The following is a 288,358-nucleotide window of genomic DNA, read 5'->3' as shown; positions in this document are numbered from 1 at the left end:
TCGAAATAGAAATTGCTTCATGCAGAACAGGCTTTATTAAAAGAATTCTAAACAGGCTATTTTAATACACCCCCGAAAATACCACAAATCTTCCTAAACGTGAAATTCCATCTTTTCTAAATACGTTTTCCTGTATTAAACTTCCTTTAATCCCTACAAAACCTCTTCTAAAATCAAAATTACCCCTTCAATTTTATTACTAGTCTACCAACCAGCCTGGAAAAGTCTATAGACTTCTGTGCAAATGTGTATCCCCGCCAAAGGCTAACGCATATAACTAAATATTCCTCGGTTGCCATGGTTACGGGAGTAATATCTTCAGTTGTGGCTGAAGGGATTTCCTACCGAATTAATTCGCATTGTATAGAGAGTTTCCACCATAAGTAGCTGAAATAAGTAGCATTTTGATGTTACAGTGAAATATTTTACTGAACAGGACAAAATGGAACTAAAATTTGTAATTTTACACTTACGAAATTTATTGTAAGGAATTCTTCTGAACAACACAGTAGCACACTTTCGAGACAGTTTTACGATGGCAGAAAATTATGTTTACAATGAACCCAATTTTATTTATAACACTAATAAGACTGAAACTTAGTATATAACCTATATTGCCCAAAGGCAGTCAAAATGATTTTGATTGCAAAAGAATAAATAATGTGTAAAAAAATTTGCTTAAAATTAATTTTTAATATTTTTTATATTATTTACAGCTATATAACAAGCTATTAGTAAATATTAACAATAAAAAAATTATATAAGAAATTGTGTCATTATACACATAATTGTTTTTCTAATCGAAATTAAAAGCAGTCAAAATGACTTCCTTAGGCAATCTAGTGTTAATCAAGAATAGAAAGCTCAAGGAACATCATTTAATACTTTCTGTTATTATGATATTTGTTAGTTTTTTTAATTATTAATTTTTATATATTTATTTTTAAATATATATATATAATAGAGAGCTTTTGAGTTACTTTTACGTTACGTAAACGTTAACGCTGACCTTATTTTGCGTTCCTTTTCGATATTACGCATGCTCAGAAATAGCGTATTGCATCTCACAAATAGCGTAGATGCGTTATTTTTAGCTTGAATTTCAAAAATGGAGACCAAAAAATGCCTTAGTTAGGGTATAACCGACGAAATATTTTCTCCTTAGTGAAGCTTTAGCTTCCGATACTTATGAAGATCTGGAGGGTTGGAAGGATGTGCATAAAAATTAAGTCAACGCTACTCAAGAGCTATCTTCATTTTGAAACATACGGGAACCTACAGAACTAGATCTGAAGCATTTTAGGTATGTACTTTATCTACGTCGCATTAGAGCTGAACAAGGGGCTATTGGCGACGGTCTGGGAAACATCCCCGAGGATGATCCGAAGACATGCCATCGCAATTTTGATACTCTGCAGAGGGGATGGCTCCCCTGCTTTGGCAGCCCGACAACCTGCTCGCGAAGTTAAGCACTTTACGGTAGAACAGTTTAACGATGACCGATACCGCACACCATCCGTCCCTACGCAGGCTGATCAAAGTGGTCACCCACCCGCTTACTAACCGCAGCCAGTGATGCTGGACTTCGTTGTTCTACTCGGAACCGTGTACACTGCGAAACGAAGCATTAACTCCTTATATTTTCTTATTGAAAATGTGAATATAAATCTTAAATGAAGCTTATTCTAACTGTGGGGGCGGAGTTATCGACCATGCCAACCTTCATCTATCAAAAGGTACCTCGTGATTGAATCAAGTTAGCATGTCTTGTATACCAGTGAATTGATGTTTAATATTCGCAGTGGTAGTTACGCCACAATACTCCCCACCAGAATTTTATCAGGGATAGAATTTGATGAACGGATACCACTAGTTGCTGTAGTCCAGCAACTAGTGGTATCCGTAACTTGAAAGACCAGGAGAGAGATTCACCGGGTTTTTGTTTTGAGTGCTGAAAGTGAGAGGTGTTTTAACTTCACAGTCGTAGTCGCTCCTGTGTTGCTATTAGCAGTTGAGTGTATACGGGTAACCGTTGTGTTTAATCGAGACTGAGTAGCAACAGCGTGAGGAGGATTGGACAGTGTTGCAATCACAAGTAGCGTGTCAACTGTTCAATGTGGACCATCCAACGAAATAGGCGTTAACAGATTGAAGTGGGCGTTACTGCGTGCACAAATCACGTCCGGAGTCACCAATCCGGAGGTCGGAGTTATCGACCATGCCAACCTTCATCTATCAAAAGGTACCTCGTGATTGAATCAAGTTAGCATGTCTTATATACCAATGAATTGATGTTTAATATTCGTAGTGGTAGTTACGCCACATAACTAATATATACATGTATACTATATGTACAGTCCGCAAAAAAAAAAACGAATCACCCTGAATAACTTTCGTTCTAATGATCGGATTTTCACGAACTAAGTGTCAATCTTAATGGTTCCTGGGGGTGACCTCAAATATGCTAATTAATTAGTGCTAACTATTAATTAAGTTACGAAATCAGACACAAAAACGTACTTTCTCTGAATAAACATGCATTTTTTTTTACATATTTGGATTTCTTATCTTCAAAATATAGGGGGTAGCCGCAATCTGGGAAATGTGGTCCCCATAGTTTGGTCAGGAGAGCGATTCAAAGTTCGTACCCCTTAATGTTAATTTCGCTTTTTGCGTTTTCAGTCATATTTTCAAAACTAATGAAGCAATTCAAAAAAAAATTTCACCCACTCATAAAACTCATTTACCCAAAGATAATTTCATGCAAAAAATAATTTTTAATAATTATTTATTATTTTTTATTATTTAATTAAAGTGAGGATGAAAAAATATTGAATTATAAGGTATGAATTTTTTTATACCATATTAATTTACATATTTTTCAATTGAAAAATCTAAAGTTTCAACTGTTTTTATTTATTAGAAGCTGAGAAAAATGAAAATTAATTATTTTTAAAAAAATAATTTGGCGACAATAAAGAAATAACTAATTGGGGCGATTAATATTAAAATGTGATAAACTTGGGAGGAACTTGACTTCGCGCGCGTAGCGTAAAATTTCATTCATATTTTTTTCGCTAATAATCGTTTGCTAATCTTTTTATTTTTATTTCTTTCACACTATAAAATACGATGTTTCTTTTTTAGTCATTTAATAATTTATTTGCAATTTAGTAAAGAATTTTGAATAAAAAACACTTTATTCAACAAATGTCTAGTTTTAAAAAAGCGTGCTTCTGATAGAATACACCAGATTGTGCTTATTTAATGTGATTATTTTTTATTTTTTTTATTTTGTTTTTCAATTACTGATACAATTTCAATAATATACATACGTATGCATAGATTTGGAATAATATATTTATCAATTTCTTGAATATATATTTTATAAATATTAGTAAAAATACGTAGTCAACATTTTTAAACATCTGTCACAACATCGCAAATTTCTCAACATCTTATAGGGTAAACTAAACAATGAAGGAACACTTAAGCTTAGCTTGCCTTTAAAAAAAATTCATAAAAATTTCAAAATTTGTAATTTTAGCTAAATGATGGTTTCGACATATTTGTTATTAAATGCAAATTATGTAAAAAAAGTTAGATAACTTACATAATATTGTTTTAAGCTTTTGGTGGTTTAAATAATAAGTAGTAAGATGACCAAGTGAAGGAACAGTTCTTACCAGTGAATAAGCACTAAATTTTCCAGAGAATGAACACTTAATTTTGATAATGTTTGATGCTCGTTAGGAATCCATGGGCCACACAAATGTCTAAAAACAAGATTTTTCTTGGAATTACGACATATAACCATAGTTAATGTGGAAAATTTTACTTTTTTTTTCAGTCATGGAATGAAAAGTAAAATATGTTTGAATACATAATTTAAAAAAAATGTTTTTCATTTTTTTCTCACAGTTTAATAGTCCGTTCTAAATTATGAATGTTTATCATTGTGTAATCTGATGATGTTTTTATTATTATTATAATTCGATCATTTTTTTGTTTAATCTTTTCCTCATATTTTTCAAGCTTTTTTTAAAATCTTTTTAAGTATTTTTTTTCTCTTCGTCATGAGTAATTTATTTCTTTTTCTTTTGATTTAACCTTCCTCTTTTTTCCAAATTTTTGGCCAATGTAAATGTATCTTCGAAATTTCTTTTGATTTTCCAGTTCCATTTCAAGAATTCCTCACTGGATAATAAATGAGAAAAAGGAGTTTCGAAGTTTGAGTAAAACCTATCTCTCATTGACTTATATCTAGTAGTTACTTATGAAACCAATCGTTTTTGCAACTAACAATGCCTCAAGAGGATTTATCTCAAAATCGGTTTTCAAGATACTTTCATTATTAATGTTAGTTGTTATTGTGTTAGTTGTTAGTAATTATTGGCACAAAATCCTGCAAAGATTCCATTCAAGCTTTTATTATGATATTCAGTTGTTATATTTAGTTAATAAACATAGTTTATTAAGGAGTCTAAGGTATGATGTAATAACTAATCACTACATTTATAAAGATAAATAATAAATTAATTATTATTATAATTCTTTAAATAAATTTAGCAATTAAATTTGCATATTTAAATGAAATAGTTATAGGAACTATTCATACAACATTTAACTGAATTTTAGGAGTCCTCTATGTCGCTGAACTACTAATTATCCATGTAAAATCATATTTCACACATACTATTCATTCACTGGGAAATCTATTCTCAGTGAAGGAACATGCCTGTTCCTTCACTGGTTAGAAGTTTTTATTTTTTTATTTTTTAACATAATTTTGATTTATAATATGACAAAAGGTACAAGAAAATTAAAATTTTCTTTTATTTTCATTAACTTGAAAAAATCCCAGTAAAGGAACACTTGTTTATTCATTGGTTTTTCATCGTTCGGTAATCCAGTTAATAAACACCCCCTAATCTCAGTACTTGCTTATGTTATGATGTTTAAAATAAATAAAACGTAACTTCAATGACCATATTTTGAATTCTTTTTTTCACAATGAGAAAAAAAAGCATTATTATATGCAATTAATTGTAGTTTAAACGGATTACAACAAACACTGACCTTATAATTTTGTCAAAGAAACAAGGCGTAGAACAGATACTAACAAATTCAAAACTTTTTCCAGAGAAGACTCAAAGACCAGATAACTAAATGCATTGTTAAAGGACTTCCTATTGTTAGGTAGTAAGCTACTCTTACCAATCAATCTAAATTAAAACGTTTAAAATCTTATTTCTAAGAAATATCTATGAAATGCTCCTTCATTTGTTGGTTTACCCTATATCATCCTAATCTTAAAAGAAATTTCCGGAAGTGTATCGCAGAACTATTTCAGCAACTATTTAATAAAATTTTAACATTTTAAAATTCTTATTCTTTTCCATTTTACGTTTATTATTTCTTCATTAATATACTAATAATTTTTTAGAACTTTAATTTAGATTTTCTTTAATTTAGGTTTCCTTTTCAAATTATAGTCAAGTTTTTTTTAAAGAATTATTGTCTGCTAGCTAAGAATAAAACCTTGTTAAGAAATTAAAAACATTCAGCTGTTTAAAATTATTTAATGCAAAACAGCTGATTATTTACTTAGCATACCATTTTTCTGAAAAAAGAATATAAATTATTGATTGTCTTTTTTTTTGTTTCTTGTGACTTCAACTTAGATTATCTAAAATAGTGTTGATGTTTTATAAGTCAATACAAAGAGGATAAAGATACCGAACATAAAAAGCTGTGGAATACGTAGCCAATTTTTTTAGTGTCTTAAAATATCTCAGTATCTTAAATGTCGTCCTACTATCTTAGTTGTGAAATTAAATTTTTAATTTTCTGACCACGTCTGATTCACTAATTATTTCATTATATCTTTTACTCTTTATGATACCAAGTAGATTTTTTTTTCTGATAATACACTAAACTATTTAGTTTAATTTTTTACTTTAGCATGATTTCCAAGATATTATTGTAGTATAATTTGTTATCAGGAAAATGCCTTATTTTGTTAATCAGGAAATACTAAAAATTGAAATTTGTAAGGATTCCGAAGCTGTGCACACAATACACAATTTCCGACCTTATTTTAATAAAAAAAAATTTAAAAAAAAAGTGGCAAGTAGGCTAACATACTTTTTATAGAAACTGTGAAAACTAATTTTTCCTATATTTCGTCAAAAGAGGATAAGAATGATATTGCTCCAAGAGACCTACTCAATAATTTCGCTATTTCCAGAATGAAATCTGTTTGATCGAAACATATTATTCCTTGAAAATTACACGAGGGAAAAATTAACTTTTATTATTTATCTAAGCTTATTCCATTTATTTAATGATAGCGGTATTAAGGTTAAGGATATGCGTCGAAAGCTCCGTTTATTATTATACTATAAATGCATTAAATCATGTAGCTTGAATAATTTATTTTAAGTAAATTATTTAATAATTTTAAGCAAATAAGGGTGTAAAAATAAACTCGATCGAAATACTCCGAAATTATACCCTGAAATATATGTAGAATAAACTTTGGAATCGATATATAAAAAATACCTTTTCAAACAACTTCGAGTAGGACGGAAACGGTAACTTGTTTAAAAAAGTTGTCCTTGTTACTATTTAATTTCGATTCCTGGTACTAGGGGACATTCCATTTTCACATTTGACTTTTGAAATTTCAATTGTAAACGGAATTTTTTTATGACCTTAAACTAAAATGTTAAGGCTTGCAGCAACAAAAAAAAATTTTTTTTTTACTGCATTAATTATTTTACAAAGTAGTGAATTATTATTTTTTTAATCTAAGAACCTGTGCCTATAACATATGCAAAACTTATTTTAATATCGAGTGAAATAATTTAATATGTTGTGTAACTAAATGGATAATCCCAAGAAACTGAATCGAAAATATAAAAACTTCATTGATTTAAAAAATAATAGATGATAATAAAAATAGACATGTTTTGAGCGTCCAATAATAAAAGTCACAAGTTATCCAAGCCTGACAAGTCTTGAGAATGGGCGATTATATTTGAAAACTCGAAACATGTCGACTTTTACTTCCCTCTTCATATGTTTTGAAGCCAGTTGAGTTTTTATCATCAATTATACTGTTTTACATTTGGGTCTTGATCATTATTTACACTCGTTAAAGTAAACATATGCATTTTAATATTTTATCAGGATTCATATGGTCTTTAAAAATGTAAGAACATCAATATTGTAAAAGTTATATTTAACTTAAAAATTAACATTTTGACACCAGATATTTTGAGTTAATGAAATTAAATATTTTATCTCTTAAGTTTTTGTGCCCCCATTTCAGTATCTTAAGGATCTTACGAGCTCTGTTTAAAAAGAGATCATCAGATATATATAAGAAAGCAAAAATAACCATAGTAGCAGTATTTGGTGGTAAATGTAGCTTATCGTAATTGAAGAATATGCTGTGCGACATTTTATGGTGAATTTGCGAACGTATAAGTTTCAGAATGTATCGAAACATGAGGATGCTATTTGCTAATCATCTTTATCCAAAGGAAGCGATGTAACCTAAATATCTAGTAGAATTTAGCGATTTTTTAAGCAATGAATCCTACAATTTGCAACATATTATTTCAATATCTTATTCTTAAACATAACATATTTCAATCTTTTTAAAATGCCACTAAACATTCAGCAATTCCTTGAATTATAGAAAAAAGAAATATCGTATATTATAGAAAGCCTTGTGAATGTGCATTAGAATTATTATACAATCTACATTTTATTTTTCAAGCACTTTTTTTTTCCTCAAACTTTCTTGCCTAGAAGACTTGATTAAAACTGTAAAAATGATTATCCCTAAAATTTTGTATATAGCTATAATAAGTTATGCTCATTTTATTTTAGTATAAAATCCTCGAATAAATATAGTAAAAACAGTGTAATCTAAATATCAGATAAAAAGTTCATGTATTTAAATTCTAAAAACTATCATAAATAATTTATAAATCGATTCAAATTTACTTTTCAAAGGAGATTAAAATAATATTTTTTTTGCTTTTTGGACAGAAATCCCCTAAAAAAATTGTTTAAGGCCTGGAAACTTCGAGATATTTTCTATTAACAATAAATTAAACCCCTCCGAGCAATCACTGAACATTATTTCAATTTTTTTACAATTAGAGTTTGGTTGCGTAGCAACCTAGTAAAATTAAGCCCTCCTCTTTTGAATTAGTCAATGGGTTATCTTAAAATATTTATTTGCGCAGGCGACTTTTTTGGCGGTTTTCTGGACAATCGCCAAATATATAAACCTTTATTGCGGCCCAATTTACCACCCAATTTTTTTAAAATTTTGTCTACCCCCACTAATTCAAGGGTTTAGATTCCAAATATGTAAAAAAAATTATATGTTTATTCAGAGAAAGTACGTTTTTGTGTCTGATTTCGTAACTTAATTAATAGTTAGCACTAATTAATTAACATATTTGAGGTCACTCCCAGGAACCATTAAGATTGACACTTAGTTTGTGAAAATCCGATCATTAGAACGAAAGTTATTCAGGGTGATTCGTTTTTTTTTTTGCGGACTGTACTCCTATATTTAATTAGCACGCTATCGCCAGTTGCTTTATATGTATACTATATGTTCTCTTAAATTTATTATGATCGGTTGCGGAGCGCAATATTTCTTCTTTTTTTTAAAGGTAAAAGAGTGTAAGTTTTAAATTCATAATATAAATACTATAACTGAATTTTTGTTCAGCGAGAACTGATAGGAGAGGGAAATATAAAAGTTGGCAGTTTATCACCAATATTACTTGCTGATTCCTGCCTGTGTCAGCAATTCTTGCATTAGTTAGTTCTTAGTTAGTTTAAAGCTGTTTATTATAAACTTACTGTTAATCAGCTAAAATTAAGGCTCCTGTATAGCTTAGCAATAAGTTGCCAAATCTTGTAGCTCTTCCGCATCAGTGAAAGTTTTTGCTTCGAAATGGCGGACGAGCCTCTCTAATTCAGGGGCTGTAGCAAAACTTGATGTCCAGTGTCAGGTGGCTTAATTTACTTTAGCTATTAGTTCCCGCTGAACCGATTTCAGAAACAGTATTTTTAATACGAAATTAATATTTTCTCACTGTTGCAGTCGGTAAGATATTATGTGCTTATGCGCATCACATTTTTGTTAAATAATTTATTTATTATATGTCACTTAGTATATGGCAACGAGTAGAGTTTTGTGGTTGCCATAATGATAGTTTTGGAATGCCAATAGTTTTTTGAGATAGTGTAAGATTTCCATTGGAATGGCGATGAGTTAATAAATCTTCCCTTTTATTAAAGGAAATAGTAGAGTTTTCTTAATTATTTGATTCGAAGTCCTTTGAGTTTTATTTGAAGTCATTTTTAATTTTGTATCCTTTGATGACTTTTAAAATTATTGCACTATGCAATCAATCAAAAGGAATATCTGAGTACAGTATATTAGCATATACAGTATATTAGCATATATAGTTCGAATAAACTTGATTTATGATTTATATTCCCATTCATGATTTATATTCAATAAAATTAAAATCTAAAGAGTTGAGCACTTACTTTTTCAGACTCATCCTCTCTTCACTTCTGAAATGTTTCAGAATTAGTTCAATAATAAGACGGCGATATTTTACGTTTTTCCTAAATGAATTATTTCGTAAACGAACATTACGTTTTTTCTAAATGAATTACCGTTTATCCATTAAATTTGCTTTGTAGTACATAGCTCATTTTTTTGTTTAAATTAAAACCATTTGCGAAATCTAATTAAGCACTATTGGTGACTGTGATATAACGTATAATTTTTCCTCCTTTTCCCTTCTTCATTCAGATACTTCCCAAAATCACAATTGGCCAAATAAATGGTAACCAATTAACAACACAAAAGAAACATTTATTAATAATGATAAAAGATTAGAAAATTAATATAACCAAGACATTAAACAATTCGCTTCCGCTCTCCACCAGAGCGTTCCCTCCTCTGTCTTTTTACAACATCTACCTTGATGACAGCGCCATCACAACATGGAGGCATGACACCCCCCCGACAAGATTGCGCTACACCTGGTATAGCGAAATCTGATCCACACAATAGGATAATATATATATAAAAATATATTTAACACTTAATTGTAAATAAAACATGTGAATAGAATACTTGTTACAAATACTTACACATAAACTATGCAAAATGAAAATAGTAGAAATATGACAGATGTATAGTTGCCTGGTTATAACACATAATATATACAAATCAAATTGGTTATAACACATATACAAATCAAATTTCTATAAAACTGGTATATATAAACAATTACAGATGAAAAGAATCCTTGATACAATTGATACGATATTGCAATAGATATTCAATTTCAATAATACTCATATATATATTTACAGATGAAAAGGAGCCTTGTAATAAAACAGGTTATTATATATGTTAATTTTTTTTTAATAAGCACACAAAACATTTAATCACTTACTAGTCTTGATAGACCATCAGCATTTTTTAATTGAGCACCTGGGCAGTGTGTGATATGAATATTGTACCTTTGGAGAGCTAAAGCCCACCGTTGCAACTTAGCAGATTGGGGTGCTGACTTCTGTAAAAATATTAAAGGATTATGATCAGTTATAATGTCAATATTCGCACCAAATACATAATTTTCGAACTTTTTAATCGACCATACTACAGCATACGCTTCACGTTCAATCGTAGCCCAGTTCTGCTGCACTTTGTTCAGTTTTTGGCTAGCAAAACTGATGGGGCAAAGTTGACCGTTATCATCTCTTTGGGATAAGCAAGCACCAACACCATAGGAACTTGCATCACACTGTATAACATACGGTTTTTTAGGATCTGGAGTATAAAGAGAAGGAGCTTCAATCAACTTCTTCTTCAGTTTTTGGAAGGATAATTCCTCTACGTCAGTCCAAGGAATAAGCTCTGGAACTTTCTTTTTGGTTAAATCCGTCAATGGTTTTGCTATCTCAGCATAGTTTTGTATATAATTTCTGTAATAATTAAAGAGACCTAAAGCACTTTTTAAAGCTGACTTGGTTTTAGGTGTTTCGATGATTTCAATAGCACGAAGCTTTTCAGGATCTGGTTCATGTCTACCATCTCCTATAATATGACCTAAATACTTGATTTGTGTTTTTGCGAAAACACATTTCTTGACATTAACGGTGAATTTTAGATCAGTTAATTTGGACAGTACCATATCTAATTGTTTAAGATGCGTATTCCAGTCACAAGAAAATATAGCTATATCATCGAGATATGCTTTGCAGAATTCACGATATTCACTTAAAGCACTGTTCATCACTTTCTGAAAAGAAGCTGCTGCGTTGCGGAGACCAAATGGCATTACCTTCCATCTATATTGGGCTCGATGAGTTTTAAATGAAGTAAGATCACGGCTTTCCTCTTCTAAAGGAATTTCCCAGTATCCTTTTAATACATCTAGGCAAGTTATAATTTTAGCATGTCCAATTTGGTTGATGAGGTCTGATGAATTTTCCATTGGGTAATCAAACGGTTTTGTTACGGCATTTAATTGTCTGAAATCGATGCATAAACGCATACTACCATCCTTCTTTGCCACGCAAACTACTGGGTACGCAATGTCTGCTTCACTGTGCTCAATAAGACCTAGATTTTCTAATTCCGAAATTTGCTTGTCAACTTCAGTCTTTAAAGATTCGGGGATTTTGTAAATGTAGGGTTTCTTCCTCTCAGCACCTGGTATTAATCGAATTTTATGTTCACCTACATTAGCGACTTGTACTTTACCAGAGAATAATGATGCATGCTTGTGCAAAAGTTCAAGCAACTCTGTTTGTTTACTTTCTTCTAAATGACTAACATCTACCTCAATGTCATCTTTTCCTAACGAAGGTGTTATAATTGGTGTGGGATGAATTTCACCAAATTCAACATCATCTTCAAAAATAACTCCCACGGTTTGTGTTCTAGCATGAAAATGTCTTATTTTGTTAGCATGAATATGTCGCACATTGCCATCTGGTAATTTAACCTTATATGAATTAGGATTAACTCGTTCTATTATTTCGCCTGGTCCCGTCCATCTTGCGTACAGTTTATTCGAAGAATCCGGAATGAGTAAATAGACTAATTCACCTTTCTTAAACTCTTTCATTCTTGTACTTCGATTAAAATAATGAGCATAAGAATTTTGTTTCTTAGTCGTAGTCAAAGAAGCGAGATCTGCGGCCTTTTCCAAATTTATTTTTAATTCCTGTAAATAATCTACAGCCGAATTGCTAAGATTTAGGGGTAATGGAATCTCACCTGACCAAGAAGATTTTAGAACTGACAAAGGGCCTCTAGCTTCGCGTCCATACATAAGTTTAAAAGGAGATATTCCCGTCGTACAATTTGGTACTTCGCGGTACGCAAAAAGTAAATATGGAATATGTTTATCCCAATCGGTAGGATCTGAACGGATAACATGGTGTAACATCTGTTTAAATACCCTATTCCATTTCTCTACTAAACCATTCGAAGCTGGGTAAGATGGAGTGGAAAATCTAGGACTTGCTCCTAACCTATTTTCAAATTCTTTCGTCAATTGCGACGTAAAATTAGTACCCTGGTCACTACAAATTACTTCTGGAATTCCGGTACGCATGAATATCTCTAAAAGGGCATCGCATGTTGTCTTAGCAGACAAATTTTTTAGTGGGACGACTTCGGGCCATCTAGAATTTTGATCAATTAAACATAAACAATACTTATGTTTTCTACCCGAGGGTGGAACAATTTCTCCAATTAAATCTACATTTACCGTGTGAAAGGGATATGGAGCTCTAACGACAGGGGTTATAGGAATTTTATCAGATTTTCGCTCCGGACTTTTTAATTGACAATTTTCGCAGGTTTTGCAATAATTTTCAACATCTTTTGAAACATTAGGCCAATAAAAAGATAATTTTATGCGTTCCTTAGTTTTTCGTATTCCTAAATGATTCTCATTATGAGCTAATTGAAGAACTTTATCCCTATAAATTTTAGGTAATACTAATTGATATATTGTATCGCCACAAATTTTATCTTTATGAAATAATAAATCATCCCGCAAAAAGAAATTATTCTTTTTCAAACTAGCATCTTTAAAAGAATTCTTTAAAGTTAAACAATCTTTCTGCATTTCTCGAAATTTATTAGCCTCCGAATATTCATCGCTAGAACTGCATAATTTATTAGTATTCGACATTAAATAAATACCGCACCCTGTTTCACTTTCTTCTGATTGTGAAAATGAATCCTCTGACCTTGATGAACTTTTATTCATTTCTTCCCCCTCGTCTACTGACGTGTCGCATTCTAAAACTAAAGTGTTTTCGATTTCAGCTGAATCATCATTTTGATAAATCAAAGAATTATAAGCGTCCGGTGTAATTAAACAAGGGACGTTTAGTTTATCTGTTAAAGCAAACAAAATATTTGAACTATAAAATAGACAATCGTCAGGGTTCTTATAATAGACAGGCAATATAGCTAATTTCGCCTCGACTTGTTCTTTAAATGCGGATTGTAAAATTATTTTTCCCTTAGCTTCTATTTCTAAAGACGGAAGTAGGGTCGTATTCAAAATAGAGATCTCAGCTCCGCTATCAATGATCGCGTCTATTTGTCTACTTGCAATAGAAATGGTGACTTTTTGTAACGGGTACAAATTAATTTCATTTAAGGTTTTAGAACTCTGCAAATGTTTCGAATTTACATTTGTAACAACTGCAGTATTATCACTGGATTTATTCATAGACGTTTGTGTGTTACTTCGCGTTTTGTTCTGAAAATCATTACCGGCTTTATTTGAATGATAATAGTATTTATTTCTTCTATTTGGGCAACTCTTAGCCATATGTGAGTTACTAGAACAGATATAACATTCGCGTGTGTGGGGGAAATATTTGTTTTTTCTAGTAAATGGGGATTTTCTCAAAGGTGGTGGAACATACTTAGTGTTTCCATTCGGATTGCGATTGTTACCCGAATTATCGTACAATTCTGAGAAATTTCTACCTTTAGAGGTAAACCAATTATCGCACAATTCAGCGATCTGCCTAGGTTTAAGCCAAGTATATAATTGTTTTATTCTAACATAGCTTCGTGTTTCGTTGTCTAACGCACTTAGTAATCTATCGCTAACTATTAATTCATTCAGCGTCTCAAAGTCTTTTACATTTTTAAGTTCACTATAAAAATCCCAATTGGCTCTTAATCTACTGGCAAATTGCATATGGTTTTCATTTTTAGATCTTTTGGCATTTAGAAAGTTTTCTAGACAGGCTTCTGAGGTAGGTTGGAATTCTTTTAAAATTAAAGCTTTAACTTTAGGATAATCTTTAATTTCTTCCGTGTTTGCATAAACTACCAAATGTGCCGCTCGTTCACCTAACAAGTTAAATAATATTTCGACTTTTAATTCTTCCGGAACATTTTTTATTACAAATGCTTTTTCAAGAGACGTAAAAAATAAATTCCAAGATTCGGGTTTACTAGGAACGGAAATAGTTAAAGTTTTAACGCTTTTGATTAATGTTTCTAAGTTATTATTATTTGAGCTAAAATCATTTCCTACATTTGAGTTAGAGCTATTACTCTCTGTCTGCATTCTAGTTAATTCTAATTGTGCTTTAACAATCTCAAGCCTAGTCTTCTCGAGTTCTAATGCTGCTTCAGTTGTTGTTTTGTTTTGATTCTTTTCTGCACTTAACAATTCTGCTTCTTTTTTCTCTCGTTCGATACGTTCGGTAACTGTAGTAATTAAAAATTCTTTAACAAAATCAAAGTCATTTTTAAATTGATCACTTTTTTCTATCAAATCCTTTAAATCAACAACTTTATGCTCCGATTTTACTTCTAAACCTAATTCTTCGGCAGCTACTACCAAATCTTCTTTTTTCATCCCCCTTATGTTAAACATAATTGTTCTATTTATTTCTTTTCCCAAAATAATTATAATTTCTTTAAATCACAATTATTCTACTCTTTCTCTTCTTTAAGAATATCACTTAAAATCAATACTTCTCATAATTCAATTCTTAAAATGTTTCTTATAAACAGAATATGATAAATCTCATACCTTGATTTATGCTCTGTTTCTCGTATGAGAGCGTGCTGTGATATAATGTATAATTTTTCATCCTTTTCCCTTCTTCATTCAGATACTTCCCAAAATCACAATTGGCCAAATAAATGGTAACCAATTAACAACACAAAAGAAACATTTATTAATAATGATAAAAGATTAGAAAATTAATATAACCAAGACATTAAACAATTCGCTTCCGCTCTCCACCAGAGCGTTCCCTCCTCTGTCTTTTTACAACATCTACCTTGATGGCAGCGCCATCACAACATGGAGGCATGACAGTGACAATAATAGTATGGCATTTTTTTTATAGTTTCTCTTAATCGAACTTGTACCATTTCCAGATTAGTAAATAGCTTTTTTTTTTAAATTTCAGTTATTACCGATCATCAACTTCTATTCCAAGACTAATCAATTTTACAATCTACTTGCTTTAGTTTAAAAAGTTACAGAAAGAGCTAGTAAATAAAGATATATTCTAGCAACTAATATCAATGTTTAACATAAAGTCTATTGCTACATATCACACTGCATATGACAATAAGCAATTTTTTATACAACAGTACATTTCTTATTTTTCATTCTAATATTTTTCACGAGTCATGTAAGAAATAGTAAAATATAAAAATAAGAAAAAAAAGAACCATATCTGAAGTAAAATTGTGTATTCTTAAAAATGTTCTTCCATATCTTAGAAAATCCACTCTGGCCTATTTCGTCTGCCTGAAGTATATTTCGTAACGAAACTGCGACTATTTTAGCATAAGTGCTTCCACTATTTACCCCTCTTTTATAACATCATACATCCAAAATTTCATCAAATTATTTCTTCTTTATAAAGTATAATTAAAATAAAAAATAACTAAAATAAAGTCAAACGAAATAATGAAAAAAATAATAATAAAAAAGCTTTCGGTAACGCAGGCAAACGGCACACAGCGCAATCAAATCAACATACAGTAAAATGTGCAACTTTTATATCTCAATTACTCTAAAATTACTGCTTATTACTCTTAAAAAGAAAGAGAGTTTACGTTAAAATTTTGCCAAACGTAATGCAAAAACGGTATTAAAGGCATGCTCCATTTTTTTACGTTAAGTTTCGCGCGAACGCTTTTTATCTTAATTTGCGTTAGGGTTAACGAGAAACAGTAACGTAACACAAAATCTCCCTATTAATTTCGCAGTTTGATGATGAAAGATGCAACGTTTCTTCACGTTATTTTGGCGTGATTTACACTACAGAGAAAAAGCTACAAGTACGCTGTTTATAACTGTTAAATGTTGTTTTCTGTTTAAGTCCACTTTTGAACTAAAAACATGGACATTGAATGCGAATTAGTAGAAATGTATTGATGAAATTTAGAAATGAATCGTGTCATCTTATTGGCTCATTCAATAAATAAGTAATTTTATTGGTTTTTGTTTAATATAATAGTGTCCTAATTTCACTAGTTCCATAAGAAACTAGATATATTTTCGCTATTAGAAAATTATAAATTATATTTATATTTTAACCATGCAATTTAGTTAAAAGAAGTTTAATAACCAATGGAAGTTCAATAATTTGTTTTAAATATTATTATTATTATCAATAATAATAATAAGCTGTATTCTTTATAGCTTAATTCATCGAAATCTATAATCTACCAAATTTTCCTGCTCACAGAACCGCAGTTTTACGTAAAGCAAAACACTGGTACCGTTGTTCTTGTTGTTGTTCATTTACGTCGCACTAGAGCTGCACAATGGGTAATCACTGGTACCGTAGCCACAGTTTTAAAGAGTTAGTTTTCTATAGTCTTGATATTCATTGTAAATGTTTGTTTTGATTTTCTGGTCAAAGCTAAAAAGATATTCCGTAACGTTAACTTTTTTAACTTTTGATATTTTTATCTTATACCCGTTGTTGAACAGCCGACCCAATTTTTGGGTTTACGACTACTAATGTTCAACTCCGTAGCCTTGTCATTTTGAACCAATTCAGAAGACAAGGAAACTCCTGGATCAGTACCCCCAGAGGTATTGATTTGTTATGGGAACATGAATGACTTTGAGACTCGATAGATTTAACATGCATCAGTCACCATTTACTACACGGGGAGTCTTCTGCCGGCGGGGATCGAACCCACGAACTCTTGGACATAGTAAGGAGATTTCGCAAACTCACGTTTACTTCCGTACATCCCGAAAGTAAGATTTAAAGTAATTGCGCATGCGCACTTCTGGTGAAATGCGCATGTGTCCTTAAAATAATATCAAATTTGCGTAAGTGAAAATAAGAGATCTTGCAAAAATTCGTATAGGTTGAAAACGCTAACGTAGTGGAATAGCATTTTAGCTTTGACCACAAAATCAAAACAAACATTTACAATGCATGTAGATTATTTCTAAAGGTCTGGTTTCTTAGGACAAGCGCCTTATCTGGGCGTCGGCGTGACGTCAACGTCCCGCGGACGCCAACAAAATACTGGTTTGTTAGCTCAAGGCCTGGTTTCTTAGAACTAGCGCCTTATCTGGGCGTCAGCGGAAAGTTGACGTAGAGCTGACGCCAAAAAAATACTTTTTTGTTAGCTCAGCGTGAGCAGTTGGTCCAACGCAGACATTATCTCTCATTGCGCATGCGTTAATAACGTAAACAAATATTTATTTTGAATTTATATTGATTTTGTTATTGTCGACCAGTGTTTTAGAGAGTAAATAATGACTTTGTCCAAGAAAAAACACATTATAGCTGAGCGAAATGAAGAGTGCTATGTTTAATGAAGAAGCTATGTTTAATATCAAAATCTTGGCTGATTTCAATGTGCTGTTGGATGCTGTCCGCCATTGCTTCTGTGGATAACGTCACGTTGTAATCCAACTGCAGTTGAGTTGGACGGCAATTGTAGTTCAAGATGAGCGTTCGATGACGTATACTATCAAGCTCACAAATGGACCAATCAAAGGTTAGCGCTGATTTCCAGCTGACGGCGTCCTGTCCTAAGAAACCAGGCCTTTAGGCTTCTCTAATCCAGGAGCTCTAGTGTAAATCAATGCATTCGTATCATCAAGAGAAAGTTATAAACGCCACTGCCATCTGCTGATAATAGAGATAACCTTCGTTAGGAATAAGGTAAATAGTTAAAAATAAATTAAAACTGCATATTATTAATTTCGAAAAATATTTTTTTCTTACATTTCTTTAACTGTTTTCAATCTCTGTAAAAAGATATATTCTCTGATTAACAAGATATTAGTCCCTTCAATCTCTGCCAAGAACTGATTTTTTTTTCCATTTTGATCTAGGTCATAACAATATTTAAAGACATAAAAAAATATATTCAAGGCAACTGTCATTCCTTAATAATTTCTGAAAGAGAGGTAGCAGACAGATAATATTTTTGGACACATCAGAAGTAGCGGAAGAGTTAAGACCCTCCCTGCATTTGAGTCTGTTTGTCTAAGAGCAGAAAGATAATAAAACGAAAATATAATAAAAAATTCCAACTCCAATTGATGTTCTTCTGATGAATTTTGTAACCACGCCAAGGAAAAAAGCGAACGCAGTAATAAGTTTGGCGATTGTGACGGTGGGTGAAAAAATTATTTGGCGATGGAAAAAAAAAAGAATAGATTCTTCTGGAGAATTCGTATGAACGACCGCTGCCAACAGTAAATGACAATGTCTCGTAAGTTAGGGTCTTTATTTAACTCCGAAAACAAAATGAAAAAACTACATTAGCAATTAAAATAGAAGCTTTTCTTTCACAAAATATGTCTTGGCTCATATTTACTGGAGCAAAGAAAGGGAAAGAAAAATACATTTATTAAATGTGTCCTGAACAAATTGGCATGAAGGGCAAATCAAAATAGTCATGTGTAAATTTATTCAGCAAACACGGTCGCTGTGGTTCAAACCATGAAACAAACTATGAAACAGCGTGTCATTTAATGCATAAAGAATTAGAATAAGCTATTGTATTCATATTCCAAAACGACTTATTCTTTTAGTATTGTTAAAGTAAGTCTCATATTGTAGCGTAACATGTAAGGAACAAGGTTCAAAACATAAAATGAGTTGGTACACTTAATTAGAAACCGGAAATATTACCTAGGGAACGCTCTTAAATGTTCAGAGAAAATTTCATCAACGAATTTGTTCTGGTGGCAAAGGACTTTTGAAAAGATGTTCCCCTAAAATCGCAGAATATTCCGCTACAAGATAGTAGTTACAGCGTTCGATAGAGATAGTGTGCAATACTGAATCGGTTTCACTGTTTCTAGAATTTCAACTTTATAAAAGCCACTACTAGAAAAAAAACCAGGCCAAATATAGGGCAGCCTGGAATGAAATGCCTAAGAAGACAAGACCACTAACGCCCTCTTATATTTTGTCACAAAAGTTAGAACGTTTGCTTCTGACATGGACGACCTGGGTTCAAAACCCTGAGATGTCTTATTGATTGCACCTAGAACTGCTGATTAATTCGCTGGTTATTTACAGTTTATTGGCACAAGAGCCAGAAATTGCTATACTGCACCAGTTACTAGGACAAACGGGTTTTAAAATATGGAATATAATTCTGCTGCTTTGATAAACTTAATAAGATTGGGATTTATAGGTTCGACAAGTAAAATCAGGAACCAATAGGAATAACCAATAAATTCTTGGTAGAAAGTTATTTAAATATTTACAACGAATATACTTGAGAATGCAGTTATAGTGCTAAAAAGCAAAGCAACCTAAATCATATAACCTAAAAAAGAAGTCAACAGCTTCATTTTTCTAGAATTTATTCAATTTGCTTTAATTTGCAATATTTACGAGATCAACCATAAATTATAAAACAGTTTCAAAATTTACAATGTGTTTATTTCAGAAATCAACTTGATTAAAAAATGAAAAGCAATACAAATCATGCAATTCTCAAAAAATATTCAACAGCAATTTTTCCGAAGTTTATTTAATCACTCATATTTTTGAAAAACATGAACCATAAATCATTTAACAAACATTTTCAATCTTTACAATGTATTTACTTAAGATTACAATTCAAATAAGAAGAAAAAGGAGACGAGAACAAAACAATCCAAATCATATCATTTTATAAAAAAAAAAAAATCAAAAGCTATTTTTTTTTAGTGTATTTAATTTACTTTTTGTGCAATATTAATACACATTAGCTTTAAATCATTCAACAAACTTTTACGAACGACGTACATTTAAATAATTCTTAGAAAATCTTTTGGATTTTTATTCCCCGTTCTTGTCACTTAATTTGATAACTTATTCCTCTGAGTGTTTTACCATTTAAAACAGATGCAAGTCATATACATATATCCTCATTTAACAAAGAAAAGAATGCTGGAAATAATTGCAGCATTAATTATTTTAGGTTACATAGGGGGGATGAAGAATTTTTGTGGTAACGAAATTAATTTCGTAACGCATTCTAAGTAATTTCATGCTGAGTGGAACCCATAAGGGGCATAAATCTATTTTCCTTATCCGAATTTTTAGAGAATGAAAAATGTAGGTTATATGTTTTTATCTTTAGAAAACGAAGAATAAATTCTTAACTATGTTCAGTTATGTAACAGTTATTTAAATAGATTTTTTGAGACAGTTTATGTTTATTGTCTTTTTTAAAGCCTGTTTTTCGAAAGTTCTGTCCTCATACACTGTAAATTCCGGATCAATTTACAGTAAAAAGTACCAACACACCATCCGTAAAATCCATTTTTACTATTAAAATTTATACCGTGATTTGTACAGTAATATTTATTTAATTCCGGTGATTTTATAGTTAATACTACTGTAAAAATTACGGTATATCAGATTCTTTCTTCCATAAAATTTTACAGTAAAATAGATTTTGCGTGCTTTATTGCGTGAGCGCTTCTTAATTGAGTGCTTCAAACTCAAAACAGTATAAGTTTCTGCTTTGAGTTCAAAATACTCAAACTAGAGCTGTTTTTTTTTTTTTGGCGAAACATTTTGAGAAACACGCTTAACACTTAGACTCGGAATTTTGAATTAACATATTTTTCATATTTTTTCTTTCGTTATTTTGCATTAATTTACGTCAAAATAAGTGAAAAATTTTGTATTTATGGTTATGAAATTCAGCATAACACATCGGTGTCTTCTTCTACGTTAAAAATAATATCTTCCAAACACGGCTAAATTCGAAGCAATTATTTTACAAATTTGCAGTTATTTAAATTTAAGAGAAACAGCTATTCATCATTAAAATTTCCCCGGCCAGATGGTCGAGCAGTTAGCGTGCCAGACTGCGAAGCCAATGGCTGCGGGTTCGAATCCAGTTCAGTGCATGGATGTTTCTCACTGTGTGTTGTTCTTTATTGTGTGATGAGTGAATGTGGCCCACCCTATAAACGGGTATCTGTGGCAGTGTGACGTGGGTAATGATGCTCGCCTCCGTGACGTAAGTTCACAGGTGCCCACTGGGTAACGTTAAAGGAGTAATACTACCGGCATCTTCCTAGGCCAGTGTTTCCCAAACTTATGACTTTTGTGTACCCTTTCTAAATTTTTCGTAACGCTGTGTACCACTAATAAAAAAAAATGAATGTATTTTTTACAATAAAAAAATGTTAAAAATCACTAATAGCTGTTGACACCACTAATTATTAACTGCTAACTCTGCAAAATATAGTCAATAGAAAAATTTGTAATAGTAAAATTTCATGGCTAGCTTTGTTTTTAAATAAAATTTTTTGAAATTTCCTTCGTTGTAATATATTTCGCATAACAACGAGTACCCCCGCTAAACTGTTCCCGTACCCCTGGGGGTACGCGTACCACACTTTGGGAAACACTGTCCTAGGCGAAGAACGCAAAAGTTCAGTACCTGCCATTAGAAGAAAAAATCATTACAATTTCTTAAAATTACAAAATCAATTATTGATAATTTTTTTTAGTGCGAATAGACAAAAATTTTTAAAAAAATTAATTTTATATTTTATTTCAAATTTTGATAATCTGACAAAGATTTTAGTAACTATTAGACTTTTTATATAAAATATATATATATATATATATTTTTGCTTGTAAAATTAATTCGAATTAAAAACGTTCTAATTAAAAATATTTTTTAATTAGAACGTCAGAAAAAAATTTAAAAAAAAAGGGACACCGGTGTACTATCGGCGTCAAAGAATTAAAAGGAAGAAAAATAGGTTTAAATGAACTTCATACTTCAGTGATTAGATGGCAGACATAGAATCTATAATAAATTCAAAATTTCATACTGATATTTCATCGGCTATTGCGTGGGGCCTCGGTTATAGATCCTAGTTTATCCATTCTATAGACTACTTATGATTACTCAAAGCCTTAGTTTATACTTAACCCTGCTGAATAGTAATGTATCTAAGGTTATTACCACCAGTTTCAATGTATATGTGGATTTGTTTAAAACTATGGTGATGTACATAGTTCTGGAGTTTTGATGGAGCAGTGAATAAATTCTAAAGTATCACTTATAAAAGCATAAAGTGGTTATAAATTCTTAAAATTCATGCAATTATTAAAATTTATAGTGTTGTGTATTATACAGAGAAGAACTACGCAGATACAATGGTTACTTTAAAGTACTGCAGGAAAGTGAAACTGAAATAAAGTAATGTAAGTTTTTATTAGAAAACTTCATACGGTTTCCATTACCGTTTTTAATGAGAAAAGAAATTTAAACTCTACATTGCTAAGTGTATTATGTGTCCAAAGGACTAAGTTTCTACAGTAAACCAGCGGTTCCTAACTTTTTTGGCTACGGAACCCTTAATGATCGACCCTCTTTTAACGGAACCCCGAGACTTAGAAGAAATTTTATAAGCTGTTGTGAAAATTTTAAATCAACTAAACACCATTATTTATTTTTAAAATATTTAATAAATTAAAAACTTTGATTATTATTTCGAAAATATTTAACAATTGAATGAAGAATTACATTTTTTTATCATGTAGTTTTAACAATACTAGTCTTAAAATTGGCTTTTATGCTAGACAACGGCATATTAACGGGCCTAAAGTGGCCTCTTAGCTTTCTAGTCTATAGTTCATAATTTGAACTGAAAATGAATTAACTTAAATGCGGTTTTCGTTTAAATAAAAATGAAAAAGAACGAAAATAAACGTTCAGAATAGTTATCAGAATAATATTAAATATTCATGAAAAATTAATTAGATATAAATTGTATTACAGGGTAACATAACTGATAATGTTGTCGGAACTCCTGAGACCTTTTTACGAAACCCAAGGGATCCGTAGAACACCATTTAATCGCTGCTCTAGACTATGATGGTTTGTAATTGTTAACACTTCAACGAACCCTTGAACGCTATTTTTATATTTATAATGTCTATGCTTGAAAATGCAATTATAGAATATACAGTAAAACAAACTAAATCATATAGTTTTAAAAAAAAGTCTAAAGCTTCGTCTTTGTAGAATTGATTTAATTTGGTTTGATTCACAATATTTACACGCATTAACCATAAGTTATAAAAACAAGCACTTTCAAAATTTACCATGTATTTTTTTTTCAGAAATCACCTTGATTAATCATGTAATTCACAAAATAAAAATCGATAGCAAAAATTCAATTCCATATAATTGCACAGTTAATTCTATGATAACAAAATGGTATAAATGGAGGAAACTCAAGTGAATACCATAATTAAAATGGTGGTTAAATTTAAAACTATGATGAGCACTTTAAATCATCAGAGAATAGATTTTAATTGTTATATTAAAGTGATGCTACAAATTTGAATTTTTTTTCCCTTAAAAAAAACTCAGGCATAACAGCGTGGTGTTATCAATCTAGTTCTATTTTCTACTTTTCTCTTCATGCGTTCGTGACTTGTAAAACTTTAAAAGATCATCAATAGATGAAAAAAATTGAAATCGCTTTCCTTTTTGATCTTTTTTAAGAATACAGAGTACTTTTCTACTAGCTCAGCAATTTGTTTTATTCCCAGTAGTATATATCTGAAATATTTATTTTAATCTCATTATTTCAAATTTTTACTTTCAAAAACCATTTAAAAAGAAGGAAAATACTTAAATGTTAAATGCATTTTTCCGAAAATTGCGTCTAGAAAATTTAAATTATAATATATTGCAAGCATTTGATTGAAATAAACTAAATTCAAATAAACTTAAAACCATTTGAAAAGAATAAAAATACTTAAATGTTAAAGACATTTTTCCAAAAATTATGTCTAGAAAATTTAAATTATAATATGTTGCAAGCATTTAATTGAAATAAACTTAATTGAAATAAACTTAAAACCATTTGAAAAGAATAATAATACTTAAACGTTAAAGACATTTTTCCGAAAATTATGTCTAGAAAATTTAAATTATAATATATTGCAAGCATTTGATTGAAATAAACTTAATTCAAATAAACTTAAAACCATTTGAAAAGAATAAAAATACTTAAATGTTAAGGAAATTTTTCCAAAAATTGTGTCTAGAAAATTGAAATTATAATATGTTGCAAGCATTTGATTGAAATAAACTTAATTGAAATAAACTTAAAACCATTTGAAAAGAATAAAAATATTTAAATGTTAAAGACATTTTTCCAAAAATTATGTCTAGAAAATTTAAATTATACTATGTTGCAAGCATTTGATTGAAATAAACTTAATATCATGAGCATTACATATGACATCAATAAATGCTTTAGAATACGAAAATAGTTTTGAAGTAAATATCTCTTAAAATTAATCTTTTATTTATTATTTACAAAAAAAAAATTAAATAACTTATCTTTCATATTACGAAACGAATTTTGAGATTTTAATGTAATGACTTTTTATCTATTGCTTTGACAAAAAAAGTTGTCAATAGATAAACAAAAATTACTGCAAGCAATATAACTTTGAAGACACATTCTAAGAAGAAATATATACGAAGAACAAAATCTTATATCATCGATTTTTAAAGAAAAAATAAAATCATGATCCGTGATTAAATAACATTACATTTCTTTTTTTTTTTTTTTTTTTTTAGAATCGAAATATGAAATTCAACTTATCAAAAGCAGAGCACTGTAACGGAATTTCGATTCATAAGAAATATTTTATTCTGACGGAAAAAAATCCAGACATATTAATTCTAAAATATTCACCTACAGATGTCATCGGAAATGATTTCAACTTATTGCATTATTTTATCAATTTTGTCGTTTGCCTTTGAGTTATTTATTTTATCGTCTGCTTGTGTTCGTGTGAAGAAAAAAAAATGGAACTTTTTTGCGGTTGCCTCTATCGATATTACTGACAACTTTTATCTGAATCTGTCCGCCGATGACGTTTCAAGTGTTATCAATGGAAGTTTACAGCTGCACTTGACAGTAGGCATCTCTTGGGGCAAAACTGACGTGAAGTAGGATTTAATGGGCTTTTGGGGAAGGTAAAATAAATAGGAAACATAAATTTAAAACTCTGAAAAAAAGTTTCAATATTGAAAGCATTATCGTTCATATAACGTTCGCAAACGTTATCGTTGAATATTTTCTTGAGATTGTGAAGAGGAAATTTATTTTGGAAGTCGTCTGCTGCACATTTTGTGGAAGTGCCTCAAGGCAATGTGATAAAAATTTTTGTCTGCTCATTTTCAAACGAACTCATTATATAAAAAGTTTTATGTCTAGGTTATTTTTAAATTAATATTTTTCAAATTTTATAATATTCTCGTGATTTTAAGAATTCAAAATACTATGTGTGATTTTTACGTTACTTTAAAATTATTATTTTTTTAAATACAAGTATATGAATTGTTTAGTAAACTTATGTCGTTTGCCTTTGAGTTATTTGAAAATTTCATCTTGTCCTTAACTGGAATTTTTCGTGAATTTGAACAAATCAGCTTCATAATGTATCGAAACATCAGAAAACTCATTGATTTATTTATTTTGTCATCTGCTTATGTTAGTGAAACAAAATAGGAACTTTCTTGTGGTTTTCTTCTATCAATATTGCTGACAAGTTTCATCTGAACCTCCGATGACGTTTCAAGAGTTATAAATGAAAACTTACAGTACAGCTGTTTTTGGCATACCTCATTTTAGGAAAGATTTATGGCTACGTTAGTTTTAGATTAATATTTCTCAATTTTTATATATATGAGATTTCATTGATTTAATTTTTCATATTGCTTTATAATGTTTTTGAATATTTTAACAGCTTTCTTAGAATTCTAAGAAAGCTTCCTAATATAAAAAGAAACATTCAGAAACTGTTTACAGAATGTTTTTTTTTTCATCGAAACTTTTTTTAAATTTAAATATTTGTAATAATTGATTAGAATAATCCAACTCCAGAAGTTTTCGACTCGCCATTCAGTTTTTAAACAATACTTAGAATATTACTGAGTTATATAAAACTAGTTTTGTGGGTTGCAATATTAAACAACTGAAGAACAATTGCAATGAACTGCTGAAATTTTTAAAATTCATATAGATTGATAGATAACAGGACATACAATTTCAGTTCTAAGGAAGTACTAGACAGATTTAAAATTTCGCTAGCCACTATTTTCGCGAAAAATATAAACAATTTTCATATTGTTAACAAATGTGCACAGTTAGAAGTTTCTCAGAAAAATGGTTAAGTAACGATTTAATTAATTTTTGTTTTACCACTTTAAAAAAACAGTCAAACAACCATTAATAAGATGGTATTCAAACTGTTAATTGAGAGAAAAAACGTTTTCTTACTGCTTTTTACCAAATACGGTTAAACAACCAGAATTTTATCTCACCAACAAGCTTGTTACACATAATAGCAGCTGGTTACATATAATAATTAGTCGATCTCATGACAGACAGAATGGGGGTTCGAATCCTAGTGTTGACACTACATATTTCCACATCCATTCCCTTCAACACATTAAGAGTTTCCAGTGTCCCACACTCCCCTATTTATGACTGTAGACTATTTAGAATACAGTACTCTCATTCACACGTAGATGACAGTACCATAAAGCTGCTTAACACAATAAAGTCTAGTATTTCCTGTCTCTTACGATTGATAAATGAACCAGATAAACTAATTAAACCACATTCCACGGTTCATTTGACACGAAAAAAAGCCCGTTACTTAATTGAAAGCATACCCCCAATGTCCAGTTTAATTTTTCTTCATGGTTTTGAAACCATGCAAGTTGTGAATGGTTAAAAAACCGTATTCTTTTTTACCACCATAGCTGTAAACGGTTTGAAAACCGTAAAAGGTAAAAAATGTTCCTTACCATAAACTTTACGATTAGTAGGATGGACAGACTGCTGCCAGTTATTTTACCGTAATTTTAGAATAAAATTCTAACAGTGCAATGCAAAAAAAATTAGTGATTAATCCATAAAAGAATGCTGAAGATGAAAATCTGAAACGCGTCTATTGCTAAAAAAATGATATTAGTTTAATAAAAATTTCAATGATTCCCATTTTAATGACATATGATTCAATTTTCTACTTTCTCTTCATACATTCGTGACTTTTAAAACTTTAAAAGATTATCAATATATGAAAAATAAATTGAAACCGCTTGTCTTTTTTATCTTTCTTAAGAATACAGTACTTTTCTAATAGCTCAGCAATTTTATTCCCAATAGTATATGTCTGAAATATTTATTTTAATCTCATTACTTGAATTCTTAACTTTTAATAACCATGAAAGGGATAAAAATACTTATATGTTAAATACATTCTTCCAAAAGTTATGTCGAGCAAATTTATATTATAATGTGTTGCATGCGATTGATTGAAATAAACTTCATATCACGAGTGTCACATAAAACATCAATAAATACTTTTGAATACGAAAATAGCTTTGAAGTAAATATTTTTTTAATTGATCTTTTTTTTTATTATTTTCGTTAAAAATGTGAAATGCGTAATCAAATTAATAAAATTAAAAATCGAATGCCTCTTTACACCACTCTAACTTTAAAATACTTCTTTGCAAAAAGTTCTAAACATGGATTATAAGAAATTTGCATTCCCATTAGAGGAAATCCAAAAAACCCAATTCCAGCAATTTATCCCACCAATCAAGGATATGATAACTATTTAATCCAGTTCTCAGTAATATCGACCTGAATGAGCACGTAAAATATCTCGCCAATGTCCAACATCTTGCTATCATTTTATAAACATGCACAATATCTAACAGTAAACATGCATAATACTACGCTGTATGACAATTGGGAACCTGTAAGTGACGTCATCATAGGTAAATCGAAACATTTTTCGATTCCCTAAACGAATCAGGAACGACACACACGCGTGACGTCACTTACAGGTATCCAAATAAATCTCATTTAAATCACATGGCTAAGTGGAATCACTTCACTTCTAAACTAGTTGTAAGTACCCAATTTTAAAACATTATTTTATTCGATTTATACATTTAATGGAGTTGCATTGTTATATTAATAAAATGCGCCATTTTACGCCAATCTAATTCTAAAAATACTTTTTTACCAAAAATTCTAAACACAATTCATAAAATATTTCCAGTCACAACAGAAGAAAACCAGAACTACCGATTCCATCAACTAATCCCACTAATCAAGGATATGAGAACTATTTACTCCACTGCTCAGCAATAACGACTTGATTAAACATGTACAATATCTCGCCAATATACTCCATCCGACAGAAATGTCGCTACCACCGCCAAATTAAACATTCCAAGCAGCGGGATCCATAATCCACGGAAGATGATACTTATTCATAACAAAAGCCAAACGAGAACAGCAATTCATCAAGCATTTACAACCCATAAGGCCAGAGGGCTTTTCGTCCCCTTTTTCTCGCCACCCCCCACTTATTCTGGGATTTATGATCACCCCAATAACTACACTGTCCAGAGCACTTCCATTATGCGTCCCAATCTGACGGCACCCCCCTCGCGTCTTGGATACTAATTACGGCGGAATATATTTGCTCCTATCGAAATCGCGTGGATATTCTATGAATGTCTGTAAGTGAAAATAGAGTAAAGGCAGACGCTGTTATTGATGTTATCCGCTCTATTCATGAATTCTTTGTTGTTTTTTCGTCTATTCCTCGTCGATCTGTAGTTTCCGGATCGAATGTGTTGCCACATTCAATTACGAAATACGCTGAAAGGGTGATGGAATTATTGTATAATGTTGTATCTTAGGAGGCGATAAGCCTCGGAAAAGGTGATAGATGATATAATGTAACTATTGTTTAGCTTGGCAATAAAATATTTGTTAGGGAATAGGGACTAAATGCGCTCATATAGAATACTTAAACTCCTCTTTTAAAATTATTAAGTTACTTATCGAATATTTTAATAATTTGTGAACTAAATAAGAGATTTATTCAATTTAAATATTTTTATTAACGATTAAAAAAAAGGTAAACAATGCTAAGCAAATTATTTAAGTCGGGTGGCCATAGTTTTTTCTAGTTTAAAGCTCGTTTCTATTTTCAAAGTAAAAACAAAAGAAATCTTTTAATTAAAGACATAAATTTTAAAAGACATATTATTTCTTCTGCGTTTTCTACTTTATTTGGTAGAAAAATAACATTAAAAAAGTATTTTCAATTTAAACTATTTTTTCACTAAAAAAATTCCATTTGTGTTTTTTCCTTTATAGTAACAATGTCAAACGATACGAAATGCAAAAATTAGAAGAAATTTTAAAAAAAAGCTTTTATTTTGCTTGTGTCAATCAACCTAAAAACTAAGCCTTTTGAGTTGAAGTCAGATAGTCAAAGAGAATTTTACAGGTATCGGAATTGGAGTAGGATAAGAAAAGAGACTTTTGCTGGTGTCGTAGTTGGAGTCGGATGTTCGAAGAGATTTTTGCAGATATCGAAATTGGAGTCGAATTTTTCACGAGACTTTTGTAGATATTGGAGTTGGATATTCGAAAAGAATTCTGCAGGTATCGGAGTTGGAGTCAGATAGTGGAAGAGAATTTAGCAGATATCGAAATTGGAGTCGGATATTCGGAGTTGGAGTAGAATATTTGAAGAGAATTTTTCAGTTATCGGAGTTGGAGTCAGATATTGGAAGAGAATTCGGCAGATATCGAAATTGGAGTCGGATATTCGCAGAGAATTTATCAGGTATCGGAGTTGGAATTAGAAGAGAATTTTTCAGAAATCAGAGTTGGAGACGGATAATCGAAGAGAATTTTGAAGGTGTTGGATAGTCGAAGAGAATTTCGTAGGTATCGGAGTCGAAAAAACTCGATTGACTCCAACTCTGAATGGTTAAATGTTAATTCTTTTAAGGATAAAAGAAGAAATGTTCGGTCTTATGAAAATTAGTTAGACGAATACTATTATAATCAGTGTGAGAACAAAAGAAGTTACTCAAATCAATATTGTTGTAAGTATTTAAATTATAGCTTATCATTAATTAAATTAATTCCATTTAAGCGTTTTCGGCCAATGTATGCTTGAATGATTAAAAAAGTACACTTTTAAAAACCGAAATACAAGAGTTAAAAACTAAATTTTTAGATATTATTGTTGAAATTTAGTCAATTTAAATACAAAAATCGCATTTTGATTTACCGATTTTGTGGGGACTTGTACGTCGAACTTTTATAACTTTTGGAACATCTTCAATAAGCAAATGCTTTATTTTAGTAAAACAATTAATACCTAAAATATGAATAATACTCTAAAATTTAATATAATAATGCTCTAAATAAAATATAATAATACTCTAAAATTTTAACTGATTAATGAATTTAATTTCTAAATCAAATGATTTTTCGCCTAATTACTCATTGCGCTTAGTGAAGTCCACTTTCTATATTCTTTTTTTGAAATTCTAGTTTTAGAAGACTTAGTGAGTCTATATCAATTTTTATAGTATCCTAAATCTCTATTTCGGAGACAAATGCTTTTAAAACGCTTTTGTACCGTAAATTTTAAACACATATAATTTAAATCCATCAATAAAGTAGATTTTCAAATCGTATCTTATGATAAGTGAGATCCACTTTCTAAATCAAATACAGTCCCTGGCCAAATTATAAGTCTTACTATAAGATTCTGTGTAAAATCTTAATAATCAGGTAATACTTTACAGCAATATTGTTTTTACGCGACTAAAACCGGTTTGTATTCGTTTAGGCTCGTGTATCAATTGGTTAACATTGTAATGCAATACTTTAAAAATAAATACAAATAGGAAGTATATAAAAAATTTCCTGAATAAAAACCCATTACATGCATGTTTAAATATAAAAGTATTGCATATAATCTCGTGCTAAACATGCAATTATTAAAACACTACAGTGCGTCCAATAGTTTCGTCTAATTATTATAATATACTAATACAATACGTGATACAATAAATAATCCATATTTATATAATATATCATCTAATTTATCCAATCATTCAATTTATATTATCTATCTTCTAATTTAACCAATTGATACACGAACGTAAACAAGTGCAAACCGGTTTCAGTCGCGTAAAAACAATGAAACTGTATTGTATCACCTGATGATTAAGATTTTGCATAAAATCTTATAGTGCGTTTAATAATTTGGCCAGGGGCTGTAAAATTTAAAACATAAGTTGCTTATGACATTTAAAATCTGTACATTAAAAGTAAGTGCGTTAATTTTGTAATTGGTATATAAAAAATTTGAATTCATAAATAAAATAAATTTCCAAATAAACCATCTTTTTCCGAAATATTGATGCATCTGATTTTGAAGAATTTAAATTTTAGAAACTCCAAACATCCCTTATAAGCTACATATTATCAAATTCTTCCAAAAATTACCGCCAACTTCCATTCTTAATCCTTCATTCGCCACGGTAAAGATTAAAACTTCCGTAACTTCTGAAAGTTCGAATAGTCTATTTTCGAAACAAAGACTTCCATCCTGGAGATGAGTTCGGGGTGGATCAGACGATTCATTAAGCGCATCTTTCCACCATCACCCATCTTTTTCCTTTCCAATAAGATATGCGAACACGTAAGATAGCAGTCCTTTCAATTTGCGAGGAAAAGTATGCCCCCGCCTTATGCAATATTCAGAATTCTATCAAGGTCTGATGACACTTACGAAAAGAGATTCCATTATTGGATAAGGCACAGGAGTAACAAATAGGATGATAAAACTTGCAAGTTTTGGCGAGAAATGTTCTAAATCTCCAAGAATAGAGACGGAAGAAGAATATTTCTGGATAAGTGGATAATATTTACATTCCAGAATTTGGAAAAGAGATAAGTTTTGATTTCAGCAATGCGATGATGCTTTGTGCTATATAAATAGGTGCTTTGTGTTGTATAAATATTTTGTTACGAATTATAAAGCATTCGGCTTCAAAACAGCTGTTTTGTCCCCCCAAAAAGTAACGACCAAACTATTTCGGAACATAACAGGGATTCGAATAATGGAAATCAGTTAATTTAGAACAAAGAATTTCAACTTCAGCTTTGGAAAAAATTCCGGTAAAAAGTATTGGCATTCAGAGTGCCAGTACTTTTCACCGTAAAATTTTACAGAACAAAAAATCTGATATACCGTATTTTTTAGAGTAATATTTACCGTAAAAATCTTCAGAGTAATATTTAGATGCTTATTACAACAATATCTCAATAATATTAAATATGGATTCCAAGGATACTTAACTAAGGGTGCCAGTACTTTTTACAGGAATTTTTTACAGTGTGGTCCGTTCGAATTTGAAGGGTCTGTAGATATTGGCTTTGATTTCTTTTCAACCATGTTGTTACGTTTTGAAATAAGAATTAGATAATTTTTGTATTATGGAGAATTAGGTAAAAGCGTTTTCTAATGTCTTCAATAACTTTTAACTTGTACAGTAGAACTCTAGTTTATGTTTCAGAAATATGTAGAAAATGTTGTATTTCTTTTAGGAATTTGGTTAAATAAAATATAGGAGTGGAAGAAATAGGGTATATTTCTTGCCGCACTCAACACATGTATTGAAAAGCATTTTTGAAGTGCCTCGCAAATGCCTAAAATTATGCTTTGTTATTAATTAAACGTATATTTTCTTTATGTGATATTTTAAAAAAAAAATTCAATTCCACATTTTCTTTTATTTATACTTTCGCTTCTTTTATAAATATATAAATAGGTCATAGAAATTATAATATTCACTCCACTTAAAAAAATTGTTGCACACAGTAAAAAATACTAGATCAAATAACGGTAAAAAGTACCGGCCCTCAAGGTACCAGTCCTTTTGCCGTAAAATGCTACGGAACGAAAAATCTGATGCACCGTAACTTTTACAGTAATATTTAATATGAAATCACTGTAATATAATAAATATCACGATAAAAGCTACGGTGTAAAATTTTTTGACAAAATGGATTTTACGGATGATGCACTCAAAGTGCCAGTACTTCTTACTGTAATTTGATCCTGGATTTTTTTTATATTGCAAACCTAGACCTCTACAGGAGTTTACTCATTTTAGCGTGTGTGTGGTCCACTATTGATTTTATTGCCTTATAGTGGTCTTCAGGTTTGAAAAGTTTAGGAATCAATTCATATTTAGGATTTAAGTAAGTGATATGAATCACGAATGAAATTACACCTATCTAATCAGTTATTCAAATTAGATATTCAAATCTTTGGTGCGTTTAATTTTAGTCAACAGATGCAATCAGGTTGCAAAAAAAAATTTTTTGAAAAGAGTGATAAATTTATCTTTTTATTTAGCTGATGTTTAGGCCATTAAATATTAATGCACATTTAAAATGTTAAAAAAATCTCGTCCATAAATCACAAATTCATTTTACTTTTTGTTAGTAAATTTAAGTTCCTTAAATTTATGAACTTAGTAAATTTATAGTCTCAAGCAAATTTCATTTAGTTTATTGTAATTAAAATTTATTTTACCACATGAAGAAAATTTTGAAAGATTTTTTTCAATAAAAGCTTATAAAAAAATTATCACTTTCATCAAAAATATAACTCTTTAACTCATGTTTTCATTGCATTCGTATAATCTAAACATTTGCATCGAGTTCATGAAATCGAATTTGTGACACGACATGTAACTGGCATGGAACCGAAAATTGAAATAATTATTCTCTTTTGTTGATATTTCTACATTTGAATATAATTTAATACGGTTTTATTCCAAAGTAATCGAGAAAACATTAAATGTAAATAACTTCTTACTTCCGAAGAATAAGAAAATAAAGAAACGCTAATAGAAGGTGACAAAATGTCAGATTTTATTTGGTGGGAAAATTACAGACATAACTATCGTCATAAAATATAAGTAATTCTCCTTTTCTTTTATTCTAATATCCCCAGGGACATCTGACACAATTTAAGTTCCCGTGGTAACAGATAAAATCGCAAACGATAAAAATCTCGTTATTCTATCAAAAATTCACTTAATTTTTTGTTTCGTGGCATTCATTTTTTAACATGGCATTAACAATTTTTTAAGAACAAACCTAATTCATTTAACGTAACTAAAAATTATTCTAATTCATGTAAAAAAATGACATAATTACTCAAGTTGATTTTTTTTAAGAAATCTTTTACAAACCTCATTTAGTTCCATACAAAATGTAACTTTTAACACACGTTTTCAAAGCATACATAAGATTTAAACATTGTCTTTCTTAAGAATAAAATTCTAGACATGGCATGCTACTTAAATATTTATGAAAACGAAAATTGAAAATTTTATTTCCTTCACTATATATATTTCAATAAGATTTTGTTCCAAAGTTATCAAGGAAACATTAAATGTAAATAACTTCTTACTTCCGCAGAATAAGAAATTAAAGAAAACGCTAATAGAAGGCGACAAAATGTCAAATTTTATTTGGTTGGAAAATTACAGTCTTAATGATCATCACAAAATATAAGTAATTCTCCTCAGTTTCTTCTACTCTAATATCCCCAGGGACATCTGACACTATTTCTTAAGTTGCCGTGGCAACAGAAAGATCGCAGACGATAAAAATCTCGTTTTATTGTCGGAACTTAAATCTTAGGTTTCATTGTGTGTCTCTACTTCGTTTTATTTCTACATTGTTTTCAAGTTTAGAAAAGAGAATATGTTCTTTTTTTTTTTAGTGTTTTGTTCGAAAACAGCATTAAAAGCATTTATTGAATGGTGGTAACTTCTAAGAATAGTTTACTTAAAATCAAAAAGTGCAAGATAAAAGACTTTGTTAACTCAAAGAACTTCTCTTTGATTATTTCCTAACATTTGAGCAAAAGATCAAGAAATTTTTTTTTTTTTTTTTTTTTTTTTGTTAAATGGAAAAAAAGTCATCATTTTCTGTTTTCTGTAAATAGCTTAACTACATAAAAAAATGTTCGAAAAACCCTAAAGTGTTAAGTTTATTTTTATATACTATATATATAAAAAAACATCTAGAAGTCAGTAAATATCTTTTAAAAAGATGCTCATGTTCAACGGATGCATGATTAACACTTTAAATTAAAACTCGATTTTTATACATTTCATTTTTATACAAAAGATTCATACGATATAAGTTTACTTTGTGCACATTGCAATAGTGATATTAAAGAAAGAAAATAAACTTCGTGATTTATCATAAGTACCATGACATAGGAAAAGTTTTGAATTCACAATAGTTGATGTCAAATCACAAGCAGTATCAGTAACAAGAGGTATCGAATGCAAGAATGTTGCAAGTTTTTTGCATTACAATAAGTGTCAAATATGATAATACTGTTATTAATATCGAAAACGACAATAGTGTGAATATTATAGATAATGTTAATTATCGAATGCGATATTATCGTGAGAGTAATGAATTCATTTGAGAAACGTAGACATTGACCAAAGAGAAAATAAGGTAAATTAGTTAAATTGGAAAAAAATTATCACAATACTCCGTGAAATATTGATATTGTGAGACGATGTATCACGATATTGCTGTTTCAATATCAACCAGCACTACAACATTTCTGCGCACACAGCAAAAGCAATTTGAAAAAAAGAAGAAAAAACTTCGCGATTTAACGCAAATACCATAGCTTAGGAAAAAATTTTTTAATTCAAGATAATTAATGTCAAATCGCAAGCAGTAACAGCAACAAGAGGTATCGATTGCAATAATGTTGCAAGATTTTTGGATGACAATAAATATCAAATACGATAATACTGTTAATAATATTGAAAACGAAAATAGTGTAAATGTTATAGATAATCTCAAATATCGAATGCGATATTTTTGTAAATCTAATAAATTCACTTACGAAACGTAGATATTGAGCAATTAAAAAAATAATGTAAATGAGTTAAACTGAGAAAAATATTGCACTTTATAAGTTAAATATTGATATTACCAGACCATGTTACGATATTACTATTTCGACATCACCCAGTACTATAACATTTCTGTAAATGTATTTCTCTGCCTGAATATTTGTCTAGCAGAAAAACTGCCCCACTTTCGCAGCACTCACCTGCAATGGACTGTCTCTTTTTTTCTGAGATATTATAGTTGAACATTGCCATAATAACATGGGATATAATGACCACTCGTTTATAGTGATCTTTTTTAGTGGTCCTTTCAGAATTCCCATTTAACTAAAGTTATTTAATACGCTTATAGCAAGTAGCTGGAAAATGGGTAATGCGATTATAATGGACCTCAGTTTTTCCATTATAATCGAATTTCATACCCTCAGTTTTAAAAAAAATCCTTAAATTTACAGGAGTTTCGATTGAAAATGACAGCATTTCTTTGCATTATGTCCAACTTTACTTTTACGTGCAATATATCCCTCATCTAACTCACTCGCGAAATTTACACGAAATATCCTGTATTTTATATATTCTGTATTATTATTTTGTATTTTTCTGTATTTCATTAAATATTTAGCAGAAAATGGAAATGTAGGATGCTTTTGAGTGTGATACATACGATTTCTCAATGAATCATTAGATGCAAAAAAAAAATCTTTAATCACCACTAACTAACACGACGATATAACAAACATGCATCTTAAGCGAGTGAGTGATGCTCTATTACCGCTACAACTCTCACCTTCATTTTCTACATAAATGAAAGTTGTAGTAGATATAGCGGTTAGATTACAAAATATATCAATTCATTGTTCGATTACGAAGAATATTGATTCACTACAAGGACTAGAAAATACTGGATTCTTTACTAATTGTGAACTCTACCAAAAATCGAATAATAATCCAAAATAACTCATTTTTTCGATAGAAAGTCAAAATTAATAAATATTTCTTTTTAATGTTTGCTTTATTATCTATTTAATCAGTTAATAATTTATAAACAAATTACGTGCCCTCTTATCTTTATTATTATTCGCGAACGCAACGACCTATAGGAGGCGTTGTTAATTGAGAATGACTGCTAGCAGAGCAACACGATCATCATGTAATTTATAAATTCTAACAGATCGCGAGCATAAAACAAATTTAAGAAAATTAATATCACAACATAAATGAAATGTAAGGTTTGTCATGCTTTGTGTGTTATCCTTTATTTGGATATAATTGTGCAAATTATCACCTGCTGTTAATTTTTGGGATCATAGCATGCTTGTGGGGTCTTCCTAATTTATTTGTTATTTGTTTCCCTGAAATTTAAATTGAAAAAAAAAATAGCGTTATTCGCAAACGTAACAACCTATAGGGAGCGCTGTTATTTCAGACGAATTTCTGATAGCAGAACAGCACGATCATCAGTTGCACTGGAGATTTATTCAGTGTAACATGGTAACGTTCCTTCGTAATTGCGTCTTATTAAATTTAAAAAAGAAAAATGATTGATTTTTCTTTCTTATGCAAGCGAACACAAAATGGAATTGCCCTTTTTAGAGAAGGAACATACAAAACACATTGGAAAAATATTTGCAAATAAACAGAAGAAAAAAAAAACATGTATCTTCTTATTAGAGTTAAAACCTAATGCGTGCGAAATCGCTCTATTAAATTTAATGATTTAATTTGAAATGTCTATTTAAACATTATATTACATACTTTTCTGAATCATATTATGTACTTACATAAACATTAAAATATGCAAAAAGTATACAGAAACGCATAGTGTTACAACATTTAATTTTGCAAAAGGAGTTTTTTGACAATAGTTTTTATCAAAAAATTTAAAGTTTCAATAAAAAAATCATTATTTATAAACTAAAAAGCGTAAAATAAAGAATACTTACGATAAGAAAAAATATCATTAAATTAGACAAAAATAATTCACGAGTAAATTTTTTATTATTATATAAATCATAACACTCACCTGCTTTATTAATTCTGAGAATTGCAAATTGAAATGTTCTTCGTTTGAAAATTTTATTCTCAAACAATATATACATAGATTGTCTCTTCATTAATTTAAGATGACATACTACACCATAAAATTTTAAGATATCGATATGAATTTCAATAGGCTAAAAGCAATGAGCTTATTTAACTTAAAAAAGGAATAGCTGAATTCTAGGTGAAATTAAGCAATCAACATTAAAAAATACTTGCCAAGAAAATGATAAAAATTTATTAACAATCAACACAAATTACACTATTTAAAGTAATTCGGGGATTCTGTATTGTTGTTCTCCGTGTTATATACAATAGATATGGAAATATATTCTCTTCTATAAAGAAGAAGAATATCTACAGTCAGTTCTGCATGTTCTGAAATCTTATTTATTCATTGGAATGAAGTAAGCAATGTGAAATGAAAAAACTTCCCTCTAGTTTATAATTAATTGAAGACAAAACAAATGTATTTTACCTTAATACACACATCTTTAACAGTATGCGATCACGAAATCGGAAGTTATCGGTTGCAAGTTTGTTGATAATCGAAAGGAAAAAATTATTGAGAAATTGTTCTTCAAATGTTGGACGCGTTCTGTTTCCGAATGATTTACCTATGTTCTGGGTCGTCTTTTCAAGCTCTTCTGCGTTTTCCTTAGGGAAATTTCGCTTCGTATTTGCTGATAAAAAAAGTGTTCTTCTCTACGAATGATTCTGATAAAACTAAATGAAAACTTAGTAAATAAAAGCCTGAAAATATTGTCCCCACTAGAGGGCATATTCAAGTGTTGCGATCGCGGATTTCCAACAATATTATTGTCATATGCTAAAAAATATTTTTTCAAAGAATTCGGATTTTGTGAACCACCGTTTATAGTGGAGTTATTGCTAAAGCCGGAAGTTTACACGTTTGGGTCTAATAAATCTTGCTGTGATAAAACATTAAAAAGCCTCTAAAATTTAGAAAATCGAATTTTTTACATGATTTTTTATATTTAAAATCAAACCCATAGTCTAAAAAAATATCTTTAAAGTCCCAACTCTTGCTTGTTTAGCCTCCAAACGCTTTATATAGTTCCTTTTTTTCTTTTGTGAAACAGAAATTTCCTCTAGTAACCGGGACCTCGAATAATGACTAGATTATTATAGATTAAAAAAAAAGGTTATAACTTTAATGATAATTTTAATAATAAAGAATGAAGCAAATGAAATGAAGATTAAATTAAGCATTTTAGACGCTGTAAAAAGCAGAAAAAATAAAATAAAAAATATTATTTTATTGAGACAACAACTAATTTATTTTATTGTGTAAGCTCTATGACACACTGCATTGTAAAATATTTGAACTATACACCCTGCAATAATTATTTAGGAAATGACGGTATGAAATATTTCGCTTCGACAGAAAAGTTCGCCATGATATTGTTTATAATCTCGCTAAAAAAAGAGGCAAAAATTTTTTTATTAATTTACTTTATATCGATTGTATATAATTTGCCAATGTTTAAAATGAATTTACTGTTATTATTGACATTGGTGACTTTAGTATAGAATGCATGAAATGTATTTCTAAAACACTAATCAGAAAACACATTAATAAAATAACTTTTTCTGATACATTTTTCTTTGTCTAAATAGCAATGAACATCATTAGAATATAGCGAAGATAGTAAAAGACATCGATTTCAAATAATTTATCAATATTTGAAATGAATCAATCACCGTTAATATTGACAGTCGTGACTTTAGTATAGAATGCAAGGAATATGCTCCAATAACACTATTCAAAAAACACATTAATAAAATAACTTTTTCTGATAAATTATTCTTTATCTAAATATTTATGAATATCATCAAAGCATAGCAAAGATTTCAAGTAGCTAGCAAAAAACCTCAAATCAATTTCTCCCCATTACTATTGTTGCAAAGAACACATGAAATATGTTCCTTAAACACTATTTAAAAAACACATACGTAAAATAATTTTTTTTTGATATATTATTTTTTTATCTAACTCTTAATTAACATCATCAAGACATAGCGAGATTGTAAAATTTGAGAACAAGTTGATTTGAAATAGCTTGTCAAATATCTCAAGATAATTTCTCCCCATTACTATTGTTCTACCTTTTGCATGGAATCCATAAAGTATGTACTTAAAACACTATTTAAAAGAACACGTTACATAAAAATAAATTTTTTCAAATAAATTACTCTTTACGTAACTCTTAATTACCATTATCAAAGCATAGCGGAAATAATGAAAACCTGAGAGCAAATCGATTTTAAATAACCAAGATCTCAAATGTATTTTTACTCTTACTTTTGTTACACTCTTTTAAAGGAGCACACAGTAAATGCTCTTAAAACACTATTTAAAAAACACGTAACTTTTATTAATAATTAATATTTTTTATCTAACTCTTAATTAACATCGTCAAAACGTAACGAAGATTGTAAAAAACTGAGAACAAATCGATTTTAAATAATTTACCAATTTCTGAAATGAATTTATCACCCTTAATATTGATTCTTTTGGTTTTTTTCGAATTGATTTGAGAACAAATTGATTTGAAATAGCTTGTCAAATATCTCAAGGTAATTTCTCCCCCTTACTATTGTTCCACCTTTTGCATGGAATCCATAAAGTATGTACTTAAAACACTATTTAAAAGAACACGTTACATAAAAATAAATTTTTTCAAATAAATTACTCTTTACGTAACTCTTAATTACCATTATCAAAGCATAGCGGAAATAATGAAAACCTGAGAGCAAATCGATTTTAAATAACCAAGATCTCAAATGTATTTTTACTCTTACTTTTGTTACACTCTTTTAAAGGAGCACACAGTAAATGCTCTTAAAACACTATTTAAAAAACACGTAACTTTTATTAATAATTAATATTTTTTATCTAACTCTTAATTAACATCGTCAAAACGTAACGAAGATTGTAAAAAACTGAGAACAAATCGATTTTAAATAATTTACCAATTTCTGAAATGAATTTATCACCCTTAATATTGATTCTTTTGGTTTTTTTCGAATTGATTTGAGAACAAATTGATTTGAAATAGCTTGTCAAATATCTCAAGGTAATTTCTCCCCCTTACTATTGTTCCACCTTTTGCATGGAATCCATAAAGTATGTACTTAAAACACTATTTAAAAGAACACGTTACATAAAAATAAATTTTTTCAAATAAATTACTCTTTACGTAACTCTTAATTACCATTATCAAAGCATAGCGGAAATAATGAAAACCTGAGAGCAAATCGATTTTAAATAACCAAGATCTCAAATGTATTTTTACTCTTACTTTTGTTACACTCTTTTAAAGGAGCACACAGTAAATGCTCTTAAAACACTATTTAAAAAACACGTAACTTTTATTAATAATTAATATTTTTTATCTAACTCTTAATTAACATCGTCAAAACGTAACGAAGATTGTAAAAAACTGAGAACAAATCGATTTTAAATAATTTACCAATTTCTGAAATGAATTTATCACCCTTAATATTGATTCTTTTGGTTTTTTTCGAATTGATTTGAGAACAAATTGATTTGAAATAGCTTGTCAAATATCTCAAGGTAATTTCTCCCCCTTACTATTGTTCCACCTTTTGCATGGAATCCATAAAGTATGTACTTAAAACACTATTTAAAAGAACACGTTACATAAAAATAAATTTTTTCAAATAAATTACTCTTTACGTAACTCTTAATTACCATTATCAAAGCATAGCGGAAATAATGAAAACCTGAGAGCAAATCGATTTTAAATAACCAAGATCTCAAATGTATTTTTACTCTTACTTTTGTTACACTCTTTTAAAGGAGCACACAGTAAATGCTCTTAAAACACTATTTAAAAAACACGTAACTTTTATTAATAATTAATATTTTTTATCTAACTCTTAATTAACATCGTCAAAACGTAACGAAGATTGTAAAAAACTGAGAACAAATCGATTTTAAATAATTTACCAATTTCTGAAATGAATTTATCACCCTTAATATTGATTCTTTTGGTTTTTTTCGAATTGATTTGAGAACAAATTGATTTGAAATAGCTTGTCAAATATCTCAAGGTAATTTCTCCCCCTTACTATTGTTCCACCTTTTGCATGGAATCCATAAAGTATGTACTTAAAACACTATTTAAAAGAACACGTTACATAAAAATAAATTTTTTCAAATAAATTACTCTTTACGTAACTCTTAATTACCATTATCAAAGCATAGCGGAAATAATGAAAACCTGAGAGCAAATCGATTTTAAATAACCAAGATCTCAAATGTATTTTTACTCTTACTTTTGTTACACTCTTTTAAAGGAGCACACAGTAAATGCTCTTAAAACACTATTTAAAAAACACGTAACTTTTATTAATAATTAATATTTTTTATCTAACTCTTAATTAACATCGTCAAAACGTAACGAAGATTGTAAAAAACTGAGAACAAATCGATTTTAAATAATTTACCAATTTCTGAAATGAATTTATCACCCTTAATATTGATTCTTTTGGTTTTTTTCGAATTGATTTGAGAACAAATTGATTTGAAATAGCTTGTCAAATATCTCAAGGTAATTTCTCCCCCTTACTATTGTTCCACCTTTTGCATGGAATCCATAAAGTATGTACTTAAAACACTATTTAAAAGAACACGTTACATAAAAATAAATTTTTTCAAATAAATTACTCTTTACGTAACTCTTAATTACCATTATCAAAGCATAGCGGAAATAATGAAAACCTGAGAGCAAATCGATTTTAAATAACCAAGATCTCAAATGTATTTTTACTCTTACTTTTGTTACACTCTTTTAAAGGAGCACACAGTAAATGCTCTTAAAACACTATTTAAAAAACACGTAACTTTTATTAATAATTAATATTTTTTATCTAACTCTTAATTAACATCGTCAAAACGTAACGAAGATTGTAAAAAACTGAGAACAAATCGATTTTAAATAATTTACCAATTTCTGAAATGAATTTATCACCCTTAATATTGATTCTTTTGGTTTTTTTCGAATTGATTTGAGAACAAATTGATTTGAAATAGCTTGTCAAATATCTCAAGGTAATTTCTCCCCCTTACTATTGTTCCACCTTTTGCATGGAATCCATAAAGTATGTACTTAAAACACTATTTAAAAGAACACGTTATGTAAAATAAATTTTTTCTAGTAAATTACTAATTACCTAACTCTTGATTACCATTATCAAAACATAACGGAAATAATAAAAACCTGAGAACAAATCGATTTTAAATAACCAAAATCTGAAATGTATTTTTCCCCTTACTATGGTTATACTTTTTTAAAGGAGCACACAGTAAATGTTCTTAAAACACTATTTAAAAAACACGTAACTTTTATTAATAATTAATATTTTTTATCTAACTCTTAATTAACATCGTCAAAACGTAACGGAGATTGTAAAAAACTAAGAACAAATCGATTTTAAATAATTTACCAATTTCTGAAATGAATTTATCACCCTTAATATTGATTATTTTGGGTTTTTTCATGGAACACATAGACTATGTTTTAAAACACTATTTAGAAAATAAATTTTTTAAATAACGTTTTCTGTTAAATAATTCTTCATCTATTCTTAACGAATATTATCAATGTTCTTCAAACATAACAAAAATACAAAAAGAACTAATCGATTTTAAATAAATCGCCAATGTCCATCATGAATATACCACCTTTATTATTGACATTTGAGACAATTAATGTTTCACAGTTTTGCAAGGAGCAGTTGTATCGTCCCAAGTTAAAAATCACCTTTCTAAATACCGTCTTATCGAACATGCAAGCTTCCATGTTTTCCGTTCTTTCATTTCAGCATGTTATTCGAAAATCCCTGTCCGATATATCCTAAAACCTTCTTGTAGTCTTCCGATAATTCATTCTACTCTCATGTTCGCTTGATTCCCCATCCTGAGCAACATGTGTTCATGAATCTTTTATTTTAAGGATATCTTTAATTAAAGTTTAATAAGTTCTCGGGGGTTACAAAAGATATCACCACGTAGCTTGTCGAATATTCTTTTTGAGTGGCACTTCAGCACATTTCTCAACATGTTCCTCCCCTGTAACCGTCAATTTCGCCTTTTGACATGCAAATGCTGTAGCGACACTTTTCTTTTCGTCGTCATGGAATTTTGTTGTTCTCGAATCTTCCCTCTCGTGTTTTCTGTCGTATAGAAATCGTTTTCCGAAATCGAATTCTTTTGTACAAACGATTGAACTTGGCAAGCCTTTCTGCGCTCTGGATGTTATTTAATAAGTTATCTCGTTTTATTAAGTTCGCCAGTGAAATTAATCGTATATAGAACTAAACTTGTGACAATTCTAACAGCGCCAACCGTAGATTAATTTCGGAATGCATTCAGTGGGGTTAGTTGAACCCTCCTAAATAAGTTTATTTAATTAAAATCCACAAAGAATCTAATTTCAGTAATGACAATTCGAGATGTTAGATTGATTCAAAAATGCATTGGTATTTGAGATAAAGATAAGATAATCTTTTATGCAAATAGTTTTCTTCAAATTGTTTTACTATATATTTAGTTTGTACAAAAAAAAAATTCAATGAACTAAAAGGAAACGTAGATTGTTTAGGATTTTGAGACAAAAAAAAATGAGGGAGCTCATATATGAAGTGATTGAAATATTCCGTATGATACTTTTTAATATCGACAAGCCCAGATTTAACGAATTTAATTCTGAGTTATAAATTTTATTCGTGGAATCAAGCGTTGTTTGTAATATCCAGGTTTAAAAGAAGATGTGAAACATTTCTGCTAAGATTGTTTCACAAAATATAGAGCATATATAGCGTTGGCTTTATATCCTTTCTCTACCTTTTTCTCATAAACAACTTTCTGAAATTAATTTTAGGAGACCGAATGATACAAAAGTTTAGTGGGAGCCGCGATGGCACAGAGCGTTCACCTTTCAAAGAGGCGAACCGGGTTCGAATCCCTGTCGATACGAACTCCGCCTTCGTCTTGCACCGACCGCAGTGCTGACATGAAATATCCTCAATGGTAGACGGATCATGGATTAGAGTCCCCTTGCCGGCAGGCTAACCATGGGAGGTTCTCGTGATCTTCCTCACCATGTAACGCAAATGCGGATTAGCTCCATCAAAAAGTCCTCCACGAAGGCAAATTTCTCCCAATACTTGATCCAGGAGTTCCGTTGTCTTCTTGATAAGGTTCAAAATTACAAGGCTACGGAGTTGAACATTAGTAGTCATAAACCTATAACATTGGGTCAGCTGTTCAACGACGGTTATTAAATAAAATAAAAAGTTTAGTGGGAACCGTGACGGCTCAGGTAATAGAGCGTTAGCCTTCCAATGAGGTGAACCGGGTTCGAATCCTAGCAATGGCTGGTCGATACAAATTCTGCATCCGGCTTGCACCGACCACAGTGCTAACGTAAAATATCCTCGGTGGAAGACGGATCAATTGTTAAAGTCCTGCTGCCGTCAAGCTAACTATGGAAGGTTTTCCTTACCATGTGACGCAAATGCGGGTTAATTCCATCAAAAAAGTCCTCCACGAAGGCAAATTTCTCCCAATACTTGATCCAGGAGTTTCCGTGTCTTCTGGATTGGGTTCGAAATTACAAGGCTACGTAGCTGAACATTAGTAGTCGTAAACCCGAAAAATTGGACCGGCTGTTCAAAGACTGTTATAAAATAAAATAAAAAGTTTAGTGGCTGAAGGACATTTGTGCGATCGGCAGGAAAAAAACTCGGATGTTTTTTAAATTGAAAATCGGACATGGTGTGCGGATATTTTTAAAGGGAAATTGTGAGAGTGAGCATTGTCTCTATATCGATGTCCAATATGGTAAAAAAAAATCCTTTTGTACTCTCACAAACTTAAAGTTAAAAAAGTCTAAAAAAATACTTATCAGAAAACAAAAAAAAGAAAGAAAAAGATTGTTTTCGTATGCTGAAATTATTCGTGAATTCGGGATTAATTTTTCGCTGTGTAGTGGGATTGCCTTTCTTTTAATTAGAAGGAAAGAGAATTCATTAAAATATGATAGTTGGGGTACAGGGGTCAATTTTTCAATTTACGGGTAAATTTGCAAAATTTTCTTAGACCTGATCTAGATGGCCAGCGTAAAAATAGAACAAGCTGTTAAAATAAACTCTTCTCACATAACCATGAACATTAAACAATGTAGTCATAATGCCGAATCAGTCTTGACAAGTGATAATTTTTGACTAAATTGATCTTTCAGATTTAGACAGCTAGGTGCCATTGAAGAACGTTCTCCGCGCAATTCCCCCGGAACACAGAACACTGTATGGTCTTGAATGTTGACAGAACACTATATCTTGACAGAACACTAGTTTTGCTCAGTTTTTGTGGGCGCTAGTATAGAACAATTCTACACTTGACAAGCCTCAAGACACCTAGTTGATGAAAAGGGGAAAAAGTGGTTCCTATAGTTAGGCCAGGGGCAATGCATTAGAATTGGCCCTCTAGTTAGGTCAGATGCAAAAAGTGTTCTGCCATCTAACATGCTGATAGTACGTCTTTTCTCTCCAGTAAGGTACGGGGAGCGTATGGGAATGAAATTTTTTCATCGTGTATTTTTAAGAATACTCGTCTAAAAATTGGGTTTTACGTCAGAAAGTTTAATTTACAGGCCTACAGTGTGCGCTTAGCCTGCTAGTATACTTCATAATTTGATATTTAATTTATACACTGAAAATAAATAACTGAATCCAGTTTTCTTTAAATAAAAATGAAAAAGAACAAACGTATATGTTGAGATTATTTATCAGATCAATATTAATTAACTAATGGAAAATTACTTGGATATAAATTTTATTGCAGGATTTCGCAATCGATGATGTTGTCCTAACTCGCGGAACACCTGAGACCTTTCCAGGGAACACAAGGGTTCCGCGGAGTACCATTTGGGAACCGTTGTATTAATACAAGCTTAGTTGTTTTCCTAAATTAGAATTTATGAAACTCATGACTGGGGGAAGAAAAATCTGAAGAAACTATTTTTCGATTGTTCTTTTACTGCAGTCAGATTCTAATACGATGTGATAAATCAAAAAAGAACAAATCAGAAAGTCTTTCAGTAAACGATACAAGGATTATCAGATAACGATCACAGTTTCGCAGACAATTTTTCTTACATTGAAAGAGGAAACTACGTCGTTACGAAAATATCATATCGAGAATCTAGATAATGATAGAGGCATGTAAGATCTTGTTTTGGAACAAAGTAGTGAAAAAAAGATTCTTTTCTACTCAAAGGGTTTAAAAGACATTGAAAATGATCGGGGAATACCACATATACTATGTCGTAGGATGAGGGAAACGGTCACTATTTTATTTTTGCAGCCTTTGTCTTCTTAGGGCTTTCGGAATGTAAAAAAATGTCATCATATTCGATTTTCTTTTTAAGTTGTTAAATAATTTCTCATTTCCTCCAATGATATAAGTTATACAGTTTCCATATCCCTGTTCTAAAATGAAGTAAATGTTTAATTTTGTCTTACAAACAGCCCAACTATGTTTTAAAATTTGTGAAAGCAATTCAGTTGGAGAATAATGCTGTATAAACTTGACTTCAGTGTATTTGCTATTGAATTCCTTTGCAATTAATTCACTAATTTGAAAACAACAGCAGTTCTCTGGTATGTAAACAACTCAAGGAAAAAAATCTTGTATTAAGTATAAAACATTTATTTTAGTTAAGTTTAAAACAGTTTATCTAAAAGTTATTAGAGTTAGTACTCAATTTTTTAATGAAACTATAATTTTTGTAATATTTTAGTAGTTTTAAGAGCTTTGATTTTGAAATTTTAATGTAAACTATTTAATTTTCTAAAACTTCATCATACCTCTTTCGCGCACTCTGCATTACAAAACCGTTTTTCGAAAGAAACAGAAAAATTCGTAGCCCTGAAACTTAATGACAATTATATTTAATCATAGAAAGAATAATACAAAGCCGAGCAATAATATATTTTCTTCATTGCATTATATTTAATAATCTTCGGCTATTTAATAAATATAATTTAATTCATAAGTTATTTTTTAATGTGTTAGCTATATTAAAACTAAATTGACTAATATCTTAGCAAATAATAGTATCCAAAAAATGCAAGTATTCCTAATTTCTATATCTTAAATCACACAAATTAATGCCTTTTTTTACTTGATTACTCGATACTTTCTTTCATCCAATAAGGGAATGTGGTTAACATGACACTTTAATATTGATGCAATTTTGCAAAGATCGATATTACAATTTTTCTTGAACAGAATTTTTTTTTTTAAATTTTTACGTCTACACTGTTAAATTTTAAAGAGTACACCTTTTAATGACGACTTTTACGCAATTTTTATAAAAGAAAATTACATTTGAAATTTACGCCTTTTATTTTTATTGTATTTTAAAAGCAATTTACCGTGCTCATCCTTTCTGTAGTATTTTCAATAGTTTGAAGCCACGATCCTTAAATTTTACAGCAAATGATGCATTTTCCTTAATCCTCTTATTTTTAAGATCAAATTTTTACGTAAAGGGACAATCGAAAAACAAATACAGTGCATTTTAGGAATAGACACGTTAAACCTAATAAGCCTAGTAAAAAGCTGAACCAATTATCTTACTAGCGAAATTATAATAAAATATGTTACTTACAAAAGTTATACATTTTATCTTTTCCAAATAAAACCTTTAAAATTATCTTTTTATGTAGCATTTTTAACAATTTTAAATGCTTAGGTCTTTAGTTTTTATAGCAAACGCTATCATTTCCTAAAACCTTACACCCCTTTTTTGAACTTTAAATTAGAAAAAAATTATCAATGTTCCTCGAAAAAAAAAATACTGAACCTGAAGCTTAGAGCTAGACAACCTAATTATAGAATACAACCAATATCCCAGCAAAAGCGTTTGGTTTAATATTCAGAAAATGCAAGTAATCCTAAATGCAATTATTTCAGTACAAAACTGATCCAAATTTTCTGTAAGTGCATTTATTATTTAATTTTAGATTTTTTTAAAAATTAAAGCTTTTTAATAACAACTCCTTCTGCAAGTTGTTTAATTACGAATATTTGGATATACAAATATTGCAGATCAATCGGAAATCAATTTTTCTGAAAGTGCATTGATATCTACAGCGTTATTATTTAAATTGAGATGGATTTTTAACAGGGTGCGTAGCCAAATCTTTGAATCAAAAATAAGCACTTTTTAAAAACTTTTCAAGCACTTTACAAAAATTTTCAAGCACTCAAAAAATTCATATTCAATCAATGATATTATTGAAAAGCAAAAACTTTTTATAAACAGTTTTAGCGTTAAAAAAAACCCAAAAAGAAACGGGCGTAAATCGAAACAATCAGTACTTTCCCACATCACCGAGTGAATTAAAAAAATCTCTCAAACTCATCTGAACTCAGAACAAAAGTACCCTTACCCCCTACGTCAAAAAAAGTGTTAGAAGTAAATTAAATAAATAAGAACAAAATTAAAATAAATTAAAAAGAAAAAGATTTCATAAGGATCTGACATTCTCTATCCGAATTGGAGCACTCGGGTTTCGGTTTCAAGTATGCGCGCATGCGCAAGTCATAACGTGGGTACGACAAGAAGTCCGCGTGAATGATTACGTAGCAAACTCTCCATTTTTCGTGAAATGCATGCGATCCACCAGATATCACTGAAGGGAGAAAAAAAATTATTCGGAAAAAAAGCACTTTTTAAAAACGCCAGCTGAAAAAAGCACCTTTTGAAAGCTTTTAAAAACGAAATCCCCAAAAAAGCACCTTTAAGTACTTTTTACAAACGCTACGCACCCTGTTTAAGGTTATAGCTCTTTAAAGAACATGTTTTTGTTTTTTGAAGTGAGTAGCTCTTTAATATACATACTTTTGTGAAAAATGATCGAAGTAGTTTTCATATAAAACAACACGTTTTAAATTTATGCATTTTCCAAACCCTGTCCTAAAACCACCCTTTTATGTAGTATTGTTAGCAAATTTAAAAGCATCGCTCTTTAGATTTTATAGCAAACAACATCTCTTCCTAAAACTTTATACCCCTTTTTTGAACTTTAAATTCCAAGAAAAAAGAGACTATGTTCCTCGAAAGAAGAAGAAAAAAAATTTACAGAACCTGAAGCTTAGAGATAGACATATTCAACCTAGTAATAGAATGCGACCAATATCCCAGCAAATGCATTTGGTCTAATATCCAGAAAATACGAGTATTTCGAAAGTAAATATTCCGTTGCTCGTCGTTTTATCCAAACACTTTTCCTCAACTTTTATTCTCTGAATCCAAGATGGAGGGGACTTATTTCAAGCTCTGAAAACAGTTCTTTAAATCCCAGACAGAAGATTCCGGGAAGAATGGGAATAAAAGACTATATTTCTTTTTCTCTGGTTTGTTGAGCAGTTGTCGCCCAGCAAGGAAAAAAGATGTCGGATTGAATGTAGGTTCCCCTTGACAAGATATCCGTTGCCAACATCAAAATATACGTGACTTAATATTGTACAACATATATATATATATTAAAAAAGACATCGAATTAAAATGTCTCTTGCCGAATAAAAATAGTGACTCCAAAATGGGCTATTTTTATTTGTTTATTTTTTTTTTTTTACCAAGGAGATATTTATTTTGCTATTATCTCTGCTGTTTGATTTCACCTGATACAGCTTAGAGGGAGATATTTATTTTGCTATTATCTCTGCTGTTTGATTTCACCTGATACAGCTTAGAGGGAGATATTTATTTTGCTATTATCACTGCTGTTTGATTTATTTTATATAAATATTAAATAAGTTTATAGGGTTCCATTTTATTTCATTTTATCACCTGAGTTGAACGGCTGGTCCATATTGGATTTGTGGTTGTTCATATCCAACTTTGTATGCTGGTAATTTAAAATCGAAACCAGAATACAAGTAAAATCCTTTTATTCTTATTTTATATCAATCGACCCGTTTTTGGGTTTATGTCTATCCTCTCTCAAATTTTCAGACTCGCGATTTTGAACCCAACTCAAAAGATAAGGAAATACCTACACCAAGAATTGGTACAAACTACTAATTCTTTTTATGTTGAACTAACTCGCCTTTGCGATACACGGAGAGGAAAACTACCAAAACCTAACATGGTTAACCCGTAAGGGTATTTTCCTTTCGAACTGTGACCGGTATGAGTCGGCAGCCGAATTCGTACCGACCAGTCATTTCTGGGATTCGAATTTGAATTACCTCATTGGGAGGTGAGTCATCATCTCTGAGCCATCATGGCTCTCTGTAGTAAGCATTGAAATAAACTTGCTCGTGAGTAGGAATTTTTGATACATAATCCGTCTACCATAGATGATATTTTTTTTTATCTCTACCAGGAGCAGTTGAGAAATTCCAGCCTTTGAAGCTAAATCTCCTTATGAGACGAATGCGCTATCTATTACTGCGGTTCCCAATTTTTTTCGACTATGTTCGACTTGTTATAAATTTGTTTATGATGTAAAAACGTTAGCTTAAAATAAATTAAATAAGCCGAATTATGGTTTTCATTGAAATAAAAACTAATAAAAAACTGCTATGAAAGTAAAAATAACGATTATAGAAAAATATTTTTTATTAACAATCTAAATGTTTTATTTTGGTTTAAAAAGCGCAACGGGAAGTACTAATGAAATATTTAATAGATGCATGTCCTTTTCATAGTTTATTCAATCAATACATTATTTGAAAAATTATGTTATAGTTACCAGAAAAAAATGTGACATTTCTTTTTCATTGACATTTTACTTTATTATGTAAATAATGCATTACTGATTAGACATAAATAAAATTACAACTATCAAAAATGTTAAAAGGACACTTTAAAAGAAGTCTAACTTTTGGATCCCGTTTACCTCTTCCACGCGACCCTAGAGCCCCGCGGAACACTATTTGGGAACCGCTGGTCTACTGAGTCATATCGTAAATGCTCCATTAAATTTAAATCTTACATTCAAAACCAGAAAAATGAGAAAGTTTCAAAAAGCTTCAAAAGCACTTAAATAATAAAAGATTAGTTGAGATTAATTTTAAACAATTAGTAAAAAAGGGAACAGGTAGTGGATTAATCGGCAGAAAACAAATTTTCAACAAATAAGCACTGAAATATATTTTGCGAAAACCGTTAGCGAAGGCAAAAAATTCACAGAGGCGAGTAACTAAACAGCCTACATCATTTCACTGCGAAGCGTTAAGTGTTTAAGCAGTAGTAGCTAAGTGTTAGTGCTTTTAGTAGTTAGTGCAGTAGTAAAGTTATTGCAAATCTATTGATTTGTTACAAAATATGTGTAATATATTTGTAAATATTGAACTCTAATTTTTCTCACCAAAAAGACACATCTTTTACGTACATTGAACTTTATCACTTTTCCTTATGCAGTATTTCACTTTCGTTAATGCATCATACCCTTCCTGTTGATGTACCATTATACTAATTCGTGCAAGTAAAGAAGAATGTTACAGTTAAAAAAATACATCTCATTTCAATATTTTTTTAGAATGCGTGTTTTGATATATTTAGTGTCAAATTCGGTCACTTACAAACTTTTACCTAGCTCTAGAAGGTGATATAAGATATATAAATGAAAAGGTCTATTTCTTAGTTTTGCAATGGCGTATGAAATTTCTTTCTATTATAACTAGGAAAAAAGTTACAATTATATGTATGCAAGTCAGTTATTTTATATGAACATTGTATTTTTTAAAATGTCTGTAACTTAGACTTTTAAGTAAACATCTTTTTAATAAAAATCTAAAAATTGGTAGACATTCTTACTTTTATCTTGTGTATCCATTTCACTAAATTTCTTTAAAATCGTAGAGGGGAACAGTCCAAAAAAAGTGCTTGATCATATCTTTTTTATTTCTGTGATAATGCTCTAACCGACGTCTACAACACATTGTTATTGGCGAATTTGGAACCGGAGAAAGTGGTTAATCTAAAATAGGAAGATAATTTGGGTAATAAGAAAATAATATAAAGATAAAAATAATAGTTTTTAAATTGTTCATGACATAGACAGTTTTCAAATAAGAGTATCTATAAATTTATTGAGTTTCTTACTTCATCAAGTTTATCCATTACACTAAATTTCATTAAAATCGAAGAGAGGTTCGGCCGCAAAGTGCTTACTCTGACATGGAAAGACTCTTAGATGACTTCCAGAAATTGGAATTATCTTTCTTGCTTCTACCAGCGTCAACAGTTGGCGATTTTGGATGCGGAGTAATTAGTTTATCTAAATTAAGATGACAATTTGAATAATAAGAAACTAATATAAGAATTAATACATTATTTTTTAAACTTTTCATAACTTAGACAGTTTTCAATTTTACTTTATCACGTGTGTCCCTTACAAAGTCAAAGTTTTTTATGGTCTTCAATTGATGGACCAACATAATCTTGATGGTAACCATCAATAGTTGCTTCATGAATCGTTATATTTATGATGGTCCAACATAAGAATAGCATCTTGTTTTGATGGTTTGTTTATGTTAAACCATCAGAAATTTCCATCTTAGTTTCTTAGAAATCAAATGTTGGAATAATCATAAGCCTTCATCATCTCAATGTAGGAATTTGAACTGATTTATAATGGTTCAGTATTAAAAAAATTTTTTTTGATGATATATTCCTGAGAACAACAGGAATTCCCATTAAAGCATCATGAAAATGTATAGTTGGAGCCATCATGCACCATTATGGACTGTTGGTCCATGAGAATCAAACTTCTCTTGATGGTTAACCATATTTAGTATTAAACCAACATCTTCCATCATGGAATGATGGAAGTTTGCTGGCGTATCAAAACCCATGAATGCATAATGGAAAATGATGGATGATGGTGATCATCAAATGATGTTGGACCATCATGAATATCTCTGAAACCAACATAAACCATCAAAATGGTTTTATAGGACCATCAAGATTTTTGACTTGGTTTACACTAAATTTCATTAAAATCTAAAAAAGTCGATTTTAATGAAATTTAGTGTAATAGCCGATATGATAAAATAAGAAATTCTAACATTTTTTAGATTTCTTTATTTGAAAATATTGAAATTTGAAGTTATGAACATTCTAAAAAATAATATCTTTATCGTTAGCTATATTAGTTTCTTATTACCTAAAATATGGTCTTATTTTAGATAAATCTCCGTACATAACTAAACATGAGGACATCTTAAGTCACTTGAAATAAAATATGTCTTTTTGGAGTTCGGGTTTTAAAACTTTAAGTACAAGAAACTTAAAAATTTTAATTTCAATTCCAAACTCCGAAGTTAGGTTAGATTGCTTTTTATACCACTAAAGAATTTTTCACAAAAAAATAAGTTCTTTATTCAATTTTTACCACAGATATAAAAAACTTGAAATTATTATCAGTAATAGTTAAGTTATAAAACAATACAAATAAAATACCATTTTACATTTTATTCAAAAACAAACCCCGTTTTGTAAAATCTTTTGGGAGGTATATTCTATTGTATTATTTGAGTTATTTCTTAAATATATCATGTAAAATTTATTTCACAGTAGTGGGGGAAAAAAACAAATATTTGTTTCTGAGTTAGAAAACGGATTCTGTTAAGATTAGTTTTGAAAAACAAGTTTAACTATATGTTTCAAAGTATTTATCAAATTTTGAGTGGTTATATTTATTTATGATTGTATTTACTTACTTATTAATTTTAACTAAAAGGTTTTTTGTTACTATTTCTTTGCATTTATTTCCTTTGCAGTAAAACAAAAGACGTTCTAAACATGATTTTAGTAATAAATATTGATCAAATATAACTATTGCTCCTATTATCTTAAAATAATTATGACACAAAAAATATAGTTATGAATTGAAAAAAAGAAAGAAAAATGTACCATAGATTTGAAAAAATTTTGAAATTTTATTAAATAGAAATATTTTTACTAACTAAGAAGCATCATATATTTATTTTTTAAAAATTAATAAATAAAGATGAAAGAGTTAAAGCATCCAGAGATGTTCTCTTGTTTAAATATATAACTGCAATGAAACAAAAATTCATGCAAATTTAAACAAAACATTTGAAGGAAATAAAAAAGTATAAGATATTATTTTAAAGTTACAAAAAATGTGAGATTTTTATATTATTAAAGCAAAAAAAAATATTATTTTAATACTTTTAATTATTTTATTTGTTTATTTTTACGAAACAAAACTGCCTCTAAACAATTTTGACTCATTGTTATTGAATTTAACGATCACAAAAAGATAAATTATAAAAAAAATAAAATAAATAGCTTTTATACATAGAAAAAAATAGCTTTTATATATAGGTTTTATAGAAATATTTTTGTTTACATTAATAGAACAATGTATCGTTAAAGATAAAGTATCAAATTTAAGTAAGGAAGAGCATTTTTTTTTTAAAAAAAGATTACTAAATTCCTTGAAAGAATAGCTATAAAAAAATAATAAATTCCTTAAAAACTGAAAGAAAAAAAATTAAAGCTTGTAAAAAGGTACCAATTAGCTAGTAACCAATTAACTAAAGGGTTAGTTTTTATTTCTATGTTATATTGATCTATGTAATAGTGATCAAATTTTAATAAGAAAATTTAGTAATAGTCATTCAAATCTCCAATAATTAGGTTTGCAAGTTTTGCTTAATGTTCTTTTAATGCCATATAATAAACCAATGAAACAAATCAATTACATGAACTAACCAAATAAACTAATTATATAAGCCAATCAAATAATTCAATTAAATAAATCATTCAAATAAATCAATTAACTAAATCATTTGAATACAAACAAATATGCCAATCAAATAAATCAGTTAAAGAAACGGTGATCTAATCAGGGTGTTATGCAATTACCACTCTTAATGAATATTTTTAGAATCCTTGTCGAAAATGAAGTCAAAGAAGTATGCATATTAGGGGTCACAAATTAATGATTATGCAAGGGAAAAACTTAATCGAAATCTAACAAATCGCAACTGAATACCTGTTTGATTGGTCCTATAGTGGACTCGGTTCCCAGTAAATCACCGAATTCAAGCATCACCGGCTACGGTTAGTGAGCGGAAGAATGACGAATTTAATTAGTCAGAGAAGGGAATCGAAGGTGCGTGGTATGTTCTATCGTAAAGTGCTCAACTTTGCTCTAGTTGTCGTATTAGCGAAGTGGGGGTGCCATCCCAGCTACAGAGGATCAAAATTGTTATGGCATGTCTTCGAATCATCCTCAGAGACGTTTCCTGTACTGTCGCTAATTGCCCATTATACGACGTACATGAAGTACTAGTTAAAATTGAGATGAGTCAAATTGCATTTTTAAAAAACATTACCAAGTTTCATCAAACTTTCAAATTGATTTTGATGGCTTTTCATCCCACTTTCTTCACTAGTGTTTCAACAGATATCTGTAGTGTTTATGTTTTTTCCGAGCTAAAACAGCAACAGTAAAGTGTATACTCCTAAACAGAGATTCCAAAAATACTTTTTAAGCGAGGTCATTAAGGGAACATCAGTCAGTGTTTTTAGAAGGGTTACCCTACCTGCTTTTTGCTGCACCCTCTTTGCTTTTTTTTTTCTTCGTAAAAATACTCCCCCCCTCCCATTCTTTAAAAACACCGCCTTTTTATTCATATTACATTTTTTAAAAATAATTTATTGTTCAAATAATAATAACACACTAGTAAAATTATCAGTGTTTATAGGTTTAATTCTGTTATCTATTATTACATACATCCATTTTTTTAGAATTATTCTCAATTAGTTATTTTTTTTATAAATTTCTCTTTTTTCGGTGGGGGGGGAGGCATATTACTAAATTTCTTAAGTGATTTTAAATTTTGAAATTATTTTTTTAATAAATACCTTTTTTGTTACAAAAATGCACGTTTAATGTTCATTGTCTTATGATTTTCAGTTTAAATTATAGAAAAAACCTTTCGAGTTGTTTATCAATTAATCATTTTCTTAGTTTCCTTTTTTTAGAAAAAGTTGTGGGCAATGATTGTCTTTTAAGACGTCTTTAATCATTTTTTATAAAATAGAAATTTTAATCTTATTTTCATAATCAGTGAGCATGACTTTTTAAAATGCACATATAAAATAGTATAAGAGGGTAATTTAAAAATTGAGGATCAAATTCACAGTTATTAGATAGTATTTACATTAAAAAAATTTTAAGGTGTTAAGTGAGTGCTCTTTCCAAGCTCTAAGTGCATTTTTCAGAAAGGAAGCACCCTGCCCTCTTTTATTTTTAGGGAGAACTCGGAATCTGTATAGAGCGAAAAATCTGTGAAAAATAAGAATATAGGAAATGCAATTTTTTAATAAAAATATCCTAGAAAATATCGAATATTATAATGTTAGAAAATTATAAAAAATATCGATATAACGCAATAAAAAAAATCTTTTTTTTTTAATACATCATCATTTCAATCACATCTTACAATATCATTACAAAATTCAAACGAATTCAGATTGAAAAAGAATTCCTTCAACCAAACATTCTTTTGTCGAGAATTCTGGCACTAGACATCGTTTTGAATGATTCGAACAAAAAAAAATTTCTCAACTGTTTCTTATAAAAAGATTAATAATGTTTTCCATATTTTAGTTATGAGTAATGATTATAGACTCATGACACGCCAAGAAAGCTCCGCAGAATATGCATCCCCTACGAACAACACAACACCCTCTATACAGGACTCTCTCTCCGTTTCAAGTGACTAATGATTCGATGAAGTCCCTGATCATCGAAACGGATAAAAGTTTCATGCAAATTAAAGAAGATATGCATTTTCTGATGTCACAATCATCGCCTAATTTTATTCAGTGAGAGGTTGTTGTATAAAAGTATTTTTTAAACACATTTGCGAAAGGAAAATAAGAAAAAGTCACAGTTTGAGTATCTTATAACGCTACAACAAAGCTTTAATTTTTAAACTTTATAAACTATAAATCCGAAAGGAATGGGTCTGCTCCACAGTATTTTTGGAGCACGCTCCAAATTGCTTAAACTTTTGAGAAGTTTGTTGTATAACAGTTAACGGTTGTTAATCGTTTAACGGTTAATGTTTCGATTGATTCAATTCATAATTTCACATCCCATTGGCTATCGAAATGGGCTATAGGTGGCGCAGAGAAGAATTCTCTACCTATATGGCAACACTTTGCATGCTTTCCCCATTAGCGTGTGGAGAGTCATAGGAGAAGGATGTAATTTTCTCTCTTGATTTTTCAAAAAACTTTCAAGTTAGGAAACTATTTGGAACTGAAAACTACATTGAACATAGTTCTAAAAGAAAGCCTCGTGGAAATATTAAAAATTATTTGTGACAATTAAATACAAAAAATATTAAGAAAAGGGAAAATATTGTAGTACATTCCCATTCAACTGAGAAGAGGAAGATAGGATACCGGGGAGGGTCAAGACATGGACCGGTCTTATCCCCAGATGGCGTGGCGTATTCGAGTGTTGCGATCGCAAATAGTGGACTAATTGTAAGACACTGTTCCCAGTATAACACCGAGGTCAAGCATAACTGGCTGCAGTCAGTGTGCGGGTTGGTGACCACTTTGATCAGATCACGACCAAGGGAGTGCAGTATCGGACCTCGTTAAACTGTTCCATTGTAAAGTTCTCGACCTCGCGCGCAAGTCGTTGGGCTACCAAAGAGGGAGAGCCATTTTCTCCGCAAAAGATAAGGATCAAAATTGTGATAGTATATCTTCGGATCATCCTCAGGGAATGTTTCCCTGACCGTCGCCAGCAGCCCATTGCGACGTAAAATAACAACTACTGCTACACAATTTTCAAGTGACGTCGTTATTCTTTATTTAATAAAAATGTTCTCTTCAATATTCTTAAATATTTCTTTCAGAAAATTAAACTAAAACAAAGAAGTTAAAATCTTAAAAAATATTGAAATACAATTCACGATTTCAACAAATTTAAGAAACATTCTTACTGAATGTCGTTTGATCGTTCTACTTTAAATACAACCAATCAAATTCTCAATTCTTTTTATTTTCATGAAAAAGTGACAAAAAATAATTATCCTTCAAAGCTAGAAAATATTTTTCATTAAAATGAAAAGTTTGTTTTCCAAACATTCGAATTCTACTCAAAATAGTTTATTTATATAACAAAAAGAGAAAGGAAGAAACTCTCCAGTCTCAAAATGAAAACCGATTAAACTTTTCTGTCTGTTTTCGTTTTCGAACGGCGACGTTAGAATAGTTTGGAGCGGGCTCCAAAAGTACAGTTGTTGGAGAACTGACTCAATGTTCTGAATTTTAAATCTGCTAAACTATTTTTAAAAAATTCGTGAAGAAAAAGAAAATTCATAATTTGAATACTTTAAACTGCAAATATGCTTTCGATTATACGATTTTTAACTTATTGAAAAGTATGCTTCCGAAAGTATACTCCCATGAAATGGAAAATTAAACGCGTAAGCGACAAAAAATTCAAAATTAAGATTTTTATCCATTTGAATTTTAAAATATATTGCAAAGAAAAAATTGGTTTTTCTAAAATCAATTTTTTGAACCACTTTTCTGAAAATCTGTGTTACCGTTGATAGTATAAGCAAGGAAAAGAAGATAGTTATTAAGCCGTCTTTCTCAAAATCTATTGCGAAGCACTTACGTTGTTTTTCATTTGCACGATATCGATAATTCTTAAAACATATCAATATTTTCAAAAGAAATTTTTTTTAAGAATAGCAAATGTGATTTAACGTAATATATAACTTCGTATTCAAACTAACATCTTAAAAATGCGTCTTATAAAAAATTAAATATCACGAATTGTTTTTCAATTTTCTTATAGTTCCTTAACTGTCTTTTCCTTAATTACTTGAAATAATAACTCAAGATTTTTTGAAATCAATTTCAGCAGTATCATTAATAGATGCCTAATAAAAACTATATCTACAGCAGCTGAAATACCATTGATTGCAGACTTACAGCGCCTGAAATTTTTTTTTCGACTGACACTTCGGTACCCATCTAATCACGTTTATTATTTTCTGCAACAGTCATTTTCGAACATTCTAGTAAATGATATTTCTTATTTTCCCCTCTACGTGATTTTTACGGAAACTAATGAATAGTTTTATATAAATATAACGATTTTGAAAAACGTGTCTGCTTATTAGTACATTGATCTAAGTTCATCATTGATTTCAAAGCATGAGAAACGATAATAACGAATTAACAAACACATCTTTGCAGTTAAACTACTACAATATTATACAAAATATCTCTACATTTTCGGGAAAACAGGTCAAATATCTAAGAATCAAAATATATTTCTTATTCAACATATTGAAACAATAACTTCTTTAAAACTACTTTGCAAAACTAAGTATCACGAAATATTTTGCCTTTCTCTCACAGTATTCTAACTTTCTTACTTTTGCCTTGATTATATGAGGTAATAACATAAGCTTACCAAGCATCTATTTCAGCACTGTATTTAATTAAAATCTAATAAATTCTATTTATAGCAGCTGCAGTAAAATAGAGTGCCGACTTTAAACTCCTGAAAGTTCTTTTCGACTGAGACTTTAGCATCCTTATAACGATGTTTAATATTTTCTGTAATCGTCAATTTCGCATATTCCAGCAAACGATATTTCTTTTCCTCCGCCCGTCGAAATTTTTATGGAACTTATGAACAGTTTGATGTAAAAATGTCCCTTTTGTAAACAGTGTGCCTTATTATTATATTAACCTTCGTTATATACAAATTATACCTTCGTTCGTTTTTAACTCATTATAATTCAAAAATGAACCGCCACAACAAATAATCATTAACAAATAAACGTATATTTGCAATTAAACGACTTCTACAGTATGCAACATATCTTTACATTTTGGGAGAAACAAGTCAAATATAAGAATCGAAATATATTTCTTATTCAACATATTGAAACAATAACTTCTTTAAAACTCTTTTGCAAAACTAAGTATCACGAAATATTTTGCCTTCTTCTTATAGTATCCTAACTTTCTTACTTTGCTTTGACTATATGGGGTAATAACATAAGCTTACCAAGCATCTATTTCAGCACTGTATTTAATTAAAATCTAATAAATTGTATCTATAGCAGCTGCAGTACAATAGAGTGTCGACTTTAAACTCCTGAAAGTTCTTTTCGACTGAGAATTCAGCATCCTTATAACGATGCTTAATATTTTCTGTAATCGTCAATTTCGCATATTCTAGCAAACGATATTTCCATTTCTCAGCTCGACTAAGTTTTTTATGGAACTTATGAACCGTTTAATGTAAAAATGTCACTTTTGTAAACAGTGTGTCTTATTATATTAACCTTCGTTTAAAATGCATTATAATTTAAAAATTAACTATCATAACGAGTAATAATTAACAAATAAACGAATACTACGGTATACAACACGTCTCTACATTTAGGGGAAAAACAGGTCGAATATCTAAGAATCGAAATATATTTCTTATTCAACATATTGAAACAATAACTTCTTTAAAACTCTTTTGCAAAAATAAATATCACGAAATGTTTTGCCTTTTTCTGATAGTATCCTAACTTTCTTACTTTTGCCTTGATTATATGAGGTAATAACATAAGCTCACCAAGCATCTATTTCAGCACTGTATTTAATTAAAATCTAATAAATTGTATCTATAGCAGCTGCAGAACGATCGAGTGCCGACTCACATCTCCTGAAAATTCTTTTCGACTGACGCTTCAGTAACCATCTAACGATGTTTATTATTTTCTGTAATCGTCAATTTCGCACTTTAGTTCGCATATTCTAGCAAACGATGTTTCTTTTTCTCGGTTCTGCGAAATTTTTCTCGCTTGTTCTCTCACGAGGAACGCCTTTTGAGAGTTAGAATTCCTATGCATGTATGGTTTGTTCTAATATGCCTTTTTATTTCTGCTTACCTTTCGGCTCAAGAATTATTCTGGAATATGCCTTTTGGAGTATTAAATTTCTCTATAACTCAAGAGTTAATCTTATCGTATAAATTAAATACCGTAATATGCAGTTCATTTATGTAAAAGATGTAAAATGATACCATGCAAATCTTCTGAACAAACCTACATTAAAATGCATTTTGATTTACTTTGAAAGAATCTGAATTTTTTTAATTAAATTAATTTATGCGGTTTTATATGGGAAAACAAGTTTGTAAACGCAAACAAGAAACATTATTTGCATATATATATTCTGACTGGATTATTAAATTTTGTTTTACGAACTCAAGTTCTTGATACATTATTACTATTTCTATCGGTTTATTCATCCTTATTTAACTATTTATTTCTAATCGTTAACTATTCTTATAAGATTATTTATTTCTATTGGATATCTCTTCTTATTAGATTTCTTATGCCTATCTTTTCTTAATGGGTTATTAACTTAATATAATTTTATTAAACGTATTGCTGAGTACGAACTTGGGATGTGGTACTGTCTACTGTTCTATCATTTTCACTTTATTTTGTTATCTTCTTTCTTCAATCAATTTTACCACTTTTTCTGTTTTATCGATATCAGTCTCATTATTTGTTTTAACTCACACCTATTTTCCAAAATGGCATCTTTTTTAATAATCACGAATTTTTTTTCTTCTTTAAATTCCTGCGTCAATATGTTTTTAACTTTGCCTCAAGTTTAAAATGAATTTTACTAAACGACTTAAATTACCTGAATATCTCATTTTATACCTTACCAGGTATAAAATTTTAATCATTTAAAAGTTTTAATATATGCATTATGTATTAAAATATGATCACTTCAATAAAGATGAATGAATGAATTCAAGTTGTGAGTGAAAGAAGAATAAATTCTCTCTCTCACTCTCCCTCCCTCTCTCTCTCACACACACAATAATTCTAAGTTGCCATGAGTCCTTAAGCTTCATTCTTTCCGTTGGCAACATTTTATTGCTCAAATGGCACAAAGTCCAAAAATGGCTTAAATTTTAGAACACTCTTAATAAACGAAATTAAAATCAAATGTACCTGTGACTGAAATCTGCATTTTGTTAAATATACAGGACAAAGGGGATGTCAACCGCCTTCTCGCTGCGCCTCCACCCCCGAAACTGCTTTACCAGTTCCTTTAGGATTGCTAAAGAATTCAAGCTCTCTCTTTGGATACTTATGTATTTTAATCCAGCTTTATGTGAATGGTGGTAATTTTTTTTTTTTAGAAAGAAGTTGTAAATGTATGCTACATATACATCCTATATGAAACCTTTGATTTATATACTCATCATTCAATTTATTTACGATGCGCAAAAAAAAAGCACCCTGAATAACTTTTGATCGAATATTCGGATGTTCATATACTAAGACTGCATATTTATGATTCGAGGGCTCAACCATAAATATGCTAATTAACTAGAGCAGAACATGTACAAGTCATGAAGTCAGATGTATTTTCGTTGAATAATTTTTTTTTCCCCTGTGAAATCGGATTCTTGATCTTGACCCTCAAAATAGTCACTATCTGGGAAATATGGATTCATTAGTTTGGCAAAAGAGCAGTAGAAAGTTAGGATCCATTAATATTAATTTCAATTTCTGATTATTTTACTCAATCAATACAACTTTTGAAAACGAATCGTCCTGCAGTGGACTGATCGTTAAGACACGGTTCCCAGTAGATCACTGAAGCAGCATCACTGGCTGCGGTCAGTGTGTGACTACTTGGATCAGTCTGAGTAGGGGTCGAGGGTGTGCGGTATTGGTCCTCGTTAAACTGTTCTACCGTAAAGTGCTCGCCTTCACGTGAGGGTCGTCCGGCTACCGAAGCGGGGGTGCCATCCCCTCTGCAGAGGATCAAAATTGCGATGGCATGTCTTCGGATCATCCTCAGGAATGTTTCCCTGACAATCGCCAATAGCCCATTGTGCAGCTCTAGCGCGACGTAAATGAACTACAACTTTTAAAGCGAATGGAAACAAGAAATTTTTGCGCACAATTATAAAATTCCTTTATCCAAAGATAATTCAATGTAAAAAATAATCTTTAATAATTATTTAATACTCTTTATTAATTTATTTGATTAAAGTGGAAAAAAATTTTTAATTGTATGCAAATATTTATAAAAAATTATTTACCAATCTTATATAATATTTATTCACTCAAGCTTGTCACAGTTCGTTTCTCTCTTTATCAAAGGAAAAAAGAAGAGGAAAAAAAACTTTTGCGAAGCTTACATTGGGAGGTAAATATTTATTTATAACTTTTAACACCCAAAAGACGCGAAAAAGCTTTTGTCTCCGGGACAGCTCGGAGTAATAAGCTTTCTTAAATCGGAATCGCGTGAGCCTATTGGCGATGGTGCTGCCATCTAAGAGACAGTAAATACGACTCCTTTAGTAGCTTATTTTACCTTAAACCAATCTCTTGAGCCAAGCTGAAGTTGGGATTTAAGAGACATCAATGAGGCAGTCTCCTTGAGAATCTCTAGGCTTCAGCGAGAAAAAGAAAAAGAATGACGGAAAATGGATTAGATAAAAGAAGAAAAACGAAAGTCGAAGAAAAATTTACTTATTTTAAAATTTGTCTATGAAAAGTCAAATCACTCCCAGGTTTATTTTATGAATGAATTTGGTTTTAAATTAATTTACAATGAGTGTGAATTTAAATGATGAGTAAAGAATAGTGAAAAAAAACATATCAACCAAATATATTGCCTTCATTATAAAAACGTTTTTTCTTTCAATTTTTAAAAAAAAAACTTTAACGAATAATATGTTATTTTGATACCTAGTGTGAATTTCTAACTTATTCATAAACACAAAATCATCGTAAGGGGGGAGCAGGCAGGACATTTGGAAGGCGCAGCATTTCAAAGATTCTAAAAGAGCCCCTGGACAAAATCGCAGAATTGACCGAATATCAAACAGCATTTAACAGCTTCAATCCAGCTTTCCTCGGTAGTGATTTATAAGCTTTCGATTACGTTTTACTATTTTCTTCGCTTAAATAGTAATTTGCAATCCCTAATGTCTATATATATATAAAGCTCGGTCTTTACGGAACACTCCGTTTAATGACAAAAACAAGTATTTGCGTTCATTGGTGGGAAAGTACTAAAAGTATAAATACTTTCTGTTTTTCGAAAGAATTCCGTTCGCCGGTTGTTTGGAGCACTTGTGGGGAATTATAAACCGACTATGTCAACCTTCATCTATCACAAAAGGTATGTCAAGAAAGAATCAAGTTAACATGTCTTATATACTAGTGAATTGGTATTTAATATTTATAGTGATAGTTACACCACATTACTTGAGGGGAAATATAAACCGACTATGTCAACCTTCATCTATCAAAAGGTATCTCAAGATAGAATCAAGTTAACATGTCTTATATACTAGTGGATTGGTATTTAATATTTATAGTGATAGTTACACCACATTACTTGAGGGGAAATATAAACCGACTATGTCAACCTTCATCTATCAAAAGGTATCTCAAGATAGAATCAAGTTAACATGTCTTATATACTAGTGGATTGGTATTTAATATTTATAGTGATAGTTACACCACATTACTTGAGGGGAAATATAAACCGACTATGTCAACCTTCATCTATCACAAAAGGTATGTCAAGAAAGAATCAAGTTAACATGTCTTATATACTAGTGAATTGGTATTTAATATTTATAGTGATAGTTACACCACATTACTTGAGGGGAAATATAAACCGACTATGTCAACCTTCATCTATCAAAAGGTATCTCAAGATAGAATCAAGTTAACATGTCTTATATACTAGTGGATTGGTATTTAATATTTATAGTGATAGTTACACCACATTACTTGAGGGGAAATATAAACCGACTATGTCAACCTTCATCTATCAAAAGGTATCTCAAGATAGAATCAAGTTAACATGTCTTATATACTAGTGGATTGGTATTTAATATTTATAGTGATAGTTACACCACATTACTTGAGGGGAAATATAAACCGACTATGTCAACCTTCATCTATCAAAAGGTATCTCAAGATAGAATCAAGTTAACATGTCTTATATACTAGTGGATTGGTATTTAATATTTATAGTGATAGTTACACCACATTACTTGAGGGGAATTATAAACCGACTATGTCAACCTTCATCTATCACAAAAGGTATGTCAAGAAAGAATCAAGTTAACATGTCTTATATACTAGTGAATTGGTATTTAATATTTATAGTGATAGTTACACCACATTACTTGAGGGGAAATATAAACCGACTATGTCAACCTTCATCTATCAAAAGGTATCTCAAGATAGAATCAAGTTAACATGTCTTATATACTAGTGGATTGGTATTTAATATTTATAGTGATAGTTACACCACATTACTTGAGGGGAAATATAAACCGACTATGTCAACCTTCATCTATCAAAAGGTATCTCAAGATAGAATCAAGTTAACATGTCTTATATACTAGTGGATTGGTATTTAATATTTATAGTGATAGTTACACCACATTACTTGAGGGGAAATATAAACCGACTATGTCAACCTTCATCTATCAAAAGGTATGTCAAGAAAGAATCAAGTTAATGTCTTATATACTAGTGGATTGGTATTTAATATTTATAGTGATAGTTACACCACATTACTTGAGGGGAAATATAAACCGACTATGTCAACCTTCATCTATCAAAAGGTATGTCAAGAAAGAATCAAGTTAATGTCTTATATACTAGTGGATTGGTATTTAATATTTATAGTGATAGTTACACCACATTACTTGAGGGGAAATATAAACCGACTATGTCAACCTTCATCTATCAAAAGGTATCTCAAGATAGAATCAAGTTAACATGTCTTATATACTAGTGGATTGGTATTTAATATTTATAGTGAATTCACCACATTACTTGAGGGGAAATATAAACCGACTATGTCAACCTTCATCTATCACAAAAGGTATGTCAAGAAAGAATCAAGTTAATGTCTTATATACTAGTGGATTGGTATTTAATATTTATAGTGATAGTTACACCACATTACTTGAGGGGAAATATAAACCGACTATGTCAACCTTCATCTATCAAAAGGTATCTCAAGATAGAATCAAGTTAACATGTCTTATATACTAGTGGATTGGTATTTAATATTTATAGTGATAGTTACACCACATTACTTGAGGGGAAATATAAACCGACTATGTCAACCTTCATCTATCAAAAGGTATCTCAAGATAGAATCAAGTTAACATGTCTTATATACTAGTGAATTGGTATTTAATATTTATAGTGATAGTTACACCACATTACTTGAGGGGAAATATAAACCGACTATGTCAACCTTCATCTATCAAAAGGTATCTCAAGATAGAATCAAGTTAACATGTCTTATATACTAGTGGATTGGTATTTAATATTTATAGTGATAGTTACACCACATTACTTGAGGGGAAATATAAACCGACTATGTCAACCTTCATCTATCAAAAGGTATCTCAAGATAGAATCAAGTTAACATGTCTTATATACTAGTGGATTGGTATTTAATATTTATAGTGATAGTTACACCACATTACTTGAGGGGAAATATAAACCGACTATGTCAACCTTCATCTATCAAAAGGTATCTCAAGATAGAATCAAGTTAACATGTCTTATATACTAGTGGATTGGTATTTAATATTTATAGTGATAGTTACACCACATTACTTGAGGGGAAATATAAACCGACTATGTCAACCTTCATCTATCAAAAGGTATCTCAAGATAGAATCAAGTTAACATGTCTTATATACTAGTGAATTGGTATTTAATATTTATAGTGGTAGTTACACCACATTACTTGAGGGGAATTATAAACCGACTATGTCAACCTTCATCTATCAAAAGGTATCTCAAGATAGAATCAAGTTAACATGTCTTATATACTAGTGGATTGGTATTTAATATTTATAGTGAATTCACCACATTACTTGAGGGGAAATATAAACCGACTATGTCAACCTTCATCTATCACAAAAGGTATGTCAAGAAAGAATCAAGTTAATGTCTTATATACTAGTGGATTGGTATTTAATATTTATAGTGATAGTTACACCACATTACTTGAGGGGAAATATAAATCGTCTATGTCAACCTTCATCTAACAAAAGGTACCTCAAAATAGTATCAAGTTAACATGTCTTATATACTAGTGGATTAGTATTTAATATTTATAGTGGTAGTAACACCACACACTATCAATAATTTGATTATGGAAAAACCTTTAGGATAAGTTTTGCTCGGGTCGGTTAGAGAAATAACCAACGCTCTCGTCTTCAAAATATTTTTTAACTTGTTTCCATGGCAGAATATAGCTTCAGATTTTGTGGTGGAGGATAATCTTTGTTTAGACAGACAGCACTATAGTGTCCCGATATCTCACCAAACCCTTTCGACCCAAATGGGATATATACGTCCCAAAGATTAAACTTTAGTCCCTAATGGATAAACAGATCCCTGTTTTACATGGGGTTAAATGTTTACATGGTTCTTTAGGCATTAGGGAATAAAAATATGACTAAAGGAACTTGGCAACAATATTCAAAATGGCCGACTTTTGTTTGCGAGCCCGCCAGTCAATCTCGATTTAATTTACGTATTTTCTGAATTTTGAGGTAGGTACAACTATATTTTTGCCATATATTATTTGTAAAATAGTTATGTTTGTTCTTATTAAGTAATAATTGCACCTATTTTGAATCAGATTTAGAAATTTTCACACATTTTGTTTCGTGGGATATATTATCCCAGTCGTGCTTACCATTGGGACAATATATCCTTATCGTACATAATAGAGGGACAATATATCTCATTAATAATTAAAATAATATAAGACAAAATTTTAATTTTTGTTTTGATAATTTTACAAGAGTTCTATTATTTCTGGTAAGAATAAATATTTCAATACATTTATATTATTTTCATTATTTATTCCCATTGTTGCAAACAGCTCTAAAAGCTTATCTAGCTTGCAGGGTTTATAAATATTAAAGATTGAGTTAGAAATTATTAAATAAAGTACGAAGAATTAACTGGAACAAAACATTTATTATAAATAAAACAGGTAAGAACTAACGACAAGCACAAAACACAAACGTTCCATGAAAATTATAAACAAGCCAACTGATGCCACTCACAGCTTTTAGAAATAAAATAAATAATGCCGCGGTGTCCAAGAGTATCATTTTCTACACCCATGCAATATGGGGGTATTTTTACAATATTCAAAACGGTTGGGACAGATTGCCTCAAGAGATTTTTTGCAAAAAGGGAAACGTAGAAACCTCATAGCATACTTATTTAAATACGTCAGCATTAACATAAACTGCTTTTCATACTTAAATTTTAATGCTGCAAAAGTCGGATCGGAAGGGTTAAATTGGAAAGTTATTAAAACAGATTCAGTTAATACACTCGGCTAAATTTTTAAAATTTTTATTTTAACTGCACTGTTATATTTAATTTAATTTAATTGATATTTAAACGATGACGAATTGGCAATACTAATTAAAACTAGAAACTGAATAAGTAGTATAAAATAGGTCGATGAATAACATCAATGAAAGGAAAACAAAATGTATGGTCGTAACTAATCAAGAGTCAGACAGCACAATATTAGTGGTGGTTGGTCATACCTCTCAGAATCATACCTTGGAATAACTTGATTGAAATCATTCACTAATTGAAGTTGGCAAACTGATGCTATTCCAGTTTAAGAAATAAACTAATATTACGACACAAAGAACGCAATATAGAACAAAAACAAGAATTTATAAAACACAAATCCGATCTGTAGTAATAGACTAATTTTAGAAAGAATACTACGCAAATATTCGGTGCTGTCCAAGAAAATAACGTCTTGCTCCATTACAAAATTTATAATCAGTATAGGCAATCATAGTAAAAGTCATCAAATGAAACCAATCAAAGTATTTTGGTCACTTAGTGGGATCTGAGGTTTGAGGATTCCAGCTAAGTTAATAACTTTCAACAAGTCAGGTGGCATTAGAAAGCGAAGACCTCCATTCAGATTGCTTGATTACATTTTATTTTATTTTGTATTTTATATTATAGCTTTATAACCGATGTTGAACAGCCGACCCAATTCTAAGTTCACGACTATGAATATTCGACTTCGTTACCTTGTAATTTTGAGCAAAACACAGAAAACAAGGCAACTCCTAGATCAAGCGTTGGGACAAACTAGCCTTCGTGGAGGACTTTTTGATGGAACTAATATCCATTTGCATTACATGGAGAAGAAAACTACAAATATCTCCCACGGTTAGCTAGATGAGAAAGCTTCTGACCTATGATTCGTCTACCACTGAAGCTATTTTACGTCAGCATTGTGGTTGGTGCAAGCAGTGGGTGGAATTCGTTTCCGTAGGTGGGATTCAACCCCGGAGCATCTCTTTGGGAGGCGGGCGAGCGCTCTATCCCCTGAGCCATCACGGCTCCCTTGATCACATTTTATTTCATATTATAACCGTCGTTGAACAGCCGACCCAATTTTTGGGTTTACGACTACCAATGTTCAGCTCCGTAGCCTTGTAATTTTGAGCTCAATCCAGAAGACAAGGGAACTGCTGGATTATTGGGAGAAATTTTGCCTTCGTGGAGGACTTTCTGATGGAACTAACCCGCATTTGCGTAACATAGAGAGGAAGACCACGAGAACCTCCCACGATTAGCTTAAGGGGACATTGAACATCTCGCTGAACGAAAATGCGGCGTGAAGTGACTTTTGCAATAACTGCTACAAAAAATTTAATTTTAATGATAGGTTTCTAAATTTTTTAATATTTATTTGTTAGGTTTTTTTTAATGTATTTCTGCAGTAAAATATACAAATTAAGTTAGACAATAATTTTTATTCATACAATTTATAGGCAAATTTTTTGTTAAATTTTCAAATTATGTCATCAGTAAGGTACATATAAAACTACAACTACTCAATATAATTGTCTGAAAAAAATTATACACACAATATATAGCCTAGAGTATACAGTATACCTAAAATTAGACTAAAATGCACAATTTTTGCAGAATAAAAAATTGACTGTTTCAAAATACCAATTTTTGCTGATTTTCGGCAATTAAATTTTACTCCAGATTTCAAAATGTTTAAATTTTTAACTAAATTTGAGGTTTACTGTATAAAACAATCAATGATGTATAAGCCTACCAAGTTTTATCTTTTTAAATTGTATAGAACAAGAGATATATGTACCTAAGTAACAAAAAATAATGTTTTGAGAAAAACAGATTTAAAGGTAAAAAAACATATAGTTAAAAATAATTCATAAATTTAAAGCTCTCCAGCACCATAACTTGTTTTATCTCGAGGTAGCGGGTTCGAATCCCACCGTAACCCTGGATGTATTCTTTGTGATGTCTTTTTCTGAATTGTTCTATCTGTATTTTCTACTTGACAATGACTTATAAACCTATATTGAGCACACAAGTCAGCAAATGCATGGAATTTCAATAAATCAATAAATAAGTTAGATTCCGTCACTAACGATCCATAAAAGAGCTTCTTTCTTTATTTCGTTTCTAGGCGCAAGGCAGAATGTAAAAAAACATAAAAAACAGTAGAATTCTAAAGTAAACAGAAAACGAAACCTTGAAATGTGGGCGTGGCACTTTTGTTTACTTTTGTTTTATTGCTTTTAAAGCACTTTAAATTTATGAAAATTAGCAAACCTATATATTTTCTTAATCAGAAAAGTATAGGCTAATAGATGATGTCAAATTCAAAAAATAAAATTTTTGAAAGAATTTTACTTCACTGTCCCCTTAATGACATGTGGACCATGATCCTTCGTGGAGGACTTTCTGATGAAACTAACCCGCATTTGCGTTACACGGCGAGGAAGACCACGAGAACCTCCCACGATTAGCCTAATGACATGACCCATGATCCGTCTACCACTGAGGATATTTCATGTCAGCATTGTGGTCGGTGCAAGCCGGATGCGGAATTCCTATCGACCAGCCATCGCCGGGATCGAACCCGGTTCACCTCATTGAAAGGGCGAACGATCTATCCCCTGAGCCATCGCGGCTCCCCTTTGTTACATTGGAAGGAAAAAAAATTGAAAGAAATGAATTTAAAGAAAGAAGCATCTAATAGGAAGATAGTTAGAAGAAACTCGCTGGAACAGCTCTGGCTGCTCTGAACTGTAATGCCAAGAAGAAGTAAAAGAAATAGTATCCGCTGACGAAGTTTCTTTGTTGCTATTGTAGTTATAGCAAATTTCGTTTCTTTTTAAACAAAAGAATCGAAATTACGCAAAACTTTCCTTACATTATTTAACTGATTCAGCTCATTAAATATTTAAAAAAATAAGAAATAAAATAAAACATTTAGATCATATACGAAAAAATAATTTCTTACAAAGAAATCTAATCTTTTATAAATGTTGCTTATAATAGCATAAGTAACTTTATAAATGTGCTAAGTAGAGCTATCATAATTTTTAAAATATAATAATTTCACGAAATATAGTGTGATTTAACAATAGTTTTGAATTAAATAGATGCAGTGAATAGTTAAAATCAATTTTAAAAATAAATGGAATACATATCTAAAATTTTGAGATTCTACCGAATAAAAACACTTTGTTGGTGAATCCATGTAGAAATATTTGTTTCGTTTCTTTTCAGTGAAATTTTGGCTCGGGCCGGGTTAGCCTACTTGGTAGGATGATGGGCTCGTGTTCGTGAAAATATGGGTTCGAATCTCGCCGGTCGAAGAATTCCCATGTAATAAATGGTTGTTGTTGAGCGCTAAATATGTCGGGGTCACAAAGTCTTCCAAGTTTCCATAACAAATCTATACCTCTGGGGGTACTGAATTGGATATTGATCGTTCCCTGGTTCTGGTTAAAATTGCGATCGGTGAATGAATAAATGAAATATGAATGGGGATTCACTGTGAAACGGGATGTGACGTGTGTGTGTGTGGCTGAAACGTATTCTTGGCCATAGATGGCACCACAGAAAAGAACAAGAAGCACACCCTCTGCCTAAAAATTCTCTTGATTCTCAAGCAATCTTGCTGATATAGGGGAGTGGCAAACTTAACAACAACAAACTTTGGCTCTCAACCAATCAGAGAATGTCATCCATACATAGTAAATTTCTAGCTACGTTAATAGTATGAGCTCTAAGAAATACTTCGCCACCAAATAGGAAAATATTAAAATATTTAATACTGACTCTTGTGAACCATGATACTAATCACAAAATTAACTGAATTCGAGTAAAAAATAAATTTAGATGAAATATTACTTCCATAAACGCTCATTTTTACAAAATAGCAAAATGCAATATACGAACGACAAAAGGGGAAGACTAATTAACGCTAAATTAATTTCTAATCGTTGCGAGGAAGTAACTAACTTAACGTTCTCAGCTAATCTAAATGGAAATTTTTGTCTCAGTTATTTTATGGTTAATTCATTAAGAATTTCATTTGTACCACTTTGCTTTGGCAGCTCCGAAAGAGATAAAAATAAATATTTTTTCCCTCTAAGTTTTTTTCTGTTCATAAGCCTTTAACATAATTTTTTTACTATTATTCATAGTAGTTAGCGTTAATTAAGAATTTTATGCTCTATCTTGTTTATAGAAATATATTTTTGGAAAAAAAATTTCGTTGTAGTTTAAGGATTATTTGCAGGAAATTATGTTTGATTAAACCTTAACTATTCAGTTTAATGTATGGATTTATGACATACGAGGTGTTCATTAAAGTTTTTTGCATGCTAATTTGCTAGTTTTAAGATTGTGAGGGACAAAAAAAAATGTGATTGATTAAAAAGTAGAAAAGTCAATACAAGTTGAATTTGAATTAGATAAAATTTAGAAAGATATTTATCTGATATTTCATGTACGGTCTTTCACGTAAATATTTAGGTGAACTAACAGGTTATCACAAAACTTAATACGAATAGTCTGGTATTTTAACACCTGTCTAATTAAAATCTGTCTAATATTTGCATTAAAATCTGTCTAATATTTGTAAATTTAGTTTGTAGTTATTTACCCTTTGGCCAGACGGGCAAGCCATGTAAAATTAGCTCGGCATTCAGCGTGTTAATAAGAAACCTACATAAAAAATTTAGTAAATTTAGAGGCCTTAAACTACAAAAAAAATTTTAAAAAAGAAAGAAAGAAAAAACATTTCTCAAAATAAAATTTACAATACATGTATATGGATTCATAAATGCATCAGCTTCTTTTTTTTTTCTCAATAAGAAAATCTCAATTAAGTAATTATACCTATTATTAAAACATAAGCAAAGTCTTACAGTCCCATTAGCCTAAAAAATTTCAAGTCTATTCTCTAAGCAGAATTCAAAAATAATCCAGTTCTAAGCGAAAAAAGAATCACAAAGAAATAAAAAATCCTTTTATGAAAAAAAATTTTCTCTAATTTAATCTCTTAATTCTTAATAAAATGTATATCAAATATTTGTTCATTTATGTAGAATTTAAAAACTTAATTAAAATTCTGGAATAAAAGAAATACTGATTTAAGAGTTAAGTACATCGTTAAAAGAAGCACAAACGTAAGAGAATTGGTAGCTTGAAAGTTAGATTAATTTGTATTAAAAAATGTATTGTTCATTAAAAATTACATTCGTGCCATGTAAGATCAGAGATATTTTTATAAATGATAGGTTTCCTTTGTTGTTTGTTAATAATTATATTGTTTCTTTTTTGTGAAATTTAATAATTAATTCAGCTAAGCTAATGGTTCTTTCTCAAACAAAGCTGTTCTTATCTGGTATTCTGGTGTTCTAAACAGTTGCTGATATAATAAGATGGTTCAGCACTGCGATTATAAACTTGGAGGGGTGGTAGGACATATTATAAGAATTAAGAATTACATAACAAACCTTGACCGAAAATTTCATCCTATGCTGCGAGGTGCATTTCACCATTTTAAATGAGCACTGGAAACTCGAGCAGCCGTAAGGATGGAGCAAGCAGGGAATTTTCCGCAATTCTAAATCCAAGAGAGCTAATGATAGTCGAAAAAGAATTTTTTTTGTAACAATTATGAACTTTAAAAAAAAAATTTATATCTTTTTAATTGAAAATTTTGAAATTTCGTTTCCTATTTCGTTCATATGCATGATTACCTATACATGGACTTTAAAAGCAGTTCTAGAAGTGCTCCGCAAAAAAAACTATTCATTGAAAGTGAAATTTTAGAGATAGAGATATGCATATTTAAGCATTTTTAGATTTTAGTTTAAACAAAGTCTTTAAACACACAATAATTAAAAACTTAAAAATAAAATTTAGGAATAATAATATTAAAGTATGTTGAGGTGTCCGTTTCAAGAATTAAATTTAAAAAAAATAATAATATTATAATAATTTCGAAGAAAATCTTATGAATTTTTAAGTTATTTACTTTCGTTTGGACTCCGTGAAAAAAGAATAAAAATAATTCTTGAGAGCCGCCTCAAATCTTTTTCCCAGGGTTCCTTGAACTTCGGCTAATGCTTTGTTTGCAACGTTACTTTATTTGCCTAAATTATCTTAATTTAATGTTAAAAACTTATATGTTTTCTAGAAATTATTGTCAAAATTTACATTCGAACCAGCGCAGGAATCTTGCAGCAATTCAATGGCTTGGCGACTAACTTGGTGAGCTTGCCAAGTATTTCGCTAAATCATCAAATTATGGTAAAGTAGATATTTCTGGTTTTATTTCAGTGGAATTTTCGACAATAATTACCAGTAAACGTCGAAAAAGTAACACAAAATTCAGACATTTAAGATAAATAAATGTATTTCAAATGCTGCACATGAACAGTCCGTACAAAAGCGAGGAGATATCCCATCTTCCCTCTAATGGGTCATTCTCACTGAATGCGGTTTACGCATTTCATATCGCTGTAGAGAAAAATTGAGAACTTGATGGGTAAGTTTTACGCTGGAAAATATTTTTCACCAATCAGATTCTCATTCTCCCTCAACGACGATCGGAATTGTGTGAACCTCATTCAATGGAAGTGGTTCTTAACATTAAAATCACCCTGTATTAATAACAATAATTTTGATCACCGAGAGGGTACCTGTTAAATGAAAAGAAGAACAAAGTATGAGCACTTAACTTCACTCACATTTAAAAATTCAAAAAATATATATATATTTCAAGGGTATATTTATGATTATATTGAAACTAATAATTCCTTAGCATGGAAACACAATAAAAAAAACTATTAAGGCTGCTATGGATGGGTGATCGTGTAAAGCTAAGGGTGGCGGCGCTAGTGGTAAAATTGCTCTTTCAAGACTTCCGGGTTACTGCTTCCGATATATTTTCACGCCGCAGATTGAAAAAACGCGCCATCATATTATTGCATCATATCTTTTGCAGTATTTCACATGTACCGAGTTCTTTCTTTCAGCCTTTAAACTTCAGCATTATCATATTAATATTATAATCATTAGAATATTTTCTAAATAAGCTATCTTAAAAAGATATTTTTAAAGATACTTTTGGCAACATTTTATTCAAATGTAGCCAAATAAGGGATAAAATACAAAACATGGCAAACCTTAAGAATTATTCACAATGAGATATTAACTTTCCAAATTTTTTTTTGGCCTTACGACCTCTGAGAATCAATTCATTTCTGAAAGCTCTTATGAATGGTACAATTATGTTTAGATTTGAACCCAAATTACAATAACAAAACTGCATAGAATATTAGGCTTGTTCACACATCGCCTCATAGTCATAGCATAAGCGGAGGGATACACCGGAAATTTTCAAAATTTCTTCCGGTTTAAGGACGCTTGTTATTGTTTACATTAGACCACCCATCCATTCCAAGGCTCTTTTGATGCAAGAAATAAGGCTTTTTAGCAATTAATATTTCATTTACAAAACTGTTAAGTTCGAAGAAGTTATTCATAACTATTAATATAATAATAAGAGCATTATTTTTCCCGATATTGTTTTTACTAAACATTTAAACTGGTTAATTGTTCGTGCAATTAGCAAAATACTTTCTATATCCTCTGTCAACAAATAGGCATAAATTCGGAAAAAAAGCTATTTTTACTTTGTAGGAAATTCAAATAAAAAACCGAGGGGGGATAAATTTTAATATCATGATGCCATTTGGCTTAAAACTAACAAAAAGTTTTAAAAAATTGATAAAATTTAAAAAACATTCCTACTATTTTTTTTTTTTTTTTTTACGACGAAAGAGCACTTTCATCCTAAATATCATAATCACACTAAAATCAAGCTGCATTTAATTAATATTTGATGCATACAAAAGCCAAATCAATTTCAGATAGACTCAAATTCGCCTGCAAATCAACACCAATCCAACGCATTTCAAAACCGACTCCAATAACTATTTCTAGAATAATCTGGAAAACTATACCATCAGAATTTACTCGGAAGCAAAGCTAGCGAAAGTGAGATATAAACTGCCGCAAAGCATGGTGGGTGTACGGGGGGGGGGGGGAGAGACTTCTTTGTCTCGTCACCAAACGCGGTAATCCATTAGACGAGCACACCACCGCCATTGTCTTATTACAAGAGATGCCTCATTAAGGGAAGGCTCCTTTGGTAAGAGGATCCTTTGGTCCCCCAACTTCTTCTCGGACCATTTGCCGGAGACTAAGAATGAGAGATTGGTGGCCGTACATTTCAGGAGAATTCAGACATGGTCATTTTATTAATGGACAGAGTTGTATATCTTGATGGTTGGATATGTAGTCTTTTCTATCTGGGGGATTCGTGTTCTAGTATTTCAATGACAGATGATGATTTTATGCGATTTTCCTTTTTTTTCTATATTGTCTGTATGAGGAAAAAACAATGCTATGAATAGCTTTTAATCTAATAAGCGATTTTTCTCACTCTAAATTACGATCTGTATGCTAAAAGAACCTGACGAAGAGGTGTTAATTAGTAAATGCTTATAAGGAAAGTTACACATTAATATTATTAATTAGCATAGCGAATGATTGAGAGGTATAACATTACATCATAATGCTTTAATATTATAATGCATTCAATACCATATCACAAAAAAAAAAACATCATAATGCTTCAATAGTGGAATATTCGCTTCTCAAATTGTTTTTCTGTGTTCAATCCCGAACGCAGCTAAGAATCTTTAATTAATTCCTTAGATTTAATTAGCATATTATAACTACTTTATTAGCATTTTCAATTATTAACAGATAAAATAGCATAACACCACAAGCACAAGCACTAAAGATTCAATTGTTAGAAAGCTCGCTTCCTAATCTGTTTTTTTTTTTGGGGGGGGGGGGGGGGTTCGATACTGAACATGCTTAAAATATGCTAATATGCTTTAAATGTAATGCATTATTAATACGAGGGTTGCTATTTATATTTCTGGCCTTGGCAACAGTAAGTGTTGCTAGGCGACCGCAGACGATTTTAATCGAAAGTTTAATATTTTTAAACATAAATTCAGCAGACGATTTACCATTATAGCTTCATTTGTGTTGTTGACAGTAAATTGAAAAGTTCTTCTCTTTCAAAAAATGGAATTGAATCGTGAACATTTTCGTGCCATTATTTTTCATAACTTTCGACGTGGATTGTCAAGACAAGAGTGCTTCGATGAACTTAATTCTTTATTCAGCGATAAAGCGCCATCCTACAGCACTGTAAAAAATTGGTATAACGAATTTAATCGTGGTCGATGTTCGATCCAGGACGAATCCCGTGCAGGTCGTCCAAAATCCGTTGTTGTGCCAGAAAAGATCGATGCTGTGCGTGAACTGATAAAGCAAGATCGTCATGTGACATACCGTGAGATAGAGGCGTCTTTGGACATTAGTATGACTAGCATCAATGAAATATTGCATGAACATTTGAGCATAAAAAAAATTTGTTCGCGTTGGATCCCGCATAATCTGACAAACGCTCAAAAAAAGGCTCGCGTCGATTGGTGCAAGGAAATGTTGGAAAAATACATTCAAGGTACATCAAAGGCTGTGTATATCAAACATAAATTACGCATCACATCAAAAATAAATTACGTGGACAACGATTTTCGACCCCCGAAGAAGCGGTTGATGCATTCAAAACGCATGTTTTGGAGTTACCTCAATCGGACTGGAAAAAGTGCTTTGAAAATTGGTTCAAACGCATGCAAAAGTGTATTGATCATCATGGAGAATATTTTGAAAAACAATAAAACCAATTTCGAACCTACATATTTGTTTTTTCATTATTAGGCCAGAAATATAAATAGCAACCCTCGTAAGCACAACAAGAAAGAAAATGGCTTCACGCTACAAGCATTCACGTTTCGATCCCGAACACACTTAAAATAGGCTAATTATATCAGCCTTACTAGCAAATATAGTTAATTATTAGAGAAAAATAGCTTTTGGTGAAAAATATTGATTGTTTGATAGTATAATGATAATGTGGCGTAACTACCACTACGAAAATTAAACTTCGATTCACTGGTATATAAGACATGTTAACTCGACTCGATGTTGGGGTACCTTTTCATAGATGACAGTTGACATACGACTGATCAAACTGATTATCCGAGTTCGATTCACCACATTGTATTTATAAATAGTAGGATTATGGTATTCCGCTTTTGATTGGAATAGATGATGTTTGTTGCTAAGCGATTAGTTTCGAAAAAATATAGGTTCAGTATAAAATTAAAAACACCAGAAGCTAACTCGAAGAGGAAAATTCATATGCGACATCCCGGATAAAGAAAAACAAACGTTACTGCAAACACACAGCAAAAACAAGCAGGAAAAATTGACTAAAAGTATTGAAAAAGAAAGAAAAAGCTCACAGACCGTGACTAACTCGAAGTGTTAAATTCATTGGGATTACATTGAGCAAATCACCATGTGACAGCAAGCACAAACTAAACTAAAAGATAAATAAATAAACAGAACGTGGGGACATGATAATCTCAAAATGTAAAATTCATAGGCAATAATTTAGACAATTTAAACGTAATTGCAAAACCTGGACTTTTATTTTTAAAACCTTTATTTGAACCAGTAACACATAAAAAAAATTTAAAAAAAGTGACAGAATATTTCTAAACGTATTCAAGATTTTTTCTTCTACAACTCAACTCTTAAATACGTGTATATTTAACGCAGTCGTATTTCTCTAAAAATTTTTTTTTAATAGATTAGTAAGCCTGTACACTTTATGGATTCTTAAGTTTTAATTTTATTTTTTTAAAAAAACTGGCAACTATAAAATGAAGGAAAAAAAAGTGGAAAATTGACTTTACGCTGCCACGAGCAAGCCTTTTGTTTTCAATATTTAAAATATAACTTGAAATTGAAAATGGTTTAAATTTTCGAAACTACATTTTTATAAAATTTAAAATTCTTGATAGTTATAATATATTATTACAAAATGAGTTTACTGAAAGATTGTGAGAAATATTTTTCAACTAAAAATTTATACCATGTCTTAGGAATTGAAAAAGGCGCGTCCCAGTTGGATATCAAAAAAGCTTATAAAAAAACGTCTTTAATTATACACCCGGATAGAAATAAAAGTCAAGAAGCTACTAGAAAGTTCCAAATAATGGCTAAAGTTCACTTCATTTTGTCCGATATAGAAAAGAGAGCAGCGTATGATGAAATAGGTTTGATTGATGAAGAAAACAGTTTTTCCGAAAACAATTCAACTCCAGAATTCTGGGAACAGTACTGGAAGAATTTATTTCCTCGAATTACAACAGAAGACATCGAAGCTTTTTTATATTGGTATAAAGAATCAGAGGAATTCATTCGAGATCTAAAAGAATGCTATTTGAAGTACGAAGGTGATATGAACAAATTGTCTCAAGCTTTTATAGGTTACGACGTAAACGATGAAGACAGGTTAAAGAACATTTTGACAAACCTAATTCATAAAAATGAGATTCCACTGTTTGGCAAATTTATGAAAGAATCCAAAAGAAAAAAAGAAGCAAGAATTAAGCGTTTCAAATCGGAAGCTAAAGAAGCTGCAAAAGTTAAAGAAGAAATGGAATCAAATCTTGTGACAACAATTTCTAGAAGGAAAGAAGAACGAGAAAAACAATTTAAAGCTATGATACTTAGTTTAGAAGCCAAATATGGCGATAAAAAAGCTAAAAGAAAAAGAAAGAAGCGGTAACTCAATCTTCAATCCCATAGAATTCTTTTTACATTTCTATTAAATATATTACTTCTTCAAAATATACATTTTACATTTAATTTCAGTTCAATTTTTTGTGTCTTAACGATTTTAATTTTATTTTGAGCATGGTTTAAAATCTAATCAAATACAATGGAACTAATTAAAAACACTTAATACTATACATTTTAATGGTTCGGTTATAAAATTCAAACAAATAAACATTAGAAATAACATTTTGTTCACAATTTTCATGCTCTTGTCAATTCTGAAAGAGATATAGAAGCTATTTTAATATTTTAAAATCAAATCGATTATAAAATTACCTTGCAGGATGTCGGCTATTAATGAAGAAAAATAACTGTCCTTTTATATGCAAACTGAGAATGAAATAGAAATAGTGACTTTATAATTCAATAAAAATGAAAGAACGTATCAATAGAACAGTTATCTACATGGGCAAGTAAAATGCACAATGAAAGCAAAGAGCGAATGAATACAAAATAAAATCGCAGCAAATGAATACAAAATAAAATCGTCTGCAGATTAATATTATATTATTCGTTTGCAAAGAAATAAATTTAAAACATTTCTAAAACTTTAAATTCAAAATCGTCTGATAATTGTAAAATGAGAATCGTGAGACTAATAACTATCGTATCGTGTCATCTTTAAGTCACAATACAACTGATTTTTCGACGTAAATCCGACACCAACCAGACTTGCGTCTTCATATATCTGAACTTCATTCATTTATTCGGGATAATTTATACTTTTATAATTTATACATACATATTATAACATATGTATCAAAATTTCTTTTATAGGATTTACTTTCGAATAATTTTAAAATATCGCTTAATTCAATCATTTTAGGTTCTGTTGGCGAGTTATCGTTGCTTTCAGCTTTCGAACAATTTAACATTTTAGGTAGTTAATTAATACTTTAAAATAAAAATTTCAAGAGATATTTACGTAGAATAGTTCCTGCACAAAAATGAACACTAAACTATAAATGCAAATTTATCGTAACATTTATAATACTAAATTACGTAATAGAATAGTTAGTTCTGAGCACCCAGCAACCATTCGCGCCAAACTAAAAAAAATCGGAGTTGCTATAGAAGTTACTGTTGTCTGTTGTATCGGAACCGTTAACTTTTTAATGATTCGGTTATTTCAGCATTTTTTTTAAATATAAATCCATTTCGGAAACACGTGCAGCTTCCTATCATATGCGTAATTAAATCAAAAGAAGATTTTAATTAAAAAATAAAAATGTATTAATATTTGTGCAAAGTAAAACATTTTACAAAGGGTCTAAACTCTATTTTCATTAAAGCGGAGTGGCATGGTATAAAAATGAATAATAATATAGCAGTGTGTGATAAAAGCATAAAATTTTTACCATAGCTAAAAAACATGATATGAGCAAGAGTTTAAGATATTGCGGTACTTTATATTCCATCTCTAAGGTTTAAACTGGGGGAAAGAGGAAAAATGGACTTGCTTTAGCTTGATAAAAATATTGATAAATATGCAAATGGGGTATTGTTTTTATCTATTTTCCTTACGCTGAATTGAATAAAAACGATCCTAAATTGATAGAACGAATAATTTAAAAATAATTTAGATTCTTTGTATGGATAGTTGACTGTGTAAAGCTACGCACAGATGACGCTAGGGGTTAAAATTCGTTGTAAGATTTACGTGTTTCTATATTTCCGATTAATTTTTACGTCAAAGTTTGAAAAAGCGAGTCATCTATTATTATTATGCTTGTAATGTTTACAAGATAACGCTTTCTTTCAGTTTAAATTTCAGCCAAGCAAGTAACAAATTAATTCGGATAACAAATTAAGACCCCATAAGCATGCTACGATGCCTCCCAAAAATTAACAACCGGCGATATTTTGCACGATTATATCCAAATAAAGGATAACACACAAAGAATGACAAACCTTGCTTTTTATTTGTGCTGTGATATTAATTTTCTTAAATTTGTTTTAGGCTTCTGACCTGTTAGAATTTATAAATTATTGAAAACTGTTACGAATGGTAAATTTTTTTTTAAAAATTCACAATAAAAAAACTTTGTTAACACATCGTTTAACGTAAGCGGAGAAATGCACCAGAAGTTTTCCAAATTTCTACCTGTTTTAGGAAGCTTGTTATTGTTAGCATTTAGTCAACCATCCATAAGAAGTACAGTTTTGTACTTATAACCATTTACGCTATCCTCATTGCTATCTAGACAAGTGAGGTATTAATTCCAATATATTTCTTTTTACGCTAAATTGAATGAAAACAAAATATAATCGTGTCTATTAGTTTAAAACATTTTTAGGCGTTAAAGCACTTGCGCCTATTTAGGCTGTTGCCGCTGCAATCTAGGAAGTTAAATATTGTATCCTGTCCTGTGCAATTTCTTACTCTTAACTGTAAGAAATTAAAACCAAAGTTGATAAAATTAACAGTTTAAAAGTACAATTTTTAGAATTAACATTTTAAAAGCACAATTCAATTACAACCATTTTATAAAATTGTTTTTTTTTTTTTTTCCTTCTTTTTTGAACTAATCATTACCGTTCTTTAAATTTAAATTTTATTTTTTCAATTGTAGAGTAATGAAATAACGCTGTGTTTGCATTTTCGAATTTTCTTATTTATTTTTTGAATCAATTGATGTTTTATAAACATTTAATAAATTCATCAATCAATTCGCTCTACTTATTCCATGAAAAAACACTTTCCAAGAAATTAGTAATTCTTTTAATTAAGTTAAATTACCTTAATTTTAACTTTTTGTTATAAGCTTACTGATACACATATTTAGCTGAATAAGCTCTCATTAGTTAAAGCTTTCATTGTCATAAAAAAAGCGTATTTTCTATTCTCTGGTTCAATAGGTTTAATTTTTCCCCTGATAGAATTCCCCTGATCTGCAGAAAGTTTTCATTTTTTTTCTTCTTCAAAATGTGATGCAAATGCAGAAAAAAAAAATCACTAGAAAAGTATATCTGCTAACATTGGAGAAAGAAAAATAACGCAGATTTCTCTAGCGACATTTTTTAGGCTACAAGTACAGTTTTGATACATTATGCATGATCATGTAAGTCAAAAATAGAAATTCAAAATTGGAAATAATATAAGCACTTCTATTTAGCGAAGTAAAAATATGTATATAAATCTTTATCTAAAGAAGATTTTTTTAAACATTGATAATAATTTAAAGTATTTTATTTTATGACCACCGACCCAATTATTTGGGTTTATGGTTACTAATGTTTAACTCCTTAGCCTTGTAATTTTGCACCTAATCCAGAAGACAAGGGAACTCCTGTATCAAGTATTGCTAGAAATTTGCCTTCCAGGAAGACTGTTTGGTGGAACTAACCCACATTTGCGATACATGGAGAGGAAAACCACAAAAACCTCCAACAGTTAAGGGACTCTAACAAATGATCCGTCAACCACTGAGAATATTTCTTTTCTGCGGTTGGCGCAACTTGGATGCGGTATTCGTATATGTTGTTGTCGTTTGTAATGTCACTTGCCACACGGGCAAGCCTCCTTGGTGAAACCAAGCAAATTTAAGTGTGCGATTCTTGTTTTTTTAAGTGGCGCCATCTATGGCCAAAAATTCGACTTCTGCCACACCATACGTCGCACCCGTTTATAGGGCGGACCCATTCATACATCCATCCACAGATCGTAATTTTGACCTGAATCAGAGAACGATCGATCACCAATCCAGTACCCCCAGAGGTATTGATTTGTTATGGGAACATAGAGGACTTTTGCAACTCGACAGATTTAAAGTGCATCAGTCACTTTACTACACGAGGAGTCTTCGGTCGGCGGGATTCGAACCCACAAACTCTCGGACATGGGGCCATCGCCCTACCGACCAGGCTAATCCCGGTCCAGTATTCGTATATACTAGCCATTGGTGGGATTCGAACCCGTTTCACCTCATTGAAACAGTACTGGCAATAGCACCATCTGTTAAGGAATAAAAGAAGTATTTTCGCCATTAGCAGATATTTTACCAGCAAAAAAATTTTTTTTTAAATTTCTTTAACAAATACGGAGAAATTTGAGAATATATGGGTAAAAAAGAAATAGTCGTGAAAAACAAGAGTCTTCGTTAAATAGCAGAAGACTTGACTGGTATGGAAAAGTAAGTATTCCTTAAAAGACGAGGTTGTTACGTTTGATCCAGATCCTTGTATTCTAAGTTGGATTCATAATGACTAATTAGATTGCATTTCTGTGGAAATTAGATTATTACTGAAATTATAATCCAGGAATTAGAAAATACCCTGCATATCTGAAGTGTTTGTTAGGTCTTACAAAATTTTCAAGTTATCTGCAGTAATAGGAATCATTCAAATAAGAAAAGAGGGGACTTATATTTAGCCTAACATTCTGATTTTAAACTTTTTTTATTATATTTAATTAAAAAATATATTTTGAAGTTATTTTCACTTTTAGAAAACTAAAGTAAAAAAAAAAAAAAAACTCTATAAAAAATATTCGTAACCAGTACAATTTTACTGTAAGTAAATATCATTGTAAGTAGAATTTGGCCACCTGCCCTTTACAGTAGCCGGAAGGGGTACACATCATTTTTCAGAAGAGATTTGAGGAAAAAACCTTTTGATTTTTAAGTGGCTTAAATGTATTATATTTTTAATAGCTTAACTATTCATTAGTGCAATGAGAACAAGATTAATGTCCTCAAAATGCAAAGGAATATTTTTTATTTAAAAAACTGAGTTTTCCACACTTAGTCTTTCTAAAATTTAATTATAGCAGGTTTTCAACTTTGTCTCTAGACAAATTATTTTTTTCTTATTTTAAAATTATATTTTAGTTTTGAAAAAAAAATTCCTAAACTACATTTGTTTAGAACAAAAGTATAAGAAACTTTTAGTAAGTTTCAAAGTTTCTTTTGAAAAGTAGGTTAAAGAAGCTTTTTCTAAAAAATTGAATTGTCAAAAGTTTTAAATCCTTTGAAATAATATCTTTACATTTTAGCAATTTTAATGTTATAATTTTGATATTACTTTATAGTTTATTATTCGGAATAAGTTTTTATACCAGTTAAGCAATTTTTTACAATTTTTTTTGAGGCAGAAGGGTTATACACAGGGCAGTCGAAGGTCGAATTCGGGCACCGAGTCACTGGTTATGCATCCCTACTTGGTCACCGGTTATGGAAATGTTGACTATTTATGAGTCAATCGGTCAACAAAAAGTTGACCGATTCGATCACTTATTTACATTTGTATTGTTCAAGCAAGTAATAGCTTTGAATTCATGTTAACTAATTTTATTTGAGGATATCGAGAATTTTTAAAAAAAATTGATTTAATAGCAATTGACAAATTAAAACTTAAAAAGCTCATTTCTTTTAATAATAAATTGTACACTTCTTTTGATAATAATTTGTAGTTAATTGTTATTTCCCCGGAAATAATTAAATTTTTTCAAAAATTATCATTAAAATTTTGCAAAAACTTTTGCCCTTTACTATAAAAAATGGTTTTTAAGAATTAATCTGAAAATATTTTAGAATAAGTCTCAATAGTTCTGGGGGGAAATGTTTGTTGAAATTGAAGAATAAAAAATTTAAGAAGAATAATTTTCAACTGAAAAATGTTAAAATTCAAGCAAAATGAATAATTTTCAAAAAAAAACAACATAGAATTCAATTTTATTTGTTTTTAAACTATTCGCCATTTGTAAAAGAAAACTATCATTCTTTCATTTTAAAACAATAAAATATTTCGCACAATATTTCCTCGTGAATTTTTTTAAAATAAACTTATTATTTTAGGTAATCAATAATTAACTAAAGTCAGTTTGATTAATGATGCTGACACTAAAAATAAAAACAATTTTATTTACAAAATTATAATTCCATAATAAAACTAAGAATAAAGTCTGATTGTGTTGCCAGATGCACTAAATATCCAAGGTCTCTGAGGATGGAAACAACAGTCCAGACTCATTTCATGCCCTTTGAGTGCTTTCACAAAATGGATGGTTGGATTTTGAAGAAGATCACTGTAAAATAATTTTTTAAAAAAAACTTTTTATAAACAATTATTCAAATTTACATAAAGTAGAATTTTTATATATTAAATTAAACTTTAAATAATTAAATTAAATTTTAAAGAAGCTAATTTTCAAAAATTAAATAAATTTTAAATAATTAAAGTCAACTTCAAAATTAAATTTTAATAAATAAAAATTTATATTTAATTAAATTTAATATTCAATTAAATTAAAATTAAAAAATATAATAACAAAGAATAATAAAAAGGGATGATAAATAAGTATTGCTGGTAAATGCTGTTAATTAAATGGTAAAAAATTAATTTAAAGTTAATAAAGTTACATCTTTTTTAAGCCCTATGAGACTGCACGAAACCGCAAGATGATAATTATCTTATGTGACATATAGGTAATACACAAAATTATATATACCTTAAATGATAAAAAATATTTTACATACCTGTATACCATTCCATGACTAATGATAACATATCCATCATCGGATGTAGATGCAAAAAGTGGATACCGCCTGTGATAAACTACTTGGCGCACTGCTTTTTTATGATGCCTTTAATAAAGAAAATAATAAAATTAGTGAATGACAGAGAAAAGTATATTAACTGACAAATCTACAGACGTGCCAACCTAGCAAAATTAACATTCAGGAGTTTCCTTAACAAGAATTCAGGAGATTTCAGGAGGGATAAAAAAAGGCGCACGGTATGCAATATTTGACACTTCTAAGGAATTTTAAGTAAAAAATTTATTAAATATAAGAATGCAAGAAATTTTACACACTAATAGAGCACAAATTGTGGAAAAATATTAAATAGAAATAAAATAATTAAACACAGATTTGGAAACAAAATTATATTAGGTAGATACTCTTTATTTAAAAAATAAATACCATTTTCTTAATAAAACATTATTCAAAAACCCTTGACACTGTAATAAAAATTAACAAAAACTTATAAAAAATAAACAAATTGAAGAACTATTTTATTTTAAAAAACCAATTCAATACTAATGTATAATAGTACTAATGTCTGTACAATAGAGAATCAATTATCCGGGATGCTCGGGACCATCGCCATCCCGGATGTCTTAATTTCCCGGTTTTCTGGATTGACCAAAAAGTGTCGTTAATCGATATTTTATTGAGCCCAAATTACAAGGAAAAAGTGTAAACACATTTTAAAGTAAGAGAGAAAAAAAGAGCACCCCTAAATCGAAAAAGGAAAAAAATTGTAGAAAAATAACATTTAAAAGAATAAAAAAATTTGCAAGTTTAGACAAGAAAAACAAGCTTAAAAGGAAAACTTATTAATCTAAATAAAAACAACACTTGAAAATTATCGAACCGAAACGATAGTTAAAAAACGGCACTAGCATAAATATTAAAACCTGGAACAAGGCAAGATCAATTGAATTTATATAAAAAAAAAAAAAAAAAAAAAACCAAATGATAAAATTTAGGAATAAAAATAATTTATTGAGTGCGAAATTTATCAGGAAAAGGAAAAAAAAAAAAAATCAAACGTAGTGGAATCAGAAAAACAAAACTGCAATCTACTTCATAAATTAATTGTATGTTTAAATTAATAAACAATTTTCCTTTTATTTATTTTTTTTATAAAAACACTACTTTTAATTAAAGCAGGTGCGATTCTACATCAAGAAAAACTTGCGAATGGTACCGCACTTCCAAAGAATCAGAATTTATTCAAAAGGAAATTTTTTTTATTTTTTATTAATCAATGTCAAATAGATAAATATATTTTTCTCTTTCATCTTCTGTTTACTGATATGCATGCGTAATGCATTTTCCCCACCCCCTCGTAAATCAAACAGAACACGAAATCAGCATGCCACTCCTCTGAGTTCGATTGACGGCCTAAAGGAGAAAATAAAGATCTAAAATCCTCAAGGTCGCGGAAGAAATGACGTTTCTCTGGGTAAACGGGGGAAAAAATTCTCCCCTTTGTCACATTTTCCTCTTCAAGGATGAGTCCAATTTCCACTTTTTTTTTCCATATCGTTTTAGTTCAAAATGGCGGGAGAAACGAGCGAAACTTTTTCCCAGATTATCTGGATACCGCATAAATGGTTCTCTACTGTATGCATAAAAAAAGAGTTGCAGATTTAGCTCTTCGCAATTAAGTCTTGCTAAAGTCATTGGTACATGATTTTTTGAAATTGGTTGCATACTTCCGTTTCGACTTAGACATCCTTGAAAAAAAAAAAATTTAATATACGAAGACTAAGCGAATAATGGATATCACGTTGCTAGTTTACAAGTTTGTTGCCAACCGAGTTTCCCCACTCCTGTACGGACGTCACTCGATATCGTCATGTGACGTCATCGCATTCAACTCCACGCGAAGATTCCTACGAATCCCAGTGTAAGGGGGCGGGTGAAATAGGAGTGTTAAAGAGGGGTAATGTTGAAGAGGAGGAAAAAATAAAGCACGTGCAGCTACGCCTCAAGCAGATGGTAGTTCGATAAGAGGGGATGGAATTCACCCTGAAAGAAAAACAAAACTTCCGCAATCGCGGAAAAATTAGGTAATTGTGAGTTTGGCCGTCGATTGCAGTAAAATTCGGGAGTTTTTTTAATCAATTCCGGAGGGCGGGAGAATAACTCAAAATTCGGGAGACTCCCGCAAAATGCGGGAGAGTTGGCACGTCTGAATCTATTATTGATTTGTTACTAATTAATAAAATTTTTACGTTATTAATTTATAGACATTTTGTTTGACTAAATTTATAAATCCATAAGTTAATAAACATTAAACATATAATAATAAATCTATAGCCCACAATATTTTTTTTCTTTGTCTACATTGCACACTAATAATGTGGGATTACAATCATAATCTAAACTACTAAAAAAAATTTAAAAAAGAACTTCAATTTTTGAAACTTGCACAAAATACATATTTTTTTTTATCTTTTTGTATATTAGGAAAAGTATTTTTAGTATGTTTTTTTTTTTTTTTTCATTAGAGAAAACAATTAAGAGTCAAAAAGTCAACTCCACATAAGTTTAACACTAAAAAGACTGGACATTGCTGTATACCTTGAAAGACCGAAGGGGTCAGTTTAGGCCCTCTTAGATTGTCTAAAAGGTGAAGAGCAAAGGGAAAAAAATTATCTGTGACATTGAGCAGATGATAAATTTGCCACTTCATCCCTCTATTAATGTGCCCATTTATAATCTTCTATTTATTGATAGACAAAACAAAGATATTTAAAACAAGAAAAAGTTACATTTTGAAGAATCAATACCTTTAATTACTATTGATCAAATACCTGAACCATTGATAGAGTTTATTCCCTTCCTCTACGGTTAATACAAGAAAAGGAAAAATACATTTTATTCATTTCAATAGTTCCGTTTGATTTAGTCTACAGCAACAAAATTAACCTTTGCCAATTCTGTCACTTGTTTTTTATTTTATTTTTTTCCCCTCTCATGACCTGGATGGAAAATTAAGTGCCCCGAGGAATGCAGGATGCTCGATAACTTTTTTCGGTATTCCGTCTGCGCTTTAATTATTTGGCATACCATAGAGCGTAAGTAGAATCATTGATTATAATAATTGGAATCCTTAAAATTTTTATTAACCTTTATTGTTTTCTTCAGAAGCATTAACTATAAAAAAAACTTACTTTTTTCTGATAAAAAATATAGTAAATGAGCAGCTGTTCTAATTCCCATTGCGACTACTAACAGTGAAGTAATTACAGAGCTCATTCTAGGCAGGGTGAACAGGGCGCAGCACCCTGCTGCCCTTTTTGTCAAAAGAATTCACCCTGTTGCCCCTGAAGTAAATTAGTGGTCTGATGTAATAGACTCCATACCCTTTTTGCCCTTTCTTTCCCAAACCCTTCTTTACTTTTCCCCAAACTCTACAATGGATTTCATGAACTGTTATTTTTAACTCTTTTTATTTAGTTTGTCATTGCTGTCAATACATAGGGATATGGGAAAGGAAAAATAGCCATCACAATCCATTGTTGCACTTGTCTTTGAAAGTTTGCAGTTACTTCCACTATCATTAAATCATAATTATTATTAATCATTTTAATTATTTAATCATAACTACAGACACTTAAAAACATACATTTATTATTTTATTAATATATGCATGCATTTTAAATAAATTACTAAGCAAATTAGCCCATTAGCTCGATATATATGTTAATTTATTAATGAAAATAAGTAATTAATGATTGCTTTGCTACTTTTAGTTAAGTAACAAAAAATTCTTTTACTAATTGACAATGTTTTTTAATAGAACAATGTAAAGAATTCATGTTTTTAATAGAACATGAAATTATTGCCTTTTTAGAATAATAATGCCCTTTTTTTAGAATAATAATGCCCCTGCCTAGAATGAGCTCTGAGTAATATTTAGGTGTATAAGCATGAACCAAGAAACTGTACACTATAAATTGAAAAAATTCTGAGAAAACATCAATCATTTATTTAGTCTTCAAGAAAAAAAATCTGACGTTTTTCAAAAATTCTTAAAAATCTGTGAATTTTACAAAACTGTACTTGGTTTCAGAAGAAATACAAAATGTACAACATATCAGAAAGTTATAGTATTAAGTTAAAAGGCTTGAGACAATATAAGCTACAACTTTCAAATTGTTCAAGAGAGCCTTTTTGGTGAAAAACACATTTTCTAAGCTACAAGTTAGTTCTAACAACTATTATGCTACTGTATAAAAGAAATTCTGTAAACTAATATAGTAGTTATCTGAAAAGAATATCAATGAACAGTTTGTAAACATGTCAGTTTAAGAAAAAGTGACTCATGACTATAATGCACTAAGTAGTTCAAACACACCAATAAAAACAATGAGGATTTAAATTGAAATTGTATAAATATTTATTAATAAAATATGGTATGCGTACACCATGAATAATAATAAAGACAAGGCATAGTAAGAAATTAAACATTAAAAAAAAGCTGAAGGAAAATATTTTATGTTTCCCAGTTATTACAGGGTGAAAAATAAGAAAGAGCATCATATTTGTTTGATTTAATATAGTCACAAACACAATTTTAATTTTTACAATAACGAATTTTTCAGTACAGCAATATTTCAATCTATTTATTATGAGACAAGTGTTAATTATACTATTATCAACATTATTTTCTGTTAAATTTTAAAATAAAATAAAATGGACGAATACCTGAAAGTTTTGTATGGTTTAGTAGAGAGCTCCAAATCAAACCAATTTACTTTACAGTCATAACTTCCAACAATAAGGTTATCACCTACGTAAATAAATTAAATACACGAGAATCATACACTGAAGTCATTGAAAATCATACATAGCACGAATACTACAACATTATACGAGAAAATACAATGTTTAACGCAACACTTTTTTTTAAAAATGCAAATGTGATGTTATTCATCACACATTCTTCCCCCCTCTCTCAACCACTTTTATTTTATCCATTACTCAATTAAGCACTTTAACTTTCCTTTTTTTTAAAGTTAACATCCATTTTCAACATTTAATTTTATGTCTCTATGCAAGCTAAAAAGTAATCCTTACATCTTGATATCTTTCTGTTTTTTGCTTAAAATCCTTGATGATTTCATAATGTAAACAAATGAAATGTCCGTCGGATAAATTCCCAGTGAAATCTTTTCTAAACATTTACAATAGATGTGTAATTATATTTATAAATAGGTGTGACATGTTGATTACATAATATTATGATGTAAGATTAGACAGTGAGATAGATACAAGTGGAACATTTTGGATAAATAACAAATATTTGATGTAATTTTTGACAGTGTTTTCAATTTGCTTGGCGAATTTCTAAAACTGCACCCTTTGTCTAGTTCACTTGCGTTGATTATGATGATATAAACAGAAATGACTTAAGTAGATATCTACACTTTTTTTAATTCTTATTTTATTTTTTTATTCAGACACCGACGCCAGCATTGCTACAGTAAGCGCGGTTAGAAACTCATTTTTAACCCTTCAAGTATTGAGCTCTGGACAAAATTTTATACATTTTTTTTTCCTTGAAAAAAAAAAACTGCTTCTTGATGCAGGAAAACCGGAAGCTTAAATTTCAAAAAGAGTCGAGACTAATGATCTAAATGTTAAGAAAGTCTCAAAACATTTTTCTTTATAAATCCTATGAAAAATGAACAAAGCTTTTTTAATTTTAAGAATTAAAACTATATTTCTGTTAAATTATTAGCAAGGCATTAATATCAAGAGTAAATTAAATATTTCAAATTTAAAAAAAAGTTATGTTGACTACAATGAGCTTTACAATATAACTTCTAAATTTCACATATTTTACGTTTACAAATGTGAACAATTCTTATTATTTATTTCATCTGCAAGTTAGAATATCTAAATTTCTTGGCCTTTACAAACCAAAATCGTTATAATGAGTTTTTTAAGTAACATTTTAATGAATATAGTAAGTGAAACATATTCAAAACAAAAAACATTTTCTCTTAATTTTTTTATATTATAAAATATATCTTTATATAACTTATAACCATGCCTTGAGGATGAATACCATATCATTTAATATAACATATAACCATACCTTGAGGATGAATAGCCATGCTTGATATCAGCTTCGAATTAACCATCAGCTTCTTGGACATTTCCTGTTTAATGAGGTTATACATTTTTATGTGCTTCTGAGTGGCAACAAAAAAGAAAGGTCTCAGAGGATGAAATGTAACACACTGAATTTTTCCACCCAGTTTCTTAAATGGCACCTGTCAAAAAATAATAAATATATAAATGATTATGTTGCTAATTTGACAAAACTAACTTAAAAATCACAACTATTAAACTATTTTTCAAAAAAATTTTAAAGGCTGTTCTTCAAAAGCTTGATCCTCATGTGAAATAATGCTATCATAGCTGCTAACACGGATAGGAAAAAATCCAGTAGATTTTACGAAATAATATAATTTTTATCATAACTGTTGCAAAATATACTAAATATTTTACACATAGGAAATTTTAGAAATTTTTATAGTCATCAAAATAGAAAAACTCCAATATTTTCCAGTTATGATTTCACATTAAATGATCTTGAAATTGTATGCATTATGTTTACTCATAATTTTGAATAGCAATAAACATTTAATTCCTCTAAGATAGTTAACTGAATTTTATAAATAAGGCTTGCTTTATTATGTATTAATGACACTTATAGAAATATTCAAGCAATCAATAATCTGCACAAAAATTCTATTTCAAAAGGGATTTTTTAAGGAAACTTACTAAATTTTAGGGAATCTTCTAAAATGTACAAAAAACTGGAAAATCTTAATAAAACCAGTACATCAGGAGAAACTGGAAAAATCCAGTAGAATTGGCAACTATGTGCTAAATACATACAGAGTGTAAAAAAATGGAAACAATCCAATATCTCAAGAAATATACATTGGATCCAAAAGTGAAACTAGACACATTCAATATTTTTTTAAACCTATCCAATGATACTAAACTCGATCTTTCACCAGTGGGGCACTTTGAATTCTTACAAATGAACCCCTATTTTTTACAGCAGATTCTGATTCTCCTAATATAGTAACCCTAATGAATCTCAAGACCCATCTCATAAAAAAAGACACAGTAAATTTTTCTTTAATTATCCTTCTAAATTTAGGTTTTTCATCAATTTAAGATTTCAAAGTTACTACCATCCTGCCCTCAGGGGGTGAAAGTAAAAGATCTAGTTTGGTATCATTATATATCTAATAATATACTAGTATATACATATTTTAGTGAATAATATGCAATTTTTATAACTGAAGTCAGTTTGCAATTATTATTTATGGCTCTAGGGTTATGCGTTGTTCATTTTCAACCAATGCTCTCTAGGCTTATGCTTGTTATGAAAATGGTGCAAAATGCAAAAATAACAAAAAAGTTCTGTAAGGATAAAAAACATTATCTGAGGTTTTTTCAATATTTAGAAAGTTACTCAGATGCTGCACTATTATGGTATATAAAAATAGGAAAAAAATTGAGATTTTAAAGCTTTTATAATTTTTTCTCTTTCTAATTTTTAAATCTAAGAGAATCCCACCAAACTGATTTAGAATAGAAAGTTCATGTTTCATTTACATTGGTTGTAAATTGATACATTTTTGTCAACAGACCTGAAATATTGAATACTAACAATCCTGAGCCTGCCAGATTTAAAGTTTAATGCAAAGAATTTCATTAAAAAAACTTACAATCGTGTACAAAGAAATTATAATTAGGTGCATTTTCCAATTTTCAGATAAAAATATGTTTAACATTAAGAACAAACAATGAAAAAAAAGTTTTTTTTTTTTTGAATATTTCACTTAAGTTTAAAATACAAGTAAAATACAATTAGACTGGAATACAAAGCACACTGTAGAAACAATTTATGAAAAAAGAATTTATAGAACATGTTTAAAATCGAAAATAACAGCTATCTTAATTATGCCAGGTTCTAGGTTTTATCAAACTGTTATTTAAAAAATTACAGTGTTTTAAGAGAGAGAAAAACTATTAAATGCAAGTTTAAAGAAAATAGAATTGCAATAAACATTCAATAAACAGTAAAAAAAAAATTGGCCTAAAAATAGCATTTAAGTATAAATTACAAGTTAAAATAGAATCATACAGGAATTTAAAGTATAGTAAAATACCTACAATTTCTTATATAGATTATATAACAGAATGAAATACCTGAGAACGAAATTTTGACAACTGATGAATTACTATAGATCTGAAAGAATCTTCCGCAGTAACTGTAGCGAAATAGTCTCCTTTTGTATGCCACACAACTTGTTTTACAATATTTGCATGATTGAGGATAAGCCTAAATCCAAGAGCTTTCTGTTTTTCGTCAGGTAAACTCCAAGTCACAGCTAATGTTTTTGGAAAATAAAGCAATTTTAAGAGTTTGTGATATGCATACATATGATTACACTAACAATAAATGGGCTGAAAATTTCTTTATCAGATCATTTGAAGAAAAAGTTTTTCACTGGCTAGAAAAGAACAAGTTGCCTTCACAATAAAAGATGCAAGCCAGAACAATTTTAAAAATATTTAATAATTTTAACATATAAACAGCAAATGGGTTTTTTGGATTCGAAGTTTGAATTTTATCTTTACATTTTTTGTACAAAATTAGTAAAATTTCAATGGTTATTTTAATTTTTTATACACAAATATTAAAAAAAATAATAATAAACACTTACTTAAATACATTATGTATTTACAAACAGGATTCCCACTCAATTTCAGAAAAAAATTCCCCGACCTTTCCAGGTATACCAGGTAAATTTCAATGAAAATCGAGACCATATTTTCATCATTCGTTTATTTGTAATGTGAAATACAAGATTTTCCGTGTAAAAAAATATCATTAAATGAGGATGGAATTATTTCAGTTGACTAAAATGTGAAATTCTTATAACAAATAATTCTAATAGATGTTAGAATTATTTAACTTGAATACCAACTACTGATTACTGTTACGGACAATATTAAGACTGGTTATTTTCCAAGTATAATATTGGGAATATTACAGGTTTTGGTAAAAAAAATTGCAGGTTTCCTCGACTATTCCCTGATTTTTAAGGTTAAATAAAATTCCTTGACAATTCCAGGTTTTCCCTGGTCTCCTTAACCTGTGGGAAACCTTATAAAATTGTAGACAAGTAAATTAAAGTAAGCCAAAGATGGTCATGGACGACGGATCATAACATGTGTCCTGCCTGTGTGACATTTATTACTCTGTGACTATCAATCGGGATGACGGCATTCTCCAAGTGAAGAAGTTATGAGAGAAAACACTGTTGCATCACCAATGACTTGTAATCACAAAATAATGGATATTACAAGAAAATATTACAGCTGAATTTTAATTTTCGAAGACAAGAGTCATTTTTAAGTGATTTCAAATGTATGATGATAGAAAAACAAACAGATTCACTTTTTCTGTAATACATATTTGATAAATTTGTAGTTTAGAGAAGAAAAAAATGAAAAACTGAAGACATTAAGGGAAAAAAAATTATTTTTTAAAAAAAATAGATTAAAAACTTACTTTTGTCCTCCAAATTTTCAGGCAAAGAACTAAGCACACTATCAGTATTACTAATGACTACTTTGTCTCCTAACTTAGTGTTGATGATAAATACTTTGTCATCGCTAAAAAGGAATATTTAATTCTGTAGTTAAAAGTAAGTATAAATATCATACATTATTGATTCCATTTGATAAGGTTAGAAAAAAGTACAACAAATTTAACGTTTATAAAATATTCCATAGCTCACACCGCATTGAAATGAAATTACAAAAATACAAGTAAAAAAAGTATATAAAAATGAATGTTGAAATTGAAAGTAAGCTAAAGTATTCTCACATTCCTGCTTTCATACTTATTTTATTATTATCTCATATACAGTCAAATATTGATAACTTGAATTCAGAGTGGCACAAAAAATTTGTTTATATTAAAAAATATAGAAAAAGCACAAACACATTATCATTTTGCTTTAACTGTACACAAACATAAATTTTAATACATTCCAATGCATTTATAACAGTATGCAAAACAAAACATTTTTCTAATAAACCTCGAATCTTGTTAAAGATGGGCGGGATCATTATAAGCTAGTTCTACGGTATATTGTCTTCAGGTTAAAAGTACTAAAAAGCATTATGTCTCTGTACAATTTGATGGAGAATCAAAAAAAGAGTTCACACAACAAGAAACTCATGGTAAGGGTTAGACAGTATGTAAACATGCATGAAACTGTCCTTGTGTACTAATTCTTACAATGCTTGAAATTTCACACGGGCAATTGGCAGGTAATTTCAATTAATTTTATGCCCTGTAAGACATATAAGCATAAAAAGTTGCTTTAAAACACCGAATTAATAGCAACTTCAAATAAAATATAAAACTAGCAATACTAAAATAAATCACAGTACTTACACAGCAACAAGAATAAGACTAAGGGCTTCACTCGGACACCAAGCTAAGCTTTTAATTGTTCCACCAACATTGATAGTACGCAAACATCTACCAGTCAATATTTCCCAAATCTTGACAGTTTGATCATCAGATCCTATACATAACAAAATGCAATTAGTTTTTAATTTTAGTGCAAATAAATTTAAATTCATAAAATAAGTTCTTACAATGAACAAAATGAAAAAGAAGCAAATAGTATTTTAAATTTTTACAAAGCTGGCAAATGACATAGTTCCGCAAAACAAAACAAACAATTTTTTAATACAATATTATAATAATTTAGACAAAGGTGCAGTCAGTTGTCTTAATTTATTTGTACAAACCATATTTTTTAAATGTACACAGTATTAAAAAAAAAACTTTTTACTCTGAATGACTCTCGACCTAACAATGGGATTGGTATGTGCACAAATGGAAACTTTATGGGTTGAAAAAAATTCACTTAAGATATGGTAATTAATTTGTGCTAACAATTATTAAAATTATCAATTAATTTGTGCAAACAATAATTAAAATTATCAAACTCAAACAAAAATGCCATCAATTCGTCAATTCATTTAATCACACCATGAAATTAGCATGATATTTATAATAAAGATGCAAAAACAATAATAAATATTCTTTCGATCAATTAAAAGAAAGATAATTAAGATAAAATAGATTTCAATATCAAGACAAGAGGGAAAAAAGATATAATTTCTCCCACAGTTACACTTGTAAAAGAACGTGTAAAAGAGTATTATGAGCAAAAACAAAACATAAAAAATTTGAACATATTTTTTCATACAAGCTTGAAAAACTCAATTATTAATGATACGAGAGCATATTTTTATCACTGCTACAAAGGGTCAAAAAAAAAAAAAAAATTATGTTGTTATTAAAAAGCTTTAATACCAGAAAAACCGTTGACTTACAAAGAACTTCTCATACTTCTACTAAGTCATGAAATTTTGTTAAAATTTTCCTATTATTGAGGTATTTCTGCAACATCTCTTTATATATATATAAAAAAAAAAGTCTAAGATTTAAAAAAATTAGGAAAAAAAAAGAATTGAAAGTTTGAAACATGCTTTTCATCTGCATTTCAGTGTTAAAGAAAAGCAGAAAAAAGAAGGAAAAAAAACATAATTTTTTTTTATATAAGTAACTTAGGAATGAAGCTAAATAAGTGTTTCATGCGGGAGGTTGACCTGAAAATATTCTATTTATCAATATACTAAGCCAATATATTAAAAATATTGGAAATGCAGCAATTGAATTCTCAAATATAATTATGAGACACAAACAAGATTGTGCTGCTAGGATAGGAGGCACACTAGTCAGAAAATGGTATACTATGTACAGAACTGTAAGAGGTTTAAACTACTGGTGTAAATGAATGAATAAAAATGAAAAAAAAGAGAAACTAACTCTTTAAAAATGCCCAATGCATCAAAAAAGCAATCAAGTTCAATATCTTACCGGAAGCTAAAAATTGCCCACTCGGCTCAACCGTAATGTTTCTAACCAGTGCTGAATGACCAGTATATACCTGTAAAAATATGAAAAACACAAAAAATCTTTACAATTAATGAAATATATTTTTAAAAAAATTCTAAACTGAAAGTAGTTATACTTACAATAGCCAACATAGTAGGAAAAGGTTGTAAATCTTTTGGTTTAGGAATAGGAGGAAGCAGATCATTCGGATCAACATTTACCTATAATATTAAAAAATTAAAAAAATGTTTTTTAAAATAAAAGACAATATATAAAGATATATACAGAAAAATAAAATTAATTATTATTGCTGAAATTTTAAATAATTTTTTAAAAAAAAATTATAATTTAGTTCATAGTTAATTTAGTTAATCACAAAAAATAGAAAGAACAGTTTCCATAGTTCAGTGAAGAGTTAAACCTCTCTGTAAGGCTCAAAAGTTAAAGTAATTTTACAATTTTTTTGTCAAAAAAAGAAAGAAAATAAATTTATGTGAAAAATCAGAGACGTCTTTATAAGCTCATTAAATTCAAAAGTAACAATTATCTTTTGAAATGTACTTTTGTACTTTGGCAAGTTTGAAATATACTTTTAAAAGCATTATTATGACTTTTTTTTTCTTTCCTTTTTAGATCACAGCTCATTCATTCAAAAAAATGCTTAATAGTAGATGGTAGGTTTGAAAATAAAATAAGATACAATACTAATCTTATTCAAAAGAAATACCATAACTTATAGCAGCAAATTCGTTTAATCAGCAACTATTTAACTATATATAGAATAAGAATAATAGATTTTTAATAATAAATTAATTCAAAAACTTATGTTACATTTTTAAAGTTACTTTTCCCATTTTCGAGAAACTATCCCCCCCCCCCTCCTTGTTTGAGTACAAGCTTAAAATAAGCACAGGTTTTAAATGAAATATCATTTAAAAAAAATTTTTCACTCTTTTAACTTAACAACAGCTTTAATGAAAATGAGCTATATTTACAAAAAATTAGTAGATCAGTTCAATTTAAAAAACAAAATGCAAAAGAGCAAACAAAAATACATTCACAATTAATATAGACAAAGAATTCGTTACCCTCATTTTTCTTTGTCTTGGACATAAATAAAGATCCAAACATCTTTCAAAGGCTTCTCTGATAAAATTAGAATATGCAGGTACTTTTCGCAGTGAGGAATATTTCTTAGGAATGAAATCAAGTTTCCTTTCATCCTCCTCCTGTTGTTTCCAGTTTTCTTCCTTTCATAACAGAAAATATACATTGAAAAAAATAATATGTGCACTAATTGTATTTTATTCAAATAATTATATATTATATCTAAAATAAAAATTTATACAATTAAGTTTTAGTTGAGAAATCGAATGCTTGATGCTTTGGACTAGTTCAAAATAGTAAGTTTAACATTTAAGAGCAATTTTTCTTTTTTTCATACTTTATCCCTTCCTAGGAGAAAAATCTGTTCCTTGAACAAGTTTAGCAGCAAATTTAACAAAACATACTGAAAAAATTTTTATGGACCCATTTGAGACTTGTTTCAAATGAATTGGAGTAGATTTAGAATGCATTTATGAAAAACACATTAGGTTGTTCCATTGCATAATGTTCCATTTTTATTCAAATGGAACAAAAAAAGTTTTAAGAAAACTTCATTATATAACATTTTCTTAAAAAAAGAATGAACTAAGATCATGCAAACGCACAACATTCTAAATATTGAAACACAAAAAAATAAACATTTATTGCAAACAAATAATTTGAAAAAGCATACAAAAACTAAAAGTTGAACACATACAAAAACTTAATTACATTAAAAATCTGACAGTTCAAGTTTAAAGCCCTCAAACTGTAGCTAATTTACTTTAAGATTTTCAAGCTATTTGTTCATTCTAAGTCCAAACAACTCTTTTCAGAGAGATAGTATAGTTTTGCCTACTACGGCTTTGTTTAGAGTTTAAAGCATTAAAACTATTGCTAATTTATTTTAAAAAATTCAAGGTATTTTTATTTAAGAATTCCAAACAACTCTTTTTAAGTTCAGCACATTAAAGCTTTGTTTTTTGAGTTTAAAGCACCTAAATCATGGTTAATTTATTTTAAAAAATATCCAAGCTATTTGTTAATTTTTGGTGCAAGAACCATTTTTCCGAATAATGGTATAGTTCAGTGCATGCTTTGAGTTTAAAGCACTCAAACTGGGTTATATTTCTTTAAATTATAAAAGCTATTTCATCATTTTTAGTCCAGACAACTCTTTTCAAAAATATAATTTAGTTCAAAATTAAGTTTTTCTTTGAGTATAAGCTACTCAAACAGTAGTTCCTTTTTTTTCCATGAAGAAACAGCTTAAAAATTTTCTTAAAAAATACCTTTATTTCACTAAAATTGATTTTTTTGTTTTTGTTTGAACTAGTTAATTTTAAAAAAATGTATATATGATATATCTCTGCAGTAAAGTGAATATTAACTTACTTCGTCTTTTGAGAAAAGAAATTCAGGAGGTGGATTGTAAGACTCCTCGTGACCTGGAAGTTTTCGCTTAGGTGCAGGAATGTAATGACGCATTCTTTTCGATTCTTCAGCCTAAAACATGATTAAAGATATTTGAAAACGATTCAATTTGTTGTAAAATTATTAAACACAATAAGTATGTCTTCATGGAAAAATAAATATAAAAAAAGTAAAAAATAACAATTGAATAAAAACTCCTAATTAAGAATTGATTTGCAATAATAAATTAGTTTTAAACTAATTTTCAATTACCTGAAATAATACTGGTCAATAAGGATTCTGAAGATTATGTGAAGAAAAAAAAATCTAGGTAAAAAAAAAAAGATGCTAAATAAGCTGATTCTTTCAGCAGAGTTATTCTTTAATTGAATGTTTACAACTTTATTTGGAGAAAAAAAGACAATTACATGCATACATATGATTTTAAATAAATTTTTCATTTATAAAATGTTTAATTGGTATGAATAAGTAAAATACAATGAGAAAGAAATATTGATAAATATATTGTTTTTCATACTATGAAAGAAGGGCAGCAAAATAGCAATGAAAACAATAGAAGACCATTGAAATACATAAATTTAATCAATGTTTAATCAAAATCAATGCAATGTGATTTAATAATCAATTTAATCAAAAATAAGCAACTTTAAGCACTTTTTAAAAATTTCACGCACCCTACACACATATAATTTTAAATACATTTTTCATTAATATTTTTGTTACTTTGAAACTAAATTTTCATTGGCCTGAATAAGTAAAATTCAATAGGAAAGGAATATTGATAAATATATTGTTTTTCATAATATTAAAAGAGGACAGCAAAACAGGAATGAAAACAATAGAAGACCATTGAAATACATAAATTTAAACAATGTGAAAATATTTTCTTTAAAACCAGAAATCATAAAAACTTACAACATCCTTATCCCACAACATATAAAATTCATCTTTCTCTTCTTTGGGAACTCTAGGCTTTATCCAGCCAGCTTTTATAGCATACACCATTCTAGATACCTACATAAAAGGAAATAAAAAATTAGACAAATATTAAATGCTTGTAGAAAAAAGGTAGGAAAAAAATATATTACATACCTTTTCTTTCTCAATTTTGGAAGGAATGAAACTTCTCTTGTGAGGTGGTGCATTTGTAACAGGATGTTTCGCAGTCTCATAAGTAAAGAAATCTTCAAAAGGCTATAGAGTTAAAAAGAGAAAAAAAGGAAATAATTTAGAAATTTGAATTAAAATAAAACTTTAGTACAATGTATATAGAGAAACCTTACACATCCATAATTCCTGATAATTCAAACTCCGGTACTGAGAAAAGCTTTTAGAAGTCGTTAGAAAAAAAAAGTTAAAATCAGAAAAAAGAAAAACAAATGCTAAGATGGTTTAGGGCGCATGAATACCATTCAAAAAGCCAGGACAATTTAAATTTTTATTTGTTAATAAATTTTAAAAATTTGCTTTAATACAAGGTTTCTTGCAGGTTAAAAACTCAAAAGTGTTAAATTTTTTCTTCTTCATTTTATTACTTGTAGGTGACAATTATCGTTGGCATTCACAAATATTTATTAAACATGGGAATAAGAAATAAATAATAAGAGACTAAGAGAATAAATATTTCTCCACACCTCCACAGATAGAAACAATTCTTAGAATTTTAAAATCGAAGTCATAAACGATTCTGGTTCAGATTTTTTCTTGAAAAGCATTTTTTAAAAAAAAAAACTGGTAACGTTTTGGCAAAAAACAAATAAATAAATTTTTAAAAAAATTAACATTCTATTTCAGCATATTGCAACAGTCCAATGTGGGCCAAGGGGCTCATGCAGGTAAAGGCTCTATAATTAAATGAGAATTAGCATTATTTTGGCAATATGGAGGACCGCAGGCCGGCTTTACCTAACCAAGAACCAGACAAGCTGGTACCCATTGATCTGAAGTTAGGTGGGCTTTAAGATGCAACTGGGGATCAAACCCTAGTCCTTCAAAATGACAGTTTAGTGCCCTAACCGCAGAGTCATTGCAAAGCATGAAGATTCTTGCTTTTCTAAAATTACAAAAGGAAAGAGAAAAAAATTTCCCAAATAACTGATCAATTTATGGACAAATTATGTCAATCAAATATAAATGCTGACTTTAACTTTTAAATAAATAAACATTTATGAAAATTAAAAATTTTTTTATAACATAACATCTTTTTTTTAACATCTGAAATTTGAAAGAAAAAAAAATATTACAAATTAATTCAACCTTGTTAAGGGATATGATTAATTGAAAAAATAATTTTCAAACTTAACTAACTAAAAATTTATAACTACACAATATTATGCCAATCTAATTTTTTTTCTTTTATTTCACATATTTTTATCAATTTTCAAGACAGTTTGAAATTCACCTCGTACTGCTGTTCACTAGTTGGAAAGTTGCCAGACTGAATTCTTTGTATAATATCTAGATCTTCATCAGTTAACACTACCTTCTCTCCAGTCATTTTATTTTTCACTGTTCGCCTTTAAAATAAAAAAAACAACAAAAGTTAAAGCATTAACTAATTAATAGCTTCATAAATCCATAACTGCCAACTTGGATAGGAAGAAATCCATTAGATTTTACAAAATAATATAAATTTAATAATTGTTGCAAAATATACTAAATATTTTACACATAGGGAATTTTAGGGATTTTTTATAGTGATAAAAACTGCAATATTTTCCAGTTATGATTTTACATTAAATGATCTTGAAATGTTATGTATTATATTTATTCATAATTTTGAATAATTTTCATAAATAATTTCATAATTTTTTAATTCATCAAAGATAGTTAACTGAGTTTATAAAAGAGGTTAGCTTTATTATATATTAATACTTATTTAAATATTGAAGAAAGCAATAATCCACACAAAAATTCTATTTCAATAGGAATTTTTTAAGGAAACTTGCTGAATTTTAGGGAATTTCTTTAAAATGTACAGAAACTAGGAGAATTTTTATTAAACCAGTAGACCAGGAAAAATTGAAAAAATCCAATAATCTACTGGAAAATCCTGTAGAGTTGGCAGCTATGTAAGCCTATAAGATGCATTGAGCAGCAAAAAAGCCTGGACTAAAAATTTTTGAAAAAATTTATTAAAAATCAATATACTATCAAGAGTAACAATTCAACAAATAAAGTAATTGAAAATTTTTTAATTTATTTTAAAATAATAGTAAGTCATTAACAATAAAAATGTAGGATATAGTTAGTTAATAAAAATGCAGGATTACATAAAAATAAAACAAGTGATTTGAAAAACTTTAATTGGTAGTACCCATCTACAAACTCTATCAGTTAATAGTTTTACTATTCACTATCGCAACATGAAATGATCTAACTAAAATGTTCAATACATCTAAGGGGTAATAAATCTAATTAACCAATATTACGATTCAAGCACTTTTTTATCATCCTCATTTATTTTGCTGCTATTATGAAGCTTAAAACTGTGCGGTATATTTTCTCTTTTTAAAAAGTCTATGAAACTTTTAGAGATTTCATAGTCTTAATTTTTTTTCAAATGAACAACATAACAAACTTTCAAAATATACAAAGTCATTTAATTTTTAAATGCATCAAATGAATAATTAATTAAAAAGTATTTTCACAGTTTAATTTTTAAAAAAAATAAATAACTCAATTGCGAATAGGCACCAACTGAATGCTTCAATAAAGAACTAAATGATAGTGGCACCTCATTTCTCTTAATTTCAATTCAACTAAACAGTAAATACACAACAGTTTCCACTATCTGGTTGAATGTAGTGGATATACTGGGTAACAAAATAGAGGAATAGGACGAAGATCCACTTTCTACCCACTCTTCCACAGATCCTTGTGTACAATGTGCTGTATATCCTTGCATGGCATTTTGATGTTGTATACAAGTCGAGCCATTGTATAAGACAGCCCTCTATCTTTAATAATGAGATAGCAAATCTCCAGTATTTGGGGTGTATAAGATGACCAATAAAAATCCATTGCAGAGGGGGATAAGTATGACGACATTGATGATGTTCTGGAAACTAAATTTATAGCTTTATGATATGTCTTAAAATTTTTAATTGTGTTTTATTTTTTGAAATACTCTCAAATCAATCATCTTTAACTTTTGTTAATCCAAACTTTTTTTCTAAATGTAACTTAAAAGTATTGTTTAATAAAAGAAAAATTACATGTAAAGAAAATATGAAAGAAAGTGTTAATTGCATATATTATGGTTAAAATAGCTATCAAAAGGGGTCAATTGATTTAGAGTTCATTTCTATATTATTGTTTATAAAATGAATTGATATGTCACAATGAATCAATCAACTTTAGACCTAGTGAATAAGTTGACCCCTTTGGTAAAATTTTGGGGGATTTGAAACTAAACTTATACACCATGATATGTGGTAATTTAAAAAATATTTCAAGATAAGCAATCGATGAAAAACTACTTAAAGTCTATTAATAAACTAAATGGGAAATTTTATGACTAAGAGAAGTAAAAATGTACAAATGACCACTTTAACATTCTTCATTTTTTGCCTTCTCCGCCTACCATGATGTGTTTTACAGATGGTCATTCATATTCCTAACCACCCGATAGTACAAAACTATACAATAACTATACCCAATAGTACAAAAGTAAGGTAGTTATAACCCAAATAATCAGTAGCCTACTGTATTTTGATTTGAAAGAAAGTCAAGATTATCCTAATTTCTACTAAATGAGCATTTAATGAAATTTTAAACAACTTACCAATAATTAGGATCATCTATTTTACTGAGAAATTCATCAATTTCATCTGTTGTTGCAGGTTTCATAATTTTTTTCCCATCAATATCGTAACCAATATGAGGGAAATCATCATACCACTTCATAGGTATGTTGCCAACAGTATTGCGAATATCCTGGTAATGGAAACAAAATTAAAATAACATTAGAGTGTTTAAAAATGTATTTTCAAAAGATGTCAATAATATATTAATAATTTTCTGAATATTTGCACTATAATTCTTTACTGTTTCACATGCCTGATACTTTCTATAACAAAAGATAGTTTCTTCTTTACCTACGGCACATAATGAACAAGCATTAAACCCTGGACAAAGCAAACTTGTCTAGGACATTAATGCTGTCACTAACTTATAAATAAAAAGTTATGTTTTTCGGTAACTTATTAAATGAACCCTCAGTTTTGACAGTGGAATAAGCCCATTTGAAACTAAAAAGTATTTTACTTATTTATTATTTTATTTTACAATTTTAATAATCATTGTTGCATTTTGATGTTTCATTAAATAATAGTGTTAAAAACATCGCCCAAATAGATAAACCTTTGCCAAAATTTCTAAACTCATTCAAACACTAACCCTTGAATGCTTTTAAAGTGGAAAAAATAAAAATCAGATTTATTCCACTTTCAAAAGTAACCGCACAAATGATCATACAAAATTCAGGTTAGAATGATTTGTTTCTATTATGATGTTAGAATGATGTTGTTTTAAATTTTCTGGAAGAAAATGCAATATTAAACAAAAATAAACAAATATATAAGTAAAAAATTTTTTTAAAGTATACTTAAATTTTTTATTAAAAATTATTGTAAAATAATTTCATATATAATGCTCTAATTATAGTAGCATAGATATTTATTAATTTAAAAACACATAGAGCCCTTTTTTAAGATTTTTACTTTTGTGAATAATCCTTAGATAAAGCTCTAATTTTTACAAACAGGATCCCCCTTTTTTTTTAGGGCTTAGCCATGTTACACCAAGGACATTTTAGACAAACACTGCATTTAAAAAATATTTCTTGATATTAAAAAAATTAACAAAACTAAACATAAAAATGATATATTTTTTAAAACTAATAATAAAAAATTGAAAACAGATTTATTAAAAATAGCTAAAATATAGTTAAAAAAGTATTACTTCTTCATCTGATGTATCATGAGCATATTCATCCTCTAGATCTTCTTTACTGGTACTTTCCAAAGTTGATGAATCATTTTTAGCAGATCTTTTTTGATGGATCATAGGCTTATTTGTCTGAAAAGTGAAATTTATTTATTCAAAGTTCATTTTCCTTAAATTAGAGAAAACGCCTCTACGAGCAATAGAATTAAGCTAAATATATCTTAACCCCTTCCTTCTCGCTCCCATGAAAATGATGGGGTGAGGTTTTGCCCTCTATTTCTTGCTCCCGTGATATTTCCGGGCTGGAGTGTTCAGTAGTAATGAGCCAATAAGAATAAAACTAATTTATCTCTTCTGCCTGGAAAACATTTTATTTCTCATTTTACACACTAGATGAAAGAACCAGGATATTTTTAAGGTAATTGTAGACAGTTAGTTTACTTTAAACTAGATGTCAGCACTAATCAAATACGTGTATTTGTGATGTGTTATTTGTAATCTTAGCAAAGTTTGTTAGTTAGGCTCTTTGTACAATACAAGCTTGAGGATAATCCCAATCGTTTGATTGAAAGGCATTTTATTAGACAGATATCCCCAACTGATAAGAAACGGCAACCATCAAGAGAATGCAAAGTTTGTTGCTTCAGAAGAGATGAAAACAATAAGAGATGTAGGAAGGAAACTCGGTACTAATGTCGAGATTGTGACGTTGGCCTCTGTATCTCATGCCTCGAAATTTACCACACAAGAAAAAATTACTAATCTTTATTTATATTATACATATGTTTAATAAAATTCCTTTTTAATGTTTAAAACACATATTTTTCAAATTTTCCTTGCTTGCTGGAAAACCAACATTGAGTCATAGTAACCCTGAATATTGGCTTTTCCTAAAAATTTAATTTTTTAAAATTTCAAACTCGAAACAAATCAAAATTTAAAAATGAATATATATATAATTTTCAGGGTTAAAAAAAATAGGCACTTTTATGACTGTTTTCTTGAAAATTAACCAATTGTAAAGGGGTTAAATGACAGGTTGAAGAAAGATTAATTAACAAAAAGTTAAATTATATTAATAATTACTATTTCATCAGACGAGTCATTAGCATGTTCATCTTCCAGATCTTTTTCACTGGACTCTTCTCGATGAAACTTTAAATTATTTTCCTGAAAAATAAAATTTATTTATTTAAAAGAATTCTAAAATTAAAGAAAATCTGTATCAATAGAAAAAATAAATATGAAACATTATTGAAAGGACAATTTAAAACAATTAAAGAGTTGATGTTCAAGAAAGTTGTGTCACTTGTTAACTAACAAGCTTGAATACGCAGTAGCCGGTATAACCTGTATTCTGTGCTTGGCACTTAAAATTTTTTAATAAATTTTCATTAGAAGAGCAGCAATTAAGATTAATTAAAACAACTGTCAATATTGTGAAAGAAGCCCTGAGGACCTAATTTAGGCTCATTATCATTTAATTAGGCCAATTCAACTATTATTGTCAACCATGACCGGGTGGCCACTCAAATCAGGTTTCAAATTTCACTCATTTTTCCAGGTAAAAATCCTAAAATTTCCAGGTCAATGTGCTTTTTTTCCCTCATAAAGTTTAGGATGGGTACAAGAAAAGTGTCAATATTATAAAGTATTTTATTTAAAATATTATTTTTTTAATGTTACTTTATCATCTTTGACTCATGGGATGGAGTGCTAGCCAGGTCACCTTATGGGAATGAGGTGACCTGGAAAGGTTCTCTATTCTTTAAGAAACCATGGGAGTTTTAACAGGGTTATAAAGAATTAAATTTTGATGCAAGCGAAGTATTGCTAAGTTGATGTTATTTCAACTGTTTGGCAATAAATTTACGTCTAGAAATGGGTATAACAGTTGGCAAAATAATTTAAATTAAGAACAAAATTAGTAAATAATTTAAATTAGTAAAATTAAGAAAAATCAAAGAAAAAATTCCAGCTTTTCTTTAAAAATCCATGATTTTTCCAGGTTTCTGTCCAAATTTTCCTGTTTCTTTCCAATATAAAAAAATTCCCTGATAATTCCAGATTTAACAGGTGGGTAGCCACCCTGCCATGAGCAAGTTAATTTCCATGATAAAATTAGGGAGGAGAGTGGTAAAAGAAAAAAAAGTCTGATAATACCTATCCACTTAAATCATGAAAAAACAAATAAAAAAGGGGTAAAATTATCACACATCACAGATTCAAAATGACATACTTATATAAAGTTTTTTTTTATATATACGTATACATTGACAACCAAACAAATTGTTAAGCTTTATTCACAAATTATAACTAGATAAAATGATAAAGTATGACAACAAAATGATGTAGAAATTTTAAGAAAAAATAGATATTCAATACAACATTTAACAATATTCAATATAACAGATAACAAAATGTGATCTGTTGCGCCTACTTCAATCGCTGAGATGCCAAATAGATTGTAAACTTGCAAATTTATTTAAAAAACATGTAGATATTTGCCCGGGGGTGGTTACGAGTTATACATTTCAAGTTAATCCCTTTCTGAGATGTTCTTTTCAGTTTCTCGCAGGCCGCTGCCCGGAAGTTGCCAAGACTTGGCGATTATTCTACCGAAGATTAGGATACAAAATATCCCCTTAAAGTTAGCACAACAGATTAAAATACAAAATATTCTCATCCTAGCTTGGATATTAGTTATATCCATCAAGCTGAACCCCTGTGATGATTTTGCTTTCCTTATGAACTGCTGCCCAGAAGTTACCAAGACTTGGCGATATTCTGCTGCAGATCAAGATATGGAAATCTCTTCCAAGAAATAAAATTGTGGGAAGGAACTGTCACATAAATTGTTCTGTTACTCTATAATACACTGCAGTACTACTCTATAATATACAGTATTGGTTAAATGATTCATACGGCATATATATAGAATTATATTTATATAATCAGCTAGTAAGCTGCAACTATATGTTGATTAAATATGCTGAGTAAATGCAAACAACTATCAAACTTCATGATAGACACATAAATAAAACTTATTTTTCCATTAACTCACATCTGAATCGGAAAATGATTCGTCAGATTCTTCATCTTCTTCCTCCAAATCAGAATACTCGCTAGACTCACTATCTGAATCAGCATTCTCAATATCCTTTCTTACCAATTTTTCTTTCTTATTCTGCATTTTTATGGACGAATATTTTTCTATAAAATCGTACACACGATAGTGGAAAAGGAAGTCGTACAAACGGTAGTTTGATCCCTACATACAGTGGATCAATTACGCAGTTAAAGATTGGAAGAGATACTTTTTAAACTATAATTATTCATAGAATATTATATTTTAGGATCCTTAAAAATATTATAATACTAAAAAAGAAAAATACACATCGAAAACTTTATTAGCTTCAACAGTCCGGCATGGATTTGTTGACAATTTTACTCATGGCAGTTATATTTTTTATAACCGCGGTCTTTTAAAGGCTTTCCTGATAACTTTAACTCAAATTTTTAAATATTTCTTTCGTGGATAAAAACGAGAGGTAGCTTTTTTTTTCTCACTTTTAGCATTCCTAAAATCATTAATAAATCTTAAAACCGAGAGAATATGACAAGTTTTGAAAAAAGTCCATAAAAATTTGACAGGCTAGGTGAAGAAGAAAACGAAACGAAAAGTGTTGCGTAATGTTTTTAAAGTAGCCGTGACACTTGCAATGAAATGTTCAATGTTTAATACTGCTCGTGCTTTCGATCTGTAAACACAGCAACTTAAATGTGAATCATAAGTCTTCGTACAATTTAACTTTTATTCGAATTCTACTGTGATAATTTTACATCGTCGTAAAAATATATTGCTATTTCATATGATAGAGAAGAAAATATTTTTCTAATATTTTGTATCACCTCATCATGCGCACAATTGAGTATGGGACAACGACTCACGTCCCGGCATTTTTGACTAAACTTTGGAAATTAGTCACTGATGAGTCTTGTGATGAACTAATATGTTGGAGCCTAGTAAGTTATATTTATTTTATATGCATGCATTTCAAATCATAAAGATTCTGCTATGTTATTAGGATATGATTGGCCAGTAAAGTTACAAACTTAGTGATGTTACTTTTAACTAACAATAAATTTATGTTGGAGTTTTATAAGTTATTGTTTTATTTGCATGCAAATGATATTGTAAAGATTTCGTTATGCTATTAAGATATGATTGACCAGTAAAGTAAGAAACTTAGGGATGCTATTTTTAACTAACAATAAATTTAAGTTGGAGTTTTATAAGTTATAGTTTTATTTGCATGCAAAGATTTTTTTATATTATAAAGATTGTGTTATGTTATTAAGATATGATTAGCCAGTAAAACAGGTAAACTTAGTTATGCTTTTTTTAACTAACAATAAATTTAAGTTGGAGTTTAATAAGTTGATAGTTTTATTTGCATGCAAAGATTTTTTTATGTTATAAAGATTTCATTATGTTATTAAGATATGATTGGCCAATAAAGTAAGCATAGTGATGCTATTTTTAACTAACACTAACGTTGGAGCTTTATAAGTTATTGTTTTATGATATGATTGGCCAGTAAAACAGATAAACTTAGTTATGCTTTTTCAACAAACAGTAAATTGAGTTTTTATAAATTGATTCCCTTTCATTGATTTATATTGCTAAATATTCGAGAAAATTTCTAATATTTGAAAAATGCAGTGTGTTTACAAAAAGTAGCAATCATAGATACATCTTTATACATTTATACTTAAAGATTGGGCAGCTCCAAAGAGCAGGGCAAATAGATTGGAGGTCTATTGTACCCAAACCCTAAATCATGATTAGTGAAAAAGCTTCATAGCTGAAACAAAGTTCAGGAAACACCTGACAGGAATATCTTATCTTTATACATTTACTCTCCTTTAATTCTTTCTGAAGAAAAATTAATATATCTTGACTCAATAAATCAGTTTTCGCGATGTGTGTAATTGTTAATGTCATGGATAATTTGTCGCTGATCAAATTAGTCAGTAATGAGTCCTATGATGAACTAATATGTTGGAGTCTTATAAGTTGTTTTATTTGTGTGCAAATTATATTGTAAAGGTTTAGTAGTAGTATTAAGCTATGATTGATCAGTAAAGCAATGGGTTAATTTAGCCTTACTTCATTTTAACTAACAATATATTTAATTTTTACGCATTGTTTCCTTTTTTTATAAATTTGTTTCAAGTGCCTTTTAAGTAACTTTTTTGTGCAGATTTAGGATGATTTCATGCATTTACTTCTTTAATTCTTCCTAAAGAAAATTAATATCTGTCTTTATAATGCTATAACCTAGTGGGTTAAAAGTAAGAGTTTATAATATAATAGAATTTCTTCTAGTTTATTTTATTTTTCAATTTTTGGGTTGTATTGTGTTTTAATAATATAATGCATGTATATTTGGAAAGAAAACAAAGTTACAATATAATTTTAAGTGTCAATATAATTTTAAAAGTTTAAATATTGTAAAGTTTTTAATATTGTAATTATTTAAAAATATTCATCTGAAACTAATAAAGTATATAATAGTTTTTCTATAACACCTTGAAAATAATACTAACTTTTAAAGAATAAAATCAATTTTTTTAACAAATATTGAAATTTTTCATTTTTTTAATAAATAATATTAAAACATTTATTCAGTCAGGAGACAATGTAGTGCTGTTGTGACTAGTGTTGGACACTAGTTTTAAACACGATAAGAAAGTTTCTAACAAAAAATTTATTGTTAAATATTTAAAGAAATATTCTGAATGTGATAGCAGAATACTTAAATATTATTGAGCATTTACATTCAAAAATATATTATAGGAGTTGCATTGTGTATTAGCAGGGGTCTGTTTAGAAGAAATTTGGGTCCGTTAACGGACCCTTCACAAAATATCTTTTCATAAAAACGGACCCTTCACAAAATATTTTAACTTAAAAACGGACCCTTCACAAAATATTTTAACTTAAAAACGGATCCTTCACAAAATATTTTAACTTAAAAACGGACCCTTCACAAAATGATCTTTCTTTTAATTGGACCCTTCACAAATTTGTTTATTTTCATTATTATTTTGTTAATCGAATAAACCCTTTGCAGGGCAGAAAACAAGAAAGATGGATGTAAACGAATTAAGTTTTGTCCTTGGCAGACGATTTTTCCATTTTTCGTCCGAAATTAATATTCAGCGTTCAGCAGTATAGGCTAAATACCAAATATTTGTATATTGCATCTCTAATTTAGAAGCAGAAATTGTTGTTTATATTTTAAAATTTAATTTTTTTAATTATAATTTTACAGTGTTGAGCATAATTTTGTATGTCTTTACAATTTAAAAACTCCTTGAAAAAAAATTTTTTTTTGCAATAACGGACCCTATTTGCACAAATTCATAAAAGCGGACCCTGGTTGAAAGAATGTGAGTAATTCTTTCACAATTTCACGAAAAACGGACCTTTCACAAAATATCTGGACAGACCCCTGGTATTAGTCATATAATTTTAAAAGCCTCCATACTATGAATGGGTAGAAATTAAGAAAATTTAGACACTGGTTTGAAGTATCAATAACTAAGAGATACTAATTGTTCATAGACATTTTTACTGGTTCATTTACATATCGCTATTATATTTTTTTTAAAAACAGAAAGGTAGTAAGGTATTTAAGAAATTATAGTACAGAGAATGTGCTATGTCATAATTATGATAAAATAAGTTCTTTATTTAAAAAAATGTGGAAACATGAAATCAAAAATCACCGAATACCATCCTTTTATATCAATTGCTGATTCAAGGGACAACTGATACAGTGGTCAGAGACCAGAGTCACTATTTAACAGTGGTTGGAGTCAAATTTAAATGGTTTTGGACCAAAGAACCTCTGTTAATTTCGAGCCCTACTATTTATCCAGCTTAACAAAAATATGTGACATTGTAATATGAACATCTTTATCATATGGAAAGAATAATCGAACAAAAATACATTAAGAAAATTAGTGGTAGTTTTTTAAGTTCAGATATTGGAAGGTGTTTCTTTCTTTCATATACTTTTTTTAAATAATCAGTTATAACTTTCTATGTTATGTTAAGTTATAAAAATAGCATGAAATCTTTTTCAACTTTATTTGTTGTTCTCAAACTTTTTTTTTTTTTTAATATTGTACGAACCTTGACCTTTCTATTCATCCTTTTTCAACTACGATTATTTTTCTGGAATTTGAAGTTAAAACCTTTAATTTTTTATTTAAATTGTTTTTGATTTATTGTGTATTAAAAAAGTTACCTACGTATAGAGTTTTCCTATGATAATTATAGAGAAAAGTTTCACGCATGAAATTTAAAACTTTCAGTTTCAGTATTATTTAACTTGGTAATTGGAAATAAAATCGATTGTTTATTCTGATTTAATTGATAGATGTTTTTGTTTAAGACAGAAATTGTTTGTGTTAACTTCAATTAGTCTATTTTATGCTAAAAGGAAGTCGTTTTATCTCAAAGTTGCCTAAAGGAATGTTCAATTAAAAAAAAAAAGAGCACCTTAGTGAGACAAATTTAATGGTTCCTATTTGTGGAACAGATATTTTTGACATGGTAGATATAGTGTTCCATTAAATTATAACCTCACTATGCTTTTAGCTCAATTGATTAATTAAATGCTTGAAATTAGTATTAAAAACTGAAAGTGGTGAGAATTCACTGCTGTTATTTATCTTATATTTGTATCTGTAAATGAAGCCATAAATAATTAGAATATGAAAATGCATAAAATGGGTGGCCAGAAAAATATAGCATCTCACATATTTTTTTTATTTATAAAACTGAAGTTTTTAGAAGTAATTTAGGTTTAACTGATTAATAGAAATAATGCGTGTAAAATTAGAAGAAGAAAAAACGGAAATTGAGCATTTACTTAAGAGAGAAAAAACAAGCAATCTTCATTATTTTAAGTCGTTAGATAATAATTCATTAATAATCACAAGTCTGCAACCAATAAATGATTAGAAACCAATAGATTATGATAGATTTTTGGATGTTAATTTTAGAAAGAAAGTGAAAAATTCTCACGATTTTTCGTAAAAACAATATCTTTATTGATTCTTGATTCATTAAAATTGTGAGTAGATTTTTTTAATGATTCACATAAACAGAACCTTTCAAGAAACGAGTGAACAGACCACGGTTTTTCTTGTGACTTTTTTTCAAAATCACTCACTGAATTATGAGTGGAAATTTCAGTTTTTTCACTAAACAGGACCTTTTAAGAAAATCCAGAATAATCCCTGTTTACACAATTAATGCACTTTCAAATCGAATGGAAGCTTTTTTTTTACTATTCCATCCTATTACATTCGAAAATGATTGCAAATAATTGGTGAATTGTTCGTTTTTGTTGATTATTAATTAAAAGGTTTAATTAATGTAGCTTTCTTTAATTCTCTTGTACAATCGTACTCCGTTTAATATTTTTCTTTCTTTATTTTTTAAAGGTGTGTGTAATCTAAAAAGCAATACTTGAGTGGCATGTGTTGGAATAATTTCCTTCTATGTCAACTAATACCCTTACTTTGAACCCGCATGGGGGGATTCATCCTTTCAACCCTGCATGCTGTCCGTCCACATTCTTAATTTACGCAACTCTTCTCAGTTGTGAAAAACAAAAATTTCGAAAGAACCCTTTCTTTTTTCACATGTGAAAAGAAATTTTTTTTTTTCAAATCGCAAGACATCGACCCTATTGGGTACCTGCGGCTTTGAAATAACTTCATAATTTATTTATTTTTATTAAAGTCTTGAGCAATATGAATCGTCAAGGTTATTTGAATCGGCAATGTTATTTATCAGCTCATATGGCTTATTCGAATCATAAATTCGAATAAGCTAAGTCAGTTAATTTACTTACATACATTTTGATTTGTAATTTGAATCTGCAATTGGGTTTGATTAAATTCTTTGATTTAAATCGCAAATCAAGGTTATTTGAATTGCAAGGTCAAGAAAGGTTATCGAATCGTCAAGGTTATTTGAACTAAAAGTATCAGTTCACATAGCTTATTTGAATCACAGATTCAAATAAGCTACGTGAGTAATTTACATATTTGCAAATCAAAATATAATTAAAGAACGAATTGAATTTCGTTCAAACTTTCAAACACGGATTAAAATTTAATTCAAACACAAGTTCAAAAACTAATTTAATCACAATTCGAATGACAACTTAAACTAATTGAAGTTAATAGATTCTAATCGATTCAGTGAATTTTGAATCGAATGCGAGGAAATGAATTAATTAATAGCTTTCTGGTTCTGTCAACTTTCTTTTCTAAATAAACATCTTGAAAGTCTAATGTATTTAGATAATGTATATTTAAACTTAATTGTTATAAAAATAAATGAACGGAGTGGGTATAAGTGACATTTTGATAAATATGATTGAATTAGATTTAAGTTTATATGCTTACAATAGTAAATATAGATCATGCTTAGTCACCATTTCTTGTACACTAGTTTCCTATTGGTTAAACAGTTCGCGTCATAGCGTTCACACTCTTGACGTTCTAATTTGTTGTCAGAAAAGAGGCCCGAATGCACTTGGACTCATCTTGCATTCCATATAACCCTTATCCACTCAGCTCTTAAGTCAATCTGCTAAATTATAGACTGGGCCGAGGTGGCTGGCGGGGATAGAATGTTCACCTTCCAAATAGGTGACCTGGTTCGAATCCCAGCAATGTCTGGTCGATTCGAATTCTGCTCCCGTCTCGCACCGACCACGTTGTTGAAGTAAAATATCCTCAGTGGTAGACAGATTATGGGTTAGAATCCCCTTACCATCGGGTTATCGTTAAGAGATTTTCGTAGTTTCCTTCTCCCTGTAACGCGAATGCGGATTAGTTTAATCTTAAAGTCCTCCATAAAGGCTAGTTAGTCCCAATGCTTGATCAATTTCCTTTCTCTTGATTGGGTCCAAAATTACAAGGCTACGAAGGTTAAATTGAGTCGCTGTTTAACGCCGGTTAAAAGTAAAATAATAATAATATAAAAAAAAATTTTGTTGTTGTTGATATAATTCGTTTCTACTTGATGAAATAATTTATTGAGAATTAGTTCAATCAAACTGAAATAAGCTCCTAAGATTACTCGGTTCTAAAGATTACTCAAATAGAAATTATAGGCATAAAAAGTAATAAATAAATACGTAAGATTAATTAAATTACCCTCTTGGAGTCAACAAATAAAAAAAATTTTAAGTGTTTTAATTCCCAATTCAATAATTCACGTAAGGCTTTTTAAATCATATCGATAAGCGATCAATTTTTGTATACATTTTAAAGGATGATTTCAAATTAAGTTAGTCAATATTGTTAGTGTGTGTGAAAAATATTTAAAAATAAAATCCAAATAATTAATCGTGTTTAAATGATATTGATAATAAACGTTTTATCAACCTTAAATTTAAAATGGCGGTGGGAATTTAGGCAACTTTTATTCCAAATAAATTTGTTTATATTTGCTTACGCTGCAACTTCCAGGTACAAACTCTGATAAATAGAACTTATAGGTTTAGAGAGAAAAAAAAATGGATAAAATTCAATTGAAGATTTTTATCTTATCTTTTTTCCGCCAAGGAGGAAATGACAGTATCCTTCTTTCCATCCCTTCGTAAACTACTCACTTTAAGATAACTGTTAGAAAATCGTGGCTATCTTCCAAATATTACGAACGAGTTCAAGTAAAATGAAAAACTTGTTATCCTTATAAAACAGTTTCACTTGTAAACATTCTCTTTAATTATTTGCTTCGATTCTACATGGCATGACTTGTTCAAGGAGTTGTTTTATTTAATTAAATTTTCAAAATCTTACCGATTCCAAGAAAGTGCATTCCAGTTTTTAACGTAAAATAGACAATATATTTTCTGAAACTGATTTTTATGCTATTCCTGAAGTAGAAAAAAAATTTTATTTCAAAAAAGAATATTTTTTGTTGGCGTTTACTTATTAAAATGTGATGCTTTTGTATTGTTTATCACTTTTGTACTGTTAATCATTTATTTATTTTGTAGCGTATTTCATTTTTAAAATTTTTTCATTTTCCCCCCTTTATTTCTTAGCTAAAAAAAGTTACAAAAAATTCCGATTGCTTATTAGTAGTAATTATATAATTCCGGTTGCTTATTAGTAGATTCTCCTTATCAAAATTATTTTTTTATTCATTCTTAAAGCATGCTTTTTTGCCAACAATTTGCCAAATCGTTAGTTTATTATTCAGTACCTAAACGTATAATATTTTAATTTAAAATTTTTAAACAAATCTTATGAAGCACATAAAAATTATTTCTATATTAATAATTTTTTGAATCCTAAATAGCTAATAAGTCACTTTTAAAAATAAAGGTTATTATTTAGTTAAAATATTTTACAACGCATTTTCAGTAATTTTTTTTTTTTTTTGCTGCCCCTATTGTTTATTTACTAGATATTGTATCTAATCAAGATATCCATAATCTATTGACTTATTGTAAGCTATTCTGTTGCGAGAAATTTATCGTGAATTTTTGGAAAGTAAACGTGACAAAAAAAAGAAAGGAGAATATTCACATTGTTGGAAAAACCCTTAGTTGCAAAACGATCTGTAAATATGGTTTACCTGCCTTGTTTACTGAATAAAGGTAAAACCCTTGATACCAGAGTAATTCCCCCCCCCCCCTCTGTTTTACAGCCTGTAGTATCTTGTACTGCAGCGAAACCGCAGTGCAGAAATGTATATTTTCTTGCGTGGATAGGCTATTGAATATGCATGGAATGAACTTCTTACGAATCTTGTTTTACCATGATTACCGAAATCGTGCTAATTTTTTTTTATTAGCTATGAGCTCTCATTCTTTTTATTTATGTATTTTTTTTAACAAATCTTTTAAATTAACTGTCCTAATTTACATATTTTTACAAATCTCTTAAGGTTAAACTTTAAAAGTAATATTCCACGGAGTGTCTATTGCACCAATCAGTCAGGGTTTTTTTTTTTTTAAATTTTAATAATTTTTTTTTTTTTTTTTTTTTTTTTTTTTTTTTTTTTTTGAAGTTATGTTCCATTGCAGGTGTCCCCTATAGCAGTGTTTCCCAAACTTATGACTTTTGTGTACCCTTTCTAAATTTTTCGTATCGCTGTGTACCACTAATAAAAAAAAATGAATGTATTTTTTTAAAAATATGTCTATTTTTCTTTCCCGGTACAAAGTTGTGTTAATAAGTCTTTGCATCAGTGAGAAGGATGATATTGTTTTTGCTGTGATAACAGGATAAAAATTATATTTTATTAAAATAGTCAAAATAAGTAGAATTTATTGCAAACCTTTACTTTAAAAAAATTGCACAAAAGTTATAAATCCCAACTGGCTGTTGACACCACTAATTAATAACTGTTAACTCTGCAAAAAATAGCCTATGGAAAAATACGTAATCCTAAATTTTCATAACTACCTTTGTTTTTAAATAAAATTTTCGTTTGTTGCAAGATATTTCGCATAAGAACGCGTACCCCTCGGGTGGTACGCGTACCACACTTTGGGAAACACTGCCCTATACTGATTTTTTTTTTTTTTTTTCATGGTTAAATGCTCCGATTAGTTCTCGTTGTTGGCAAAATAGTATTTTTTTTTGGGCTCTGGGGTGCAGGAGCAGACGTTCCGGTTAGGTGGTCAGCCGAACGCGAAACCCCCAGTGTTTAGTTCCCAAGCATGCTTGGTACTCATTTATCGACCCACTGAAGGGATGAAAGGCTGAGTTAACCCCCAATCGGCCCGAGAATCGAACCCAGGACTTGTGGTACGGGAGCGCGAAGCGCTACCACTCAGCCACCGGGTGTCTTTAATAACTTCATTTGTTAAAATTATATTTTCAATGAATTAAGGCTTTTTTTTAAAAGTAAATATCGTATAGCTTTAAATTACAAGCTTTAAGGGCTTTTACATAAACTCATTTTACACGGCTCCCACGGTCTGGAATTTATTTTTTAAAGTGGTGTATATCTAGATGTTTTAAGTTATCGATAAATATTTTATTTAAGAAAATGTACATGATTGCAGAAAATGGCTCGTGAATAATTTCGTAATTCACAAATGAAAAATAAATTTAAGTATTTTTCTGTAGTCTTGAAAAATCTTAGCTACCACTTATTTATTTATTTTTTTCCGGATCGGGGGAACCCTGTTTTATCTTTTTTATTATTTCAGCAATGACGGGGGCTGCGTTAAAATTAACAATCAAAATTTAAATGACTAAACAAGCATTTAACAATAAGTCAAAGAGACATGAATTTAGAAAGCTTTCCGATTAATACGTTAAAAACTTAGAATAATTGTTAATTAGTGTTTATTCAAATTAACAATTATTTGAAAGTAGCTAACAAAACTCTCACCTTGCATTGGCTTTAGAATTGTATTGCCTGCAATAAAATAAAATAACTACTAAAATTGTGCATGTGTTGGCTGTGATTTAAATTGTGTAAGATTATACTTGGTCATAAGTTCGTGTAAAATTAGAATTAAATTCTTATCTTATATTCTTATATAATTTTAGCCACACTCCGAAAATTGCGAATATTCTTTATTGAACAAGCACGAAAGTAAATAACTTATTTAACGAAAGTCTTTTTTTTTTCTTCTTTTCTTTTTTTTTTCCTCTATGAGGAAATGAATATAACACGTGGAGGCGCATGTGAATTATACTACTCAACTCGCTTGAACAGAAGAGGGAGGGGGAAAAAAACGAGAATGAAAAAGCAATGCTACTGAATGTCAAAAGTCTTTAATCGTTAAATAGGTTAATTAGAGTTAACGTTCGTATAGTATTTATTAAGTCAATGATAAAGGGAATGAATTAAATGATAAAAGGTGTTTTATTTGTAAAGGTTCTTTTTTAATTACGGGCTGAATTATTTATTAATTGTGTGCTCAGCTTGGATTTAGTTATGTTTTTTGAAGGGATTTTCTTACACATAAATTGGCTTGTGTGGTTACGGTTTCCGTAAACATATTATTAGCTAAAATTTTCCTTATTTATGATTCTTGAATTGGAAATCGGTATATTCGATGTGGTTGTTTACTTTGTTGGAATCAATTAAGATATTGCATAGATTGAATGCAAACTGGTGTAATTTTAACAAATCTAATTCATAAAAATTGCCAGATACTTTTGAAATTGTGTTCGAAATGCCTTGAACATATTTATATATTTTTCGCTTGAAAAATGGCGCCCGCACTTAAGACTCGTGGAAAATGTCAAAAATAATAAACCAAAGATGCTAACTGTCAAATGCCTTTAGACTATAGATAGTTGGATAATTAGAACTAATGTCCAAATAGTATATATTAAGTAAAATGAAAAAAAGGTGTTTTGTTTGTAAAAGTTATTTTTAAACACGGACTGAATTATTTATTGATTGTGTGCTCAGCTTGGATTGCTATGTTTTTTGAAGGGATTTTCTTGCAGATACGTTGGCTTGCGTCATTACGGTTTCCATCAACTTATTATTAGCCAAAATCCTCCTTGATTCTTGAATTGGAAAGTGGTACATTCGACGTACTTGTTTACTTTGTTGGAATCAATTAAGATATTGCATAAATTGAATGCAAACTGGAGTGATTTTAACAAATCTAATTCGTAAAAATTGCCTGATGGTTTTGAAAATATGATCGAAATGCCTTGAAACATATTTATATATTTTTCACCAGAAAAATGGCGTCCATAGTAAAGACTCGTGGAAAATGGCAAAATTAATAAACTAAGGATACTTAGTGTCAAATGCCTTTGAACGACAGTTGGTTAATTAGAACTAATGTATAGAACATGGAACATAGTAATATTGTATAGTATTGTTTTAGAATATATAGAACATAGTATATAAAGTAAAATGATAAAATGTATTTTATTTGTAAAGATTCTTTTTTAAACACGGGCTGAATTATTTATTAATTGTTTGCTCAGCTTGTATTGTTGTCTTTTTGAAGGGATTTTCTTACAGATACATTGTCTTACGTGATACGGTTTTCGTCAATATATGATTAGCTGAAATTTCCCTTATTTTTGATTCTTGAATTAGTAATTGGCGTATTTCAACGTGCTTGTTTACTTTGTTGGAATCATTTAAGATATTGTATAGACTGTGTGCAAATCGATGTGATTATAGCAAGCCAGATTCTTAGAATTGTCAGATGCTTTTGAAATTATGTTCAAAATACCTTGAGCATATTTATATATTTTTCGCTGGAAAATGGAACCGGCAGTAAAGACTCGTGGAAAATAGTAAAAATAATAGATTAAAGATACTTTGTGCCAAATGCCTTTAAACGATAACTATTTAGTTAGAGCTAATGTAATAGTTGATATAAAGTAAAATGATAAAAGGTGTTTTGCTTGCGAAAGTTTTTTATTTTTTTTAAATACAGTTTTTATAATGTAAGAATTGTGTATTGGTGATTCAAAAACTGAGAACTTAAGCTACTGAATCTTGAAGTCTTTATAAGTTAAATAGATAGAGCCGTCACGTTTGCATTTAACCAAAAGCAAAATGTGTTTTATTTGTGAAAGTTCTTTTTAAATGTGGGGCTGTTTCATTTAAAAATTTTTGTACTCAGCTTGGAATTTCATGTTTTCGTAAGGCATTTTCTTACACTACGTTGGTTTGCATACTTTAAGTTGCCATCAGCTTATGATTATCTGAAATTTTCCTTACCTGAATTGGGAATTAGAATATTTTGGACGTGCTTATTTACTTTGTTAAAATCATATAAGATTTTTCATGGATTCTGTGAAAACTAATGTGATTTACAAGCTTTGAAATATCAGGTGCCTTTGAAGTTGTGTTCGAAATACCTTGAACTTATTTTTCGTGTAAAATAAAATGGCGCCCCCTGTGAGGATTCGTGGAATATGGCAAAAATGATTCGCTATTCATTATAGGAAAGCCAACGCTACTGTATGTCATAAGTCTTGAATAGTCAGGGATCTGTTTAGAAGAAATTTGGGTCCGTTAACGGACCCTTCACAAAATATCTTTTCATGAAAACGGACTCTTCACAAAATATTTTAACTTAACGGACCCTTCACAAAATGATTTTTCTTTTAATCGGACCCTTCACAAATTTGTTCATCTTCATTATTGTTTTGTTAATCGAATAAACCCTTCCCAGGAAGAAAGACATATGTAAACAAACTAAATTTTCTCTTCCGCAGACGCTTCTTCCTTTATTCGTCCGAAAAGAATATTCTGCGTTCAGCAGTATAGGCTAAATACCAAATATTTATATGTTGCATCGCTAATTTAGTATCTGCAATTGCTCTTTATTTTTTAAAATTTAATTTTTTTTTAATTATAATTTTACAGTGTTGAGCATAATCTTGTATGCCTTTACAATCAATTTAAAAGCTCATTGAAAAAGTTTTTTTTTTGCAATAACGGACCCTATTTTGCACAAATTAAAAAAAGCGGGCCCTGGTTGAAAGAATGTGACTTAACGTTTATTTTATATTCACAAATTACGAGTAATTTTTTCACAATTTTACAAAAACGGACCTTTCACAAAATTTCTGGACAGACCCCTGAATACTGTTCTGCTACCAGTCAAATGCATTATACGTGCCACCATTGCTAAAATTTAAAAAGAATGCTTAAAATTGCCCTTCAGCTTGTGATGCAATTTTAAAATCTTCCTTTTAAGAGGACTGTGGACGCTAATAAATTAATAAGTGATTAACAGTAATCTAAAAATTATCATTCAATGTGTGATAACTATCTAAGTTTTCCGTAAACTTGGATATGGAATTCATGTTATGATCCACGTCATTCATGTATTTTTATGAAGGCATTTATTGCATCGTGGCAGTTAGTGCAAGGCTCCCTTCCAACATCATAAAACGTTCTATTATTCTATAATATTCTACACAATAATGTTATGTGATGCAATAACAGTTTACAAAGCTGAAAATTAACAAGTAATTTTGTAACTAATTTACTATAATTGACACAGTTGTTCATGTTTTTATTCTTTATAAATACATATTTATTTTGCTGGCTTTTAATATCAACAAAAGTCCTATTATGTATTGTAAAAGTAATTCGTCATTTTCACGTTGCTTCGGCGAAAATGATTTATTTACTTCTATAATTTATTTACTTTTTATTTGTTTTCTGGAATGGCAATGTTTTTTTCTTCCTCGTATCGCTCATGGACTGCAATAGTGGCACAACTAAAGAAAAAAACGCATTTTGGACTAAGAACAGGTGTAAAGATGAAAATACACATTCTTTCATCAGCAATACTAGCACAACTCATAATTCAACTTGCTAGGTAATCTTCGTTTAAGCTAACTAAAGCATTTCTTTTGCATTTTGCTTAGCAATGAAAACTTTAAACCCAGTTATCTCAAAACATGATTTTTTTTTTTAGTTGTGCCGCTATTGCAGCCCATGAGCGATGTGATAATGACTTTAATATAATAATATTTATTAGTTATATATTAATAGTTAGTTATATTAATTATATATTATTTGTTAAGTCTTAAAATGTGAAATTTTTGAAATTTTTTTAAAGAAATTGCCACTTATAAACTTAGGTACAGCATTTCGATCATTAGTTTTTTTTTTATTTATTTATTTCATTTCAACTGAATGAAAGTATATCGTGTCATTGGTCTTAATTCCTAAAAAAAAAACCTTACGGGGGTCGGTAGTATGCCCCAAAAAAACGAGTTTGCCCCCTTTTGGCCTCTTTGTTTTTCTCAGACGTTTCATTTATTTGAGAATTGCTTTCCTTTCTCAGCAAATTGTTCTGTTTTTTTATTTTTTACTGCCCACTATATGGGGTCGCCCGGTCGATGGCTCGGGCTAATTTGATGATATTGCCAGATTCTTGACTTATCAATTTCTCAATCGTCGTGTTATTTATTTTATCTTTACTTGGCAACATCCTATGTGTAAACCTATAATGATGTGTGCGACAATTAATTTTTTTTTTCTAATAATTTACAATTTTTATTTTGTTAAGTAAATTTCCAAGTTTTAAATAAAATTATGTCATAATAATTTAATATCATGGCAAAGAGGTTAAGGACCGAAAATTGTTGAAAAATATCCTTTAAAAAATCAAAATAAATACTTTTAATGTGTATAGATATGCAGCCAGATCCCTATTTAACGAAGTCGCTAAATCTCGATAATAAGTTCGTTATATGGAGAATTCGTTAAATTGAAAATAACCTTTTGAAATACTTAAACAACACAAAACAGATTTTAAATTTATAAACACTAGACACAATTAAAATAGCAATTGTTACATCCTTATCTTGTAAACTAGTATCTACTATTTATTTTATAAATGTTAACCATAAAAGAAATCAGCATGGAAAGCAAGAATAGAGCAAAACTTTATTCAGTATATGCTACCTACATTTTCAACTTTAAAAAAAAAGCGAAATTTATGTATGAAATTAAAGCTGCTTTTATTATAAAAGTAATTTTAAACATACATTACCGCATACGTTCCTAAATATAATTACTGCTGATAAAATTCGTTAATTTTGTCTGAGTTTTTCGTTTGAAATGCAAACAAAGAGGAAAAAGGATTTTACTGCTTTCTCTAAAAGTTAAGTGGCAACGAAAAACAATTCAAGGTCCTTTCCATGATAAAATACGTTAACTAGTTTAAAATGTTTTGAAATATTTTGGGAAATAGGAAAAGTGGATCTCAAAGAAAAGTTCGTTAAAAAGAAAGTTCACTTCGCAATTTGGAAGTTATTTTACGAAGGAATTTCCAAAAAGTTCTTGGTTCCTCGCAAAATAGAGAAATTTGCAAAATGGAAGTTCGTTAAATAGAATATATATATAATATGAATATATATTTAGAAATTTAATAAACGGATAAAATATTAACTAAGATGAATGTGTAATGTATGAATAAACTAAAACATAAATACCTGTTGGAAATAAAAATAAAAAAACTATTAATTTTTAGTTTCAATCTTTGAGAAAATCAGAATTGCATTGTATTATTAAATGATTTTTGATGTTCTTAAAAATGAAAGATTGGTAATTATCCTTAAGCAATTTATTATATTTTGTTAATTCTTATCAACACCAATACACTGAAGAATGTATTGGTGTTATAAAATAAATAAATTGGTGAATAAAATAAATAGATTTAATGCAAGATTACAATTATAAAAAAAAAAATTAAATCAATAACTCGCAAGCAAAATGCTCTTAAATATCATTCAAAATTCTTTAAAAAAATATTTAGAAGGGTAAAAAAAGAGTATCAAAAATAAAAGATGGCCGAAAAAATCATATTTAATGCCCTCTAACCTCTCGCTAAAAAAAATAAAAAAAAAAATTTTTTTTTTACAATTTTATTTGTTTTTTTTAAAAAAATTATCAATCATTACGTATCCATCTTTTTACGTATCCATCTTACAGTGGTTCGAACCTATGGTCATATGATCACCAATGTTTCGTCAAGAAAATATTTATTTTTAAAAATAGGTTTGAACCCCAAAATCAACGATATATTTGAATGCTAGCTCCAATTTTGAATTTAGTTAGTTTAATTTATTTAATTAATTTAGTTAGTTGATTTAATTTCAAAACCAAACATCCATGGGGAGGGAAAAACGGCTAATCATTAATATTTTAAAGCAACCAAGATTAAAATTAGACCTTTTGTCTGAAATGGGCCGAACATCGCGAAATGAGGGTAAAATCCTTCCGTGACCAGGGTGTTTGTGGTAGGTAGAGGGGGCCATGGCCAATTCTGCGATAGCCACTTAGATATTTCGCCCCCTAGCTATTTTTTCGTAGATACAACGAAATGTGTTTTTTGTCTGGTCACGTGGCAGTGTCGAAATCGTAGCGATGCAAAAACAAAAATTAATGTGCTTGTTTTTTTGTTTTTTTTTACGACCGGACCTTGAAACTTCAGTTGCCCATCCGTAACCTTTGCTTTCTTTTCATCAGCATTTCATACGACCGAGACCTAGGTATAATAAAAAATAAAGAATGTTGAATCTTTAAATTTTGAAAAATCTTTAGAAGTAAGGCGAAAGTTAAGTGAAAATATTTTTCATTTGGGTCATAGTTGCCTATAGCTACCCCGCGGTGGTACTCTATTTTTCTTTTTCATAGAGTGAAGGGGTTTTATATACTGAAAAACAACTTTGGCCTATTTTTTTTTTATTATAATTTTTTTGCGTCGTGAAACTCTTCAAGGAAAGTTATTTCGAAAAACAATTGGGGAGTAGGCATAAGTAATTAATTACTTTTAACTCTTTGGTTCTGTGATTACAGTTATGATTTTAGGTAATTTTTTTTAGTTTTAATAAGTTGCAAAATATATTGTAAAAAAGTCCTTAGAAAGGTAACTCATTGTACGGTCATGTAAGAGTAACTGATAGAAATAATTTTAGTTACATTTAATTCAGGACGTTCATCATAATGGGGAAAACCCGTAAATAATATTTTATAACTGACCTTAAAGAAACCCAAATGAGTTCAATTCTTCAGGTGTATATATAATAAGCCGTCGAAGACTCATCGTAATTGTTTTATTTCTTTATACAGTAATTTATAGTGGTATATTAATCTAATTTACCTTAAAAATAATATTCCAAAATGGTTAATAAGTTAAGACGCTGATTCAAATAAGTAAATTTTAAAATGCAATATAATAAGCTAAAATCATAGAGCTACATCGTAAGGAAAAAAAAATATTTTTGCTTGTTATATGAGATTTTCACCAACGCGTGACAATTTTACCATAAATGTATGAACAACAATGGAAAACTGCGACACCATCATTAGGGTTTTAAATATACTAGTTAGATTCATTTGAAGCAGTTTTACTGTTCTTCTTCTTTTGGTATGACAGCCCTTTGTGGGCCAGAGCCTTCCCTAAAACCTTTCTCCATTGTGCTTAAATGTCACGGAAAAAGGATCCATTCGATATATGTGACCCGCAAAACTTAAGCGACTTATTTTGATGTATTTGTTGATATCAGCTTCCCTGAATAGGAGTTGTTAACTGTTACTAATCGAAAAGTTTCCATTGAAAAGAGAATATTTTTTTACGAAATCGAACATCCGCTATATGAAGAGGATTATAAAAATAAGATGAATTTTTGGGGGAGGAAGAAGTCAAGTTTTATGTTTCTTTAAGTGAATATATTTTATGGACATTCTTTCAATAAATCTCTCAACACAGTCTTTTGCTAAAATTATGATGGATGATGGAAATTAGAATTAAGATGGATTTTTGGGGGAGGAAGAAGTCAAGTTTTATGTTTCTTTAAGTGAATATACACTGGTTATCATAAATTAAGGAAAAATCACAAAAATAGCGATAACTCTTTCAAAAGTAAGCCAAACCGTGCAAAATTTGCATATGTTGTCCACTAAGAGTAGCTGAGTAAAATTGCAATATGCAAATTAGTGGCGCTGCACTCGGCTTACGTCATCTGCCTGGAGCATAAAAGTCCAAGTTTGAGAGAAAGCACACAAATTTTACTGTGATTGCGACATTGAAAATCTGAGATAGCCAATTCGTAATAATGACCTCTAGGCATCATTTGCCTGAAGAACTACGATGGAGAGCCATCGGGAGACTAGAGGCAGGGCAGAGTCAATCAGAAGTGGCCAGATGGCTAAATGTGAGTCCATCTGTGGTTCATAGACTTTGGAGGCAATTTCAAACCACAGATTCGGCATCTAGGAGGTTCAGTCAAGGACGGCCAACTGTTACGACCAGTGCCGATGACCGATATTTGACATTAAGTGCACGCAGGAATAGAACCGCTACTCCGACACATCTTAGATCCTCTCTTGCTGCAGCCACCGGAAGGTTGGTGTCAACGTCAACTGTGCGCAGAAGGCTCCACGAAGGTGGTCTGTATGCGAGACGACCAGCCATTTGCGTGCCGCTCACATCACGCCATAGGAGAGACCGTTTGCAGTGGGCCCGACAACATGTCCACTGGACGTCAGATCAATGGAGGCCTGTTCTCTTTACGGATGAGTCCAGGTTTAGTCTAGAAAGTGACAGTAGACGTTATTTGATATGGAGAGAACCTGGGACCCGTTATCATCCATCAAACATCCGTGAAAGAGATGCATACGGAAGAGGCAGTGTCTGTGTTTGGGGAGGCATATCCTTAGGAGGGCGCACATACCTCCATGTCTTTCCAAGGGGAACCGTGAATGCTCAGGTTTATCGAGACAACATCCTTGATGCTTATGTGCGCCCATATGCCGGGGCAATTGGTGATTGCTTCCTGTTACAGGACGATAATGCAAGACCACACAGAGCTCGCATTGTTGATGATTATCTTCAACAGGAAACAATTACTCGCATGGAGTGGCCAGCTCGATCCCCGGACTTGAATCCTATCGAGCACGTTTGGGATGCTCTAGGGAGGCGTGTATCTGCCATCAATCCGCCCCCTCAGACCCTTGCCACGCTTGCAACTGCTTTACAAGAGCAATGGCTCTCACTTCCTATTGAACTGATAGACCGCATAATTGAAAGCATCACACATCGCTGTTTGTGCTGTATTGCTTCTAGAGGCAATCATATTCCATATTAAAGGTACTTTTTCTATTGCAAACCGATACTTCCAATTTGTTTATTTTATACATGTGCTAATTTCTATACTACTATTAATGTCTGATAATTTCTTTTTATGTTGTTTAATACCTTACTATGTGTTGTATATTGTGGGTAAGTTTCATAAAATTCCATGTGTAATTTCTTGAGTTATCGCGATTTTTGTGAATTTTCCTTAATTTATGATAACCAGTGTATTTTATGGACATTCTTTCAATAAATCTCTCAACACAGTCTTTTACTAAAATTGGAACTTTAAAATGGCGTACATATTATGAACATATGAATTTCATGCTGATTGTTTTCATATTTGAGTTTGAAAGAAGCTAAAAATGAGTTTTCTTTATGAAATCTAATTTTTTGTGTGATTATTTTCTGTGTTTTATAACATTTCATTTACTGTTGATTCTAATTTGTGGTTCTATTCTATAATTATTTCCTTTATCCCTTCGTGATATTTAATAAAATCTCTTTTTGCTATTTGTTATGATACTTAAAACCGGGGCTCGAAGTTTTCACTAGCTCACCATTGGTGATGTAGGGCTTAAGTAGAGTTCGACTGTTTAACTCAAGTGTAACAGGTAAACTCTAGAATAACGCGACTGTTTAACTCAAGTGTAGCAGATAGACTCTAGAATAACAGGACTGTTTTACTCAAGTGTAACAGATAGATTCTAGAATAACATGACTGTTTAACTCAAGTGTAACAGATAGACTCTAGAATATCAGAGTCCGAGAGTTACGGATTTTTACACTACAGCTACAATTAGCCAATGATATTTCTGATTATTTATTTTCCGAATATTTTTAGTGACATTTAATGATATGCGAATGACACTGAAACCATTGAGATTTTAAAGAAAACTTATTTTAAGTTAAAATCTTGTATTACTTTGCAATAAATGCGTTAAAATCTTTCAGTTTCTACATTCTTTTATGGTTTTCTACATCAAAAAGTTCTTTGAACGACATCTGTTTACACTTTTTAAAAAAAAAATCTAATTTTCATGTAAAAAATGGCGATGCGAACTAATATTTTAGTCTGGCTAGTACATTTAGAACTGAAATTTCAGGCCCTGCTTAAAACTATAATTCTCGTTTCAGTGTGATAATCTATTGAAAATATTTTTATTTTGTTTTCATCTTTTACCTGATTCTTATCACAGTTATAAAATAAAAAAGAATGCGAATTTTTGATGATCGTTTGATTAATATTCTGCCTATCTGTGTGACCCATATTTTATCAACTTGCGTAACTTGCGAAGCAATTAAAGCCTGATCTTCAACTCCCGTCGTGATACAATTGCATCCTGCCCACGATCGATATTGAAGGTCAACTAAATGAAATTATTTAGTTTAAAAGATATGTGTGCCTTTTCCCCTCTCTAAAAACTTTGATGATCTGAAATTTTATTTTTCACTAATATATTTGACAAGCTTTCAAATAATCAAAATTACATGTTACAGTTAAAACTTAAAAAAAATTCTAATTAAAAAAATTTAATAAAACTAATTAATTTTAATAATTAACAAACATATTTTTATAAAACTTGTAAAAAAGGCGATTTTGGCAAAACTTACTGTCCCCCATATTAAGCGTAGAAATTAAGAGCAATAATTAATGTGACTAATAACTGAATTAAGAATAGTAACTAAATTTTTTAAGAGAGTGAATTTAAATAAAAAATTGCAGAGAATGTGTAATATTCACAATTTTGATGAAATATGTTAGTTTGTGACCTAATTAGGAATAAGAATAAAAAGAATGCTATCGCTATGCATTGATCGCTATAACGAAACACTGATAATTTATTTTATGTTGATACAAATCAAATTTTAGTGGTCCTATACCAACGGACCTCCGTTAATTTCGGGCCCTGCATATTGCTTCTAAAACCAGGGAAAATGTTTAAGAAAATTTAAATTTTTAAAAAAAAAAAATTTAAAAAATTTCTATTTTTAAAAAATGTCTGTTCCGATGAAACTACTGCTACCAACTACTAAAAAACCATTCGAAATTGATCAAAAAAACTAATAAAACTGCGACTCCAAGTTGTTTAAATACCGATTAAAATTGTTGCACCAAATTACTTGAATGCTAATGGAAATTACTGCTCCAAATTGTGGTAAATATTACTGTTCTAAATTTTTTAAAAGCCACTTACGCTACTGTTCCAAAAATGCCTAATTTGTTTATTCACGTGTAATGTATTTGTTTATTCACGTATTTGTGTATTCACGTACATTGCCCATGTCAAGGTGTAAGAATATCATCCTATTAATTCGCTGATAATTCAAATAGTTCAAAAAATAGAATAAAGTCAAATTTTGTTTTTGTAAATCGTGCCCTTAAGGGGCCGCCATTTTGCTATCTGAGTAGTAGATTAACACTATCTCAGTATTTTGAGGAGGATGGGGACACAATGTTTATCAGTTTAAGATTGCTGCTTAGCCGTTTGAGTGGCAGTAACAGAAAAAGAAAAAAATCTATTTGGAACACTGGTCTGGAAAACACGTGATCTTCATGCAGCTGAAGAATTTTGGAAGGAAAATTAAGTTCTTTCTAAGTTGGACTTTAGGGCAAGCGTGATTATTCGGAATATCATTTATGAAAACGCTGAATGTAAGATTATTTTGCTAGCATCCCAATTACTTTTTGATCAAAATAACTCAAGGGACTAGTGGAAGAACTTTTCGTGTTGAAAATCAGATTTAGAATGTAGAGATATAACAGGAAGCTATTTAGAAAACATCTTTTCCTCTGTAAAAAAAACCACCTTATTTAAATTTATGGCAAATAAACATATGTTTAGTTCTAACCACCGACCATCGCATGTTCTTATATCTGAAATGCTTCCAACATTTCTGTGAACATTTGAATAATATACCTTCAATGATCTTGTTCCTTAAATGTTTATCTTTTGTGCATATTTTGTATGTGTGCGTGTAGCGTCACCTATCGTTCCTATATAAAATCATTGTTTCCACAATAAATTATGGATATCTGAAATGTTTGCATTGGGACTCGTTTACTGAAAATTCATTCGAGAAATTTCATTCGTTTTATTGTGATCCGAAACTCTTAAATCATTAAGAAAACACTTAAATGGATAACAAGCCGTCAATGTTCAAATAAACTATATGAAACTAGCTACATAAAAAAAAATACGTTTAAATTAATTAAACACGTTTAAACCCTAAATGGGGGTAGAAAATCAAATTAAGAATCACTAACTAGCTTTGAATGCTAGCTATCTATTTTTACTTTTTCGATTCGATGTGTATTTTCGAGATATTTGGCCGTTTCCCAACCATCTAAACACTCATATATATCTTCTGACTTTTTTTTGTATGTGAATTTCATAAGGTAAATATTTTTAAAATGATCTCATTGTGAATCGATTAATTTATCTGACTCTGCAATTAGTTAAAATGAACTGGCAAATTTGCTTTGTATCGGAATTTAAGGATAAAGCTAGATTATGATGATAAAATGTAAAATAATTTTGTTTTGTTTTTTTACATATTTCCTCTTCAATGATTCTTAATTGGCACCTTTTTTTTTCTTCCTGTGCGCAATATGTCTTATGTTATTTATTTCGTTTTAAGAAGAACAGCCACATCCATGTTTTGATAGTTGGAGAGAATAAAAATATACTATATTTTCGTTTTTTACTAAGTACTCGTTTTTGTTTAATTTATTTTATAAAACCTTTATTGCAGTTTGCACAGAAAAAAGAAGGAAAGAAAGAAATACAAGCTGTACTTGTATTTAGTTCTAAAGAAACTTCATTCGTATGTTACTGACATAACAAAATCAGGAGAGGGAATGAGGAATACACGATTAATATTAAATAGTCGCTAATGGCCTCCTTTCTCAAAATTAAAAGTTGAGTAGAAGAGCGTGTTAGTAATATATTGAAAACACTATAATTCCCAATTATAGGAACATGCGATAATCGAATGCAAGTAAAGAATATTAATTTATTTTGCCAAGCAATGAACAGTACATGGGAGAAGGAAAAAAACTTCATGTTGTTTCTTAACATTTTAAAGCAGTAAGTACCACAAAAAACATTGATTAGCGTGCTCTTTTTCTGATTTCTTATAATTCACTTCTTTGGTCAGCCAATTGGCGAGTGATCGCCATTCATTTAGTAAAATAGCTGTTGAACTGAGGCTGAACTAGATCAGTAACCCTAATGCAATCAAGTCCAGCCTCAATTTCATTTCTGTTGAATTTATAAAAAAAAAATGGCCAACGGAAACATGGATAATAATTCAGGTTATTAGATGGCTATGAATTGCGAGAGGATGTATGTCTCGTCGATGTTGTCAATATTAATCAATCAGTCAGACTCTATTCCATTTTATGCGGAACATTTGGTTATTATCGTCTGATTACTTGGAGGAGCCGTCTTGCTCAACCCTGAAAACTCCGCCAAAATATCTCCCAATTTTTATTGAGCATCATAAAACCCTAACTATTTACTATCTTGTTTTTGAAATCTTGTGCATTTCGAAAGGGTATTTTTCTTTCAAAATCCAAAATGTACACACTTTTTATTTGTTTAATGTCTCCTCATGTGACTCTGGCAACCAAATTGCATAACTTATAAACAATACTTCAAAAATTTAAGTACGTTTTTTACGTGAACAATGCTATCTTTTTAAGCAAACAGCTCGCTAAGCATTCTTTTTCATACTTACTGCGTTTTATGTTTTATTGTTCGTACGTTTGGGATACTCGAATACGAAAACAACTTAGGGCACCCCGGTCGAATCTAAATCTGCTGAATCCACAAGACTTTAAAATTTAAAAAGAAAAAAAAAATAGTTATTGACGTCAGTTTAATGGTTTGCATTACCGTTAAAATAGGATGTTACAAATATGTTTATTTCTCTTCTCCAGAAGTAATTCCTACGACTTGTATCTCGTTGTCATTGTGATTGATGTAAACAAGATGCTAACCTGATAAGACTATTGTATTAATTAGGCCGTTGGTGAAACTCTGCCATTGTGAAGAAGTTGTGCAAATAAACATGTTGTTAATATCACAAACATTAAATGAAAAAAAAAATGCTCAAAAAATAATGCTTTAAAATGCTTTAAATAAAAAAAAAATCCTTTAAAAATGCTCAAAAAATAGGACCTAAAACGTTTTATGATTTGTTATATGTGTTGTATGAAACATTTTTTTTTTCTGCGTTGTCTTTAAATTAGGTTGGTTTTAGTGGGAAACGAAAACTGATTCCTGCTGGTTTTAACGGGGATCGTTGTTTTGTAAACAGATTTCTGCTGGTTTTAACGGGGAACGTTTTGTAAACAGATTTCTGCTGGTTTTAACGAGGAACGTTTTGTAAACAGATTTCTGCTGGTTTTAATGGAGATCGTTTTGAAAACATATTCCTGCTAGTTTTTATAGTAAATGTTTTTTTGTGAACAGATTTCTACTGGTTTTAACGGTAAACATTGTTTTGTATATAGATTTCTGCTGGTTTCAGCGGGGAACGTTTTGAAAATATATTCCTGCTGGTTTTAATGGAAAACGTTTTGTGAACAAATTCCTGTTGTTGCTATATTTTTTAAAGCCGTCGTACCTATATTCACTATAATGTTGCTTATTACCTTCTGTTACTGTTTAATTATAAGCATTAAAATATATTTTTTATGAAATTACATATCATAACTATAATATTGCCGTCACTTTTTTTTCAAACTTAATTAACTCCTCACTGTTTTCTAATAATTTATGAACTTTTTTTTCTATATCTTAAAGAAGGTTAATGTTCATTGGATATTGATATCAGAGCAAAATTTCAAAGAATGTATTCAAATTGGTAATAGAAATCTTAAGAATAGTGCAAATTAACAATAGATATCCTGCATTAACCATAAAGATTGCATAAAGGTTTAGTTTTCCAATTAAATTAGTGATATTTTGTAAAAAAGTCTTGAAAAATTTTTAACTAAAAGAAGGTATCCTTAAAGGTTTATTAAAATTAACAATCGATGTTCTAAATAATTTCTTTTAATTATAACGATAGTTTTCATAAGAAGTTTAATTATATTAAAGCGCCTTAATTTTACATATTAGTTTAAATTTAACTGTACATTTTTCAATTTCTTTAAATTAACACTGGTATTCAAGTGTTTTGATATTGAAAATAGCTATTAAAGTTCGTTTATATCAACGATATTCGGTAATATTTAGGGTCCTAACAAAATTTTAAATTTACCACGCAATCAGAATTTTATGTTGTAATTTTTTTTTTCTCTTTTATCCTTTGGTGCAGAATTTTTAATACTTTGGTGCAGAATTTTGTTTTATTTTTCATACTTTTCCATTATTTTGTATTAATTTAGGTCAAAATACGTGAAAATCTTTATATTTAGCATATTAATAATTAATGGTTATTAGATACAGAATGAAACACCAGTGTCTTTTTCTGCGCTAGCCTTTTGCTTACGGGTGGTACAACTGATGGTCCAGAATAGCAGGTGCTATCAGACGCCGTAGGCAAAAGGTAAAATCTCCCAAACATGTCTCACTTCCAAACAATATATTTTTCCAAATTTACAGTTATTTAGATCTATTAGAAACAGTTATTCATCATTGAAATTCCTTTAATTTACAAAATCAATTATTTGATAAATTTTTGAATACGAATGAGGAAAAAATTTAAACTACTTTTTTATTTTAATGCAAATATAATTCCGATAATCTATTATACTGTTATTTATAATTAAAAAATAACAACATTTATTTTTACTTGTAAGTAGAGCGTCAGAAAAAAAATTTATAAAAGGGACACCGGTGTCCCATCTGCATCAAAGGGTAATTCAGCTAAAACACTCTCAGGAACTGTTACTGGAAAATTATTTTACAGTCTAAAAAGTTTAGGTATCACGGCTTAACTTATATTTCAAAATTCAATTTTCATTTGCATTGTCTCATTGTTAAAAAACTGTTTTCTTTGAGCAATTGGTTAATGTGTTCTTTTAGAAATCAATCATAAATATAGGGCTATATACAATAAAAGTGTCATAAAAGATTTATTTGTAAATGTAAAAAGAGGGTAATTTTTCAAATGTAAGAAAAAAAAATTTCCGAAATGTGGTTCCATGTTGCTGACTGTTTTACAAATCTTACGAGTCATTAAGCGAATGAATGATATATTTTTTTAAGTCTTTTTATATAAGATGGAGAAATGTCTACTTGTAAATCATAAAAATAAAATGATAATAAGCCATGTTTCTTAATATAAATTTTTAGGTGGAATGCACTGCGATTTATATTCTAAACAATCAAATCTTGATTACATTTTTTATGAGGAATGTAGATGTAACGGGCAAAACCTTTGATAGTCATATTTTTTCTTATTATCATTTTTTTACTGTTTTTCTATTTTTTCATTTATCGTTTCATATCGACAAAGCGTAGGGGAGTGCGTCACTTGAAATTGATATCAAATTAGTCTAAATAGGTGGTTCGGAATTACCTCACAGATTATGAAAGAATTGAAATTACAAAATTAGTAAAACGCGACAACTTTTTTTTACGTCATTGTCTAAGTTTTCAACCTACTTTGACAAATATGATTTAAAATGCAACTTTCCGCAATTTTATGCAATTTTTTAATTGCATAATTACTTGCAGACAATAAGTAGAAAAAGCCCTTGTTCTTTTTGAAAACTATACTCTAAAATCACTCATTATTCAAAAACAAATGGAAAAAATCATTAGATATTTTGATGTGTGACTTTTTATTATTTTATCCAACAGTAATGAATTTGAAATGAGATTTTGCAAAATAATCAAATAAATTTTTTTTTGTTTATTTGTTCAGAGCTGGCATTACTCAATCCAAAAATAAATTTTTTGAAAATAGATTTTTCAAACTCCTAATAAAATGGATTTTTATTAATCAATTCAAAAATAATAAATTTACTTGTTTCAGATTCATGAGAATGAAGAATTTACGAATCGCTGAGTTCAAAAATTATGAATCTGAAAATGAATTTTATGAAATTTTAATTCTGAATTAAATATAGAACTTGTCTTAAGATCAAACTCATTATAAAAAAAATTTCCGATCGAATAAATCTCTGACTTACTCTTTACCTTTTAATTTCTATTATTCCGTCTTCAGCTATTAATAAAGTTATATTTATGGAATTAAAACTTCCAGCACACGTGCCTTGTTCAGTTCTGCCCTACTTTTCTGTTGTACATAAACCTATCATGTCTGCGGCCATTTTTCAGATCGAGTTATTCTTAACATAGCTATTAGTTTATTCGGTTTTTGGCCTTTGTCACCAATCTTCTGATAAAACGTTTCAATCTACTTGAACTCCATATCAGTTAAACGAAAAATATTACTGTTTATCGTCTGCTCGTATGTTTATTTTATAGCAGTCTTGTTGCTATACATATAATTGTCGTATTTTATTTTCCTGTATTTTAAAACTATTAATTAGTTGCTGTTTATATTGTGGTTATATAATTTTTGTTTGTTCTAAATGGGACAAAATCTGATAAAATCGTTTTCAAAAGTGCTCTAAATTTTGAAAAAAGTTCGAATTCTATGATATCTATTGAGAAACAATTTAAAAAATAATCTGTAATAAAATGTATTTTGTTATTTAGTTAACTAATAAAATTGACATTTTAAAAACAGCTTAACGACTAAATATATGCATTTTCCTTTAAATTTACATACTTATTAATATACTACGGTAATTTTAACTCGTATAAGTGAATCCCTCATATTTGAAATAAATTATGTACTGTTTTTATAATTAAAATGTTTTACTAACTCCTATAATCTATCAACGTTATTTATTTATTTATTGTACAGTTGTTTAAATTTATGCAGTAAGGTTTAAAATTGGGCTCCAAGCTGCAATATAGACAGCTATTGCAGAATCATTTTAACAATAGCTGTATTCATTGCAGCTACTTTCAACATGAACCAATGCATTATTTATGTTTATCAGCTTTATTTAAATTTATTAGATTTATTTAAATTTATTAGCTTCATTTAAATTAATAAGTTTATTAGCATTATTTAGGTTTATTAACTTTATTTAAGTTAATAAGTTTATTTAAGATTAATGAATTTAAATTTATGTTGTTTAAGTTTATGCTTAATGAGCTGCAATGAAGACAGCTTTTTCAAAAATAATTGTTGCAATAATTGTCACACTAATTGTTCTTGGTTCTTGATAATCTGAGAACAATCATAGAAAAGTTTATAATAGTAATAAGAAAACGAAAAAAAAAAACAAAAAACATTCTAGTATCGTATATACAACTAAGTATTTTGAAACTAAAGAAACTCATTTTGAGTGAAAATTTAAGTTGTTAAAAAGAACGCTCATTTTTAAAAGGGTCAAAAAAAAAATTTCTAAATAAATTGACAAGAGCTTTTTTTCTTCTATTTTTTTCCTCATTAGTCTAATCATGTAGTTAACAGTCTACTAGACTCTAATTTTTGTTTGAAAAGGAAGCTTGAAGCAGCTTTTAAAGTAGACTAATAAATTTTTATTTAAAAAAAATGAACTATTCTGTAACTCCACTGAAACTGTATCCCACTCCACCTTTCTGATATCCTATAGGCAATATATACCATATCTTTCATACTCGTATAATAAAATTTGGTGTACTTTAATTTATCTGGTTATTTCTTCGTAATAAAGTCACGTGTTCTAAAGAATTAAAACTATTATTTTTTATAATGTTTTCGCGTTTCATATTTACTTGTTTCTTTCTTGTTTCAACTTTTCGTGAGCAAATTTCATGTTGCCCAAAAATAAAATCTTTCTCTACCGACGGTGAAGGTCGATTCATGTTTTTAAATGAATATTAATGACAAAATTTATCGAATGATAATTTACTCTTATTAATGTCAAATAAATTCATTTGCAGTCGAGGTTATTTTTGCTTATCTGTTGCCACCGAAGAAGATAAAACAATTCGTTTATCGTTTTCTAAGTTTTATGTTCTAAAAACATTGATAGTATCAAACTGAGGGATTTCCTGTTTTTATATAAGGGTACCATATTAATATCCTATATTTTTTTGACTTTAAATAAATCTTTTTCAATCAGTGAATAAATTCAAACTTGCCCTTATCTTTATTTTTTAACAAAGATATTAATTATCGTTTGACCTTCTAGTTTTGAAAGTAATATTTGTTTTGTGCTCTTACAGTTACGTATGAAAACTTTTAACGTAGAGAGGCTGTTTTTATTCTTAAATAGTCCACGTGTGCCTTGCAGCAAAATCTGTTTCCTAGAAGGTTTTCCTAATCATATGTAATTAATGCCAATACGTATTTAGTTAATATGCGAATAATGTTCTACCTTCATATCTTGGTGTCAGCTGATTTTATTCTTAGGCAATGATCGCGAAAGTTTGCGGTTTTTTAGTTACTAAATATGTTATTTGATGTAAGATTATAAAAATAGATTCCGATTTTTTTCTTATCTTTTTACTTTTTATTTTCGGAATATACAGGCTTGGTGGAATAATTAAATATTCGGTCTTGCTAAATATTCCTGTTTTATTTTTCATCTTTATGCTTAGCATTTGTGGAATTTTACAGGAATAGCTGAGTATTAAAATTTTCGATCTTGCTAAATATTATCTTTTTGTTAAGTCTGCGGATTATACGATACATGTTTTGTTTACGTATTAAAGACTGTTAAAATATTAGTTCTTGCTAATCGTTTGCTTTATTTTCTATTCTATGGATACGAAATATTCGGCCTTAACTAATAATTTGCCAAATATTATTACTTTCTTACTGTGAGATTTAAAAAATATTCTATGTTTTTTAGATATTCCCGATAATTTATAATATTTAAGTTAAAATGTTGTTGGCTAACTCCGATTTAAGTGTTGATATTTCACAATAGAACTTGAGACGTCCCTGAATGCAAGATTACAGAAAAATTCTTTCAAATTTGTGTTTTTTAAACAATTCAAAATAATATTTCTCTCATACTCTCTCTTCGGGAATATCTAAACAATAATGTTTGGTTAAAATAGAACAAGAAATAAAATAAGGAATCAGTATTTAAATGGATTAAATATAATCATTAATCTTGTGAAAGAAATATAATTTTTAATACTATAAAAATAAGGTTTTAAATAGAAAAGTATTATTTATTCTTCTGAAAGAATTACAAATTTCAAAAGTAGTATTGGCACAGCATTGGTTTAATGCAATAATAAAACTTTCGTATTGATTTATAAATAGTATACATTTGTTAATATTTTTAAGCACATTCTGTACGATTACAAGCATTGCGGTATAAAGGTTAAACTAAAAGAATCATCTAAGTGATTCGTTACGAATTGCTGTGATCTTGAATCGATACAGATTCAAGTCGTTACAAAAATGTCACTAATAAAAATGGCGTTAAAAAATTCTTTATATTTTCCCCAGTTATATTCAAATTATACTGCTATATTAACTTTAATAAAAAAAAATAATAATAATAAAATAAAAGAATTAAATTCATCATCCATTTGTGTGACAAAAATTTTGCAGTATTCAGAAAGATTTTTATTTTATACTATGTAACATTGTTTGAAATAAAAAATATTTCTTAATTAAAGCAACTGGAATTGTGTTTTTATCGATTCATTTCAAGATAGATTTGAATAGTTCATTCGTATCAGTTCGGGCTAAGATTTGAATAACCAATCTGTACCCAACCATATTACGAAATTTTAAAACAAAGCCCTTTTTATTTTTTTCGAAAAAAAAATTCCCTGCCACTTATAATTTAAAAAACTATTTTTAAAGTTAAATCATTACTTAAAAAATTTATTAGAATTAGATTTTTAATTATTATTATTTAGGCATTTGATAACCACGGATTTGTAAATTTTAAAATATTTTATTAGAATTACAGATTGCGCACTTTATTGATCATCGCACTTAACTGCTAATTAATTTTTATATTTCATTTATTGGGTGAAAGTTAAGGTCAAATAAAATAAAAGACATTTAAGACGCTGCACGCGTGAAGAAATAGGGTGGGGGGGAAAGGAGCAAGAACAAAAATAAAAGTTGAATGTTCTTGCTCATGGTCATTGAGATAAACTATTAAATGCTCTTTTTTCACTTAGTTGAGCAATTGGCGACATTTTATTGCCCACTATTTTTTTTACAGAGATTTCAAAAATTATTCTTTTCATTTTGTTTCCTGTATAAAAATTTTCCGCATGTCCGGAATGATGATTTACTATTTGAAAATGAATGTTATCACTTTTAAATTTACTGTTGTGTTGCACAACTGAAATCTTTAAACCTATTCACTATTTTAAAGTTTTATTTTTTTTTTTCCATGTCATTCAAAATCGTATTCATTTAAAAATGAATTCCGAAGACGTATTTCTGTTGCTATGCCCTTTCTAAACACGCTTTACTCTTTTTCTTTCTTCTTTTGCGTCTTTCAAAAAGTTATTCTTTTTGAGAAAGCCAATGTAAACAGAAGAATCACGTATTTTTATATTTTTATTTTCCACTTTCTGGCAGATGTTCTTACAAAGATATAGGCTTCTGTACAATTTTAAATTACTTTGCAATTTTACATTGTGGAAAAATTAACTTTGAGAGCTAGAATTTTTTTTTCCTAAATTTTAAACAAATTTAATCTAAGGAAGGTAAATTTCTTAGGCAGTTGAATAAACCTCGAAGAAATCATTAAAAAAATCGTTTTCAAAAAAACTTCTTTCTTCATACCCAAATGAATGACACTACTTTTAAAAAACAGAAATCTATCAAATATTTAAATTTTTTAATCCAGATTGTTAATCGAGATTAGTAATTCTAATCTGGATTAAATAACAGTATTAATTTCCAAGTAATTTAATACATTGCTTTTAAGAACTAAAACTTTTAAAGAAATACACGTGTTGATAGAGTTCAATTAAGAAATCACATACCTGCTATTCTCTACAACAAATCACATATTGGATTCTCTATTACAAATAACATGCTGATTTTAATGAAATACTGTTAAATATGACTATGAAACCAACACTTAGATGATAGGATAGTAAAGATATTAAAATTCTTTATAAAACTGAAATAAATAATATGAAGAAATTTTTTTTTAAAAAGTGGAAATAAGAAGTTTTTAACTTTAGTACTGTGTTAAATTTCATTTGCTTAAATTTAAACTGTAAACAATTAATTGTATTGGACAATTTTAAGTTCTACTTATTTCAGTTTCTTCCAATGTTCTGAAAAAAATAGGTTTCTTCTTGAAGGAATCACTACCCTGGTCTTAGCTAAATTTTAATGGCTGCAATACACAAAGTTTTGATAACTGCTGAAGCTTCAACTTATATAACTACTACTATAAAATATAAAATTGAAATAAACGAAAAAGCTTAAACTTAGAGAATAATAAAAAGACTGAAATTATGATAAGACACGTGACTACTAAGGACACAGATATACTAATCATAGTCGGTAGCTTTAAAGAGATTTCACTCTTTAAAGAATAAATTTTTTATCTAATTGAAAGACGCGATCACGATAGGCTTAATCTCTAATAAGTTACTTTTTTATCATTTTCTTACATAATTATATGTTATGTAAAAGCGCTTGATTTTTTTCCGGGTATTTTGCAACGTTTATTCAACGATTACACGTGTACTTAAATTCACAAAAAGGATTTAGCATCAATCTTTAAGCTTGTAATTCAACGTGAAAATCGGTGAAAAAATTTTCTACGTATGAATTTCATTTAAAACTATGGATAATTTTTACAACAGCTTAATAGCTTTGATTTTATTTAAAATTAATTTTCAGATTTCAGGACTGGTGTTAGTATAGAATATAAATGTATAAATTCACGAATTTTTGTGGAAAATGTATTTTAATTTCGTAACACCTCTCTGAAATTAACTAACACATTTTAAAACTGATTTTCTCTAATTGGATGTGACGTCATCGTAGGTAAATCGTGGCATTTGTTCACACGCACACACACACACGTGCCGTCGCTTACAGGTATCAAATTAAATCAGATTTAAATCACATGGTTAGGCATAATCACTTCTTCATGAGTTGCAAGTACCCAATTATCTTAAATATGAGTTAGCATAGTCTTCCACTAAGAGTTTCAACTGTAATTATTAAAATTAATAGGTTTAACAATTTTAATTAATAATTTTTCATAATTAATAGTATAAACGTTTTTACTCATATAACATATATTTTGCTCTCTGTATAATTTTCAACTTTTGAATTTAAAAAAAAAAGTTATTTGCATTATGCAGACCTACAAACTCTGGCGTTAGGCTTGAGTCTCAGGCTGCTGTTTCAGTTATCTGAACCTATCAGGCCTATAAAGCATTTTCTCAACCTATTTTTTGTTAACGCAAATACAGACTAGTACCATCAAAAAGTTCTGCACGAAAGCAAAACTTCTGCCAATGCTTGATCCAGGAGTTCCATTGTTTTCTGGATTTGGTTCAAAATTACAAGACTATGGAGTTGGACATTAGTAGTTGTAGACCCAAAATTGGCTCGGATGTTCAACAAACGGTTTTAAAATAAAACTAAATGAGCTGGAAGATCCGGACACACTCTGCATATAGCTTCAAAACTCTTTTCTCCCAGGTTAGCTATTACGTTGCTCGAGTATGTTTAATTTATACTTAATTCTTTTTAGAACCCTTATAAAAATATAACACTTTTTAAAAATCGTAAACGTATTATAGAACTTTCTGAAAACATATTTCACCAACCTACTTCAAAAAAAAAAAGAAGGAAAAAATTATTGAAATTTTAAGAAATCTATTTTTAGTGAAATCAATGAACTCGTTTCCAAGGCCCTTTACGTACGAAAGAAGAAGAAAAAATTCCTTAAATAAATACATGTACTGTTGTTTAATCAAATGTTCCAAGAAGTACAGGTTCTGTGCTACATGTACAGTGTAGCGCATAAACTTTAAATGGCCCATTACTGAAGAATTTCGTCACTCTTGGAACTAAGACGACCTTTACTTTCTAACTCTTTGTTGATCTTACGTGTCGAGTACGAGTTCAAACCGATAACGCGTTGCCCCTACTTTTCTAGACGTATACATATATTTACTGTTTAAAATAAAATTGTTTTGCAATTCTCAGAATTTTTTCAGAATAGTACTCGTGTATGGCTCTCAACAAGACAGGTTTTCGAAATAACCATTTTCGTAATTTTGTTAACGCACGTGTAGTTAAGTAGCCGAGCATTGGTGCAACATTTCAAAGGTTAACACTAGTAAGTTTTTTCTTGTTGAGGATCGCTGTAGTTAAGATATAAATGTTTAGCACTTCGCAGAATTTTTTAAAAATGGTACTCATGTATCGCTCTTGAAGGACAGGTTTTCAAAATAACCATTTTCGTAATATTGTTAACGCACGCGTGGTTAAGTAGCCGGACATTTGTGCAACATTTCAAAGTTTACACTAGTAAGTTTTTTCTTGTTAAGGATCGATGTAGTTAAGAAATAGATGTTCAGCGTTTCGCAGAATTTTTTAAAAATGGTACTCGTGTATTGTTCACGTAGGATCAGATTTTCGAATTGACTAGTTTCAACGCATGCGTGGTGAAGTCGCCGAACACTTGCAACATGTTAACTGTTAACACCCATTAGTTTCTCCCCCCCCCTCCTTATTTGGAAGTTCGCAATACACAGAAATTCAAAGGTTGTTTCTCAGTTCTGACGCTAAGGTGGACAGTTTTTAGCACATTGGTAGAAGTATTGCGGTGTGTTAAACCTTAGTATCAATCAAATTTGCTGGAACCTTAATAATGTGTTTATTATCGTACTTCTAAGCTGAATTATTGAACAATTTTTTTCTTTTGTTATATTGTAAAATTAGTTTTGGATTCTAATAATCGAAAAATGCAGGGGGCCTGGTTGATAGGGCGTGGATTCGTGTTCGAGAGAACAGGAGTTTGAATACAGTTGGCCGAAGAATCTCTATGTATAAAATGGTGACTGGTGCACGCTAACTCTGTTGGGTTCACAAAGTCCTCAAACTTCCCACAACAAATCAATACCTCTGTGGTTACTGATCCAGGAATTTCTTCTTCTGGATGGAGTTCAAAATTACGATGCTGCGGGGTTGAACATTGGTATCCATAAACTCAAATTTGGGTCGGCTGTTCAACGACGGTTATTAAAAAAAAAATAGTTAAATGCACTTCAATTTATGACTGCGCTATAATTCTTATTTTCCTGGATCTAATTTAGATGAGTTATACGATTCCTTAAAATTTTGAGAACAGAAGATATCAGACTTTGATAGACAGCTTATAAATAGAGCAGGGCTCGAAAAAACTCAGAAATTTTACCCGTCCCCGAGGACGGCTTGTCCAACAATGTACCCATCCTCTTTTGAAACTAACCCGTAGCTTCTAAAAAAATAAATATATTATTTTTCTCTTTCTTGTTACAAACATTTATATAAATTGTACAATGAATTAGTAGTTACTAGGATTACATTATACAGTAATGAAAGAAATACTAGGTTACTAATAGTAACCTAGTATTTCTTTTATGAAATAATTTAAATGACAAAGGTCAAGTTATCTGGAATGTCAATTTATCCGAGGGTACTGCGTTTTTTAAATGAATCAAATATGACGTTTGCCAGTTCACAATCAAGACAATGATTAACGGAGGTTTCTGCACAGAAATCTGAAAGGGGTTTTCAATTTAGGTAGATGTTCATAATTAATTGCGTTGAACTCTTCTTGTTTAAGACCAGTAAGTAATGGGTTTTTTTTTTTTTTTTTTTTTTTTTTTTTTGTAAGTTTATCATTAGAAGTCCAAATGCACATGCACAAAGCAACTTTTCTTTTGTTTGCGGATTACGTGAGCATGCGCATTTGGTCTGACGAAGGAATTAATGGCTTAGAGGGTAATTTTAGAAGTGAGGAGCTAGACTCTTGTAAGATAATAAAAATTGAAAATGCATCACGAACAATAACTAGAAAATGACTGACCGCGCGGACGTCAGATTCGAGAAATTCGTTGTCCGCGGGGAATTTTTGGCCCCCGAGGACGGGCGGTTTTTCGAGCCCTGAGAGCTAATTACTGTGACGGCTCCAAGATTCTGCAGGTTCGGTTCTTAATCGGGCGTCCTTGATATAGAGAAACCAAAAACTTTAGTAATTTGACGTCAAGAACTATATTTCCTTATCGCTAAAAAGTACCATTATCATCCATTTTACTATTTAACGTTTGTGAATGGATTTCTGATTAGATAATCATGTATGTAATAAAGGTAAGATAGAAAAATTACATATCTTCTCCACAAAAAAAAAGTTATCTCATTTACGAACGAAAAACAAATAAACAGTCCTTTGCTCTTTAACGTCATATCATTTCATTTCCGAGGTCATTGTAAGTAAAGGTAAATTAATCTACAATCAGTGAGTTTGTAGATAGCTGTTACAAAATTCTTCCACCATAAATCAATATAACTTATATCTGTTTTTTTCTACGATTAAAAATATCGAAAGATGTGGTGAACGTACATGTACTTGGCAAGGCTATTCGAAGCTTTTTCACAGAGAAAAATGAAAAAATTTAGGAAGAAGAAAAAAAAAACCATAGTTAAATGCCTTACACTTAAAGCAAAGCTGAAATTTTAAACTATACGTAGAACTTTATGGGCTTCAGAACAGTCAAATAACTTAAATATTTTAAAAATTATCAAACTTTTTTTAAAAATTGCTAATTTGGCGATCACAAATCGAAGCTCTTTCGCCAAGGAAAATAAAAAAAAGCCACAGTTACATAAGCCCTAACGCTTGAACCAAAGCTATAATTTTAAACTGTATATGCTATTTTGCTTCAACAAATTATCAGGGGTTTAGAACGGACAATAATATATATTCAATAAATTGAAGGGGAAAAAACAATATAACGTATGGCTCAGAAGAGCCATACGTGATATTTTATTTTATAACCGTCGTTGAACAGCCGACCCAATTTCATGGGTTTACGACTACTAACGTTCAACTCCGTAGCCTTGTAATTTTGACCCGATCCAGAAGACAAGGAAACTCCTGGATCAGTACCCCCAGAGGTATTGATTTGTTGTGGGAACATGGAGGACTTTGAGACTCGACAGATTTAACGTGCATCAGTCACCATTTACTACACGGGGAGTCTTCGGCCGGCGAGGATCGAACCCACGATCTCTTGGATATGGGCCCAGCGCCCTACCGACCAGGCTATCCCGGCCCCATACGTGATATTTTATTTTATTTTATAACCGTCGTTGAACAGCCGACCCAATTTCATGGGTTTACGACTACTTACGTTCAACTCCGTAGCCTTGTAATTTTGAACCAATCCAGAGGACAAGGAAACTCCTGGATCAGTACCCCCAGAGGTATTGATTTGTTGTGGGAACATGGAGGACTTTGAGACTCGACAGATTAACGTGCATCAGTCACCATTTACTACACGGGGAGTCTTCGCCATACGTGATATTGTATTTTTTTTTATATACGTCATTGTATTTACGTTATATTGTATTTATGTTATATTGTATTTATGTTATATTGTATTATCAATAGCCGCTGTGGCCCAGGGGATAGATCGTACACCTCCCAATGAGGTGAACCGGGTTCGAATACCAGCGATGGCTGGTCGATACAAATTCCGCATCCGTTTTGCACCTATCACAGTGCTGACGTAAAATATCCTCAGTAGTAGACGAATCATGGGTTAGAGTCCCCTTGCCGTCAGGCTAACCGTGGGAGGTTCTAGTGGTCTTCCTCTCCATGTAACGCAAATGCGGGTTAGATGTTAGATCCATCGAAAAGTCCTCCACGAAGGCGAATTCCTCCTAATACTTGATACAGGAGTAAATTACAAGACTACGGAGTTGAACTTAGTAGTCGTAAACTCAAACATTGGGTTGACTGTTCAACGACGGTTAGAAAATAAAATATAACGTGATATATCAGTGTTTGCGGTACATTTTAACTATTTTTTTTTTTTTTTTTACGAATTTGTTTTCGAGCATTTTTTACTTGATCCTTTAATAAAGCTGTTGGAAACAATTGAGGATTATTAATTTTGCAAAAATTTTAGTTTGAGTCCAAAGAACTTTAAAATCGGCTCCAAAAAAAGTAATAATAAAAATGTCTTGTTTGTTATGGCGACGCGTGGAGCATTGATTCAGTACCATCTGCCTCTTAAAAATGCATAGTTGCAACTTCAATATGACCGATAATAAGAAGATTTTCGCAATAATAAATGAAAGAGATTAGGTATCAGGCAAACAAACAATCAAGTAATATAATCGTACTTGTTCTACTTATTTTATTTTGTTAACTGAATCATGAAATATAATTTTTGTTTGTTTTTTAATACAATAAATGTTTACTTAACAAACTACTGTGAACCATAGGTCTACTACATGCATTAACATGAGTTTTAATAATTTGTTTTTATGGTATTTTTAATGTTATATTGTGAATGAATTGGTGATTAAAAAAGTTTTAAAATGTTAAGTTCGTTAAATTTATCACAAGAAAAAAACTTTACCTAAAATTTTTACATTTTCGTAACAATTATTTTTATTGATAATAAGAAATATTTATTTATTAATAATAAAAGAGTCATAACTTTTGTTCATTGGAATTTTACTGTTTTTCATGCATTCTTGATATTAGAAAAATAATTTTATTTTATCCAATTTTGTTAATATTTCATTTGTGTTAGCCCTTAAACAAATAACTCCAAATCGTCATTTTGCGTATCGATACTGGTATTCTGACGATATATCGTGGAATGTCATATTTTACTATATATTTCAAATATTCGATTTTTTAGGACAACTATAATGTAGCGAGAATTATCGATAGCGAGAATTATCGATAACGATAAATATCAAATACTATACTGGCATGATCATTATAGGCAATGATAAACGTGGCATACGATAATTTTGCTAATATTATCGATAGTGATTATATTATCGTGAATGTTGATAAATTTCATGTGAGTAAACTCACAGCGTGTTTTATTTGATACAGGCGTCAAAATACTGTGTCTTTAGAAACATTTTTGAAAGATTAGTTTGACAAATTTATAACAAGTTTATTTGTTTTTATATATCTATATATATTGTCGCTTGGACCTTATTTTTATTTCGAACTTATTATTATTTTAAAGGCTTTATTACAATTTTTTTTCCTGAGTTATTCTTGCACAAACAATGGAATAAATTGTACTCAACAATTAAAAATAAAAAATGTCACTACTATGCAATGTTACATTTTTTTTAAAAATTTATTTGTTATCTACTGTACTTGTTTTGTTTTCGCAACCGCTGCATAGCCTCTATGAACTGAAATAATTGCCCTTGTTGATTTTAAGTCAAGGAAAGTGTTTCTTTTCTCCGCCAGATGTTGCCAAGTCAACTAGTCTATGTCAGAGTTCTTTTTCTTTATTTTTTACTATTGCATAAGTGAAAAGTGTAAACATATTTTGTGCCAAGGTATGAAAATATTTTTTTCTTTTCTTGCCTTTAATTGAAAGACACGGCTACAAAATATCATCAATAAGGATTTTTTTTTCTGCACCCATTTTTTTTTTCACATCAAGTTATGAAAAATATTCAAACGATTCTAAAAAAAAAAATTTATAAATCGTTTGCTTAAAAAATTGTTCCAATTTGCTTTTATTTTACGCATTTCTTGCAGAGTTTTCTTACGTTTAACATTTCTATGCATAAATGACAAGAGGTAGAAGCATTAGTAAAAAGTTTGAGAGAAGTATTTATTAATTTTGCAATCAAAGTAAATGAAAAAGAAAAATCTAATTTTTTCTTTCATTGTCGCTCTTCTTATTAATGACATGTTTATAAATTATGATAAGAGATTCGTCGAAATTATCATGTTCGTGAATAAAATTATTTGTACCAAAATTCGTAAGTATAAGGAAAAATCTTCAATTTTTCTGTTTTAAATCGCTCTATGAATTTTTCGTTTTGTTACGTAAAATATCCTTTAAATTATTATAATATTGTGAAGTTTTATAAACATGTTACATATTCCAAAATAAAACCGCTCAAGTAAAATAACTTTTTTATTTTTATCAATAAATTACGTCATTGTATTAACCCCTTTTAACATTTTGAGGTTAACTTAAGCTTTGAGTTTTGCAATATCTGTTGATGCATTTTCTACGAAAACAAACTTGCAAAAATAGCTAACAAGCATTACGTCGAATTACGGGGAAAATAAATACATTTAGGTCGCTTAATCAGAACTGTCTGACATCAATGGAATCTTTCAGTTTGTAAAGTATTTATTGAATTTATAACAAAATGCAAATCCCTCGTGTGTGTATAAACATGATCCCTTGAAATAAAAATAAAAAAAATCTATAGCAACACGTGTTTTAATTCAACTCCTTATTAAAAAAGATGAAAAATAATAAAACAAAAATGCAACCTCTGCTTATACTTGGAATGTATGGAAGGCTCTTCGTAAACAACACATTCGCCTACACGTGCCGCACGTGGAAGTGTGACGTCATGGGAAACGAGAATAGTGTCGTAACTGTTCCCTCCTCAATGATACGGATGATACCTGTGAAAAACCTTTTTAACGAAATGAAATAGTACTAGGATTCAAAACATGTTTGCAGATTCGTAAACCTGTTCCTTTCAATAAATAATTTTTCACTGATTTTTATTTGACAAGTTATTTATTTATTATTATTTTTTTCTCTTAATTTGGAAAACTTTTCCTTCTTTGAGAAGGTTCATTGCTCATTAGTATAAAATTTTCAAATAGATGTTTTATAAAGACCGTTTTATTTTTCAACAGTGTATTTAAGGGGTTATCTACTTTTTTTTCATTCTTTTATTTCTCTTAATGCATATAAGAAATTTTTTTAAACAAAATCAGTAACGAGAGACTAATTAAATTTTTTTCGAATCATTACGTATGTTTCCTCAGATCAAACACTGGCCCCCTAGGTTCCCAACGTGAGCATATTTTCTGGAGTATTTGTACTATTTACAGAAGAAAATCATTTTAAATATCGCTGCGCATTAAAATTATTATTTTGTTTGTTATTTATCTAAAAACTAATATATATATTTAACTCAGTATTCACTAAATGTTATTAAAACAATTGTTAATGTAGAAGTTTATTCAGGAAAGGATGATTACTCACCAATTATAGGGAAGGAAACGCTTGTTGTTCTTTACAGAAAAATTTTAACACTAAAAACTACGGTGAATTTTTTTTTTCGAAATTCAAACTCTTATTAATTTATTTTACTTTATTTATTGAATGATTTTTTTTTTTAACAAATTATTTATTTTGATATTTTTTTGTTCATTATGAGCATATTGATAAAAGTAATGCGTATAATGATAATAATTACAGTAGTTTTAGATTTCTAAAATAACCTGCTTAAAAGTTATTTTCCACCACTTAACCCTTTTGAAGGCCGTGGTAAGTATACGTACCACCACGTTTTACCACTTTTAATTAAGGTTCCCATTTTTCAATAACTTCAGCCTTCTTGAAGTGAGATTGAATAAAATTGGTAACCATTTGTCACTTTTAAAAAACGTATAAAAGTTATAAAATGCATAATTCCTTTTGAAGTTTGTAGCATTTAAGGAATTTATTTTATAAATTAAGAAAAATAAAATTCAGTAAGTTCCTAATAGGTCATTTTAAATATATTTACCACCAAAAAAATAGCATTTTTATAAACTAAATGAGTTTTTTTTTTTAATATCAATTACTGTTCTTTAAACAATTTCAATTCCAAAAATACTTTCATTTACCTTTACTAGAAATAAAGGGCCTGTTAAAGGGTTAACAGCTCCAGCAAATAATAATTTGTTGTGCGAAAACTATAAGACTTAGAAACTTTAAATTACTAAGGTGTATAGAAAAGTGTTATGGGAATTCGATATAATAAAATTATTGAGATTCATTTTGTTCGAGAATATATTAACTGTTCAACAACTAGAATCTTTTTTTTTTTTTTTTTTCCTTTCAAAAATTCTTATTTGGTCATAAGTTATTGCAAATTTAAGTGCATTTTCGTAATTTTTTGCTTTACATATTGACTACTTATCCATTGTTGTAGTATATTTATTTTTTCCCTCACTAGATCTTTATTCCGTTATTTTATATACTCGCGCTCGAGTAGATGTCATAAGTAGCAACTAGATAGAAATAGAGCCCCTGAATTAGAGTGCTATAGAAGAGCCTTAGAAAGGAGATTACGTATTTCCAGATATGAGTTTTAAATTAATCGAGCGGAGCCCGTAGAATAATGCAAAAATCAATGCAGTTTTTTTATTATTTTTTATGTTTATATTTATTCAATGTTTGAACTCAGAAGAAGAAAAAAAATTTCTAAAAATATATCAATAGTCTACCCAAAAATATAGTAATCTGCCTTTTTTGTAATCATTGAAGAATAATATTTATTTTTTCGTTAAGCAATAATTTTTATTTTTCCTTAAATCATTGAAAAGTTTTTCTTTAATTAAATTTCCTACTTGAATTATTATAAATTTCATATCCTTATTTATAAGTGAAAACGAACATCAAAATAAAATACAAATAAAAAAAATTTCATACCGTCGTGTTATAACATGTGTTTTTGTTGATTCAGGTACTAATCATATTTCATCCGTCTCCATTGAAAAGAAAATTACTGTAATTCAGTGGATGTTTTTTCATTCGTCTTAATAATCTCTGAATCAAGCATTCTAATGATGCAAAGCTCAATTTAAACTTGAAGAGAGACACATGAAATTTCATGTGATGTTTCAGTTTATTAATTCTAGTATGGTGAGTTAGACAAACGAATGGAATATCATCATACAATTAAACCAATTAAATGCGTTGGAACAAGAATTAAGATAAAAACAATAAAAATATCTCTTCCCAATGCTTATGACACATAAACAAATAATCAGTTCGTATGTTTTCGTAATCATTAAAAAAAAAAAAAAAATCTCTTGAAAGCAACTGAAATTACTTTAATTATTGTTAAATTTCATATCCTTATTTACAACTTTAAAGACGGATTATGTTTCTTTTAAACAAGAACTGTGTAAACACAAACTCAGGTGTCACAGCATGTGTTTATGTTCATTCACGTACTATCATAATTATATTTTATCCGCCTCCAGTGAAAGCAAAATGACTGGATTCAGTAGTATGAACGCTATTGTGTCATCCGCCTTAATAAGGCAGGTATCTTCTGAATCTAATGATGCAAAATCAATTTAAACTTAAAGTTGAAGCACATGGATTTTCATGTGACATTTCGGTTTCTTAATAACGGTGTGTGTTAAGCGAATGAATGGCAGGAATATTTTCTGCCAAATCGTTGTTTTTCTTATTTTAAACTTCCCCGTCCTTGACTCGTAAGCGGTTGAAAATGACTGGTATTTATATAAATATAGATACGGTAATTTTGGTAGAGAAAAATAAAATGGTTTATTGACAATGTTTTTAATCGACCATAATTAGGAGTTAGCTTTCGTGATCCTATTTTCTGCCAAAGAAAAAAAAGTGGATTTGATATTTTTGCTCAGAAATTTTCAAATATTTTTTTTATTTTTATTAATGTCCGAAATGAGTAATGTGTCATGTATTATGAAATACAAGTATTTAAATATAATAATGAAAAAAACTTAAATATAGCTTTAAGTAGATTTAAAAGGAGGAAATATTTTTACTTTTGATAGACTTAAAATATAAGGCGCATCATCTTTTGAAAAACGTGGAGGGGCGGGAGTTTTCTGTGGTAATTAAATGGTAGATTTTACCTTCCTTTTTTTTCCTTTTTAACTATTAAAAAATCTAATATATATATATATATATATATTAAGCAATTGTCACCTCGTCAAATGTGATAAAATCGTAAATTTGGAAATAAAATTTTATCTTGGCGAAGTATTGGCAAATAATTTTTTCCACTGAAAAAAGTTATTATATATTTAACTCGATCCTTAAAATTACGTCAAAATGAATTTTTCTAAACAAATCTGTATTGTATGTTTGATTACAATAATTTTCGGTAGATATAAACAAGGCTTTTCTTTTAAAAAAAGTTTTAAAAACTTGTATTTTTAACAAAAATTTATCAATTTTAAACTTCTCTTTTCTTGACTTACAACTGCACCGAATTAAACGTTTAATCCATATATATATTTTATTAATACAGTGACGTATTATTTTTCTCTAATTATACTTTCCTACTATTCTTAAGGGTTCTAAAGACATCTATAAAATATTAGTAATTTAATTGGAGTAAACACTTTCTGTTGAAAAATTTTCCAACTATGATAGTTTTTTTTCTCTCGCTTGAAGCGGTTATTGGCAAACTCGCCTTTTTGCAAATGTATAGTTATTCTGCATGAAATTAATCATATGCTTTTATGGTGGATTAAAGTTGCAACTTCCGTAAATAAAAAATAAAACAAATGTCATTAAAAAAACAAGCATTCAACTAAATTCGTTTGTTCTTTGATTTAGCCAATGGTGTGTATACGCACCATTTTATTTCTTAAATAAAGTATTTTTATACACAAAATTTTTTGTATGTCTTTATGAATGTAATTTAAGCGCATTTCAATGAAAATAATACCATATTTTATTAAACTGTCTATTCTTGGCCTAAAATAGATTAATATATAATACTTTTACATTCAGATTGTATTTCGAACAAATACCCTGTCATTTTCATTGATAGTAACTCTTATCTATTTGTTTTTTAGGCTGGTACTAGCTTCATTATATATGATGAAATTCGATTTTCAAAAGAATTGCTGCCGATGTATTTCAAGCACAATAACATGGCCAGCTTTGTGAGACAACTAAATATGTGTAAGAAATTATTTTAAATTTATTCTTAAAAAATTGATGTCTATGCTTATGATTACCATCCAGATGACCATCAAACTGATCGATAATTTCATAAATTATTGATTAACCTATTCAGATCATTAAATATGAAAATGTAGCTTAATTTTTAATTTGTTTGCATAATACTAAAAATAAAACTGTGCATACTACTAGAAAAATACTAATATACTATGCATGAAATATCAGACATGTATACTAATACTATACATAATACTGGAAAAATTTGTCTAAAAGTTTTTTTTCTTGGGAGGGGGCATATAACATAATGTTTTGATAGAAATACCAAGTGTAACTATCGCGGTTTTCAAAATATTGAAATCTTTTTGAACAAGAACACTTGCGAAATAATGTATTCATGTTGCAAATAATAGATACTTTACATGGTTAAAATTAACTTTAACTGCAAACAAAAAAAGAAAGTATCTATAATTCTGAGATTCCACTAGATAAAGATACCTCTTCAGGACGATCCATCTTAATTCTGAAAGGAAATTTTATTTTCCTGTCAATTCTGGCTCTCAGCCAATCACAGTCATCTTTTCATAGTGATTCTCCCAAACTACGTTAGATATAGGGACTCTAACTATCAAAAAAAAATGTGGAAATCTCTCGATCTCGGAATATATCTCTCGATGTAATCATTGAAACATCTTTTGAATTTCAGATGGCTTCAGAAAACTCAGTTGCATAGACCAAGGAGGTATGCATTGTTACAAAAACGAAATTGAGTTTTACCATCAGTATTTTCTTAAGGGTCAAGAATCCTTGCTAGAGCTTATTAAAAGGAAGGTAAGTACCTACTTAACCAATATTTAATCTCACATTACAAGTGTTTGAAACAAAAGATTTATCATCGATCTACTTGACTAATTTTCCGTTGAAATAATTTCTCCTTAAAAATAAAGGTTCTAGAACACCATGATAAGTTAAGCATACAAAGTATACTGTTTCTGGTCATTAAAACTATTGTATCAGACTTCATTATCAGTTATTTACCGGGTCATGACATTTGTTGATTAGTTTAGTATTTACCCCTGATATCTATGTTTAGAATAGAAGTTCAAAACTTATCAGAGGCTAAAGGTCGTAGTAGCTATAATCCTCATTTATCAATAAACCGAGATTGAATTTATGGAAGTTTCTTTGAATTATTGAGCTTAACTTTTATCTTTGTTTTATTGTATTATTTTCAAAGCATAAACAGTTTTAGTGTTCAATAATTATTAATTTGATTTTGTAAACCAGAATATCGAGAAATAAATTTCGAAGTATAGAATCAAAAAGAAAAATAATAATTAATTGGAGTGGAATACTAAGAAATAAATTTCGAACTGGAATAATCGATTTATAAGTTTCAAATCTAAGAGTTAAAAAAATGATTAATCTGAATGAAAAATACCAGAAGTTTAAAATAATAATTAATTGGGTAATAATTGTTTGAATGCAATATCAAGAAAAAGAAAATTACGAATTAAAAAGTTAAAATAATTTTATTCGAGCTTAGAGAAATAAATTTAGAGTGGAAGAGAAGGAAATAATAAGTAATTGGACTGGGTTCTCAAAAAATGAACTTCAAATCAAAAAATATAAGATGATAATCAATTGAGTAATAATTATTAGAATGGAATATCAGGAAACAAAATATAAATTAAGAATTTTTGAAAAAATAATTAATTCAAGTGGGATATAGAGAATTAAATTTTGACTAAAAAAGTATAAAATAATGATACTAATTAATTGAATAATAATTATTTTAATGGAATATCGAAAAACAAATTACGATCTAAAAGGATATTTAATTCATCTGGAATAAAGAAGATAAAATTTCGACTGAAAAAGTATATACTAATTGCTAAATAGAATGGGGTATCAAAAAAATAAATTTCAAATCAAAAAGTATAAAGGAATGATAATAATTAGTTAATTCAAGTTAAATATAGAGATATAAATTTAGAGTGAAAAAGTGTTAAATAATAACTATTTGGAGGGATCAAGAAATAAATTAAAAGTCAAAAAAGCATAAAATAATAATTATTTGAATAATGAATAATTGAATAATAATTATTTGAATGGAATATCAAGTAACAAATTACGAATTATATAGCTAAAAGAAAAAGTAATTAATTTGAGTAAAAGATAGAGAAATACATTTCAAATGAAAGAGTATGAAGTAATTACTAATTATAGTGGGGTATCAAGAAATAAATTTCAAATCCGAAAGTTTAAAAGTAATAATTATCTGTCGCCAAATCGAAGGGCACTGGGGAGATTTTCAAAGGAGAAATTTCAAATGTGAAATTAGATCTTGTAATGAATCGTTTATAAGTTATTTTCATCGTTTCAAAGTTATTTAGGCAAATCGTGATTGTTTAAAGTTTTAAATCTTTATCCCCACGGAGAAAAAAATTTTCTATGAAACCATAAATTTAATACCATGTAATACAGCCTATATTCTCTGATCTAGCGATAACGAAGTTCCTTGATAAGTTAGATCAGAATGTCATAATACAGAAAAAATTTTGAGTGACGTCATTCTGACGGGTGAGTTTTTATCGCCTGTGTTATCCTGTAAGTTTCCTTATAGAATAGCCTTGATTATCCTGTTAAATTTCAATGAGAGGTAATAACCCAGGAATCGATCAGTATAGTGTCTTTAAAAAATGGTCCCGGAAAAAAAAGGCATACTGCTTTATTGGAACTGCACATATAAACGCAGAGAAATTTTTAAAAAAAAAAAAATTTATAAATAAATAAATGGTTTCTGGATTTTCCCGCCTATGACGTCATTCTAACGGGTGAGTTTTTATCGCCTGGTTTGAGAATAGCCTTGTTTATCCTGTTAAGCTACAACAGTGTTTCCCAAAGTGTGGTACTCGTACCCCCAGGGGTACGGGAACAGTTTAGCCGGGGTACGCGTTCTGATACGAAATATCAACAAACGAAAATTTCAAAAAAATTTATTTGAAAACAAAGCTAGCCAGGAAAATTTACGATTATGTATTTTTCTATTGGCTATTTTTTGCAGAGTTAACAGTTAATAACGAGTGGCATCAACAGCTAGTTGCGTTTTTTAACTTTAGTGCAATTTTTTATAGTAAAAAATACATAAATTTTTTTATTAGTGGTACACAGCGTTACGAAAAATTTAGAAAGGGTACACACAAGTCATAAGTTTGGGAAACACTTAGCTACAATGAGAGGTAGTGTCTGTTTCTGGACTTTTTGTCTATCGAGACTATTGATTACTTAATCATCTTTAAAGGCTACAAACGTTAAATATTATCACCTTTCTGTATTTTAATAAAAATTCCTTTGGGATGAATTTTAAGTAAATAGAAGAATAAGAGCGTTTTAAATTTGTGGTTTATGAGTCGATTGATTACCTAAAGATTATTTAGAGTAAAAATGAAAGTCACAATTTTTTTTATTTATTTATTTATTTTCCCGTAAGATGTACCGGCCGCAAAAAAATAATAAATAAATAAACAGAGACCACCCTGACTAACTTTTGATGTAATAATCGGATTTTCACGTTCTAGGACTCAATTTTAATGGTTCGAAGGGGTGACCTCAAATTAATTAGTGAAAGCGATATTTTAAGTTATGAAATCAGAACACAAGAACTCCCTTTCTCTGTATAAACATACCTTTTTTTCAACAAATTCGGAATTTGGACTTCCAAAATAGGGGGGGGGGGGTTGCTACAAACTGGGAAATTTGGTCCCTATAGTTTGATCAGGAGACTGATCCAAAAGTTTAAACTCCTTAATGTTAATTTTATTTTTTGCGTATTTTTCAATCTCTCGTGAACTTTTTGAGTACTGCATTATAAAATTTGTTTATCCAAAGATAATTCCATGCAAAAAGTTATTTTCGAAAATATTTCTATTTTATTAATAATCAAAAAAATTTGAATTCTCAGGTATACGTTTTTCTACATCATTTTAAGAAATTAAATTTTGCATCTTAAAATACAAAATTTGAGAGAAAATTGTCGAATAATTTCTACAAAAATTGCGTTTTTGAAAATTACATTTTTTTTAAGAGCAGATTACTAAAAAACAAAAATTATTCATGGTAGTCTCTTTTTTTTCTGCATACTATACATACATTTTGCCCATATATTTGAAACTTTGAATTAGTCATAACTTCCATAATTATCAATGCATAAAAATATCGATTTATTTATTTATTTTTTTTTTTTTTGTACTGTAAATATACTTCAAATGGTTTATAAAAACAACCTTCCAATTAAAAATTTTAAAGTGTAAAATATTCCCTTCCCATTTATGGAATGCCATGCTTAAATTTTACTTTACGACACGTTGCTCCATTTGAATCAATTGCACATATTTATTTTTTGTTTTAGATATTAAATTTATGTTTTTAATACATTTCAGGACTTTTATTGTATTACTGATTATTCTTATTAATTATATTATTGATTATTCTTATTAGTTATATTATTGATTATTATTATTATTCATTATATTGATTATTCCAATCCTTTCTTTTTCATTAAACATTTCAAAAAAATAACTTACATTTTTTAAGGACTCTTAAGGATAACTTACATTTATTTATACGAAGCATGACTTGTGAATTAATTACGTTTTTTTACTATAGTGTTTTTATAAGTACACTTGTGTTTTTTTATAATTTTTTTGATGATAATACTTTGTTTGCATTTTACCAGATTCCAAATAGTCGAACAGAAGATCCCAAAATAAAGCAAGAATACATTGATGAACTAATATCAAACATAAAGTCCTTGAAGGGAAAGCAGGATAGTGCTGAGCAGGGCATGCGGCATCTCAAACGGGAAAACAGAATGTTGTGGAGACAAGTTAACATGCTTTCAGAAAGATACACAAAGCAGCAAACTGTTTTGCAACAAGTACAGTTACAGTTTAATATTCTCTTTACAATTTATCTTCTATTTAACAACTGTTATAAATAACACATTGACTAAATCAAAGAAAGTTGTTTTATTTATTTATTTTTTTTTAATTTCGTATTTTATTTTGTTTCATAGACATACTGTAATAATCGTCCTTAATCTGTATTTTTAAATCTTTGTCAAAACTGAACTCATATGCCCATTAGGATGTGCAATTGTGGAAAAAAAATATATAATCTAAATCTGACTACTCATATGCAAGAAAGGAGAAGTTTAAGTCTCAGAAACCAAAATATTGTTGCAGGATTAAAAAGTGAGATGATGTAAAAAGCACTTTTCAGAAACATTTTAAAGTTTTAAGCTAGTTTTGATATTTTTTATCCCGCCTTCCATAAGAAAGATTCGCCAGCTTTTGATAATGTTAGTCTTTTCCTCTCTTACATTTTATTAAATATGATTGCATTTATTTGACAAGTGAAGTCAAATTTTGGAATAGAATCTCTGTGTCGAAATGTGTTATCTGTATATAAGTCAGCCTCCAAAATTTTATTGCAATTTAAAGTTTCAAAAATTCGACTCACATACCGAGAAAGACGATGTTTGCAGTTGGTCTGCCACTCATATTAAAACACTCTTTAAAGCAGAAAAGTTAAACCTGTTCTTCCTTTTATACAATGAACTTTCATGATAATTATATATGCAGGGTGCATAGCGTTATTAAAAAGTGCTTAACTGTGCTTATTTTTGATTTAGATTTTTTAAAAGTGCTTAAAGGAGCTTTTTTTTTTAGTTCGGTGTTTGTAAAAAGTGCTTAATTTTCTACCTTTTAATGGGAGATTTTTTCTTTGTCGTGTCGATTGTCGTTCCAAATCACAAAAAATGCCCGATTTTCCCAATTTTCTGAGCAAATCAGGAACTATTTATTTTATCATGATTATGTGAAGTTAGTGAAAATGTTTTTGAATTTTATTAATTTTATATTGACGAATTACGAACTTTAAACGATAGGAAAAAAATAATTTTTATTACTGCACAGAATCTTATTATGATTTTTTTTTTTGGATACAAATATTTTTTGAATGCTTGAAAAGTACTTAATCTTATTTCTTGTTGAAAAAAATCTGGCTATGCTGCCTGATTTGAAATACTGTCAGCAACTGGATTAACAAGTAGATTTTGAGTAATAAATTAATATATTTAATTGTTTTTTTCCAGCTTCTTCCCTTTTTCGTCAATATGGTTCGATCAAGCAGAGAAATTGCATTAAAACGCAAATCGCCACTCATGATTGATGAAGGAGAAAAACAGCAGAAAATGGCAAGAATGTCCCCTCCTTATTATGTTCAGCTCAACGACCAGGATTCAAATCATGGAATGGTAAGTATCACTCCGAAATGAATAGCGTTAAAAAACTCGAGCTTTTTGCACCTTCTGCAGGATTTAATTATTTTTGCGCAGTTAAGATTTTTTTTTATTCCCTTTTTTTATATTGCTTTAGTACATATAGCAAGGTATATGTATGCAATATTTTTAATGTCATTGTTGCTATAATATTCAAATTAATGTTGCTAAAAAAAAACTTAAAATTTGTCATATTTTGCATTTTTGTCATTTTTTGGCTGATTCAAAATTAATTTTGCAATAAATTCTGTTTCATACTTTTTCTTTTTTTGGATTGATAGTATTTACAGAGTTTTAATATTAAATAGCGATAATTTATGTATGAGAATGGATGATGGTATGGTTAAGCTGTTCACCTTTAGCTGTTCAAGGTGTATCTAGCGTATCAAAGTGTATCTAGCTCTGTGTAAAGACTTTTCTCTGAGATGTGTATGTAATGCAGAGACAAACTTGATGCTTTTCAAATCACCACAACATTCTGGTTAGCTTGGACTTACTTAAGTGATTATTATATTACTATTATAAGTATTTTATGAGCTGTGAATAATATAATTTAATATTTTCTTCAATTTATAGTGATTTTTTAGTTTAGCCTAGTTATTATATTTATCAGTGACTTTATATTCTTATACATATTGTCCTGACTATATTATTTTTTTACATATTATATTTATTTATAAAACATCCTCTGTGATGTGCGAATATAACATATGTTTTTTGAAAATTATTTCAGCTCTCTAGGTTTATCTTGCGTGGCCTTCTGCAGGCACTTCAGTTAAAACCGTGCAAAATGTGTAGGAGTTATAAGACTTTTGATTATGTAAAATTCTAAGTGAATATACTCGAGTTGTCTTTTATAGCCTTCATCACCAGGTAATGTTACTAATAGTGGACCTGTTATTCACGAAGTTACAGAGATGGAAAATAGCAAGATGTACCCTGGCAGCATTTTATGCTCCTCCAATACCACTACGTCTAAAGAATGTGAAGCAATTGTCGATAGCCCTTTATCTTGTAACTTAGAAAGCTCAGAGCAGACCATTGACACGCCATTTACTGAGCCTGCTTCGATGGAGACGCTTAATATAATAAACCAAAACTTTGAGAGGTGGGTAAGAAGGGTTGTTTCATTTTCATTCTGTAAATAATGTTAAAAGTTTGCAAAATGGCCAGTGTTCCCCTCCATTCTTCTCTCATTTCTATGTTCTTGCAATAAACGTCACCCGTAATTTTTTTAATTTTGTTAATAGCAAATCACTCGGGTTGCATTGTCATTCAAGCAATGTAGTGTCAAAGCTAATACATTCTATGAAAAATCAAATCAATCATTATTTGCATGGTGCTTTAGTCCAACTCTGCCCTCAAATGATACAGGGTACCGGTTTAACAAAAAAAAATTTATGAAATTAGAAAGTTTTAAATCAAATCAAGTGACGAATGAACTTAAAATTTATGTAGGCACTAACCATTATATGATGCAAGTGAAGATATTCTTTTTCCGCATTCCTGCAAAACTTCTACAATGCGTCCAGTGGTGGACTTTCTTAATTTCAAAATTAAATATCTCAGAAGCAAAGGATGAGAAAAATGAAACAGTATGTCTATTGTGAAAGCTGTAAAACCTTTAAGCAGAATTTTTGAATTTACTTACAAAAGTTGTCAACAGAAGGCGCTGTATAATATTTTTGAAAAGAATACAAATACGGTTAGATTGTAATCTAAACTGCAATATTTCAGCACCAGAAAAACACGTTAGTGTAGATCATTTAAACCTTCTAATCAGGTCTGACAACCTTCATTGACTGTTTTAACATTAAAACTGATCGCATTGGCCATTAATGGTTTGCAGTGCTAATTCTAAAATTTCTGTTTCAAATTATTCAGCTCTCACAATAAATATACCGTTTGTTTCATTCCACTATTGCTCATTTTTTTCGAGACTTTTAATTCTGAAATCAGTCAGTCCTCCTATTGACCATTGTAGGAATGCAGAGAGAAAATTTTTGTCCCCCTTGCATCATATAAGGATTAGGTCTGATATAAATTTTAATGCAACTCTTCACTGTGTTGGATTTTGAGCTCTCTGATTTCATAAAAATTTTATTCATTTACACTGTCTACAAAATGCTACAAAAAAGCATTTAGAAAATTAAGTTGTGTTAGGGCTTTTTCATTTATCAAGAGAGAACTTGGTCTTCTTCAAATTTTACGTGTTACAAAATTGTTCAATTCGCACCAATATTTTTTTAAAATTTTGAGATTCGGGGAGTTGACATTGAGGTTGTTCTTAAATACATCTGAGCACACAAGAGCTCTCATTTTTGTTTCACAGCTTGATGTTGCATTTTCCTTTTATCTTTCATTATGCATACAAGCATATACTTATGCAATTATATTTCCTCTAACTTGCACTATGCATGCAGGCGTGTGCTTATTCTTGCAGTTGTATTTTCTTTAGATTACTCTCTGCAGTTTATGTTGGTTATTTCATAAAGTCAGCTTTGAAAATTTTTGGTTGTAAACCATTTCTAAATTTATTTTTTGCTATTTACTTAGCCGTTTAAAATGTTCCTAGTTAAAAGCAAATTCCATTTTGTGTAGGTGTCATTATTGTGAAGATTACTCTTTTCATTTTTCGATTATTAGGTCATCATCAAATAACATTTGATTTTTCATTGACAGTTTAATAGATTTGAAACTGACAAATTAGGACAGGATTATTCATTGTAAAACATAAATTTTCTTTAAAAATTGTGGTGATCTGGCATGTAAAAACATTGTATTTTATCAAATGTGAAAAAAAAAAAATTTTTTTATAGAATTTAAATATCACCTAAAATTTATTCTGTTATATGTAAGTTTAATATATTTTTCATAATTCATTTTTTTAAAAATTGCATTTTAAATCATCTGTGTTTTTTTCAATACAAAACTTTGATCTCATATTTAGGTTAACAAAGAACTACTTCAAATTACATTGGAATTTCCGCACTATTCTGTTAATGTAAAAATTTAATATTTTTGAAATATCCTCCTTCTTAATACTTTCTGTGCAGTTCGTTTTTTATTTATTCCATTGACAAAAAATACAACCTTTGTCACATATGTCCCATGTTTCTTTTTTATTTATTTATTTTTAGCTAAATATCTTATCAAAAATGTACAGATATGTCATTTATGTTGTCTTCAGATTGAATAACCGTCCATATTTTCTAGATTAGAAATGTAGTGCTCATTTTGCGTCCTCCACCCTTATATATGTAAAAGCTACTTCTGCATTGGCCGTTTCTACAACTTTTAGCATTTTTTACATTCCGCGAAGAATTTCTTTGTTCCCCATGGTGTTCTTCCAATTTCTATGGAACCCCCAGCGATCGCAGATATTTTTGTATCGCAATATGGGCACTGATAGAATTTCTCATAAAATCGGGTAGATACAAAAGGACTTTGCTAGAACTTTGGTTCTTGCATATTGCATTTTGGCTCATGTTTGCAAAGAGACCCCTAAATGCAGATTGATTTTTAAAAAAACTGTTATTTAGTAGTCTATGTATAAAAAAAATTTCTAATTCATTTAAAATTTTGGAAGAATATTTCTATCCTGTTTATATCTACGCCAACTATCTGCATCTAGGTTTTCACAAATACTTTGTTTTTTTTTTACATATTCTAATAAATAATCAAAGAAGGTATCTTATTTTGGATCAAGTTTATTTCTTTTTACAATGACTTTTCTCAAATGAGCCAGAAAAGATAAGGTTATAAAACCATTTCTAATTCATCAGTTAATCTGCATTTTGTTTATTAATGAATTAATATTTAAAATTTAACTGATTGATTCGAAAGCATAGTTTCCTATCAAAATTTTGCGGTATTTTTGTAACTTGGATAGACCGAAACCAAATTTTTAAATCACTGTTTCGTCAATATGATTATTTCTGAATAATACATTTAAAAACGTCTTTTAAACTGTTGCACAAGAGAGACATTCTTTTCAAATGAAAATTTAAAAAGTCTGTTAATGTTTCTAGTTTAACGACTATAAATGTTTATAGTGATTCAGTCAATTATTTTCGGAAAATTTTATGATTAAATGAAAATTTACGAATTGTAAAATGCAAATACTTGTAGATTGGAGAATTTACAATGAATATATGTTTATTAAGTTTTGTGAGTTATTAATGCAGTGCCCATGTTGCTTTCTATAAATTTATGTACTTTTCAGGAGCCATAGGTAACTTTTTCATTTTGTCTTATTTTTCAGGTATCCAAGAAATCAACAATAATTAACGTAAAAATATTTTCTGTCAATGTTTTTTAAATCTAGATGAAAATTAAATGTATACCGTGTCTTGCTGTTCATTTTAATTGCACAATTCCAGCGAATAAAGTTACTATTAGGGATTTATAGTGCTAACACTGTTTAAAGAGAAAAGTTGATTTCACGGATACAAAAGTATTTTAAATTAGAAGTTATTGCTGCAGCTGCTTGATAAATTTTGAATTATTACGATAAAATAATGATTTTTTCTTAAGTGCACCATTAAGAATTTTTAAAAATTATTAACAATCATTAATTTTTTAAACATAATCATATATAGTTCAAAAATCTATTCATACCAAATGTTTTACCAATAAAAATGTTGTCTAATTTGAACCAATGACATTTCAGTTATTTAAAGTAAAATTTATTGATCCATTGTTACTTATATTAGTGTATTTCTAATTTGTTTCACAAAAAAATGCATATATGATTTTTATATTGAAAATGTCCAAGAAAATGTGCCTATTTTTCATTTTCGTAGCTCTTTCTAATGTTGAAATTTAGTAATTCTGACTCAAGTCTATTTTTTTATTAAAACTCAATATGATATAAATGTAACTGTTCAAACCTTAATTCAAGTTCAATTCAAAACACATATCTTATTTAAAGGAATGTAAATCAAGTAATGCAGATTGAATTTGAGTTGTCCACACTAGTAGCCTATGAACGGATGATGTAAATGAAAAAATTCAAATTAAACTTGAGCCTATTAGCAAGGTTCTATTCCAATTAGCATGTAAATTAATATTTCAACCAAATTCAATTGTCATGTAGCTAATGTGACTTGTATTTACACTCGCAGCTACTAAGATAATCCAATCAAAATTGAATTTCCTGTAGCCTATTACATAGCTTTAATGTAAGGTAAACGATTCAAACTGGTGTGATAACTTCTAGTTTTATTTTATTCTGAATGAATTGAGTGAGTGAATGAATGTTGTGATTGTAAATTGTGTGCGTTCTGAAGAAAATGTAGCTTTTCCTGTTTGGAAATGGTTTACTTGTTCACGAGTACTGTACACGCATGTGTCTCAAATGTGCTGACGATGTAAATCATTCTGAATAAAGATATTATGAACACGTGTGTTAAATTTATTTGACATCGATGTGTGATGTGTGTGAATGGTTGCTTGAATTCAAGTTAGTTGAATGAAGCTGATGAAACCTGGCGTGTTTGATTATTCATACATCAATTGTTTTATTTCTTTGGTTGCTCTAACCTTTCATAATATGGCTTGATATTGTGTCTTTTTTATCTTTTATTAAATTTTAACTAAATGCTTTCTGAAGGATTTATTTTTTAAAAAAAACTTATATTTTTCTTGAAGCAATTTTGTATTTGAAACACTTCTTAAACAGAATGTCTTTAATCAACTTGTTCATTCAAAAGCAAATGTCTCTCTATTATTCTTTTTAATAATTATTTTTTTCATCTTGATTCTGCCTCTTAATTATTTTTTTACATTCTTAAAGAGTAATGTATGTAGCATTTTTTTAGAAAATGGTATGTACTGTTTGATTGTTATTCTATTATTAGTTTTCTAATGCATTGAGTTTTGAATCCTGATTATTTTCTGTTGTCCAAGAGTTAAGAAAGAAAAAAAGCGACCTATTTATTCTTGGTAGGGTCTTTGAGATGTTGGCTCGATTCTCTATCAATCCCTCTGGGAAAAAAAAGATGCCTTTATTTTGAATTTCTAAGATGACATGGGTGATCTCACAATGTTCGCCAAGCATTATGGGTAAGACCTAAATGTTAAATGTGACGTTCACTGTTTTTTGAAGTGACTCTCAATTATTTTTCAACACATCTAGTTTATTCTTTGATCAGATTTATGCAAATAAACCTTTTATTCTTGGTTGATTGGATTTCCTTATGATTACATTTTTTAAATAAAATGCTATTAAATTTTCAACTAACTTGTGATTTATATAAACTTTTTCAATTAACCATAGTTTTTTTTATTTTTTTTTAGAAATGATCATTATTACAAAAGAAACTCTTTAACTAAAACAAAGGTTTTAGTGAAATGAGTTTTATGTATTATTTACATAGATTCTAAAACTTAAAATGAATTTGAATATTTGAAATTTCTCTTAAAATCATCATAAAAAAATTATGAGAATTTACTTGATAAGTTTAAAAAATAATATTAATTTTCATAATTGAGGAACATTTAATTGCCATTTTTTAGTCTAGTCTTATTAATGCAGAAGCGGCTAGTGTGCAATGTTGACATCATTGACCTCCATGACTTGACTATCACCTTTGCTATTCTTCTTAAAGAATTAATGAAGTTTTTAAAATGACTGTTTGCTTTTAATTTAATTAAACCTCTAAAACTTCTACTTTTTTTTTTAAAAGAAACTTAATTTTTTTTCTGTCGGCTAGCTAAGTACTAATCATTGAGGAAATTTAATCTTCAAGAACATTAATTTGAATGTTGAGTATTTTATTTTTGAATGTATTTTTAGAATGGTCTGTGAGTGTATGTATGGTCGTGAAAATTTCTAGGATGACTGAAAGCATGTGGTGAGACTATGAAATAACTTTCCAAATATTTCATGCAATTTGAGAACTGCTGTTCCCAAATTTACTTTAATTTTTTTTTTCTTTTTAAGCACCTATTTTTAATCTCTTGTTTGTATTTATTTGTTTTTTCCAGTCGAAGCCGTAGCAGTTCTATGAGCTCTATTCACTCTCACGTTAGCATCTCATCACTGAGGTTACCATCTCCGAATGCAGTGCCGTCAACCTCCATGAGTCCACCTGCTAACATCTCTAACTCCTCACTACGCCTACCATCTCCGAATGCGATGCCATCTCCAAGTGCAATCCCGTCATCTTCAAGTCGAGTGTCTAGTTTCTCTGCTCTGAGAAACATTCCCCCCACTGTTATTATTGACGAAACGACATCTGATGTTCCAGCAATATCTGACACCTTGATACATTCCTTTGTTCCTAAAATCGAAGATACATGCACAGATAGTGGAATGTATACCATGGATTCCCTCATGAGCAACAGATCTCCAAGTGTCATTGCTGAAAGTTCTGCATCCATGATGAGCAAGCCAGCACCCCTTTTGAATGAAACAACACCAACTTTGTTGAGTCAGAGGTTATTGAATTCTGAAGCAACTTCAATGATGAACGCACAGTTGCCAGCATCTTCTTCAAACAATGGGAGCAAGTTTGTGCCAAGTTTTGCACCGTAAGTTTTATATTAAAAACTTTTTGACTGAAACTATTTTTGTTATTAGTAGTTTAGCTGTGTGGGGATTTATTTATGGACTATGTCAACCTTCATCTATCAAAAGGTACCTCAAGATAAAATCAAGTTATATACTAGTGAAATGGAATTCAATATTTATAGTGGTAGTTAGGTCACATTACTCCTCTTCCAGAATTTTACCTGCGATAGAATTCGATGAACGGATACCACTAGTTGATTTATGCTGGGTATTTTTTTAAGTCATTTTTTATAGTATTTCGCTCATTTTTTTTTCTTCTCAATATTGTTTATTACAGGGAGACTTCATTTACTTCACCGGCTATTTTTTTTTCTTTGAGCGGTATATTTTAAAGCAAATCAACTGTTAAATGTGAACCATCCATCAATGTTGACAAGTTCATATCCCGTCAGCAGGTCACCAATGTGGGGTTACTATGTCAACCTTCATCTATCAAAAGGTACCTCGTGATAGAATTAAGTTAACATGTCTTATATACTAGTGAATTGGTATTCAATATTTATAGTGGTAGTTACACCACAAACTGCTAAATTTTTTTTTCTTTTAACAAATACTCTGTTGAATAACCTGATGTATACCTGATACCTTAATTACCTTTTCATAAGGAAATGACATAAGGGAGATTCAAAACTCATATCACATTAAATATATGTGGTGTATTTGCTGTGTTTAATAACTAGGCTTGATATTGAGAAAAAATTGATACTTGATAGTGTATCAAAATATCAATTTATTTCTTAATAATAGCTTAGAAATCAATTCTACAGGATTTTGTTTTTCCTAGTTCAATTAAAAATTCCCCTAGTTTTCACATATTTTTGTAAATTCTCTGCAAGTTCTGAAAAAAAATTTGTATCAAACTTGATCCCCCCACCTCATTTTTCTGTTTGCATGAATATTTAAATTAGTGTGAATGCTAAGTAATAAAGTAAGCCTCAATTATAGAAATCAATATGAAGTAAGCCTTACTTCATTATCTTTTTATAAGCAATAATGACTCTCGAGCAATAATGACTACCGCTCAATATATTTGCTATTGCTCGAAAAAGGCTGGATCCGCCAGCAATAATTGATATGACAGTATGTTTCATCATAGCACCGTGCATATTTAAAATTTCTACAGCTATTTTAGAAAGGATCTAAAGTAGATCTATATAATTATTTTGTAACTAAGTTTTTATTTCTTTAAAAAATGCAAATTATTCTGAATGACTTTAATGCATAATTAACTATTCAACATTACTAGTATTATTACTTAAGACAATAAGATAACCTAGCAAAATGAATCAGAATAAATGCTTAATGTATATCTAGTTTTTTATAACTCTTTAAATTATTACTTAGAGCAATCGGTCAAAATGAATAATGACTATGTTGTTGCCAATAGATAATAGAAATACCTGAGTATATAGTGCCACATATAAGAAATATATATATGTATATATATTAAGATTTAAGTTATAGATGTAGTGTTAAAGTTTATTTTTGTAACCTTTATTAACTATTATTGTATGCATCATATTTTAATATGAATGAATTTGTTTCAGACTTATTAAAGGCACTGGATCTGAAATGAATTGGATGACAAATCAGGGTGCATCTAGCTCTTTTGCTCCAGAACAGAATTTTGATAACTGGCTAGGAGTAAGTAAAGTTAGTTTAAAAATTTATTTTTCTCCCCAATTATTCTTCATCATATCAGGATTCTAAAATAGTAAAAAATGACCCCATTAAACATGCACTGAAAACCGCAAATTAATATTTTGTTTAGAAAAAAAATATTTTAAAAAAGGCAGCAAAAAATTCAATATAGAATTAGATGTAATCTTCAAAATGAGAGCATGAACAGAAAGAAAAATGTCATTAAAATTATAAAAATCATTCTGTAGATGATACATTAATTATTCAAAAACTGTAAAAAAAGAAATAAATAAATATTATCAAGAATCTAAAACATTGTAAAGGGGAAATTATTCTTTAAAACTAGAATTTTAAAAAAAATTTAATTATAAAAACTGTTGTATAAGTGAAATTATTATGCAAAACTTGAGTAAAAAAAATCAAAAATCTAAGCATATCTGTAAAAGTTAATTGAAATTATTTTTCAAAATTCTAATAATCATTGTAAACGAATTATTAATCTTTAAAATTAGTTTGTGTGGTTAAATCCAGTTTTAATTTAACTTAATCTTAACTAATGTCGCCCACCATATAAGCTATCGTTAAATTACCTTTGATTAGCAAATTTTTAAAATTTTTGCATCTGCATTAAATCTACAGACATTATTATTAAGTCTACAGACTAATAATAATCTTTCCTAATTACTTTAGCAAAGAAACTATTTCAACTATTCGGAATATTGGGCTATCTTGTATCGAATTAAAAATGATCACATAGTCATAGTATGAGAGTCTGATATTAAATAAAATTTTCATAAAGTGTGAAATATTTTTAAATGTGTGCTTAGTGTTTTATGTTTAATGTTTTTTGTTACAAATGTATTTTTTTTCTTTAAAAAAATCTAAACAAAATAACTTTCAATTTTTTTCACTATACTTTTTATCCTGAGAAAAACTACTTTCAGTGTAGGCTGTAATACCATGAAGACATCAAAATTCCAAGTTTATTGCTTACCAATTTATAAAATTAATTTAAATAAGTATAAAATATCTAGGCTGTAAACAAAATAAGAAGCCGAATATTAAACTAAAGCTTATGAATGAACTCAAATCGTTTAATTATAAATAAACTAAATATCGCTGTGTTTCAGTTGTGAAATTTGAAATCATCACTTATTAAATTAGTTGACTTTTTTCACGAGACCATCTAAGTTATTTTAAGCATTTGTTTTTTAAAGTTTTATGAAAACCTTTCACAATGAGGCAAATAGTTTTTTACTTTAATTTATCACTGTAATGTATTTGCAAATTTGTGATGTCAGTATTATTATTTTCCTTACCATCTTTTTTTCTTTCCTTTTAGCAAATTTTCAGAACTGATAACCTTACTGCAGGATGTAGCTTGCCTTCGGTAAGTTGAATATCTGAACAATCACATAGCATTCCTCACACTTAAATACCTACATTCTGTGCTAAGTTATATTGAGAACTGAGATTTTTGATTCATTCTGACAATTGCAAAAGTTTTATTTTATTGAATCTTTTGTTGATGAAGTTTTGTGATGAGTTTTTTCCTTATTTATTTGCATTTGAAAAATGTTATGCATATATTTTTTTAAGTTAAATTTAGTTGTTGTTTAATAAATAGCTGTTGTTTTCAATTTAGTGTTTCATTTTTTTTTAAGAAAACAAAACTTTTTTTACAGGCCAATAATGGAACTTACGTGTAAACAATCAAGATCAGAAGTGTAGTGGCATACATCGTTAATCATACTGATTTGGACTGTGTTGCTGGCTGATTATATTACTCTTTTTCTGACTTTGGTGTTTGTAGCATATACTTAAAGGCCTAGCCTATAATTTTAGGTGGATGATTGATATTTTGTATAAAATGTTTGACTAAACTGTAAATCTCACTTAAGTTAAATATGCATGCATGCTATGGGGTTAAATTTATATCTGGGCATGACATATTTTCTGCAGAGTTTTTTTAATGAAATTCGTGTTAATTGTAAATGGTATTCTAAAATAATTACAAAAACAACACTTTTTCAAAGTTGTAACTTAGAGATCAATTGTCTCAAAATGTCTGTCTTTATTGCATATCTCTTTTTGCAACTTGTGTGCAAATTCAGTTCATGGATTTTTATGTGGAGAGGCTATTGTGGCATCAAGCAAGAAAGCAGAAAATTACCTCTTGCAATTGATGTTTTAGTTTTTGTACTCTCACATCTATTTTGGGAAATAGGGCTTTAACTCAATCTCTAGATTCATTAGCCTTGTTTGAGGCACATAATGCATATTATTTTTATTAAACTTTTTCGATGTTGAAATGACAGATAAAAATTTTTTATCATCTTTATCATCTGCAATACTATAAAACACTCTGTAGAAAGCTTCGATATTTACTTTAACTCTTTGGGGTTGACATATATTGCTAATTGATTACAAATGAGTGTGAGAAAATTTGACCTTTCTCAGTCACTTTTCCATTCAAGATTTAAAGTCAATATATGGATCCTGTTCGACCTTTCTCAGTTACTTTTCTATTCATATAATTGAAATATATTATAATAATTATGCAACTTGAAGCCTATCTAGCTTCTGATCCTTGGGTACCAGCTTGTCTGGGAAACGAAGGAAGTTTGCAAGTGATACTGACCTCATCGCTGCAATCATGCCATTAGTCACAAAATTGTCGAGCCTTAACGTCTATGATCCCACTGGCCTATTGCAGGATTATAATCATAGTTATATATAGAAAATAAATAAGCTTATCTTATTCTCTGTGCTACTTGCCAAGTAATCGCGATTAACATCAAGCTGCAACTGCACTGTGTCAAAAGCGATCCCAAAGGGTTAAATGAGCAGTTCTAAAATATCAAGTTTAAAAAAGAATAGCATGCTCTGTAAATTTGTTTACTTTTTGGTATTTATTGTTATCAATTTGAAATTTTTCTTCCAAAATGCTTTGAATAGAATGGTTTAGTTAAAGACTTGAAATGTTTTTGTTTCTGAATTTCTAGTTCTGTGTTGTCTTTTGTACTGGTGTATAGCAAAAAGATGTAGTTGAAGGTTTTTAAAGCATATTTTGGAGGGTAACAGTCTTGTAAAACCGTTCATCGTTATGATTAAATGTGTATGTTTCTTGTTTAAATGTAGCTCGGCTGCATTTAATTTTGTAATTTAATTTCATCTGTATCAGATGATCAAATGCAACTTAGTTGTTAACTATGCAATTTGTATTTTATGTCATATTTTAGAAGTATATTGCTTCTTTATAAAGCAGAAAACAATGATGTGCCATTTCATAAGGCATTTGATATCTTTCAATGAGAGCTTCCATTTAAAATGTTACAATTTAAGAAGTTTAAGAAGTAAAGAAGAAGTTTAAGAAGTTAAGTTCTAGAAGTAAAAAATGTTTTACTTCTAGAATTAAACAGCTTTTTAAGTGATGATTTTTTTAAATTTTTTATTTAATTTCTAAAAAAAAATAAAGCAAGTTAATGCGAAAGGTATGAAACTTTTTACACAGCCAATATATATTATGTCAGAAATATAACATAAAACAACTATAATTACTCTGAAATAATTATTTACATCATATTTTATTTTACATTGCTATATGTTTAAAAATAAATTTTAGATATTAACTTTTAATTAAATTCTGAAACTGAAATTAAATGCAAATTTTTTTTTAAATAAAGTAAGTTGAATACAGGTGAAAAACTTTGTACACAGTCAATGTGTATTAACTAAAAAAAAGGTAACGACAGTTACCCTGAAATAATTACACACACCATATTCTATTTTAAATTGCTTTTTATTTAAAAAGTTAACTTTTCTCTATACTCTGCGATAATTTGAAACTGATATTGGCAATGAAAACTTCTATGAAGTTAGACTTACCATTGTTTCAATTTTTGGCTTTAAAATAATTAAAATTATGAGTGCCTTTTTGAATGCGGATTCATAAAAGATTATTTAAAAAAAAAATTTTTTTTCTTTGTCTTTATATCTTAAAGTGTGTATTCAGAATCTTGCATATTTTAAAGTTATATCTTTCTTTTTCATTGATGTCTTCCTGCTTCATAATGAAGATAAGTTGTAACTTGATAATTAAAAGGTTTCAACTTTTTGCTCAAGCAAGTTTAGGGGTAAAAATTTTTTATAATTATTGCGTTTCTGGTTTAAAGGAATTCATTAAATCATTAAAAACAGGCATAGCAGAGATATGTATTTGTAAAATGGTAGGTTTTATGTTCGAAAGCCTACTTAAGAACACTGAACATTTAATTCTGTTTTCAAAACCTGTGAAATGTGTTCATTCTTTTAAAAAAAAATGCTGCATGATTAAAAAAGAAATTTTGATATCGTCTGCAGCCCAACAAAATCATGAATGTGCAGAAAAATTACTTCTGAAGCAAAAAAAAACATATTTAAATATTTTTTATTCTATTGACAAAATAAAGGTATACATGTGTACTATTCTAAATTGATATTTTAGTTGAAATGTTCACATCTGTGTCAAAGTCTAAGATACAGCATTATTGACTAATTGATAAATCATTCTTCATAAATTTGTACATTCGTGGTTTTAGCACTTTGCCCAGAATCCAATAACATAATTGAAACTGTTAAAATAATATAATAGCTATTTAATATCAAAAGAAATTATAAGCTAGACATTCTTTTCATAACTATATTTTAATTTATTGAGAGTCTTTATTTTTACTTTTCATGTTTAAGATCTAATTTTGTATGATGTATTAGTATTCATACAGGTTGGACCAATGAGAAATTTACTCATGTAATAATATCAGAAATTTATCAGCGGTAAAAGCGCCACCTTTCTGGGTTATAAAGGAAAGTAGGAAAAGCATACAACAGTGTAACAGACTTAACCATTTTATGTGAAAACATTATTAAGAATTAAAATTACGACTTAAGTCTCATGCCTTCCAACATATGTTTTTTTTCCCAGTTAAAGTGAATTAAAGCAAAATTTTTCCAAATAAATAGTATTTTTACAACATTTTTATTAGAATTTATGACCATGAGACGAATTTATCTTTTATGTATCCATTTAAATTATTTTATGTGTTGTGGTATGCAAAATTCTTTTAATTTTTTAAAATATTAGTTTATCCTTTAGTAACACTGAGTTTCTGAAGCTACATAAATTTTAACGCCATTCCATCATATTCGTTCATCAAAAACGGTACTTTCTTTAAAAGCCGTCATTGGACCATAAAATCAGTCACTAAACCTTAGCTATTGTCACTAAAATCGGTCCTACTGTGCTCTACACATCCATCTTCATCAGGACTTAAAATCCATTTTATATAACTGCTTAATCCATGGATGGGCAAATAGCAGCCTCAATTTTTTTTGTGGTCAGCATGTTATTGACATTATAAAAAGACAATGAGAAAAATTCCCCTTTTGCAAGTGTGTAGAGGAGGGTTCCATTGGGGAACCATTTACATCCGTATTAGTCGTATTTTTCAATTTATTTTTTTTGGTACTTTTTTAACTAGGACTTTTTCTTAATTTATTGTTAATTTTTTTTTCTTTCCAAATCCACGTTATTTACTCTAATTTTTTAAATAAGAAATGAAGTTTAGTGCACAGTTAGATTTGTTGCTGCTAGCAACCAAACCGCTAAGGATTCACAAAAGATCAACTAAAGCAAGATTAAATTTGCTTAAGAGATATTAACTTACATTCAACTAACAGCTCTTGATTTCAAAAAGATTGTAAAAAAGTGTTATGAGAGTGAGTGATTCTAAAATTAAACTTGTTTGTAGCCATAAGTGTTATAAAATTTAAACAATGAAATAAATTGTATCAAACTTCTACTACTGTATTTAATTTATTTTAATTGATATTTATGGTTCAATTTAATCTTTTCTGACGTGCAAAGTTAACTACTGAATGCAATATACAATCGTTTTTAAAAGTACAACCCTCCACGTCAAAGCAAATGCCCACCCCTGAATTAATCAGTTATACCGTATATGTAGTACACTCCTCATATCTTCCTTTATAACCTTGAATCCAATGGCTTTCAGAGGTGAAAAAATGCTAGGGACGAATTTCTGGATTAGAAACTAAGAAGGGCAAAAAAATTTAAAAGAAAAACGTTGGTAAGATTTATGTTATAATAAAAATCTAAATCCAAATATTATTCAATGGTTATATATATATATATATACTTAAATCTGAAGAATTTTTAAATTTGTTTGAAAATCATAGCTTAATTCAAATGTTAAAAAGCATAATTTCATTAAAAAAATAAATATGCAATGGATTTTAAAATTTTAGTTTAGTCATTGATTGGATGACCCCTTTTGATGAAAGACCTCCTAGGACAGTTGCCCCCTTTCCCCCCCCCCTTCTCTGCATGCCATTGGAGAAATGGTGGCAACCTTAATAAATATCTATGCAATTGATAAACGTCACTCACAAGCTTAGCAGTTTTTTTTTTAAATTTAATTATTTGGGATTTTGGTCCAGTTATTTGATTTTAATGTTTGATGAACTTCAACATTTGTAAACTAAAAATTGCTGTCGAAAATCAGTCTCCTGTATCAGGAATAAATATATTTTTAATGACATAATGTGCCTTGATATTTATCATCTGTATTTGTGTATTGAAAATGCAAGCATTCATATATTAACGTCTGTTCTGTGTATTCGTGTTTTAGCATTTGAATGTGAAAATAAACTGAAAACTGTAAACCCAGTTGTAAACAACAAAAAAATAATAAAATTTTAAAAATCAAAATTGGTTGTATGTATATATTTTTTATTGAAAGAAGAAATACATCAATATGTCGCAGCGCAGCTTAGCAGTCTCCGATCGCTACTAGGTTTGCTGAGTCAATGAGTCAGTTTCGGGACAAGGAACTTATGGAGCTCGCTATCCAAAATTCTTTCAACTTTTGAACTGTAAACAATCATTTGACTGTCGATTTTGCGAACGATCCAGTTCATGTCTTTCACGTGACGCCATTATTCATTATTTTTAATAATTCTATAAAAAAAAAAAAAACGACTGGATTTTAGTTTAGCTGGGACTTAAGATAGTGGGTTTAACTTCATTTTCAATATCCCGAAAACAAACTGTCTTTTTTTTTTTTTTTTAATATTAAACTTCAAACTGTCTTATTTAATAAAGCATTTGATAATATTACTTGGTTGTCAAAAATACTCTCTGTAAGACACTAGTGACTAGACTAAACTCAAGTGAGAACAATAGTTTCGTATGGCAGCGATTGCTGGGCAACTAAGAGAAACTGATGACTTTCGAGAGAAAAATATTAATAAAAATTTTTGGTGGAGTAAGAGAAAACGGAAGCTGAAGAATTCGTTACAACGATGAATTACAATCCAAAAGACAAAGAACGTAAAATAGTAAAAATGATCTTTCTCAATTGCGGTGGCTAGGGCATGTATTTCAATATAGCGATGACAATCTTGTTAAAAAAAAATAACACAATCACCAGTGAGAAAAAGAGGAAGACCTAGAACAAAATGATTAGATCCGGTAGAGAAGTAGTTAAAGGCTTAGGAGTTAATAAATGGAGAAATAAAACAGAATAGATTTAGATTTTAAAGCCTTCTTTGAACTGCCGATCCAAATTTTTGGGTTTACAACTACTAATGCGCAACTCCGTAGCCTTGTAATTTTGAACCCAATCCAGAAGACAAAGGAACTCCTGGATCAAGTAATAGAGGAAATTTTGATGGGACTAACACGCATTTGCGTTACATGGAGAGGAAAACCTTCCATGGTTATCCCGACGACAAGGGGAATCTAGCTCATGATCCATCAACTACTGAGGATATTTTACGTCAGCACTGTGGTTGGTGGGTGCAAGCCGGGTGCGGAATTCGAATAAACTAGCTCTCGCTGGGATTGAACCCGGGTCATCTCATTGGGAGGATAGTGCTCTATCCCCTGAGCCCCCACGACTCTAATAGATTCACGTGGGGTAAACTGACTAAGAGGGCCATGGCAGGTAACCGAAGAATATTCAAAACTCCTAGGGCTAGGGGTCACCTTTGTGTTCAACTTTGCCTTGCGAATACTATATTACTTAGAAATTTTCAATTACGGCAGGTGAATCGAAAAATGCACAAGGGGTACGAGGGGATAAAATAAAAACTTAACATTCAATTGTTATCCAACAAGTGAACTTTTTATGGAACTTTGAGATCAAGTAAAGCATTAAAAAATTATAATTTCTGGGGTTCCTTGCAATTTTCAAGGCTCCTAAACTGCAGCCTATTTAGCTTATACGTAAATTCGGTCTAAATAAAAACTACAATAAGAAAAACTTAAAATCATGAAGAATTATAAAATACAATTATCGAGTTTTAGGAACTTGGGGGAACACTGTTACTGAATTTGGCTTGATCATACTGCTTAAAGGACCACCAATCAAATCCTAAATGCATATTTCATTTTGATGAAAAATTTGTTTTCAAAACACTTTAATTCAATACAAAATAGTTTATTTATAACAAAAAGAGAAGGAGTGTGACCCTTTAAAACACAGCAGTTTTCTGACTTCACAAGCCTTTAAAAAGGATGTCAAATTCGCACTATACCTGACTTCCGAAGTTTTCTTCGCCTGGCAATGCTTGCCTGACAGCTGGCTATGAGAATCGGAGATGAAAAATCAGACTTTCATTCGGGTTATGACTTCACACACCTTATAACATGTCTGGTGTCGTGTAAGTTAACGACTTCATCGAGCTTCTCACAATCAACAGCCGTGGTTGCTCAGGGGATCGAGAGCTTGCCTCTCAATGAGATAATCCGGATTCGAATCTCAGCTTAGTGCTGACGTAAAATATCCTCAGTGGTTGACGGATCATGCGTTAGAGTCGTCAGGCTAACCATAAGAGTTTTTCCTCTCCGTTTAACGCAAATACGGGTTAGTTCCATCAAAAAGTCTCCACGAAGGCAAAATACTTGATTCAGGAGTTCCCTTGTCGTCTTGAATGGGTTCAAAATTACAAGGCTGCAATCAAGTAACCTATGAAGATCGTTGGAAAGTACATTTGAAAAAAATATTTATTTCAACTTCATGTGTTTTTTATTTGCTTGACCAACAATTTTGCTGGTTTTTGTTTAAAATTGTCCGGAAATAAATCCCGTTATGTTATAGGCCCCTCATCATTAGTTGACGCGGATAAAGTGACAGCCAAGTGTCACTAGCACGCGTTTATTTCAGCGATTTAGGGGATGAAGGTCGAACCGAAAGAAAAACGGAGAATCTGAGTAACAGAAGTAGGCTTAATCTTATTTGACTTCTTAGTTTTCAAATGACAACTGTCAACACCGAAATTTTCGATAACTATCTTTAATTGTGCTGACCAAAAATTGCATACTAAATATAAGTATTGGTAAACATACATTTGCAGGCTTGTGTGCTCAATTGAGGCTTATAAAGTTTGTCAAGTAGAAGGACATCACAAAGAATACATTCAGGGTTACGGCGGGATTTGAACCCGCCACCTCCACGCTTAACAGAGCGTTTGGCGGGCCATACCGCTCCGCCAAGGAGGCCTCTAAATACAGGGTGAATCTAAAAAGATGGGCAACATTTTAGGAAGTGATAGTACACACCCAAGCAAACAATTTTTATCAAAGAATGCATGGTCGAAAACAAAACGCAAAACCGCTAGAGGGTGTTAAAGTTTATGTTCTTATATGAAGCAAAAAACCACAAAGAACGATGAAGTTAAGTTATAAAAGCAAATTTAATGGCATGTGATTACAATAAGTGTTCAAAACAGTGGCCGGCAGCGACTATGCACGCAGTACAACGGCGAAGAAAAGATAGGCGAACATTCTGAAACACACCAGGCATATCACGAACTTTCCCTGCGGCGGCCGAAAGCCTGGCGGCAAGTAATGCAGCGCAGTAACTCGCAACAGTAATAAAGTTTTCACGCTTGCATCAAACACCTTTCAAAATGCGCCAGCACCTTTGCGTTTTGTTTTCGACCAGGCATTCTTTGATAAAAATTGTTTGCTTGGGTGTGTATTATCACTTCCTAAAATTTTGCCCATCTTTTTAGAATCACCCTGTATAAGTAATTATTGAAAACGTACAATTTGAATGAAATTTGTTTTCGCCTTCATTTATATTCGTTGATTTTACTTGCTTGTGCTCACCTGACTATGCAGAGCCTTGTGCGAATCACATTTATCAGCGACGTCTAACTGAAGCCGAAGTGAAGTGTTAAAAACAAATAGGATTTATATAAGACCTTGATAAGGACTTCAGAACCTGGCGTGTTTACTCTCTGACCTTTAATATGCTGTTAAATATGGTTGTTGTTAATTTACGTCGCACTAGAGCTGCACAATGGGCTGTTGGCGACGGTCTGGGAAACATCCCGGAGAATGATCCGAAGACATGCCATCACAATTTTGATCCTCTACGGAGGGGATGGCACCCCCGCTTCGGTAGCCCAACGACCTGCACGCGAAGTCGAGCACTTTACGATAGAACAGTTTAACGAAGACCAATACCGCACACCCTCGGTCCCTACGCAGACTGATCCAAGTGGTTACCCACCCGCACACTGACCGCAGCCAGTGATGCTTGACTTCGGTGATCTGTTGGGAACCGTGTCTTAACGATCAGTCCACTGCGGGACCTGTTAAATATGGAAAAAAGTTCTTTTAATTTTAATTCAGTAAAATAATAATACATTTTCTTGGCTACTACTGGAAAAAAGTCTTCCTGAAACTACTGAAAACCTGTTGCAGAATTCTTACTATATCTGCACAAATTATCATAGCAGTAGTACATATTACCAAAATTTATTAATCGTCATCTGGATTTTCTACTACTCATTTAAACGAAATTCCTGTAAGTCTTTACTCTATTCACTTAGCTTTTTAACACGCAGCTTAATTATTTTTATTTTAATTAATACATATTACCAATATTAATTAATCATAGGTGTCAATAATATAGTACAGCGAATAATAAATCACTCAAAACGAATAAATATCTTTTCCCCACTTTGCTTTTTTTGCAGATGGGTTATTTTTTAATTTCATTAAATATTTAATATCAACATTAATTAAACATATCATTATCAATAATTTAATTAATGTTGACAGTACGGCGTTATATAATAGAATGACGACTTTTTTACTCATCAGCTTAGCGAATTAAAATCACTTTTCTATTAATTTTGCCATTGCATACATAAATTATCGTTTTTCATTTGAATTACCGTTGATTTTAAATTACTTTTTTTTTTTACAGAAAAACACTTTAAAGGAATTATTATAAGCAAAATAAACACGTGATATAAGATAATTTTAAAAATATTAATTTGGTGACGTAATTCATGAATGATAGCAAGTTAAAATTGTTCATTGAATTTATATGACATCGTGTTTAAAAAAATAACTATATACTAAAGTATAATTAACTTTTCTAAACAAATAGTAAAGGTAGAAAATATCGCTGATGTTATCTTCAAAATATTTGAAAACTGAATCGTTAATAGTAAAATTTAAAACATGGCTAACGTTTAACCTATCAGAAAATTCCATTTCGTTTTTCCTCATCCAGCTTGAACGGTTTGTCGCAGAATGTTCTAATATCGACCATGACCTTCCTCGAGCTTTGAACTGTTTGTCGTTTTCAGTTGGATGATTTAGGAGTCTATAAAAAACACACAAATCCACAGGCTGACATTTGTTTATATAGTATATATATATATATATATATATATATACAATTATATTTGTATAGTTTCTTAAATTTTACTAAATTAATTTTTAGCAGAATTTTTCGGTAAATTTTAAGATTTTTTTTCCGGTAAAGAACAATTTTTATCTTCTCATTTTTTTCTCGTTATAATAAATAGATAAATATAATAGTTTTCAGCATGAAAAATATCAAGAGGGCATTTTTTCTTTTTGTCTTAAAAAAAATAAAAAGTGGCTTTTAATCAAACTAATTCAAGATTTTTTTAATAGCACGAAAACTAAGTTTCTTTCTCTCAATTCTTTTTTCTCAATGTTAAACGTTATACTTTTCAATATAAAAGTTTTTTTTTTGTTGTCAATTATGTAATTTTGATTTTGGTAATTGATTTTGGCAATTTAAGTAAATACAATGTATTCACACATCTACATTTTCGCACAAATGTACACCGAAGAGCCATTACATTATGACCACCCTCCTAATAACATGTAGGACCACCTTTAGCCCTCAAAACTGCTAGCACCCGCAGTGGCATTGATTCCACAAGGTGCTGATAAGTAGTCTGAGGTATCTGGTACCAAGCGCTCACCAACTGGTCCTGCAATTCCCTCACATTGAGAGGGGGTAGCGTGGCAGCACGAATTTGTTTTTCCAAGTAGGACCACAAATGCTCTATTGGGTTAAGGTCAGGTGAATTTGGGGACCAAGACATGACTTGAAAGTCACTGGAATGTTCCTCGACGATTCGACCCTTATGACATGGTGCATTATCCTGTTGGTAAACACCATCCCCCGCAGGAAAAACTGTTGCCATGAATGGGTGAACCTGGTCTGCAACTATGTTGAAGTAGCTTACAGACATCAGGGATGGTTCTATGAGGATTATGGATCCTAATGTGCTCCATGAAAATATTGTTCCTGTTCGAGAAACCATGAAAACCTGGGCGAGCCCATTGTTATAGATGGAGGGTGGTCATAATGTAATGGCTCTTCGGTGTGTGAGCACATTTGAGAAAAACATTTGAGAAAAGGAGGTCGACCTTCTTTGTTCCCACTGCTTAAATTGTATAGGGATACATTGAGGGTGCATTGCATGGGCATGCTGGCGGTACATCCTCCAATGTCCCATTAATCCTAGTTGAATGTGGGGAAGGAGGTTGGTTAGTTTTACTAGCTGTTTTCTCACAATATGACGTCATGTGCAGCCGAGGAGGTTGTGTTGATTTAATAGCTCCTTCCCTTTGTTTTCATTACACCTTTTTTCAACGTTATAATTTCAGTTTTGTTTATATGATTTAAATATATATACAATGAAAATTTTTTTTTTACATAAATGATTCTGTGCTGCCCAATTCATCCATGCTTTCACTTAATATTTCGTCGGTCGACAGAGTCATTTCGTCGTCTGAAACAATTAATCTTTTTCTTTTTTTCACTTCGCTGATTCGCTCTGAATAGTCGCTGACATTTTCAGTGCTCTCGTCTTCATCTAGCACCTCTTCTCTCGATACTTCTATTTCGTTGTAGTCCTCTGAGAAATCGGAGACTGTTGAGGCAGGGATCGCTGTTAGCCTAAGTAGTTTTTCCTTGTCACAGGCTCCGTTGACGTCCCTTTATCCTCTGTTGGTGTCTTTTGTGTCTGAGTTGCCTTCTGTTCTCCCCCAGGCAATTGTTCCAGCATTGAAAAGATTTCTATTTCGTTGGTTAAAGAATACAAAATATAAAATTCTATAATAACCGAACTTTCCTTGAAAGAAACGCGCTTAAAAGCAGCAGAATTTTCAAAAGAAAGAATAATTGAAACAATAAAAAAAAAGAATGGAAATAAAATAAAAATATGGCCACCGAAGCCGATGTCTTCAGGGGGTACCAGCTCCGGAAGCCATAGAACAAAACCTTTTCTATTGAGAGAGTGGACAAATCAAATAAATAAAAAGAGAAAATCAAATAAAAAGATAATTTTCTCTTTTTATTTGATTTTATGTATTTCTTTCATAAGGGTTATCACCACTCATTTTCTTGTGTACAAATGTGTCAGTTCCTTCTAGCACAACTTTTAATTTTTCTATCACCGCTATGTCAAAGTATGGTTCGTTGATAATAATTAATCGTTTATTTATGCAGTCCAGCATCGCTAGTAAGCTTTTTTAAAAGTAAGCTTCTAAAGCTTTTTTAAAATTAATTGTGAAATTTCTTTTACTAAAGATATTGTAGAATTCCTCTTTGTGATGAAAGTAGTTTATTATTTCCGATTCCGATTAGAAACGTGAGCGCAAGCTCGCGTTTCTAAAATCATGTGAATTATTTTACTTATGTCTTCACCGGCGGTGTTTTTGTTATCTTCTTTTCATTGATACATGTTGAATTAAGACGTCGGTGACTTCCGATAATAAATAATCAAGTTGAGAATTTTCTGATGAATTGTTTAGGACAATTTGGCGAGGAGGAATTTTCATGTACGAGAGGAAATTAACAAGCGCGATATATTTTTCAGTTTTAAAAAATGAGCACATTTTCTTTATCTTTTCAAAAACCCGGTCGTTGTCGAAGCGTTGATTAGCATTTGATTCGATTAATCCGTGATAATATAGTTTCTCGTATTCGCAAGCGTTGTCTGGGACGTGCTCAGATCAGAGTTGGCTGTTGATTACAGTAATCGATTACAACTGTAATTGATTACAGATAATTACAGCTATGTAATCAATTACTTGTAATCACGATTACAAGTAATCAATTACTTGTAATCGTGATTACAACTTTCAAAAAATTCTGATTACAGCTGTAATCATGATTACAATTTTGATTACAGTAATCAATTACTTGTAATCCCGATTACAAGTAATCAATTACTTGTAATCGTGATTACAACTTCCAAAAAATTTTGATTACAGTAATCAATTACTTGTAATCATGATTCCAAGTAATTGCGATTACAAGTAATCACAACAAAAACGATTACGAGTAATTATGATTACAAGTAATCAAAATATATGATTACATGTAATCATGATTACAAGTAATCTGATTACTACATGTAATTGTGATTACTTGTAATCAAACTATGCGATTACAAGTTATTACGATTCTATACTATAGTCAAATTTTTTATGTAAGTACTCATGTGTTTACATATTTTTATGTACATAGAACGTACGCACGCATGAACGTACAATTTGCGATTCCTATACATACAATATATGCACAAACGTTGTTTATACGTACAATATTCATAATTATGTTGTAATATACTTAATGCAATGCGCATATGCTTAGTACATATAATTATGCATTTATGGTACATGTACGCATGTATGTTAGTTTGTACAAAAAGACAATGTTTTGTATCTTTGTATACATAGACAATGCATGTATGAACGTATATGAAAATAATGTTTATGCGTTTGCATGCTTTTATGTACTTAAGTACATATATTGTATAAATTTAGGATAAAAGCACGTATATACAATGTACGTATGTACATAAAATTGTACGTATTTACGTACAATATGTAAGAATGTTATTTAAAGGTGCAATATATGCACATAGTTGCGTAAATAAAATGCGTACATGTATACATATTTATATGTACATCGATATATGTACACGCAAAGTATGTACTTATGTACAACTTACGTATGTACTTGTACAATTACATACTTTGTTAATACTTATGCACATGTAATGCATGGATGTACAAAAAAATAGTTATATGCACTATGTACGCATGTACAGTCCGCAAAAAAAAAAAAGATATCACCCTGAATAACTTTCGTTCTAATGATCCGATTTTCACGAACTAAGTGTCAATCTTAATGGTTCCAGGGGGTGACCTCAAATATGCTAATTAATTAGTGCTAACTATTAATTAAGTTACGAAATCAGACACAAAAACGTACTTTCTCTGAATAAACATATATTTTTTTTTACATATTTGGAATCTAGACACTTGAATTAGGGAGGTAGACAAAATTTTAAAACAATTGGGTCGTAAATTGGGTTGCAATAAAGGTTTATATATTTGGCGATAGTCCAGAAAACCGCCAAAAAAAAGTCGCCTGCGCAAATAAATATTTTAAGATAACCCTTGACTGATTCAAAAGAGAAACGCTTAATTTTACTAGGTTGCTAGGCAACCAATTTCTGACTGTAAAAAAATTGAAATAATGTTTTGTGATTGCTCTGAGAGGTTTAATTAATAGTTAATGGAAAACGCCTCGAAGTTTCTAGGCAATAGACAATTTTTAAGTTCATTTATGTCCAAAAAGCAAAAAAAATAAATAAATAAATAAAATAAAAAATTATTTTAATCTCTTTTGAAAAGAAAGTTTGAATCGATTTATAAGTTTTCAGAATTTAAATACATGAACTTTTTATCTGATATTATTTAGATTATGCTATTTTTGCTATGTTTATTCGAGGATTTCATACTAAAATAAATTAACATAACTTATAATAGCTATATACAAAATTTTAGGGATAATGATTTTTACAGCTTTAATCGAGTCTTCTAGGCATGAAAGTTTGAAGAAAAAAAAAGTGCATGAAAAATAAAATGTAGATTGTATAGTAATTCTAATGCACATTCACAAGGTTTTCTGTAATTTACGATTTCTTTTTTCTATAACTCAATGAATTGCTGAATGTTTAGTGGCATTTTAAAAACATTGAAATATGTTATGTTTAAGAATAAGATATTGAAATAATATGTTGCATATTGTATGATTCATTGTTTAAAAAATTGCTTCATTTTGCTAGATATTTACGTTACATGGTTTTCTTTGGATAAAGATGATTAGCAAATAGCATCCACATGTTTCGATACATTCTGAAACTTACGTTCGCAAATTCACCATAAAATGTCGCACAGCATATTCGTCAATTACGATAAGCTACATTTACCACCAAATACTGCTACTATGATTATTTTTGTTATATATATATATATATATATATATATATATATATATATATATATATATATATATATATATATATATATATATATATATATATATATATATATATATATATATATATATATATATATATATATATATATATATATATATATATATATATATATATATATATAGTGGTGGCCAAAAGTGTGGACACTTTTTGAAAGTTTCATGTTTTTCAACTTTGTGTGCTTGTAGAATATATTAATTTTCACTTAAATACAAACGTTTATATATCAAATTGAAGGTAATTTAATGTAGAATTTAATAATAAATACAGTATTACAATATCTGTATTACAAAAAAAGTTATGCAAATATAAGTAAGATCTATCTTAGATTTGCATTTTTTTTAAAGTGATACTTACACAATCAATACTTAGTAGGATAACCCTTATTTTTTAAGACAGCTTCACAGCGTCTTTTCATCGAGTGAACGAGTGTTTGGAGTTCATCTTTCGTAAACACATGGTGCCAAGAATCAATTATAGCTTCACTTAGTTGTCTTTTATTGGATGGACGTTTTTTTCGTACAAGAATTTTCAAACGTCGCCACAAATTTTCAATTGGATTGAGATCAGGGCTGTTTCCTGGCCATGGTAATATATCTATGCCTTTATTTTGAAAGCATGCTTTGCATACTTTTGCTGTGTGGCATGGAGCTGAATCCTGCTGAAAAATAAATGGTGCGCTGTTGGGGAAGAGATCTCTGATGGAAGGTATAAATTTTGGTTTCAGGACAGTTTCGATGTATTTTTTGACACTCAGGATGCCAAATCAGGCCGAAAAAAATGCACCAGTGCTACTACCGATAGAAAAATTAAATGGATATGCCTTCAAGATAGAAAAATGTCATCAGAAGCCATTAGATGGGAAATGAATGCAGCTGGTATTGCAGTAAGTTCAAGAACAATAAGAAGAAGGTTATCAGGATTTGGACTACAAGCTAGAATTCAAAGTAAAAAACCATATTTAAATCAAAAGCAACGCGAAAAACGAGTTAAGTTGGCAAAAGAACACATTAAATGGTCAAAAATCAATGGAAGCAAGTAATCTGGAGTGATGAGAGTAAAATATCGCTCTTTGGAAGAAATGGTAGAAAATACGTGAGACGTAGAGTAGGTGAAGCGCTTCATCCTGATTGTATTGAAGCAACTGCAAAAAATCCAACAAATTGTCATGATTTGGGCATGTATGTCTGCAGATGGTGTGGGCCGAATTCAAGTGATTGATGGCATCCTAATGCCAAAAAATACATCGAAACTGCCCTGAAACCAAAATTGATACCTTCAACCAGGGATCTCTTCTCCAACAACTCACCATTTATTTTCCAGCAGGATTCAGCTCCATGCCACACAGCAAAAGTATGCAAAGCATAGTTTCAAAATAAAGGCATAGATATATTACCATGGCCAGGAAACAGCCCTGATCTCAATCCAATTGAAAATTTGTGGCGACGTTTGAAAATTCTTGTACGAAAAAAACGTCCATCCAATAAAAGACAACTTATTGAAGCTATAATTTATTCTTTGCACTATGTGATTACGAAAGATGAACTCCAAACACTCGTTCACCTGATGAAAAGACGCTGTGAAGCTGTCTTAAGAAATAAGGGTTATCCTACTAAGTATTGATTGTGTAACTATCACTTTAAAAAAATGCAAATCTAAGATAGATCTGACTATTTGTTGCATAACTTTTTTTGTGATACAGATATTGTAATACTATATTTATTATTAAATTCTACATTAAATTACCTTCAATTTGATATATAAACGTTTGTATTTAAGTAAAAATTAATATATTCTACAAGCACACAAAGTTGAAAAACATGAAACTTTCAAAAAGTGTCCACACTTTTGGCCACCACTGTATATATATCTGATATGATACTCTCTTTTTAAACAGAGCTCGTAAGGCCCTTAAGATACTGAAATGGGGGCACGAAAACTTAAAAGATTTTTTTTTTCCTAATGCCCGCCTGTGTTAACATCAGTCAATTCAGGCATCTACAGGGCGACAGATATCTGTGTGGCCTAAGGATTCCTAACGAGCATCAAACATTCTCAAAATTAAGTGTTCATTCACTGGAAAATTTAGTGTTTATTCAATTTAAGAACTGTTCCTTCACTTGGTTATCTTACTACTTATTATTTAAACCACCAAAAGCTTAAAACAATATTATGTAAGTTATCTAAATTTTTTTTACATAATTTGCATTTAATAACAAATATGTCGACATGCATTTAATAACAAATACGTCATTTAGCTAAAATTACAAATTTTGAAATTTTTATGATTTTTTTTTAAAGACAAGCTAAGCTTAAGTATTCCTTCACTGATTAGTTTACCCTATAAGATTTTGAGAAATTTGCGATGTTGTGAGAGATGCTTAAAAATGTTGACTGCGTATTTTTATTAATATTTATAAAATATATATTCAAGAAATTGATGAATATTTTATTCCAAATTTATTCATTCGTATGTATATTATTGAAATTTTATCAGTTATTGAGAAAAAAAAAATTAAAAAAAATCACATTAAAGAAGCACAATCTGTTGTATAATCATATTCTATCAGAAGCATGCTTTTATAAAACTCCACATTCTCTGAATAAAATGTATTTTATTCAATAAAATGTTTTATTCAAATTTCTTTACTAAATTGCAAAAAGAATTTTAGACGACTAAAGAAGAAACATCGTATTTTATAGCTTAAAAAAATAAAAATGAAAAGATAAGCAAACGATTATTAGCGAAAAAAATATGAATGAAATTTTATGCTAAGCGCGCGAAGTCAAGTTCCTCGCAAGTTTATCACATTTTAATATTAATCGCTCCATTTAATCATTTCTTCATTGTCGCCAAATTATTTTTTTTAAAAGTAATTAATTTTAATTTTTCTCAACTTCTAATAAATAAAAACAGTTGAAACTTTAGATTTTTCAATTGAAAAATATGTGGATTAATATGGTATAAAAAAATCCATACCTTATAATTCAAAACTTTTTCATCCTTAATTTAATTAAATAATAAAAAATAATTAACAATTATTAAAAATTATTTTTTTCGTGAAATTATCTTTGGGTAAATGAGTTTTATGACTGGGTGAAATTTTTTTCGAATTGCTTTATTAGTTTTTAAAATATGACTAAAAACGTAAAAAGTGAAATTAACATTAAGGGGTACGAACTTTGGGTCGCTCTCCTGACCAAACTATGGGGACCATATTTCCCAGATTGCGGCTACCCCCTATATTTTGAAGGTTAAGAATCCAAATATGTAAGAAAAAATATATGTTTATTCAGAGAAAGTACGTTTTTGTGTCTGATTTCGTAACTTAATTAATAGTTAGCACTAATTAATTAGCATATTTGAGGTCACCCCCAGGAACCATTAAGATTAACACTTAGTTCGTGAAAATCCGATCATTAGAACGAAAGTTATTCAGGGTGATATCTTTTTTTTTTTTGCCGACTGTACATACAACGTATACATGTACATAATTACAAGTAATGTACAAATACATGCGTACATTTAAATATATGTAATTACAATTCGCGATCGCAACGCTCGAGTACGCCCTCTGGTGTAGAGGTTATTTACAGGCTGTATTAGTCCTAGCAATTCAGTTCTGCTAGTGTCGTCAACGGAGAAGGTTGTGTAGTGCGATTCGGTAAGTATATGGAACGTAAAATTTTACGCCGGCGTTGTGCTAACGCGGACAGGAGTTACTGTTGCGTCCCGAAATGTGGTTCGAGAGCGAAAAATTCCCCACAATTATCATTTCATAGATTTCCCCAGAACTTTAAAAGACGAAAAGAATGGATCCATTTACTGAGAATAGGAAGAACAGTAAGCAATCGGATGATAGTCTGCAGTAAACACTTCAAGAACAATGAATTTGTTCTTCCAGGTGAGTAGATTTAAGTTTCATTTAAATCTTCTTTTTATATTTGGAGGAAATTAGTCTGTCTTCTATGTTTATGCATTCGTTGTTCCTTAGTTGAACATAGTTCCATATGTACTATAGAATTATCCAGGCTACGTAAATTAGAACAGAGTCAGTATGTTTGATTGTATTTTACCTCATTGCTTTGTTTTTTATTTAATAACTTTGAAAATTCCAGGCACGTTTTCTTTTCTTAAAGAATGAAAATTACGAAAAATATACTTAAAGCAAACTCTGAATAGCTATTGCTTGAAAGTTTTGTCAAAACTATTGGTGATAAATTACCGATTCGGCTTAATTAATAGCGTATCATGGCTAACTGTCTAACTTAATAATATTAAAAGTTCACAATGCATTTAAATATAAGGTTATTGAAAGGTTTATATTTTCAGAGATGAAAAATTGCTCGTTGTTATTTCTATATTAACTGAAAATAAAATTTTATGCCTCTTTTTTCAAATTTTCAGAATCCAAATTAAGATCATGCCGAAATAAGAATGTGAATATAGTGTACTTTCCTTCATTTGATATGTTTATGTATGTACATTTTATTATGTTTATGTTCTGATGTAATGAAAGTTCTACCTATACCTGGCTTTCAAACACTCTTTGAAGCCATATATTATTTTAACATTGCAGATTAAAATTACAGTGTCCTAATGTGATATGAAATAAAAAAAAAGCCTGTTCTGTTAGCTGTTTTAGATTGTTTTGTAATAAAGATTTTAAAAAAATAATGTAAAGTAAAATCTGTTCTGTTGGTTGTGTTCAGAAAGTTAACATAAACTCTTAAAAGATAAAAATCAGATCGTTGATTCTTATTCAGTGATTTTTAGTTTAATTAGTTGGTAAGTAACTTTGTATGTTATATTTCTGATTCTACATGCAAGGAAAAATAGAGTAAGGCAACTGAATCTGTAATCAAAGTGTTTTTTTACTAATAGTAACTTTCATTTCTTTCTAATTTGAATATTGTATTTACAGGGCGTAAAAAGCTATGTCCGGCTAGTTCTTAAGATATTAGCCAGATGAGAATAATAAATTAAATTCTTAAAAAATTGAAGTAGTTTTTAAATTTGTAGAAGTAAGAGTGAAAAATCTATGGTAGCTAAAAGCATAAAAGACTGTAAAAGTCTAAACATAATAATTTGGAATAATTATATTTACATCGAAATAAAGTTGTCCTAAGTCCTCCAGGTTTAAGTGTTGTAACGGTTTTCATTAAGAGAAATGTGGATGACATTCAATACATTGGTAAACATCCTGTGCTAATATTGAAACCATTCTCACATTATTAATTTAAATGTTTTTACAAATAGTATAGATGCACGTTTGCTATATGTTAATATTTTTTCTAATATTTTAGATATTCCGACGAAAAGACCACATCTAAAGCAGACGGCATTGCCCAGCTTGTATCTTCCAGTTTCATCGGTGCCAGGCAGAAATAGGAGAAGATTGCAAGAAGAAGCCTTGAAAAGAAAACAGCGGTATCTGAATATCATTAGGTGAGTTGATTAAAACTACCAGGTCTTTGATAATCTGATCGTGTAATTTAATACGTGCAAAGAGTTTAAAGCTGTTGTATTTATAATTAACCATGTATTTTTTGTGCTATCTAAACCTGTTCCTATTCTCACTAGTGGTTGTGAAGATTTGCTAGTTATAATTTTAATGTCATTGTGAAGCCTAAAACTGTAATCTATCTCCATTCCAATAATATTTTTAAATTTTCAAAACTGTGAAGGGAAAGTAATAACATTTTTTTTTTCTTCATGCAAATATAATTTGAAACTCAATTTTTATTTAAGTTTTTTGAATGGTCATTAAATTGTCAATTTAAATCAAAATTCAAAATTATAAACTTTAAAATTAAGTATGCAAGGAATTATTCCTAATTGTTTAGGCTAGAGTTATAGTTTTGAGAATATCGCCAATGTATGTTTTATGTAATGTGTGTGTGTATATATATAGTATTAAAGCTACAAATAAAATGTTTAATAAAGAAATCATTTTAAGGTTGCCAAGAAAATCAGATTTGTAATTAATTTGAATTGTAATAATACAAGGTTAAATGTTCAGGTTTAGAATCAATATATTTTTTAAGATCATTGATACATTGATAATTACATATTACTTTCAATCTTTATTGTGTTTGTTTTAGTTTAAACTCTTATTATTTTGATTTTTTATAAAGAATTGTTTTATAGGAAGAAAGAAATCAGTCTCAATATTGATAAAGAAGATAGCAATATAAATTGCTATGAAGGTATGTCTAGAAATATTGCCGCTGAGGCGTTAATTTTATTACAGGAGTCTGGGATATCAAAGAAAGAGGTGGGTTGCCAAATTACTAGTGGGGACTTGAAATCTCCCGTAATGTTTGACTATTCTAAATTCACACTAGCCAATTTAAACACTTTTACAGGATTGAATTCATTTGCTTTGTTTGATTTGTTAGTTGATAGCATGGAAGGGAAAATAACTAAGAGAAAGCTTAACACAAGAGAGCAGGTTCTAATAACTCTAGTTAAATTGAAGCAAAATATGGATTTCGGGGTGTTAGCTTTTTTTTTTGGGTGTACTGGGAACCTCATCAAATTAATTTTCAAAGAGGTTATTTTCGAACTTGCAAAATATTTGCGCCATTTCATTGTGTGGCCTGACAGGGAAATGATCCATAATAATATGCCGAAATGTTTCAAGGGAATGGAAAATGTAAGGGTTGTTTTAGATTGTACCGAAGTAGAATTGCAGAAAAGGAATTGTCTAAATTGTCGGGTGATGACTTATTCAAACTATAAGGGTAAGCAGTCAATTAAATTTCTTTTAGGTGCTGCCCCGGGAGGTACTATTAGCTTTATAAGTAAGGTTTATTGTGGTAGGGCAAGTGATAAGATTATTGTTAGTCAATCTGGTATTCTCGAAATGCTCGATCCAGTTATTGATGGGGTGATGGTAGATAAGGGTTTTCAGATAGAGGACTATTGTCAACAAAATTTGATTGAACTTGTAAGACCTCCGTTTCTGAGAAAACGAAAGCAGTTATCAGCGAGGGAAGTCTCATCTACAAGAGACATTGCATCAGCTCGTGTGCATGTAGAGCGCGTATTTCAACGCGTAAAGATATTTAAAATTCTAACTCAGAGGTTTTCTTGGACAAATTTAGATGTTGTGAATGAAATTCTCACTGTAATCTGTGGAATAGTAAATTTAAGTAACCCCATTCTTAATGATGTTAGATATATGTAGTAACTCCATATTTCCAGTATGTAACATTTTGTACATATCTCTATTTTTATCTTGCAGGTGTCATTCTTCTAGTCATCTTAAGTTTTCGATAGCATTACATGACATGCTTGCTTGATATTGGCTATGTTGATGCTGATGTCGAGAATTATCGCTGCCTGTGATATGACTAAATTTTTAGTCAGTGATATAATATATGTATATTTAATGTTGTAATGTTTGCTGTTAAATGAATTTTATTAGATTTTTATTTAATGTATTTATTTATTTTTGCAGATTGTTTTTCTTGTTGCCATATTGATCCAACAAGCATCTTTGCTGTCTTTTGTGAAGGCTAATTGATTAGTGCAATATTTTATTTTTTATCTTTCAGCAAAAACTGCTACTATTGCTTAATTACATAATGAGCAATTTTGTTTTGGGGAGAACTGTTTATAAATATGTTATAGACAGTATTGATGCTCGAGAGAAACTGCTCATTTTAATTTAAAATTGATACCTAATTTTATAGATTCTTTTACGACACAAGCTTCTCCTTATTTTATCTTCGATTTTTTTAAAAGTAAAGTACTTCCAAACGTGTAACATTTTGTACATATCTCTATTTTTATCTTGCAGGTGTCATTCTTCTAGTCATCTTAAGTTTTCGATAGCATTACATGACATGCTTGCTTGATATTGGCTATGTTGATGCCGATGTCGAGAATTATCGCTGCCTGTGATATGACTAAATTTTTAGTCAGTGATATAATATATGCATATTTAATGTTGTAATGTTTGCTGTTAAATGAATTTTATTAGATTTTTATTTAATGTATTTATTTATTTATTTTTGCAGATTGTTTTTCTTGTTGCCATATTGATCCAACAAGCATCTTTGCTGTCTTTTGTGAAGGCTAATTGATTAGTGCAATATTTTATTTTTTATCTTTCAGCAAAAACTGCTACTATTGCTTAATTACATAATGAGCAATTTTGTTTTGGGGAGAACTGTTTATAAATATGTTATAGACAGTATTGATGCTCGAGAGAAACTGCTCATTTTAATTTAAAATTGATACCTAATTTTATAGATTCTTTTACGACACAAGCTTCTCCTTATTTTATCTTCGATTTTTTTAAAAGTAAAGTACTTCCAAACGTGTAACATTTTGTACATATCTCTATTTTTATCTTGCAGGTGTCATTCTTCTAGTCATCTTAAGTTTTCGATAGCATTACATGACATGCTTGCTTGATATTGGCTATGTTGATGCCGATGTCGAGAATTATCGCTGCCTGTGATATGACTAAATTTTTAGTCAGTGATATAATATATGCATATTTAATGTTGTAATGTTTGCTGTTAAATGAATTTTATTAGATTTTTATTATTTTATCTTCTTTGCTTATTTTATCTTCGATTTTTAGAAGTAATGGGAATTAGTTTGTTATTCAGTCTATTAACTTAAACATTTTTTGCATTTTTTTTTTTTTTTTGTTATAAAATATGTTTGTGGCTAATATTTTTCACTTCCTAATAAAAAATTTTGGTTATAACTTTTGTCCAAATTATAGATATTTTTGACGTAATTTGAACGTTTTAGTAAGAATATATTTAGAGTAATTCTGCTATTCGACACAGACAAAGCTACTATTTAGTGATTACATGACCTGTATCATTATCCATCAAATCAGACTTCTTAATCTATTTGATCTGGTGTCCAGACCAGACTTGGAAGATGATCTTATATTTTTTCCTTCCTGATATTTGGGTTTCAATAAAAAAAAAAATGTATCATTACAAAAACTAAAGAAAAAAGAATACAAAACAAAATAACTCTTTATAAAGGTAGTAAAGAAAAGATTGAACTAACCTCACTTTCCTTGAAAATTATAAGGTGCTTCATTCATTTATATATACACATTTAGTACTTGCTGTACTCTGTAGCAAGATATTTCACTTTGATATATTTGATTTCAGTATTGTTTTTTCATAGTGATGTTTCATATCACATTGATTAAACATTATTTTGTCTAAAATGGGCGACAATGAGCTCCTTGGTTTGGAGTGATACCCCCACCTTTAAAGTAGTGAAAATTAGAATATGTTCTTCATATAAAGAGAAAAATCAGATTGAAAGTATTTTAATGTTTAGTAAAAAGTAGAGAATAATGGTAGGGTTTGAGGGAATTATTTTAAAATAATTTTTGTGTTTAATTACATGTTTTTAGCATCAAAGTGTTTACATGTTAATTACATGTTTTTAGCATAAATTATTAATGTTTCACCTAAATGACTCTTTATTATAATTTATGAATGATTCTGATTTTTTACACTACTGGGTGGTTAATAAAAGCTATGGCATTGTTTTGCCGTCTTTGGGGACCCATAACCAAGACTGTCTGCTTTGAAGTGTATATATATATATATATGTACACGTTTATAATGTAATTATGTCTCTCTTTCTAAATTGAGAGAGACTTATTTGGAAGCTGCTAAGTCTTTATTTTATTCATTGAGGGATGTTGTTGAGTCTAAGCTCAAGGTTTCCCAATATTTCATTTGCAATTAGTTTTACCTATAGGTTTACGTATTCTTAAAATATTTCATTCTTCTCCTGCTTGTTATTCTACATTTAGTATATAAAATGTAGTCAGTTTGCCCTGAAAATTCTGATTGACGAGTTGGAGTCTTATTTAACAATTTTGTAACAAAATGACTGTCTTATCATAAAAGCACATTTTCTTATTAATTTTTTGTTTGTTTGAAATATTTGATACTATTGATAAAGTATCTATTCATAAAGATTTATGTTTAGTTCTTTCTTAACTGGTGTATTTCAAATTTAAATTCTTATTTTTGTTTTTAAAATAAAATCTCATGCATCTTAAGTTCTATTTTAAATCTTATGAAAAATATACCTGTTTTATTCATTTTTTTTTTAAACTTTTAAGCAATAAGAATCTTTTGCTCAGTTCTTTGTTTGACTTTCAGATATTAATGTTTTAATATGTAAGTGGTATTTTTCAAGGTTTTCTCCATAATTTATTTGTCATTATTTAAAAGAGAGACTTTGAGAGAATATGACTGTGATAAACTTAAAAACAAAAGGATAAGGCTTGAATATTACGAAAAAGGAAAGGAACAGTTGAATATAAAGAATTATGATGGTACTGTGGAAAATAAATGGAAATGTATAAAAGACAGTATCTGTAAAGCTGCCAATACCGTGAGTGGTAAAGTGTGATTATTGTGCTAAAGTAATTTTTAGTAGCTTTTCATTGGAAAATATTATTCCAATAGCTGTTGCTGATTATTTCACTAAATTAAATCACAAAGTTATTATTATTTGTAGTATTTAAAAACTTGCATCAGAAATATTTGTTTATGATGTAGATTATTATTTACCTGTGTTTTATAATTTGGAGATAAATAACTATATAGTAATGTTTGTTTTTAATCTATTATACCGGTATTCCTAATTATCAAATATTAATATTATAATTTTCCCACAAAAGATTGTGTATATAGTTTTGTTTTACTAATTTACATGTCTATTAATGTTATGACTTAATAGTTAAGTTTTTGTCTTACTCTCGTAATTAGAGCGTATAATTTTGTTGCATGTAGCGTTCCTAATTTTTTATTCCTAAGGTTGGCAGCTATGATAGACGCAGAAAAGAGGTGAATAAACTCTCTAGGCAAAAGAAAAGGATCTTTGATGAAGAATTGTTTAAAGATGTTGAACATCTGATATCCATTAATGTAGGGGTGCACAACCTTTTCGAGTGAAGGGCCACTTGCACAGCAGGTTGGCTAACGAAGGGCCGCACATGTATTTAGTCATGTTAATGACAAATGTAGTAATGTTTATTTAAACATTAGCGTTCCATTTTTTTTATCAATAAACTTAGCAATATCAATAACTTAGTAGTGTTCCATTATTAGAATTCATTCAAAAATAAAAAAACTTACACTTTTTTTTTACGTAAAAAAACTTGCTATTTTTATTATATGAACAGATTTTTCAAAATAAATAAACAGTGAAGAAAAGAATTTTTTTTTATCATATCATACAATACCAAAATTCATTTCAGAATTAAATTCTAATAAATAAAAAAAAAACTGCAATGCCCACAGAATGAAAGTAGGAAAAGTTTAGTCATATTTAAGTATTATAAATTCAAATTAAATATTTTAATTGAAGAAAATTTATAGGTTTTAAACAAAAGTCTAAAATTAAAAAACTGTGATAGTTCAAAATAAAATTCAATGCTTATTTTGTAATGTACTTTATTATTTTATTTTATTAATTATTAAATTTTTTTTATATCGTAAACATTTTCCTTTTTTTTATCGAAAAAGATCACTTAAGCAACAAAAAATTTAAATCTTAAACTACAAACAGTGAGCAGTTCAAAAATTCACGTTTTCTGCGACTTCATGAATTTCTCAAGTTGAAATAACATTGCATTTAAATTAGGGATGTAACAAGTATTTGGCCATTCTGTGAAAAATTCAGTTGGTTGAATGATCAGTCAAATATTCGGCAGAATATTTTTTAGAAATGTATTTTTCTAAGTTTTTTTTATTTTTGAATTTTTATAGATATTTTTTTTTTTTAAATTGTAATCAGACAAGTCAATTTTGTCATTTTTTCGATACTTTGAGAATCGAGAAGGATTTTTTTCTATTTTTTGCTGCTTTTATTATAACCCAGCATTTTAACAGAACGTCTCATACTATTAATTTATTATCACTCTTTCCCTGTACTGTAATGTAAATAACCAGTAACATAGAAAAGTGTGATTTTCAGTAATAAAGTCTTGTTTCAGGAACTAAGAAAAAAAAAAATTTTTCTGTTTTTCTTTTTTAAGGCATTTTTATTATAACTCAGCATTTTTTTTAAAAATAAAGTCACTAATAAATTTTATTTTATAGCAATTTTTTTCCTTCTAAAATTATGACAATGAGAAAGTTTTAAATTGAGATTTTCGGCATAAATTTTTCATTTCAAAAATTAAGAACGTTTATTCTATCTTTTTATTTTCTTTAAATAAAAAAAAAATTTTTTTTAGACGTTATCATTATAACGCAGTTATTTTTAATAGCATTTCTGATGACTTAATTCTTTTTTCTTGGCTTTTTCTGGTAATTGAAAAACTGAGATGTTCAGCTTTAAAATTTTTTTTCAAAAATTAAGATTGATTTTTATGTTCTCTGTTTCGCTTTTTGACATTTTCAAAAACGTTCTTGATAGACAAAAACGTTCTTTTTAGAGTTAATTTATGAATACGCTTTTCCAGGAAATATTAGTCTGAGTCATTAAAATTTTAGTTTCTGTGTTTAGTAGCAGTAAAAGATTTTGCTATTTGGCCCCAAGTGTACGGCGTTCAGTCGATTTTTTTCTTCTTTTTTTTTTGCCAAATATTTGGTTTTTGACCAAATCACAATTCATTACCACATTCGACCGAATCATATTATAATAACGAAGGAAAAATAACTAGGATTTACGATAAATTTGTGCCGAAATACCGTATCAAAAAGTGATTATTTAATTGCGCGATTAAAAATCACGTGTCGTAATAACATCATAGTTAAATAACGGGATCGTCAAAATCATGTGGAAAAGTATAGAAATAATTGGGAAAAAATATATTTATGCTGAACTCAGCACGAATAAAGTGTGTCAAATGCATGATTTAAAATTTGCATGTCGTAATAGAATAATTGGAAATTTTTATAACACGTAGGAACGCATAGCAATAACTGCCGAAAAAATTTTTGAAAAAAAAAGAAAGAATTGCAAAAAAAAAGATAAAAAATCACTTAGATTTAAGATGAAATCGTCACAAATAAAGTGCACGAAAAGTGATTATTTAAATTTGCGATCTGAAACTCTCGTCGTAATAAAAATTTGGGATTTTCGAAATCACGTAGAAAAGCGGAAATAACTGATTAAAAAAAATCATTTATATTTACTGTAAAATCCGCTTAAAGAAAGCACGTTAAACGTACATTTACTAAAGAATCTGTTAAAATTGATTGTGTCAAAACGTGATGACTTAAAAATGCGATTAAAAATTGCCATTTTTTAAAAAAATTTTATTGTGTTTAGAAGCTCTCGCGGGCCGCACTTCAGTAGTCGAAGGGCCGCATTTGGCCCGCGGGCCGCAGGTTGTGCACCCCTACATTAATGAATGCAGAGCATTCTATCGGAAAATCATCCGCAGTCGATTGGCCTTTTAACAGACCTCTAGTCTATGCAAAAACAAGTTTGTTGAAATTATTAGTGATAAACAAGACATTTTAAAACGATGGCATGAATATTTTAAAGAACATTTTAATGAAAATTGTGAGGACGTTGAAATAATTTCACCTGAATTCATAAATGACATCGAAGTTGAGGCTCCAACTATTTAGGAGATCAGGGCTGCAAATAAAAACTTAAAGAATAAGAAGGCTTTGGGACATGATCTTATTTACCCACCTTATTGAGAAATGTATTTGAACTTATTAGTGACATCTGAGATTATGCCAATGGATTGGAATATTAGCATTTTGTGCCCAATTCACAAGAAAGGTGATTCTATTACCTGTACCAACTATCATGACATTAGTCTTCTTTGTGTAACTTATAAAATTCTAGATAGAATTTTATATCTCAGGCTGTTACCATTCATGGACTCCCAAGTAGGAAAATATAAATGTGGATTCCGTGCTGGAAAATCAAATAAAGATCAGATGTTTTGTCTCCGTCAGATTTTGGAAAAATCGATGGAATTTAACATTGAAACACATAATCTTTTTATTGATTTAATGGCTGTGTTTGATAGTATCAATAGACATTATCTTTTTGAAACATTGAATACTTTTGAAATATCTTCAAAACTCATTAAATTGAAAAGACTTGCAAAGAAAGATATAGTGTAAGATTGTTTCTGGGATCTCTGTCAGAAAATCTTGACACATTCACAGGTGTTCGACAAGGAGATTCTCTCTCCAGTCTACTTTTTAATATTGCACTTGAGAGAGTTTGTATGCTTTTTATGTATTTACTCTTATGAACTATTTTTATTTGCTTCGATAGTATATTTAAAATTTTCTTTATTCAATCATGCAAAAACATATAAATTTTGGTTTTAACTTTTATAACATAATTTATTGAATTCTAGAATGACGTAGTTAAAGATATTAAAAGCTTCCATTTTGTCTAAAATATTGTTTTAATAAAGTTTAAGAAATGCAATGTAAATAATATTTTACTTTTCTCGGTTACATATAAAACTTTACTGGGTTATTTTTGGGTGATATAAGGAAACTATTTTATATATTTTGTGCTGCATCTCATCAGAAATTACAATTTCATGAAATAAAGCTTATTATTATTAGAAAGCTTATTATGTTTGTTATCCAATAAAAAAATTAAAAGCCTCCTTTGCATAAGTTGTTACAAGAGCAAAAGTTTCAGTATTCTCCTTTAGAATTTTTTTTTAAAGGCAGCATGCTCCCATATTTGCAAAAAACATCAGCACTAATTTAAAATCACTGACTTTTTTTCTTCACATTCCATTTTTAAAAAAATTAATGCACTGTTTGAAAAATAAATGTTTAAATAATAATTACGCACTAAAAGTATCTGTTTTTGTAAGTTTAATTCTGATTACTATTAAAAATATTTATTTTGTTAAGTATATTCTCCTTTAAATTTTTATCTTCTCATTTTCTGTTTAAATGAAAAACAAAATCTTTAGTTTATTTTTTTTTTAAAAAGTGCATTGAGAACATCTCGTTAAGTTAAATTTTATGAGAAGAACTGTTAAAAATTTGTGTTCAGTCTGTTTAATAACCTGAATGGTAATATGTTTTAAAAATGTGTTTTTTTATATTTATGTATTTTTCCCTACCTACTTAAAATAAAGATAATGCTCAATAAATATGTTATATACTTTTTTTGTTATTAGAGTATAATGATATAAGCTTGATCTTTAAATGCTAAATTATTTAATTCATATAGTTCTGGTCTAAAACATCAAAGCTTATTTATTAAGTCACACTAAATGATTTTTTATCACATTTATACAAAGAGAAAGAAACTTAAGAAAAGTTAAATATGGATACCTATTTGTTATGCTTTTACTTATAAAATCAGTTACCTCTTCATAAATATTTTGCTTCCATAAATTTAATGTGTTTGTAAAACACTACTTTTCAGTTCCTAGAAGCATATCTATTGATTTAAAAGTGAAATATTGATAGTAGGAACTACTATCAATATTTCACTTTTAAATCAATATCTATTGATTTGATGTTAGACCTAAAATTTATCTGTAAAGAGGCTTCGGATTAATCTAATCTAAAAATTCTTATGCAAAGTTTTATTTTTTTATGGCAAGTGCACACACATGTACACAGATTTGTTCCGAGCATCTAAAAATTTGGTCTCTTGTTAAGCTTTTAAGAATGGAAAAAAAAATATATATACAGGTTTGGGAAACCATATTTTTTGTTGTTCATTTTAAACAAAAGGTTAAGTAACTAGTTACATCTAAAAGGGAAATTATTTTATTATAAATTATTCTTTATTATTATAAAGAATAATTTCCTGGGTCAGGAAACAAAATCCATGCCCTAATATATATCTCACTGCTTGAAAGTGCACTTTTTTTTTAAAAAAATCATTTGGGCTTGCAATAAGTAACTGCAAATTTATAAAAAAAAGTTACATTTTTTAAAATTCACGATTCTACTAAAAAGTAAACAGATAACAATAAACAGGGCTTGAAAAATTCCAGTCCATCTAGGATTTTAATCAAAAACCGAGGGTTTCAAAATATCTTTAATCTTTATTCCGGAGTACCAACTTATATTTCTCAATTTTTTCTTCTTACAGATAAGCAGATTGTTACATAATAATTTGAAATCACTCAATTAAGTAAACTCAATTAGCCTAATAAGAAAAGTGGAATGAATTACTTACTTGGATATAAAGCAAGGCCTTTATTGACTTGAAATAGGACTTATGCATTACTCCCTTCTTAGTATCAAATATTATCAGGAATCAATAAAAGGCAACTCAGAAAAATAATTGACTTTTGGAAAAATATTAAAAATAACAGTTTAATACAAATATATTAAAATATGTTGCTTAGAGTGAACTTTTACTCTACTGCACAGCAGTATAGATTGTAATCAATTAAGAACAATACATAAATCAAAAACATTCTTTATTTAATAAGGAAAGTGCTTCAAGAAGAGGTATAGCAACACAACACACTATAATTAAATAGACTTTAAAAAAAAAATATGATTTCTTCAATGATAACATAATTAATAGGCCCTTAGGTAATAAAATCCAGAGTGCTTTTTATTCAGTGCTCTGTAATTCATTTTTTGTCTTTATAAACAGTTGCTTTTTTTAACAGAAAAATAATTCTATAAAAATTTATTAAAAGCAAACTAGAACTTTGTTGTCCAATGCCTTTATGAATACAAAATTATGCCAAATTTGTTAGAAGAAAAAGAGTAATTTTGGTACAATAAATAGAAACATGCTATCTTTTCATGGAAACCTATTGGAACATAAAAATTTCAATTTTAACATTTCAGTATGACAAGGACAGGAAAATTGAGTCATATTTAACAACATAATTTTTAATAAATTCATTATGTCTCTTAATTTCATTTCACACAGATTTACAAACTCTTTTTATCCTTAAAAAAGCTTTTTCTAAAACATATGGAAAAAAAATCATTTGTAACTAGAAGTAAACTGGACATATATCTTTGTTGATGAGGATTATTGTGTGGTTTTTTTTTTAAATAAAGAAATTACTGAAATATAAACATCAATTTGCTAGGTATTAATGTTGGATAAAATGATCTCTGAAGCTATATTTTACAACCAGGAAGTGTAGTTTTTGAGAACTGAAACTTTCATGTCATGTGACTCTCATCGCATGTAACTTTTCAAGATCTGAATATTAATTGAATACTAATGTTATATTTTATGTTTTAATAAACATAGATTTTCAGATTTCACTTTTTCTTTGTGTATCGTCAACTGAGGGAGAAGTTTTTTCCTTCCTCACTGCTTGTAAAAAATTTTTTGTCAAAATGCATCATTAAATTTCTATATTGCTTAAAAGATGATTCTTCAATGATGCTAGTTTAACTCATTCACAAATTAATCAATTTCAAAGAATATATTTTCAGCTATTCATCGTACTCATCGCCTTTACAAGGTAAGATTTACTACCTTTTTCCTATCAATTAACTCATAACTTCTGTCAACACATAATTAATCTTAATGTTTTGATAGATAATTTGTTAGTAACAAATTTGGATACATCAAATTATATATAGCCTTGTAGAACTACACCAAAGCCTTGGTTACAGGTCCCCAAAGATGACAAGTACTCACACTTGTCAGATCTTTTATTAACCACTAAGCAGTGTTAGAAATTAGTTAAGCTGGGAAATAGATAAAGCTTAAAAATTAGCTGCCCAGACTCTTAACTATTTAGGAAAAAAAGAAAAAACTAAATTTAAAACTAGTTTTAATTAGGCACTGTTTTTTAATTATTACAGTTAAGATTTTAATACCATACTGACAAACAGCCTATTAAGCAAATTCTAAGAAAGTAAACAAATGCCCAAGCACTAACAGAATGCTTAAATTTTAGAATAACAATATTTGTCACAAACTATACGAAAGTTCAGCATGGCAATTTATAGTGACCTAAGTTATCTTTTTTTAAATATATAAAAAAAAAAAAAAAAGCTGATAGTGTTACTTTATTCTCCACTGATAGATTCAAATTTTTAAATTCAGTTTGACAATATTATTGTATACATAATACTCAACAAGAGCAAATAGCTTTTTACCGAGTAATTTCCAAAATTAATTCGGTATTATCTCAAAAATTGTGAATCATTCCATTATTAATAACTTTATTTATATAATTAAATTTTATGACTAAATGTAAAATGAAATAACTGGGAATACCCTAATATCTAATACTGCTAACAACGTGGGGGTGTCACTCCAAACCATGGAGCTCATTGTTGCCTGCTTTAGGCCATGGTGTTGTGTCCCCCCGCTGAAAAATATATCATAAATTATAATAAACAAATATTAGTGTAATATCAAGCAATACAAATTCAGAAATATGAAATAGAAAATATATCATTATAGTTAAATGCTAATATATTATTTGTCAAATCTAACTGCAAAAAGTTTTAATAAGAAAAAAATAAATTCTGAAAAAATCAAATCTACATACCATTTAAAAAAACTCCAGATAAAATTAAACAAATTGAAGAATTGATAAAGCTCAATAAATATTAATAAAGCTTCAGCAAAGTCTAGCCGTAGAAAAATTTACTGACAAAATTACTAGTATAAATTATTTTTACACCGTAGTTAAAAAAAAAAAATTAAGATTAAATCATAACTATTGATTGATTGAATGTAGGGTTTAGAGGCACAAGGTCCAAATGAGGACATGCTGTGCCAAACAATATGGTGAAACAGTTCAAAAGCCCAAATGCATACATAATTTTAATTGTAGCACAACTGATAAAATTTTACTAATTAAATCAAAACTAAGATAATAGATTAAAAATTAGGGAACTATATTTATTGTTACGGAAAGAGGAAACATATCAAACCACTGAGATAATACCTACTCACAGGTGAAATAGTCATCAGCATTGCGGATTCACCCAAGAATGAAATAGACTTGTCTGGTTACTAAAAATTAAAAATATATATATATTATTAGTTCCATTTAAAACCTTTTTGCATTAAAAGTGGTAACATAAATCCAAAGTAGACAGGAGCTAACTTATTAACCATTTCCAAAGCAAAATTTTCATCATAAGGGACTTTAATAATCTTACAATTATCATTAAATTTACAATATATCACAAAATTGCAAAATATGGCTCCGGTTAAAAACATTCCTAGTTGTACCTGACCATAATATTTGTGTTTCCTCTTTAGGGTATAAATACCAACTTTTTCATCGTAACTAAGATAAGGAAGATTATTTAATACAACCTGTAACGGCAAACCTTGACCAGCAATCGGGCACTTCACTTCTATTAGAGCTAGATCAGGATTCATTACAAAACCATCTGGACTGTATCCGAGCCATGGAATACCTGGATGAACAATGAGGCCTATCTTTAACACTTCACATTGCTGATCTTTCTCATACGCAGATATGGCTGCACTTTCATTAATTTTTCCTACAGTAAAAAAAAAAAAAAAATTTTTTGAGTAATTTGATAATTATTTTTCAGCTATTAACAATTTTACAGCTAGTGTTTTTAAACAGTTATACAAAAGGAAGTTTAATTTCTAGATAATTTATTTTTATGGGAAAAATAATTCATCTAAAGACGAAGAAAAAGTGAACAGGTTTAACTTAATCCACTTTTGACTGACCAAAGGTGCATAAATGAACCACTTTAATAACTAATTTTTTATTAACACTGGCGAATATTTTTTAATAGTTTTGTTTTTCTGTTGTTCAGAAGACATTTATAAAATATCAGAATTTCAATTGGAGTAAATACTTCCTGTTGAGAAATTTTCAAAACACGAGATTTTTAACTTCAAACGATTATTGAAAAAGTCCATTCTTTTAAACTGTTTAATTATTCCACTTGAGATTTATGATATGTTTTTATAATGGGTTAAAGTTGTAGGTTCTGAAAATAAAAGTATAGAAACAAATATCATTAAAAAATTAATTGTTATTTAATTAAAATTTCATGGTGAATTAACACACCGGTGACTGAATGCATGATAAATAAGCAAAATTTTATATCTCACTTTTTGTGCTAGAGTTTTATTCTATTTTCAGAGATTTATTGTGAAGTTATATTGTTATCCAAGATTTATTGCACTGAGGCTAACAGTGATCAACAAAATATGTCAGTAGGAACAAACGTTACTCTGAAGTTACTTAGCGCTGTTTCAAGAAACTTAATTTTATCTTTGAAAATGATTGTAATTTAAAAACATATTTCAATAAAAATAATATCATATTTTGGAAAATACATTACAAATATAAAAAATATGAATATAATGAAATACAATTGGATTTTGGTAATAGGTCATTATCAGATGCAAGAATAATAAGATACAATTTACCATAATCAGTAGCTTGATTCCCTTTAAATGCTGTGTTGTACATAAAGGAAAGCTTTCGGTCCCAGTCTGGGCTTTTGTTAGCTGTATAGGTGTAAAGTTCATAACATACTGAGCCAGTAATCCTTCTTTTGCGCTCCTCTGTCCATCTCTTGTTATCCTGGGTAACGGTGTTCAAGGCTAGGCTGATGGCTTCTTCTTTCGTTATGTTAATAATCTCATACCTGTTAAATTTAAAATAATTATATTATTATATTTAATGAAATGTAAACTAACCAGGTTAATTCAATTTATATATTTGTTCTTAAAACATGGTTCTAATTTATTTTTTAATTTCATGGATCATTTTAACATATAATGTCCTCTGGAATTTATCCATCAACACCAGTTCTTTAATAAAAATAGTAACTAACGACTTTTTTTTTATATAACAAATTGTGTACCGATGAAAATTAATATATATTAATATATAACATACCCTTTAGCGCAGCTTCCAGGAACATCGAAAGCGACATTGATTTTATTGTTTCTGTATATGGAGTCTAGCAATTCCTCTAAAGGTGTCACTGCTTTCGAACTAGATGGCTGAGAGCTGAAATAAAAATTACACAGTTATTAAAGAATGAACACAGCTACAAGTTTTCAAATTATTTTCTTGGAGAAAAAATACTTTACAAAAAGAACTTGAATAAAATAAAATATAAAAATATTAATGTCTCAGAAAAATCATAACAACATTATTTTAGCAAACATTTATTAGAAAACTGCATATGTAAGATAAACAAAGAAAAAATATTTCTCAGACTTTTCAGTGTCATAGAAAAAAAAAACAAACTTTTCTTCTTAACTTATACCTTCCATCGCAATTTGCTTCACTATAAGCACATTGTAACTCCACAAGTAACTTTTAAATAAAAGAATATAACAAAAGGATAAACCAACACTTATTTCTTTGCTTTTCAAAAACTTGAAAGGTAGGGGAACAACAGCTGATGCTAACCAATTTCTCTCTTCAGAAAACAGATTCTATAAATTTATGTTTGAAATTCAAAGTATGAAACTTTTGCTCGTTATTTTTTTTACTAAGTTCCTTAACAAGATATGCAAGATAAATTTGTCTTTTAACAAACAAAATAACATGGCAGAGTTTGATTATTGAAAACAGAGATAGTAAAGACTAATCTATAAGCCACTGAGTTAGATCTACAAATCTCATTTGATTTTTAAAAAAAACCCTCTAGATACATAAGTGATTGTAATGAATGTACTTAAAACCAAATGAATTAAGAGATAACCAACAAGATATGCAGATTTTTCAAATATCACATAAAGTTTAACTTAAAGAAGAAAAAACCTACGTATTTGAAACTGAAACGGTAGGGTCCACAGTTTGCCGTTTCCGTAAATAGAGCTTTCCAAACGCAGAATCGGGCAGAAGATCAACAATACGCCGTCTCTTTTTTTCGATTTCTTCTTCCGTCAAATCATCTTTCATTTCTCTAACTACATTTACGCAGCATAAATCTGTCACTGGCACTGCTTTAAACTTAAGCATAGTTCTTGGCTTTTTGAATTTCCAGCTGCATTTTAGGTCAGTGGAGGACAAGACATCCAATTTCAGAACATTATTCCTAAGGCATAAGAACGCTCGTTATATGAGAAAAATGAACTTGAAAAGCAAAAAGTACATATGAGAAAAAATAACTTGACAAAAATAAATTCAAATGATGACATATAAATTTCTGTCAGAACAACTGGACATATATGACCCTCAAGGCTCGAATAAGTTATCATGAGAGGAGACCGGCTCCATGTCTTCACCCTCTCCTCAGTTATAAAATAATCCATTGTGATTTTCATCCCCTTTAATGTATAGGCATAGAATGCGGGAGGCACACTTTCTGTGTTTAAAAAACTATTTGCCAATTTCAAGTTTTCATACATACCTTTGAATATATACATACATATAAGAAAATACATCTGCATTTGTACAAAACATTTAAATTAATCTAACACTTTATATTCATATTCAATTATTATCAAATAAATTATTCCCATTCACTCTCAATTAGTGCACTCTTAATAAAGGGTCACACTTTGTTTTTAGAAAATTATTGTTGTCCAAAAACAAAGTGCGACCCTTTGCAGTTCACCTTCACTTCCATAATATTTTTTGCATTTAATTTAAAAAAAAAAAAATTCCACATTGCTTTCTTTTAAAACTGTTTAGTATATTAAATTATATGAGTGATTTTTCTTTATTATTGAGTTGATTATCAAACTATTAGCTAACAATGCTGCTTCTTTAAAATACAAGTCAGGCACTTTACCAAAAGATGTTTAAATTTACTTAAGGCAGTCTTATCTTTTAAATTGTTATTTGCTTTTTTTTCTACTCTATGTAAAAAGCATATTACCCAGTTATATGTTGATTTCATTTCTTTAAAATTAAATCTACAATATTCAATTTTAATTAAATAGTTATTTCAGTTAAAGTAATCTTGTGATTTTTATTAAAAATACATCTAGAAATCAGTAATTTTAAACATTTTATAAATTTTCAGAGATAAGTTTCATCATTACATACTTTATTTTAATTTCAAGAAATTAAAAAAATGTACCACAGCGGTTTATGTTTTCAAGTCTAATAGATAACATTTTATTCATACATTTATTTACATAGAAAAAATTTATGTTTGTTAATTTTTTGAATGCTATCGTGTATTATTCTATACCAATTAGAAATAAATGATATTTCCTACAAATAAAATTTATTCCAATTATTTACTCGCATGATCTTGTTACATGCATTTTCACCTATCAGACTGAAGCTAATAAAATCTTAGTTATGAAAAAAAAAATTCTACCTAAAAATGATTCATGACATTTATTTAATAAATATAAACTATTTATTAAATAGTCTTGTTATTTCTTGCAGGAATTCAAATTCTGATTATACTGATAAAACTATATATATACTTTATTATATCAGGAAAGAATTAAATTATTATTATTCAAAGAGATATCATCACATCTCAAATAAGGAATTGTATACAATTCAGATGCAGGAAAATTTTTGTATGACAAATTTTAATAACTTTTAAAAATCTTCGGTCAAAACTTTCCTTCTTTAGATGTGAATTTTAAAAATTCAGATTCTTGAATTTATAGCATAAAGAACATTATAAAACATCATTATACGAACATCATAAACATACAAAACATCATCATTATAGGAACATCATCATATAAAGAACATTAAAAAAATAGCAATTTCAATATATTCAACTATATTTTTTCTTAATAGTAATAACCAGACTTGTTAATAGAGATAGGTTGAAATTTATATAGAATAACGGAATTAGCAACGCAACAGAATTACTGATCTATTCTAAATGGTAATATTATCAAAGAGAATCCACAAAGTACTTACTGAGAACAGAATAATAGTACCGCTACAGCATGTTTACAAGAGCCACTGATACCAGCTACGCAGGAACAGATCACATTGTTAATCAGGAACTCTTCTTCTTCAAGATTTACCTGTAGTTTAACTTCAATAGTGTGAGGTTCTTTTCCTATTCCTGATCCCTGTAAACAATACGCAATTATTACAACATGATTATCGGCTTTTTCTTTTATGGCCACACTTACTAAATGGCCTGCCTCAACAATTTTCTCTCCTTCTTTGAAATTACGTGTATCGATACGACTTTTACCAATAAAGGCAAGAATTTCCGACGTTCTTAATTTCAGCTCCATCTTGCAAGATACGTGTTCACTCGACCACTTCTCCTGAGCAACTGAACAGCTGTTCATGTGGAATTCGCAGGTAACCGTCACATACAACAACGCCCCCTATAGTTCGTTGCGATCGCGCAATACATTGCGCATACATTAAAAAAATTTATATGAGTAAAGTTATTAAAATTTGTTTTAAAATTTATTCTAAGGCATATGAAACTCGACCTCATATTTTTTAGAAAGCAAACGATAATTTTATTTTGAATTTCTAAATATTAATTCCACACATAAAATTTACCGTTTTTCTTACCATTTAAAAAATTTCTATGAATCATGCATTATGTTATAAAAAAAATAAATCTGTATTGTCAAACATTTCATGAAAATACCTGAAAATAATTTTTTATTCAGAGAATTTCAAAATGATATAGAACAATTAAAGCTGAAAACTAAATTTAAATATCGTTTGATTTTGTCATTTAACTTGCTTGAGTCATTAAAAGTTAACTTACATGCATTTTATTTATTGCATTGTACACATATTTAGACATAAATGTAATGTACATATGTATACGTGTAATGTATGTACGCATGTACAATGTGTGTACATACATTCATGTATTGTACGTGCATATATATAGTACATATGGATATGCATACATGGAACATACGTGTATTGTGCATGTGTGGATACATTCATTGGACATATATACATTGTACCATATGCATAGATAGGGATAGCATGCATGTACACATGTAAAATTTGTACGAAAGAATTATGCCCAATATATTTATGCACATATGTACTGTATATGTACACACATATGTACATTATATGAACATTATATGCTCATTTCATCATATGTACATTATATGAATATACATCTATACGCTATATGTATATACATCTGTACAATATATGCATCTCAAATGTGTGTATGTACGTACGTTATGCATGCCGAATGTATGTATGAATATATGTAAAATATAAATACGCCCAATGTACGTACAATCGTACACAAATGTATTATGCATATTTCGATACATACATTGAGCATGAACATATTATGTATATGTACATAAATACACTGGACATGCATATCATGTACATGTATACATACATATATTGTACATCCTACAGATATACCTATATTGTACATGCATACATATATTATACTGTTCATAAATAAATTGCACATGCATGCATGGGACATACATTGTACATACAATGTATGTATGTTCGTACAAACACAAGTACTTGTATATACATGCGTACATGAACATAGATATACATTTTACATACACAAATATTTGCATAAAATGCATATATTCATTGTGTATAAATGTACATGTCTACATTGTTTGCACAATACATACGTAATTATTATCTGTATACATACGTACATATATTTTATACCTACAATATAAGTGTATGTACATGTGTGTGAAACTAAAATGTCTGAACATATGCACTAGATAAAATCATATGTACATACATTTTAGTTACATTCATTTGTACGTATACAAAAATGTACAAAATGCAGTTCATGTTAATACGTGCAAAATGTATCATTATAAAATACATTCTACTATCTATTGTAAAATATAATCATTTATAAGAATACAATAGTCTCGTAATCGTGTATTTAGATTACATGTAATCATAATTACATGTAATCAAATTACATACAATCATAATTACATGTAATCATATATTTTGATTACTTGTAATCATAATTACTCGTAATCGTTTTTGTTGTGATTACTTGTAATCGCAATTACTTGGAATCATGATTACAAGTATAATTGATTACTGTAAACAAAATTGTAATCATGATTACAGCTGTAATCAAAATTTTTTGAAAGTTGTAATCATGATTACAAGTAATTCATTACTGTAATCAATATTGCAATCATGATTACAGCTGCAATAAAAAATTTTGAAAATTGTAATCATGATTACAAGTAATTGATTACTGTAATCAAAAAATGTAATCGATTACATTTTTGGCCAACTCTGGCTCAGATAAAGCAACTGATCGTTTTTTAGATGGATTTTTTAGTAGGGGGCAGTCATCCAAACGGATCGCGTTTAAAATACCGAAAACCGTTATTCTAAACTGCTGTTTGTAGAAAATGCAACACCATGAAAGAATCATCAGAATCAAATGAAATTTAATGCAGAAACGACTTGTACTGATACAAATAAATGATGAAATTTTCAAAACAAAAGAAACAAATTAAGCGTCCGAAATCAGTATTTGGTGCAGCCACCACGCGCTGCAATAAGTGCTGCTATACGACGTGGCATGGAGTCAAACAGATGTTGAATATCTGCTTGAGGAAGAGAATTCCATATCGCTTGTATGCGCAACCAAAGTTCGTCTTTGGAAACTGCAGGACGCGGATCACGAGTGAGACGCCGACCAACCATATCCCACACGTGCTCAATAGGCGACATATCCGGCGAATAAGCAGGCCAAGGAAGAAGTTGCATGCGTTGTGCTGAACAGAAGTCTCTAACAGTCCGCGCAACATGTGGGCGTGCATTATCCTGCTGAAAGATAGCTCCAGGGATGCCTTGATGGAAAGGAACGACTTCGGGCTGTAGCACTTCACGGACGTATCTGTTGCTATTGAGATTACCCTCAATTCGTATCAAATTGGATCGTCCATGATACGAAATCGCACCCCAGACCATAACTCCGGGTGTTCGACCACTATGTCGTTCAATAATACACTCAGGAAGGCAGCGTTGACCGGCATAACGTCTAACACGAACACGGCCATCATGGGTCCACAAATTGAAGCGTGATTCATCTGAAAAGACAACTTGGTGCCAATCAGCTCGCCAGTCTCTGTACTCAAGAGCCCACTGCCGACGCAGCCGTCGATGATCCGCCGTGAGGGGAATCCTGTATAATGGCACCCTTGCACGCAATCCACGGCGCAGCAGACGACGACGAATTGACGAAGCCGACAATTGTACACCTGTAGCAGTAGACCAATGTGCTGCCAGCTGCCTGGAGGAAGCTGTGCGATCATTCACCGCCATGCGGAGCAGGTGTCGATCATCGCGCTCTGACGTCACCTTCTGTCGTCCAGTGCCTGTTTTTCGAGTTGTTCGGTGCTCGTCGGTCCACTGCTTCCAAACTCGCATCACTGTGGAACTGTTCCGCTGCATACGAGCTGCTATTGCGCGATAGGAAAATCCTCCTTCTCGAAGGCCGATTATCCTCCCTCGTTCAAACTCCGTAAGTTGCTTGAATTTCTTATTCTTCCGTCGTGGAGGCATACTCAGGTCTCACTAAACGTTTGCCACTAACAAATAATCATAGACTATTTTCAACGTCCCGCTACAGCACTTTATTTATACGCTTTCAGCATCAATTCAGAGGGCGCTGCGCGCGCCACGCACGCGCGATGGCTCTGAAACTTTATTAATTTGCATAATATCCTATAATTGACATTTGCTGCGAATTTCATTTGATTCTGATGATTCCTTCATGGTGTTGCATTTTCTACAAACAGCAGTTTATATTCGAATTTCCATTCGGTCGGTGATGAATTACCTGTACTGGTTCCAGGTCGGGCATTTTCTAGATGGAAACTGGCACTGTTGGTGAGGAAAAAGGAAGAGGTGATATTGATCGTCTTAGATCCTTTCTGGGTGTGTTCGGAATGCACTGCCTTTTTATATTCATCATCAAGGTTGTTTTCCTCTTCAGACACGTCTCTCTCTTCTTCCTCTGTTTGAACAGGTGTTTTTCTACAACGCTCGACGTGATCCGTTGGATTTATTTTTAACTTTAATGATCTTGTCTGGGATGAACAAGTGTCTTTCGGTTTAATTTGAATAAGAGATATAATTGATATGGGTAATTAATTTTGTAATTAATTAAATTTTCTTAATTATTGAAATAAATCGATTTTTTCTTTAATTTAGAAAAGCCTGTTTGAACATCACTCCCTCCTATCCTGCTCGTTAGTGATGCAGAGTACGAGGGGGTATAGGTTTTTTTTTTTTAAGTTTTTAAAATATTTATTTTCGGCATGCTCCATAACAAGAGTTATAATACATGCATTGAAAAATTAGAATAATAAATTTGGATCAAAAATACAAAATGAAATACAAATGTAAAATATAAAAGCAGACAAGTAAAATCAAAAAGAAAGAAAAGGAATATTATGAACAAGCTTTTGAAAAATTGGTAGACAGTGAGTATTGATCAGAGTATGACAGTTTGGTGGCCATTGTAGTCCACTAGTGATTACATGTTTGAAAAGTTCACTACGATGAGAGTCTAATTCAGGGCAGAAGAATAAAATATGTTCAATATTTTGAATTTTATTTTGGTCATAGCTGCAGAGTGGAGATTCTACGTGCTTGAATCTATGTATGTATTCTTTACAATAACGAGCGTGTCCGGATAAGATTTGTGTGAATTTAAAATTAGGAATGAATTTTTGGGTCATTCTTTCTTGCACTGATGGAAAAGAATTCTTTGTTACATTGCCGTTTTGTGTGGAGTCCCACTCACCTTGCCACAAATTCCCGGTCTTTCGAAGAATATCATTTTTGATAAAAGATTTAGGCAATTTACTGAAGCTGATAGTGAGATCTGACTCGGCCGCCGCTAGGGTGCATAGTGTATCAAGCTCTAATATGCATAACGTAAGAGATGATGTCAGGAGAATATTAAGCTAGTAGCTTAGCTCTCCCTCCTCCCCTTCAGGTAAGAGCTAGTTACTTTATTCATCCTCCTTCCCTTCAGAGAAGGAGGAGAGCTCTGTATACTAGGTCATCCCCTGAAGGGAAGGAGGGAATGATGATGTACTAGAGATTCCTCTTTATCATAGTTTGTACAGGACTAACTATCTTTCTCTTCCTTCTCTCCTTAAGCCCTGCCTCAACTCCCTACACCCTAATGCAATTTAAGCTGTGAGAACAAAGGAGGCCGACCTCCTTTGTTCCCACACATTCATCGTATTTATGCAAAAGTACGTATGTATCTATGTACAAAAAAATTTACGTGTTTGCTTATGTACGTATTACAATATATGTTTGCATTTATGTACGTACATTCAATATTCGCATGTACCGTGCACAAAATAAAAAGCGGAAAACTCTGATAATTCTTGATCTAAAAATTGGATAATCGGTATCATGACTCAATGTTATAGTTCAAGAACCTGACCTCAAATATACTAATTAATTAGTGGAGACGATATTTTAAATTATGAAATCAAACACAAAAATGTACTTTGTCCTGAATAAATTAACTTTTTTTTCAACGGATTCGGATTCTTTACCTTTAAAATATGGGGAATAACCGAAATCAGGAAATATGGTCCTAATAGTTTCGTCAAGAGAACGGTCAAAAGCTTAAACCTCTTAACTTTAATTTTAATATGTGTATTTAGCCATATCTCGAGAGCTTTTTAACCGAATCGAAAACTTTACGCACAGAATTACAAAATTATGTTATCCAAAGAGAATTTCACGCAAAAAATAAATTTTAATAACTGTACATTATTTTTTTATTATATCAATCAGTCGATGAAGTTGAATCAATCGGTGAAATTTTTTCTCAATTATCAAATTTTTAAAAAAAAAGTTGTATGGATGGTTGACAGTGCAAAGCTAAGCACAGATGGCGCTAGAGGTTAAAATTCGCTGTAAGACGTCCGGGTAACTACTTCTAATTGATTTTTACGCCTAAGTCTGAAAACGCGTGCCATCCAATAATATTATACTTGTAGTGTTTGCAATATAATGAGTTCTTTCTATTTAAATTTTAAAGAAACAAACAACAAATTAATTAGAAAGACTTCGCAAGCACGTTATGATACTATCCAAAAAATAACAAATGGCGATATTCTAAACAAATATATTCAGATAAGAGATAACACGCTAAACATGACAAACCTTACACTTTATTTATGTTTCGATATTAATTTTCTTAAATTTTTTTTTAAGCTCACGATCTTTTAGAATTTATAAATTACAGATAGCTCTGATGAACATGAGTAAAATAACGGGTAAATTAAAACACAAATGACAATAAAAAAAACTTCCTGGAATAATAAGCCTGTTCACGCATCGTCTCGTAAGCATAACATAAGCCGTGGGATATGCAGGAAGTTTTCTAAATTTCTTCCGGTTTTAGGTAGCTTGCTATTGTATACATTCAGTCAACCATCTGATTTCGTGGGAACCATTTGACCAATTTCTTACAAATTTTGTAGTTTGTCATCTGAAATGTCATTCTTTGAAATGCTTCTATTAATAAACTTTATACTTCGCAATTTAAATTTTTTAACAGTTACTAAATAAAATTTTAAAACGTAAAAATAATTATTAAAAATTATTTTTTGCATGGATTTATCTTTGGTTGTTGTACTTGTAGTTCATTTAGCTGCACATTGGGCCATTGGCGACGGTCTGGGAAGCGTCCTTGAGGATGATTCGAAGACATGCCATCACAATTCTGATCCTCCGCTGAGGGGATGGCACCCCTGCTTCGGTAGCCCGACGACTTGCACGCGAAGCCGAGCACTTTACGGTAGAACAGTTTAACGAGGATCATACCGCACACCCTCGGTCCCTACGCAGACTGATCCAAGTGGTCACCCACTCGAACACTGACGGCAGCCAGTACCTGCTTGGCTTCGGTAATCAACTGGGAACCGTGATTTAACGATCAATCCACTGCGGGACAATTATCTTTGGATAAATGAATTTTATGATTGTGTGCAGAAATTTACTTTATTTAAAAAGTTCATGAGATATGGACACAAGTCATTTCGGCACATACCCTATCCTTTTTGGTTATTTATTATTGTATAATAATGCAGAAAATCAATATACCATCAGTATAACAATGTAGCATCTGCAAATGCGAGATCATGATGTGTTTCGATTGAAAGCAAGCAAATCAGGTTTAAACTCTTCTACAAATAGGTATGAGCATGTGCAAAGCCTCCGAGATGTTATATGGTTGCATAACAGTCGTCTTTTTCTTATTGAGTTGAGAGTATCCCATTATTATTATGTCGGTTGAAGTAGGCACGGAGTTTTATGTTTTATTCTCTAAAATATTATCTAGTATTTCGTAAATAAAATGTATATAGCTTTAATATACATTTATATATTGCTTCATTATATCGCTTCATGTATATCGCTTCATTTAATTGTTGCGATGCATGATCTGTGTGGCACCTACATAAAAAGGTCTATCCAAGAGCTTTATTTTATGTTGTTATGTTCAGAAAAGACCTTGAACTCTGTAACAAGGCCTGGTGTTGTTACTATTGACAATCAAAATAGGCTACGGGTGTCGTAGAGCCAGAACTCTCTACCTATAGCACCATTTCACGTGTTTTTTTTTGCTGCATGGGAAGAGTCATGGAAGAAGGAAGTACGTTAGCTTCAGTCTAGATTTTCAAATGGTTTAAAAACTTTGAAGTTAGGAAAATATATGGAACTGAAAATTACATTGAATATAGTTCTAAAAGAAGGCGTCATGAAAATTTAAAAAAAGATTTTCAGCAAATAAATACGAAAAATATTAAGAAAGGGAAAAATATCGCAACACATTCCTATAAAATAGAGAAGAGGAAGAAGGGGAAGGAAAAGACATGGAACTGCTCTTCTTGTTAGATGGCGCATTCGAGTGGTCCGATCATGAATCAGTATCAATCTACTGTGCTACCGTGGTGTTAACCCCGCCCTTTACTCTTCAATAACACATTTAATTAAACTGTAACTGTTTTAAATATCATTGCGGACCAGATAACATGACATGTAAAGATCGTACGAAATGAAAATTTATTGATATGTTTACTGTTGTCATATGATATTTTTTTCAAATTTTTAGAGACTGCCAGTTTCGCAAATCTTAATTTCTTTTATGTTTATTAGTGGAAGAGTGTTTGTCGTAGCCGAAGTTTTTGTGTAATATGTTATGCTACAAGATGAGAGAGGTACTAGGTGTGTTTCGGTTTCTGTAATTAAAATTTTGTTGGAAGTTAAGGAAACGTTACATATATTTTTTTCCTTCCTTTTCTGGAGCTAGATAATATTTATTAAAAATTTGTTCTATTGGTGTGACTTTTATTCTTTCCATGCTGAAAATATGTCACAAAATATGGAGCTGGCTATATTTATTAAATAATCAAACTACGTACAGTATGACATGAGCAATACGTTTCTGTTCTTTTATTTCTAAAGAAATATCTATTTATTTTTTGCGTATTTAATTTTTATGGAAATTAAAAATCTGGAGCTTCTAAATATCATTAAAGGTTTTTGTTTGATTTATAATTAAATTAGTTTTATGTCAGACAAATAGAGTAGCCACTTGTTTTATATTTCGAGTTCACATTACTCTTTGTTCTCGTTTCTCCTATGCTGCTTATCGGTTTTCGCTTCGTTTTTGGAAATCTTCTCATATATTTTAAAATTATTTATATGATTGTATAATGGCCTTTATAGTTGGGCTAAATTTATTAACTTATTTTTAAAATAATTTGAAAAATTTGATTGTAATTTTAAGGTATGTTTGCATTGGTGAAGAAAAGTGTCAAAGGAAATTTTTTTTCTAGGGAATTTGAAAAAGACAAACTTTCTTTGAAAAGGCGGATTTCTTCTTTTTTGGTAATAGTAAAAAAAATTCTCTGATGGTGACAAATTTTCCGCGAACGGCATGTTTGTGTATATTATGTAGGTCTGCTTTCCAGAAGTTGCCAAATCACCTAAATTTATGATTGGTACTGATCTGGAAGTCTTCCATGGTTAAATTATTGATTTGTCTGTTCCAATAGTCATTGTGTACAAATACTTTTTAGCACATTCGGGATGGTTGTTGGCTTGAACTCAAGGCCGGATTAACCTATAGGCACGTGCCTAGGGCCTACGAAATTCAGGGGCCTACGAAAAACTTGGGAGAAAAAAATTTGTTGACAAAAATAATTTAGCTTTAAAAACAACAAGTGTATTTTGCTAAAATTATGAAGATACATATAAAAATATAATATTTTTTGGTAATAAATTATTTTGCAGAATCTTATGATCTAATATATTACTTTTTCGCGATTTTTGGATTCAACGAAATCTTGTATTATGCTGTCGAATTCCAAACTACGCAAAATGTCGTATTCAATAGACATAAGTGCGAGCGATGCCAAACGATTATTGTTGAACGCAAATAATATTTTATCAATTTTAATCTGGAGAAAGATCTTTCTCCTTCTGCATTTGATCCAAGAATCGACTAATATATTCTTAATGCAATGTGAACGTTAGGAAAAGTATTCACAAGTTTATCTTTAACATTGTTATCAATCGAACTAATCATAATGGTATTATCGATATCAATTGCAATATCGGCAGTATGTCGGTATTGCAGATAAAGTTCGATAAACAAATTTGTAAATTAAAATCCATATTAATAAAAATGTAAAAAAAAATATGCAAGAAAATTTTAGCATATATTTTGAAAAGAGGCAAGGAGAGGAGGGCCCAAAAACGGCTATGCCTAGGGCCTACGAAAGGTATAATCCGGCTCTGCTTGAACTAGTATCAATATGAAAATATCCCCAAATAGGATTTCTTATAAAAAAACATTATATAAAAATGCTAACAATTTAGAAGTTTTATTTAGGTATTATTTTTCCTTTTTGTCAATTGCGTTTTTTTTTTTAATTTTATAGATTGACTCCACTCATCTAAATTAAATGGCTTCTAATTTTGTTCCTATGCTTTCTTCGAGCCCACCTCCTTTGGATGATTGCCCTGATGACGATGACGACGACTTTGGAAATATTCCTTTTGACTCTTCATTTGACAGCCCTGTTGCCACCAGCAAACACAAATCTTACAAAACTGGAGATAATGGTGTTAACAATCTTAGCCTGAAAAACGATTTCCATTCTATATGTTCTTATAACGATTCAGAGTTTTCGAATCACCTGAATGATCTATCCCATGAGGATGAAATAATAAATGTTCATGTAAATAAACAAAATACCTGTGATGAAAGAGAACCTCCTTTTCCCGATTCCCCAACTGATTCCAATGTAAATAAAACGTTTAGTCCTGAATCGGTTAAAAATTCTGTTTCATGTGATGCTTCCTGTGCTTTAAGTTCTGGTGATTCTTATGATGGAGAGGAAACCATTCCAAGCTCAGAGCCCTTACAACTGAAGTTATGTTTAGAAGATGATAATGAGTCATTTGATTCTGTGTCTACCATCCCAGTTGAAACATCAATCAACAGTAAATTATCACACGCAGATCAAAGTAATCCTTGTGGTTTATTCAATAATAGTAATTATGCAGACTGTGATGCCAAATCTGATGAGGCTCAAAATAGTGATATTTCATTCGAGTGTTTTAAAGAAAATAATTTTACTTCCGAAAATTTAGAATTTTCTCTAAAAGAGAGTGGTTGTGTTACCGAAAATTTAGAATTTCCTGTAGATTTTGATGCAGCTGAAGATGATGATTTTGATGACTTTCAGCAGGCATTTTCAAACCAAGCTCAAGTAACTGATATTAATAGTGATATTATTTCTAAAGAAAGCTCATCTCAAAGTAAAATTGATGAGGAATTTAGAACAGATTTTAATAACGTTCACGATTCCGGAAATTGTGATTCTGAGAATGATGAAGATTTTGATGATTTTCAAGGCTTCAGCAAAGCACCTAGTGCCTGCATGGAGAATGGTGTTTCTGAAACTGATTCTAAAGTTCTACAAGGTGATGAGGACTTTCAAGATTTCAGGAAGTGTGACCCAGTAGAAGATGAGGCAGATGAATTTGATGAATTTCAAGGATGTGATGCATCTGAAAATTCTAGTACTCAGGATTTTGCCAATTTTGAATCTGTTTCATTTGAAGAAAAGGCACAGTCAGACTCTCCTCAATTTGCTGACTTTGAAAGTGCTTCGTTTAGTTCTGATGAAATTCGTTCGAATTTAGCTTGTGGATCATCTACTCAGGTCTGTTAAAATATTCATTTTTATAGTATTATATGCAATGCAAAAATGTTTCCCATAAGTAAAATGCATCTTTATTGACTTAGAGCATTGTAGCTATGTATGTTAAGATCTTTTTTACTGCTTAATTTTTATTTTCCCAGTAATCTGGCTATAAGACCTCCTGGTTCTCAATATTTGTGCAAGCTTTTATTGATAAATGTTATCTTTATTTAAACTAAGTGACTCTTTGTCTTTTTATACCTATGTTTTCTATGCTTAAAGTGCAGAGATAAAATTTATACTACAAATAGTTTTTAGCACATTAAACAGTGAAATTTTTGGTTTTAATGCTTTTAATGTATTTACTTAGTGGTGTCATTAAGAATCTTGGTCAAAAATGTAGTATAGGCAATTCACATCAAGAGCTGTTGTGATTCTTTTAATAAAAAAAATAATATTGTTTTAATAAATAATTGTTTTAATAAAAAAATATGACACAAACCAAAATATTTATAATTTTGCTATCATTCTGATAATTTGAAATTCAAAAGGGAATAATTTGAATTGAATGTAAATTAACTGCGTTTATGACCTTTGTATGTTTTTTCTGATAATTTTAATATTTTATAATTATAATTATAATGCATATGATGTAATTTTCTAAGCATTTATAATTATACTCAATACATTTTCGTATCACTTTATGAAGGACAACTCAGATTTTATAGTTATGTTGTAGTTTAAATACAGACACAAGTATGTAATTTCAATAATTTCTTTAACTATCATTTTGGCAGAATTTATGGTCAATTAATCATTAATTAATATTTATTGTAAAATTGAAATTCCAAACTAATCGTTGCCTAATAAAAAATATAAGTGAAGACGGTTTAAAGAAATAAAATGTTAAATACATAATTTTTAATTAATTTCATTTAATTAAGTATTAATTTAACAATTGCGTTTGATTAATAAATTTTTAAATAATTTCTTATTAATTAAAGGAAATAATTTTTAAATTCATTAATCATGCACAATTTTTCTTCAGCCAGTGAGTGAGTCAAAGAGTCTATTGAGCATTCATTGCTGCCAGTTATACATATACTTTTAATATAGTAAATATAATATTTGATAATTTTTATGTGAAATTTTTTTTTCAGGATAAAAGTTTAGATAAAATAGCTACTGTTTTAAATGCTATTTTTCCACCAGTGAGTGAATCTAGTGATGATTGTGATCCGCCTACAGAAATTTTAGAACACAGTAATAAAAGGTATGATTTTTTTTGGAAATTTGTAACTTCAGTTTTAATTACTCATTGACGTTTCTTAATTTTAGTATAATTGTATGTAGAGTAGAGCGCCAATTATCTAAACACCCATTTACTGGATTGTTCAAGCATAATACGTTTTCCCTACTTTCTTCCAAAAAAAGAAAAGAAATCACGCAAAATGCTTTTTTATTTTTAGAATATCTAAAAGGGGTCGAAAAATGACTTCTTTTGGCCATTGCCGACCGAGTAAAGAACCTCATATTCTTCCTTCCCAGTTTCAGTTGTAAAGTTTCAAATAAAGTTACAGAATTTCTAATAAAATTTTAAAAAAATTAAAATTTTTAAGCATGCTGTTTGTAATATGCTATAATAGGCACAACTACAATTACCAATCAAAGGCATAGAAAAAAGTGTAAACATAAGTTACTTAAAAACATTCTCATAGCCATTTTCTAAAGTTTCTCCAAATTTTTCGTTATCTGCTTTGGCTTTGGTTCCATTTGGTCCGGATAATCGGTCTTCTATCAGATATAGCAGTGTTGATTGTATTCCGGGTGTACCCCTGAGTTCCAAGGAATTTTGAGAAACAATTTTTCAGTGCTTTACTATATACATGCTATGCAACTTTCAAAATGTCAGTTCAGATATTTGGCTGAATTGTTAAAAATATTTTATTTTTAATACAGTCGGATCCCGTTTTAGCGAATTCCATGGGACCGAAGCTATTTCTATGCAATAATGAAAATTCGTTATACCGATATTACGAATTTTCAACATAAACAAATATTATTTCGTAACATTGGGATTACTATTCGTATGAAAAATCAATTTACAGTTTTGATATTATATTTTTAATCTAGATTTGGGAAAATATCAATGTAATATTAAAAGAGCACACAAAACTAATGTAAACAATGAATTTATTAACACTTACTAACTAGGCAGATACATAATCAGTAATTTTTTTCTGAACAAATGATTTAGAACCAGTAGAAATTAAAAAATTTTCCAAATTATGCACATGTTCAAACAAAGTATCTGAAAAGTTTTTTTGTGCCGATAAATATCTCTTTACAGCTTCCAAATTAGCCAAGGCTTGTGAAGCTGTAGGTACATTGTTTTCTTCTGGACATTCTTCATCATCGCTGCTGTCCGAAAGTGATTTTTGTTTGTTTTCTTGAATCATACGTACAATATCATTGTCTGTCAATGCTTCGCATGTTCTAGCATCATCATCTGCAGTCAGAAAATCGTCAAGACTGACTTCGTTTGGCACTGATGTTTCTTTTGTCACATGTTCCCATAAAGGCTGCAAATCGATGATGACATCATTAATTTCATCGACTGTTTCATTGTCAATTCCCGAGATTAAATTTGCTTTCTTCCATCCATTACAGATGACTTTTTGGCTAATGTCTTTCCATGCTCCAGCAATCATATCCATTGCTTGCTTTACATCTGGTTTCGTAATTGCTTCTTTGTTTCCGATTTGCACAAGCATACGCCTCAGAAGTTGTGTTCGATACTTTCCCTTTACCACTTTAATTATACACTGGTCAAGAGGTTGTAAAATTGACGTACAATTAGGAGGAAAGTATTCGATGTGAATACATTCCAATTTTGGTGGCTCATTGTGGGGTGAACAATTATCAATAAGAAGCAGAATTTTTCTTTTCTTACGTTTCATATCTTCATCAAACTCAACCAACCACTCATTAAATATTCCAGTCGTCATCCACGCTTTGCGGCTAGATCTATAATCACAAGGTAGTGAATTTACATTTTTTAGGCACCTAGGTTTGGCAGATTTGCCGATAACCATTTTTCTCTTTTCAGTGCCTGACATATTGCAGCAAAACAAAGCAGTTAAACGCAGTTTTGAATTTTTGCCTCCAATGCATTTATCCTTTTTAAATGCCAAGGTTTTGTTTGGTAACAACTGGAAAAAAATTCCCGCTTCGTCTGCGTTGAAAACATCAGAAGGATCATAAGACCTAATTGCATCCGATATTTTTTCTGATTTCCAGTCATTCACAGCTTTTAAATCAACAGAGTTAGCTTCACCACAAATTTGCTTTGCAACAATACCATAACGTTCCTTGAATCGATTCAACCAACCAACACTTGCTTGAAAATTTTCGTTTCCAAAAGTTCTTGCAAATTCTAAAGCCTTTTCACGAATGAGGGGCCCGGAAATTGGAATGTTTCGGGAGCGAATATCCTGGAACCATGTAAAAACAACTGCATCTACATCTTGAAAATTTGAAAGTCGTATCTTTTTTCTATGTGATCCGATCAATGCTGATTGCACTTGCTGTTTCAACTTCGTTCGATTTTTTAAAAAAGTAGATAGAGTAGATGGGGATAGTCCATACTTTGTCGCAACGTCAGCTTTTTTTATCCCATGATCAACTTCTGAAATAATTTCCAGTTTTTCCTTAATGGAAAATTGTTTACGCTTTTGACCACTCATTATGCTTAAGAAGGAAAACAAAATGCTTGCTAACGTTGAAAGCAGACAAACTGATTTAACTGACCTTCTCCTATTGAAGTTGCACACCACTCTGGTAATTTTCTGAAACTTGTTTACACCCCTTTTACACCTTGAGTTCTTAGAACAGCTCTCCCCCCCATTTAGATTGTTGTAATTCAAGGAAGGAATTGTTCTGCTAAGGGTGGTCACTTCTAATCTATCATTCTTGACAAGCCCTTTCAATTGAATAGAATTCCCTCTTTTAAAAGCATGTGTATTTTGACTTCTTAAAACATGAATGAATCAATGCAACGGTCAACTCAGGGTGGTCTCTTTCCAGTGATTCTTTTTTTGACAGGTTTTTCACATTTGAAACTTATTAGTATTTTAAGGGTGATAAAACATTTCATTTCTGAGAACATTTTTGAAGAAATGTGTCTTGTTCATCAAAGAAAATAAGACCTGGTGTTCATTTTCGCCTTCGCTAAATCGGATAATTGATTTCGTAATATCGGTATTTTTATACATTGTTCACATGGAAATACATTTGGGGATTCGGAAAACATTTGTTACTTTGAAATTTTCGCTATTTCGAATTTCGCAAAAACGGGATTCGACTGTATAAATTTTCACTATCACACAATTTTTAATATCTCTCTTCGTGTTTGCATTGTCAAGCTTGAACTGTATATATAACAAGTAATTTTCATTGTCCATTAAATTTTTAGGAATGAAATGTAAAATTAAGAACTTAATATATTAAATTAGATTTTTGTAATTTATTGATTCTGTTTACTTTGCTTTGGTTTTGTAGTTTCTGAATGTCATTATTTTTAACTTACCATTCAATCATACACTTTTTTATTTAATGATCAAATTTAAATATTCTAATGTGCTACAGTAATAAGAAACAATTTCATTGGCATTTTTTATTGTACAAATCATACCAATGATATTAATAAATTATGTTTCCATATTTAAAAATTTTTAACACCATTATGGTGGCAGAAACTACATATTTCTCAAATTTGATTAGAAACAGGATTCTTAATAAATGTTATTAAATTATCTACTAGTATATATTTTCAATATCACAGTTTTGAATTCTAAACATGCTATAGTCCAGGGATTGCGAACCAATGAACCGTGCTCTAAATGGCACGCGACACAATATTTTGAGCACGCCACCCATCAAAAAGTTCACTATGAAGCATATTAACAATTAAATTAAAATTCACAATAAATAAGCAATTTTTAACCAAATAATTAACAATTAATGCTAAAAAACAATTAATAAGCATAAAAAACAAGCTAACAATAAATAACTAGCAAAAAATTAACAGTAATGCTTGAACTAACATCTTACAACCTAGTATAAGTTATTTGTCATCTAATCTGCAACAACAGAACTCACATTGATGTTACTTAAAGTTGAATTATGCATATAACTGAGACATTGCAAAATGTATTATTTTTCATAGTAAGTGAAGAGTTTTGTGTTGATATTATTTAGCATTAATATTTTCCCAATAATCACAAAGTCAAAATTATTTGACGGCACGTCTATGGCCCCATTAAACAATTTTTTTAGAAAAAATGGCACACTGGTGCATCAAGGTTCAACACACCTGCTATAGTCCATCAGACACATCCATGGTTAACATCCATTTAAAAGCTAATAAAACATTTGATTCTAAAAATTATGAGTGTTTTTACTCTCTCTTTTACTCTTGAGGTTTTGTAAAAAATTCATCTCATCTGAAAGTGCACATCTGAACACATGACCTTTGAGTGTGACTCTAAAATAGCCTTTTATCCACATCTTAAAAGCAACTGAATCAGTGGTTATAGGGGAAAAAAATACTATAAAAATTAAAGTTTGTCCTTTCATTTCAGTTTAAATGATACATTTGTACATTTGTTTGTTGAAAAATACAATTTGTTTAGATATCTTTGTGAAATATACCTTTTTTAATACATGGTTGGCTATAATTATAGATATTAACTTATACTGGAAAAGTAAAATGACATACTCAAATGGTGTTTTATTTGCTGTTTAATATTTATGAAATACCTCATTTGAATTGTAATTTGTTGCTTTTTTTGGAGTCAAATTTTGTTCTACGGTAGAAGTTCGATATAACACATGTCTATAAATCACAATTCTCTTTAAATTACATCAACTTTGAGGGCGTAAACAGTGAAAATTTGAAGTTTCAAATGTCTAATTAAGCAAGAACTACTACTTTTTACATTATTTGCTTAATTATTTGTTAAGAGGTAACAATTTCAAAGGACAAATCAAAAGAATATTGATAAATTTGTTTGCCTTTAGTTCTGATGCTGTAGAAAATGTGATTGCTATTGAATTTTTTCTGTAAATAATATTGAAGTGCATATATTTTTGTTTTTAAGTATTAGTATCTAAAAATTATCTTAAAGCATATTATGATTGATTTGTCCCATACTAATATTGTTTCCATGCTTAGAAATTCTATAAAATGCGAAGCCTCATATTTTACGATCTGTATTATAAAGATCTACTGTGTATAGTAATAATATTAAAACTTACTGTCAAAAAAATCTTACCCGATATAATTCAATTCGTAAAAATTTGAATATTTCAGCCATAGGCTATGGGAGAAACTGCATGAAGTTGAGCAAGCCCCAAGCCTTCGTTTTCAGTGGGGTGTGTCACACTCTTTTCAGCAACTTTTGCGATCTATAAATGTTGATTATCACAGTATTGTAAGTATATTTTTCTCATATTTTGTTTTTTTATGAATGTTCCGATGCACGTATAGAATAAAAAAGAAAATTCTGAAAATAAATTTGGAATTGGAAGTTATTGTTTATAAATTAAATTATTTTACAGCATTTTATTGATGCTTGTAATATTATTTAATTTTCTTGCTATTTTGTTTTTTTGGTTCAATGAAGATAACTTAAATGTTTTTTTTTTTTCAAAGTAACTTAGTTTTTTTATTTTTTATTTATTTATTTAAGAAATGGCTAAAAAGAACTTAAAATTCATGTGTAAGTGCCCCTTTTTCAGCAAAGATTTTTCGGAAAATTACTGTTTTTTAAATTTTATCTTATATTTGATGTTTTTGCATGCATTTATTGTCAATATTAAATATTTTATATTAGTTGAATATGTGTTTTTTTTTTTTTAAATTTGTACACACATTTTTTAATTCACTCATATGGAATTAAATAGTTAAAAAAAATCTGAATGTTATGGCTACTTAAATTCTGAATCAATTAAGTTCTTTTTGTAAAAAAAAAAAAAAAAATATGTAACTTTTAAATCACTCACTGAAAGTTTTAATTATTGCCATATAAAAAAAAGAATTGTGTATTTTTAAAGATAAGTCTTTACTTTTAAGTTAAAAGTCAAGTTAGTTAAAAATGGAAAAAGTATTATTTTTCATACATGTTTGATAATGATACAATAACGAATAAAAGTTTTTAAATGATTAAAAATTAAGTTTATGTTGAGTTATATTGTAATGCTTAGCTGTTTATGGTTCTTTCACCAAAAACTGAATGACAACAATTAAAAACATGTTTATTCAGAAATATGCTTTTATTATCTAATATTTTTTCTTTGTATACATTTATTTTTTATTCAAACTTTACAAAAAAATACAAATTGGTGTCAGAATTTTGAAGTTGAATTTTTTTCTTTTAACACAACTAGTTTTTTGTTATTATATTTTGCATATGTTGATACAGATGTTACCATCAGGCCACTGTGTTAGTTGTGTGCAGTATTATCCTATATGCCAGGAAATGTCAGGTTACACATTTTGAGTTGAAAGATTTTGTTCGCAAGGAATTTTACTTTATCTGCAAAACACCTGTATCTCAAGATCAATAAATTGAGCACCTGTGTAATGGATTGAATTGAATACCTTACATTTATAAAATGAAATGAAGTTTCTTTTCTTGCATTGTTTCTCTTATGATATTCAGGGTTTTAACTGAGGGCTGTAATCAAATTTAAAGCTTTAGGAAAATGCTAAAATGTTTCTTGAATACTATTCTTACATACCATTTTAAATGTTTTTTCTTTTCTTTTGTAAACAGATTTTAAAATTCAATTATGACATAATTAAATAAAATATAATACGATACACAACAGCTTGTAAAACTTTTTGAAATATTAAATAATTAAATAATCAATTAATTAAATAATTAATTACATGATACATGCATATAATTGGGAGAAAACAAGTTTAACTCAAAGCCCTACGAACACACTGTCACAAGTTAATTAGGGAGACAGGGCACTTACTGTGTTAATACTGAAAGAAATATTTTGAAAATTTAAAGTAATTTGAAACTTCTTTGCTGTAATTTATATTAGTTTTTTATGGTTGTAGCTCCTATATATATAACTGCTTTATATCAAGCTTATATAGTACTTTATTTGAACTATATTTCAATCCACCTCGTGCACCATCACTTTTCCAACTGATTTATATTTACACATTTTACATAACATTTTTTGCAATGTCTGAAAAATCTATTCTAACCAAAACCATGATATGATGCTTATTGAAATATTTGTTCTCTAAGTTCAATTCAGTTCTTCAAAAAAAAAAAAAAAAACATGTGTTTTAGGGCTATTTTCCCTTAAATATTAAAAAATATATTCTCTTATATATTATTGAAATGATCATTCATTGCTCAGATGGATTAACGTTGTTGTTTTGAGTGTGTTAATCTCAATTATTTGAAAAAATTATAAAAATACAGATAACTACAGCTGAACCAAGTGCTGCTATACTTAATTTTGAGATTTTTCTTAGAGTACAGTTATTTGATTTGTGCAATGAACAGCTCATATAAAGCTAATATAATCAGACAAATTATTATTATAATCTATTTAGTACTTGAAATATGAAAAGATTAATATTTCATGCATTGCCTTGACATCTTTTTGAATGACTTAATGGCAAATAACAAAGTAAATAATGATTAATATTGCCCGTATTGCCTTGGCGTTCTTTATAATGTCTAAAGAAAAATCTTAGAGCATTTTATGCAACTACTAGACAATTTATATATAATTTTAATATTTCTTACATTTCCCAAAGAGCATTTGTCATTCTATTGAATGTTTAGTCTTTTTATACAATGACTAAACAGGGTACATTATAATTGTCATATTTTTTCATCTGTTAAGAATCATCAGACATATTCAATAACTAGAAATTCTACAGAATATTGGCATTAAATAAATTTATGGTTACATTTATGATATTTATTTGAAATATGTCTAATACTTATGTAATTGCGTAAAAAAAACTATTTGCTTTATTCGTTATTTTATTACCAAAATTTATAAAAAAAAATAAAATGAGTAAAGAATGCATGTGTTATAGATAAATTATACTATAAATGGATTGTAATAAATACTTTTACTATTTAATGTTTTGTTTTCATCTGTTTCTATAACCTGACTTTTTTATTTGAGAAAGGTAAGACATTTTTTAAATTTTTTTCTTCTTCTAAAGAAATATTGTAGTTTTGTTAATATGTAGCATTATAGTTATTGAAAAAGTAACTCAGCCTTTTATTGTTGTTAGCTGCGCACTTCGTCCGTCCCAATATTCGCTTCAAGTCTAAGTCTTCTAGAACCAGTAAAGGGTCAAGCAAAAATAGTTAATGCAGAATCAGAAGATAGAAGGAAAACCCAGAATTTAAACGTAAGTTTATTTGTAATTACTTTTTTGTTTATCTTTATGTTTGACTCAGTTTTAAAATATCTATTACTGAGTCAATGTCATTTAAGTTATTATTTTTTTAAAAAGTTTTTTAATAATTTAATTCCTGGTAAATAGCATTTTTATTTAACGTTAGTCTTTCAAGACCAAATTTTAGTGTTTGAAAGTTTTTCAAAATGTATTCTAAAAGTTTTTTTGAATGTGTTATTTAATAATTAGAATTTTGTAATAATACTAAATAATTATAAATTTTTTTTAAAGAGAAAAATACAAACAGATGAATTATAATTGCTTTTTAGTTTTAAATTGTAACAATTCTGAGAATTGTGTATTTTAGGAGCATCATCGTAAGAGTAATATATTTTTATAGTGGATTTTTGAATAAAGATCTCTTATAATCTTATGTGTAATTAAACTTTACCTTGTATGAAAATCAATTTGTTGTTGACCAAGCTTATACATATTTTTCCCTTGAAGTGTTTAGATCAAATTACTTATTTTAATTTTAAAAAAAACATAAGCAGTGTTAAAGGAGATTATATGTACAATATTTTTTTAAATAAATTTTAAACGTAACTCTTAACAGTAAGAAAATTGCTCTTGCAAAGAAAATTGCTAAGAGAGTTGCTCTTGCATTAAATTATAAAACTAACTTCTTTTAAAATTTTTATAATATAATTTTTGGGTTTATATTGACTTTTAGAACTCGATATATTTGTAATGACAAAGATGTTTAAAAATTTTGAAGTAAAAGGTATGTACAGTTGGATTCTGCATTAAAAATTGTTAATTTATATCGATGAAGAGGATGGTTTATTGATTATCACTACTTTGTTTGATTACTTCTCTGAGTTTTAAATTTTTAAGCTTATATAGTTTGAAAAAATAATTTAAATGAAGAGCTAAATGGATGAAGGTTCTCTAAGTGACTATTAAGCGAATTTAAATAAATGAGTTTTTATCTATTGTTCTTCGTTGCATGATGAACAATCTTCATGCTGTGAGATAATATTTTTCTCTTTTGAAATGATCTAATAGGCATTATCTCGGAATCCCTAACGCTCATTTGAACTCATCCTGTCTTAGCATTCAAACTATTGGTCTTTTTAACCTATAAATGGAGGTTTTCTAAGGTTGTGGAGATCAGTTAGTTGCAAAATGCACTTGGAAGCTTCTTTCATTCTTGAAACATTTTTGCGATTTTCACTCAGTTCCTTTATCTTTTAAAGTTGCAAAATATTTGCTTACGTAAATGAGATTGAAAAATCAAATATTTCCATGACAATTTTGGGAAAATTTCTTCAAAAGTATCACTTAGAACTTTTTACCTTTAAGCTCTTCAAATATGCATACATTATAACTTATTTTAGTTTCTGCAATTTTAATGAATTTTCTAGTTTGTATAGGTATTTAATTTTTTCTCCAGTCATTAATTATGATTCATGAAGTGCACATTATCTCTTACCTGTGAATTTAATATAGAACCCTCCTTCACTCTCCACTGGCACATATTGTTTAAAACTTTCTCTTCATTTACCATATTGTTAGTGTTTTATTCCTCAAACTGCTTGATGCATGGCAATTGTGTTTCCATTTTCAAAATCTTTCATTCTTTTGAATAGGGGCTCTATTTAATTTTTTAGGTTCTCTGTTCTGTCTTTGCTTATTCCATGTTTAGTGCAACGTTGCATTTTAGCATTATATCAGCTTTTTCCTTTGTTCTTCTAATAATGGTCCAGTTGAGAAGTTTTTATTTTCCTTAATATAATTTTGAACCTTACCCATCTTTTATGTAATTGAAGATTATTTTTTCCTTTCTAGAGTTTTACTGCATCTCTCAAATCAAAAAAGTAAGAACTAAGCTGTCTTTGCTTTTTCTTTGTAAATTAATTAAAGGAGTAAAACAGTCTTAATTATTTTGAATTGTTAGTTGCTGTACTTGAAGCTCAATTGTTAGTTGCTATTGCTCATTTTATTGCCCAGGGATATTACAGTTTAGTTAACTTTTAGGAAAAATTAAATAATAAATTTTTGTTTTATATAATTTTTCCATAAAACTTAATTTTTTCTCTTACTTAACTTAACTTAAAATTTGCTCTTACTATTTATAATGAATTCTGGCATAGATTTACAAATGTATGCCTAAAAAGTTACGGAACATGTTCATGTAGTTCATGTTGTAAACTAAAAAAAAAAAAAAAAGAATAATTATTTTTTTCATTTTATTCGGTTTTCTAAGATTTAATGAAGACCTGTTTATTTGTTTTCTTTTTCTTCTAAGATTTCTCTAAATTTTTGAAACATGTCAATTTTTAACAAAGCTGTTTTGCATAAAATTTCTTTATGAAATTCTGTTCTGCATTCTTACAGGACTTTCTATGATTTATACAACTTAAAGTGTATGTTTTTAAACGCACTTTCAAGTAATTTTTTCATTTACATTGCTCAAGAATAATGAGAGTTAATTTGTAACAGAGTTTGTTCTTATTCTGTGTTTTGCATTTGAAAATTTTAATTGTCTTTTTTTACTTGCTTTTTTAAGATTTTCTTTTTACATTTACTTTTCCAGAATATTTTCTGAGTAAATATTTTCATATAAGGTCAAATTCTATAAACAAAGTAAATTAAATGTAACTAATTTTGTATTTTTTAATTTTTTAATTAAGGTTTTTCTTCCAACAAGTTCAGTTTTTTTATTTGTTTTGGAAATTTTTATGCTTATTTACCTTTTAAGGGTGGATTTTTAAAATTTTTAATTTTCTAACTGCATTTTTAAAGTAAAAGTGTTAATTTTCTATCAGGAAAGGGGCTATTTATAATAGATATTATTCCTTAGCTGTAGATTGCCGTGTTTTCTTCATGTCCATATTTTTGATGAAGCATTAAGATTTTCTTTTTACATTTATTTCCTCCAAGGCGGCAAGTTAAATTTGTTTACATTGAAATCAATCTTATAAATTTTTGGTTTCGTTGTAAGATTAGTTTATTTTTCTTAATCAACATTTGTATCAAACAGAAACATTTCTAAAGTAAATGCTTAACCATTCTAATTTCAAGAAGGAGATGTAATTGTCTGTTTCTGAGTTAATGTTTTTTTTAACTGTTTCTAAGATTTGTTTCTTTTTCTTCTTATCAATATTTACTGAGATCTTAAATATTTGTTACAAAGTTCATATTTTTTAGCTGTAATTTATATTTGGAAACTTTATCCATGTTTTTCATTTGCCCATTTTAAGATTCGTTTATTTCGTTGACGCTTTTTACTGAGGCCTTTTTAAAATATTTTTTTTTTTTTCAAGATAGAATTGTTACAGAGTTTGTGTTCCTTAATTTTCTTTTTAAATTTTATCCTGCTTTCTTATTTACTTACTTTAATATTTTAATTTTCTTAAAATGGATATTTTCATTTTAAAAGATTTCATCACATTTAAGCTTTTATGAAGGAGATGAATATATTTTCATTTGTATTTATTTCTTTGTTTTTCACATTTAATATTCAATTTTTATCTGGATTATCCGGTCAATGGGTTTTTGATTATAGAAGTTGTATTCTATTTGCTATTTTACCCTAAATGTTTTAAAGTTATTGAGTGTGACTTCTATTTCTTTAGTTTTGATTGCAAAAATGTAGTTTTAGTTTGAATGTAGTTTTAATTGTTAGGAACATGCTAAAGTATATTTTATTCACTGAATAATAAATTTTTTGCACAGTCTACTTGATTCTCAACCTTCACCCCATGGAGTTTCTTCTTAGACCTAATTAATTTCATTATTCCAACGTTACATTGTTTTGTTTATTTCTTTTTTTAAGGTTAATCAAAATTTAATATGTAATCAGATATTTTTTAATTGTCAAAGGCAAATATTATGAAACAGAATGATTGCCGGTTTTAAATTGCATAAAAAGGAGAGTTTAATTAAAAATGTTTGAAATTTTATTTAATGTGTAGCAAGCTGAGTAGTAGTAGAAATTTTTTTTCTTTTTCTATAGCTTGAGATAGATTCTTTGTGGGGGAAGCAGAGTTTGCGCATTGAAAGGAAAATATTAGTTCGAAGTCGATGGCATTTGAAAATGACTAAAGTTCCATTTCTTTCTGGCATTGTTTAAAATGATTTATTGATTTTAATTTTCCTTTTTAGATTTAAGATATACATTAAAAAATTAATTCTGGAACTAATAAATTTTTTATAATTTACACTTGTAACACTTATTAAATTGATTTTGACTAACCCATAAGCAGTAATTTCAGTCCATGTACAAATTATCCATGCAAAATATTTAAATGGCACCAAGGTGCTTAGCATTTTTGAAAAGTGCTTAAAGGTGCTTTGTTATAGGGTGTTTTTAAAAAGTGCTTAATTTTCCCTTTTCGAAAGAAAGATTTTTTTCTTTACCATGTCGATTTTCGCCACGCATTCTGCAAAAGCGCGGTTTCCACATTGTTCTATTCAATGTTTTCACAATTCATTCAAACACAATGCATTTTAGCTTACATTCGGTCTGTAGCTTATGAAAACTCAAGTCATTTTACATGTTAATGAAATACTTGCAGGTCCGCATGTGAGTATACTGAACTGGGTTCGGTAAGATTCTTGCTCTCACATGTGCAACTCATTTGTAAGATATTCTCAATTTCTGGCTTAATTTTCCACCCTCTGAAATCAAACCGAAAAATCTCTCGTTCTTTTTGTGGTGACTAATATAATTAGGAAAAGAGTTCTTTGTCAGAAACTATATATTTAATTATGATCATGTAAAGTCTTACAAAATTATTTTGTTTTTGTTAATGTATATGGTGCTTTAAAATAATTTTTAGTGCTTAAAAAGTACTTAAAAGGTGCTTATTTTGTGTTGAAAGATTTGGTTATGTAATGTTGCATCTTGGATTTTTAATATTTTGTCAATTTTGAAGTGACTAAATACTGAATTTGAATGAAATGACTAAATACTGAATTTGAATGAAACGACTAAATACTGAATTTGAATGAAATGACTAAATGCTGAATTTTAATAAATACAAGTTATAATTAATACAATACATAATTAATACAATCCCTAATAAATACAGTACATAATTTTAGGACCCAATTCCACCTGTAGAATTTGACTGGACCAGCAGTGGTCTCGTGAATCCTTTAGACTCCGGACAAGCTGCTTCAGTGCTTATGGATCTTTCCTTTCTTGCCACCTCTGATACTGCTACCTCTCCTTCAAATGACAACCATAGTGAGTTTTTTTTCATTTTAATTTTTTTTTAAAATTTCATATTGCTGGTAAAGCATTCGACAAACCCTTTTATATCCGGGTAGACACAGAACAAGGGAAAGTCGTGGAATTTTATCAATGTAAAAGAATCAGGGAATTCAAAATGTAGTAATAAAAGGTTGCGACTCTTCAGGGAGAACAGTGAAAACCTGAAAAATACTAAGAATTTAAAAATCATATAAAATAACGGAAAAAATTCAGGGGACTTTGAATTTTTATTTACTAACTGGAAAAAATACAAGAATTTTTTTTTCTTATTTTGATCTTTTAAAAAATGTTGACCTCACAAATCAAACTATGAGGTATTTAAAGATAGTTCTGCTATGCTATAAAATTTCGTTTACTATTGCATTATTTGTTTTAAGTATTTTGAGCTGTTTCTTATTTCTCTGACCCTTGCAGCAAAATAACTTGATCCCTTATTGGGCCAATATTCACAAATCTTGGCTCAATAAGGGTTTAAAGAGCTATTATTTTCCCGATATTTGCCTGAAATAGAATTGTCCGATTTACCCTATATTTTACAGCCCCTTTATAACCAATATAGGCTCTATATAGAATTAACAGATTCACTCGATATTTTATATTCATTAACCAGCCAATATAAGCCATATGTTGCCCCCTATAAAATCCGATATTTCCCCTATATACGACCAATATTAAAAAATATAGACATCCCAATATTGGTTTTTTGGTGCATATACATATAGGACACATATTGAGCCAATTTTAAGCCCAATTGATCTCAAGGTAAAATTGTTGCTAGGGGAACTTTCCCACCAATTAAAACTAGTACAGTTATCCTTATATAGCTCATATAAGAATACCGGGAATATTATGTACTAGGAAAACACAGGAATTTTTTTTCCAGATTAGAGGGGCACCATGTAATAGAGCAAAGTATAAGGTGCAGGTTGCAATGAATAAATAGCAAGCCATAAATAGCAAGTCTATTTCATGAAATTTACTCCATGCTCAAAAACATTACTGTCTATTGTTTAGACTTTTGTCCAAATGTATTGCTAGAAATTTAATGTTATATTAGAAAAATAAAACCTTTGCCTGCTGTTTGGGCTGATTCTACACTAACAGCTTAATTTTTTGTCTGCTTAAAAATAATGTTTCTGTAGTGCATTTTGAAGCTCATCAAAAGTGAAGTTAAATGATAAGAGATCTGGATTGAGGGGTGGATGAGGGACTCAAGACTTTTATTGCTTTGACTGTGTTGTTATGTTGCTGTTACGTTGACCAAACTGCAATTTGCAACAAGTTTGATTGCGAGTCCCTTTCAGACACTGAATGAATAGACTGAGAGAGCTGCTTGGTTCCTTTCCTTTAGTATTCTTTTCATAACTGGTATTGCTACCTAAAATCACACACAAAAAGTTTTTGACACACCAACAACTACATTCCTGGCTGTCTCAATTTTTCTGAATAAAATAGTTTTGGTTTGGTATAATGCCTCCCAGTGTCATAATTTGTAGACTTTACGTAGTACATGGCATTCCCTTGTGGAGACATTATCATAAAACAAATAGTCTTTTTTGTGAATAGCCACAGAACGAGGTAAAGTCAAAGAATTTTATCAATAAAGAAAAAACAGGAAAATGTCAGAGAATTGAACTAAAATTCTTGAAAGTTACGGAAAATGAATAAATAGATGTGTAAAAGTAAAGCATTCTCATAGCAGTCCGTTGTGGGCCAGGAGATCGTGGAGGTTCCAATTTCGTGACCAACAGTATGATTGTGACAATGGATCAGCACTGTGCACAGGCCACCTTTACTTCACATACAAGCTGGTACCCATTGATCTAAAGCTGGGTGAGCTTTAAGCCGCCTCTGTGGATTGGTCCCTACTTCTTCACAATAACAGTTCAGGACCCTGACCACTTAGCCATTGTGGCTTTAAAGTTTATGTACTTAAAAGTTAATGTTTTATCCCCAGTTAAATTGATTAAAAGAAATTATTTGTCTTCAACCGTAATGGCATGTTCAAGTATCTTGTATTGTATTTTATGTTTTGGAGTAAAGAATAACATAATATTTTATGCCATAGGTTACAAAATCAGAAAAATTTGATGAAGTCAATCTGTAAAAAAAATCAAAGAATTTTTTCAAGTGTTTGTGACCACTATGCACTAATAACATGTTAAATTCTTTATAGGTTTTGAGAATGAGCTTTTGAAACCTAGTCCTCTGCCTGCATGTTCTGAAAGCTTGAATAAAACTCTTATATTAGAAGAACTTCTTTCAAAAAATGTTTGTTCGCTCCCAAATTCAAAAACTGCCCACCGTCCACCAAACATAAGTGAAGAAGCAAACTCTGTGCTGGACCAACTTCCTGATCTTTCATTTATGCGAGCAAAGGTTTTGATGTTTCCTATATCTAGCAAAACTTGATAATGTGTATATACTAACATGTATAAGTGTTGTAAAAATTTGTTTATAATGTATATTGAACATATAATGTAAAGAGATATTATTTAACTTATGTTAGTTGTATATCCTTTTTAGATTTATATTACTAACAAAAACTAACAAAAATCTGACTCATATTAAGCTACTGACATTATGGCCCTGGGAAAAAGGATCTTTTACTCTTCAAAATTGTAAAATTAATATAATACTTAAATAAACATAATATTTTTTTTATTTTTTTTGCGAGAGAGATAGGTTTTAAGTTTTATTATAGATATAAATAGTGATATGACTAGTCTTAACTTACATTTTCACTATTATGCTACCTATATCTACATACCATTTTTATTTAAGTTCAAATTCCGTAACTAATTATGGATATGAATTTACAACTTATTTTATTTAGTTTGATACTTAAATTGATACCTTAGCTGTAAAATAATTAACAAACAGCAAAATAACAGCCAATATAGGTTCTATATCGGCCAATGTAGGTCCTGTATTGGTAAAATTGTTTATATATATATTTTTTTTAAATTTTAAAACTATATAGAATGTCAGCACACATAAAAAGCACTTAAATTTTAGTTTAAAATGATAATTATTTATTCAATAATTGAAAAACAAAGTGTTTTCAAGATGTTCAAATTAAAGTGTCTGTTTAAAATTTGATTTAATAGCCAAACTATGTAAATTATGTTTAGTCACTCTCCACCCCATTTAAATAAATTTTATTTAATAAATTATGCATTTTTATAAATTTAAGCATTTGTTTTTTATTGTGCTAGAACTTGTTTACTTTGTTTTACTGTTTTAATTGCTACATTACTCTGTACAACTTAATGCTTGAAATTAAAATGACAGCAAATCATTGCATTGAAATTTTAAAATGAGTTGAAATAATTTAAAAATATTTTGCTAAATGTCAATTGTTAAAATTTCAAGATTAACAGCTTTTGTTTCTAAAAGGTTTATTATCCAAATAGTATTATTAAAACTTTAATTTTGGTACATTTATCTAGAAGTGTGATATATATATTTAAATTATGTTTCAAAATTTTTAGTATTAAATAAAATTTTGCTACTATGTATTATTTTGCTTATATTTAAATTCTATGATTTTATTTTTAGTATGGTGAAGTATATTTTTAATTTTCTTTTATTCTCTTTTAAAGCAAAACTTTTTTTTTACAAAATAGCAATTAACGTATATTTATGTTATATTATGGATATCTATATTATGTTGCAATATATATACATTCATTGTTCTATATATTGGAATTGTGCTTAAAAGAAATCGCTTATAATTTTTGTATATTTCCCTCCTTTTTTAAAGAAAGAATATTTGCTTATAACATTAATTCTATTGCGTAAGTGCAGTTTATATTTTCATTCATTTATTTTCTCTTTTCATTAATTATCAGTAATTATCTAATTTATTTCCAAAAAAGATATCTTTGATAAACATAATGTTAAAATTCTTTTTATCTATTTATTTTGTCTAGAACCTCATAAAGAAGGCTTATATATATATTCTAGAATGGCTTATTGATGTATGCATACAGTAATGATGCATTCTATTTAAGTATCATGTAGCTTTTATATTATTATTTTGACATCCAAACCTTTTATCTGTATTTACGGTGAAACCTGGTTAGTGAAATCTTATTTGGAAATTTGGGTTTAAAATTTTTCCTGGTTGAAAAGCTTTCTCGGAATGTAAATTTTTCTTCCAAACCTTATTTTTTTATCACAAAAAAATATACCAATGTCTTTAGAAATAAGACATATTTCAAAATCCATTATTGCAATTGGATTCTTCGGGAAAACCTCTGGTCACAGTCTTTTGACTTTCACACTTGTTTCAGAAAATCATGTGTCATGATTGAGAATCATAGAGGATACTATTGATGTAACAGTTAAACATGAAGAAATAAGTATTTGAAATTCGTAGTGTATCGGATTCTGTTAATGGTTTAAAAATCTTTTTCATTTTTTTTAAATATTTAAAATGGCGACTGAAGATTTCATGATATTTTCAACTACAGATTGTCAAAGATGGTGAAAAAAGACCTATTTTTTACTTTATTAGAATTGGTTTTAGTGTGTACTTTCTTTATTAATGTTTAAGTTAGTTAATAAAGTTGATATTCAACTAGAGTCATTCAATCTGTGAATTATAACTCAAATAAGAACTTCTATACATCAGTTTTATTATATATAAACATACTTTTATGATAATTTTAATTTACCCTTTTAAAAAGTTTTATTGTTTAAAATTTTCTTTCTTTCTTTCTAATAAAAAAAAATTCTCTAACAGGTTTCACTGGTTATGTATTATAGGATATTTTTTTTTTAAAAATCAAGCATTAAAAAACATTTTAAAAAACTAAACAACTTTTCTCAACTAATCTGCGAATAGTATAAGAAGTAATTTTCATTTTTTAAAAAACCCATCAACTCTATATTTTGCTTACATTTGGTTAAATGTTTATGAGAAAGCTTGAAAGCCATGAAGTTTAGGGAAAGATAGTTTTGATTTTGAATAAATAAATAAACATTTATTTAATTAAAAAAAATATTTTTAATTGACTTGGTACTACATAAACTATGCTGTTTTCTATATAGAAAATTGGTGGTAATTGATTTTCCTAAATTTGTGGTTGAGTGATATTAATTGAAAAAATAATAAAACTTTCTTTTTATGGAAAAGTTGGTGAAAAATTTTCAATAATTCTTGCAATCTTTTAAAAGAATATTGATTTCATTTCGATGGGAAGATAGATAAAGCTGGTTTTGAAAATGAATAATTAATTTTTTATTTATTAATATTGTTTCTCTAAAAAAATTATTTTTTTATAGTTTGAAGTGCATAACTTGCTTTAATAGTCAGTCTTGCTTTCTTTTGAAACAAATCAATTCTCTTAAAATTTTTACCTTCAGAATCTCAGTTAAGTATTCTTATTCCATTCTAAATCTGTGATTTACATTAATTTCTTACATTGTATTTTTTATTTGCATCGATTGTGTTTTTTGTGTGTGTGATGATAGCAAGCCTTTTCATTTTCGATATGAATATATTTGTCTCAGGCTCGGTAGCTAGTAAAATATGTTTAACCCTTTATAAAGCTGAAGTATGTTCCCTCAAACTTTAGTAATTTTTAAAGGCCCATTGGAAGTTTTCTTTTCACATACAGTTTGTGCGGCCATTTGTTAACTCCAAGAAAATTATACATGTACATTTAAACTTCGCTCCATCCTTTCTGCATCTTTAGTTTTCCTATATGCGTCCCATACTCATAAATTCGGATACTATAAACACAGAGTTTATAAATTTGGTTATTTATACACACAAAAGCACTAAGTTGATGGTCAATTCTTAACTCTAGGTAAATTTTTGTAATTCTCACCCCCTTTTCCACCGAAAACAAAATGGTCTTAAAAATCAAATTAATTTTACTAATAATCTAAATGAATATTTTTTTGTAAGTCTTTCTGGATCTGAAAAATATTTTAATTTGACATTACTGGGAAAAAAATGGCTCTAAAAAGGGCTAATCTGGATCCATTATGCAATAAATTCTGTGGACCACCTCCTGTTCATATGCTAGTTGGGCGAAATTTTTAACTTTTAGTTGAGTAAATTGTGTTTGTTTTAATAATGAAACAATTTGAGGATAGGTCAGTTAACTTTGCTAAATCACTAATTGTCTGCTTTTTGGATTTACGTCTTGTAAAATACTTTTACTTATTATTCTAGAAATTTTTTAATCTTATTTGCTGTTGATTGTAGTAAATATTTATTGTTACTTGTTTAAACAAAGCTTTTACTAATTTTTGGTTTTTTGTTAATATTTCATCTTTGTATTTTTGAATATGTTGCTTTTTATGTATAAATTATATATATATACTGTATATATCGAAGAAGAGAGTTTAGGTTTAAGTGATTGTTCTAGAGCTAATTATGAATTATTTTATAAGAAAATAATTAATACTACATTTATAGTTGAGCATTTAATTAATTTATTTCAAGCTGTATAATATTCATGCCCTTAAGTGCCATTAAAATAATTTGAATTAAGAATAAATGAATAATTTTCTTGTAATTCCTTGTAAAAAAGGTTGTTTTTTATGAAGTGAAACACAATAGTTTTATAATGACTGAATAATGTAACCTGTCTTTTTTCAATAAGTTTTAATTTTTATTAATTTTTTTGAAAATGTAAGAATTGTCTTTTATTTTTATAAAAAATATTACAATTTCTTACTCACAATTATGAAGCAAAATTAATATATGAGGCATTTTTCTTTTCTTTCTTTTTTTTAAAGTAGCTAGAATATTACCCCTTTTCTTAGCTTTTTTTTTTCATATTTCCAATTCTAAATAATTAAGCAAAATAAAGCCATGGATTTTTTTCTTTTATCTATTTTTACTCAATTTTTTTTAAAAAATACTCAGTGTTTAAGTTTTAAAAAAAAGGGCTTTTAGTGATATTTTGTGCTTTAATTTCGATATTACTGGTGGCAGCTTGAAGCTTACCCAACTTCAGATCAATGGGTACCATCTTGTTTGTGAAGTAAAGGTGGCCTGTGCGCAGTGCTGACCCTATTGCCGCAATCTGTGCAAGTTTTTTTTATCTGCTTTCGTACAAGGCATTTTACAATTTATACAACTTAAAGTGTATGTTCTTAACTGTTTTAAGTAACTAATTTAAAAGTATTGAGAGTTAATTTGTAGTTATTCCATATTTCACATTTGAAAATTTTAATTGCCTTTTTTTATTCATTTTTCTAAGATTTTCTTTTTATATGCTTTTCCAGAACATTAAAAAATTATATTGCAAAAAAAATTATATGCTTATTACTATATTGTATGGTGAACAAAAGGTATTTTTCTTTGTTTTCTAATATTAAAAATCATTATATAGCTAATTTCTGGTTTAAAATAATTTGTTTAATGTATTGTTTCATGTATCTGTTTCATGTAAGTTTAGACGTTTTAGTTTTGCAAATGGTCAGTACGATGGTATCAGTGATACAGGATTGACAGGCTATTTATTGACTACCCCTTGTAACTATGATCCCTAATTACAAGTGGAAATTTAAGTTTTATGTAAATACCTTCTGAGTTATTATATTAGCAAAAACTAAACTAAAAAATAGAAGTATGAACAATTTTTCTTTGAATTAATTTGAGGAAATAAAAAACAATTATAAATCTCTGAAATAATTTTAAGTTACAAAATTGGTATTGTGATGCATATTTCGATGGTAGTGATATTTTTCAAACTTTTTTTTCAACACATATTTTGAAAAAGCTTTAATTTAAAATTCTATTTTTCTTTTGTTGCCATAGTTTTTATATTCTTCTGTGCTTTTAAATCTTTTGAAATGCTTTTTTTCCCTTCTTTCTAAGATTGTATTGAAAATAGTCATTCACTATTTTTAGTTACAACTGCCGTTCACTTTTCATGATGCAGCTGACTTAATTGTTCTTACTGCTGGGTTTGTTTAGACAAATTTCGTTTATCTATTTTGCCTTTTTGTTGATTTTTTTGATCATTTTTTCTTCATGGATTATTTTTCATATTTTGAAAAAGACTAGTGTTGGATGATATCAAAATTTCAGTATTGCAATACATTGTCAGATAACATCGATAATTTTCCAATTGAATTAATTTACATTCTTTTCATGTTGATCATTATTTTTGTTAATCTAAAGAAATGTCTTATTTCCTAGGCTTGCTTATTGCCTAAATTTAATCTGTTAAAATATCTCAATTCTAAATATCTAGGGGGTGATACTAGCCTAGAAAAACAACTAATTTATGTTACGTTACATAACATTAAATTTCAACTATGGGAAACTTTTACATAACATTAAATTTCAATTATGGGAAACTTTTACATAACATTAAATTTCAACTATGGGAAACTTTTACATAACATTAAATTTCAACTATGGGAAACTTTTACATAACATTAAATTTCAACAATGGGAAACTTTTACATAACATTAAATTTCAACTGTGGGAAACTTGTTTGAATTACCTTGGCAATGAAAGGACAGAAGTTAATTAAACTTATTAATATTTTATTATTGTGAAAAGCATTGTTTGTATGTTTGGGATCTCTTTTAGTGAGGGGAAAAACAGATCTGTCATTTGTTTTGCATGTACAATGTGCCAAACCATACTAAGATCAGATATTTTTAGCATCATAAGCAGCCTTGGAATAGAAAACTGAATTTTAATGTCGTGAAGGATGGTATTGTGTCTTTAAAATGATTCAATACTATGCAATAATAGTAATAATTAAAAAAAAATTATTTTAGATTCTCATTTTTATCATTCATTTTATTGTAATTAAAAAGTAAAGACACATAATTGGTGATTATAATGAACATCTTTCACTTAGGAAAACATTAACAGGTTTTTAATTCTCTACTAAAGTTTCAAAGCTAAATTAGAAGATACTTAAAATTTTTAAACATGGTATGTCAGATTTTATATTTAAAGCAAGCTTTTTATTTCATAAGTTTACTTTATCCAGATGTAACCAAAAGTATTGAATGAAAATAGCAAACAGCTTCATATATTGTTTGCATGGAAGATGTTACTAACCTAACAAATGCAATAGTTTTTTTTAATAGTTTATTTGAGTATAATATGTCAGCCTGATACTTAACAGTGAAGTTACTAATCATTCAACTTAGATTTTAGTAATCTTGGATCTGAAACTCAAATTTGCTGATAATATAATATTTAATAGCTATATCTGTCTGTCCTTACATTTATCGACTAGTTCAGGTTTTAATGACCTAAAATTTTCCTGAAAGTGTACTTAAAAGAGAAGTTAAGTTTTAATCAAGAAATATTATTTCTTTCCTAAATTTGTTTAAAATAGATATTCTTTGAGACATGATTTTTAACTAAGTTTAAAATAAATAGCAAATGAAGAACAAAATTTTAGAAAAATATCATTTAAGCAAATAACCAAATACCAATACCTTCAGAATGTAAAAGCCAACTGTCCTAAAATGAAAAAAATATATTCCAGAGTCTAAGAAAAATACCGTAATTTTTTTTTTCCTCAATAAATACCCTTTAAGTCCAAAACTGCAACTGTCTGCAAAATTTCCTTATTTATTAAAATTATTATTTTTTTTTAACCCACATTCAAAGAAACTTTTATCTTCATCAGCTATTAAGTATTTAGTTCTCAATAGTTAATATTTTTAACATTGCTGATGTATTGGCTTGTAATTCTTTGAAATGTTTGTTTGCAAAAATTATTTTAAAGCAAGATTTTTCTCTGCTGTTTTTAACTATGTTTGTTGAACTTCAGTTACTTTGGATTGGCGAACAGAGTTTTTTTCTGATATTGATTCTTGTTGATATTGTTTATTTATGTAAGATAAGAATACTTTTTTTTTTCCTTCCTCATAAAATAATTTATGGCTTTTGCTTTCTTTTTCTTTCTGACTTTTTTCGAAATTCTTTTTAATTACTATCTATATTTAAGTGAGAACAAATTTTATTTTTGAATTAATAGTTTTTATTTTTGCAATGAATAAAAAATCATGAAGCTTATTATTTAACATGTATGAGAATAGCTAGTATGTTAAGTAAAATAAAAAAGTAAAAAAACTTATACAAAAGCCTCTTGCATGATTCAATTTATATAAATTATTATTAACCCTTTGTGGTCATATTTCGTTGATAATTTATAAAAATTAGTGAATGAGAGCTGATATACAACTGCAAAGGTTTAAATTAGGTGCTGCATTGTAGTAACCTAGATAATTTTCAAAAACAATATAGTGATACAATAATTTACAGTTCAAGCATATTTAGGTTTTGATAAGTCATAAAATTACTTTCAAAAATTCATTTTAATATGTCGGCATTACCAATATCTTTGTTTAACTTGAGCTTTTTCATGTTTAAGCACAGGTTGTGTATAATTGCAAGTACTTTTACCACCAATATATTTTGTGTAAATTTGAAAATTACATTGTGAAATTAAATATTTAAGATTTTTTTTTTTGTCCATTGGATTATTTTTAAATTGTAGTATTATTTTAAATGTTTATATATTTTTTTGTGGTATAATTATGCTGGTAGTTATCTGTGGTAAGAATTCTCATGTTATCTGATAAGATATTCTGAAGAAAAAAAAAGAGAAAAAGATATGAATGTCTTATCCTTTTATACATTCCCAAAATTATGTTGCAGTCACGGTAAAGCTGAATGTTGATGTGCAATACATATTATGTTGTATAGTAATAAACAAGTGTAATAAATGAACTTCTGATTTTATTTGTGGATAATGTAATAATTGTGAATTAATACAAGTTGCTTCTGAAAAATTTAGTGAAAGAAGGGATAATTTCAAAACAACACACATTAAAAATGTTGTGGGGCATGAAAACTGTATGGACACGCCACATAACAAGGTGCAGAGGAGCTTTGTTTGCTATTGTCAGTCAAGCTGTTTGTGAGAAATTATGAAATTATTTTGTATAATAGTCATATACATGGTGCGTAGCGTTTTTAAAAAGTGCTTAAAGGTGCTTATTTTCGATTTTTGAAAACCCTTAACGGTGCTTTCTTCATTGGGTGTTTTTAAATAGTGCTTAATTTTCCCTTTTCGAAAAGGAGATATTTTTTTTTTATCATGTTAATTTTCGCGCCTTATTATGCAAAAGCGTGCTTTTCACAAATCATTCAACCACAATCTATTTCAGCGTACCGTCAGTCCATGGCGTATAAAAGTGTCAATCCTTTTACAGTTTTGATGAAATACTTAGAGTCCTCATGTGAGTTGGGTTCGGTGAGATTATTGCACTCTCATGTACAACACTGCTGCATTTTGCAAGATATTCTCAATTTCAAGCTTCATTTTCCACCCTCTGAAATCGAACCGAAAAATCTATTGATTATTTTTTAATGGCTAATATAATCAAGAAAAGAGTTCCTTGTCAAAAACTAGTTATTTTATAATGATCATGTAAAGTCTTTGAAAATTATTTTGCATTTTGTTAATGTAAATGGTGCTTAAAAATATTTTTTGAGTGCTTAAAAGGGGCTTATTTTTTATTGAAAGATTTGGCTTCACATCCTTATATATGTTTCAATGTAATTAAAATTGCTATTAATGTCTAATCACAGTGCGATTGCTTCTATTTTTGTAAGCTAAATAAGACTGCAGTGTGGTGAAAGATGCACTAAAATACAAATCTTCCAAAAATTTAATACAATGCAATAAAGCAAGAATGTAAGCTTTAATTATTCAGCCTATGAAGTACATTAATGACTTGCGCTGAAAGTACCCCACTCTCTAGCTATCAACACGAAAAGGAAAAAAATCTGATAGATCTTACAATATTAATATTGATTTCAATACATTATGATGTGATGTGTAATGATTTGTTCCCATGCTACAGGTCCAGGGTTGCATCTTGGTAAGAATTACCGGGAATGTTGACTCAATCTTTCATCCCTTCTGTATGTCAATAAAATAAGTACCGAGCATGCTTGGGGACTAAAAACTGGGTACTCCACATTCTGCTGACCACCCAATAGGAATATCTACTCCTGCAACCAGATAGCTCAAGGTCAAGAAAACTGGGATGGGCACAGTAAGCCTTGTCCCTCCATGGGTGTAGTGCCACTGAATTTAGTTTCATCGTGAAAACTATTGCATAATGTCTATATCAAAGCAGAATGTTTATGTGAGTGCATGTACCTTATACAAATCAATCCGCAATTATGGACTGATCCACATCAAATTTAATTTATGAACGTTCAAAAACATGACGGATCTAACTGCCTGCTTTAAAACTCTCCATTCACCAGTTTGCACCCTACAATCCAATAGAACAGTTTTCCGTAGAATTGAATATTTGATATAATACGAGTGATTTGCTAACTTGCTGAACTAATTAATCAAATATTTGTCTTATCGCATATTTTATGAATTATTTATTTTTGCTTTATTATACAGTACAGAACCCGTTATCCGGAAATCAGAAAACCGGAAAACCAAAAAACTTGAACGAAATTCAATAAATTTTCCCACCATTTTTAAAAAAATTTTTTTTTTTTTTCCTTATAAGATTTTAGGATTTTTCTTTCTTTTTGGAAAGATGTTTACCTTACTATCATTTTGGAAATAATCATTAGTGTATTACTTCGTTTTTTCTTCTTTTTAAGATTATTTCCAAATATTTTTTTTTTTCGTTGGGTTTAACAATAAAAAAAACGGCTTTTTGTAGCGATTCAGAAAACCGGAAAAATCAGTTATCCGGAATAGCGATTTTCCCGATCATTCCAGATAATCGGTTCCCTACTGTATTAGGTTATCACAAATATAATCAACGTTAATAATTTCGTGACAAGTGATGGCGTCACCAAATTCGTATTGTAAAAGACTTAGGACCTAAGGCTCCTATATTTTGATTCAATTCTAATTCATGCTATGATTTAATTATGCTCCCATTCTAATTCAGGGGCTCTAGTAGGACCATGTGTTTTTTATATTGATATTTTTTTGAAGTGTGTCAATGAAAACTGAACAAGAATTAATAAATTAAAGTTTTAGCTATATTGAGCAATGGGAAAATTGTAGCAAATTATGATTACCGCAGATTAAAGGATGTTATATGTACTGGTAACTTTGAATTTCTAACTTATAATTGTGGTAAATAAATGTTGGGCATTAGGTGCCATGAATGTGTAGTAAGGTGACAGAACTTACCAGTTTCGGAGGCAGTTAAAAACCTATTCCACAGTACCTATGTAAGGAACATAAACTGGTAAGGAACATAAACTTCGGGACCCCCCCCCCCCGAAATTCTGGGATTCAAACTTTTTAGTCTTTCTTTGAGCCTCTCAGTAAAAATTAAAACAAAAACTGTCGAATCAAACCTTTTATTAACTAACTTTATTAAGCATATTTCGGGATATTCTGGTTTGTTCTAAAAAAGTAATCGAAAAATTTTCTTCAAATCCCTGTCTTTGTAAACTTTGTTTACAAATTGATTATAATTGTTATGTAATATTAATTGAAAAATAAGTATTATGTAATATTTTTTAATTACTAGCTTAACTTTTGCGAACGACAGAATAAACAATATTTGTTACAATGTTTTTCCCCTACTTTGCATGTCTGCGACTGTTCTTGCTTCTTACCATATCCCCCCCCCCCCGAAAAAATATCCTGGCTACGGCCTTGTTCGGAAATATTATTCTTTTAAGCTTGATTTTTTTAAAAACTGGCCCAATAAATGAATTTACTGGAACAAAATATAGGATCAGTTCATAATATTGATGATAGATATTTTTTAATTATTATTGCCCTAACAGTCTCAGTTGTGGCAAGAATGTTAAGCTTTTATTTAGAATTTACTTCAGTCAAGGCTTGTTTAGCTTTAACTTTTTCCTATTTAAATGAATAATTTTATGCTATTAAAATTTAGTGACTAACATTCTTACATTCCAAGTTAATTTTAACTTGTCAATCAATTTATTTAAACTGTTTATTGCTGTTTTTTTAAAGCATGCATATATAAGATCTTTGAAATTAATATTTAATTAAAAAAAAAATTGATACTTTGAAATTATTCTGTAAAGCATTCGAATAAAATATTGTTACTTATTAAATTCTCTGCATACAAACAAGAATTGTTTTTTCAAGCCTATTCTTATAATTTTTATATTTACTGTAATTTTTGCTTTTCATAATATATTTATAAGACGTTACTTAAAATTTTCTCCCTTATAGGCTCTTTATAAAAAAAAAAAAAAAAAATGACTATCTGAAAATAAAAAAAAAGCGATCCTGTCAAATGGAAGATAAAAAATACAGGATATCTTACAACAGAACACTTGTGCTTTTGACAATATAAAATAAGTCAGGCTTTGATATTCATCAAAAGATATTCTCGGCTAATGATTACATCATCATATGTAATTTTCAGCCTGATCCCCTTTTCACAGGTATGTTCATGTTAACTTAATTTATGTTCTGATAGTACTAATTTTATTCGCTTTTAATCTTCAATATGTAAAAAGACTAAATGAAATCTAATAATTCAATAGCTAGTTGACCAAACGAATTGTGTCTGATTATAAGGTCGCCCCTTCACTTTTTCTAAAAGATACAACTAACTATAGATAATTCCAGGGAGATCTCCCTGATTGGTCAGTAAAGTGTTATGAGGCCTTTCATATGCATGTACAGTATAAGTTTAGCAGAAACGCCAAAATCTTCAAATTCCAGACACTTGACCACCAAAAATCTAAATTTTTTAATATTACCTAACTTTCAGGGAAAAAAATAAAATGTTTGAAATTAGCATTTATAAAGAAATAATGATAAGGGGGAAAAAAACTATAGTAGTTGCCCAAAAAAGAAATTAAACAAAAACAACTGCATTATTTTTCAGTATTAAATGCTTGTTTATAATCGAGTGAAATTAAAGCAGATTGTGAGGCACTTATCATGAATTGAGCAGCATTTTACACCAATGTTTTGGGCTATGTTGTCTTCTGAAAATAAACACGATGCAGTCGAAACCTCATTAACGCAAAACTGCTCAACGTGAAACATGGCTTTACATGAAACACATGTTTGGTCCTGTGAGTCAGCAATCAATTATTCTTGTATCTTACATGTTTAACATGAAATTTTCAAGCTGATTATCGCTTAACATAAAAGGAAACTGGATACAGCACAGATAATGAGCATGTGAATAAAATCCCAATCATTCATTTTGAGGAATGCTATTTCTATTTTCTTCCTTTGATAGAAGTAGCAGATGAGCAAATAAATAAAATAGTAAAAATAAAGCAGTTAAAACTTTTAAGCTTACTTTAATTTGCTTGTTTCCTACTCATAATAGCATTGTTGGCATAGAGTACATGTAGTACTGTATACCATGTAGTTGGCATACAGTACATGCAGTTGGCACATAGTACATAACGTGTATTAATAATGCCTAATTGTTTTTAAGATGTACCCGATAAAACAAAATTCAGTCACATAAAATAATTGATAGTCCAGCCGATTTCGCGTCAACTAAGGTTCGACTATAGTTTATCTTAAGGAAAAAATATATATATAGATTTCCAAAACTCCAGTTAATTGAGCTTTGAGGATAGCTGGTCTTTTACAGTACTGTGAATTGTTTAAAATTAAAAAAAAAAAAAAAATCCTTAATAGCAGGTGAATTGAAGCAGAAATAAAGACAAAATATTATACACAAATATATTTTATTATTAGGTCTTTTGGAATGTAATCACAAACACATAAAAAACAGTTACAAATGATAAAATAAATAGCTGAGGAAAAAATATTTACAATTGTATAAAAATGCAGATCTTATGTGAAAATGAGCAATATGTTATATAAAAACACTTATTTACACATTCTACAGAATTTCACTCCATAAAAATAAAAAGATCGTCTCGCTGTCTTTGTGATCGAAACATGAATGCAAAAAACTATTTAAAATGCTGAACTGGAATGCTTTCATGTTTATAAAATAAAAATCAAACTTTTATGTTCAAGCATGTAAAGTTTCTTGAATTAGTGGTTTTGTAGTTCAAATCTTTCCTATCACAAATGTTTTTAATTGTGACTAAATTTCAAGTTAGGTAGAGGCAGCTGAATCTGGAACATTTTTTTTCTTCATGTTTTGTCATCAAAACTAATTGCTTAAATTATTTTATCTCTGTGCATCCATTAATCCCAAAAACATTTCTTTTAAATGTATAAGTATACAAATTTTTAATTTAACAAGTGTCAGATTCTGGAATCCCAAAGTTATCAGCCTGATAATTTGATGAACAAAAATAAGTAAAATACAAACACTCATATCAAGTGAAATTCTGAAAATTTATTTATTTAAGTATAAGAAAAAAGATTATGCCTCAATTGATGCCTAATATGATCTAATGGGGCTAAAGCCGTTTTGATTTATGTAAATTTTTATAGTGTAAAAAAGCAAAGAGGAGCCTAATAGCATTTTCTTATTTCTAGTTTCAAAATATAATTGAAGAAAATAACGTTGGGCGTAATGAACAGAAATTTCAATTCACTCTAAAAAAATAATTAAAAAACAATGACTTCAATAATCAATCGAATTGCTTTTTTCTTCGTAAATAACAAATTAACCAAAGCCATTGTACTTTCAATTGCATTTAGCAATACCAGGATATTTAATTTTGGTAATCCTAAATTATAAATCTCTGAATATTTAAAATTGTTTTATTATGGATAAGAAGTTTTCTAGTTGTGCATTAGTTTAGGTTATCTAACATACTCTGCTTTTAAAGTTATGATGATTAATTATATTTTTAAAAGGCGATGAATACCCTAATGATTTATTACTGAACTTCTCTGGGATGAAAATCTTAGAGGTCTAATTTATATCACAGTTTGTACTTGCCTACTGAATTTATTAGTCCCTTATTCAAGTTCAGGGGCAATTGTGACAAAGTGAAAAACCCTGAAAATTTCTTGTGCAAGATATCAACTCATATATCAATGTTTCATATTTAACAATGTTTGGAACTAGCATTTATAAATAAATTACCTACTAATGATGGGTAATTACCTTTATAAAGTTAAATTACCTTCATAGTAACTAATTCAGGGAAAAACTTACTCCTTAAAATTCATGACATTGGATTTTTAAAGCCCGTGAATAAGAATCATAATGCATAGTTTTAAATCGGGTGAATATGAAAATAGATATTGAAATTGTGTGAATGAGAATCACAATATTAGCAGATTCTGGGCTACCAGAAAATCCACCAAACCCAAAGAATCACACATACGTAAACATCTTGTTAATAGAATTTAGCAAAAGTTTTAAAATTTCTTCAAAAATTTTCAAGTTTTAATTTTAAGTTTGAATTAATTCAAGTTTGTAGCAGTCCGTAGACCAATGGCCTTGAGGTACGCTGAGTTCTGCGAATATTTGCGGCAAAATCACAAGCCCTGCTTTTAATTTTTAGATCCTTCAGGATATTATGAAAAACCTAGAACAGGGATGGCGAATCAATGGCACGCAGCCCAATATTTTGGGCACGCCACCAATCACAAAGTTTACTATGAAGCATATTAACAATTAAAAAAAAAAAATTATTGACAAAAAAATTAACAGTCCTGCTTAAACTAACATACAATCTAATATAAGTTATTTGTCATCTGATTTGCAACAACAGAAGTCACACTGATGTTACTTTTAGTTGAATTATGCGAATAACTGAGACATTATATACTGTGGAAAAAAAAAACATTTTGCAAAGAGTTTTGAGTTGATAGTATTCAGTATTATTACTTTCCCAATAATCACGAAGTCAAAATTATTTGATGGCACGTCTATGACCAAATTAAACAATTTTTTTAATAGAAAAAATGGCACGTTGGTGCAAAAAGGTTCGCCACCCCTGACCTAGAATTTCAGGGTTCACCCGGAATAAAATCACCCATGGTAGTTCTTAGTATCTCAACCTGAAACTTAGCAGTTATTAATTGAAAAACAAATATACTAGACATGTAATAATCCACAAAAAGGCACTGTTAAAGAAAACTATTTCTTTTAAAACATACAACACAAATGTAATAACTTAAGCACCATTGAAATGAAATTTGAATTGTTAGCAGTATCCTATTCTTGTACTTAAAAATTCTTTAAAGCACATTTCTTACATTAATTTTGTGTTAAAATAATAGTTACTAAATAAATTTAAGACAGTCTTACAAATTATTGAAAATGTGTTTTTTCAATACCTGACAGCAAATCTTCATAAAATCAAATTTGTCATCATCCCTGATACAGTTAATAATTTGATTTTTAAAATGGAACAAGTTCTTTTTCAGTCTTTAAACAAGAGTTTTTGTAAACTTGTCTTTTAAATTCCTTATTTTTCTAATTAGTTAGAGAGGCTTATTTAGAATATGAAATTAAACATTTTTTTATAGCTTATATATCTGCAGATTGACTAACAAATAGAAATTGAGTAAGTTCAGGAATAGAAAGTAATTTTTTGCTCTTTTTTTACTAAATGCTGAGATTAAAAACAATCTGTAAAGGGTGAGATAATTTTTTTAAAAATCCGTCTTATCTGTAAGCGCAATGATAATTTGCAATATTATATTGTTATTGTTACTATTAATTATATATATACACAATATACAATTACAATTAATACAGTTTAATTTTATGACATCATAGGTAAGAAAAGTAATCTTTAAACAATTAGATTAAAAAACTCTAAGCAAGGAATTTCTGCCAAATAAATAAGAGTGTTTAATTACTGGCAATATGTAGTAGATAAGCTCATTACATTGAGATGCTGAACATGGCACTTTTATGCATACAGATGTTTATTTCTATAAATGCAACAGCAGAAATATATTTATATAATACAAAAGATAACAGTTAAGGAAAAAAAAATATTTTTAATCACTTATTTATTACTGTTTTATTCTGAGTTGGTTGTACATATTAGAACATGTACTAATCTATTTTCTAGTCTGTAATCAATTCAGACAAAATTCAACATTGTTCAGCTATTTAATGTTAAAATGAAGTCTTTCGTAAACTAAATCTCTCTTCCTCACTCACACCTCTAATATTACTACCCTTCTTCTAAAATTAGAAACCAGATAATCTAATTAGTTCAGATTATTCATCTGTTCTAGCAATCATAAACATAGCTTTCATTTTTAGGCAATAAAAGACTTGAGTGTACTTCTTTTAAGAGGTATAAGATTGGAAGAATAGTTAAGTAAAAGGACGTACGTCATCCAATTGCTAACTAAAATAATCCAAAGTTTAAAAAATTACTATTTAATCGTATATAGTAATTTAAAATCAAGCAGTAAATGGAAAAACAGATATGGGTAAATAAGGCTTTAAAACCCTTCAGAAAAAGTTAAAACTTATCTAAAAAAGATAAATATTGTAGCAAAAAATGAGACAAAAGGTTTGTGCATATGATATAAAGATAGAACAATCACTAACTTAACTTTTTCTTTAAAAAGAAAAATTTCACTAACTTTTAATATATATAACCTTTCATTTATGAAGTTAACAATTAAAAACATTAGCCAAGTCCTTAATACCTATTTGTTTTAATTTCAAAGGAAATGATACTATTACCAAGACCTTACTCTTGTAGACATAGACTTTTGGTGATGGGTTAATATGAAATCCTTTAAGCAGAACAAAAATCAATAGCGATAAAACAATTTATGAGTTGGAAAACAGGTTAATTCCATATGAAATGCACTGTAAATTACTTGTTTTCGAAATCATAGATTCAATTTATTTTAATTAAACTTATAGTGTTTAGATATATTGGGTTCTTGTCTAGAGTATAAGAATAATCATATTAACAGGGGTGCCACTCTTTAAAAATCACGAGAATAAATTATTATTATTTTTTGTTTTTATGAATTTGATGAACTTTGATTGTAACATTAAGTAAAATGTTATTTACTATAATTAATAACTTAATAGATAAAAGTAGGCAGAGGAATTAAAAAAAAATTTGATAAATGATTCCTCAACTAGCTGTTCCGAAATTCATGATTTCAAATGTAGCTAAACATTTTTTCAAAATTAATTTGTGAATGGTCCCTTAGAATAATATTTAACAAATGTTTACAGGGGTCTGTCTAGGTTTTTCTCAGAGGTACCTATTTTGTGAAAATTTAGACATAATTTGTGAAAATTATATTAAAAAAACAACACAAAAATATGGATTTATAATTTCTTACGGGATAAAAAAATTAAATTTTAAGAAAAAGTATTTTGTTAAACTATCGTTAAACGGTAGTAAATTTGACCCGGACAGACCCCTGGTTTATAATTGATTATTTTGAAACAACAAAACCCCACCTTGAGATTTGTTATAATGTACCTTCTAAAAAATAAGTGAAAAATAAGTTCACCCATAAAAATCCCAGTATTGGAAAACTTAATCATTGACGATGGTTTTTTCTCTCAACAGTCCTAAAAATTTAAAAACAACAAATTGGGTAGTATAGATAATTGCATGGACTTTTTTTAAGTTAACTTTCTCTAAAATATTATGAGTGTGGAAACAAGTGGTATATTACATTTTTAGACCTGAATGATAATTTTAAATTACTTTTTTTTTTTACTTCTACAACTTGCCTTAAGAGTGGACGAGAGGTACCCCAGAATAAGTTGGAAATATTCAATTTTATGTATAGAAATTAGTAACAAGCTAATCTTGTTTTTATAAAACATCAAATCATGGCACAATCAGTTAAAAATATATAGTAGAGAGCAGATTATCTTGACTTTCTACATGGATAAAATGGGCTTCATCTCCTGTGGAAAAAAGATGAAACCTATTCCTTTATGCCCACACTTAAACTGGCAGGCATGAGTTTTTTTTCTTTCTTCCCAAGGGATAAAGAAGCCACTTTATGAACTTATTTAGATATTTTGAAAAAAAATAACCAAAGAAAAAAATATTCTTATGGAAGGTGGAAATAGAGGGATTGTGGGATTATGCCTTTGGAAATTATGGAAATTCAATCCGGAAATTATGCCTTCAGTTATTTGTAACTACCATAACTTGTAAAAGCGTTCCCTCAAAATGTCATTGATAAACAACTCAGTTCATAAAAAAGACAAGTAGTTTAAATTCAGAAATATGTTGCTGAATGGGCAAATAATTTTGTTTTGCATAATATTAATACGCCATATTTGGTTGATGTGATCTGCCGAAGAAATACGAGTGGTTAAAGATGTAGAGTTTCAGCTTAAGTTTAATTTCAAATACGCTAACCAAATACAGGGTGGTAAAAAGTTACTTAAAATTAAGTATATATTAGAAGGTAACCAATATGTTAAAATACATATAAATTTTTATTAATATGAATGTAATTAAAGTAACTAGATATGATAAGAACACAAGTATTAAAATGTTTTGCTTGGTAAGAAAACATGTAAAATATATATATAAAAAATAGACCTGCCTATTTGGTCATCTACACTCGTCCTTATGAAAAGACACGTAAACATGAATCACAACATAAGACTATACACATATACAAAATTTAGTACGACACAAATGTAATTAAAACAAGTTACGTTAAAAATAAATAGCATTTAAAACATAACTATGTACAATATTTGGCAGGCGTAGAAACACGAAGAAAAGTTTTGGGATTTTTGTGTGCTTTTACTCGTCAGTTATGATATTCGATGAAAATAAGGCCTTTCGTATGATAATGAGAGTTGCGTACCTTCAGTGTAAATGAAAATGTAGTTCTGGAAGATCTCTGAAGCTCATGGATTAGGTTTCAGGTACGCAAATTACTGGCAGTGTTGGATGGTGTTTTGCAAACAGAAGTGTCAATGTCATGCTTGAGTTTCTTCACAAACCTCCATACGGTTGTTTGTTTCTGAGTCTATGGCCTCATCATATCTTCTTTTTAGTTTGCCTTGGTCATCTGAATAAAAACAAAATCTTAAAAAAAAAATACAGGATTTGTTATTGTTTTAGCACTAGCATACTAGACAACACTGGTAACAATAGAAAAAACTGAGATTTTATTAACCGACCCAATTTTGGGCTTACAACTATTGATGTTCAATTTCGTAGCCTCAACTTCGTAACTCAATCTAGAAGACAAGGATCAAGTATTGAAAGAAATGTGCCTTTGTGGAGGATTTTTTGATGAACTAAGCATTTGAGTTACATGGAGAGGTAAACCATGAGCACCACCCACTGTTAGCCTAACGACAAAGGGACTCTAACCCCTGACTCATCTAACACAGAGCACATTTCACGTTAGTACTGTGGCCGGTGCAAGCCGGTTGCAGAATGTGTATTGACTAGTTATCGCTGGGACTCGAACCGGGGTTTACCTCATTGCAAGGTGAACAGTCTAACCCATGGCTCGATTTAAACAATTAACACTCAACATACTTCAGTGCTGGCATCAGCACCATCTGTTGAGAAATAAGAGAAGTATTTCTGCCATCAGTGGGTATTTTATCACCAAATTGTTTTTAAAAATTTCTTCAATGAGCACGGAAAAATTTGAGAATATAGGGGTAAACAGGAGTCTTTGAGAGGTATGAGCTTGGTATAAATTTAAATCCAATTAATTACAAAATTACTTAATTAAAATGCTTGTGTATAAAGAAAATGTAAATAAAGTTTTTTTTGATAACAATATAGTAAATGAATTTCGAAAATCGCATTAGTATTTCGCATCACACAAAAATAACCTTTCTCAACTTTTATTTTTTATGGAAACCATATATCAGCTCATTCATACATTAGCCGCCAGACTTTTAAGTTTAACCATTCGAGATAAAACCCAATTTATAAAAAAAAGATTGACGTAACAATATAAAAGTTTGAACAATACAGATTTTTAAAATGATTAATTGTATTTTGTTAATTAATATGTTTGGCAATTGCTAATGAAATTTATTCATTAAGTCTCTGAGATTCAGCCAAAAAAATAAGATTGTGATTTTGGGGGAACCGCAGTAATATGAGAAAGTCATTAGCACCTGTAAGTATACAAAAAAAAAATTCTGAATTCATTCACTTTCTGGTGTATGCATATGCTGAATATAAATAAAGTATCTGAGTTATGGTTTGAAAAAAAAAAAAATTATAAATGATGAAATAGTTATCAGAAAAACTTATTCTTGAATTTAGTTGTTTTACTTTTTTAACTGTTTTGTTTAACTGAATAGCTTCATTAGAAATTTTTTATAAATGCATATCCTTCTCATAATTTATACAATACATGGTGATTAAAAAAAAAAAAAAAAATTATCGACATTTAAAATTTTGCTCCTTTTTCATATTTTATTTAAAGAAGTTAGTATAGAAAACCGAAATATTGAGCAAATTATTGATCGGATAAAAATATTACTGATTAAAAGTTTCTCTTGGTGTCCCTGTCATCCATCTACAAAACCTTAAAATATGAAAATTTCATTACTGCAAATCGCAACACACTTTTATCAAATCTTAAATTGATAGGTATGCACATTTGTCACATCAAAATGCAATAGGTTAAATGAATTGTATTTTTATGAATCACGTTATGTAATACAAAGAGAAATAAAATTTAGTGCTAATTTAAATTCACAGATATTTAGTGGGCAATCGAGTGGCGTAGAGAAGAACAGTCGACTTTGATGTGCTATGTGGTGAACTTTTTGGCAAATGTTTTCGGTCACTGTTTCCGTTATATTTTAAAGCCATTTGGCATCATTGTGTTTTGAGCTTCTTGCGAACAATTTATTGGATTACTTGTGATTACAATGCTATAAGTGTTAACTCTAACATAACATGGTGCACAGCTTACAACAAGAACAAACAGTAATAAACTTATGGAAAGAGGCCATATCAAGACTGCCAAAAAAGCGAGTAATTCAAAATCTAGCAACCATGTCACCTTTTTTAACAATATATCTCTAAATAACTAAAACAAATTTTTACTTCAAACACAACAGAATTACATAATAACATTAATATCTTATGAAATATGGCAGATTTGAGCTCAGAAATTATCTAATTTATTTCTTTTATTGAAAACAAAATTATCCGTTTGAAAATATCGCCTCGAAGATTAACATGTAGTAAGCAGCTGCAAACTTTCTAACTGGAACTAGAGCAGGCATACAGTTCGAGATTGTTATTGTTTACATTTCTACTGAAAACACTATCCATATGAATAAACTCTGTAGTAGACACTGAAAATTACTAATATTTGAATAAAAATCACCTGACAGTTTAGATGTATGGCCTCTAGAATATGTACTTCTAGCTTGGTAAATGGGTTCATACTCCTGAAATATTTAACAAAAAATTAATATCGCCATATATTATTATCAAATATCTTATATTGAATTAATGATCTTCAATGATAAATTTACCTTAAGTTGGTTGACACAATCAGTAGTCATTTGAACACAATGTCTTTTTGATACTATCAACGAATATGCGTCGCTAAATTAAAAAAAAAGAAGCAATAATTAAAAAAAAAAAAATGTAAAAGCAAATCACTGATCAAGATTTGAATGATGTTACATATAATATGTTAAGAACAAGGGCAAAAGTTTAGGACAGAGTATTAAATATTCACCCAATCATAGCTAAGCCTTGTTGTTTGGACGTTATTCTGAGCTTTACTTTTTAATGGTTATGATAGGACAACTACAAAATTTTAGCTTCAGTCAGACAATGGGAAAAATGGTTGAAGTGGTACGCCTATCTACAAATTTTCAAATTATGTCATCATGACGACTAAAAGCCACAATAGATTTAATATGCACCACACTGCACATGCATGCTATTACAGACAGCTACTGGTAACATAATCACATCTTTAGCTTTCGAACAGTCAAATGCAAGTGAAAATATAAAATATAACTGATGAAACAGTGTGCTTTTATAGGAAAAAAAATATTAGAGGCATAAAATTGATTCAGAGTATTTTTATGTATATTCAACTGAAAGTAGAAACTTACAAAATTGAATTTCACCTCTGTCTTTTCTTAGTATGTAGTTATTTAGCTGGTGGACTTTAATATAAACAGTTTCCGTTACATATTTATTAAACTTTTTAATTAATAAAATAATTTTGAATAGTATAGAACTCACTCTACATACTTATAACCTATTCTTTAATTAATTTAAAAATTTAAAGTTCTGAATAATAAAAATAAATAAATGATTAAAGAAGTTAATGAAATTTTAGAACATTTGAAAAAGAAATTCCTCAAATTGATTACTATAATGAAGATTACCTCATTATTTCGAAGTAATACTTATTTAAATACTCAAGCAATAAAATGAGGGAAAAATTCAAACTAGGGAATTTTCTAATTTTAGAAAATCTTCTAAAATGTACATAGACAAGAATTTTCAATTGAACCAGGATAAGCTGGCGAAATTCACAAGAGTTGGCAACTATGAAGTACAATTTTTAGGAAACATAGAAAACGGTTATTACCAAAAGTATAATTGAAAGAATTTTTTTTTAGCTATACTTTATTACTGTTATCAAATAAAACACTAACTATTCTCTCTCTATACATAAATCTAACATAAATTCATCAATAACTAAATAGCAATCAAAAAGAAACAAACTCACTTATAAGATAAGGCTTTGTTTTCCATTAGATAGGCCATGACTAGGGCAGCACTATAAATATTAAATTGAATAATTATTGTACATTGATTCTTCTTTCATTTAATAAATTACTTATGAGTAAATGTGAAAATATACAATAATGTTCAAGCAGAAAGCACAAGTAATATTATATAATACAGACATTTAGCCTATGATAATTTATCTCTGTTAACAAATTTGCAGGAACCAATCTTTTTATATTGACTCTATATACCACCACAAGGGGGAAAAAATGTAACAGTCAATCAACATAACAAATAACTATTTCACTCCTGGTGGTTAATGATATAAACTAGGACAATTAGAAAAAATATTTCATTATTATACAAATATTATTAAAAATATTATACATGTATTCTTAAGAGGAAATGAAGAGCTAAAAAATGTATAATCCACTGCTTTTAAAATTGCATTTCGTTGTATGTCTAATGTTGTATGTCTATTAAAATGTATGTCTTTAATGGTCCACAACATTAAAAAAAAAAAATCTCTGTTTTCGAATAAAAGGTAAGATCGGAACATATGAGGAGAAATCCCGGAACCAGATTTCTTTCAGCTTTGGAAAGAGAATCCTCAATATAGAGATATATCAATATAAGTTTAAAACAAAACCAACAATTATAATTATTTTCATGCAACAATAAATTATTTCAAAACTAAATCATATACAATTTATTTACTATAGAATAAGTGCATACAAAGTGAAAAGAAAATTTAATACATCATAATCTATATACAAAGATCAATATATTAAGAGAAAATGCTAAGAAACTAAACCATTACTTAAAGAAAATTAACATTTAAAATAATTTCGATTTTGGAATAAATGAAAAGAAATGTATGTGAAATGAAAAACAATTATTCAAAAATGTTAATTAATTTATCTTAATCATCATTTTCTATTTACAATCAGATATATTAAGAAAAAAAATTCAATCGCAAAAATGCTGAGCTTCTTTTTCATAAGATGACAATGAGACATAACAATAAGTAATAACATTAAGTCTGAACATAAAGTAATTTGTGGACTGTCCGTAAACGTGAACTATGATATGTCCGTGATTTTTAAGAAGTTTTATCATTATTAAATAGAATACAAAGATTATTTAAGCATTCCAAAATGGTTAAGTTTTGAAATCTATCAAAATTATACAATCAAATAAAAAAAAATAAGTGAATAACAAAAAAACTCAAAATTTAATGACTTTTGAAATAAAAATGATTTAAAAGGATTGTCTGCAATCTGAAAATAGAGTGCAATAAGACTTTATTACTTTTTATCTTACAGAACGGAAATTTTTAGTAAAAACTAGGAATTTTTATTCACAAAAAAATTATACAAAATTAAAGTCATTGAGGGAAAAGAAAACTCCTCTCACTCAGGTGAAAGAAAAGAAAAAAAGCAAAAATATTACAATCGTCTTTGTTGCAATGACATAAGAAAACCAAAATAACACACAATGTCGAGCCGCTTAAAATAACTTGAATAATCAAAAATCATATTGGGTATAAAATAATTTATTAAAACTTACAATATTTTCTAGAATAGAATTCCCGACAAGATACTCCCAGCAGAATTTAACTTTTACATCAGGCACGTTTTGGAGCTTAGCAAGAGCATAGCTCGATTAATTTATTAAAAAAAAATTAAATAAAATGAATTTGTAATATGGAAAAGTGCTTTTATTTCTTAATTTTTCTCTTTTAGTAGCCTGTGTGATTGACATCTACTGTGCATGACCTTGGAGTCAAGCGGCTGTTATTGATTTATGATGAAAAGAAATATAAAACGACAAAAATTGAAAATGATTGTGTAAAAAGGGTGGAGTTAATTAAGAAATATTAATTCTGAAGTAATTCAGGGTGGCCACTCAAATCAAATTTCCCTGATTTTTCCAGATAAAAATCTTAAAATTTCCAGGTTTTTCTTTCTTTTTTCTTATAAAGTGTAGGATGTGTACAAGAAAAGTGTCTTTATTATAAAATATTTTAGTCAAAATGTTATTTTTTTTTAACATATCATCTTAATAATTTAATTTGACAATTTGGCAAGATTTTTTATTTATTTTTCAAATGTTTTCGTACAAAATTTTGAATCAAAAATCATATATTGACCAACAAAAGAGTAAAATGAAATATTAATATAGTTGGTTCAAACAAAATTTTATTTTTAATATATGTTATAAAAGGTAAAAATGAAATAGAAAAAATTAGCATTAATGCAACAGTTGTAACAATTTATCGACAAACATTGCTGTTAGCGATTGTAAAAAAAAAATGTGCGATTGGTTGGTTTGTTGAGAAAAAATAATTCACAGATTTCTTTGAATGGGAGTAGAAAAGCTTTCAGAAAAAGAGTGCAATATAAAATCTATTATTATTAAATTATAACCAACGATTTTTGGAGAATTTTATAAAGTTAAAAATACAAAAATATTTTGTCAAAATAGAAAAAAAAAATTACCGCCAGAGTATCGGAACAAACTTGAGCCAGAAATATATTCAGCCCAAGGACAGAATTTAAAAACAGAAGCTAATATCCTAATCTCTTTTTCCATCTCCACCAGAATCTTTCTTAAATTGCACAGTCCCATAGCGGTCAAAGGCTTCTGCATTTGTTTAGCAACCGTGGGAGAATTTTATGTGGTATTCTAGTTTGACAGAGCTGTAATGGAGCAAATTTTGATGCAAGCAAAGTATCGATAAGTTGATGATATTTCAACGGTTTGGCGATGCATTTCCGTTTAAAAAAAAGTGGGTATAATGGATGAAATAATTTAGCTTAAGAAAATTAGTAAATAATTTAAATTAGTGAAATTAAAAAAATTATCAAAGAAAAAATTTCCAGCTTTTTCTTTAAAATTCCCTGATTTTCCAGGTTTTTATCCAAATTTCCCTGATATTTCCAGGTTTTTTCCAGTATAAAAAAAATTCCCTGATAATTCCAGGTTTTCAAGGTGGGTGGCCACCCTGTAATTCCTTCATTTGAAGAAAGGGAGAAGATAAAACAGGGATTTCATTTTTCATACGTTTCTGATTTTACTTTTTGAATAAAAATGTACTAATTTTAGCACTAATGGGGCTGGTAAAAGAAATTAAAAAAAAAAAAAAAAAAACCTGGAGTATTTAGACAAACGAAGACAGAATATTTGGTATCAGGCCAACAATGAACCCTATTAATGGATTATAATTCCAAAATTATCAGTCTCATTATTTAATGAAATGAAAATATTAAGAAAAATAATTTGACTTACCTACAAGACACTCCTACATTTCCATGAACTAGCACTTTACCTAAAATAAAAAAAATATTATTAAAGATATTTTGCAACTGAACAATTACCTAAAAAATATATAAATTTAAGATTAAAAAGAAATATATTTTCTTCAGGTCATTCAATTTTGCATAGAATTAGTTTTAGATCATAGTATAACATTTTCACTTCACTATTTAGTAATTTTTTAGCAATTAAAGGAATTACTAAATTGCTGAAATTTTAACCAAAACATCAAATATATCAGAGGTCTCCCCCCCCCCCCCCAAAAAAAGGGCAGGGTGATTTTTTTTAAAAACAAGAGCAACAGCGAGTTTTGATGGGCACTAATGTGGCTCATTATATCCAGCTAGATTTATGCCTTTAAAACAGAAATAAAAATACTCAAATAAATATGAGACATAATATTTTATATTAAATTAGCCTAAAAATAATTTGCAGTAGTTATGGTAATCTGAGGTTCTTGGGTTTCTGCTACTGCAATCTCTCTTTTCTTAAACTTTTTTTTCTGAATAAAAAGAGAACAACATTTTTATAAAAAGGGCAAGGAGGGCGCATTTACCTCTCTGAAAGAGCAGGAAAGGTAGGTTATCCATCTAAAAACACTTATGGAGATCATTGAATAGATACTAGAAATTTTTAACTTTCGTTTTATTTACTCATTTACTTCAGAGTTATCATAATACATTTTTTTCTTTCTAAGTTTATGAATTATATTTTTCAACCTGACCTTAGAAACATAGTGAATTTTTATAATATGTTAATTTGTTTAATTTATTCAATATTTAATTTTTCTGAACTAGAATGCATAATTGTAACTTACAAATTTTGATGATGTGATATGATAAAGAAAGTGAAAACCTAGGTAGGCAATCTCTTTAGGGAGCTAGAGCTCTAAATTTTCATTTGCTCAAATTTTTTTAATATAGTTTTTTAATAATAAACTTTTTTTTAGTCTTAAATTTTTCAGATCTAAAATAAAAAGAGAGATTTATGCGCTTTTAATAAATTTTTAATACAGATATTTTGTCTGGCTCACATAATTTTATTGAAAATTTATTTATTAGTTTTCATTTTAATATCTAATTAGTATGACATACTAATCATAATATTATTTAAAAATTCATTTTTATGATTAAAATACTAATGCCCTTTTAATAATAATTAATTCACATTTTTAAAAGAAAAATTTCAATCTTAAATTCAGTAGATATATATAATATTAAAAATGCCAGAATTTTAGCTTATTGTCCCACATCTGGGAGTGGGACAAAGCATCAAAATTTTTTCGACTTCGGGTTTCTGAATCTATTTGATCTTGTAATGACAATCTTTGCAAAAATAATACAATAATTCCAATAAAATATTTCAGACACTCTTAAAGCGTACAGATAAATTTATTAACTTATTATTAATGCAAGAAAGGTTAACTAAATGTTAAATAATAACAAATTAAATTCTTAAAATTTGAAAAAGTTATATTAATACATTTTGATTCTGTAAATAAAAATACTCCATATATATAATTACCTCCAGACCTGAAACACTTTTCTATGAAGTTATTAACCTGTAATAAAAATTATTTTACGTCAGAAAGGTACAAGCAGAAACATATGTGCCAACTTTTTCATAATATAATTTTGATACACCTGTGACTATCGCTTGATGTAATTGAACTATATCTGAAAAATATGCCTACTTGCCAACATGCAAAGGAAGAAATCCAATAGAATTTAAGAAATTATATAAATGTGATGTTAACTATTGTGTAATAAATAAAATATTTTAAATAAAAGAATTTTTCTGGATTTTCAGTCAACAAAATACAAACATTCCATTCTATGAATAATAATAAATTTAAATTGACTGGAATATTTTCAATTAATGTTTGACACTAAATGAATTTGGGTATAGATTATTGAAGAAAAATAAATAAAAAATTGGAAAAAACATGACAATTAAAGTTGATGTACCAGCCTTGAATTGTCATAAAATGCAAAACTTTTTCTATCGAGAAAAGCTGAGACAAAAGTCAAAAAATTCTCTTTTTCTGTACCCCAAAAGTTTTGCCCAGGTTCAGAAAAATATTAGAATAAATAGAAAAATATGTTATACAATACAGTAAATTACAGAAGCACAAAAGAGTAAATAAATGACAAGACAAATACAGAAGGAAAGTAAGAAAGAAAACTTACTAGTATAATACAAATTAAAATATGTTTAAAATACAGAAGAATATACAATCATTTGAATAAAACAAGACAAATACAGAAAGAAACTTACTTGGAATAACAAGAATCCAATTAACTGAAATTTCATGCATTTCTCCATTTGGATGTTTTAACCATTTTAATCTTATTTAATTTTTTTATTTTTGCATTAATATTTTGATTTCTTTTCATAATTTGGGTATAGATTATTTTTATTATTTAATTTAACATTTAATTTTGAATTCATAAATTTCAGATATTGAATCTATTTTAGATAATAACATATTCTTCAGTTAATTTAAAAATAGAGTTATGATGAAAGAAAATATTTTCATACTGAAAAAAGAAACTAAACTCAGCTTACTTCTTTGTTTAGCAGTAATATTTAGTTAAATACTTGAGCAAACAATGAATGAATAAGAGTAAAAAACCCTCTTTGACAGTGATCCCCCCCCCCATCAATTTTCTGAAATATACAAAAAAGTAGAATTTTTTATTAGACCAGTAGAAACTGGCAAAAGCCAGTAGTCTACAGGAAAATCCAGAAGGGTCGGCAGCTATGCATATTCTTGGAACAAACTAAATTTTTGTGCAGACAAAAATGGATGTGTGCAAGTAAGTAATGAAATGGACTAAATCAAATGCTTTTTTTTAATAATGTAATTTTGATGCCAGGAGGCAATCAAGGATTTTTTGACCGAGTTCTGTGTATGAAAACTACTAAATTATCATAAAATATCAATGAAAAACACTATAGAAAAATAGCATTTTTGCTCATAAGTTATAAAAATAAAACATTACATATTAACACAAAAAGACAGCACAATCAATGGAAAAATATTACATTTAGTGATTTACATATCCGTTCTCCAGACAAAAACAAATTCCCTGACATTTCCAGAAAATATTTTACACATAATTTACAGATTTCGTGACTTAAAATAGCATGATTTTGAATCGTAATTTAAAAATTTACTCATAAATTAATGATTTACAATACAGAAAATATTATATATATATAGCACAATAAAGACTGAAAGGATAAAAAGAAGAGAGAGAAAAATAAATATAAATATAATTTTTGTTTTAACAGATTAATCATTTATTTTATTAAAAGTTCGAGATAATATATAAATATGACCATGATAAACATGACCTAATTTTTAAAACTGTTCAATAACTCAATGTGTAAGAAAGAAATTTAATCAAAATTAAAAAAAAAAAAACTTGCTTATTTCAAAGTAGGAAAAAGAACTAGTAATTAGGATATTTAATAGCACTGATGACAAAAAAAAATTATTTTATTGGATAAGTTTTTATTTGATATAGATGAGCTACACAACATAAAAGTTGAAATTTTTAATTATAGGACGAAATACACAGGTTCAAATTACATGCGACAATTAATTGTGAATTTCCATGAGAATTCCAGGTTATTGAGCAGTATTTTTAAAAAAATTACTTGAGAATTCTAAGTATTTCCTTTTTCCAGAGAAAATGGCAATCCTTGTACTCTCTTAACAATCTCAAATATAAACACATCATTTGCATAATATCATAAACAAAAGCAATAAAATTAAAAAAGAAACTAGTATTGAACCTTAGGAAAAACAGGTATGATGTTGCCATCTAAGAAACTGATCACCAGATACCTGAAAAAAATAATGTTACAAAATATTTTAAGAACAGTTTTATTAATTGAAAATATTACTAACAGATATTAAGTATAATATATATATATCTTAAGAATGTATTAAGTTAAAATTGTTATGAATACTAATTTTTTAGTGTAAAATAGTTAAGTTTTGGATAATAAAGATCATCTACGACTTTATTTTAATATGAAGCATTTTTTCCGCACAATAAAATTTTCTTATAATATACTTTTATTGTACCCAAGGATTCATACGGGGTCATATCAATATATACAAAGAATTGATATTTCCCAACATTTTGCGATATTTCTTTTTTTAATAAATACATTTACCCAAATTAAGTTCCATAACACAATGTTGCATTAAACAATTGAATCAACAATAATTTCTATGTAAGCTTACTTGATAATTAAAATTAAGCGTTTTTTTTATGGATAATTACTTTTTCTGCTACTGACCTAAAAACATTTTGCATTAAACCTAACAAAACAATGGATATTCCCCTCCCCACGCCATAAAGCGTAAAACTCAGTTTCTTAGAAATGAAGTTTATAATCTGCCTGCCTTAAAAACTCAGAATGAACTGAAGTTTGAGGTTGCCAACTTATAACAGCAACATATTTAAGTGATAATGATTGGAATTTGAAATTTTCTTTTCTACACTTATAAATTTATTTGACGAACATTTAAGGTATTACATTTAACTAAAATCCTACAACAAACAAAACTAGCAGAATAAAATTTCAAGAAAGGCCATACTTAATAAATAACCTTTTCTTCGTTATATATTTTTATGAATATTTTACATAGTTCTAAAGCCTAGTCAAAAGGTTACCTGGACAAATAAATGAATTTGTCCTTACAAAAATAAAAAGTGTAGGAGGCGCATTTCTAAATTGCAAAGAAAATGTAGCACAAGGAAAATAATTTAAGAAAAACTTAATCCCTGTGGCAGAATTTTTTCTGGCTTTCTGTGACAAACCTAACTAGAACCAATATCTTTCTGCAAGATATTTTTATCGCTATAAATGTATGTGTAATAAATTTATAATGATAGATGAAAAAAATAAGTCTACATGCATAGAATAAAACTGTGTAGATTTTTTTTCTTAATTTCATAATACACTGAAGAGCCAAAAAAACTGATATGCCTGCCTAATATCGTGTAGGGTACCCGCGAGTATGCAGAAGCGCCGCAACACGACGTGGCATGGATTCGATCAATATGTGAAGTAGTGTCTGGGGATTTTGGTAGCCAGCGAAAGTGTCCAAATTCAGAAGAGTGCCGCTGGCCACCAAAATCCCCAGACATGAACTTTATTGAACATATTTGGGATGCCTTCCAACGTGATGTTCAGAAGATATCCCCACCCCCTCTTACTCCCACTGGTTTATGGACAGCACTGCAGGATTCATGGTGTCAATTATCTCCAGCACTACTTCACACATTGATCGAATCCATGCCACGTCGTGTTGCGGCGCTTCTGCGTACTCGCGGGTACCCTACACGATATTAGGCAAGTATACCAGTTTTTTTGGCTCTTCAGTGTATAAGTTTACATTTCTTAATAAGTTTAAATTGTTTAAGTATAAATTTGCATAATCTTCGATAATAACGAAAAGTTATAAATGTATAGATCTGCAGACAAAAATGCTTACTAGAGCATAAATAAAGATTACCCAGAACCTGTAATAAGATAGAACTTATAGAAATAGCTAAGAATGGACAAAAAGATTAAATTTATAAAACAAGATAACTGAATTTGAAGTATCAGTTTAAAACAGTATCAAAATTAAATTAAACCAGTTTAAAACAGTATGATTTAATGTTTCATTATAGTAGTTATATCAGGTACAGAAACAAATCAGGTGAAAAAATTAATATTGAAGTTGAGTAATCAAAATAATAAAATAGAATTGACTATAACCAAATTCTAAAAGCAAAAAAATTAAAGCAATGTTTGTTTCAATTTTTTCTACATCTAATTAATTTTATCTAATTAATTATAGATTAATTAGATTCGATTAATATTGTACTGACTTATTGAAAGATTTTTTTTTTGAAAAAGGAGGTAAATAAAACTTTTTTCGTGATCAGATTAAGTTCAGAACGAAAAAAATGTACAGCGCTTGTGATTTCGCACTGTATTGTGTAAATATATAGCACTGATTCCACACGAAGTTTGCAGAAGCGGTTTCCGACTCAATATGCTCAAGTCTATTCAACATCTCGAAACGAAATAGTCTTTATCAGTACTGAGACATCGGTATTAGAGCCATACTCATTGGATGCGATTTTTTTCGCATGCGTATGGAAACCTGGTTGAAAGTGTTTCACCAGTAAATATTTTCCACCAATTTGGTTTTCATTCGCATGCCAAAAAATCGTAGATTGTGAGATATCTTTCAGGCTTTATTTCATTTATCGTTAGATTGTGAGTGTTTTTTTTTTTTATCGACGATTTAATTTAAAGGATATAGGCATTTTATCTTTAAAAAAAAATATATATAGTAATTTTTTTTTTCTTTTTACCTTCTAAAATTTCTTGATTTGTTGGAAATGCTGTCTCATCCTTACTATCGATATCGCTACAAGTAATAATATTTGATTCGAATCTAGAACGTTTTTCTTTTTTTTTTCTTTATTAGTAACGTGGGAAGCTTCTTTTCCTGTCGCTTTCCAGAAAAAAATTCTCTGACATTGCTAGATGTTGTCGACTTCCATCTTATTTCTTTTTCGGAATGCCGCCTTGAAAAATCAGTTTTCAAATTTGTTTTAACTATTGTGGCTTCACAACTGCAACAAATAACCTTTTCGCTAGACGTGATTTTTTTAAGAAAAAGAATATTTTTACGCATGAAATTTTCCACATAAGTGCAAAAAATATAAAATGCTCTGTTCTCATAAAAAAACACAAAGCAAATTACTGCGCCAGCGATAGAGGCCGAAGTTGGCAAATTTCCAAAAATAGCTTAATAAAGGGGAAAAAAATTCTCCCCTTTTTATCCAGTAACTGTTTGTGTTGGAGATTAACGGAGAATTACGAGCGCTTTCTCCTTCCGCTGTACTCTAGAAAAAAAAATATTTAAAACAATTCTGTAAGAAAAAAATTTTGCAGAACCATTATTGGTTCTGCAGAAATTTTTTGTTTCTGTAGAAAAAGTTTTTTTTTTTTTTGGTAAAACAGCTTCTGTTTCTGCAGAATTTTTTTTGAGAACTTTCGTTTGTGGAAAACCAAAAAATTTTATTTCCCAAATAAAAAAAATCTTTCTGCAAGAACTCAGTCGCTTTCTGCGACAATGTCGCTGTGTCGCCGTGTTTCTGCCACGGGGAACTTAATTATAATAAATAGGGATTTATCAATATAGTTTTATCACAAAAATGGTTAATACTTGTCTCCCAAAAGAGCAAAATTAGAGTCTGTCTCCCAAAAGAGTGTTTAGTCTGTTATCTGTTCACTTCAATGTTTAGTTATCTGTTCACTCTGTACAATTCTTTTGTCAACAATTATTCTTTTACAGCAAATTTCTTCATTGTAAAAATGCATTTTTTTTAAAATACAATTTAAAGAAGTTATAATTTTAATTTAATTATTTTTTAGAATCACATTTAATAAATAATTAAAACATTAAGTAAAAAGTGTTAATTATGAAATAGGGAAAAGAGACATATGGCATCTAAACAATCACTAGCGACTTAAATCTTATAAACTGTAAAAAATATATAAAATATACTTACTCAAAATTTTCTGGAAAGTTTCCAGATTTTGATGTTGTTTCCTTTTCATGTCGTGCACAAACAACATGAGTAATGCCAATTTTTAACAGTTGACTAAGCTATAAAGGAATAAAATAAAATAAAACTTAAATGCAATAACAAGTACAGCAAAAATTTTCTCTTTGACACAATTTTAATTACATAATTTTAGTAAAAGCTATTATCTTGGTAAAGTGGTATATATATATATATATATATTTAAACATTAATACATAATAATAACAATTATTTAATGCTTTAACTGTGTGCACTATTACAGAAGAAACAAGAATAAAACACAAATTGTCTAAATAAAATTAATTTAAAATGAATAATCAATGGCAAAAATTATAATTGGAAAAATTATCAACTCACTTTTGATTCTTTAGCAGTAAAAACAGAACCCAAGTACAAACCAGGAATTATTTCCTAAAGTGATAAAAAATAATGTAATATTTGAATTAGCATGAATACAGTTGATCCACTTAAGCATATAAATGGATATAATTATATTTATAAATAAAAACATAATTATATGCTATGCATTTAACTATATCCTTCTTATAGGCTCTAGGACATACATAGTAACACAATAAAATAAATTTAAAAAAAAGAACTAACCAAAAAAACCTAAAATTTTATTAATTAAATTCTAATAGATTTATATCACTTTTCAAGAGAAAATATGGAAAATTTACATTAAATTTTAAGATTCATAGATATTTTTTAAATTTACAAATTTACTTAGAAAAAAAAAAAAAGATAAATATCATATAGATTTTTTTTAAAATAAAACAAATATATGAATAATTTTCTTAAATATATATCAACACACGTCTTGAAATTTAAAATGCATTCTTTCTACAAAGTTATATTTTTACCTTGAATTTAAGTTATCTTTGGAATTGCCTTGAATTATAATTTTTGATTAAATTCATTGATAACACTCAGTCAAATCAACACTAATTCTGTGAGTAATTTTCAACAAACTCATTTAAATAAAAATTAAAAACTAAAATTATTTTATTACCTGCATGTTGCAGCAGTTTCTTAAAATACCAGATCTGTAAAATATAAACATATTAAATAATAAGATTATAGTAAAATAGTGAAGAAAAAAAATACAAATAATAATAAACTTATATGCATGTAAAATAATTAAAGTGCTGTTTAAAGATGTAGCAGTAATTATATATCAGTAAGATTTGACCAATGCAAAAAAAAAAAAATAAATAAATAAAAATTTTAACAAAAAAAGTATTTATTACATTTACGAAATTAAAGAAGGCAAAAACTGTGGGAGAAAATGGACCAACAGCGAGTGCAGTAAATACTGAACTTGGTCTTAAAAGGGTGACAGAAATCAAATATCTTGGCTCAATTATGACTGAAAAAAAAAAGAAGAAAAAAAAGAATGTTAAACTCAGAGATAAAGGCTGAACTTGCATTTGGAAACAGATATTACTTTTCAATGCTTAAGTTGTTTAAATCTGAGTTGGCAAGGTTTAGGACAGAATGGATTAATCCATGGTTTAAATCGTCCTGTTTAAAACCCCTTTGTCTAAAATTGTCCAAAAGCCTTTCGTTCAAAGTATATCACAATTTAAAAAAAAAATGTGAAAAATAAAACGTTAATTTTTGAACAACAAACAAAATGAAGACAAGTTTTTACTTTATTAAAAAAAGTTTATTATTATTTTTAATATTGCATTATTTATCCTTATGCTAAAACATAACTTATCAGTATTAAAAGCATATTTATTCATACTTAAAGGATAAGGTATTCACTTTTGTTGTTCAATGAATTATGGAGCTTTAAAAGTTATAAATCTTTTCCTATTATATATTATTTTCCTGTAATAAGTTAAAGCAAATTGTATAAAAAGTATCAAATATTTATTAATATAACATAATAATATAATATTTAATAATATATAATAAGTAAGTGAATTTTGCTTTGCAGTCCCTATCACCCTTAATTATAGAGGCCGGTTAATAGAAAGGATGAATTTTATGCCTTATCAATTGTTAATGTGGAAGAAGGAAAAAAAATGTATTTTTTCTCAATAGATAAAACTTCATTTCTATATGATGGATATGATTCATCTCTAAAATGATGTGTGAAAATTCAATGTATTCTTGCTCACATAAAATAAATTAAAGCAAAAAATTTCGTCACTGCTGCTAAAAATTTTATAACTCCACGTGGCAGAATTTTTTCGAGCAATCTGCGACAAAACTGTCTCGCATTAATATCTTTCTGCAAGATACTTTTAATAATAACAAGCATACATGTTACTAATTTAAAATAATAAAAACACTGTTTACAAATATATATATATATATATATAATTTTTTTTAATTGAACATGTAATAATTTTTTCGTTCTAATATTATGGGTGATATTCTCGCATTTTGTAAATAATCATCACAATAAAAAACAATTAAAAATCACATAATCAGAGCGTTATCAAAAAGAAAGATCAATGTCGAAATCACGCAAATTGGACTACTTAAATGCACGATTCAAATTTTCCATACTGTTTGAAAAAAAATTTGAGAAATTTAAAAACCATGTGAAAATCTATATCAATAACTGCCGAAAATAAAATCGAAGCATTACATACTTCGATATAACCTTACCTCTTACGATACTATAGGCGTAAATTGAGCGCGTCAATTAGTGATTATCTATGAGATTATGTGGAAATTTCTGTAGAAAAGAAAAATAATTTTTGTTTTACTTTTCAAAAGAAAAATCTTTCAGTAAGAACTCTGTAACGTTCTGCGACAATGTTGCAGGGATTATGCCCCGGGGTAATAATTTTTAGCAGCATTAAAATTTTCTGGGAGATTTCAGTATCGTGATCTATGGCCATACGTATCCAAGTCTTGCCATTTTGCGAGCAGAGGCACACGAAAAGGGTATAACTCGTAGCCACCCCGCAGGCAAACATCTACATGTTTTTTTTTCTCTTAAAAATGTACAAGTTTAAAATCTATTTGGCACCTTGACGATTGTAGTTAGCAAGACAGAGCACAATAAGGAAATATCCCTAAATTTTCATTTAAGTGTTCCAGAAAACAAAGGGAAATAGATTTTTCATAATGGCATTACACAATGGATTTCAAGAAGTTGTCATAGTAACTAATAAAATATTAGTCTTATGTACATTTAGTCTATTAATAATTAATATTATTTTATACAAGATTGATATTAAACGGAATTCAGCTGATAATATAATAAAACATAGCAATGTGCCTAAATATTACAAAACGAGCGAAGTTAGATTTTTTTGCATCATGTAATACTTGCTTAAAATTTATTTACGCATGAAATTCAGTTTAGTTAAAGATTTGAACTATGTTATTACATGCAGAAATTTTCAAGTTATTTTATTTACAGTAAGAGGAAAATTTACTGATTTCTACAACATAATTATTTACATCTGCATAATGACTCTGTAAAAAATATCTGATTATCATCGATTTTAAATTTCAAAAGCTTTTCCTTAACAAAATACTGTGGTAAAAGCGTAGTATTAAAACTCTCAATTTAATAGGAAAAAAAATCATTTGGTACATTTTTAAGCTTCTAACAGATTTACTACTTACTTCAATATTAAGATTGTAGGTTAAATATATAACATCTATGTTGCTCGTACAAAGTTTTTCTTTACAAAAAAAATTTTAAATCCCGAATTATTTTTTCTATAAACATTAATCAATTGCAATTCGTAACAGTAGTATGATTCAATATCTTTATCTTAAAAGTATGAAAAACATAATTCGAATAATTAATTTACACAGAGCGAAGAATATTTTGGCGTACAATCAAACACGCGTGAAACAAAACAAACTTCAAAATATTGCAGTTAGCACTAGTTGCCAAATTCTAATAAATCAATTTATATACAAATAAATGATTTAATTTCTTTTGCAATCTGGCAACTGAAGAAATATAAATTAATTGTTTGACTACTATGAAAGCTCTAAGCAGAGTTAGTGTCTTGTGCATATCTCAGAAGTTAGTTTCTATAACCAACAACTAATATTTGTCTGGTTTCCGTAGTGAACGTGAAAAATAACATTAAAATCAATAAATTGTTATGAATAAGGTATAATAAAAGAAGTAGTTGATATTTAAATCCTTAGCAACAAAAGCGATTACCTAGCTTTTGTTCACAAGCCTTCTTATTTGAAAAACTTTGGTATTTTGGGGGTAAGTGTCAGTTCCTAAACCTCTTTTCCGAAATTTTTTTTCCGAATGCTTTTGTGTTAAAAAATTACCATAGTGAATTTTCAATTTATTAATAGTTCTATAGTCTTTATTGAAATGTTTGTGTAAATTTATAAAGTGACATTGTGACTTGCGAAGACCGGGTGTCAGCTATCCGCCCTTTTTGCCTCGAAAAAATTAATCAAAATTTACACAGTTTTAATATGTTTAATTCAAGTGAGAAAGCTTTAATAAATGCTCCCAGAATTTTTCAAATGATCTGATTAACAGAAACTTGTTACTTGTCTGATTAAGTGGATTAATAGTAACACGTTTTTTGGGGGGGAGGGGGATAAAGCAACAGTCTAAAGTTATAATTTTAAACATTGATAAATTGATTAGCCAATCAATGTTTTGAAACGTACGGTGTCATTCGTGTAACCTGGGTGGTGTCCACTTCTATCTTAATGAGTATCTTCTACATGTTTATGTGTTGCTTTTAATTTCCTGTTTCTGTAATTCATGTGTTTATCTGTAACCTAGTCTAACAGTTTTTTATACTGTACAAAGCACACAAATAAGGAAAAAAAAATTTCTTTTAATATAGCTCCTAATATTTTGGAAGCAATAAGTTTCGGTTCAAAGGTACCTGAAAGTACTAATGCAACTTGTCTTTAAAACCAAGGGAATTAATTTTTCATGACTATTTCATGTTAAATTCTAAACTTCAATATTTAAATGTCTATAGAAAATTCTGATTGAAAATGATTCTCGTAAAAGTTCAAGGCAAGATTCTTAATGTGCCTCCTCCCAAAAGCAAAAACCTATTCTGTCAACTTTTTCATTTTAAGAAAGAAAAAAAAAAAAAAAAACAATCTTCATAATCATACTAAAATATTTTCCAAACATTTGTTAAATAGGTCATGTTTGCTATGAGCTAAATATTTATAGGTTTATATTGTTATCTATTGTAACATTTTATCTGAATAAATATTTGCGAAATAAAAAATATTAATATTAATAAACGAATAATTATTTTTTTAATTTGGTTTTTTGTGAGGAATTTTAATTAGGCCAGTACCTTGCCTCCTCCTTAAGTACTGCCTTGTATTTATTAAATAGTTAGTTAAAATTTTTTTTTACATAACTTCATTAGTTTAATCCGCAAAAATGTAGCTGAAATATGCCGCAACGTCTAAAGTGCCTCTGCTAGAATCTTTTAATCAAAATTATTTAAAGAAATGTAATATGGTTTGCCTGGAAGAGGTTATATATTTTACACTTTGAGTTTGACTTCCTCTTTTTTTTTTTTTTTTTTTGCTTTCTTGTGCGTCACTTCCCAATTGTCTGTAAATCGTGGTGACTGTACGAAATTTTTAAGTAATTTCCTTTATTTTGCAGTTATGTTTAGATTCTTTATTTTTTTTAAACCTAACTTATTTTTATAATTATTTAACAGGCTATAAAGATGAGTGACACCAATATATTAGACATTTCGGTGATTAGCTGTATTAACTCATTTGGAACTTAACCTAAGTGGTTTAACTCCAAATGAGTTAATACTGCTAGTCACACACACCATACTTATGACTAGTTATGTTTGAGTTCTTTGGTAGTTCTTTTAGTGTTCTCTATTTTATCACTATTTATTTATCAAGTTTTATTATTTTACAGGCTGTCAAGATGAGTGGTTCCAGTGTATTAGACATCCTGGTGACTAGCAATACTGTCTCATTTGGAACTCAACGACGTTTTCCAATTGAGATTACTATTGGGGAACTGAAGCAAAAGCTAGAACTTATAACGGGTGCTTCTGCTTCAACAATGGAACTTCAACTTCTGGATGAAAATAATGAATTGATTGAGAAACTGATGAACAATGCTTCAACTTTAAAATCATGCTCCATTGCTAATGCCAAAGTTCTTCATGTTGTGGATAGTTATCGCCAATCTGGAGAATTTGAAGATGTATCGAAGGTACAGAAATTTATGCTATCTGAAGAAGAGTACAGCAAGCGGGGTGAAACTTTTCGAGCCTTCAAAGATAAACTGAAACTTGGAGGAGGTGAACAGATGTCCGCTGCCGAGGAAAAGATTAAAGAGGAAGAAGAACTGATTAAAAATATTGCAGTTGGAAACCGTTGTCAAGTTAGGGTTGCTGGTAAACCCAGTAGAAGAGGGACAGTGATGTATGTTGGTAAAACTGATTTCAAACCAGGCTACTGGGTTGGCATGAAATATGATGAACCTTTGGGCAAAAATGATGGCTCTGTTGGTGGTAAAAGATATTTTGAGTGCCAACCTAAGTATGGTGGTTTTGTTAAGCCACATGATGTTACTGTTGGCGATTTTCCTGAGGAATCTTTTGATATTGATGAACTTTAATATTGTTTAAGATTTGATTATTTTAAATACAATGTTGAGCTTATTACTGCTTAGTGCCTTGCATTATCTGCAGTTTCTTACCATCAATGTTAAAAAATAAATTGTTTCTCTTTTCTAAATTTGAGTTGCTCTGATAATTAAATTATCAGTTATGTTCGAGGATGAGATTTATTAATTTCTCCTCAAACATTGTAACATTCCTTTTATTTGATGTAATTGCTAGTTTACTTAACAGGTTTGTTTCACTAATGTATCATAAATAAATATTATTTCTTGTTAAATTCAAATTGTGTATTTTTTATTTATCACTACATAGATTTTTGTTATTAGAAATCAGCAGTTTTGCTTTGTAAATGAATTCTTTCAAGTGTTTAAGTAATTGGAACTTGTAACAATTTTGTTGCATGTTAAATTAACTATAAATTACTTGGCTTATTATTATTTTGCAAAATAGAATGGCATTAGTAACATTTGTATTTAATATTTGTTTTATAGTGAAAAATTAATTTTTAGATGTTAAAAATATTGCTATCAACTATACAGATTTTGTTTTTTAAAGATTAGAATGGTTTAATAATTAGAAAAATGTTCTTATGGCCATTCTTTACTTTTTGTTGTAAAGTTAATGTTTCTTTTTTTTTTTTAAAAAATCATTCATCATTCAATTTTTTGTCATTTTTTTAATTTATTGCTTATATTGCTATCTATCGTTACTAATTTCTTATTTTTATATCAGACGTACTTAGATAATAAATTTGTATTAAAGAATCTTTCAAAATAAAATTTTTTAATTACCTACAGTAGCTATAACTATATTTTAGATTATTTTTAGCCTCAAAATATAGTTAATCATAAAAAAAAAAACACCTCATAATTTCCTTGTGTTTGTTAATGATATTAACAAACATTGTGTTTTTAAAGGAGTAAAAAAAAAAAAAAACTTTTTTTCTTCCTGTTCTTTAAAATATTGCCTCATGTGTTTTTATGTGATTTACTATATCATCTATTTTATCTATTCAGTAATCCAATTACATCTTTTCAATTTGCAATAAAATAAAAAAAATCATTTAATTGTACATCATACATAATTGTACACTAAAGTATAGTATTAGTATGATATTTTTGCCATTGCTTAAAGTAGTTTTGTTTTTAGTACGTTTGAGCTGAAATCATTCTTTTGATTTCAATTTCTTTCACCAGAATAGTTCTTTACTAAATATAATAAGATCGTAATTTTTGGCATTCCAATGTTTATCCAAATTTAGGAAGATGTTTTTCTCCTTTACACAATTTTCCTATTTAATAACATGGCAAAACTAGTTTTGCTAGGCCAAAGAAGAAAGCAGCTGAAAATGCAATTTCATATGTGTGTGAAACTGGTTTCAATTTATTTCATTTCCTAGAAAAAAAAGTTAAATAAGTCTGGTGTAGTTAGTTACTTACAGACTGCTGTTCCATGCATTGGTCGAAAGTTTGAATTGACAATGGTGGGCTAAAATAGTATTCAGTAATAGTTCAAACACCATCTTTTCATGGGTGTTTCGGGTCAAGATTTAATTTACTTCTATTTTTGTATTTTTTTAAATAGCATTTTTGTTTTTATTTAAAAATTCAAATTAAAACATAACTAAATTTCAATCCGCTAGACGGGCGTTTGCTTTTTTTTATTTTTATTTTAAGCTGCATTGAAGCATGAAAAAATTATAATTTTTGTTTACTGAAAGTTTTTTTTATTTAAAGTTTTTTTATTATCAAGAAACAGTTTTTGCTAGAATAGTTTTTTTTTCAAGCAATGCACATACTTAGTAGTTTTTGTTCGAAGAGATGACTGGAATGTTTAACTTTCTGCACTTGTCATCTCTGAGAAACCATTAACCAGGGTGCGTATTGTTTTTAAAAATTGCTCAAGGGTACTTATTTTTGTTTTTTTAAAAGCCCTTGAAGGTGCTTTTTTCATTGGGTGGTTTGAAAAAGTGCTTAATTTTCCCTTTTTCAAAATGAGATTATTCTTTATCATGTTGATTTTCGCTACGAATTATGCAAAAAGACACAGTTCACGTTTTTTCTATTCAACATTTTCACAATACCTAAAGAGCCCCAGGCAGCGCCACTTAAAGACTCAAGCGGGTTTCCTTCAGAAGGTGCTGAGCTTAAAAGACAAATACAACCTTTTTATTGAGCCTGAAATTCTTCCTACTCCTTGTAGCCCAGTGGACTACCAGTCTTTCAATGTGGTCACAGTCCTTGCTCTCAGATTTTGCTTAGTGATGTCCTTAAAGGTATCTCTTACGCAACTATGAATGAGCTACATCCTGAACCTGAACGGTTGAGAATCTATACAGATGGCTCCCGAGTGGATCAGCGGGTGAGTGCAAGAGCGGGAGTATTTTGTCACCTGTTCTCTGCCTACGCTTCTGTTGGCTGCTATGCATCTGCCTACGACGGTGAAATCGAGGCTATTCTAATTGCCTTAAAAAAACTACAGTGTCGTACTGACCAATTTTCTAGCGCCGTCATTTTAACTGACTCTAAAGCAGCACTTCTTGATATTAACTCTCCACTGATTCCCCAATCCATCTCCATTCAGAAATGCATTGATTGCCTGAAAAAGACCTGACACTAAAAGGCAAGCAAATCGTCCTCAAATGGATCCCGGGACATTGCGGGATTTGGGGTAGTGAAAAAGCTGATTTCTTGGCCAAGAAAGGAACAACTATTGCTCAAACATCTCGTTGCTCCATCTCTCTGCACTCATTTAAATTGCTGGTCTGAAACCAATTCCGGAACATGTTCTCAGAGAATTTCCGTAAAAGCAATATACACAAAACCTGGTTCAACCACATTTTAACCATCCCAAATCAGCCCAGGTTTAAGGCAGTTTCTCTCTTTAGACTTGTAAAGGGCCATGACTGTCTGGCCAAACACCTCTTTAGTATAAACATTTTTGACTGTCCTAAATGCAAGCTCTGTCGCCTTGGGGAAGACATGGACCTGCCCCATATTTCCCTCTGTCCTGCGCTCATCTCCACTACTGTGTGTGAACGCTACTGGGAGGTTAGGGCCCGTATGGGCTAAGCATGTCACTATGCATTCTATGCTATTTATCTCTTCTTGCCTTGCTTTTCTTGTTATTTTATCCTCTTTGTTCTTTTAAATTGCCCTGCCATTGGAAATAAAAAAAAACATTTTCACAATTAATTCAACCCCAATCTATTTCGGTGTATTGTCAGTTCGTAGCGTATGAAAACGCCATTTGTTTTACATGATTCAAAATTTCATGATTTTCGACAAGATTTGACCATCAATTGCCAAAAACTTTCCAACCCTGTGTAATTATGATATTTTTTTTAAAGTACTTAAAAATAATTTTTGAGTGTTTGATTGTTGTTGTTGTTAATTTACGTCGCACTAGAGCTGCACAATGGGCTATTGGCGACGGTCTGGGAAACATCCCGGAGGATGATCCGAAGACATGCCATTACAATTTTGATCCTCTGCGGAGGGGATGGCACCCCCGCTTCGGTAGCTTGACGACCTGCGCACGAAGTCGAGCACTTTACGGTAGCACAGTTTAACGAGGACCCATACCGCACACCCTAGGTCCCTACGCAGACTGATCCAAGTGGTCACCCATCTGCACACTGACCGTAGTCAGTGATGCTTGACTTCGGTGATTTGCTGGGAACCGTGTCTTAACGATCAGTCCACTGCGGGTTTGAGTGTTTGAAAAGTGCTTAAAAGGTGCTTTTTTTGTTGAATAATTTGGCTACTCACCCTGTTAACTAAAACTTAAATTTTTTTATATCTTAATGTTAGTAACTACATTATCTTATGAATTTTTGAAAATTATTGTACTATGTAGTTTGAATGATTTAGTGTTTGCATTTGTCCAAACAGCATATTAAAGACTCAGAGGGAAAAAGGTTATATTCTTTAGAGATTGAAAATTAGAAAATATGGTTTAGATGAGGATTTCACTAATTTTGACCATGGAAACAACATTCAATACAAATCGTTCGGTAGTTTTGGTCAGGTTACTATATCTCCTTCAGACTGTAGCGTTGTTGGACATTTATCTTTTTCTTATATTGCAGAATATATTTTTTTATACTACCATTCTTAACAATCTTGACTTTCAGAGAAAGATGAAATCAAGGCAAGTGTAACTCACCTGAGGAGGAACCAGGATGTAATTTGGCAGAAATGGGAAATTCTTGCTACCTTATCTGTATCATATTTTATTCCAAACTGAAAGTAACCAACTCAAAAAGCTCAAGTTTATGTTATTAAAAAATGAATCGAACTGTTAAAATGTTGTTGTTTTTCTAACGAAACTGAAAGTTTTGTTCGACTGAAGGCAGTTAACTTAACTGCAAATGAGATTTTCTCAACTAGCAATTCAATATCAACAAATTGTAGCTGGAGGTAGTTAAAAAATTCCATAAACTTTAGAAATTAATTTTATTTGTTGTTGCAATCAGCTGTCAAATATTGAGTTTTTCGATTGTAAGTTTAAAAAAATATTGATCATCAGAGACAGTTTTTAAACTGGTTTTCCAAATTTGATCTGTGAATTTTCTTATGAATAATTTTAAATGCAGTAACCTAAAAGTATCATACCTTTATTTCAGCGAGTAACAACTGTTTGAAAATCCATGAAGCATTCAGAAGTTATAATGGAACAATTTTGATACTGATTTCACAAATATGAGTCTAGGAATTATAGTTTTGATGGTCTTTAAGTCATAAAATCATCTAAAAATCGATTTTTAATTATTGGTACTAATGAAATGTATTATTGGCTTCAGAGGTAAGAAACATTTCAATGTCCTTACCGAAACAGTTTTGATGTTGGGTTTTATTTGAAACCAATGACTTTACCAAGCGTCATTTTTGTAAAAAAAATATTTTGCACTCTGAAATCCAATTTTAATTTTTGCTATAAGAAAACATTCTATTCAAAACATGTAACATTCTGTCGATCAGCGAATCTTAAGACTACGATCGACTAACGTTACATATCAAATACTTAGCAGGGATTTGTTTATTTTAGAGGCGTTGCTTATACCTCTTCTAATAGTTGCACGAAAACTCGTCAGGGAACAGAGTGGTCGCGATGTGCGTCATTCGCAGGGAATAAGCAGGGTCTCTATCTTTTAAGGAATTGGTAACTAATTTTAAGCCATAGTTTCTACTACAGAATGGCAACAAGGAGATGATAACGTCGGATCAATGGGCTTTTCGCACTGTGATTGGCTGTTGACTATCACTCATGGTTGCAAGAATTTGGGAAGTTATCGCGTTTATTGTGAATTAAAATAAAAATTTCAATAATTTTGTGCACGCCTGTCTGTGTTCTCGCTTAATCTCGTACTTGGTGTGATGAAACAATTGGTTCATTGATGGATTTTGTTTACATTTATTTCGTAAACAGACACTGGAAAAGAGAAGATTTGTGTTTAAAACAGAAATTAGGCGAAAATGTTTTCGAATTTTTCGATATTTATAAATGTAACAATAAAAATGAATGTTTTCTTTGCTATGTTTATTATTTGTTTTTAAATAAAATTATGTCATTTTGATATTGAGAGTATGTTAACGGGTGTTCTTAAATACTTTTAAATTAAGTATTCTCTTTTAAAAGCTTAGCTGCAATATTTATATAATTTTCTTACATTCTGTTGCAAGGAAAAGAAA

At 29.3% G+C, this 288,358-nt stretch overlaps 8 protein-coding genes and 1 pseudogene across 17 annotated transcripts; 6 read left to right on the top strand and 3 right to left on the bottom strand.

The window, feature by feature from the left end:
* The first annotated feature begins 80,914 nt into the window (after positions 1-80,914).
* On the top strand, positions 80,915-82,001 carry LOC107438696 (dnaJ homolog subfamily C member 9 pseudogene; annotated as a pseudogene). The gene has a single exon (XR_015432884.1). The product of XR_015432884.1 is annotated as a dnaJ homolog subfamily C member 9 pseudogene (transcript).
* A 5,670-nt stretch (positions 82,002-87,671) lies between these two features.
* LOC107448698 (ribosome biogenesis protein bop1) lies at positions 87,672-112,308 on the bottom strand. Its single transcript, XM_071182628.2, has 18 exons — positions 111,904-112,308; positions 109,926-110,009; positions 108,855-108,971; positions 107,677-107,828; positions 105,292-105,406; positions 103,983-104,084; positions 103,806-103,904; positions 102,852-102,962; positions 101,459-101,620; positions 100,511-100,591; positions 100,353-100,422; positions 98,853-98,985; positions 97,959-98,062; positions 96,590-96,771; positions 94,452-94,629; positions 93,056-93,140; positions 88,307-88,414; positions 87,672-87,855 (listed from the first exon to the last, which is right to left on the bottom strand). Exons 1-18 carry the CDS (start codon positions 112,030-112,032, stop codon positions 87,720-87,722), a joined length of 2,148 nt encoding a protein of 715 aa, XP_071038729.2. The 5' UTR covers positions 112,033-112,308; the 3' UTR covers positions 87,672-87,719.
* A 232-nt stretch (positions 112,309-112,540) lies between these two features.
* Positions 112,541-176,235, top strand: LOC107448699 (uncharacterized). Of its 2 annotated transcripts, none has more exons than XM_016064000.4 (10): positions 112,541-112,865; positions 157,344-157,452; positions 158,156-158,280; positions 162,188-162,388; positions 163,607-163,768; positions 164,653-164,900; positions 170,783-171,328; positions 172,916-173,012; positions 174,352-174,399; positions 174,695-176,235. In XM_016064000.4, exons 1-10 carry the CDS (start codon positions 112,758-112,760, stop codon positions 174,716-174,718), a joined length of 1,668 nt encoding a protein of 555 aa, XP_015919486.2. In that variant the 5' UTR covers positions 112,541-112,757; the 3' UTR covers positions 174,719-176,235. The 2 variants fall into 2 exon arrangements, with proteins under 2 accessions (XP_015919486.2, XP_015919485.2); XM_016063999.4 differs by having other exon boundaries at positions 172,916-173,021; positions 174,695-174,862.
* Positions 176,236-193,321: 17,086 nt separating this feature from the next.
* On the top strand, positions 193,322-198,377 carry LOC147811928 (THAP domain-containing protein 2-like). 3 transcript variants are annotated; one of them, XR_015433189.1, is made up of 4 exons: positions 193,322-193,615; positions 195,018-195,159; positions 195,862-197,518; positions 198,081-198,377. XR_015433189.1 is itself a non-coding variant. In XM_087161594.1 (3 exons), the coding sequence occupies exons 1-3, from the start codon at positions 193,384-193,386 to the stop codon at positions 197,016-197,018; spliced, it is 432 nt and encodes a 143-aa protein (XP_087017720.1). In that variant the 5' UTR covers positions 193,322-193,383; the 3' UTR covers positions 197,019-198,377. The 3 variants fall into 3 exon arrangements, 2 of the variants coding, with proteins under 2 accessions (XP_087017720.1, XP_087017719.1); XM_087161594.1 differs by having other exon boundaries at positions 196,961-198,377; XM_087161593.1 differs by having other exon boundaries at positions 195,862-198,377.
* A 7,718-nt stretch (positions 198,378-206,095) lies between these two features.
* Positions 206,096-213,860, bottom strand: LOC147811927 (uncharacterized). 5 transcript variants are annotated; one of them, XR_015433188.1, is made up of 7 exons: positions 213,479-213,859; positions 211,404-211,676; positions 210,524-210,637; positions 210,049-210,269; positions 208,948-209,138; positions 208,579-208,638; positions 206,096-206,455 (listed from the first exon to the last, which is right to left on the bottom strand). XR_015433188.1 is itself a non-coding variant. In XM_087161591.1 (6 exons), the coding sequence occupies exons 1-6, from the start codon at positions 213,805-213,807 to the stop codon at positions 208,636-208,638; spliced, it is 1,131 nt and encodes a 376-aa protein (XP_087017717.1). In that variant the 5' UTR covers positions 213,808-213,859; the 3' UTR covers positions 207,653-208,635. The 5 variants fall into 5 exon arrangements, 3 of the variants coding, with proteins under 3 accessions (XP_087017717.1, XP_087017716.1, XP_087017718.1); XR_015433187.1 differs by having other exon boundaries at positions 208,579-209,138; positions 213,479-213,860; XM_087161591.1 differs by lacking the exon at positions 206,096-206,455 and having other exon boundaries at positions 207,653-208,638.
* Positions 213,861-221,549: 7,689 nt separating this feature from the next.
* Positions 221,550-242,107, top strand: LOC107451873 (uncharacterized). Of its 2 annotated transcripts, none has more exons than XM_016068105.4 (7): positions 221,550-221,782; positions 223,504-224,793; positions 225,933-226,045; positions 231,146-231,266; positions 234,116-234,235; positions 239,336-239,480; positions 241,684-242,107. In XM_016068105.4, exons 2-7 carry the CDS (start codon positions 223,528-223,530, stop codon positions 241,917-241,919), a joined length of 2,001 nt encoding a protein of 666 aa, XP_015923591.3. In that variant the 5' UTR covers positions 221,550-221,782; positions 223,504-223,527; the 3' UTR covers positions 241,920-242,107. The 2 variants fall into 2 exon arrangements, with proteins under 2 accessions (XP_015923591.3, XP_015923592.3); XM_016068106.4 differs by having other exon boundaries at positions 221,573-221,775.
* An 18,076-nt stretch (positions 242,108-260,183) lies between these two features.
* On the bottom strand, positions 260,184-279,951 carry LOC107451874 (serine/threonine/tyrosine-interacting protein A). The gene is made up of 11 exons (XM_071182623.2): positions 279,864-279,951; positions 277,088-277,121; positions 276,433-276,486; positions 276,040-276,137; positions 272,246-272,297; positions 269,966-270,002; positions 268,415-268,454; positions 265,122-265,172; positions 263,902-263,974; positions 263,751-263,814; positions 260,184-261,446 (listed from the first exon to the last, which is right to left on the bottom strand). Exons 2-11 carry the CDS (start codon positions 277,091-277,093, stop codon positions 261,355-261,357), a joined length of 567 nt encoding a protein of 188 aa, XP_071038724.1. The 5' UTR covers positions 277,094-277,121; positions 279,864-279,951; the 3' UTR covers positions 260,184-261,354.
* An 82-nt stretch (positions 279,952-280,033) lies between these two features.
* On the top strand, positions 280,034-282,948 carry Tbcb (tubulin-binding cofactor B). The gene is made up of 2 exons (XM_016068102.4): positions 280,034-280,279; positions 281,951-282,948. Exon 2 carries the CDS (start codon positions 281,960-281,962, stop codon positions 282,659-282,661), a length of 702 nt encoding a protein of 233 aa, XP_015923588.3. The 5' UTR covers positions 280,034-280,279; positions 281,951-281,959; the 3' UTR covers positions 282,662-282,948.
* Positions 282,949-284,957: 2,009 nt separating this feature from the next.
* LOC122271091 (uncharacterized) lies at positions 284,958-285,278 on the top strand. The gene has a single exon (XM_043051052.2). It carries the CDS (start codon positions 284,958-284,960, stop codon positions 285,276-285,278), a length of 321 nt encoding a protein of 106 aa, XP_042906986.2.
* Positions 285,279-288,358: the final 3,080 nt, after the last annotated feature.

The sequence above is a fragment of the Parasteatoda tepidariorum genome, chromosome 4 (assembly GCF_982258835.1).
Source record: "Parasteatoda tepidariorum strain Cologne lab strain chromosome 4, Ptep-v5.0, whole genome shotgun sequence".
In the NCBI taxonomy this organism is placed as follows: Eukaryota; Metazoa; Arthropoda; class Arachnida; order Araneae; family Theridiidae; genus Parasteatoda; species Parasteatoda tepidariorum.
The sequence above is the reverse complement of the archived record's forward strand: the minus strand, read 5'-3'. Positions and strand labels throughout refer to the sequence as shown.

What these genes read in the sequence shown, in the direction of transcription:
- LOC107448698 (XM_071182628.2), bottom strand. Translation starts at nt 112,032, where the DNA reads ATGCAGAATAAGAAAGAAAAATTGGTAAGAAAGGATATTGAGAATGCT. An exon ending in TTCCTACTATGTTGGCTATT is followed by an intron (nt 100,423 to 100,510) that starts GTAAGTATAACT and finishes ATATTTTTACAG; the next exon opens with GTATATACTGGTCATTCAGC. An exon ending in AAACCATACAAAACTTTCAG is followed by an intron (nt 88,415 to 93,055) that starts GTATTCGTCCAT and finishes TCTTTATTAAAG; the next exon opens with GCATCATAAAAAAGCAGTGC.
- LOC107448699 (XM_016063999.4), top strand. Translation starts at nt 112,758, where the DNA reads ATGCGCACAATTGAGTATGGGACAACGACTCACGTCCCGGCATTTTTG. An exon ending in TTTGTGCCAAGTTTTGCACC is followed by an intron (nt 171,329 to 172,915) that starts GTAAGTTTTATA and finishes AATTTGTTTCAG; the next exon opens with ACTTATTAAAGGCACTGGAT. An exon ending in CAGGATGTAGCTTGCCTTCG is followed by an intron (nt 174,400 to 174,694) that starts GTAAGTTGAATA and finishes CTTTTTTTACAG; the next exon opens with GCCAATAATGGAACTTACGT.
- LOC147811928 (XM_087161593.1), top strand. Translation starts at nt 193,384, where the DNA reads ATGGAACGTAAAATTTTACGCCGGCGTTGTGCTAACGCGGACAGGAGT. An exon ending in CAATGAATTTGTTCTTCCAG is followed by an intron (nt 193,616 to 195,017) that starts GTGAGTAGATTT and finishes CTAATATTTTAG; the next exon opens with ATATTCCGACGAAAAGACCA. An exon ending in CGGTATCTGAATATCATTAG is followed by an intron (nt 195,160 to 195,861) that starts GTGAGTTGATTA and finishes ATTGTTTTATAG; the next exon opens with GAAGAAAGAAATCAGTCTCA.
- LOC147811927 (XM_087161590.1), bottom strand. Translation starts at nt 213,807, where the DNA reads ATGGAGCTGAAATTAAGAACGTCGGAAATTCTTGCCTTTATTGGTAAA. An exon ending in GTACTATTATTCTGTTCTCA is followed by an intron (nt 211,677 to 213,478) that starts GTAAGTACTTTG and finishes CTTATGCCTTAG; the next exon opens with GAATAATGTTCTGAAATTGG. An exon ending in GAATCAAGCTACTGATTATG is followed by an intron (nt 209,139 to 210,048) that starts GTAAATTGTATC and finishes TTTTTACTGTAG; the next exon opens with GAAAAATTAATGAAAGTGCA.
- LOC107451873 (XM_016068105.4), top strand. Translation starts at nt 223,528, where the DNA reads ATGGCTTCTAATTTTGTTCCTATGCTTTCTTCGAGCCCACCTCCTTTG. An exon ending in TTAGAACACAGTAATAAAAG is followed by an intron (nt 226,046 to 231,145) that starts GTATGATTTTTT and finishes TGAATATTTCAG; the next exon opens with CCATAGGCTATGGGAGAAAC. An exon ending in TCCTTCAAATGACAACCATA is followed by an intron (nt 239,481 to 241,683) that starts GTGAGTTTTTTT and finishes AATTCTTTATAG; the next exon opens with GTTTTGAGAATGAGCTTTTG.
- LOC107451874 (XM_071182623.2), bottom strand. An exon ending in AAAGTGTTTCAGGTCTGGAG is followed by an intron (nt 268,455 to 269,965) that starts GTAATTATATAT and finishes TTTTTATTTTAG; the next exon opens with GTAAAGTGCTAGTTCATGGA. An exon ending in AATGTAGGAGTGTCTTGTAG is followed by an intron (nt 265,173 to 268,414) that starts GTAAGTCAAATT and finishes TAATATTTATAG; the next exon opens with TGCTGCCCTAGTCATGGCCT.
- Tbcb (XM_016068102.4), top strand. Translation starts at nt 281,960, where the DNA reads ATGAGTGGTTCCAGTGTATTAGACATCCTGGTGACTAGCAATACTGTC.
- LOC122271091 (XM_043051052.2), top strand. Translation starts at nt 284,958, where the DNA reads ATGAATGAGCTACATCCTGAACCTGAACGGTTGAGAATCTATACAGAT.